At 37.7% G+C, this 288,358-nt stretch overlaps 1 non-coding gene and 1 pseudogene across 1 annotated transcript; one reads left to right on the top strand and one right to left on the bottom strand.

Moving 5' to 3' along the window:
- Positions 1 to 229,122: 229,122 nt before the first annotated feature.
- LOC141583091 (U4 spliceosomal RNA) lies at positions 229,123 to 229,263 on the bottom strand. The gene has a single exon (XR_012515844.1). It is a non-coding gene; the product is annotated as a U4 spliceosomal RNA (small nuclear RNA).
- Positions 229,264 to 278,557: 49,294 nt separating this feature from the next.
- LOC141583018 (phospholipid phosphatase 2-like) overlaps positions 278,558 to 288,358 on the top strand; it is a 10,573-nt pseudogene continuing 772 nt past the window's right edge.

Genomic DNA, 288,358 nt, shown 5'->3' with positions numbered 1-288,358 from the left:
GAATAGCGGCTGTTTGGTGGAAACCACATAATTTTGTCATTTGACCTGGATTAACTAGCACGCAAAGATCTGAGATTGGGGTTCCGACAGTTGTCCTGGTACTGTTTCCACTCTCTGCTTACTCCTCTTTTTACTCCGGAACTGTAAAGCAGCTCTCCCAAAGTCTTCTCTGGAGCCCACACTGTGTGCAATTTTTCTTCAACTACAGTGATTGTTGAGTCAATGCACTCCTCCTATACTGAACACACATATTCAAGCCCACAGCTCACTGCCTGGCCCATCAGCTTATGAAAATGAACCAGCAAACCTACAAGTTATGACATTTTTGCTTGACCAAGTCACCCAATCACATCCATTTTTCAGTCAAAATTGGAGACACTTATCTAAACAATTTCATTGCCTTGAAACTAGCTAAACAATTTATCCTGAAATGCCCAGATTGCCAGCTCTCAGGCACATCCCCTCCTTCAACAGGTGTTAACCCTAGAATTCTAGAAAATAATCAGTTTTGAAAAACAGATGTTACACCCATTACTGAATTAGGAAAACTAAGATATGTAGATGTATATGTTAAAATCAACACTCAATCTAATTAGTACACTTCCCCTTTCTGAAGATTCTACCAGATATATCATTGAACATCTTTTAAGTTTTGCATTTATGAGGTGACCCACAAAAATTAAAATTGACAATGGTCCAGCTTATGTGAGCTCACAATTTCTACAATTTTTGTCACATGTGGAACATCTGATAGTCCACAGGCATTCCATATAACTGTCAAATACAGACCATAGTAAAAAGTGTCCACTTCACTCTTAAAAATGTGGCTAAAAAACAAAAGAAGGCAAGTATGAGTAAGGACCCTGCAACATTAGCAGCACAAGCCTGATTTACTCTTAATTTTTAAAATACAAACAGTAATTCACGGTGTGGTCCAAAGAAATTGCTAAGATGGGGAAGAGGATATGCTTTACTTCACACCCCCTCATGTCCTCTTTGGATTCCAGCACAATACGTCAAACAATACCGTGGAGTGTCTGGGACCTAAGCTGGTACCAGAGATGAAGAAACTGATCCTACAGGCCCCGCATCCCTGGATGATGTGGTTTCCTTAGATGACTCAGCTTCCATACACTCCAGATAATTTGTTTCCTTTTTACTCTCTCACTTGCTTGCTACCTGTATCTGCCACACTCTATTGAGCCTATCTTCTAAATCTGCCTTTTTCTTCTTCCATAAAAGGAATTAACATAACCCCAGTGGGGTTTCTTAGCAATGGCACTAATTGAACTATGGTACCAGAACATTTCATGATTCGAAAAGAATGTTGCCTTTATACTCATAATTGTTTTATGTTATTTACTAATTATAGGTTGCAAAGTTGGATTAAGAACAATTATCAACTTGTCAGACTGATCTTGCTGCCTACATATGCCCCCTTTAGTAATGAGAGCTTAACAAAAACAGGGAAGATGTTAAGAGTTCAATCAGAACAGTGAAACAAGTTGTAAAATAATAGAAAATAGTCACAGACTTTTTGGAAGGCAGGGGCATTGGTATCATCTCAGTAGAACGTTTGGCTTAAGGCAGCCTAACACTTTTTACCCAAGTTGATAGCAGAAAAAATGAATAACTAGAGAACAGAGGAGAGCTTATCTAAATAACTTGTTTACTCATGTGGTCCTAAAACTAAACTTTAATCATTCACAAGAGGAATGGCTCTCTCAGTATTGGGGTGACAAGGTTAATTTATCTCTAGTGGTGTTGACCCAAAGTCTTGTTATGTAATGGGTGCTGAGGACATGCTGGCAGGGCCAGTTGGTCAGGATGGCTGCTACAAATCTTTTGGTCAGTTCCCTGGCCCCCTAGTCCATGCTTTCACTGAATATCAGTGTCTGAGAACATTATTCACTTGGCATGCAGCTGAGTCTGCACAATGGACACTAAAGTTTGCATAGACAGTAATCATAAACTGCTCTCTCAGTTGTTATGTTTCTACCAATATAATTTAGATATATGTTGCTTCTTGAAAATTGTCACACAACTACTTTAGAGGTTTATTTTTAGGCTTTCAGTCATAGGTACCCTCAAGACACTTTATATTCTACTCCTGTTTTCTAAGTGCCTTAGTCATGCTTCTTTGTCTTTCTTACTGGAGTTCCCAGGTTCTGAAATTAGATAAAGTATAACTGGTAAATATACTACAATACCTGAGGTAATAATTTTAGAAAAAGAATCAGGTGTTTTTAACTCAACAGACCAAAACTGCTGCACAACTATTATACTACTGGGAAGCAAAAAGAAAGATCCAGAATTCCTTAATATAGTTTATGAACTGATCTACTTACAGTGCGTTGAAACTACCCAAATCAGAGGGTTGTGCCATGTCACTGAGGGAAGCAAGAGAGACTCAAAAGGAAAGTGGTTTCCCGTAGAAGATAATTAACACTTAAACAACGGTTTCAGGTGGTAAGTGGCCAAAATCTATTCTGGGTTAAAAGAAAGATTATACAAGTTATAAGGTAACAAAAGCATATTTATGTACTTGATTGTTTATACTGCTGTTTATAACTATGAAATTTAAATAATTAACATATAAATATTTAAAAGAGAATATTTGTTTTGTCATTTAACAAACTATCAGTTGTTGCCAGGTGTGGCTGCCCATACCAACAATCCTAGCTTTTCAAAAAGCTGAATTAGGAGAATCACTTGAGCCCACGAGTTTGAGATCAGACTTGACAATATAGCAAGGCCATGTATCTTAAAACAAGCAAACATAAAATAGCAAACAAGAAACCCATAAAACAACAAACAACACGCAAAAAACAAACAAACAAAAACTACGGATTCTTTAAAAAGTACCAAAAGAGAGGGAAAAATAGATAAATGGATCGATCTGGACTTCCAAATAATTAAGAATAAAATGATCTGCATAGTGAAACATCAGAACAACCATAGCACCATTCCCAACCCACAGACGTGGCTTCATAGGTGCTGATACCGAGCCATGATGAGAAGTGCTACAAACTACTGAGCAGTCTAAGAAGTCAAAGTCTGTAGGTATTATCTCCCTCCACTGGTAAACTGGAAAGCAATGGAGAGGTGAAAATGACATTTATTTAGTTTATATGCTGAGAGAGAGAAACCAGAGTACAAAAAAAAAAAAAAAAAAAAAAAAAAAAAAAAAAAAAAAAAAAAAAAAGGAAGTAGAGGAGATGTTTTGAACTCTCTGCACAAATATGTATTTTTCCCTCTCTTGATCAGTTGACATTTTTATTATTACTACAAAGAAAAGCAGGTAGGCAGACACTTAAAATCAAACAAAACAAACTTATACAAGTGATAAAACAACATTAAAGAAGATGAAAACAAAGTAATAAATGAAGATTCCTGGAGTATCTGCATGTGTCAACTAACAGCACATTCTAAATGGAAGAGAGGGCTTATTACACAAACTGTAGACAAGTGAGCTTGCCTGTCAGTTCCAGGTAAGAGCTGAAGGATAAAACATTTCTCAGTACTTAGAAAAAGTGAATAACACATGAGAAATATTATCAGCCAGTGCAAGTGAAGCCAGGCCACCATATTTCCTTTTTTGAGCATAGATCTGGTGAAAGCTGTAGGTCAAAATATTTGGAATTCAGTTACTATACATAGACAGGCAATATTATCAGACGTGAAGGAATGAAGTTAATTACATGACCTATGATCTGTTCATGTATTAATTCCCTCCCCATATATTTTGTCTGCTCTTACTGTAATTTGATGATAGTATTTTATTATGATTTTCATTCTACATTTAATATTTCAAAAGCAAAACCCTGGTGTTTGTTCCTCTTAACTTGTATTTTCTAAAGTTACGTGATATCAACTTTATAAATAAGAACTGTACTTGACAATAGATATTATAATATTTAGACATATAATTAGTAATTTTTCAACCTAGTGAAACCAAAACTGAAGTAAATAAACATAATTATTTCTCAATTCTAAAAAAACAAACTACAGACATGGAGGATAACTACTCACATTCAAGAGATTTTAAATTAGGCAAATGCAGTGGTTCACACCTGTAATTCCAGCAGTTTGAGACACCAAGGCAGTCAGATCACCTGAAATCAGGGGTCTGAGACTAGACTGTCCAACATGGTGAAACCACATCACTAAAAAAAAAAAAAAAAAAAAAAAAAAAAACACTTTAGCCGGTCATGCTGAAAAGCATCTGTAACCTCAGGAGGCTGAGGCAGGATAATCAATAGAACGTGAGAGGTGGAGGTTGCAGTGAGATGAGATCTTGCCACTGCACTCAAGCCTGAGTGACAAAGTGAAACTTCATCTGAAAAAGAAAGAAAGAAAGAAGGAAATAAAAAGAAAGAAAGAAAGAAAGAAAGAAAGAAAGAAAGAAAGAAAGAAAGAAAAGCAAAGAAACAAAGAAAGAAAGAAGCAAAGAAAGAAAGAAAGAAAGAAAGAAAGAAAGAAAGAAAGAAAGAAAGAGAAGGAAAGAAAGAAGAAAGAAAGAAAGAAAGAAAGAAAAAAGAAAGAAAGAAAGAAAGAAAGAAAGAAAGAAAGAAAGAAAGAAAGAAAGAAAGAAAGAAAGAATTTCAGCCTTGATTTGGAATCTTTTCAGCCTTGTTGAAAAGCAAGGTTACAACCTTATTCACCTAAATATTCTACTGCATAAATATTGATATCCCAATTATTATTAAACTGATACCCCAATTATTATTAAACTTTGAGGCATTCCTAAAATCTCTTATGTCATTTATGATACCCAGTGCTTTAACATCACTCAGTCTCTTTTCCAAATAATAATAAAAATAATCAGACATTGCTATGCTCTGTTGCCCAGGCTGGAGTGCACTGGTGTAATCTTGGCTCACTGCATCCTCTGCCTCCTTGGCTCAAATAATCTTAAAACTTAACTCAGCCTCCAAGTAGCTGAAACTACAGGCACACACCACAAAGTTCAGCTAATTTTTTGTATTACTTCTAGACAGGAACTTTTGCCATTCTGCTCAGACTGGTCTTGAACATCTGGGTTTCAATGACATGCCTATCTGGGCCCCTCAAAGTGCTGGAACTAGAGGCATGAGCCAGAGGCCTTGTCCCTTACATAAAATTTGGTAACTTCTTCAGGAATAATAATTACAGAAAATGTGCATTCAGCACTAAACTTTCAAAAGAATAAAAGTCTCCACTATTTTTAGTAATGGTGCTGTCTTAATGTTTTAGTTTGTGGGTCATTTTGACTCAGAGTTAGCAAACCCATATGAGCTTTTAAATAAATGGACCATCCTTCCATTTGTCTTCCACGGAGCAAGAATTTACTTAATGCTCTGTCACATGTCAAGCCGCATACTGAGAGCTAGGTATAAAAAGGTAGACAGATATAGCCTTCATCTTTAAAGACCTCAAAATGCAGGGAGAAACAATACCAATAAAATATGATAATTTCATAAGTGAGGTAAACACAAATTTCATGCAGAAATGAAGTCTAAATGAGTCACTCAGTGGGAGTCAGGGAAAGCATATCAGAGTGACATCCAAGGTGGATCTTGAAAGGCAGTACAGTTTTATCAGGGAAAGAGAGGGATTTCATTCCAGGTGTTGAAATATAAGCATGGTGCTTTATATGAGGATGACAATCTTTTTCAAAGCCTTCATATACTTGCAGTCAAACAGAAATCTAGTCAGTTGTCTACCTTGAAGATGAAGGTATTAGTCTAAAAACAATCCAATCATCTCAAAGATCTGTGCTTCCAACATTCAATTTTAGAACTGATGTAAGCCCAATTCCAAGAAATGCTACACAAAATTGTAGATGGGGTTACACTTACCATTAAACGATTAGGTGTTATTGAGAATACCCAAGGAAGACTGGACACTATGGGGAAGCCTTTCTACTTTTACAATCTGGTAGCAGCAGTTCTGGATGTGTGTTAAAAAAATACTGCTATGAATCCATTCATGTCTAAGACATACTCTTGGAATAAGAATATAATTTTCTAAAGAAATATATCCAATCCCACTTGCTGACATGGATTCTCTGCCACTCCTCATTCTCATTGACTCTTGTCGAATTACTTTACCATTCCCCAGGTGAAATGGCCACATGGATGACCCTTCTGACCTTAGATACTCTTTTACCTACGGAAACTTGACCCTTGCTCATTTCCATGGCATCATCCAATGGCAGCACAGTGCCTTTGGTTTCCAGTTTCCACATGAACCCTCATCCTGCAATTCTGCCCTTTTGGGCAATTCTTATTATTTCACCTGTCAGGATCTCCAGATCTAGTCATTCATCACTGAGGCTGCCACACAACCCTCACTTTCCCCCTAGCTTGGCAGCCCCCTTTCTTCTTCTCTGCTTCCCTTCACAACACAAGAGAGATCCAGAATTTTCAATTAAAAAGGCTGCCTTTATAAATTCAAATTAATCAGGCTCTGCAGAACTCCACACTTTAAATATCTTCATCTTTCCACCCTCACAGAAAATATCAGAGGGAGAGATACTTACAGTTTGTCCCCAGAGCTGGAATAGAAAACTCATTTACAAGCATATGGTTTGGTATCTCAATTCCAGGCTCCCCCAACCACAGATGAACTCTCAATATAGGTTATCACGCCTCTCTGCCTTAATGAGTTATTCTTACTCACATGAGCTACTCTACACCTCCAAGTTGCTCTTAAAATGCATAATCTAACCTTAACCTGAGAAGATGAGTCTTATTTAGGGTTTGTTTCTCATAGCTTCAATGTACTGTTTAACTCTGCAATTCCTGCCTTTCCATTGATCTAAGAGAAAGCAAATCTGTGTATCCTTTTCAAGTTCCCTTCTTCTTTCCATTTGATCCTTTGATCCTGGTTCCTATTGCTCTTTTGCAGCCTTGTTTTATTCATTGTACCACTTCATTTCTGGATCTTGAGCCAACATAGTAATAACTGCAGAAAATAGCCACAGAGTAAAATAGGTGTATAGCACCTCGTGGTGCTTATTAATTCTCTCAAGTTGGCTCTTTTCTTGAAGAATAAAGGCTGTAGATTTTACATGACAAGATATCTCAGAATTGTATTGGAATGCAGCTGGTTTATTCTCATACTTGCTTTTTGCTTTCATTTTAATTTTTGCTATCTCAGCATCTTAAAATTGATCACAAAAATAAAAATGTCAAATATTATACTATATAAACAATAACAAATTCTCTTTTCACAGCTAGACTTAACATTAATTCTGTGTTAAATACATTTAAATAAGTCTCATCCTTGATATGCTGAGAATAAGCATCTTCAAACTGATCATCAATAAGCTGAAGCTTCTCACCTATTAAAATATCACATGTCAAATTAAGATATAGAAGCATGGCCAGGTATGTAAGAAGCCAGGCCTCTGGTTCAAAAGTAAAGATGATTCTTAGGAGAAATCATAGGTGTTCACAATTTACTTAGGATGAAACACACACACATACACATGCAAACACATACACAATCAAGATGAATGAACAAATGAATGGACAGATAAAAAGGAAGCCATGGTAATACAAATGCAGCAGTGGTATATAGGTGGTAGGTCTGCAAGTATTCACTGCAAAATTCTTTCAAATTTTCTATATGGTTGGTTGAAGCTGTTTATTGTAACATGTTGGAGAAAAAGAAATCCAAGGGTACAGTTTTAAGTCAGAATATATTTGCATATCTTCCTACTGTCTGTCTAAGTGCTAAGGCAGAGAGCTCTTTATTGTACTTTGTTTAAAGCTGACTTCAGATGGAAAACAATAAATTTTAAAGAATCAAATGTCAATCGGTGGGAAGATGGCCGCCTAAGAACAGCTCAGGACTTCAGCTCCCAGTGAAAGTACAGAGGGTGAGTGGACGCCGCATTTCCAGATGAATTTTTATTGCCCACAGACCAGGAGATACCCAGGCAGAGGGGTCGCCAGCACCACTGTTCTGGCCAATGCAGCTGTTTTGGACCCCACGGGGCTGATTTGGCCTGTGCAGCTGCTTTGACCATGCTTTTGTACAAAAGCCACTTGTCTGGGAGCCCTCTTAGCTGGTTATTGGAGCCCTGAGATGGTAGAGTTGCCCATTCATCTGAAATAGTGAGCCAGGCCAGGAGATTCCTAGGGAAAAAAAAAAAAAAAAAAACCACCAGGAGCCAGCCCAGCTGTTTGAGCCCACGTAGTGAGTCGCAGAACTGGAGATTCCGGCGCCTTTTCAACAAGTGACTGGAACGTTGGTTCGTTCAACTTAAAAAAATTTTAAAAAAGACTCTGAGTCAGGGAGTTAGGTGATCAGGCTCGGATTGTCCCACCTCCCAGTCCCAACAATATCAAAAACAAAAACAGTAATTGGGAAGCCTCTGGGTTGAGCACTTCACAGCAAGCACAGCTGAACCTGGGATGGTCCGGCTCAGTGGGGGAGGGGTGTCTGCCATTACTGATACTCTCCATCACTACGGAGGCAGGCCCCCATTGTCGAGGCAACCCGCCGTTGCCAAGGCATCCTGCCACAGCAGAGAGAGTACTCCATAACAGAGATGGGGCCATCGTTGCTGAGGCAGTTCTAACTATGTGCATATAAACAGGACTGAAGGGCAGAGCACAGCGCAGCTGGGTGTAGCCCACAGCAGCTCAGCAAAGCCTCTGCAGGCAGACAGTGGCCAGGTGGGCTGATAGCTGGGCAGAGCAGACCTGAAAGAAAAAACAATGGCAGCAGCACAACGGAAACTCATAAAGCCCTAACTCCCCGGGACAGAGCGTCTGGGAACAAAAAGTGGTTTATGAGTTCAGCTGCAGCAGACCTAAACATACCTGCCCAGCAGCTCTGAATGGACAACAGAGCTCACAGCTCAAGACTTAAGCCCCAATAAAAGATAGACTGTCAAGTAGCTCTCTGACCCCCATAGATCCAAAGACTCACCTCATAAAGGAGGGAACGAATGGACAGTTGGTGAGCATCCTTCTGGGACAAAGATAGTGGAAGAGGAAACTGGTATCAACCCTTACTGTTCTGCAGTTGCTGCAGGTGATCCCCAGGCAAGCAGGGCCTGGAGAAGACCTCAGCAGTCCTACAGCAGAGGAGCCAGACTGTTAGAAGAAAAGCTTAAAAAAAAAAAAAAAAAGAAAAGAAAAGAAAAAAGAAAAAAGAAAAAAAGAAGTAACTTCAGCATCCATGAACTAGAAGCTCACTCAGAGACCCAATCTGAAAGACAATAACTACAAAGACAACAGGTGGATAAACCCACAAAAATAGGAAGAAACCAGTGCAAAAAGGATGAAAACTCCCAAAACCAGAACACCTCTCCTCCTAAAAAGGATCACAACTCCTCACCAGCAAGGGAACCAGACCAGATGGAGAAGGAGGGTGATGAAATGACAGAATCAGACTTCAGAATATGGGTAGTAAGAAACTACAGTAAGCTAAAAGAACATGTTCTAACACAACGCAAAGAAACTAGGAACCTTAAAAAAGATTGGACGAAATGTTAACAAGAATGGACAACATAGAGAGGAATATAAGTGAATTGATGGAGCTGAAAAACTCAACAGGAGAATTTCGTGAAGCATGAACAAGCTTCAACAGACGAATTGACCAAGCAAAAGAAAGGATATCAGAGGTCGAAGACCAACTCAATGAAATAAAAAGAGAAGGCAAGAACACAGAAAAAAAATGCAAAAAGGAATGAAAAAAATCTACAAGAAATGTGGGACTATGTGAAAAGACCTAATCTACGTTTGATAGGTGTACCTGAATGTGATGAAGAGAATGAATCTAAGCTTGAAAATACTCTTCAGGATATTATCCAGGAAAACTTCCCCAACCTAGCAAGGCAGGCCAATATTCAAATAAAGGAAATAAGGAGACCACCACAAAGATATTCTTCAAGAAGAGCAACCACGAGGCATATAATCATCAGATTCACCAGGGTGAAAATGAAAGAGAAAATGCTAAGGGCACTCAGAGAGAAAGGTCGGGTTACCCACAAAGGGAAGCCCATTAGACTCACAGCAGATCTCTCAGCAGAAACCCTACAAGCCAGAAGAGATTGGGGGCCAATATTCAACATCCTTAAATAAAAGAATTTTCAACCCAGAATCTCCTATCCAACCAAACTAAGCTTCGTAAGTGAAGAAAAAATAAAATCCTTTGCGAACAAGCAAGTACTCAGAGATTTCATCACCACCAAACCTGCTCTACAAGAACTCTTGAAAGAAGCTCTACACATATAAACGAACAACCAGTATCAGCCACTCCAAAAATACACCAAATGGTAAAAGAGCACCAACACAATCAAGAATATGCATCAACTAACCAACAAAACAGCCAGGTAGCATCAAAATGACAGTATCAAATTCACACATAATAATACTATCCCTAAATGTAAATGGACTAAATATCCCAATCAAAAGACACAGACTGACTTATTGGATAAGAATCCAAAATCCATCAGTGTGCTGTATCCAAGAAACACATCCTACATGGAAGGATACACAAAGGCTCAGAATAAAGAGATGGAGGAAGATCTACCAAGCAAATGGAGAGCAAAAAAAAAAAAAAAAAAAAAAAAAAAAAAAAAAAAAAAAAAAGAAAAAGAAAGAAAGAAAAGCAGGAGTTGCCATTCTCATCTCTGATTAAACAGATTTTAAATCAACAAAGATCAAAAGAGACAAAGAAGGACATTACATAATGGCAAAAGGGTCACTTCAACAAGAAGAGCTAATGATCCTAAATATATTACACCCAATACAGGAGCACCCAGATACAAAAGGCAAGTTCTTAATGACTTACAAAGAGACTTAGAGTCCCACACAATAATAGTGGGAGACTTTAACACCCCATTGTCAATATTAGACAGATCAACCAGACAGAAAATGAAAAACAATATCCAGGACCTGGAACAAGCAAACCTAATAGACATTTACAGAACTCTCCACCCCAAATCCACAGAATATACATTCTTCTCAGCACCACATCACACCTACTCTAAAATTGACCACATAATTGGCAATAAATCACTCCTCGGCAAATGCAAAAGAACAGAAATCATAACAAACAGTCTCTCAGACCACAGTGCAATCGAGTTAGAACTCGGAATGCAGAAACTAACTCAGAACTGCACAGCTTCATGGAAATTGAACAACTTGCTCTTGAATGTTGACTGGTTAAACAATGAAATGAAGGCAGAAATAAAGATGTTCTTCGAAACCAATGAGAACAAAGACACAATATACCAGAATCTCTGGGACACATTTAAAGCAGTCTTTAGAGAAAAATATATAGCAATGAGTGCCCACATGAGAAGAAATGAGAGAACTAAAATTGACACCCTATCATCAAAATTGAAAGAGCTAAAGGAACAACATTAAAAAAAAAAAAAAAAAAAAAAAAAAAAAACCTAGCAGAAGACAGGAAATAACTAAGATCAGAGCAGAACTGAAGGAAATAGACACACAAAAAAGTCTTCAAAAAATCAATAAATTCAGGAGCTTGTTTTTCAAAAACATCAACAAAATAGACAGACCACTAGCCAGATTAATAGAAAAGAAAAGAGAAAATAACCAAATTGATGCAATAAAAAATGATAAAGGGGATATCATCAGAGATTCCAAAGAAATCCAAATCATTATCAGAGATTATTACTAACAACTCATGCACATAAACTAGTAAACCTGGTAGAAATTGATAAATTCCTGGACACCTGCATCCTCCCAAGCTTAAACTCAGAAGCAGCCAAAACACTGAATAGACCAATAACAAGGTCTGAAGTTGAGGCAGCATTTAAGGGCCTATCACCCAAAAAAAAAAAAACCCAGGTCAAGATGGGTTCACACCTGAATTCTACAAGACATACAAAGAGGAGCTGATACCATTCCTTTTGAAACTATTCCAGACAATCAAAAAAGAGGCAATCCTTCCCAAATCATTTAATGAGACAAATATCATCCTGATATCAAAACTGTACATTCACAGACTCAGCAAGAAAAGAAAATTTCAGGCCAATATCCATGATGAACATAGATGCAAAAATCTTCAATAAAATATTGGCAAACTGATATCAAAAAGCTCATCAACCATGATCAAATAGGATTCATTCTGGGGATGCAAGGCATGTTCAACATATGCAAGTCCATAAACGTAATTCACCACGTAAACAGAACCAAAGATAAAAACCACATGATTATCTCAATTGATGCAGAGAAGGCCTTCGACAAAATTCAACAGCCCTTTATGCGAAAAACACTCAATAAACCAAGTATTCATGGAACGTATCTCAAAATAATAAAAGCTATTTATGACAAACCAACAGCCAATATCATACTGAATGGGGAAAAAAATGGAAGCATTCCCTTTGAAATCTGGCACTAGACAAGGATGCCCTCTCTCGCCACTCATATTCAATATAGAACTGGAAGTTCTAGCCCGAGCAATCAAGCAAGAAAAAGAAATAAAGGGTTTTCAAATTGGAAAGGGGAAATCACATTGTCTCTATTTGCAGATGACACGATTGTACATCTAGAGGACCCCATCATCTCAGCCCCAAATCTACTGAAACTGATAAACCACTTCAGCAAAGTCTCAGGATACAAAATCAATGTGCAAAAATCACAAGCATTCCTACTCACCGGTAACAGACTTAAAGAGAGCGAAATCAAGAACGAACTGTCATTCACAATTGCTACAAAGAGAATAAAATACCTAGGAATACAACTAACAAGGAACGTAAAGGACCTCTTCAAGGAAAACAACAAGCCACTGCTCAATGAAATAAGAGAGGACACAAACAGATGGAGAAACATTCCATGTTCATGGTTAGGAAGAATCAACATCATGAAAATGGCCATACTGCCTAAAGTAATTTACAAATTTAACGCTATTCCCATCAAGCTACCAATCACTTTCTTCACAGAACTGGAAAAAAAAAAAAAAACCACCTTAAACTTCATATGGAACCAAAAGAGAGCCCACATAGCCAAGTCAATTCTAAGCCAAAAGAACAAAGCAGCAGGCATCACACTACCAGACTTCAAACTATACTACAAGGCTACAGTAATCAAAACAGCATGATACTGGTACCAAAACAGAGATATAGATCAATGGAACAGAACAGAGGCCTCAGAGGAAATGCAACATATCCAGAACCATCTGATCTTCGACAAACTTGACAAAAACAAGCAATGGGGAAAGGATTCTGGTAACAAAACAGAGATATAGACCAATGGAACAGAACAGAGGCCTCAGAGGAAATACAACATATCCAGAACAATCTCATCTTCGACAAACCTGACAAAAACAAGCAATGGAGAAAGCATTCCCTGTTTAATAAATGGTGTTGGGAAAACCGGCTAGCCATGTGCTGAAAGCAGAAACAGGACCCCTTCCTGACGCCTTACACCAAAATTAACTCCAGATGGATTAAAGACTTAAACATCAGATCTAACACCATAAAAATCCGAGAAGAAAATCTAGGCAAAACCATTCAGGACATAGGTGTAGGCAAGGATTTCATGACCAAAACGCCAAAAGCAATGGCAACAAAAGCCAAAATAGACAAATGGGACCTAATCAAACTCCACAGCTTCTGCACGGCAAAAGAAACAGTCAGTAGAGTGAATCAGCAACCAACAGAATGGGAAAAATTTTTGCAGTCTACCCATCTGACAAGGGCTGATATCCAGAATTTACAAAGTACTAATACAGATCTACAAGAAAAAAAAAAAAAAAAAAAAAAAAAAAAAAAAAAAAAAAAAAAAAAAAAAAAGCCCATTCAAAAATGGGCGAAGGATATGAACAGACACTTTACAAAAGAAGACATACAGGAGGCCAACAAACATATGAAAAAATGCTCATCATCACTGTTCATCAGAGAAATGCAAATCAAAACCATATTGTGATACCAACTCACACCAGTTAGAATGGTGTTCTTTAAAAAATCTGGAAACAACAGATGCTGGAGAGGATGTGGAGAAATAGGAACACTTTTACACTGTTGGTGGGAATGTAAATTAATTCAACCATTGTGGAAGACAGTGTGGCGATTCCTCAATGATCTAAAAATAAAAATCCCATTTGACCCAGCAATCCCATTACTGGGTATATATCCAAAGGATTATAAATTATTCTACTATAAGGACACATGGACACAAATGTTCATTGTGGCATTGTTTACAATAGCAAAGACCTAGAACCAACCCAAATGCCCAATGATGATAGACTGGATGGGGAAAATGTGGCACATATACACCATGGAATATTACGCAGCCATCAAAAACTATGAGTTCACGTCCTTTGTAGGGTCATGGAGGAACCTGGAAACCATCACTCTCAACAAACTGACACAAGAGCAGAAAATCAAACACCGCATGTTCTCACTCATAGGTGGGTGTTGAACAATGAGAACACATGGACACAGGGAGAGGAGCACTACACAGTGGGGTATGTTGGGTGGGAATGCGGGAGGGGTGGGGGGTGGGGATGTGGGAAGAGATAGCATGTGGAGAAATGACAGATACAGGTGAGGGGACAGAAAGCAGCAAACCACACTGCCATGTGTGTACCTATGAAACAATTTTGCATGTTCTTCACATGTACCCCCAAACCTAAAATGAAATTTTAAAAAAAGAATCAAATGTCATGTAGTTCAACACCTCCACTTTATAAGTAAAGAGCAAATGTAAATATAGCTTAATAAGTGACTACATAATAGCATAACCAAAACTAACATGAGACCTACTGACACTTTCATTAGTCCAATGGCTGTAAAACCAATGATGGATCAAAATCAACCATACAGCAGAATGCAAATCTGAATGCAGAGTGCAATATTGACCAAGTATAACAACCACCAAATAAGTATGCATGTGGGAAAAAGACTGACAGAAGTAGATCATAATATCAAAAGCGTTATTCTGCGCTATGCATGACTTTACACATATTTTCTCATCTACTTTTCTGTATTGTCTAAATGTTGTTAAACATGAGACTCTCCAGCCATGCGGGGTCGCTGGCACTTGTAAAGTGACTAGTCTGAACTAAGATGTGCTTTAAATGTAAAAAGCACATGAAATTTCAAAGGCTTAGTGCAAAAATATAAATGTAAAATATCTCATCAGTATTTTTATATTCAATACATGTTTAAGTTATAACTTGAATGTATTGGGTTAAATATAATATTAAAGAAAAATTTACCTATTTATATTTACTGTTTCAATATGGCAACTAGAAAACTTGAAGTTATGTGTGTTGCCTACGTATTGAATAGCACCACTTGATAAATAACAAGTTACACATTTCTAATGGAATTAAATCTACTTTTATTTAAAGACAGTCACATAATGCACTTGGTAAATTATAAACATATCTTTACAAGTTACTGTTACTATTAAAGAGTAAAAAAGGGTGAGAAATTCATTTAGCACGTCATTTTAAACAGCTGTTTTGCGTATCTACTCAACACAAAACTGAAGGACAGTATGGTATGGTAGAACAGCTGTATATTATAAAAATCTCTAGATAATAGATAAGACAATATTGACTAAGCTATCAGTTTTGATGCAGAATGCTTCCAAATGTATCTTTCTCTGAGGTTCTCAATTTTCTCAAGTATAGAATAAAGTGATTGCCCAATGACTTCTCTAGGTCTTTACAGAACAAATGGTCTATTATCTTTTAACTTGGTCGATGTAAATTTAAGACAATACATGAGAAAGAATCACTCAGTTACCAGAGGTAAAACACAACAAACAAGACAAAATATGAGCCTTTGAATTCCTGCATGCCTTGATAAATGTAGCACTGATATTCATGAGGTGAGGAAATGACATTCAAGAGCACTACCTGTCCTCCACCAGAAAATGATTCCAGAAGAAGTAAAATCCCTTGCTGCTGGCAGATTGCATTTTTCTAATTCAAGGAGCCATCACACCATATGGTAAATCAGCTAACTACCTTCATTCAAAATGAAAACAGCAGAACTGAAATTATATAAGAAGACTATTAGTTCTTAGAGATTATATGTCACAGATAAATGTTAAAGCTGTCTGAGTTTTCATGTTACAACTCTCTACAGCTTGGTGATTTTATTCAAATTCATTTTTGAAAATGCATCGAAAAGCTAAAAAAAATCAATGCATACAGTTTTGCTTTAGAGCTTTCAGCCACTCCTCACTGGTTACATAATCTTGGATAGTATCAGATAATCATTTTACACATCGGTTATTCTTTTTTCTTTTCTTTTCTTTTGTCTTCTGTTTTTTCTTGGAGACAGTAAAGGCTAAAGTGCAGTAGTGTAGCTATGGCTTTCTTCAGACTTAACCTACTGGCTCAAGCAATTTTCTTACTTCAGTATCCCAAGTTCTTGGGAATGGCAAACTGCACCACCAACCAGCACTTGAAGAAGATTTGATTTTTTTTTTTTTTTTTTTTTTTTTAGACAGGGATTTCCTATGGTTGCCAGGCTGGTATCAAACTCATGGCCTCAAGCATCCTCCTGCCTGGGCCTTTCAATATGCCAGGATGACACACATGAGCTACTGTGCCTAGACTTGGGTTCTAAGAAATAATATAAAGAATGACCTCAAGCATTCTACATAATGTGGAAGAAATTTGATCAAGCTAACTACATAAAAAATAAAAATTTACATGTGGTACAAAAATAAAACAAATAATACACTTCAATAATATGGAGATATAATTGTTGTAAGAAGTATTTAAAAATCATTATCAGTAGATTGAGAGAAAAAATGGCATTATTGAAATATTTTTATCTCTTTTACAGTAGCCCCAGTATCATTTCTTGTCTAGCAGAAAAACCTAGGCTTTTAGAGCAGAAGATGCAAACTTTCATATGCAAATGCCAGCCATTAGAAACTGGATCTAACCAAACATGGCAATTTCTAGCCTCTTCTTTTTGACCTTGTCCCCACATATGCCTGGAAACATGGCTTCCTTCACATATTCCCAAGTGTGCAGAACATCTGGGAATCTGCATCTGCATATTAAAACTCAAGGGTGAATGGGCCAGCTTTTTCAAGAGCCTGCATGTCTAGTAAATTAGTCACCAATTGCTCCAGACTTCTCATGAAACTAGATGATTTCCACATCACTTCTGGTTTCTTCTATTGTCCTTGAATATTTGAATTTTTAATTTATTTTATTTTATTATTTTAGAGACACAGATTTCCTATGGTTGTCAGGCTTGTCTCAAACTCATGACCTCAAGCAATCCTCCTGCCTGGGCCTCCCAATATGCCAGGATGACACCCATGAGTTACTGTGCCTAAACTTGGGTTCTAAGAAAAAAAAAAATTATATATATATATATATATATATATATATATATATATATATATATATGAAGAATCACCTTCCCAAGCATAGAATCCCTTTACACCAACATTCTACAGAAAACATTACTTCTTCTTTTTTCTCTTTTCTTTCTTGCCTATTAAACGCTCTACTTTTTAAAACCACTCCACATGTGTCTATGTCATTTTATCCAATTGGAATGAGACAAGAGACTTTGTGTTCCTGCACTCACCAGAGCCACATCATTTTGGTGTATAGGCTAAAAAATCAAGATACAGCATTTGTCAGAGTGCTGAACAAGCTTGAAACCTGTTCTATCATTCCACAAGATACTTACCCTCTTTATTAATACAAATAAAACAAATTAATGTCCATCCATTAGTCTAGTGCATATGTTTAACATTGATTCTGTACTAAAGATATCAATTTGGGTAGTGTTGGGGTGAACACGGAGAATGCCTCCTTAATCAGGAGTATTGAACTTCGGACTGGAAGACATCCTGGCATAATTTAAAGATCTCTGGAGCAAAATTTATTTTCCAATAGCCCATTCTGTGTGTTTACAGAGAATCCTTAACTATCCTCTTGTAAAACTCTTCCCTATCCATAGCCTCTTACTCCTTCTCTGTGAGAAACGTGCAGGCATTTTTAGTCTAGAAACAAAGTGTTTCCCTTTTCCCTTGTGGTGTGGTTACTTGCTACTACTTTTCTGATGAGTACATAGCATTTCTAAGCCAATGTCTCTACCTACTTGAAATGGAAATCCTCTATCGGACACATTGTGTTTCTCTTTTCTCAGAGCAACACCATAGCTTCATTTTAAAATGTTAGAAACGAAGCTCTAGGCCTCTTCTGAGATGAAAAGTTTCTGTCTCTAACAAGTAGTAGAAAGATGTTTTCTGTATCCAAAATTTAGTCTTAATATTGTCCCACGGAAAGAAAAACAGCCACTCAGTTTTCATGTTCCTTTAAGAAATCTATTATATCTTGTATTAAGAGAGTATTTAATTAGTTAAGGTACTTTTAAGCCCAGAAGTTAATGGGAACAATTTCTATGGGGAAATGCTTTAGAACTGCCATAATAGCATGATATAAAGTCTCAACTAGCATGAATTCTCCCTTAAAGGCACTTTGCCCAATTATATAGCTTCTACTCAACAAAAAATTTAACTCTGCTTAATTCTCAATTAAGAAGAATTAAAAGCATAACTAATTTCCAAAAGTTTAGTGTCTTTGATATCATGGCTTGGAGGGTCATTCCTGCAGTCATGGTTGGCACATTTAAATGGGTGCTTGGATTTCAGAGCAAATAAAATAGTTACAGAACTCCTCCTAATATATTTATCTCAATTCTGGCTCACATACAGGAAGGAGGAAGACCATAAGAATCCCTTTATTCTGGTTTCTTTTTTTTCTTTCTTTCTTTTTTTTTTTTTTTTTTTTTTTTTTTTTGAGGAAATCTCACTCTGTCACCCAGGGTGGAGTGCAGTGGTTTAATCTTGGATCACCGCAATGTCTGCCTACTGGGTGCAACAGATTCTACTGTCTCAGCTTCCTGAGTAGCTGGAATCACAGGCATGCTCCCATATACCTGAAAAATTTTGATATTTTTAGTAGAGAGGAGGTTTCACCATGTTGGGGAGTCTTGTCCTGAGTTCCTGACCTTGTGATAGGCCTGTCTCATCCTCTCAGAGATGGGATTACAGGCATAAGCCACTGTATTCATCCAAGTGTGTGTTTTTTTAAAGCACATGGACTTCGTGAACCCTGAAACATATAGAGAAGCATTTCTTACTTTACTTTGTACAAGGGAATGGCCTTAGTATTAGCCCTCTTCAACTGTTGCAAAGTAATCCAGCCCATTCAGCAATCATGTCAGTCTCCAAGAAAATAATTTTTGAAAATTAGAAAAGGAAGTTTCAGGGAAACCATCTGAGTGTTCTCTTATTTAAGGTTCTTTCAAGTTCTCTTTTTACTGCAGGACCTTAGGCAGACAAAAGAAGATTCATGACAATTATTTGACAATTCTGACAGGTATATAAATTTTCTAAGATTTAACTCAGGTATTTGACCTCTCGTGAAGAAATGGTATTCTGTTTCAGAGCCAAACCATAACTGCAGCAAAACAGCCAGCTCTGCAAGCAAAAAAGAAAGAAACTATTTGGAGATGAGCAATATGTCTTATATAGTAGGCTACACAGGATAAAAGAAAATAGAGAAGGCAAAGAAAAAGGGGAAACACCATTATCAATAGGTATTACGTCTTAACCACCCTATTTGTGACTGCTTTCTATTGTGTTTTTCCTACTTTCATGGTTTAAAATTGCTTCTATCTCTTTTATAATCTTCATCCAACCTGGAAAAATTGATTTTTTTAATCTTTAAAAGGTTGGCTTAGAATTGAGGTGGGAAACAAAACTCGAAGACTGATAAGCAGGCAAAAGAGTAAAAATTTTTTCCTAGGTGGGCTTTTTGCTTCTCTCTCCCTGTGCAAACTTGGAGAAAGTGTCTTGAACTTCTGACCTTGTGAACAGCCCATCTTGGCCTCCCAAGGTCCTGGGATTATAGGTATGAGACACCCTAACTGGCTAACAGCTACATTTCATATGCATATTGTTAAGCAATTAGCATTTTATTCTTTCATTCTTGGATTAAGAAAATAATTTTCAAATGCAATAATGTTAGATTATTAAAGTATTAGATATTTGCAATGTATTCTTATTACTTTTTAATTCTCTTCAAAATAATTTAATAGTTTCTATTTTTATTCTACATATCATTAGAATTATTCTCATTGGCAATTACTCATAGTTTGCATGCCGTTAATGCACTTCAACCCCCATAATCATGTTCCACAGCCCCAGGAGAATGGCAGGCCCCTAGTGGTACAAACTACTTCAGACAGTTTGTCATGCATACAGCTAGATTCTAGCTGCCTGTAAATGGAAAGCCTATCTATAGATATTGTTCAGTTTTAAGAAAAAATGCTTACTACTGAACTTTGCAAAGAGACAAGTGTGCATGTGTGTATGTGATCACTTGTAACAATTATAATGTGCTGTGTGGAGAACAACATATTACAATTACATTAGAGGACTTTGTGCTACTTTCTTCACCCTTGGGAAAAGTTTCCTAGTTGAAGTTACAACATTGCTTTTTAACACAAGACACAAGGGAACCTCATCAGAGGAAATACTAAGAAGGACTGTACTTTGTCAGAAGGTAAATAAAGACATCTTTTTATTCAGCCATGTATTTACTTAATTTCTTCTCTATCACTGAACATTGCTTAGTGATTTGCCCTCAAGTATTTTTGTTGTTGTTGTTCCAAAAAGACTTGCTGCAATTATTTGACTTGATAAAGCAAATGGTGTTTTTTGGGGGATAAATTTCATATGCTGTGCAGTTGGTGACCATCTGATTCTACAGAGGCTAACCAAAGCCTAGATTAGTGTGGATGAGATTGCAGAGTGATCAGAATATCAAAAGACAGGCTGGGTTAGGAGGTGACTATCAGATACAAAGGAGGTTTTTAAAAAATTAGATTTATTTTCCTGGCCCAATCCAATGGGAACCAACGTGAAAGTATTATAGTAAGTTAGATTTTTCTAACATAAGCGTCGATTTTGCCATATGGAAACACTTTATGGAAAATATAATAGAAGATGGTTGCAGAAAAAGCAGTTAATGAGCATGACAGCGGGAGCAGTGAGAAGCAGCAGCAGAGCCTTTCTGAACAGAATGATCACACATTATGATTCATAGTCTGAGGGAAGCATGGGCTCCAGTAATACAGGAGTTGCTCCATATGGTCTGTCATATATCCAGCTAGGTTTAAGCCATGAATGAAATATCTTTTATAGAGTGGTCAGTTTTTAGAGAAAAGACTACTACTAAACTTGGAGAACAGACAAATATGTAACTGATGTAATAACTACAATTAGGTGTGTGGAGGATATAAAATTACAATTCCATTATTGGACTAAATATTTTTTTTACTTTTCATCCATGGGGAAATATTGTTAGTTGAATTTAAAACATTTATACTCTTTCTTGTCTAAGGAGAAAAGCTTTTTACATTTCTGTACAAACACAGTTTTTCCTTTTTATGTTATGACACAATCATGCACATTCTCTCAAAATGTTTATGTTTTGTAGAGTTATAAAGTAGAAAAATGCATCTGGTTGGTACCCAGTGAAAGATGGTATGTGAATATTAAGTTGTTTCAGGGACTCTGGACTGACAAACATAAAGTGTTGAAATGCTAAAAAGTTAAAGAACATGGATATTACATGAGCAGAGCAGAGATTGAGAGTATCTATGTCCTTGCAAAGAAAAAATTCTAGAAAGTTCTGGCTATAGAAAAAAATAAAACTTGAATTGCGCATTTAATCTACATCATTTTTTAGAGAAGGTGGTGATTGTGGCAGCGGGAGCAGTGAGAAACAGCTCCAGGACCTTTCTGGGAAGAAGAATGATAGATTATGTACCATAGTATGATGGAAGGGTGGGCCTCCATAACACAGGGTATTCTCCATATGGCCTGTCATACATCCATCTAGGCTGAAGTCATGAATAGAATGCTTTTCCACAGAGAGAGTTCATTGTTTAGAAAAAAAGCTAACTACTGAACTTGGAGAAGAGACACACGTGCCTTAGTAAAGACTAAAGCAGTTCTACCCATGTGCTCCAGTGCCCTTCTCCTCGTGTTCAAACTTGAAATGCAGTGAAGCCCACCTCTTCTGCAGCCCACCTTGGAAATCTCACTGAATGCTTTTTATTCAGCCATGAATTTCCCTTTCAACTCCTTCAAAGACTCAAGACACACACAAAATTTGGCAGTTAACTTCAGTAATATACACACAGAAAGTGTGTTACTAGTTCTTACCTCATCTTCATCAGACTGGAGAAAAGGCTATTTTCAGGGTACAGGTACCACTGTAGCACAGCTGTGGCATGTCTTCTTGCTGTCACTAACCCAAGAGCTTGTGGCTGGCTTTCATCACAGCCATCTGGTTTATAAATAATAGGTTAGGACATCATCTTAGTTTGTGCACTACCAAGGGAGAAAATAAGAAAAAAACAGTTGTGGTAAGAATCACTTTAAAATAAATATTAAACTACCACAACCATCCTTGAACAAAACTATTTAAGCAATCAATAAATTGGTAAAAATTATGATAGCATGTCTCCCAGGAAAACAAGACAAACCTTAGAATTACTTCTCAAATGTAACTCAGAATGAAAAAAAAAAAAAAAAAAAAGTTTAGGTGCTTACCATCAGCACGTTGTATTACATGCTTTTCAACGAATGTTAACTATTTTACAGTAAGGTCTTACCATAAAATCAACAGGGTGATTCCCAGCCCCCTCTGGCATACCATCTTGACCTCACAAAGTGCTGGGATTATAGGCATGAGCCACCATGCCCAGACACATTCTAAATATTTCATAAAAGATATGTGACTTCCACCTTTCCTCCACTTACAATCAACTATTACAATTTAAATATATAATGCAAATAAAGTCACTGCCATAACTGAGGTACCTGTGTTGTCATGAGTGTGTACTCATGATCTGCTTGATTTCTCCATTGCCTTAAACAGAGGCCTTTCAAGCATCTAGAAGACTAGGTGGAAATGTTAATGTAACCCAAGCTTTGCTTTGACTACTATCCTAAATAATGGCTTACAACTTTTTACAAGTATGGGCATCAACAGTTTACAATCTGAAGAAAGAAAATATAAGAATATAAAGTGGCATAAGCAGCACATGTCACTGGGTTTCCAATGGCTCTCAGTTTCTTATTTTACAAACACAGATCCAGATTCTCACTATGTAGCAGGACCCCTATTCCTAGCCACTGTCAGAAGCAGGCATGTGACACTTAGCACTGCACATGTGTGTTTTTGACTTCTTGAATACTTCTGTGTATACTGCCTATATCTTTTTGAAACATCTCTAAATGTATAAGTAAATTAACATGAATGTATATGGTATCACATTTTATTCCCAAATACAGAATATTTTAGTTTTAAATATATCTACCAAATCTGAACTATGACATTTATTTTTGAATTGTTATATTAAGATCAATCTATCTAGGCCAGTTTTGGTGACTCACATCTGTAATTTCAAAGCTTTGAGAGGATGATACAGGTGGATTATAAGAGGTCAGAAATTTGAGAAAAACCTGGCCAACATGATGAAACCTGGTCTCTGCTAAAAATACAAAAAATAATCAGGGATGGTTGCTGGTGCCTGTGATACCAGTTATTCAGGAGGCTGGAGCAACAGAGTCATCTGAACTCAAGAGGCAAAATAACCCAAGAGGCAAAAGTTGCAGTGAGCTGAGAACATGCCATTGTATTTCATCCTGGGGGACAAAATGCAACTCTGTTAAAAGGAAGGGAGAGATGAGAGAGAAAGAGAAAGAAAGAGAGAGAGAGAGAGAGAGAGAGAGAGAGAGAGAGAGAGAGAGAGAGAGAAGAAAAAGAAGAAGAAGAGGAAGAAGAAGAGGAGGAGGAAGAAGAAGAAGAAGAAGAAGAAGAAGAGGAAGAAGAAGAAGAGGAAGAAGAAGAAGAAACCAAGATGCCAAATTAAAAAAAAAAAAAAAAAAAAAAAAGTAAGTGGCACTTATTCTTCTTGAATATTTGAAAATAAAAGAAACAATACCTGGTAGGTTATGCTCTTCATTAATAGTACTGTCACTTACTTGTAAAGTAGATGAAAACATTTTACATTAAATTATGAAGTAGAGTTTCCTTTTTTTTATTTTATTATTATTGCATTTTAGGTTTTGGGGTACATGTGATGGACATGCAAGATTGTTGCATAGGTACACACTTGTCACTGTGGTTTGCTGCCTTCCGTCCCCTCACCTGTATCTGTCATTTCTCCCCATGCTATCTCTTCCCACCTCCCCACCCCCCACCCCTCCCCCATTTCCCCCCAACGGACCCGTGTGTAGTGCTCCCCTCCCTGTGTCCATGTGTTCTCATTGTTCAACACCCACCTATGAGTGAGAATATACGGTGTTTGATTTTCTGCTCTTGTGTCAGTTTGCTGAGAATGATGGTTTCCAGGTTCATCCATGTCCATACAAAGGACGTGAACTCATCGTTTTTGATGGCTGTGTAATATTCCATGGTGTATATGTACCACATTTTCCCTATCCAGTCTATCATCGTTGGGCATTTGGGTTGGTTCCAGGTCTTTGCTATTGTAAACAGTGCTGCAATGAATATTCGTGTGCACGTGTCCTTGTAGTAGAATGATTTATAATCCTTTGGATATATACCCAGTAATAGGATTGCTGGGTCAAATGGGATTTCTATTTTTATGTCCTTGAGGAATCGCCACACTGTCTTCCACAATGGTTGAATTAATTTACATTCCCACCAACAGTGTAAAAGTGTTCCTATTTCTCCACATCCTCTCCAGCATCTGTTGTTTCCCGATTTTTCAATGATCGCCATTCTAATTGGTGTGAGATGGTATCTCAATGGGGTTTTGATTTGCATTTCTCTGATGACCAGTGATGATGAGCATTTTTTCATATGTTTGTTGGCCTCCTGTATGTCTTCTTTTGTAAAGTATCTGTTCATATCCTTCGCCCATTTTTGAATGGGCTTGTTTGTTTTTTTCTTGTAGATCTGCTTTAGTTCTTTGTAAATTCTGGATATCAGCCCCTTGTCAGATGGGTAGGCTGCAAAAATTTTTTCCCATTCTGTTGGTTGCCGATTTCACCTTACACCAAAATTAACTCCAGATGGATTAAAGACTTAAACATCAGACCTAATACCATAAAACCTTAGAAGAAAATCTAGGCCAAACCATTCAGGACATAGGTGTAGGCAAGGACTTCATGACCAAAACGCCAAAAGCAATGGCAACAAAAGCCAAAATAGACAAATGGGACCTAATCAAACTCCACAGCTTCTGCACAGCAAAAGAAACAGTCAGTAGAGTGAATAGAGTTTCCTTATGTAGGCTGCTTCCTTACTCTCTCTACTATTCCCTAATAAAATTGACGATGAACATCAAAAGAGGAAAAATAAAGAAATATAATTATTTTCACGATTATCTAAAAATAACTACCATGAGTTGTGTTCCTAAATACATATCCACCTGGCTATTAAGACTCCGTTGTCAAGGCAATTGCCAGAAATAGTTCTGATGGGGAGAGACTAGTTTGAAAGGTAAACTGTGCATCCTAAGAGAGTTACTTCAATAGTCCAATTTCCCAACAAAAATAATTTGCATAATCACATATTAAAAATGATATGTGAAAACAAGTCTTTATGTGCAAATCATAAGCATCATAAAGAAGTACTTTATTCCAAAATCTTGCCTTATTTTATGAAATATTATTAATTTTATATGTGACATAATTTAGGCATAATCTTTCTTAGAAATGAAAAACACAAAAGCAGCCAGTTCACTGATACAATATTCTTCAAATACATGCAGTGTATTTGTGATAGAAGACTGAGATACATAAACTGGGTTTAAAATTAAGTTTCTTCAGGTTTGTGGAGTGTTCAGCCACAGCTGTGAGAATTTCTCTATGTCATCAACCTTTATGTGAGGAAGCTTTCAAAGAGAGAAAATAACTTTTCAAGGGGAGAAAAAAAGCTTTCAAAGTGAGAAAATAATCATACAATAAAGTAAAATCTACATTGCTATAATTCAGGTAACTTTTTTTTGTGAATGAGAACTAGTTTTAAAGTTAGGCGTTCAACAAAATGCTTTTCCCCTTTAAAACAAGGAAAGTGGCTCTGTCAGTGGACACATGTACATTTATACTTGACTGTAAAGTCTACAGATTCAGAGCCTCACATCTGTGTTTTATGTTCTCGTTTATGAATCCAAATTTTAGATTATCTTTAAAAGTTAAAGATATGCCCTACATTGCCAAATGCTGACCTGATTCACTCATTGAACCTGTCCACCGTTTTCAAGTACATGTTGTTCAACAGCCACATATTCTCATCTATGTGGTGGAGAGAAGCATGAGCTATGACCTGGTTAACATGATGATGGTTTTCCTTAATGGCAGTGTGAGCAACAACAGATTAACCTTTCCATATGGCATAAAGAATGCAGACATTTTATTCTGAAAATTCTAATGATAATTTTTGTGTGGTGGGGAGGGGGACGATTTGCTTTTGGCTTGTTCTTTATGTTCAAGAGATATATAAAACACTTGTTTGTATAATATATTCTATTTTTAAATTTGACATCTAAAGCTCAAAGAACAGAAACAGAAATTAATAAATGAAATGTATATCTAGTCAATTAATAAATGTATGTTTATATAAATGTGCATATATAAGTGTACATGTATAAACCTATATAAAGGAAAACTGCTTTATAATTTAATATAAAATCATTCAATCTACTTTACAAATAAGTTACAGTCCTATAATGAGTAGCACTGTGCAGAAGAGGTGCCATTTATACCAGGCCTCAATGTCTGGGAGAAAGCTGAGAGGTCTGGGGTTCCTCCACAGTAGCACCAGGTAAGAAGTAGAGACTGTTGAAATGGCACTTGTAATGGCTACCAGAGGCCTCTTTCCAGTGCATGAAGCTTAGATGGCAGTGAGTCCTAGGAGTAGTGGGAGATGATGTTCAGCCACAGGCGTAAGCACTCCTCTATGTCATCAACAGGACACAGTTCTGCCAGAGCTGTGAGTGTCCTTTTTCTGGGCTGAAAATACTTCAGTGAACAGAAGGTGAGACTGCCCCACCATAATGTAAAGTGGAAATTTACAACTTGGAATGAGATCTTACTTCAGTGTAACTCTTTCTTTGAAAATATGTTTTGTTTTGTTTTGTTTTGTTTGTTTGTTTGTTTTGGAAAAAAAAAACAAAAAAACAAAAAAACAAAAACAAAAACAAAACACCTGTTATGGATTGAAGTGTGTCCTCTTCAAAATTATTTTGTTCAAGTCCTAAGTCACAGTACCTCAGAATGTATGTATAGCTTCATTTAGAAAGAGTGTCACTATAGTTCTGCTTAGCTAAGATGAGGTCATATTGGAGTACTTTGGGTCCCTAAACTCACCACTGGTATATTTAGAAATAGGGAACATTTGGAGGTGCACACAGAAAAAAGCATGTTCTGCTTCACTCATATTGCCATGACAAAGCTAAGTAAGTCCTATAGAAATGAATGTTTTTGTGCTTGGCTGATAGCGTGTTTTTGTTGTCATTGTTGCTGTTTTTTTGTTTTTTTGTTTGTTTGCAATAATGATTGTAACATCATCCTGATACGAAAACCAGGCAGAGACTCAACTCAAAAATAAAGCTTCAGGCCAATATCCATGATGAACATCGACACAAAAATCTTCAATAAAATACTGGCACAGATTGCAAAGCACATCAGGAGCTTATCCATCATGAACAAGTAGACTTCATCCTGGGGATACAAGGCTGTTTCAAAATATGCAAATCAATAAATGTAATCCATCACATAAACGGAACCAAAGACAAAAACCACATAATTATCTCAATAGATGCAGAGAAGGCATTTGATAAAATTCAACAGTCCTTCAAGCTAAAAACTCTCAATAAACTAGATATTGATGGAATGTATAACAATATGATAAAAGCAATATATGATAAATGTACAGCCAATATCAGACTGAATGGACAAAAGCTGAAAGAATTCCCTTTGAAATCAGGCACAATACAAGGATGCCCTCTCTCACCACTTCTATTCAACATAGTATTGAAAGTTCTAGCCAGAGCAATCAGGCAAGAAAAAAATAATAATAATAATAAAGGGTATTTGATTAGAAAAGGAGAAAGTCAAACTGTCTGTATTTGTGGATAACATGATTGTATATGTAGAAGACCCCATTGTCTCAGCCCAAAATCTTCTCAAACTGATAAGCAACTTCAGCAAAGTATCATGATACAAAATCAATGTGCAAAACTCACAAGCATTTCTATATACCAATAACAGACAAAGCCAAATCAAGAGATAACACCCATTCACAATTGCTACAAAGAGAATAAAATATCTAAAAATACAACTAACAAAGGATGTAAAGGACCTCTTTAAGGAAAACTACAAACCACTGATCAACAAAAGGAGAGAGGACAAACAGATGAAGAAACATTCTGAGCTCATAATTAGGAAGATTCAATATTGTAAAAATGGCCATATCACACAAACTAATCTAAATATTTAATGCTATCCCCATCAAGCTACCAAAGACCTTCTTCACAGAACTAGAAAATAACTTTAAACTTCATATGGAATCACAAGAGACCCCGCATAGCCAAGACAATCCTAAGCAAAAGGAACAAAGCCAGAGGCATCACACTACAGGACTTCAAACTATACTACAAAGTTACAGTAATTAAAACAGCATGGTACTGGTATCAATACAGAGACACAGACCAATGGAACAGAACAGAGATCCGAGAAGAAACATCACACATCCACAACCATCTGATCTTTGGCAAACCCAGCAAAAACAAGCAATGAAGACAGGACGTCCTGTTTAATAAGTGGTGTTGGGAAAACTGCCTAGCAATGTGCAGAAAGCAGAAACTCGCCCCTACCTGTCCCCTTACACAAAAATTAACTTCACATGGATTAAATATTTAATCATAAAATCTAACACCATAAAAACACTAGAAGGAAATGCAGGCAAAACCATCCAGGACGTAGGCACAGGCAAGGACTTCATGACTAAAACACCAACAGCAATGACAATAGAAGTCAGGATAGACAAATGGGATCCAATTAAACTCCAGAGCTTCTGTGCAGCAAGAGAAACCATCATTAAAGTGAATTGGCAACCAAGAGATTGGGAAAAATTGTTTTGCAAACTATCCATCTGACAAAGGGCTAATATCCAGAATCTGGAAAGAACTAAAACAGATATACAGGTAAAAAGCAAACAACCCCATTCAAAAGTGGGTGAAGGATATGAACAGACATTTTTCAAAAAAGCACACATATTAGGCCAGCCAACAAACATATGAAAAAATGCTCATCATCACCAGTCATTAGAGAAATTCAAATCAAACCTACACTGAGTATCATCTCACACCAGTTAGAATGGCAATCATTAAAAAATCAGGAGACAACAAATGCTACAGAGGATGTGGAGAAAAAGGAACACTCTTATACATTTGATAGGAGCATAAGTTATTTCAACCATTGTGGAAGAGAGTGTGGAAATTTCTCAAAGATCTAGAAATAGAAATTTCATTTGACCCAGCAATCCCTCTATTGGGTATATACTCAAAGAACTATAAATCATTCTACTATAAAGACATATGCACACGTATGTTCATTGCAGTATGGTGTACAATAGCAAAGACTTGGAATCAACCCAAATGCCTATCTATGATAGACTGGACAAAGAAAATGTGGTACATATACACCATGGAATACTATACAGTCATAAAAAAACGATGATTTTGTTTCCTTAGTAGGGACTTGGAAGAATCTGGAAACCATCATTCTCAGCAAACTGACCCAAGAACAGAAAGCTAAGCACCATATGTTCTCACTCATAGGTGGGGGTTGAACTATGAGAACACATGGACTCAGGGAGAGGAGCATCACACAGGAGGACATTTGCGAGTGTAAAAGAGAGACAATGGGGAGTGGGGAGGGAGGGGAGATAGGGGAGGGATACCATGGGGAGACATGCCAGATATAGTATGCACCTAAAGTAAAATAAATAAATTTAAAAAAAGAAAAAGAAAACAATGTTGTACTAAGCTTCTCACAACCTTAAAACTTTGAAACATGATCAGACACAGTGGCTCATGCCTAGAATCCCAGCACTTTAGGAGGCCAAGGTGGGTGGATCACCTGAGGTCAGGAATTGGAGACCAGCCTGACCAACAACAACAACAAAAATTCCATCTCTATTATACAAAATTAGCTGGTGCATGCCTCTAATCCCAACTACTTGACAGGGTGACGTAGGAGAATATCTTGAAGCTGTGAGATGGAAGTTATGGTGAGCTGAGATTGCACCATTGCACTCCAGCCTGGGAAACAAGAGTGAAATTCCATCTCAAAAACTAAAAAACGAACAAAATGAAAACAAGCAAACAAAAAACGAACAAAGAAACAAAAAACACACATTGAAATGTGAAACTTTGGGATAACTATAAACAAGATAAACAGCATAAAACATATGAACAACACCAAGAGTGGAAGCTAACCTAAACTACGGGCTAATGGTGATAATGACTTTTCTGGGTAGTATTATCGATTGTACCAAAAATACCACCTTGGTCCAAGACGTTGATAGTGCGGGAGGCTGTGCCTGTGTAGAAATAGCAGATATATAGGAATTTTCTGTAATTCCCACTCTACTTTGCTGTGAACCCAAATTTTCCTTAAAAAATAATTTCTACTAAACACACACACACACACACACACACAAACGCATCCACAGATAAAGATTGCTACATTTGCTTTGAAAATAATAAAGCAGGACTCATGTTCAACAGTAACAGTGAAGAAACATAGTTAAAAAGTTAGAAATGTACTAAAATATAAAAGTAAAGCCTATTTAATATTTTAGATCATTATAGATTTTTTAAATTATATTTTTCTCATATAATTATTACAAAGAAGAAAAACATCTGAAGTAGAGAGGAAAAAAAGTGCTAATTTTAGAAACCTAAGTTTACTGCTCTTTGTTACTTAAAAGTTGCTTGATTCACATCTCCAGAGTCTTATTCCTAATCTGTAACAACAAAATATCTCCAGTGTGCCTGTTACAGTGCCAACATGGAAGATAGAGAGATCAATTTTACCTCTGAAATAGAGATTTAATATCAAGATTTTACAAAAGATTAAATGAGATACCAATAGATTTATTTCAAATTTAATATTCTCTTGTCATATAACATAAGTGTAAATATGCAGGTAAAATGTGAATTAAAAGAGGAATGTAAAATGGACCTAGTCATGAAACACTTTGCTATAATGCAGCATTTTACAATCAGCAAAGGAAGAAACTGTTAATCAAAAAATTTAAAAACAGAAAAGAAAAACTTTATTTTTTATTTTACCAGGCTACATTCTGGAAAGAAAACACAAAATGAATATTCATAGCAACATCTTTGTAAGTGATCCGTAAGTAAAGAGTTAGAGGTGACAAGTTACGGGAGCTCCTTCCACTGAAATGGTCTGAAATTGCAGTTCTCGATTTGCTATATGTTGCATCAACTCATCAATTAGTTGCTTTCAAACTTGTGTCTGGAGTAAGAAAGAGAGACAGGGAGAAACAAAAAACAAAGAAGGAAGGAAGGAAGAAAGAATGGAGGGAGAGAGGGAAGGAAGAAAGGAAGGCAAGAACGAAGGACGGAAAAAAAAGAAAAGACAAGAGGGAGGAAAGGAAGGAAGGAGGGAAAGAAGGAAGGAAGAAAGCAAGAAAGGAGGGGAGGAGGGAGTGAGAAAGCGAGGGAGGGAGGGAATAAAGGAAAGGAATATAAAGGAAAAAGAGAGAGGAGGGGAAAGGAGAACTATGGAGAGGGGAGGGGCGAAGAAGGGACAGGAGGTGAGAGAAAGGAATGTCAGGATTGTCTCAGTAGAAATGTAGACGTATATGTTACATTCATTAGAAACCTTTTTTTGTTGTTGTTGTTCAATCTCCAAATGGTCCTAGTTCCATGGCCAGAAGTTAGGTGCCTTCCGCTGCACACATTGGACCCCATGAAACAAGCAGGCCCGCTGAGTTCTAGAAAAAATAAAATAAAAAAGCTTTCTTTCCCCAGTTTCCAAGTGAAACTGGTCATTAACTAGGCTCTCTTGTACACTCTTCACTTCTCTAGAAGCCCAATTCAGCAGCTTGCAATTGGGATAAGAAGTATACAAAAAATTTATTCCAATTTATCACACCTCTGTAGATTGTAGAATAACATAATCAAAATATTCAACTATAAAAAACTAGCATGTATATTACAAAAATATAGAAAGATAAGCTTGTTGCCACTCAAGAATTTTAAAGAAAAACAAACTTCTAAGAAAACAGGTTAATGGTCCCCCTTATAACTTACATTAATAAAGTAATATATACACAGGATATATCTACATATCTTAAATGTGAAATATGCTTTCTGAATGCATATTGCAATAAAAACACTTTGAGTTAATCATAGTCCTGTCTGTTAATCCAATTGCAAAGTATACTAATAGATATTTGCTGCCCTAATTACATATTCAAACATTTCAGTATAACATAAAGACTAAATTTTTCATTCCCACACTATTATTAAACATCATATTAGTATTTTCGAGGTGGTGTCAATGTCCCACATCCAATGTATTAGAAGCCATTTATTAGTATAGGAACCTGCAAGCCAGATTTATAAAAGAAGCCTAACCTTACTTAAATGTGTTTATTATATAAAAACTTCTTTCTCTTATTTTATTGTGAGTTCAAGTATTTGAACATGCCCCTTCAGGTCGACCCAAAATGAGCATTTTCTCAAGTGTTTTCAATTAGAGTGTAATGTTTCAGGACAGAGTTATTCAGAAATGTAAAAATGTAATTTGCCAACACAGTCTGTGTATCATACAATCATTAAAATCCGTACTTTGGATGAATTAAAATGTGAAATATCTGTTACAGGCTACACTTGTAAAACTTATGACAGAGCTATGTTTAACTCACATGCCTTGACTGTGCCCAATATACCCTGATCATGCAATGCCTGTGACAGATTTTCACGAAGCCCATCATGACTCAATACGTCAGATAGGGAATATGTTGGACTAGAGGAAAAATGGTTACATGTTACCTGGGATTGGCAGACAGAAAGTGAATGGCGTTTTAGGCCTTGCCTGGTGGCCAGTGGTCCAGGCAAGCCCTAAGAGGTCTACGGGAAAAAGGGGTTTAAGGAACATAAAACATTTCCTTCTGTCCCCAAGGAGGGACACGTGTTTCTACCTGAGCCATCATCAGGCATCACCTTCCTCCCCATCCACCTTGTTCTTCCCACTGTGGCATGAGTTTAGCGACCAGCCTGGGCTGTCAGGCCAAGACAAGGGGCAATCTCTGCCCTCAGAGCACTGTCTGTTCTGGGGGAGGAACAAGTGTGCTGAACGCTGCCTTCCTTGCACTCGCAGCTAGCTTTTCTACCAATCACGTCACCCTCCTCTCCTCGCGATTCTGCGGCGTGGGCAGCTGGAGGGCGGGGACCCAGAGATGAGGGACAGAAGGTGGTGAGGCAAGAACTTAAGTTTGAAACCCTCACATCCCATCCTGAAACTCCCAAAAAGCTGCCACCTGCAGACTGTGGGTGTGCAGAAACATGGGCATGCACTTTGTTCCCCAGCCCTGGCCAGAAGCTCCACCCACATCTTGCAAGAGCACATCTGTAGCCTGTCACAAGACTTGCTTGGGCCTCCCTGACCCTGCTGATGTTACCAGTGTGGATATCGTCGGAGGGGACTGCCATTATGCTTCTGTTGTAGGCCTCTCATTGCAGGTAGGGGACGAAGCCTGTTGAAAGGGGGAGTTTTGAATCTCTGGAGAACTTCACAGTCCCTGAGGCTGTGATTGGTGCTGTATTTCCACCACTCCATGGGGTAGCAGGGACCAGACCTGTAAGACCCTGACTGGCTCATCCATGAAGGGAACGCTTCTACTTTCAAGTATTTGCCCTCTCAGGGGGCTTTGCTTTGGTGGTTCACTGATTCATTCAGCAGACCCATGGTTTCCTAACGACGCCACTGTTGGCTTTTGGAGATGGAAGATTATTTGGTTGTGGAGGCTGTCCTGTATATTGTAGATTTAGCTGTATTTTTTGGTCTCCATTTTATTAATACCTTATTCCTCAAGGGTGATAGCCAAAACGGTCTGCAAATATTGCCTTATGTCATCTCAAAATCAGGATGATTCTGGGTTGAGATCCACAGAGTTAAACACCTTTTGGTACCCACAATTGTTTGTTTTGAGGAAAAGTGAGCCTGTCCTCACAAGGCTTAAGTGTAATTAGAAAGAAAAGGAACCAGCTTCTCAGAAGAAATAATGAAAATGTTACAGCCAGAGAATTGAGCAAGAACTAAGATAACACTATAAACTGAATAAAAATTAAAGGGAAAGTGGTTGCAGATGAAAGTGATTCAGGTCATCTCTTGGAAGAAGTGTGACTCCATCAGGGCTTTGATGCGTAGTATTTGGGTGCTGGGCAAAAAGGAGAGCATTACAGCAAGGAGGAAACAAGTAAAGAAATACAAAAGACAAAACAAAATCCAGCACCCTTTTAAGGGCAATGACGAATCTAAGGACTCCAGAGTTGTGTGCTGTGAAATAAGCCTGATAAAGTATCTAAGTTCTGTGAGGACAAAATTCAGTCAATGTCAGCTTTGGTCACAGCATAGAAGAAAAGTACAATGAGTTTTGATTTCTGACTGTGAAAAATTCAAAGTATTTAAGAGGCAGCAAAGTGACAGGACTTCATAGGAAGTGGAGAACCTGTAAACTTTTGTTGGAAATAACCAAAAGGAGCAGATACTCACTTGGATTTTAAAGGATATGTGGTGGTGCCAGCAGAATCAGGAAGAACATATCAGTCATGACAAGAGAAATAATAGCAGTTCTCAAATGGACGCAGTCAATGTCAACTTTGGGAAAAACTAAACAAACAACTCACCTCTAGCAGAGGAGGAACAATAGGTCTGAGAAAAAAACATGTGGAACAATATGGGTTTCCGTTTTCAATACCAGTACATGATCCTGTAGCTAAGACACATCAAGGCTTTTGAGAGGAATAATGAAAACGGTGTTCTATAAATAGGCTGACAGTTTGTAAGTCCTGTTAGGTAGAATCACCAGTCGACTGTTTATACAATAATAAATATGTGTGGGGCCAGGCATGGTAGCTCACACTTGAAATCCTAGCACTTCTGGAGGCCAAGGCAGGTGAATCATGAGGTCAGGACTTACATACCAACTTGGAAAAGATGGTGAAACCCTGCCTCCTTAAAAAATATCTTTCAGGGTGTAGTGTCAGCCACCTGTAATTCCAGCTACTTGAGAGTCTGAGGCAGAAGAATCACATGGACCTGGCGGGCAGAGGTTGAACTGAACTGAGATCGAGCCACTGCACCACAGCCTGGGTGACAGAGTGAGTCAACATTTTTTAAAAAATTGATTAATTAACTTATTAATTAATTAAGGACAAACACTGTGTCTTAAGACCCCCTCACTTCCACCCCTACCTTTGGTCCCACCATTGATTATATGAGTATAATTAGATAAAATATTATCCAAAAACCCCCATAACTTCTCCTAGGGGTGGGAGAATTACTTATAATATAAACAGCAAAATGTCACATTAGAGACTTATTGGTAGTATTTATAATGCCTCTTCTCATTGCAACAGACATGTCCCATGGCACACCAGTTTAATCTCATAACCCCAGGTATACGGTATGACAAAAACCACTGCTGCAGGAAGAACTGTGTAATTTTTATGGAAGCTCTTCTATACGTGCTGTAAAGACACTTCCTCAAAATGTGATCTCTGAAACTGGATTCCATGAGTTTCATCATGCATTTGCCTACGTCTTAAAATAAGAGCAGGGAATTCCAAGATCATTGACCATTCTCTCAATCTGGCACTGGTGGTGTTCCAGCCACTCCTTAGTTTCTAGTTTTCAGTGATTCAAAATGAGCAGCCCTGGGCTTGACCTATGAAAGTTTGAAATAAGTCTGTCTAGTCCAGGGTCAACAAATATTGGCCTTCATACAGGCACTTCATTTCCCTAAATCAAAAGACTGATAGTTGATCACAACGTTCTTTCCTACTTACCACACTTCCTGTTTACCACACTTAGTCTCAGAATCTTTCTCAGCACCAGTTCCTGGCAGTCACTACCAGTTTCTTAGAATTAGCTAGTGAGAGGAATGTCATTTGCCATCTTGAGTCAAATCTCTTTTCCATTAGACAGATTTTTGTAATTAAAGATAGTATTGTGCTTTGCCCTGCCCCTTTCCATCCAAAAAGGTCCCCCAGGCCCATTTCAACATCATCAGTTCTTTCAGTTGCTCTTGCCACCTTTTCAAAGCGTCCCCTACCCATAGAACACACACAGGTCAGTTATTGATCTTATCCCAACAGATTCACAGAATTGAGTCCCTTCTCCAAAGATTATATGACTCCCAGTACTGAGTCAGTCCCTCAATGAGAACATCATCATTCTCCCTTACCTTCTTTTTAATACCACCTAGAATTGCATTAGCTGTTTCTTGGACAAACCTATCAGACTTTTGCCTCTTTCTCCTTACTGAGCTTACTGTAAGTTAACACTTTTGGGTTGATGCTGGTTTTTTGTTTTGTTTTGTTTTGTTTTGTTTTTGTTTTTGTTTTTGTTTTTGTTTTTGTTTTTGGAGATGGAGTCTCTGTCACCAGGGCTGGAGTATAGTGATGCAATCTTGGCTCACTGCAGTTCTTGCCTTCCTGGTTCAAGGGACTCCCCTGCCTCAGTTCTCCTGAGTAGCTGCAATTCCAGGCACATACCACCACGCCTGGCTAATTATTGTATTATTAGTAGAGACAGAGCCTTGCCATGTTGGCCAGGCTGGTCTAGAACTTCTGACCTCAGGTGATTCACCTGCCTTCGCCTCCCAAAATGCTGGTATTAAAGGCATGACCCACCATGCCAGCCTGTTATTAATCTATTGTGTCTCATATCCTGTTGTTGTACCATTGACTTTTAGCCCAAGTACAGGGCTTTCTTATTGTCTTAACTTCTCACTTGTTAATCATACCTTACTCTTTGACCAGTGAAGATAATTTTGAATCCTAACTTCTGCCTTCTAATAACTTAGCTGACCTTGGTGTCATCTTTGAATGTTATAAGTTGTCTTCACTGAAGTTATTGATTAAAATTCTGAGCTAGACTAGGTTAAGTTCAGTGTTAAAGCCTTCTAGAGACCCTGTGCCATATCTTGACATGATGTTCCCAATGTACTCTGAGTAGTAACACTCAAATCAGCTATGAGCCATCCCACATTCAGCAAATGATGAGTGCTTTTGGGGTCTCTGGCATCATTCTAGTGCTAGAGATATTACAGTAAATGAGATAAATGGTGAATCTGCTCTTGTGCAGGACACCATTCTGGCAAAACTTTATATTTTCACCCAGGTTCCAGGTCTCCAGTTTGTTCTTTAGGAGATCCAAAAGTGTTTCATAAAGTTATTTCAGTTTACATACCATATCCCCCTTAAAAAATACATTTGGGATGAATTGTTCTCAGTACAACCAGGAGTATGTGAGGGAGTAATAATCTCTTTATATCTAGGAATTCATATTAAATGAGTTAATGTATAATAAAAGAGTGGTATGGCATCTGACTGAAAAGAGGCATTCAATATTTGTTTTTATTGGTGTTTTAGTCACTCTGAATGTGCTCTGTTATAGAGTAGGATATAAGCCTCTACCTTCTGTTTTTGAAAATAGAAAAAGCATTTAACCTAGTGGATGATATGGCATTTTGTTTTCTGCAATATCTTAAATGTCACTGATCTGAAGTTATGTGATACATTTGTTAATCCAAGACAAGTAATCTGCCAGGAACTGATGACTTGGATTTATTGAAATATCTATTGAAATTGGTTAATATACCTATAATTTGAGGCTTACAATGTGCCCAATCTTGTTTCTTCTTTGCTTGTTGTTTGAAATGTCATTTATTATTATTTGGGTGTATGCACAGTAAAATAATTTATGGGTCAAATTGTATTTTTACTTGTAGCTCTTTGAGGAAAGGACAAACTTACCCTTCCACAAGCAGTGAAAAACCTTTCTATTTCTTCACATCCTTCTCAGCATCGGTTTTTTTCTGACTTTTTAATAGTCACCACTCTAATTGGCATGAGATAGTATTGCATTGTTGTTTTAATGTTCATTCTCTAGTAACCAGTGATGATGAACTTTTTCTCATATGTTTGTTGGTGACATAAATGACTTATTTTGAGAAGTGTCTGTTCATATCCTTTGCCTGCTTTGTGGTGGGGTTGTTCTGGCTTTTTATTTTTTATGTTTTTGTAATTTTGTTTAAGTTCTTTCTACATTCTGGATATTAGAACTTTGTCAGACAGATAGACTGCAGATTTTTTTGACTCATTCTTTAGGTTGCCTATGAAACACACACACACACACACACACACACACACACACACACACACATATATATATATATATATATATATATATACACATCATGGAATACTATGAAGCTGTAAAAAAGAATGAGTTTATGTCTTTTGCAGGGATAGCACTGGAAACTCTCATACTCCTCCAACTACCACAGGAATTAAAAACCAAACACTGTATGCTCCCACTTGTAAGTGGACATTAGACAATGAGAACACCTGGACACAGTGAAAGAAATATTACACAGCAGGGAATGTTTGAGATTGGTTGACAAGGGTAGGGAGTGCATTGAGAAAGATACCTAATGCATGCTTAAGCCCAAGATGGCAGGTTAATAGGTGTGGCAAACTACTGTGACACATATGTAACAAACCTGGACATTCAGCACAGGTATTGAAGTAGGACAATAATTTAAAAAGTTAAAGTCTCTCAAGTTTGTTTTTCAAAAATATGTCACTCATTTCTGCCTACATAGGTAAATATTTCTGGCTACCAGTAAAATTTAAAGTGCTATAATTTTATTTCTTTATTTGTTTTTAACTGTTCCTGTGTTACAAATGTAATAGAGAATAACAACAAAGAAGAAGAAAAAAATATATGTTTGTGCATCTGTATGAGTACATGTCTGTTTATGTATAAGGAAAATGACATGCATCCCCACACTCCTGTATACAGAAGGCCAGAGCAGGTTGAACAAGACGGTTCTAGGCTAGCAGCAAGACAGAGATAAAGGGAACTCAAAGACAAATTGTATTAGAATACTCTTACCCACTACTCAGATAAGCAGAGGATAAGACACCAGTTTCTATATATACACCCTGTGTTTTAGCTAACCGACAAATTTGATTTTGATTTTATAAACTACTGAGAAATCAAGTAAGACTATAATTTTTATTGGCTTCTGTCATAAAAAGGAAAAAAAAAAAACATATTGAATTACTGAAAATCCTGGGAGAAAATGATGGTGTTGTCTTGAGAAGAGAATAGCTGCAATCACTTAGAAGGTATTTGAGGGTGTCAGGCAAAGGTGAGACACACACTAGGATTATTCTGCATTGTCCAATCTGTGTAAATTTCTGAAAGAATGAAAATGCTCTATAAATGGAAATGAATTTCAAATAATTCAAATATGAGACCAAAATAAAAGGAAAACACTTTTTGTTTAGTTTGTTCTGTTATTTATCAGAGACAGTGGAAGTAAAGTGATTGGAATACTCCATAATTTTAGTGTGTACCAAGTGTTTGAAGCAGTCGGCGTTCTCTCTTAATTTTTTACTAACTGTAACCTAAAAATCCTCATATATATACACACATATCTATGTATATATATGTAAATTCATATATATATTCATATATATGTATTCATATACATTTATATATTCATATATATATTTTCATGTATTTTATATATTTTTATATATTCACATATATATTTATATATTCATATGTATATGTATATATATATGTATATATGTGTGTGTGTGTGTGTTTATATATATAAACACACACCAACTCACTGCAAACCTTTGCCTTCCTGATGCTAGTCTCACTGATTTCTGGTGCTGTGTTTATGTTCATTACTAGTTAATGTCCTACTTCTTTTTTTTTTTTTTAAGTGGACTCTTAAGTGTAAGAGAGTTAGAGAGCTCTTCATATCACCAAGTTGTTTTTTTAACATTGTGCTTCTCAAAAAGCTCAGGTTGTCCCAGCCTCTGGGCACATCTGCTGTTTCCACCACAAGTAAGTGTCCTGGCTTCCTCTCCTCAGCCACCAAGCCCAGTACCTTGTGGTCGAGGATTTGTTCGTAGGTGCCTTACAGAAACTTTGGTAACGTCTCACAAATGTGCTGCTTACCACCTGAACACTTATGAAAGATCCTGTTTACCACCTGTGCTTACAGTGGAGCCTCTGAAACCTCTGAAGCCACAGTGAAGCCTCTGAAGTCTCTGAAGCCACTGTGACTTTCAGAAGGTTCTTAGAACGGTTGAGTCTACTATGTAACAATGAAATCCAACCAGGTCTGTTACTGAATTTCAGGATGTTCTGACAACACTTGTCTAACCGGACGCTCCTGTCTCCACCCTCAAGTTCTGTTCTGCAAGCACTGAGGACTTACTTTGTACCAGTTTCTATGTTAGAGGTTGAGGATACACAGTGGAGAAGATCCAGCCCCTCTCCATTCTCACATTCTTATTCTCGTATTGCTCCAGATGCTTCAGCTTCATGCATCATTGCCTTGGCACAACACCTTCTCCACAGTCTTTTAAAACCCATGTGCCCTGGCAAATAAACATTCATCCCTACATTTTTAATGCTAACTAGATTTCATATTGGACAGCACAGATGTAGAATATTTGCATGCTTTCAGAAATTTTCACAGACTGGACAGTGCAGAATTCTAGTGTGTGTCTCACTTTGCTTGATAATTTCATGTATTTGCTAAATGATTTCAGCTATTCCCTTCCTGAAACAATGGGGTCATTTTATTCCAGGGTTTTCAATTCTGCTTCACCTGTCAGAATTTCCTTGACAGAACTGAAAAAAAAAAATTTACAGGCTTTCTTCATCTGTTTGTAAAATCAAAACTAAATTGGCAGCTCTGGTCAAACATAGAATGTCTTCTGCCTATCTGAGTAATTGGTAAGAGTACTGTCATGTGATTAGACTTTGAGTTTCCCTTTCTGTGTGTTTTCCCAATGACAGCACCATGCTTTTTGCCCATTTGTGGCTTTCCATACATGGGAGTGTGTGGATGCATGTTGTCTCTCTTATACCTAGCACATACACACAGGTATACTTCTGTTTTATTTTGCTTTCTTTTTTCTTTCTTTCTTATTTATTTATTTATTTATTCCTTCTCCCTCTCTTTTTCTTTCTTTCTTTCTCTGTCTTCTTCTCTCTTTATCTGTACCTCTTTCTCTCTCGTTTCCTTTCTCTGTCTCCTTTTCTTCCTTCCTTCTTTCCTTCTTTTCTTCCTTTCTTCCTTCCTTCCTCCTTTCCTTCCCTCCTTCCTTCCTTCCTTCTTTTCTTCCTTCATTCCTTCTTTGTTCCTTCCTTTCTTTCTTTCTTCTGCTGCTTAAATGTTTGTACTGGAGAAGTGATCAGTGCTGCAATAAACATATGTGTGCACGTGCTTTTATAAAATAATCATTTATAATCCTTTGTGTATATATATATTTTTTCCTCTTAAACCTGCTCTATCTTTGCTCTAGAAACTCCTGTGTGTTGTCTTTTTATTTTCAACAATTTCAAATGTTATTTAAAAATCTCTAATTTATTAAACATCTCAAAGATTATTCTTTATTTTATTAATCTCAAATATTTATTTCTGACATAAATTTGTCATTTACCTACTAGTCATTCAGTAGCAGATTTTTCAGTTTCCATGTAGCAGTATGATTTTGAATGAGATTTTTAATCCTGAGTTCTAATTTGAATGCATTATAATCTGAGAGACTTTTATGATTTCCATTTTTTTTTTTTTTTTTTTTTTTTTTTTTTTTTTTTGCATTTGCTGAGAAGTGTTTTAGTTCCACTTATGTGCTAAATTTTAGAATAAGTGTGATGTGGTCATCAGATGAATGTATATTCTGTTCATTTTGGGATTGAGAGTTCTGTACTTGTCTATCAGGTCCATTTGGTTCAGACCTGAATTCGAGTCCGGAATATCTTTGTTAATTTCCTTCTCATTGATCTGTCTAATATTGACAATAATGTGTTAAAGTATCCCATATTTCATTATTGTTGTGTAAGAGTCTAAGTAGATTATTATTGTGTAAAATTCTGCATAGTCTTTGTAGCTATCTAATAACTTGCTTTATCTGTGTGCTCCCATATTGGGTGCATATCTATTTAGGATAGTTAGCTCTTCTTGTTTCATTGATTCCTTTACCATTATGTAATGCCCTTCTTTGTCTTTTTTGATCTTAGCTGGTTTAAAATTTGTCTATTAGAGACTGACATTGCAACCCCTGTTCTTTTTATTTTTTCATTTTCCATTTGTTTGTAAATATTTCTCCATAATTTCTTCTAAGCTGTTTATGCATTTGTATGTAAGATGTGTCTCCCGAATACAGCTCAGCAATGGGTTTTTACTCTTCATCCAATTTGCCAGTCTGTGTCTTTTACTTGAGATGTTTAGCTCATTTGCATTTATAGTTAATATTGTTATGTGTAAATTTGATCTTGCAGTTATTATTCTAGTTCGGTATTTTTCCTATTAGTTCACATAGTTTTTCATAGTGGCAATGATGTATGCCACTTCGTAAGTTTTAGCAGTAGCTAGTACCAGGTTTGTTTTGTTTTGTTTTCATAGTTCTTTTTTCAGAAGCTCTTGTAATCAGGCCTGCAGGTAACAAAATATATTAGCATTTACTTTTATACAAAAGATTTTATTTCTCCTTTGCTTATGAAGCTTTGCTTGTCTGTATATAAAATTTCATTTGAAAATTCCTTTTCTTAAAATTGTAATTATGTTCTGGAGTACATGTGCAGATCATGCAGGATTGTTTTATAGTTACATACATGGCAAGGTGATTTGCTGCCTTCATCCACTTATCACCTATATCTTGTATTTCTCCTCTCATTATTTGTCCCCACTTTCCCCACCCTACTGTCCCTCCCATATCCACCTTACTGACCACATTGTGTGATGCTCCTCTCCCTGTGTCCACATCTTCAAATTGTTCAACCCCAGCCTGTGAGTGATAACATATGATGTTAGATTTTCTGTTCTTGTGTCAGTTTGCTATGAATGATGGTTTTCAGATATATCCATGTCCCTACAAAGGACACATACTCATTATTTTTTATGACTGCATAGAATTCCATGGTATATATGTGCCACATATTCTTTATCCAGTGTATTGTTGATGGACATTTGCGTTGGTTCCTGGCCTTTGTTATTTTAAACAGTGCTGCAATGAACATACATGTGCATGTATCTTTATATTAGAACAATTTATAATTCTTTAGATATATACCTAGTAATGAGATTGCTGAGTAAAATGGTATTTCTATTTCTAGGTCCTTGAAGAATTGCCACAGTGTCTTTTACAATGGTTGAACTAATTTACACTCCCACCAAGAGTATAAAAGTGTTCCTGTTTCTCCACATCCTCTCTAGTATCTGTTGTCTACAGATTGTTTAATAATCATTGTTGTAACTGGTGTGAGATGGTATCTCAGTGTGGCTTTGATTTGCATTTTGTAATGACCAATGATGATGAGCATTTTTTCACGTTTGTTGGTCTCATGTATGTCTTCTTTTCTAACGTGTCTGTTCATATCATTCCCCTAATTTTGAATGTTTTTTTTTTTTTTTTTTTTTTTTTTTTTTTTTCTGGTAAATCTGTTTTAGTTCTTTGTAGATTTTGCATATTACCCCTCTTTCAGATAGGTAGATTGTAAAATGTTTTTCCCATTCTGTTGATTGCCAGTTTACTCTAATGACTATTTCTTTTGCTGTACAGAAGCTCCAGAGTTTAATTAGATTTTATTTGTCTATTTTGGCTTCGATTGCCTGCTTTTGGTGTTTTTGGTCATGAAGTCCTTGCCTATGCCTATGTACTGAATGGTTTTGGCTAAGTTTTCTTCTAGGGTTTTTATTGTGTTAGGTCTTATGTTTAGATCTTTAATCCATCTGGAGTTAATTTTAGTGTCAGGTGTCAGAAAGGGATTCAGTTTCTGCTTTCTGCACATTGCTAGCCAGTTTTCCCAACACCATTTATTAAACAGGGAATCCTTTCTCTCTTGCTTGTTTTTCTCAGATTTGTCAGTGATCAAATGATTGTAGATGTGTATTGTTGCTTCTGAGGCCTCTGTTCTGTTCCATTGGTCTATGTCTGTGTTTTGGTACCATTAACATGCAGTTTTGGTTACTGTGGCCTTGCAGTATAGTTTGAAGTCAGACATTGTGATTCCTTTGTCTTTGTTCATTTTGCTTAGGATTGCTTAGGCTATGGCAGCTCCCATTTGGTTCCATATGAAGTTTAAGTATTTTTCAATTCTGTAAAGAAGGTCATTAATAGCTCGATTGGGATAACATTGAATATATAAATTATTTTGGGCCATAAGGCCACTTTCACAATGTTGATAGTTCTCAACCAGGAGTAAGGGATTTTTCCCATCTGTGTGTATCCTCTCTTATTTCATTGAGCAGTGGTTTGTAGTTCTCTTAGAAGAGATTCTTTACATTCTTTGTTAGTTGTATTCCTGGGCATTTTATTCCACATGTAGCAATTGTGAATGGGATTTCACTTTTGATTTGGCTCTCTGTTAGTCTGTTATTGGTGTATGGAAATGCTTGTGATTTCTGCATATTGATTTTGTATCCTAAGACATTGCTGAACTTGCTTATCAGTTTCAGGAGATTTTGGACTGAGACAATGGGGTCTTCTAAATATACAGTTATGTCATCTGCAAAAAGACACAATTTGACTTTCTCTATTCCTATTTAAATATGCTTAATTTCTTTCTCTTGCCTGATTACCCTGGATAGAACTTTCAATACTATATTGAATAGCAATGGTGAGAGAGGACATCCTTGTCTTGTGCCAGATTTCAAGGAGAATCATTTCCGTTTTTGCTCATACAATATGATATTGGCTGTGGGTTTCTCATAAATAGCTTAAGAATGTTGATCAAGAAGCAGCCTCTCTGCTTTTTCTGGAATGTTCTCCTATTTCTACTCACTTGCCTCCAGTTCAGCTTCTATCACGTCCATCAGGGTGACCCAGAAATCCTACATTGTGCTCACCTCTGGCCTGTCAATCTTTAGCAGTTGTTTCTATACAAATGGGTCTGGTGTTCATATGAACTCCTTAGGCTTCTCCTGAGTGGGCAGCAGCAGCTTACAGGCCGAGTGAAGGCTATAGTGGGGCCGGAGGATGACTCATCACCGGAAGTCATGGTCTACAAGAATCTGCTGAGCCCCTTTAGTTAGGAGGTGGACCTTAACTTCCAGGCAATGTGCACCCAGAAAAACAGCAGATTAAGACCCTCAACAACAAATTCATGTCCTTCATAGCCAAAGTAGTTCCTGGAGCAGCAGGAAAATATGCAGGAGAGCAAGTGGAGCTTTTGCAGCTGCAGAGGATGGCTGAGAGAAACATGGACAACATGTTGGAGAGCTACATCACAAACTTAGGCAGCAACTGGTGACTCTGGGCCAGGAGAAGATGAAGCTGGAAGTGGAGCATGGCAACGTGCAGGAGCTGATGGAGTAGTTCAAGTACAAGTATGAAAATTAGATCAATAAGTATACAGAGATGGAGAATAAATTTGTCCTTATTAAGAAGAACGTGGATGAAGCTTACATGAATAAAGTATAGCTGGAGTCTCACCTGGAAGTTCTGACTGATCAGTTCTGACTGCATACAGCTGCCTGAGGAAGATTAACTTCCACAAATCTTCCTCAGGCAGCTGTATACAGAGGGGATACAAGAGTTGCAATCCCAGAGCTTGGACACATCTGTGGTGTTCTCCATGGACACCATTATCACTGATGTAAAGGCACAGTAAGAGATCAGCAATCACAGCCAGTCTGAGGCTGAGATCACATACCAGACCAGGTATTGAAGAAGAAATTAAATAATAGCAATAATAGTAAAACATCATCTTACGATTTGCAGTTGCTATAAAATAAATTTTCCAGTGTAGTGTGCTATTTAATATAATACCTTCCAGCTCTGTCTAAGGCAAAATATTAACTGCCTTCCTGCAAACCATTACACTTTACCTATCCTCCCCCTATTGTTAGCAAAGTTCCCAGGCAACTAAAAGTTCCTGTGCCTCTTCCATTCAACAACTGCAACGTGAAAAAACAGGCTTTAAACAGCAGAATGTGTTCTCAAAATATTACTTATGAAATATAAAGTGCATCACAAAACGTGTCACAAGTTAATTAACTGTTCTTTATTCTGGCTGCTATAAAACTGCTTCTGGCTTAGTCATCTGATACCAACTAAGTGCATAAAGGCATTCCATTTTCTCTGTGCTTTGTTCAGAATTAGGAAATGATTCCTCTGAGTTTGTTTTCATATTTAATAAAATATATCTCCAGCCCTATTGGTCACTCTAAATCTTCAAATTTTTTATTGCAATATAAGGAGCTACAGACATTGCTCAAAGACCAGAGGGCTTTTCTGGAGGCTGCCATCACAGACACCTAGCAGTGTGGGGAACTGACTATTAAGGATGCCAACATAAAGGTGAGTTGGAGGCCTCCTGCAGGACACTAAGAAGGATATGGCGTGGCAGCTGTGTGAATACCAGAAGTTGATGATCATCAAACTGGCCCTGAAAATCAAGATTGCCACCTACAACCAGCTGCTGGAAAGCCAGGAGAGCCAGCTAGAATCTGGAATGCGAAACGTGAGTATCCATGTTTTAAAATGTAAATGTAACAAATTTAAGAACTAAAATAAATTTTGTTTTGCACAATTTAATTTGAGACACTAATTGCTCATAGAAAGCACATTGTTGTTTATAATACACCTGAAACTAATTTTAATTGCCAAGAATCAGTATACACTTTTACACGTTTTAAATCACAATTAGTAACATTCGGTATTTTTTTTTTAATTTAGTTTCTCTCAACATGTATAAAAATAAGTAAAAATAATTAAACTGAGTATAAGCACTAGCAAATTTAAAGATTTGTATAAGCACTTATTTAAGACCTATGTCCTAAATATTTGATCTGACACTAAAACCTAACTTTTTTGTTGCTTTATTTTTAGCTGGATTACTTTTATAGGCAGCATAATTGTAATCATTCACTGATATTATTAAAACATTCATGTATATTTACTTAAGAAACAAGTAGGTTTCCTAGCACAAAGACGTTAATTGGAGACCAAGAGAGAGAATTGTGAATGTAAGCACAACTTTTGAAAGACAGGCAACATAAAATGTGAAAGAAATTGAGGTAAAATAATTAAACAGACAAAATAATGAGAATAAAAATTAAAATGTAAATTTAAGAAAAAAATTAAAAATATATTAAAAATAAATATTCATTATTTTTAATTACTAAATTGTATTTACCATGTCATTAAAATGTAATTATATTAACCATGATAAAAAAGTCAGAGACGTTATCAACTGAATTTTTAAGTTATTACATAACACTACAAATATAGCAGTCGTAATACTTAGTGATTCTAGTATCATCAAAGTGTAGCAGTCACAAAATATTATGAAATTACAATAATCTCAGAATTCACAACAGTATCTGCTATCAGTTTCTTCAAACAAAGAAATGACAATACAGAAATATTTTACTCATCTATTTATTTCTCATCTTGGAACTATCATGATTTACATCACTACCCATGTCTTAAATTGCAGGGACACAGGCTCCGATCAAAATATCAGGTATACCTGCTGGATCTCAGAAATTATGTGTCTAGGAGCACAGCCTTTTTTTTTTTTTTTTTGTTCTACTAATTATTTTGCTGAGCTGGGTTCAACAGAGAACAGATATTCCCACTAAGTAAGTTTTTTGCAAGCTGAGATAAGCAGAAAATTATGCATATACTATTAACATGACTATGCTGACTATATATAAATATATATAAATCATTACATTTTCACAGTAAGTTTGCAGTGTATTTTAAGAATGTGTGTGTGTGTGTGTGTGTGTGTGTGTGTGTGTGTGATACTGCTTGTATTTTAGGACACATTGCATGTTAACAGTTAATTAAAATGTGATATGTACTTATTTATGTATGATTTACTCTATGAAGCTGACAAATTAATATTAGCAACAACTCATTTAAAACCACAGATGCTTTTAAACAGTACTTTAATTTTTCTCATCAACACCCTGAATCATTATACAGATTCTTAACTACAGATACCTTAAGACTATATTTTAATGACATTTCTTCTGCAAAACTTTTGTTAGAGTTATACAAGGTGGCATAATGTAAAATTTCTATGTGATAGCTATCAACAGCATTAATTATTATACGTTAACTCAGATAAATTTGACACTTTATGTATTTAGTTAACTGATGTTAGGACTGTGTATATGTAAAACATCACATTTTATCAGTTTTAATCGTATATATGACAACTTCAGTTGAAGACGTGGTTCTGACTCTTAAAACTACAATATAAGTATAAATATCAGTTTATCTCTTTAGTAACTATGATGATTGCTTTGCCTGTATTCCCAGTTTTATTGTGAAAAGGTATCAATGAGGTGATGTATTTAAAATCACTGGGAGGATTATAAATCCCTCTCTGTAAAATTAAACAAAACTTAAACATCAAATACCATCTCAGAGGCAGATTACATAAATTGGAGCACATTGAACAGCAAGTTACATAGACAAAAAAAAGAAGAATTGAACGGACTTTTATTTACTGACAAGTGTGTTATTAAGTACAAAACTAAGTTAACAATACTCTACTTTACATATTTGTATTTGTAAAAGAAATTATAAACAAAAAGCTGTATGTATATAAATGTACATACACAGAGATAATCTCTGGACTAAGAATATAAAATTGATGGAAAGATAATTTTTATACATATTTTATTTTTTGAAATATATATTCAATATGGATAAATATTAACAACAAATGTCTTTCTGAAAAATAAACTGTTTTAAAATCATATATTTACAATTAAAATTTATTATCTCAATACATTAATACTTTTTCTGTAGCAAAAATAAAAAAAAATAAAAATAAAAATAAAAAAAATAAAAACTCTCTTCTGCCTAAATAGATTCTACAGGACAGGTAAAAATCTTACCTTTTAAGCAGTGAGTTTAGTGCTAAAATTTTACAATGTGATCAACCTATCCTAAAACAAAGAAAGACATCAAAAAAGATAATTTCATACTTAGTATTTAAAATTTTTATACTGAATATTGTTATTAATTATATTCCTAATCATTGTTTTTCTATTAGCATGTACTAACTTGTATTTTAATTTTTTTTTTTTTTTTTTTTTTTTTTTTTTTTTTTTTACTTAGACTACCTCCTATAATGTGTTTCAGTTCTGAATAAAATCTGAAGATAGCTTTGTGGTAATGATCCCTCCCACTTACAAGTACATTTAGAACTTAATAAAATATACTAAAATGTCCTCTTTTCAGATTCTGATATTTAAAACAATACCTTTCTTAATATTCAACTAAAATAATGGTAAACAATTTTATGTTTAGGTTATAAATGTAATTTCTATGCATCTACTCTTAAATATAATTTTTTTATACCATTTTTGTTTTGGTTATTGTTTTCCTAACCTTTTCGGTTCATTTCACATATTATTAAACAAATCTGACAGTGCTAAGTTACCTAACCCAATTATAGCAGCGTACTTAAAAGATATGTCTACTTTTTTCTGAATTAAAGTTTTCTAGCTAAAAGGGTTTTAATTTTATACCTAACTGGTAAAACATGTTATTCTAGTTAAACAAAAAAAATAAAAAGTAAACTTTTTCTGTAAATGACAAAATGAAATGTAATGAACAAAAACAATCTTATAATTTTATATACCCACTATATATTGTTCTATGTAATATATCCCAGTCTAGTATCTGTTTGAAATTTCTTACACACCTAATAGCTAATTTTATATTTAGTTCAAAAAGAGGATAAATCTATATTAGAAATAAATAGTGAACTACAGCCTTAGAAAGCCTGCTCAGGTAGAAGTTTTCTCTTTTACATTGCTTGTAACTTTTAGATTCAGGAAAGGTGAAAGCATTAATTTATGACTACTAAGTGAGAAAAACATACAATATATTAGTGTAAAATACAGCATTGAAAAGCATGTATTTTCAAAGGAAACATTTCTAAGTTTATTTAAAATATACATCTGATTATGTCAAAATAATTTTAGATTTTCTTACAAAAACCATACTCATTAAAACACTGAGTACAATTAATAAATGTGACTACTTTCTCAGAAAATAAATTTTGAAGTGATTTCTGAAAGCTCAGAATCTTGCACAAATTGAATCAGATATAAAAAATATTTTAAATAAAAACAACTTGCATTAGAATTGAATTATTTTTATTAATTTATAAGACACAAAAACTCATTAAGAAATTATATATATATATATATATATATATATATATATATATATATGTATATATATATACATATAATAGGAAGATGGTTATTTTTAATATGAAAATAGAACCAGTTACAGTGGTTCATACCTGTAATCCCAGTTGTTTGTAAGACTGGGCTATATGTTCTTCAGAGGAAGTTTTTCACTCCAGGTCAAAAGTTTAAAATAAGCTTGGTCAACATCTCTATCTATAGTAAATTTTCATCTCTACTATAAATACAAAACTTAATGAGACATGGTGGCAACAGCCTGTAATTCTAGCTAATTTGGAGGCTGACAAATAAAAATCACTTAAACCTAGAGGCAGGACGTGGCAATGAGCCAAAATTAAGCCACTGCACTCCAGCCTGAAAATCAGAGTGAGACTCCATATCAAAATGTAATAATATAAAATAGTATAAGAAAGTGGGGTTATGAGTTCTGCTGCAGCAGACATAAATGTACCTGCCCAGCAGTTCTAAATGAACAACAGAGATCACAGCTCAGCATTTGAGCTCCTATAAAGGACAGACTCTCTCCTCAAGCAGCTCCCTGACTCCCATATATCCAAAAAGTCACCTCATAAAAGAAAGCTCATACTGACATTTGGCAGGTATCCTTCAGGGGCAAAGAGAGCAGAAGAAGAAACTGGCAGCAACCCTTACTGTCCTGTAGCCATGGCAGGTGATCCCCACGTAAGCAGGGCCTGGAATAGACCTCAGTAGTCCTACAGCAGAGGGGCCAGACGGTTAGAAAAAAAATTAAAAAACAGAAGACAATAACTCCCTAATCAACAAACTGGACGTCCATTCAGAGGCCCAGTCTGAAAGTCAACAACTTCAAAGATGACAGGTGGATAACTTCACAAAGATGGGAAAAACAAAACAAAACAAAACAAAAAAAAAAAAAAAACAGTGCAAAAAGAATGAAAGCACCCAAAACCAGAATGCTTCTTGTCCTACAAGGGATCACAACTCCTCACCAGCAAGGGAATAAAATTGGATGGAGAATGAGTGTGATGAATTGACACAATCAGGCTCAGAATGTGGGTAATAAGAAAATTCTGTGAGCTAAAATAACATGTTGTAACACAATGCAAAGAAATTAAGAACATTGAAAAAAGATTTGATGAAATGCTAATGAGAATAGACAACTTAGAGAGGAATATAAGTGAATTGATGGAGGTGAAAAACACAACATGAGAACTTTGCGAAGTGTGCCCAAGTTTCAACAGCCGAATTGACCAAGCAGAAGACAGGATATCAGAGGTTGAAGGTCAACACAATGTAATAACATGAGAAGGCAAGATTAGAGAAAAAAGGGTAAAAAAGAATGAATGAAGTTTTCAAGAAATACTGGTCTATGTGAAAAGACATAATCTATGTTTGATAGGTATACCTGAATATGATGAAGAGAAGGAATCCAAGCTGGAAAATACTCTTCAGGGTATTGTCCAGGAAAACTTTCCCAACCTTGCAAGGCTGGTCAATATTCAAGTCCAGGAAACACAGAAAGCCCAACAAGGAAGCCCATCGGACTCACTGCAGATCTCTCAGCAGAAACCCTACAAGTCAAAAGAAAGTTAGGGCTAATATTCAATATCCTTAAAGAAAAGACCTTTCAACCTAGAATTTCATATCCCACCAAATTAAGCTTCATAAGGGAAGAAAAAATAAAATCCTTTGTGAACAAGCAACTACTCAGAGATTTCATCACCACCAGGCCTGCTTTATAAGAGCTCCTGAAAGAGGCACTAAACATAGAAAGGAACAACCAGTACCAGCCACTCCAAAAACATAACAAATGGTAAAGATCATCAACACAATGAAGAAACTGAATCAACTAATCGGCAAAAGAGCCAGCTAACATCAAAGCGATAGGATCAAATTCATACACAACAATATTAACCCTAAATGTAAATGGGCTAAATGTCCCAATCAGAAGACACAGACTGGTAAATTGTATAAGAAGACAAAACTCATCAGTATGCTGTATCTAGAGGACACATCTCACATTCAAGGATACAAAAAGGCTCAAAATAAAGGGATGGAGAAAGATTTACCAAGTAAATGGAGAGGGGAAAAAAAAGAAAGAAAGAAAGAAAAAGAAAAAAAAAAAAAAAAGCAGGATTTGAAATTCTCATCTCTGATAAAATAGACTTTGAGCCAGAAAAGATCAAAAGAGAGAAAGAATAATATTACAAAATGGTAAAAAGATTAATGCAACAAGAAGAGCTAATAATACCAAATATATATGCACCCAATACAGGAGTACCAAAATACATAATGCAAGTTCTTAGTGACTTCCAAAGAGACTTAGACTCCCACACAATAACAGTGGATGAGTTTAACACCCCATTGTTAATATTAGACAAATAAACAAAAAAAGAAAAGTAACAAGGATATCCAGGAATTGAACTCAGACTTGGATCAAGAAAACATAATAGATATTAACATAACTCTCCAACCTAAATCCACAGATATACTCAGCACCACATCACAACTATGCCAAAATTGACCACATAATTGGAAGTAAATAACACCACAGCAAATGCAAAAGAATGGAAATCATAACAAACAGTCTCTCAAGCCACATTGCAATGGAGTTAGGACTCATAATTCAGAAACTAACTCAGAACCACACAGCTTCATGGAAACTGAATAACTAGCTCTGGAATGTTGACTGGATAAACAATGAAATGAAGGCAGAAATAAAGATGTTCTTTGAAACCAATGAGAATGAAGACACAACATACCAGAATTTTGGACACATTTAAAGCTTTCTCTAGAGAAAAAGAATATAGCAATAAATGCCCACATGAGACGAAAGGAGAGATCTAAAACTGACACTGTATTATAAAAATTGAAAAAGCTCGGGTAGCAAATTCAAAAAAATCAAAACCTAACAGAACACAATAAATAACTAAGATCAGAGCAGAAATGAAGGAGATAGAGACATAAAATACCCTTTAAAAATCAATAAATCCAGGAGCTGTTTTTTCAAAAAGATAAAAAAAAGACCACTAGCCAGATTAATAAAAAAGAAAAGAGAGAATAATCAAATAGATGCCATAAAAAATGACAAAGGGGATATTATCACAGATTCCATAGAAATTGAAACCATCATGAGAGATTATTACACACAACTCTATGCACATGCACTAGTAAACTTTGGAGAAATGGATAAATTTCTGGATACGTGCCTCCTCCCAAGCCTGAATCAGGAAAAAATAAAAACCCTGAATAGACCAATAAAAAGATCTGAAGTTGAGGCAGCAATTAAGAACCTACCACCTAACAAAAGCCCAGGTCCAGATGGGTTCAAAGCCGAATTCTACCAGGCATACAAAGAGGAGCTGGTTCCATTCCTTCTAAAACTATTTGAAATAATCCAAAAAGAGGAAATCCTTCCCAAATTATTTTATGAGACCAACATCATCCTGATACCAAAACCCAGCAGAGACTCAGTAAGAAAAGAAAACTTGAGGCCAATATCCATGAAGAACAGAGATGCAAAAATCTTCAATAAAATACTGGCAAGCCAATTGCAACAGAACATCAAAAAGCTTATCCACCATGATCAAGTAGGATTCATCCAGGGATGCAAGGCTGGTTGAACATATGCAAGTTTATAAACATAATTCACCACATAAACAGAACCAAAGACAAAAACCACATGATTATGTCAATGGATGCAGACAAGACCTTTGAAAAAATTGAACAGCGCTTTATGCTAAAAAACATCCATAAACTAGGTATTGACAGAAAGTATCTCAACATAATAAAAGCTATTTATGACAAACCAACAGCCAATTTTATACTGAACAAGCAAAAACTGGAAACATTCTCTTTGAAATCTGGCATTAGGCAAGTATTCTTTCTCTCACAACTCCTACTCAATAGAGTACTGGAAGTTCTAGCCAGAGCAATAAGGCAAGGGAATGAAATAAAGAGTATTCAAATAAGAAAGGAGGAAGTCTAATTGTCTCTATTTGCAGATGACATGATTGTATATATAGAACACACCATTGTTTCAGCCCAAAATCTCCTGAAACTGATAAGCAACTTCAGCGAAGTGTCAGAATACAAAATCAATGTGCAAAAATCACAAGCATTTCTATATACCAATAACATAATTAGAGCCAAATTGAGAACAAACTGCCATTCATAATTGATACAAAGATAATCAAATACCTAAAAATACAACTAACAACGAATGTAAAGGACCTCTTCAAGGAGAACTACAAGCCACTGCTCAACAAAATAAGAAGGGACACATACAGATGAGTAACATTTCACGTTCATTGTTAGGAAGAATGTGAAAATGGCCATACAGCCCAAAGTAATTTACAGATTAAATACTATCCTCGTCAAACTACAAATGACCTTCTTCACAGAACTGGAGAAAAACACCTTAAACTGCATATGGAAACAAAAATACCTGACATATCCAACTCAATTTGAAACAAACACACACACACACACACACACACACACACACACACACACACAACAGGAGGCCTCACACTACAGGACTTCAAACTATACTACAAGGCTACAGTAATCAAAACAGCATGATATTGGTACCAGCAGTGATATAGGCCATGGAACACAATAGAGGAAGCACAATATATCTACAACCATCTGATCCTTGATAAACCTTACAAAAACAAGCAATGAGGAAATGATCCCCTGCTTAAAAGTGGTGTTGAGAAACTGGCTAGCCATGTGCAGAAAGCAGAAACTGGACCTCTTCCTGACACCTTACACTAAAATTAACTGCATTAAAGACTAAAACATAAGACCTAACACCATAAAAACCCTAGAAGAAAATCTATGCAAAAACCATTCAGGATGTAGGCATAGGCAGGGACTTCATGACCAGAAACACCAACAGTATTGGCAACAAAAGACAAAATAGACAAACTGTACCTAATCAAACTTCTCAGCTTCTGCACAGCAAAAAAATAGAAAATAGAATAGAATAGAATAGAATAGAATAGAATAGAATAGAATAGAATAGAATAGAATAGAATAGAATAGAATAGAATAGAAAAGAAAGAATAGAATAGAATAGATAAAATAAAATGAAATGAAATGAAATAAAATAAAATAAAATAAAAGACAGTCACCAGAGTGAATTGACAACCAAGATAATGGAAAAAAAAAAAAAAAAAAAAAAAAAACTTTTGCAGTCTACACATCTGACAAAGGGCTGATATCCAGAATTTACAAAGAACTAAAACAGATTTACAAAAAATAAAAATAAAATAAAAATTAAAAATTTTTAAAAAATCCCATTTAGAAGTGGGCAAAGGATATGAACAGACAGTTTACAAAAGAAGACATACATGAGGCCAACAAACATATGAAAAAAATGTTCATCTTTACTGGCCATTGGATAAATGCAAATCAAAACTACATTGAGATACCATCTGACGCCAGTTAGAATGGTGATCATTGAAAAATTTGGATATGGCAGATGTTGGAGAGGATGTGAGGAAACAGTAGCAATTTTACACTGTTGGTGGGAGTGTACGTTAGTTCAACCATTGTGGAAGACAGTATGGAGATTCCTCAAGGACTTAGAAATGGAAATCCCACTTGACCCAGCAATCCTACTACTGGGTATATATCCAAAAGATTATAAATCATTCTACTATAAGGACACATACACACCAATGTTCATTGCAACATTGTTTACAATAGCAAAGACCTGAAACCAACCCAAATGTCCATCAATGATAGACTGGACAGATAAAATGTGGCACATATACACCATGGAATATTTTGCAGCCTTCAAAAAGGATGAGTTGGTGTTCTTTGTAGGGAAATGGATGAACATGGAAACCATCATTCTCAGCTAACTGACACAAGAACAGAAAATCAAACACTGCATGTTCTCACTCATAGGTGGGTGTTGAACAATGAGAACACATGGACACAGGGAGGGGAGTATTGCACACTGGGGTCTGTTGGGGGGAAATGGGGGAGTGACGGTGAGGTATTGGGGAGTTGGAGAGATTTCATGGGGAGAAATGTCAGATATAGGTGAAGGGGAGGAAGGCAGCAAATCATGCTGCCATGTGTGTACTTAGGCCACAATCCTGCATGTTCTTCACATGTATTCCAAAACCTAAAAAGGAATAATAATAATAATAATAATAATAATAAAATAAAATGTAAATCAAGTAAAACTGACATATATGGAATTGTTTAGTTTTCAATATATATTCCAAGTATTCCACATATTTATACATACACACACACATATATATATATATATATATATATATATATATATACACTTATATGTATATATATATACAAAGATTCCATATATATTCCAGACTGCCATGAAAAATCAATAAGCAATATTGTTTAGTTTTCCATATGCTAAATAATACTGCTCATTGATTTTTCATGGCAGTTTATCCTCTCCCTGATTTATAATTACTTATTACAACTCTTAAAGTGAGTCTTACAGTTTGAAGTTACTGTAACCTTTTCAGAAATAAAAGCCTTTTAAAAATAAAGTAGATAAAACAAGCGAAATTCTAGAATATGTTTCAAAGACATAATACAGCCTTACAAAGAATTGTTAACAAATATGCATAAAATAATAATTAGTTAAGGATCACAACTTAAAACTTACTAAAAAAAAAAAAAAAAAAAAAAATCCTCCATTTTTACAATTGTGTTACCTTTTCCTGGTGTTTGAAAGCCCATTATAGCTAATCAAAGATGCCCCTGAACATTCTGTTATCCAATATTTTTCTTGAAATGTGGAGGTACTTGTATATTAATTATATTCAACAACTTCTAAGAAAACTCAAATTCTTTAATTACAGATACATTACTTGAAAACTTCACTTACATTGCCTTGAGTATTGAAATATATTTTCAACTTTTATGTCATACGACAAATTTTAATATTTGCAATTAAAATTTTATACTTTGTAATGTAAATTGTAGTGTGTTCTAATGGACAAGTGTGTATTTATATTATGCATGCGTTCCAACTCTTGTGAAGATTACTGTTTTACAAATATCATTGATTAATTATTTAAAACCCTACAATAAAAAGCTCCTAGGTTTGCATATTATTATATTATTATTCAATTATTATATTAAAAAGTCATAAAAAACTGAAAAAGAGGAAAAAATCCTGTATAGTTTATTTAATCATAGATTACCTGAATGGACTTTATAGTAGTAACACTTATCCATACTTGAATAAACTAAACCTTTCAAAAACTTCTGAAATTTCTGTGATTTCTAAGAAATATACATTGAATTAAGAAATATACTCAAACTATATCAGTCATATGTATGATTGTCTTCACAATTTCCTGAAGAGCTGATTGAACACTGTTAGTTTCTCAAAGATTACTTCCACTGCGATTTTAGTATTTTGGGAAGCTTTTCTAGCCTCTCTCCACCTGATATAGTTACGACCTTTCCAATCCCACTTCCAGTTTTGAGCCAGGCTTAGAGTAAAATGTAAAATAAAGCCTATTGATGTGTATAAAACTGTACACAATTACACAGACTGTCTGTTAGTTTTATAAGCTCATAATCCATATTTTTTCTCTTTCTTACTCTGCTCTAGTGACTGTGACTTTGCTGTTATTTTAATAAGTTAAGCAGGCATATCCCAGGGACGTTTATACTTGCTAATTTGGCTTCATACTCACATAATTATGCTTTTAGTGTTTCCTTTAAATAGTTACTTAAAGGTAACCTTGTTAGTAATTTATTATGTCATTTTATATAACAAATTAAACTGCATGTTATAATAAATAATTCTGCCTTATGCATTTTATATACAATTCATAACCTAACTCAAAAACATACCAAACAACTGTCTGCTGTAAGAACTAATATAAAATCTAACATACAGGAATCAAAATAGCATCTTCACAAACTATTTAAGTATTCTTTTCACTATAAATAAACTTTAACATTAAAAATGTGAGTGCATCAGAAATATTAATAAATGCAAAACTGCAGGGCAGGCCACCTCAAAGTCTCAAGAAAAATATTTTACCAACTAAAAATTGTCTCAACCTGGACCCTAAAAAAAAATGGTTCGTAACAACCATGCAAACACTGAATCAAGAAAGGCAATTTAAAAATTATAGAAAAGACTGTGGTGTCATATAACCTCTCAGGCACAGCTGAAGTTTCCAAAATAGTAATCAGCATTCCCAATGGGAAGGCCTAACCTCTGATTGTGGAAGGAGTAAAGAAGACTTTTGGTACAATACTAATTGTGTTTATCCTAGAAAGTATTAAATATTATATTTCAAAAACTAAACATTTCTATGTTTAATCCAGAAAATATGCCACCAGATTTCAAGCTAAGCCTTCAATAACCAAGAATACACCTTGAAGAAATAAAGCCTAACTTCCAGTTAGTATATTATAACATTCCAGATAAAGATTTCTACAAAACAAAACAAAACAAAATAACAACAAAAGTATAGTCAATATGAAGTAAAAACAGAAACTAAAAATGTCCCACACTTTTTAGACAAATATTTTAAGAAAATATTTGCAAGTATGTCCAAAAGAACAATAAAAGAACAACATGACAGTTTCAGAGACACAAATTATAAAAGGAAAATATAATAATATAGAAAAAAACTGCTATCATGAAAATAAAAGATTCAATAAAGAAGGTTAACAAAAAATTGAGCAGACATAGATTCAATCTTAAAAAAAAAAATCCAGTATAAGAACATTAAACAAAACAGATTAAAGTTGTTCAAAAAGCCTAAGCTTTAGTTGATAAATATATGCAATATTGGTGTCTCATATCTTCAGGAAAAAAAAAAGACAGAAAGAATATCTAATAATATTAATGAATAAAATTTTTCACAACTGGATATAGTATGTAAATCTATGAATTTAAGAACACCAAAATCTTCAAACATAAAAAATCAGAGTCAAACACAAGAGCAGAAAGTTAAATCTGTTTTTTTTTTTTTTTTTTTTTTTTTTTTTTAACAAAAAACAAACACTGCATCTTCTCACTCATAAGTAAGTGTTTTGAAAAAAGAGAACACATAGACACAGGGGGAAAAACATCATACACTTGGTCCTATTGAGGGGTAAGACCTAGGGAAGGCATAGCGGGCGTGTGAGTATTGGACAGGAATAGCATTAGGTGAAAAACCTAATGTAGATGAACGGGTGATGGATGCAGCAAATCATTATGGCACACACATACCTATGTAACAAACCTGCACGTTCTGTTCATGTATCCTAGAATTTAAAGTATAATTTAAAAAATAATATCAAAGTAAGTAAATAAATACAGGTTTTATAACTTTAGAATGTTAAATTTTGTTATTATTACAATGACAAAGTATATTGTCAGACCACTAGAAAATTTTCTGCACTATACGTAAAAACGGAAGCCATGAATTCAGTAGCGTTTAGTTTTGCATAGAAGCAACATGGGTTGAAGCCTCAACTGTACCACTAGGTATTAAAAATGGAGAGCCAAAGACACATATTGCATATATTTTTTTCACGCAACTTCTATCCTGCCAGGCATACAAACGGAGAGAGACTTATTTGTGCTCAGTGCTCAGTAGAGCAGTGGATGCAGTGCCATTCATGGATTGGTTAACAGCCAATGGAACAACAAACATAAAATCATGTTTCAACCATGAGATGTGAAAAAATGAACAGCTATGGATGATGGAAACACCAGCCTCTTGACAAGAGGGTGTGTTTCAGCATGAGGCTAATAAAAAGTGTCAGCAGATTCAGAGATACCATGTAGAGGAAGAAAGATGCCTTCACTCAGATCTTGCTACCAACAAGATCAATGGATAACAACACATTGAATAGAGACATAAGGAATGAAATACAGAGTGTTCTGGATAGTAAGCTTGTGCTGCTTATTGTGGTTGGCAGTGTCTTTTGCTGTGGTCTTAATTTTGAAAACTTTGTGAAGCATTTAAAACATGACAGGACAAATGAAGCGCTAAATTAGTGGACACCATCAAAAACTTTGTGAATACTTTCATTGAGTTTCAGAAACCTATTATGTCAGTCAGTCTGCTCATGACACCAGACTAGGCTGAGCAGAGTTCACCATTAGATACAAGATGCTCTACTTTGTTTTCATGGCCCAAGAAAACTTCACCCATAACTAATGCTTGAATGGAGTACTAAAAAGATCCAGATTACTTATTATCAATACAATTTTAAGAACTGTAACTTTAAAATAAACAGCTGACTTGGTGTCTCATGTCTCTCAGCACTGAGAGGCTGAGACAGCTAGATTGCCTAAGACCAGAAGTTCTATACTAGACTTCCCAACATAGTGAAACCCCGTATCTACTAAAAATTTAAAAAATTAGCTGGGAATTGTTTGGGGCACTTGTAATCTCAGCTACTCCAGAGACTGAGGCAAGAGAATCACTTGAACCCGAGGGACAGAGATTAAGTGAGTTAAAATTGTGCCATTGCATGCTAACCTGGGCAAAAAGAGAAAATCTCCATTACAAAAATAAGCAAACAACAATTACAGAAGTTTTTTTTGTTCAAATATCATTGTTTTATGTACAAATACACACATTTAAGTATAAACTGGTAAGCACTAGAATTATTGTAGCTCTAATTTTTTAAATCTATGGCTCATAAAGTATAAAAAGTGGTTTTTTTTAATTTTGAATTACAAAAAATATTGAAATAACATTTTTTTTTCCCACAGAATGGAGAGTCTTAAAGAATATGAGACAGCTGCTATTTCCATTTTGCAATATACACACAAGACAACATGAGATGTTGCATTTGTTTTTATTAAGGTAAAACTAGTTGAAATAGAAAATTCTGAATGAAAAATATTATCTTTCAGGATAAATATTTCTAACAAACAATTCACTGAGTATCATTACCCAAGGCAAAACATGTGCTAAAGATTTATACTGAGATATCAGTAGATTTTTCTTTCACTTTAAAATGACTGTTTCTTACTCAGTTAACTTATAGAACCCATTTTATCTTGATAATAAAGTTTTCTGTGCAGTATTCATGAGTCATAAAATAATTTTGGTAGAAATATCTAAGTGAAAATGTTTATCACATGCAGTTTTTAGATTAACTTGAAGTATGTTTTAAGAAGTTAAAATTCAGGACACATATTTAAATAGAAACTCTTTTCAAAAGAAGCCAAAATAAAATATTTACCTGATATTTGACATTTTAAAAGACTGGTTTTAGCCTTTATGTGCACAGTATTTTCAAGAAAACGCTACATATTCTGTGATTCAGTAGCTCTCTGTAGCCTGTACAGATGGGTTTTATTAAAAACTTTGTTACATAGGTAGGATTTAATAAGCCACTGGCTGTGGGTGATCCGTGTCATCTCTGTCACAGAATACTTAGGTGGTTACTTCATCAGTCATAAGCCTCTATAATCAATGCTATTTTTGTCCAACTTTTAATGAAGCTTTCTGTTATATTTCACTCCCTTCAGCCTTACAGACATGCTTAGCTTTCCTTGTGGTCTTGGAGCTAATTTTTCTATAGATGAATCAGGCTTAGAGAAGAAAGAGGTACATGTGGGAGTGACTGTTGTGTTCGGCCACTATGCATTGCAGGGCACACAGAATGTGGCAGAATAAGAAGTTTTAGGTGCTTACAAGGGTGCCAGCTTCCTGAAACTCTGTGGCTGCGTCAGGCATACCAAAAGGTGCTTCAACTGCAGGCACTAGGGAATGCAGAGGCATCAACAACATTAAAGATTCCAGACTGCAGACACCCAAAAGTGGTGAAAAGCTCTGGATTGGAAAATTTTAGGTCTAGTCTTCCAGGAAGTCTGTATCTTTTCTTTTCTCTCTTCTAGTCTTGTACACAATGTAGTGAACAAGGGTGTGTGTCGCCAGCTATTTGTTGTATCAGTCTGTTTCATGCTGCTGATATAGACATACCTGAGGCGGGGAAGAGGAAGAGGTTTAATTAGAGTTATAATTTCACATAGCTAGAATGTCTCAAAATCATGTCAGTCGGTGAAAGACAATTTTTACATGATGACATCAAAAGAAAATTAGGAAAAAGCAAAGTGGGGTCTTCTGATAAACCATCAGATCTTATGATACTTATTCACTATGATGAGACTAGCATGGAAAAAAAATGTACAGCTGCTGGATCACAGAATTCATATGGTGAACAGCACCAGCATTTTTCAGTCTCACACATTTTTCTGGTTGGTAAGATCTAACAGGGAGTAGATTATTTTACTCAAGAGACCTACACATGCTGAGATAAAAAGAAGAAATAATACTTGTGTTATGAAAATAATAATTCTGTCCACTGTTCTCTCCATTAAGCTGACAGATTAAAGTTAACAACTCATTTGTTAAAAGCTACTTTGAAATAATACTTTAAATTTTCATGTTAACATGAACAATTATACATATCCTTAGCTACAGACATCTTAATTCCATATTTTAACAGTGCTTTACATGTGACAGTTTTCTTGGATAGAGTCATACATGATGGTATAATATAAAATTTTCATATGTGAAACAGACATATTTAATCATTATAAGTGTATTTTTCAAAAAAAATTCTACTTGAAATAAGTGTATTCAATTTACTGTGGTCAAAATTTTATTTAAATAAAATATTGCAATTATTTTTAATTTTAATTTTTTTTCTTTTTTTTATTGCATTTTAGGTTTTGGGGTACATGTGATGAACATGCAAGACTGTTGCATAGGTACAAACATGGCAGTGTGCTTTGCTTCCTTCCGTCCCCTCACCTGTATCTGTCATTTCTCCCCATGCTATCTCTTCCCACCTCCCCACCCCCCAGCCTCTCCCCCATTTCCCCCCAAAGGATCCCAGTGTGTAGTGCTCCCCTCCCTGTGTCCATGTGTTCTCATTGTTCAACACCCGCCTATGAGCGAGAATATACGGTGTTTGATTTTCTGCTCCTGTGTCAGTTTGCTGAGAATAATGGTTTCCAGGTTCATCCATGTCCCTAAAAGGGACGTGAACTCATCGTTTTTGATGGCTGCATACTATTCCATGGTGTATATGTACCACATTTTCCCTATCCAGTCTATCATTGTTGGGCATTTGGGTTGGTTCCAGGTCTTTGCTATTGTAAACAGTGCTGCAATGAATATTCGCTTGCACGTGTCCTTGTAGTAGAATGATTTATAATCCTTTGGATATATACCCAGTAATGGGATTGCTGGGTCAAATGGGATTTCTATTTTTAGGTCCTTGAGGAATCGCCACACTGTCTTCCACAATGGTTGAATTAATTTACATTCCAACCAACAGTGTAAAAGTGTTCCTATTTTTCCACATCATCTCCAGCATCTGTTGTTTCCCGATTTTTTTAATGATCGCCATCCTAACTGGTGTGAGATGGTATCTCAATGTGGTTTTGATTTGCATTTCTCTGATGACCAGTGATGATGAGCATTTTTTCATATGTTTGTTGGCCTCCTGTATGTCTTCTTTTGTAAAGTATCTGTTCATATCCTTTGCCCATTTTTGAATGGGCTTGTTTGTTTTTTTCTTGTAGATCTGCTTTAGTTCTTTGTAAATTCTGGATATCAGCCCCTTGTCAGATGGGTAGACTGCAAAATTTTTTTCCCATTCTGTTGGTTGCTGATTCACTCTACTGACTGTTTCTTTTGCCGTGCAGAAGATGTGGAGTTTGATTAGGTCCCATTTGTCTATTTTGGCTTTTGTTGCCATTGCTTTTGGCGTTTTGGTCATGAAGTGCTTGCCTACACCTATGTCCTGAATGGTTTTGCCTAGATTTTCTTCTAAGGTTTTTATGGTATTAGGTCTGATGTTTAAGTCTTTAATCCATCTGGAGTTAATTTTGGTGTAAGGTGTCAGGAAGGGGTCCTGTTTCTGCTTTCTGCACATGGCTAGCCAGTTTTCCCAACACCATTTATTAAACAGGGAATCCTTTCCCCATTGCTTGTTTTTGTCAAGTTTGTCGAAGATCAGATGGTTGTGGGTATGTTATATTTCCTCTGAGGACTCTGTTCTGTTCCATTGGTCTATATCTCTGTTTTGGTACCAGTACCATGCTGTTTTGATTACTGTAGCCTTGTAGTATAGTTTGAAGTCCGGTAGTGTGATGCCTCCTGCTTTGTTCTTTTTGCTTAGAATTGACTTGGCTATGCGGGCTCTCTTTTGGTTCCATATGAAGTTTAAGGTGTTTTTTTCCAGTTCTGTGAAGAAGGTCATTGGTAGCTTGATGGGAATAGCGTTGAATCTGTAAATTACTTTGGGCAGTATGGTCATTTTCACGATGTTGATTCTTCCTAACCATGAACATGGAATGTTTCTCCATCTGTTTGTATCCTCTCTTATTTCGTTGAGCAATGGCTTGTAGTTCTCCTTGAAGAGGTCCTTTACGTTCCTTGTTAGTTGTATTCCTAGGTACTTTATTATCTTTGTAGCAATTGTGAATGGCAGTTCGTTCTTGATTTGGCTCTCTTGAAGTCTATTACTGGTGTATAGGAATGCTTGTGATTTTTGCACGTTGATTTTGTATCCTGAGACTTTGCTGAAGTTGTTTATCAGTTTCAGGAGATTTTGGGCTGAGATGATGGGGTCTTCCAGATATACAATCATGTCATCTGCAAATAGAGACAATTTGATTTCCTCCTTTCCAATTTGGATACCCTTTATTTCTTTTTCTTGCCTGATTGCTCTGGCTAGAACTTCCAGTACTATATTGAATAGGAGTGGTGAGAGAGGGCATCCTTCTCTAGTGCCAGATTTCAAAGGGAATGCTTCCAGTTTTTGCCCATTCAGTATGATATTGGGTGTTGGTTTGTCATAAATAGCTTTTATTGTTTTGAGATACGTTCCGTCAATACCTAGTTTATTGAGGGTTTTTAGCATAAAGGGTTATTGAATTTTGTCAAAAGCCTTCTCTGCATCAATTGAGATAATCATGTGGTTTTTGATTTGGTTCTGTTTATGTGGTGAATTACGCTTATGGACTTGTGTAAGTTGAACCAGTCTTGCATCCCCGGGATGAATCCTACTTGATCATGTTGGATGAGCTTTTTGATATGCTGTTGCAATCGGTTTGCCAGTATTTTATTGAAGATTTTGGCATCTATGTTCATCATGGATATTGGCCTCAAGTTTTCTTTTCTTGTTGAGTCTCTGCCGGATATTGGTATAAGGATGATGTTTGTCTTGTAAAATGATTTGGGAAGGATTCCCTCTTTTTGGATTGTCTGGAATATTTTCAGAAGGAGTGGTATCAGCTCCTCTTTGTATGTCTGTTAGAATTCAGCTGTGAACCCATCTGGACCTGGGCTTTTTTTGAGTGGTAGGCTCTTTATTGCTGCCTCGACTTCAGACCATGTTATTGGTCTATTCAGGGTTTCGGCTTCTTCCAGGATTAGGCTTGGGAGGTTGCAGGTGTCCAGGAATTTATCCATTTCTTCCAGGTTTACTAGTTTATGTGCATAGAGTTGTTTGTAATAATCTCTGATGATGGTTTGGATTTCTGTGGAATCTGTGGTGATATCCCCTTTATCATTTTTTATTGCATCAATTTGGTTATTCTCTCTTTTCCTTTTTATTAATCTGGCTAGTGGTCTGTCTATTTGGTTGATCTTTTCAAAAACCAGCTCCTGGATTTATTGATTCTTTGAAGATGTTTTTGTGTCCCTATTTCCTTCAGTTCTGCTCTGATCTTAGTTATTTCCTGTCTTCTGCTAGGTTTTGAGTTTTTTTGATCTTGCTCCTCTAGCTCTTTCAATTTTGATGATAGGGTGTCAATTTTAGATCTCTCCTTTCTTCTCATGTGGGCACTCATTGCTATATATTTTCCTCTAGAGACTGCTTTAAATGTGTCCCAGAGATTCTGGTATGTTGTGTCTTCGTTCTCATTGGTTTCAAAGAACATCTTTATTTCTGCCTTCATTTCATTGTTTATCCAGTCAACATTCAAGAGCAAGTTATTCAGTTTCCATGAAGCTGTGCGGTTCTGAGTTAGTTTCTGCATTCTGAGTTCTAACTTGATAGCACTGTGGTCTGAGAGACTGTTTGTTATGATTTCTGTTCTTTTGCATTTGCTGAGGAGTGATTTATTGCCCATTATGTGGTCAATTTTAGAGTAGGTGTGATGTGGTGCTGAGAAGAATGTATATTCTGTGGATTTGAGGTGGAGAGTTCTGTAAATGTCTATTAGGTTTGCTTGTTCCAGGTCTGTATTCAGGTCCTGGATATCCTTGTTGATTTTCTGTCTGGTTGATCTGTCTAATATTGACAATGGGGTGTTAAAGTCTCCCACTATTATTGTGTGGGAGTCTAAGTCTCTTTGTAAGTCATTAAGAACTTGCCTTATGTATCTGGGTGCTCCTGTATTGGGTGCGTATATATTTAGGATCGTTAGCTCTTCTTGTTGCAGTGATCCTTTTACCATTATGTAATGTCCTTCTTTGTCTCTTTTGATCTTTGTTGCTTTAAAGTCTATTTTATCAGAGATGAGAATTGCAACTCCTGCCTTTTTTTGCTCTCCATTTGCTTGGTAGATCTTCCTCCATCCCTTTATTTTGAGCCTTTGTGTATCCTTGCATGTAAGATGGGTTTCCTGGATACAGCACACTGATGGGTTTTGGATTTTTATCCAATTTGCCAGTCTGTGTCTTTTGATTGGGGAATTTAGTCCATTGACATTTAGGGATAGTATTGTTATGTGTGAATTTGATGCTGTCATTTTGATGCTACCTGGCTGTTTTGTTGGTTAATTGATGCAGATTCTTGATTGTGTTGATGCTTTTTTAAAATTTGGTGTGTTTTTGGAGTGGCTGGTACTGGTTGTTCCTTTACATGTGTAGAGCCTCTTTCAGGAGTTCTTGTAGAGCAGGTTTGGTGGTGATGAAATCTCTGAGTGCTTGCTTGTTCACAAAGGATTTTATTTTTCCTTCACTTATGAAGCTTAGTTTGTCTGGATAGGAGATTCTGGGTTGAAAGTTGTTTTCTTTAAGGATGTTGAATATTGGCCCCCAATCTCTTCTGGCTTGTAGGGTTTCTGCTGAGAGATCCGCTGTGAGCCTAATGGGCTTCCCTTTGTGGGTAACCCGACCTTTCTCTCTGGCTGCCCTTAGCATTTTCTGTTTCATTTCAAGCCTGGTGAATCTGACGATTATGTGCCTTGGGGTTGCTCTTCTTGAGGAATATAAGTTTAATTCATTGTTCTGACCCATACAATAGCTTTCACAGAAATACACTTCCTTCCACTGTAAACAACAATAACTGTTCGACCTATATTCACAGTTTTACTGTGAAATAAGGTCAATAGAATTGTGTATTTGCAATCACTTTAAAAACTATAAATCCCTCTCCACCTGTGTAAATTGAAGGAAAATTAAGCATTAATCCATATTAGGAGCAGCTTAAATAAATTGTATGACATTCAACTGCAAATTATGTAATTACGGAAAATAATTTTATTAAACAGAACTTTATGTACAGACAGATTACTAATGCAAATCAAGGTTAACAATACTTTATATTGTATATTCTCATTTGTGTAAAAAAATTTTATATGTATCTAAAAGTACATATGCAGAATTGTTCTCTGGCCCAGAAATATAAAATTAGTAGAAGCTTTATAATTTTAGAACATATTCTCTTTTATATTTAAAATACAATTGCTAAATAACTTTAGCAAAACAAATTTCACAGTATACTCTTCTCTCTCAATAAAACATACAGAAGAAATACAGATCTAACTTTCTAATATGTGAGCTTAGTTAGAAACTCCTACTACATGATGAAAACTATCCTCACACTGAGAAAGACATGAGCAAAGATAATTTCACATTCACTAATTAAAGATTTATACTGAATCCTATTGTTAATTTTATTTCTAATTACTGGTTTTCATTTGAAATAAAATTTTTGTTACAAATTTCTTATTTTTTTCTTCCACATCATCACATCTGAGTTTCAGTTTTTTGACAGATCTGAACATAGCTATCCACTTTGTTGGACTTAAATGAACATTTGAGTCCAACTTAATAAAATGTACTCAAGCCCAAGTGCAGTGGAATGTCTGTAATCCCAGGACTTTGGGGCACTGAGACAGGTGCATCACCTAAGGTTATTAATTCAACTTCAACTGGCCAACATAATGAAACTCTGTCTCTACTAAAAATGCCAAGCCTCACCGAGTGTGTTGATGTGTGCCTGTAAACCCAACTACTAGGAAGACTGAGGCAAGGGAACCACTTGAACCTGGAAGGTAGAGACTGCATTGAGATTAAGCTTGGACTACACCAGTAAACTTCAGCCTGGTTGACAGAGTGAGACTCTGTCTTAAAAGAAAGAAAAAGAAGAAGAAAGAGAGAGAGAGAGAGAGAAAGAGAGAGGTATTTTAAAAAGTCACTCAAATGTTATCTTTCTACATTCTGATCTTCAAAAGAATACCTTTCTTAGAATTAAAATAAAATTACAAACAACTTGAATGTTTGGGGGGTTTAAATATATATTCAATAAATACATTTTGAACATAAAATTTTTATATCATTAAATTTAGCTTCTTTACTCTAAAGTTGTGCCTTTATTCCACATTTAATTAAATAAAACTTACTATGGAAAGTTAGTAAAACCAACAAAGAGGAACATTTAAAAGAGATATCTATTTATTCTCTTAATTAATGCCCTCTATCTAAAACGATTTTAATTATGTACCTGACTTTTTCAAAATGTTAAACTTGTTGACGAAATAAAATTTCAATTAAACTATTATTAATTAGCAAATACAGATTTATAATGTATTATAGTTATTGCTCAGTAGTTATTGCTGGGTCTATGTAGTATGTTTCAGTCACTCTACCATCTGAGATTTCTTACACAGCCAATAGTTAATGCTATAAGTAGTTCAAAACCAGGATTGAATGTAGCAGCTGAGCTTCAGAATTACAGACTCAAACTGCCTGCTCAGGTGGTAGTTCTTCACTTTTCATGTATTGCAGGCCAATTTGAATGCAGAAAAAATAAGATAATTAAATTTTAGTAAGCTAAAAACTGTCATTCCTTAATATTAGTAGAAACCATGGGTCAGATAAACACATTCAAAGAAAATAGGCATGTTAATAGATATCAACTAAACTTAAAATATACTGTTTAAGTTTATTTGACAAAATTAAATATTTCATTATAGTTTGAGACATTTGAATTTACTTGCAAAAGAAAAAGCCTCAGTATAATCAATGTGTTGTGAATTTCCCAGATTAGATATTTAAAGTAAGTTTAAGAAGCTGAGAATTTTATACGTGAAAATACTATTTTAAATAAACTGACTTTAATTACATTTAAATGGAAATAAATTTATTTTACATAGAAGTAGAATCCATTAAAATTATATATTTTTGAGACATGAGACATTAAATAAATGTCAAGATATTTGATATAAAATAAAGTTATGCACAATATTTTTCTTATTTATAAGTTCAATCAAGTGACATGGCTCATGCCTGTTATTCCAAATTTTAGCAGGCAAAAGTGAGTGTATCACCATAGGCCAGAAGTTAAAGACTATCTTGGCAAATATGGTGAAACCCTGTTTTTACTAAAAATACAAATAATTGGCTGAGAGCAGTGGCTTACAATTCTAATTCCTGCAGTTTAGAGGACAAAGTGGATAGATTACAAGATCAGGATCTCTAGACCATCCGGAGCAGCTCGGTGTAACCTCTTCTCACCACACACACACATACAAAAGTCAGGTGTGGTGACATTTACATGTAGTCATAGCTACTTGGGAAGCGGAGGCAGGACAATTGCTTGAAACCAGGAGGTGAAGATTACTATCAGCTGAGATTATGCCACTGCACTCTAGCCTGAACTAAAGAGTGAGACTCAATTAAAAAAAAAAAAAAAAAAAAAAAAAAAAAAAAAAAAAAAAAAAAAAAAAAGCAAATAATTAGCCATATGTGGAGGTGCAGACATGTAATTTCACCTAATCAGAAGAATAAAGAAGAAGAGTCATTTGAATTTAAAAGACAGAAGGTTGGATAGCACTAGAATTTCACCACTCTACTTCAGCCTGAAAATCATTGTGGTAATCTATCAAAGCAAAAATAGAAAAAAAAAAAAAAAAAGAAATTCAATTAAATAACAACTGATATTTACTACTTACTGACTATTTGAAGCCTTTTATCACAACTCTGATTTTCAGTTACTTTACAAAATTTGTTAAAGTGAGTCATAGATTTTATAGTTACTGTCAATGCTTTAGATATTACAAGCGTTCCTATACACCAATATCAGACTACTAGAGAGCCAAATTATGATTAAACTACATTCACTATTGCCACAAAAAGAATAAAATATCTAGGAATACAACTAATAAAGGAAGCAAAAGACTTCTTCTAGGGAACTAAAAACAACTGCTCAAAGAAATAAGAAAGGACAAAAACATGGAAAAACATTCCATGCTTTGGTTAGGCAGAATATTGTGAAAATGTCCTTACTCCCCAAAGTAATTTACTGATTCAATGCTATCCACATTGTCTATCCACAAGACCATTGACTGTCTTCAGAGAATTAAAAACAAACAAACAACAACAAAAAAAAAAAACCAAGAAACACTTTACACTTTATATGGAACTAAAAGACTACCTGCATAGTTAAGACAATTCTAAGCAAAAGGAACAAAACTGGAGGCATCATCCTACCAGACTTCAAACTACACTAGAAGACTACAAAAATCAAAACAGCATGGTACTGGTACAAAAATAGAAATACAGACCAAAGGGAAAAAAATCAGAAGTCTCCTAAGAAATGCCACACATCTACAATCATCTGATCTTTGATGAATCTGACAAAAACAAGCAATGGGAAAAATATTCCCTGTTCAAAAAATGGTTTAGAAAAACTGCCACCCGGAAGATGGCCACCTAAGAACAGCACAGGACTTTAGCTCCCAGTGAAAGTGAAGAGGGTGAGTGGATGCCGCATTTTCAGACGAACTCTTATTGCCCACAGACCAGGAGATACCCAGGCAGAGGGGTCGCCAGCGTCGCAGTCCCAGCCGGTGTGGCTGTTTTGACCCCCGTGGGGCTGATTCCACCCACGCGGCTGCTGTGACCACTCCCTGTTGCTGCGGTTCTCCATACAAAAGCCACTGGTCTGGGAGCCCTCTTAGCTGGCAAGCAGAGCCCTGAGACCGCAGAGTTCCCGACTCATCTGAAATAGCGAGTCAGGCAAGGAGATTCCTAGGCAAAAAATCCGCCAGGAGCAGGCGCCGCAGTTCGAGCCGACTCCGTGAGTCACAGCACGGGAGATCCCGGCGCCTTTTCAACAAGCGACTGGAACACGGGGGTCGTTCAACTTAAAAGAAAAGACTCTGAGTCAGGGAGCCAGGTGATCAGGCTCGGTTGGTCCCACCCCTCCACCACCACCAACAACAAAAACAAAAACAGTAATTGGAAACCCTCTGGGTTGAGCCCTTCAAACCAAGCACAGCTGAACCTTGACAGTCCGGCTTGGTGGGGGAGGTACTTCCGCCATTACTGAGACTCTCCACCGCTATGGAGGCAGGCTGCCGTTGCCGAGGCAACCCACTGTTGCTGAGGCAACCTGCCACAACAGAGAGAGTCCGCCATAACAGAGGCGGGGCCACCATTACCCAGACAGTTCTAACTACGCCCATATAAAAAGGACTAAAGGGAAGAGCTCAGGACAGCTGGGCGGAGCCCACAGCAGCTCAGCAAAGCCCCTGCGGGCAGGCAGTGGCTAGGCCTGCTGCTAGCTGGGCGGGTCAGACCTGAAAGAAAAATCAAAAAAGGCAGTAGTGCAACGGAAACTCATAAAGCTCCAACTCCCTGGGACAGAGACAGACAACAGGTGGATAAACCCACAAAAATGGGAAGAAACCAGCACGAAAAGGAAGAAAACTCCAGAAACCAGAACACCTCTCCTCCTAAAAGGGATCACAACTCCTCACCAGCAAGGGAACCAGACTGGATGGAGAAGGAGGGTGATGAAATGACAGAATCAGACTTCAGAAGGTGGGTAGTAAGAAACTACAGTGAGCTAAAAGAACATGTTCTAACTGAACGCAAAGAAAAGAGGAACCTTGAAAAAAGATTGGACGAACTGCTGACGAGAATGGACAGCATAGAGAGGAGTATAAGTGAATTGATGGAGCTGAAAAACACAACACGAGAACTTCGTGAAGCATGCACAAGCTTCAACAGCTGAATTGACCAAGCAGAAGAAAGGATATCAGAGGTAGAAGATCAACTCAATGAAATAAAAAGAGAAGGCAAGAACAGAGAAAAAAGCACAAAAAGGAATGAACAAAATCTTCAAGAAATGTGGGACTATGTGAAAAGACCTAATCTACGTCTGATAGGTGTACCTGAATGTGATGAAGAGAATGAATCCAAGCTGGAAAATACTCTTCAGGATATTATCCAGGAAAACTTCTCCAACCTAGCAAGGCAGACCAATATTCAAATCCAGGAAATACAGAGAACACCACAAAGATATTCCTCAAGAAGAGCAACCCCAAGGCACATAATCGTCAGATTTACCAGGGTTGAAATGAAAGAGAAAATGCTAAGGGCAGCCAGAGAGAAAGGTCGGGTTACCCACAAAGGGAAGCCCATTAGGCTCACAGCGGATCTCTCAGCAGAAACCCTACAAGCCAGAAGAGATTGGGGGCCAATATTCAACATCCTTAAAGAAAACAACTTTCAACCCAGAATCTCCTATCCAGACAAACTAAGCTTCATAAGTGAAGGAAAAATAAAATCCTTTGTGAACAAGCAAGCACTCAGAGATTTCATCACCACCAAACCTGCCCTAAAAGAACTCCTGAAAGAGGCTCTACACATATAAAGGAATAACCAGTACCAGCCACTCCAAAAATACACCAAATGGTAAAAGAGCATCAACACAATCAATAATCTGCATCAATTAACCAACAAAACAGCCAGGTAGCATCAAAATGACAGTATCAAATTCACACATAACAATACTATCCCTAAAGGTCAATGGACTAAATACCCCAATCTAAAGACACAGACTGGCAAATTGGATAAAAAGCCAAAACCCATCAGTGTGCTGTATCCAGGAAACCCATCTTACATGCAAGGATACACAAAGGCTCAAAATAAAGGGATGGAGGAAGATCTACCAAGCAAATGGAGAGCAAAAAAAGGCAGGAGTTGCAATTCTCATCTCTGATAAAATAGACTTTAAAGCAACAAAGATCAAAAGAGACAAAGAAGGACATTACATAATGGTAAAAGGATCACTGCAACAAGAAGAGCTAACGATCCTAAATATATACGCACCCAATACAGGAGCACCCAGATACATAAGGCAAGTTCTTAATGACTTACAAAGAGACTTAAACTCCCACACAATAATAGTGGGAGACTTTAACACCCCATTGTCAATATTAGACAGATCACCCAGACAGAAAATCAACAAGGATATCCAGGACCTGAATACAGACCTGGAACAAGCAAACCTAACAGACATTTACAGAACTCTCCACCTCAAATCCACAGAATATACATTCTTCTCAGCACCACATCACACCTACTCTAAAATTGACCACATAATGGGCAATAAATCACTCCTCAGCAAATGCAAAAGAACAGAAATCATAACAAACAGTCTCTCAGACCACAGTGCAATCAAGTTAGAACTCAGAATGCAGAAACTAACTCAGAACCGCACAGCTTCATGGAAACTGAATAACTTGCTCTTGAATGTTGACTGGATAAACAATGAAATGAAGGCAGAAATAAAGATGTTCTTTGAAACCAATGAGAACGAAGACACAACATACCAGAATCTCTGGGACACATTTAAAGCAGTCTCTAGAGGAAAATATATAGCAATGAGTGCCCACATGAGAAGAAAGGAGAGATCTAAAATTGACACCCTATCATCAAAATTGAAAGAGCTAGAGGAGCAAGATCAAAAAAACTCAAAACCTAGCAGAAGACAGGAAATAACTAAGATCAGAGCAGAACTGAAGGAAATAGAGACACAAAAAACTCTTCAAAAAAATCAATAAATCGGCCGGGCGCGGTGGCTCAAGCCTGTAATCCCAGCACTTTGGGAGGCCAAGGCGGGTGGATCACAAGGTCGAGAGATCGAGACCATCCTGGTCAATATGGTGAAACCCCGTCTCTATTAAAAATACAAAAAATTAGCTGGGCATGGTGGCACGTGCCTGTAATCCAAGCTACTCAGGAGGCTGAGGCAGGAGAATTGCCTGAACCCAGGAGGCGGAGGTTGCAGTGAGCCAAGATTGCGCCATTGCACTCCAGCCTGGGTAACAAGAGCAAAACTCCATCTCAAAAAAAAAAAAAAAAAAAAAAAAAAAAAAAAAAAAAAAATCAATAAATCCAGGAGCTGGTTTTTTGAAAAGATCAACAAAATAGACAGACCACTAGCCAGATTAATAAAAAAGAAAAGAGAATAACCAACTTGATGCAATAAAAAACGATAAAGGGAATATCACCACAGATTCCACAGAAATCCAAACCATCATCAGAGATTATTACAAACAACTCTATGCACATAAACTAGTAAACCTGGAAGAAATGGATAAATTCCTGGACACCTGCAACCTCCCAAGCCTAATCCTGGAAGAAGCCGAAACCCTGAATAGGCCAATAACATGGTCTGAAGTCGAGGCAGCAATAAAGAGCCTACCACTCAAAAAAAGCCCAGGTCCAGATGGGTTCACAGCTGAATTCTAACAGACATACAAAGAGGAGCTGATACCATTCCTTCTGAAAATATTCCAGACAATCCAAAAAGAGGGAATCCTTCCCAAATCATTTTACAAGACAAACATCATCCTTATACCAATATCCGGCAGAGACTCAACAAGAAAAGAAAACTTGAGGCCAATATCCATGATGAACATAGATGCCAAAATCTTCAATAAAATACTGGCAAACCGATTGCAACAGCATATCAAAAAGCTCATCCAACATGATCAAGTAGGATTCATCCCGGGGATGCAAGGCTGGTTCAACATACGCAAGTCCATAAACGTAATTCACCACATAAACAGAAACAAAGACATAAACCACATGATTATCTCAACTGATGCAAAGAAGGCTTTTGACAAAATTCAACAACACTTTATGCTAAAAACTCTCAATAAACTAGGTATTGACGGAACATATCTCAAAACAATAAAAGCTACTTACGACAAACCAACACCCAATATCATACTGAATGGACAAAAACTGGAAGCATTCCCTTTGAAATCTGGTACTAGACAAGGATGCCCTCTCTCACCCCTCCTATTCAATATAGTACTGAAAATTCTAGCCAGAGCAATCAGGCAAGAAAAAGAAATAAAGGGTATCCAAATTGGAAAGGAGGAAATCAAATTGTCTCTATTTGCAGATGACATGATTGTATATCTGGAAGACCCCATCATCTCAGTCCAAAATCTCCTGAAACTGATAAACAACTTCAGCAAAGTGTCACGATACAAAAATCAATGTGCAAAAATCACAATCATTCCTATACACCAGTAATAGACTTCAAGAGAGCCAAATCAAGAACGAACTGCCATTCACAATTGCTACAAAGATAATAAAATACCTAGGAATACAACTAACAAGGAACGTAAAAGACCTCTTCAAGGAGAACTACAAGCCATTGCTCAACGAAATAAGAGAGGATACAAACAGATGGAGAAACATTCCATGTTCATGGTTAGGAAGAATCAACATCGTGAAAATGACCATACTGCCCAAAGTAATTTACAGATTCAACACTATTCCCATCAAGCTACCAATGACCTTCTTCACAGAAATGGAAAAAAAAAAAAAAAAAAAAAAAAAAAAACACCTTAAACTTCATATGGAACCAAAAGAGAGCCTGCATAGTGAAATCAATTCTAAGCAAAAAGAACAAAGCAGGAGGCATCACATTACCAGACTTCAAACTATACTACAAGGCTACAGTAATCAAAACAGCATGGTACTGGTACCAAAACAGAGATATAGACCAGTGGAACAGAACAGAGGCCTCAGAGGAAATACAACATACCAACAGCCATCTGATCTTCGACAAACCTGACAAAAACAAGCAATGGGGAAAGGACTCCCTGTTTAATAAATGGTGTAGGGAAAACTGGCTAGCCATATGCAGAAAGCCGAAACAGGACCCCTTCCTGACACCTTACACCAAAATTAACTCCAGATGGATTAAAGACTTAAACATCAGACAGAACACCATAAAAACCTTAGAAGAAAATCTAGGCAAAACCATTCAGGACATAGGTGTAGGCAAGGACTTCATGACCAAAACACCAAAAGCAATGGCAACAAAAGCCAAAATAGACAAATGGGACCTAATCAAACTCCACAGCTTCTGGACGGCAAAAGAAACAGTCAGTAGAGTGAATCGGCAACCAACAGAATGGAAAAATTTTTTTGCAGCCTACCCATCTGAAAAGGGGCTGATATCCAGAATTTACAAAGAACTAAAGCAGATCTGCAAGAAAAAAAAACAAACAAGCCCATTCAAAAATGGGCGAAGGATATGAACAGACACTTTACAAAAGAAGACATACAGGAGGCCGACAAACATATGAAAAAATGTTCATCATCACTGGTCATCAGAGAAATGCAAATCAAAACCACATTGAGATACCATCTCACACCAGCTAGAATGGTGATCATTAAAAAATCAGGAAACAACAGATGCTGGAGAGGATGTGGAGAAATAGGAACACTTTTACACTGTTGGTGGGAATGTAAATTAATTCAACCATTGTGGAAGACAGTGTGGCGATTCCTCAAGGACCTAAAAATAGAAATCCCATTTGACCCAGCAATCCCATTACTGGGTATATATCCAAAGGATTATAAATCATTCTACTACAAGGACACGTGCAAGCGAATATTCATTGCAGCACTGTTTACAATAGCAAAGACCTGGAACCAACCCAAATGCCCAACGATGATAGACTGGATAGGGAATATGTGGTACATATACACCATGGAATATTACTCAGCCATCAAAAATGATGAGTTCACGTCCTTTGTGGTGACATGGATGAACCTGGAAACCATCATTCTCAGCAAACTGACACAAGAGCAGAAAATCAAACACCATATATTCTCACTCATAGGCGGGTGTTGAACAATGAGAACACATGGACACAAGGAGGGGAGCACTACACACTGGGGTCCATCGTGGGGAAATGGGGGAGAAACGGGGGGACGGGGAAGTGGGAAGAGATAGCATGTGGAGAAATGACAGATACAGGTGAGGGGACGGAAGACAGCAAACCACACTGTCATGTGTGTACCTATGCAACAATCTTGCATGTTCTTCACATGTACCCCAAAACCTAAAATGCAATAAGAAAAAGAAAGAAAGAAAAAAAAAAGTTATTCAGACGATAAAAAAAAAATTGCAACCCACCTATATGACAAAAAGTTAATGTGCAGGATCTACAAAGAACTAAAGCAGATTTACAAGTAAAACAAAACAAAACAAAACAAAATCAGAAAGTGGGCAAAGAATATGAACAGATATTTTTCACATTTTTATGTTTATTATGTGGCTAATAAAAATTAAACAATTCTTATTATCAGTGTAAGATTTCAGGAAGGAATCCGGTTTTGGCTTTCTGCATATGTCTAGCCAGTTTTTCCAACATCATTTATTAAACAGCAAATTATTTCCCCGTTGCTTGTTTTTATCAGTTTTGTCAAAGATTAGATGACTGTAGATGTGTGGAATTGCCTCCAAAGCCTCTGATCTTTTCCAATTGTCTACATCTCTGTTTTTTTTTTTTACCAAAACCATGCTGGTTTTATTTTTGATAGTCTTGCAGTATAGTTTGAAGTTAGGTAGCATGATGCCTCCAACTTTGTTTATTTTGCTTAGAATTGTCTTGGCTATTCTGGATCTCTTTTAGTTCTATATGAAGTTTAAGTTTATTGTTTTCCTTAGTTCTGTGAAGAGTAGTCTTTGGTAGCTTAATAGAGATTGCATTGAACCTCTGAATTACTTTGAGCAGTCTGACAAGTTTCACAATTTTGATTCTTTCTAACCATGATCAAAGAGTGTTCTTCTATCTGTTTGTGTCCTCCTTTATTTACTTGAGCAGTGATTTATAGTTCTTTTCAAACAGGTTCTTTACATTGTTAACTGTATTCTTAGGTATTTTATTCTCTTTGTAGCAATTGTGAATGAGAGTTCACACTTAATTGGCTCTCCATTTGTCTGTTATTTGCATATGGGTATGCCTACGATTTCTGCACACTGATTTTGTATCCTGGGACTCTGCTGAGGTTATTTATCAGCATAAGGAGTTTTTGGGCTGAGATAGTGGGGTCTCCTAAATATGCAATCATGTCACCTGGAGTAAAGACAATTTAACATCCTCCTTCCTAATTGTATACCTTTTATTTCATTTTCTTGCCTGATCGCTTTGGCTAGAACTTCCAATACTATATTGAATAGGAGTGATGAGAGGGCATCCTTGTCTAGTGCTAGATTTCAAAGGGAATTCTTCTAGTCTTTGCTGATTCCTGTATGATACAGAACTTCTATACAGACAAAGAATAATTAGTAGAGTGAACTGGCAATACACATAATGGAAAAAAATATTTGCAATCTACCCATCTGACAAAAGGCTAATATCCAGAATCTATAAAGAACTGAAAGAGATAGACAAGAAAAAGCAAGCAAATCCATTCAACAGTGGGCAAATAATATGAACAGACACTTTTCAAAACAGGTAGCAAACATTTAAATTTTGGGGAGCAAAGGATACAGTTGACTCATAAAATAGACATCTTACAAGATAAAGCAAACTTTTAAGTTGGAGATGGAATAGGTCAGAAAGCTAGAAGAGCAAAGAGGTTGAAGAAAATCAGGTCTCCTGTAAAATTTCCATGAACCTTTAACTTCAAGGAGTTTCACATTTCTTTATAACTTTCTAGAAGAGAACATGTAAAATTACTTTCTCTCTCAAGATACAAACATATTTTATTTAAATCACAGGAAAAGGTCACTATGACACTAGTGGGGAGGCCAGAAATGTTGCTCAACATCCTACAGTGCAAAACATTTTGTTATCTTAGAACAAAATGTCGAAAGCCAGGGTTCAGATGTCTTGCTCTATAGGTAAACTTCATATTCTACTAGAATAATGCTAATCTGAAGCCCAAAGCCATACATTTCAAAAGTATATTCACCTAGAACTTACTGTAAGTAAGAGATGAGGTGGTTTAATGAAAAAAAATCACTCAAATTTAATTTTTAAAAAGTCTTCAAATATAATACTTTTCAGAAAATAGTAGAAATGTATCAAAATATAAGAAACTGTTTACCAGGATTCCAACTTTCAAAAGAGGTAAAGCATTTAAACAACATTAGCTATGCTTCTTTTATTGTAAGATACCTTGGGAATTACCTGGGCAGACAAACATTTCTGCAGCCAGTGATGCCTTTGCCCGAGTTTTGCTGGGGCTTGCCAGCTTTTTCTATCCACTCTACCTGGTAGGGTGCACTCAGCTTGCACTTAGCAGTGTGAATTCCACACTTGGCAAGAGTAAGAATAGCAAACGCTGGCAAAAGGTAAATGAGTGAATTTGGGCTCTGACCACTACACACAGCCAGGCATAACAGCTATAAAACAGGCAGCTTAGTGCCAGCAGGTGTACCAGTAGACTGAGAACTTGCAGCTCGATAGTGTGTATGGCTAGCAGCTTCCACAACTGATACTGAAAAATGCAGTGATAACCAGAAGTTTAAAGATGTTTTAACTAAAAAGCCCCAAATGGGATAACACAGCCTTGAGTTTGGGATTTTCTATGTCTATGCAATCTTAAAGACTACATCTCTCCTCCCTGTTACTCTTGTCTTTCTGTGTCCCACAATGTGGTGAGCAAAAGACAGGTTTCAGGCCTGTTTGTGTTATAGTTTGCAGCCCCATCATTCAGAGAATCTCAAATTTATGTCCTGTATTTAGGAAGAATGAGGTACATAGGGAAGTGAAGAATGATAAAGGGAAAGATAAGCTTTAATTGCTGATGGAACTAAGAAGATACACAGGCAGTGTGTCCTGATGAGTATTCAGCTCTCAGAAGAGAGAGAATTCTAGAATGAGTGGTACTGCTTCACAGGCTGGTGTCCTGATGAATGTTTAGTGCCCAGCAGAGAGGAGATGCTGAAGTGGGTAGCTTATCTTTCCAACTCGTTAGCTTATTAGGTATTCAGCTCCCAGTAGAATAGAGACCCTGAAGTGAGTAGCTCCTTTCCATAGTTGGTGGTCCCAACATCTGCTCAGCTTTCATCACAGAGGAGACCTTCAAGTGGGTAACTTCTCTCTGCAGCTGGTCATCTCATTGTCTTTCCACCTCTCAACAGAAAACAGACCCTGTGGTAGGTAGCTCTCTCTGCAGCTGGTATTTTCAACACATCTTCAGTTCTCAGCAGGGAAGAGTCCCTGGTACTATGACATGTACACCTGTGTAGATAAGTCTGGAGATCTTATATGCCTAATAGTAAAGAAAATGCATGCTCATTTGTTCTTGGGTGACTATAGAAGGTCCTAAAGAAAGAACCATCGTTTCCTACTCTGGATCATTAATCTAGTCCCCAGACATCAGGCTATAACTGAGTGAAGATGGGGCTTCAGTAAAGATGTACATATGTCTTTCAGGAGCCTATCTGGTTTCTGTTATTATTCAGGTACCCAGGTTATCTGCATCAAGTGATGCCTGCATGTAAGTATGGAGCTTTCTTCAGCATGCTCTTGGCTTCTCCCATGTTTGTTTCTCCCCAAAGTCTGAAGTGGGCTGAGGTGCCATGAGACAGGTTTGCCAGCAATGCTCGAAGTATGCATATACTTGGCTGGACTGCAATAGTGCTCAGTCTTGGCTGAAAACTTGCTCTGAGATTAAATCAGGTGCTGGAAGCAGACAGACGTAATGGAGTGAGAGTATAGTATACATAATGTGGTGTGTCAATACACATGCATGCATGTGTGTTATGTATGCCTTCCAGCTGCAGCCAAGTTTAACTCTTCCCCAAATCCCAAGACTTTTTTTTTTTTTTTTTTTTTCTAAAAACACAACCACGGAGGCTGACTAGAATTTCGTTTGCTGTATTAATGTTGTACTGAAATACTAAAAATTTAATGTCAGAGAAGAGGGAAAATAAACCTTTTATAATCATAAATTAACAGACCTGACTTCACTTTAATTATTCCAACTTGAAAAACCAAACTTTCCAGAAGCTTCTTAAAGTTTCTCTAATTTATAAAAACACAAATTGGGGTAGGAAATCTTCAAATAAAATATCAAATAGTTCTATATTCAACTTTCCTGTTTTTTATTCTTTTCAACTTTATCTTCCTCATTGTTTTGCCTCCTTGCCCCTAGTTTCAGTAAACAACCTACTTTAACCTTCCTTGTTCTCTGCGTGCCTCAGCTGAGAGTCTTAATATAAATCTATTGAATCCAGAGGTGTCTTTCCAACATTCTTCAGACTAGAAACTCTGTCTGTTAATTCTGTTTTTTGTTTGTTTGTTTGTTTGTTTTTATTTTTATTTATTTTTATTTTTTTAAGAGAAAAAAAATGACTGATTTCAATGGAGCGGGAATGAAGCAGGAGCTGCAAGAAATAAATCTTTCAAACCGAAGTGTGAAAGTGGCTTTTTATTTAGCCAGGAGCTGTGGGTGGGGGGGTGGGGGTGGCTACAGTCTCATTCACTGAGCTCCCTGAAGAGTGCTTCCTTTCTCTTTTTAATGGCTTACAGCTCTAAAGGTGGTTGGGGAGTGGGGAGCAGAAAAGAAACTCTGTCATTGCATATTGGCCAGACAGTGGACCTTACAGTCTTTGGCTTTCATTAATTTGCTAATTAATATTTAGTACATGTGGAAAAGAAAGAAGGAGAAAGGTTACAGGAGCTGAACAAAGGAAGAAAATTACTTGGTGGCAGATGGAACATTAAGGTGGAGGTTGGATTTGCAAATCTGGAGGACGTGAGCCAGTTCTGGGGTCTGACCAGTAGTGAAAACATTCTTTGTTACACTTTCAAGACTTATAGAGAGCTTGGAAGCTGGAAACCAAAAATTGAGTTAGTTTTTCAGGTTTTGGGTCTTATTATGGTCTGATCAGTGGCATTCAGAAAACTGATTGAACCTGTATTCCAGTGCTTTTGTGTTTTATTTATTTGTTTTTACCCTGCCTTCTTATTCAGAGGGAGGAGGTTGAGGCCTGGAGGCAGGGAGATGGGGAGGGGGTGTCCCCTTGAAGAAAGTAGCAGAAATCTACCATACACTTTACTATTCATATGCAATGAGGCACGCTCTATGTGAGTACAAAAAATAAGTTGGCTTAATCACAAAACATGCATAAAGGCTATTGCCTGTTGATCCTAGACTTTACTTTCATTCTCCTCCTTGAATTTTAGACTATGCAGGAACACTTCTAAATGCTGAGGCCTGTTGTAATGTAGATATATTTATAAGTATTTTCCAAATATGAACTGCAGAGTCGTCATGTGAGTCCCAAGGAGAAAGGGGTGGGTGGGGCAGGCAGAAAGATGAAATCTGTGTGTATAAGATATTCAATTAATGGATTTATGGGGAGAAAGTGCATATTACTACTTATAATGTTGGATGCATTTTTTTTTTTTCTATCCCAAAGCCCAGAAACTGGGCTTATTTATTCCTGTAGTTATTTTCTTATGTTTTCCTTTATACTCACCTACTGCTGTAAATTCTTTCTCTACCATCCTCCAGTTTTTCCACTTTTTTCTTGCCACTTGTAATCACTACCTCCATTCCTTCCTTTTCTCTTTAATTTGTTTTTGCCTTTTCATGGGTATTTGGTAGCTATAACTTATTTTACTTGTTTTATTTCTGCTTTTCTTAATTGAATTCACCTGTTTAAGTATTTGACAATTGTCTTTAAAAATGACATTGTTCATTTCTTAACATTTTAATCTTAGTTGATATTATTTGAAAAATTATATTCTATGACACCTCTAAATAAGTAGTTATATCATCTACATATGATTTCCATATTTTCTTACAGGCTTGTTTCTCATAGGTTGAAATAGATACTTCATTGTGTTCTTCTCTGTTTACAAGAGTGCCCTTTATATCATACCCCTTTATATGACACATTGTCTCTTTTTATGATATTGAATTGATTAATTCAGATGAGACTTTTTCCTATCTATTCAAGACTGAAGTCTCAGACTCAATCTCCTGACCTTGTGACCCACCAGCTTTGGCCTCCCAAAGTGTTTGAATCACAGGCATGAATTACCATGCCTGTCCTCGCTCTACCTTTTTTGATATTAGTATAGCTATTTAAGGTGCCTTATGATAGGAATAGTAGTGCATATATTTATTTCATCTCTTTCCTAGTAATCTGCGTCTTTATGCCAAATGTATGTTTCAAGTAGGCAATATATAACTGGATTTAATTTTTTTTTTAATTCCACTTATAAGGTCTACTTTTTAGTTGGGTTATGTAAGCTACTTACAGTTGCTATACTCACTGATGTTGTTTTTTGTTTGCCCCATTTTTAAATTTTATTTCTTCCATTTTTTTCTTATAGGTCTCATTTTCAATTTCTCAAGTATTTTAAATTTATTTTATATTATTTGTTGGCTTGCTACCTGTAAATGTTATTTAAGACTTTGTTGGGCCGGGCGCGGTGGCTCAAGCCTGTAATCCCAGCACTTTGGGAGGCCGAAGAGGGTGGATCACAAGGTCAAGAGATCGAGACCATCCTGGTCAACATGGCAAAACCCCGTTTCTACTAAAAATACGAAAAATTAGCTGGGCATGGTGGTGTGTGCCTGTAATTCCAGCTACTCAGGAGGCTGAGGCAGGAGAGTTGCCTGAACCCAGGAGGTGGAGGCTGCGGTGAGCCGAGATCGCACCATTGCACTCCAGCCTGGGTAACAAGAGTGAGACTCCGTCTCAAAAAAAAAAAAAAAAAAAAAAAAAAAAGAAAGACTTTGTTTAAAGATTTATAGTGGACACCCCAAACTTAACATATCCTGCCTTGAAAAGATATTACACTTCTCCTTGGGCAATATTAGTATATTAAAATAAAATTTATTTTTCTCTTGGCCTCTGTGCTACATGCACTTTTTAAAATTATAGACCTACAATACTTTATTATTTTATTAATTAATTTTTAAAAGATTAACTGGGTGTGGTGGCTCACACCTGTAATCCCAGCACTTTGGGAGGCCAAGGCGGGTGGATCACGAGATCAAGAGATTGAGACCGTCCTGGTCAACATGGTTAAACCCCGTCTCTATAAAAATACAAAAAATTAGCTGGGCATGGGTTGCATGCCTGTAATCCCAGCTACTCAAGAGGCTGAGACAGGAGAATTGCCTGAACCCAGGAGGCAGAGGTTGTGGTGAGCCGAGATTGCGCCATTGCACTCCAGCCTGGGTAACAAGAGCAAAACTCCATCTCAGAAAAAAAAAAAAAAAAAAAAAAAAAAAAAAAAGATTTGATTAAAAGACTACATTTAAGATTTACACATATAATTGTCATTTTTTTCTGTCATTTTATAAAACCCGCTATATCTTAGTGGCCCCTATTATAGTAATTGAAATATTCTATTTGTAGATACAATAATAATCAAATTTTTAAAGTTTTTATGTTGACTTTTATATTTCTTATAATTATTAGCTTATAAAAAAGTAATTAAAATACACAGTATGTCATAAAACTTAAGTCTAACAGCATCCAAGAGCTATAGCATAGTTTGTTTGAACTGCAAGTCACATGCAATAACTTCATTGAAGTCCAAAAAAAATTACAAAATTTTGTATAAATTAAATTTATACAAAATTGAAGCACTAGATTTCCTAGATACTGGGTGTCTACAGAGTTAGAATCTTATTCTCTCTCATTATTTTTGTCAGACAGTAATTTGAAATTCTAAGTTCTGAAGGAGAACATATCAGTGAAATTCTCTACTACTGTCTCTTATATTAGTATCTAGTATGAGAGAAAAAATAAGATAAAAATGTCTGCTATGTTTGTTTTTTACCTGCCAAATCTTGCTGAATATTGATATTTAGCACCTTAAAAAATTCTGATCAGTTGTACCTGTTCACTGTCAATATACCTGAAAAGCCAATTTATTTTGTCTACAGTTGCTGTTGTTTTTAGGTACTTAACCCCTGTAGTCAATGATATTTCCTATAATTTCAGCTTCTGATTTTGAAGATGCTTCAATAATCTGTTAGAATTATTTTAAGTATTTTTTCTATTGATTTTTTTTTTTTTTAGTTTTAGCTGTACTGTCATAAATGGAGTTTTCTAGAAGGGAGGTAAGTAAAGTTGTTTAACAACTTTAACATGCTTATTTTTTTTTATTTTTATTTTTATTTTTTTATTTTTGCTTTTTAATTTTTTTTTTTTTTTTAGCTTAGGTCAATTCTATCATAGGAAATGACACAAGAACAGAAAATCAAACACTGCATGTCCTCACTCATAGGTGGATGTTGAGCAGTGAGAACACATGTACACGGGGAGGGAAGCATCACACACTGGGGTCTGTTGGGGGAAATAGGGGAGGGACAGCAGGGGTTGGGGAGTTGGGGAGAGATAACATAGGGATAAATGCCAGATATAGGTGATAAGGAGGAAGGCAGCAAATTATACTGCCATGTGTGTACATATGCAATAATCTTGCATGTCCTTCACGTGTACCCTCAAACTAAAATGCAATTAAAAAAAAGAAAATTACATTTTATGCTTAAATTGAGGGTTGAAAGATGAATCTGTGACTCAAACATGTAGATATCCATTAATTTTAATAGTTTAACTCAGGAATCAAATGACAACAGAGTTCAAGACTAACCTAACTCTAAAAATTGTATATAATATTTCAATTAACTTGAAATATATGCCCATTATATATCTTATTTGTCTTAGTCATAATTGTTTTATTAGTGATGTTTGTGTTTTAGTTTCAAAATACAAAAATATTTTCTCATGAAAAGGTGTATTAATCTGTTTTGCTTTCTCCTCTATAATTTTTTATGGCATTGCAGGGGTAACATCCAATCTGTTTTTAAAAATGCATGCATTTTTTATCTTTCAGCAGAATTCTTTCCTGACTACTTTGTTATTTCTTAGAATTCATACAAGTATTTTTTTTTTTTTTTTTTTTTTTTTTTTTTTTTTTTTTTTTTGGTAAATAAGCATAGGTAGTGATTTAATGAAAGACTGTTCTCAGTATTATGTACTGGAGAGAACAATAAGCAGATGGTTGACTAGGAAGTGTCAGGCCTTCATTTCTTCACAGAGCCAGTCAATCAATAACAATATATGAACCACAGTACCTTTGTCAGAGCTCTAGAGACAAGTCGAGAAGCCGTAGCACTCAAACCCAAGTTACCACTCCTTTTAATTCCCTAGGATTTTTCATTGCACATGTTAATAGTGTAGTTGCTTTTTGTTGTTGATTAGCACCACATCGTGTAAATGTATCACAGCTTGTTTGACCATTCACCATTTAAGAACATAAGAAATGCTTTTGATTGAGTTGCCATATATGTTCATGTGCAATTTTTTTTTCCCTAAGTTTTTATTCTTTAGGATAACTGCACTTAGTTGCAAGGTTGTCTGAGAACTGTATGCTAGTTTTGCAGTGACACTGCCATTTTAATTGCCCCTCAGCAATGTATTAGTGGCCTGTTGTTTCCACATCTACACCAGCATTTTGTGCTGTCACTACTTCTAAAATTGTAGATGAAGTTATACAGCTAATAATATTTAATGGCTTATTCATTTTTTCCCATGTTTATATCCTCTTTGATAAAATGTCCTTGTGCTGTTTATCATTTTATCATTTTCTAATTGGTTTTTATCCAGTTATGGTAATTGAATACAATGGTTCACAAATGTTTTCTTTAATCCACAGATTGGTATTGTAGTCTCTTCATAAGGTCTTTCACATAACAGGTTTTTTTTTTTTTAATTTGATCCAATTTATCAGCATAACTTTTATGGCTTATACTTTTGAAATCAAATATGGTAACTCTTTGCTACCCCTAAGAGGCTTGAATTTTCTTTATGACTTCTTTTTCTAAAATGTCTTATTAAAAGCATAATTTTACATTACATTCAGATCCATGAGTCATTTTAAGTTAATTTCTCTAGGGTGAGATTTATGGTAAGGCTGTTTTCTCTTAACCTATGAATGTTCATTTGCTCTAGAATCATTTGTTGAAAGGCAATTTTCTCATAACTGATTTGTGTTTTGCAGCTTTGAGACATATCACTTGGTCATATCTATATTGTTGTGGCTCTGTTTCTGGGATTTTCCTTTTGCTCTCTTTTTCATATGCATTTATTTCTATGTCAATACCACACTGTCTTGATTATATTAGATGTGTATTAAGTCTTTGAAATGTTATCGATATATTGCTTCCACTATATACTTTTTTTACACAACTATCTGAGTTAGCCTAGGGGCTAAGTTTGTTTGTCTACAAAAATTCTTGCTGATATTTTGATAGAAATTTCATCAACTATACAGACCAAGCTGGGAAAACTTAACTCAACATATTGAGTTTTCCCATCTATGAACACAGTGTATCTCCTCTTAATTCTACTCTGATTTCTTTCACCAGTGTTTTGTATATTTCAGCATGGCATGAAAATGTTTGCTTTTGTTTGTTTGTTTACTTTGTTATGTTTGTACTTTACATTCTGTAGGTAGCTGTGCAGAATGTGTAATTTTGTTACATAGGTATATATGTGCCATGGTGGTTTGCCCCACCCATCAACCCATCATCACATTGGGTATTTCTCCTAATGCTATTTCTCTCCCACCCACTCCCACACACCCCCAAAGGTCACAGTGTCTGATATTTTATTGCCTGTGTCCATGTGTTCTGTTGTTCAACTCCCACTTATTAGTGAAAAAAAAAAAAGTTTTTTGTTTTTTTTGTTTTGTTTTGTTTTGTTTTGTTTTGTTTTTCCATTATATTATTAGTTTGTGGAGAATTATGGTTCCCGGTTCATTAATGTTCTTGCAAAGAATGTAAAGTCATTTTTTATGGTTGCATAGTATTCCATGGTGTATAGGTGCCACATTTATTTTTAATCCAGGTTATCAGTGATGGGCATTTAGGTTGGTTTCAGGTCTTTGCTCTTGTTTTGTTTCAATATATATCAAAGCATGTTATATTCTTTGGAGCAGTTGTAGATGATACTGTTGCTAATTTGTTGTCCTGCTGACCTATGGAATGATGAAATAAGCAGAGTGCTGACTAGTTAGATTCACTTCTGTTCAGTGTCTAGCAGATTGAGTAGTGATAGATGCATAATTCTGCACTGGAGTCCACAGACAGAATAGGTTAATGGGTTGATGAGACAGAAACACGAGTAATTAGCCCTACTTAGCTCTGGTTCTTTAAATACTATTGTTTGTTGGACTTGGTTGGTCAACTTGTAACTAAACTCTGCTAACACAGCTTAGAGAATGAGAATATTGTCATCTGTCTCCTCCATGTGATAGATAGAAGATTAGCTACCTATTCTGCCTTTACAAGGACTCAGAGCATCACTGACCTGAGATAAGCTTGTCTTTGTACATGGCCCCACAGAAACAGCAGTTGAAGTTTTTATGTTGATTTTTGTCTCAAGTAGCTTCGTTATTGCCCCTAAAGAGGTCTTGTGTGGTTGTATGTGTTTATGTCATCCTGTCTTGGTGCTTTGCCTGAGAAAAAACAGGTTTCACTTGAAGCTTTTTTTGTCTGTGCCTGTTGGAGATTCAGAATGAAAGCAACTACAATCCATCACCTGGGATATATGGAAGGCAATAAGTAAAACCAGTAAATTTACCATAGTATTATGCTTCAAGCCCTAGAGTTTGTTGACAATTATCTTCCTCTTTCTATCTTTTAGAGTCTTTGTTTCTTTCTGTGTCTGCAGTGTTTCAGTTGTTAAGAGTAAAAACTGGTGTATGGCATTGGAACTGAAAGTCCTAGGAAGTCAAAAATTTAAAAAGTCTTTCAAAGTACCATGCAAACAAAATCCCATAAAGCAGAACATGGAAAGATATCATTACAGAAAATGATAGGATATAATTGCCTATAATAAAGTGACTTTATAAAATAAATTTTTATAAAAATTTTATGTCAAGGAAAGTCTTTAGAATATATGTAAAAGAGTTAATGATTTATGACCCATAAATAATATAGGCGAATTTAGAAAGAAAATACCTGCCATACACTTGTAGAAAAAAAAAGTAAAGTTGACAATTCTTTCAGAAAATATAAGTAAAAAATATGTTATTTTTCAAATTCAAAAGGAATATAGTAATAACACCTTATTCACAGGTTTTATTTGTTAAATAACAAATAATTTAATAGAAATCAAGCCTTATTTTAGATTCTCTGGGACAAAACAAACAGTTGCAAAACCAACTCATAAAATCCAAAGATTCCAAGAGTAAGAATGATTATTTTATAAAATATCAAACTGATTATCAAATAGAAAACCTCTCTAAGGTTAGAACATCAGTAATATTATTTTGAGGTTAAATTTGGTAGTCTATGGAAATAGTCTATTGAGGAGTAAAGTTGAATAATTTCCAGGCAAAAGATGATGTCTGTATCCATTGGGGCTGGTCTTCCTACCTAAATATTTGGTGAAAGAAAGCCTTGTTCAGAAATTTAGCTGTAATCTGAGAGTCAATACAGAAAACCATTGCCCACAGGTAGTAGGATCTAACACAGAATGAGGTTTTGATTCAAAGGCATGAGGACAAATTTATATCTCAACCTCTATTATGTGTGACATTCAAGGCTGAGGTCAGATTTTTCATATTACCTACAAGATATAACAAACTAAGAAGCAGAAACTGGCATGAAATACTATATTGAAATTAAGTTCTTAAAAACCTGGAAAGGTTAACATAAAACTGCCCTCCTAAGAATAATGTGTCCTTTAAAACCTTAAGATGGTTTTATCACCTCACAGATGTCATTGCCAATACATTGATGGATGTTACACACACTAAGGAACAGCCCAAAAGAAAATGCTCTTAAGGGTCACACTCAAGGATAAAAAGTTGAATCCTAAGAGTCTTCCTAATAAGTAGGTTTAGGTGTTCTCTGAGATGAAAAACTGGAATCTAAAGACAAAAACAGGCGGGTAGAGGACAAAAATGAATTGTTTAAATAGAATATTATACATCATTGAAAAATAAAGCACATACTAAAGGATCTCAGGTGAATTTCTTTGTTTAGTTTTTATACAGGAGATTCAGTACCAATATAGTCAGAATAAGCGATGTTCTAAGTAGATCTGAAAGTAAGCTTGCCAGATGTAGTGGCAAAATATGAGAATATAATGTGATATTTTAATTTGAAATGTGTCGACAAATAACAAATAATTTATTTTTAGCATAGGCTATTCAATACAATATTGAGAATATAATTACACTAACATTTTATTTGTTGCCTATTTAAAATAAAAATGTAACTGGAAATTCTACATTTTACCTGCTGACCATACATGAAAGATGAGTTAATAAAAATTGACCTAGAGTAGAAAGCTTTTATATAAATTTACAGGACATACCAGAAGAAAAAAAATGTATAAAACTGGCAACAAAAACATATGAAAATAATTGGTACACATAATATTATTCCATACAAGTTATCATTTAGTAAAAATGTTTTCCAACATATTTCAACATATTTTTAAAAACAAAAAACATAAAAATATGTTTTTCAATACATTTTTAAAAGCTTATATTTTTATTTTGAGATTTATACCTTTACACTTATTTTCCTAAACTACGAGAAGATAATTACAAAGCTATAAATCTCAAGGAAAGATATGCAAATGTTGTATGTTTTTCAAGGGGGTTAGTAATAGATTTTACTTTTTTAGAAAAAGCATGTCAATAGTTAACTAACAAAAAGGTAGACATATGGAGATTTATTTCAAAGGCAATAATAAAAATGTAAGAAAACTAAATCAATACAACCGGAAAAAAAAGATTGAGGTGGGGAGAGAAAATTTTAGAAACACACAGAAAGAGAAAAAAAGCCAGAGACAAAGAAATCTAGGGTAAATAAAAAGCTGCCTGATCAGATACAATTTATCTAGATTAGAGAATAATTATATTAGATATAAACTGTTTAAAGTTATGCATTAAAATATAAAATACTCTAGCATTACATTGAGAAAATTATACCTGGGGAATAATCATAATGAAATATTAAAAACAAAGTTTTAGAGAAAATTAACAAACACCTATCTGAAAAGATAAGCCACTGACATTTTATTAGACAAAAGAGAACTTTACAAAAAAATACAAGCAAAATAGAGGTACAATAACAAATAGCAGAAGATGTGACAGACAAAATACAAAATATAAAAAATAAAAATAAAAATAGCATAACAGTTACAGATTTAAATGCCTCAGTAGCATTGTCCCAAAATACATCTGAAGTAAATTTCATGGGTTTTAACTGAGGTGAAAACTACCAATTATAGTGAGAGGTGTTTCATATATTCCTCAGCTAGACTAATCAGTATGCAGACATTTAGTAATTAAGAGAAGTACTTTGCAATTAACAGTTAACAAATCTTTTTGATACATATTAGTGTTGCACGAGGCAAGTATTACTCTGATAACAAATCTAGAAAGAGATTGTTAAGAAGAAAGAATGTTACAGACCAATATCTCTTATTAATAGAAATCAATATTCTCAAGGAAATACTTGCAAATCAAATTCAGCAATATATTGCAAGGCACATATGTCATAACCCACTAGCATTTAACTTAGTGTTCCAAGGTTAGCTTAACATTCAAGAATCAGTTGTGCAATACTGATAGAAATAAGAAAAATAACCATATGATAAACTTAACAGATATGAAATATTTTATAAAACCAAACACACTTTTATGATTTAAGAAAACACTCAACAAAGTGGAAATGAAAAGAAAATACCTCAGGGTAGTCATCATGGCTCATGCCTGTAATCTCAGCATTTGAGAGGCTCAGGTGTGTTGATCACCTGTAGTCTGGAGTTTGAGACCAGCCTGACAAACCTAAGAATCCCTGTCTCTGCAAAAAATGCAATATTAGCTGGATGAGGTGGGTGCCTTCCTGTAATCCCAGCTACTCTGGAGGCTGAGGCAGGAGAATAGCTTGAATCCAGGAGGTGAAGTTTTGGTGAGCCAAAATCATGCTATTACACTATCGCAAGGGCAACAAGAGTGAAACTTCATCTCAGAAACACACACACACACACACACACACACACACACACACACACACACGGAAAAGAAAAAGGAAGAAGAAAGAAATGAAAGACCAAGAAAGGGAATTAGCTATAAAGACAGAAAGGGAGGGAGGGAGAGAGGTTGGGAGGGTGAAAACGGAAAAGGGAGGGAGGGAGGAAAAGAGGAAAGGATAGCAGAAAATAGCCTGACAAAAGGCATCTATGAAAATCCCACATCTAACATGAAATAAATGAAAAAATCTAATATTCATAGATTGGATTACAACGCTCCACCATTGATCTAGAGCTTCAATTAAGTCTCTAGCAAAGCTAGGTGTGATTTACAAAAACTACCATGCCGGTTCTATTATTATTATGGAATTTCATAGGAATCAGAATAACTAAAACAATACTCACACTTTGCATTTTAAAAATTATGACAAAGCCTCAATAGTTACAACAATGGAATAGAACTGAGAGGTCAGAAAGAAGCTTTCTCACTAATCATCAATTGATTTTCAACAACGGTGCCAAGATAATTCAATGTGGGAGAAACAGTCAAAATCTGAAGAAATGGAGCTGAGATACTTGGATATTCACAAGAAGTTGACACCTGTCTCATAATTACATCACTGTTATCTCAAAATATATTATAAATATACACTCAAAAGCTAAACACTATAAAATCAAATCTTTAGAACAACATGTAGATGTATGCAACTTTAGATTAGGCAATTATTTCTTTGATATGTAACAAAAACACAATAAGACCAGCTAAAATTTAACTTCAACAAAACTAATCATCTGTGCTTCAAAGAAATTATGAACGAAGTTAAAAGACAAAAGACATTATGGGAGAAAAAATACTGATACATCATAGAGCTAAGGATAAGAGAAGATAATTAGCTTTCAGAAAAGATAAAAATCAAATCACAATGAAATACTAATTTATATTGAGTAGAATGGACTGCAATCAGAAATAAATAACAGATGTTGATAAATGTATGGAAAATGTGGACCCTCATCCAATTACTTTTTGGGAAATAAAGGGAGATTTTTTTTTTTTTTTTTTTGAGAAAACAGTCTGGTGCTTGGGCCAGGCAGGCTCACACCTTTAATCCCAGCACTTTGGAAGCCAATGTGGGCAGATCACAAGGTCAAGAGATCAAGACCATGTTGATGAACCAAAAATAAAATGAGATTAAGAAAACATTTTGAAAAGAGAGCACACGAATAAAATACTTGGGAGTAAATTCAACAAATGTGCAAAAGTTATAATCTAATAACTCTAAAATACTGTTAAAATAAATTGAAGAACACTGAAATCAATGAAAAGATATCTAATATTCATGAAATGAATAAAACCCCTCCACATTGGAACTACACCTTCAGGTAAGTCTCTAATAATTCCAGGTGACTTCTTTATTAAACCTTGTCTATACTGAAAGCATATAAATTATCTAAGTGTGGTGATGAGGGCATGTAGTCCCAGCTATTGGGGAAGCTGAGACAGGAGACTTGTTTAAATACAGTAGGCAGAGGTTGCAATGAGCCTAGATCATGCCATTGCACTCCAGCTAGGTGATAGAGTGAGACACCTAAAAAGGAAGAAAGGAAAGTAAGAAAGTAGGAAGAAAGAGAAAAATAGAAAGAAGAAAGAAAGAAAAAGAAAGAAAGAAAGAAAGAAAGAGAGAGAGAGAAAGAAAGAGAGAGAGAGAGAAATAGAGAAAGAGGAAAAAAGGCAAGGGAGGAAGTGAGGAAGGAAGGAAGAAAGAAAAGAAGGAAGGAAGGAAGAAAGAAAGGAAGGGAGGGAGGGAAGGAGGAAGGGAGGGAAGAAGGAAGGAAGAAAGGAAGAAAAAAGGAAGGAAGAAGAAAAGAAAAAGGAAAAGTAGAAAAGAAAGAAAAAAGAAGGAAAGAAAGAAAGAAAAGAAAAGAAAGAACAAAAAGAAAGAGAAAGAGAGGAAGACTGACTGGAGACATAAGTTTGGAACTCATAGTACCATTCATAAATGCATCGTACAGAAAGAGATAACCAGGAGATTGAGATTAAATACATCAGGAATAATTCAAGTAAAAGATAGACTAAGAAATAATGGTTATATTTAACCAAGTGAAATGGTCTTTTCTATGACTGCATAGTATTCCATGATGTATATGTGCCACATTTTCTTTATCCAGTTCTTAATGATGGGGATTTAACAGTGCCACAATAAACATACGTGTGCATGCATATTTATAATAGAATGATTCATAATTTGTTGAGTATATAACTAGTAATGGCATTGCTTGGTCAAATAATATTTCTTTTTCTAACTCTATGAGGAATTGCCACACTGTCTTCCACAAGGGTTGAATTAATTTACAATGACACCAACAGTGTGAAAGTGTTCCTATTTCTCCACATCCTCTCCAAAGTCTGTTGCTTCCTGATTTTTTAATGACCACCATTCTAACTGGCATCAGAAGGTATCCCAATGTGGTTTTTATTTGCATTTCTCTAATGACCAGTGTTGATGAGCATTTTTTCATATGTTTGTTTGCTACATAAATGAGTTCTTTTGAGAAATGTCTGTTCATATCCTTTGCCAAATTTTTGAATGAACTCTTTGTTTTTTCTTGTAATTAAAAAAAAAAAAAAATCTCCATAGATTCTGTATATTAGCCCTTTGCCTTATGGGTAGATTGCAATTTTTTTTCCCCAAACAATGACAACTAATTTAAAAAGAAACTATTATATTTGGCACAAAATAAGCTGATGATGTTAAATAGAATACTTTGTGTGGACTGTTTTAGATGAAAGTCTCACTGGTTAAGTGGAAATTTAAATTAGAGCATATTATGAATGGTAAATATGTTTCACAGTTGTTTAACATTTTAAATTTAACAATGAGGATGTCATGGATTGCCTTGTGAGAAAGGACTGTGAGTTCACTCTTGTGAGATAAAAACCTAAGAAATAATAATAACTGATGGAAAGGAAATGGCTAGTAGAAATTCACTTTGGAAATTAAAAGGAGAAAAAGATTGGTATCATAAAAGACAGTTTCTGTTTTGTATCATAAAATGTGGAATTTTTATACATGTTTGATAAGGATACAAGGAGAGTGATGAGGAAAAATAAAAAAAAAAAATTGACCATATAGATGGGTCGGACATATCTTAAAATGTAATGAGGAGGAAGGCAGCAAATCGCACTGCCGTATCTGTACTTATGAAACAATCTTGCCTGTCCTTCACAGGTACCCCAAAACCTAAAATACAATACAAAAAGAATTATAATAATAGTGAAAAACAGTGTGATTTAGATCACAGTAACAAACAACAAAATTTGAAGATTTTAATAATCTACAGCATGAAATTTAACCAAAAATATGGAGGAAAGAATATTTACGATAAATTCTGAGAATAGAAACAATGCAAAGAGAATTCAAGAAAAGGACATCTTATCAAATAATAATAAAATAGATGATGACTTCCTTCTTGTCTCCATTTTTATTTTAACTACTACTTTTACTTTTCCCATTGATATATTTTACCAAACGACCAACATCTTCTATGGAAATAGTATCTTTTGTTTCTTAAAATTTGCATTAGATTATTACTCATTTTATGCATTTCCATTATGTTAACAGAATTTTTATTAAAAAAAATATTCTGCCTAAGACTTCTGTTCTAGTATTTACTTGATTTGAAAGTACTGTTGCCTTTTATTTTCTTTATTATTCATTTTGTTTTATATTGTTGTCATACATAATGAATAATTGATCTTCACAGATGTAATGTTTCTGGCAGTTTGTCTAAAGACAACTTTAAATTAGCTTCTTTCATCCAGAAAACCAACTCTTAATCTACTATTACCATGCAGTCTGAATTTTTTATCCATGTAAATTCCAATGACTTGATTAATAACTTCAGAGTTAAATCAAGTAAAAACAAAAACAAAAACAAAAACAAAAGAACATAATTTATATGTAAAATTACCAACATCTTAAAATAGGTGGAAATTAAAGGGATCACTATTATGTATTCTTTCTGATCTGGAATGTCTTCTGGATAATTTTCATAGTGTCATCGTGAGTAGAATTGGCTTAGATTTTGTGCTGCTTCGTTTTAGTGGATGTCAGCTGCCGACATTGATTAAAAGGCACAAAAAGAAAACACATAGGAAATGAATATTTCTTTCACACCACTTGGAAATAGGACTATCATCTTAGTGTTAAGAGGTGGTTAATGCCTCAGAGAATTTTGAATTTTTATTTCTTTAAAAGTTTTCTGAAGGTATAATATCTTAAGTTAGATTATTTTGGTTGAATATTCTGTAAATCAGACATAGATTTTTCTATTGTCAGTAGTGATCCATATTTATGTGTTACCATTTCCTAGGAACAGTGAATTATATGGAATCTCATTGTCTTCTTTTGTGATTGTATATTGAATTCTGCTGGATTCACTGGCAAGAAGAGTTTGAATTAGCAGAACCCTGAGAATGGGGACACCTTTAGAAGAGACTGATGAAAAAATTACAGGAGTTTCATCATTGGAAGGAGAAATGGTCCTTGACCACAGACCCCATATAAACTTTACTTTTAGCATTTTCTTCTCAACTCTTCTCTGCTGTGGTGAGGCAGACTCTGCCTTGTATATGTTTGTTATTTATCAAAAATGTAATGACATATTCTGGATGTCATGTACCATACACTTTATTATTATGGGGGGCAATTGTTGATAACAATACCCTATTTTTTTTTTTTTTTTCAACAAAGACTTAAGGAGAAATAAGGTTGTGTTACTTTTTGGCACGTTCTTCTTTTAGGAACTATGTGACATTAGTGACACAAATGTTTGTCTTTCACTGTTTCCAACAAGAAAATTTAATATAAATAGTTGGATAACAAGATTGAGAACGTCATAATTATTGTTTCTTGAATGGAAAAGCTTCCCTCTTTAGTTTTATTTTGCTTTCATAACTTTGAAACTGTTACTCAGTGATTGTCATTGGTTGTAAGATAATAGTAATTTTATAAAATGCAAATGGAAATAAGTCAGTCATCTTCTGTTCTTTTTGAGAACATATTGTATACTAGGCTTTTAAAAATTTTTCTCATTCAGCTTAATAGACATCTTAAATCATTATGGGGGGAGGGTAAATATGTAAACCTAAATTGAGAAAGAAGAGTAGCATAAGATAGAAAGCCTTGAAAGTAATCTCATAAAGTTTGTCAACTGAAGGGATTTAACTTTTTAATGGTAGATTCTCCAGACATCTTTGAATTTGTAGCTGTCACTTGGAATATCAAAATGTAGCTATGCAATTTATTTCCAATACACTGATTTTTATTAATATCATAAATTTTGGAAGAACTAATTTGAGCCAGTTCTGTATTTATAGTTCAAAGATATTAACATGTATACACAATTATATTGTTTTATAGTAGTGGGAGTCGCTGGTGATAAGTGTTACCCTTTATTAAACACATAAAAATACAAAATTAACTGGAAGTGGTAGTGTTTGCCTGTAATGCCAGCACTTTGGGAGGCCAAGTATGTGGATCATGAGGTCTGGAGTTTGAGACAAGCCTGGCCAAGATGGTGAAACCCCACCTCTACTACAAATACAAAAGTTAGTTGGGAATGATAGCAGATGCCTTTAATGATTACTCAGAAGGCTGAAGCAAATAATTCCTTGATTGTAGAAGGCAGAGTTCAGTGAGCCAAAATTGTGCCACTGCATCTAGCCAGGGCAAAAGAGTGAGACTACATATATATGTGTGTGTATATATATATATATATATATATATATATATATATATATATATATATATATATGTGTGTGTGTGTGTGTGTGTGTGTGTGTGTGTGTGTGTGTGTGTGTATGTATGTATTTATTCTGTAAATATAGAAAATGCAGGGTGGTTTACAAACATATGAAAAAATTTGAAACTTCAAAGTCTAATCTATACAAAGAATTAGTAACAACCAGAGCAATTAGTAGCACTAGCAGGACAATAAACACTCCTGCAGGGCCAAAGAATTAATCCCAGTGACAGTTCATGAAGTAATTTTGTGCCATTCTCTGGAGCTAATTTAGCTTTAATTGACTTTATCTCCTGAAACAAAGGGACTAAGGAAGGAAAAAAAAAAAAAAAGATATTAGCCACAAAACTCAAGAAATAAATAAAATTCCTGACAATATTAAAACTAGTAATCTGAGTGTTGTAAAAACACACCTAATTTTACTATTTAAAAATTGTAATCAATATTTTACAAAATTTTTGCAATAGGGTGGGTGTGTCAGCTTATGCCTCTAATCTCAGCTCTTTGGGAGGCTCAGGTAAGTGGATCACCTGGAGTCAGAATTTTGAGACCACCCTGGTTAACATGGCAAAACCCCATTTCTACTACACATACAAAATTAGCTGGTTGTGATGGCATGGGCCTGTAATCCAAGCTACTTGAGAGGCTGAGGCAGAAGAATCACTTGAACCCAGAAAACATAGGTTCTAGTGAGCTCAGATTACACCATTGCACTCCTGCCTGGGTGAGAGAGTAAGATTCCATTGCCCCTGAGGGGGGTGGAATCGAGGTAAACAACATTAGAGTGAAAAGAAAAATAATTTATACAAATATGCCTGTACATGGAAGATACTAGATTACCCATTTTCTTAAAAATTATTGAAAGAAATGTGAGTTATAAATAATAAAAAAAGTTCAAAATATCTACAACATAAACTTTAACCTTTTATTTTCCTCCTCCACATTTCCTTCCACTTTTGATAACAGTTTTTCTTTTACTGTCCTTTCATGTTCTACTTTACTCCCTCATACTGATGTTATTCTAAATAAAAAATCTTTATTAATGAATGGTTCAATTAATTGAAAAGAATGATGAATTATTCCTGGCTTGAAAGAGGATATTTGCAATATACTTGTGGAAAATGTATAGTTCATATTTAAACTTATTTACTCTATTATCAAATGAGGTTGTCTCAAGGACATTATGTTCTACTAAGCAGAAATAAAGATTTTCAAATTATTGTATATGTGCCTTTTCTTTTTCCCATCTGATATAGAGATATCTATTATTTGGCATTTAAAATGTCAGCAGTAAACTTTTATTTCCTCTCAGAAGCATGCACTATTTAGAAGCTTATTTACATAAAGCCATATAAAATGCTTTAAAATATATTTCTTTATTGTTAATCACAATAATGGCCATGTATTGATTATGTACATTTTTATGTATGACTTACTTTCTAGTGTGGTATGTAATAATTATTCTCTAGGTTTGCTAGATTATATGACATGCTATAAAGTGTGTAATACATATAAATAGTTTAATTATGTCATTGCATATGACACCTATATTTCTACATATGTTCCGCATGCAAATAACATAAGAATCAGCCATGTAAATTATAATAATCTTGATTTATCTAATAGCTAAATAAATTTGTTAATGTCTCCTACTCATTTCTCTGGTGGTATCACTATTATAGTACAGGTATTGATTGATTTACGACCTACACAACTTATGACCATTCTACTTTAGGACCACAATCGTTAGCCACGACTGCTCCGTGTCTGGCACCATAAACATTGTCCAGCTGGGCATACAACAGTGCGGACCAGCTTCCAGCAGCACTACCATCTCAATGTGCACCATTTCAACTGTACATATAGCCTCCTCAACTTAAGACCAAATCGTGTTATGACCCTTGCGCAGTCCCAACCTGGGTTGTAAGTCGAACACTGCCTGTATCAATTTTGTTCATTTGTAGCTTTTCCATACATAGAATGAGAAATTTATATAATAATCTTTTACTTGTTTCATATTATTTTTTATTTTTTTTCTCAGAGTAGCAATTTTCATTATTATGTGATTAAACTGTAATTTAGTTAATGTCTCATCTGAAAATTTTGTTACAAAAAAATTTGTATTATAAATAATTTTGTAGCCCTACTATATTTGTATGTTTAAATAAGAGCATCTATGGATAATGTAAAGGTGCTTTTAAATGTCACCACAAAGAAATGATATACTTTATGTTGTGATAAAGAGCCTGTTGAATTTTCCTCCAAATTAGATGTATGAAAAGTGTTACTAATTATCATTTACATAAATAATAAGACTTCACAGTTTTGCATAAGTTTACATACATATGCATTTATTAATGAATAAACAAACTCTTCTAGTGCTGGAATTATAAGCATGAGCCACCATGCCTGGCCTCTAATTTTTGGTTTCTGTTTTAGTTAGTTTTGACATTTGTGGACTTCCTTTTTGATTTGTAAAATTCAAAATGGATTGATAATTTTGACAGCTAAGCATAAACACATTCCTTCAGTCAGCTTTTAATAATGTTTTAATGTTTTTTTTCTTAAATTTAAAAATGTTTTTGTAATAAATTACAAGATAATTTCCCTATTATTCAGAAAATTTATCTTACCAGTTTCTCTATATATACATATATATGTTATTTTTTCTTAGTTCGGTATACTTACAATGTGATATCATTTAATTTTAGGAAGGAGTGAGATAGAACAGAAGTTAATTAGGTAATTTGTTTTTTCAAATATTAATTAAAATTATTTTCTGTATAATTTAAAGGTCAGTTTGAAAATGTCTCAACATTTTCAATTCAAAATTAAAAAATTTTAATTGAAAATTCAAAACAATTACTTTTGAATTGCAAATTCAAAACAATTACTTTTGAATTGCAAATTCAAAACAATTACTAAAACAATTAGTTTTTGTATTGTATTTAAAACACCATTACTGAGTTTATTTTGTTACATTAATTTCTCTCATAGGTCTAAAATCTTAGTTATTATGTATGTGAATAAACACTAAATCTTGTAGGTCAATTCCTTTTTAACTGTTTTCCACCGAACATTTTAGGTAATCTCATGCTTATTTTTCTATGTGAATTTCAGAGCTAGCTGTTGATACATTTTATTTTATCAAATTAAATTTATAGGTTAAAATTATGGAAGACTAACATGGTTTCCAAGAACAATTCTTCATATTTATGAACTACGTAGAATTTCTTTTTTTCTTTAAGATTAACATCTCTGATTTTTTTTTTATTTTGTATTTTTTTAATTGAAGTTTTTACAATATTTAGGACTTTTGCATCATAGAGTTTACATTTTAGGTTCATAGTATGCAAGGTATACTTTTATTTTATGTTTTATTTCTTTTTGTAGATGAGGGAGCCAATGGTATTTCAAATTGTATAAAGATTGTTAAATGTTTTGTTATTCCTTTAAAACTTAACTATTGAATTAAAAAATGTGATCTGCAATATAAAATGAAAATGTATATTTATATATAAATTAAATGACCATATAAATTAAAATATATAAATATATAGAGTCTTGAATTGTGATCTGAACTGATGTCAGCTATTGTAATAATTTTTTTCAGGTGAGCTAAATAGGAAAGTATGGCTTAATTGGCCTAATTGAGTTTCTTTTAGTGTGTGTGAGATAAAGTTTTATTCTTTTTCTTTAGGCTGGAGTGAGGTAGTGCTCACTACAACCTCTAATTTTGCAGGTCTAAGAGATTTTACTGTTTTAACCTTCAAAATATCTGGGATTATATGTACTAGCCACTTTTTTTTTTTTTTTTTTTTTTTTTTTTTTTTTTTTTTTTTTTTTTTATGTAGAGATAGGGTTTCACAAGGCTGGCCAGGCTGGCCTTTAAATCCAGTGAGAAAATGTCTGACTGTCCAACTGACATTTGAGAAACTGTAGGACTGTTTCCAAAAGTAGCTACAATATCTTGTCTTCCCAGCAGCAATGACTGAGGGTGCTTATTTTTACATCATAGCCCCAATGGGAATTAATAAATTATCTTCGTGAGTTTGGCTTTCATTTTTTTCTTTGAATGGTCCTGGCACCCTTGTTGAAAATTACCTCTTGGTAAATACACGTGTATATTTTGGACGGGCAGCTTTTTCACCTTGACCTAGACATGTATATTTATTACTAGACAACCTTGAGGATTAATATTTTGTAATAAGTTTTTTTAGTAGAAAGCATAAATTAACACATTAATTAAGTTGATATCACTATTTTTACAGAACTGTTTATCTATGTGGAGTTCTTTGCATTTCTAACTGATCACTTGTTTGTTCCTGCCAAACATTAATAATAACAATAAAGGCAACTGGAAATTTGATAAGGAACAAATTGATTTTATAGATCAGTTTGGGGAGCACTGTCATTTTAACAATATTATGTCTATCAACCCATGGGCATGTCATGCATTTCCATTTACTTAGGTGTTTAATTTTCTTTGTTGATGTTTTGGTAGTTTTAAATGTTTGACAATTGGGTGAGTTTGTCTAAAGACCTGAAATGACAGAAAGAAAATATCCTGGTTAAGATAGAATATAGTTGTTAAAATAAAAATAAATTCCATGTGTCAAGAATTGTATCATGTTTCTTAGATAGATAGTTGGGCAAGACTAAGAAAATTAGAGCTTAGTAATCCTCACTTATGTGTTGAAATATTATGGTAGCTATTATATTTTCCTTAACAAATGTACTTTGCTATACTGAGAAAAGATTGGTTGTTGAGTGTTTTTATTTTAATATGTATTGGATTTTTCAAAATAATTCTGTCTGCATGTTGAGATTATCCTGTGATTTATGTCTATTTTTCTATTAATGTGATATATTTTACTGATTTTTATACGTTGAATATGTGACAAAAAAAAAAGAGTAATCTTGATCCAGACTCCAAGAGAGGGTTCTTAGATTTTGTGCAAGAAAAAATTCAGGACAAGACCACAGTGCAAAATGAAAGCAAGTTTATTAAGAAAATAGAGAAATAAAAGAATGGCTACTCCAGAGATTTGTAAATGAATTCTAGAATGCATGCATTTTTAGGATTCTAGAATTCATACATTCTGAGATTCTTTAATTTAGAACATTTTAAGATTCTAGAATTCATACACTCTGAAATTGTAGAGCTCATATATTCTAGGATTCTAGAAATCAAGCATTTTGTGATTCTAGAATACAGACATAGTACAATTCTAGAATTCAGACATTTTATGGTTCTCGAATTCAGACATAGTACAATTCTGGAATTCAGACATGCATGGATTCTAGTATACAGTCTTTCTACAATACTAAAATTCACACATCTTAAAATTCTAAAATTCAGACATTTTATGATTCCACAATTCTAGAATTTAAACATTCTAAGATACTAAAATTCAGACATTTTATTTTAGAATTCATACATTCTTCGATTCTAGTATTCAGACCTTTTTAAGATTCTGGAATTCATACATTTTAGTTAAACACTTCATGTTTGTAGAATACATACATTCTAGGATTACAGAATTCAGACCTTTTTAGGATTCTAGAATGCATGTATTGTAGGATTCTAGAATTCATATATTTTAGTATTCTAGAATTCAGAACTTTTTAGGATTCTAGAATTCATACATTTTAGGATTCTAGAATTCAGACCTTTTTAGAATTCTTGAATTCATACATTCTAAAATTCTAGAACAAATATATTATAAGATTTTAGAAATCAGGCATTTTATGGTTCTAGAATAGAGACATAATACAATTCTGGAATTCAGACATGCTTGGATTCTAGAATTCAGACTCTCTACAATTCTAGATTTCACACATTTTGAAATTCTAAAATTCAGGCATTTTATGACATCCTCAGATACTAGAAATCAGACTTTTTTTTCTGGTGGATCTTTTTATGTATTGCATTCTAGGTTTTGTGGTACATGTGAAGAACATTCAAGGTTGTTGCATAGATACACACATGGCAGTGTGATTTGCTGTCTTCCTTCTCCTCACCTATATCTGTCATTTCTTTCCATGCTATCTCTCCCCACCTCCCTACTGCCCCATCCCTCCCTCATTTTCCCCCAACGGACCCCAGTGTGTAGTGCTTTCCTTCCCATGTCCATGTGTTCTCATTTTTCAACACCTGCTTATGAGTGAGAACTTGCAGCATTTGATTTTCTGCTCTTGTGTCAGTGCTGAGAATGATGGTTTCTGGGTTCATTCATGTCCCTACAAAGGACACAAATTCATAGTTTATGATGGCTGCGTAATATTCCATAGTGTATATATACCACATTTTCCCTGTCTAGTCTATCATTGATGAGCATTTTAGTTGGTTCCAGGTCTTTGCTATTGCAAACTGTGCTGCAATTAACACTCGTATGTATGTGTCCTTAAAGTAGAATAATTTATAATCCTTTGGATATATACCCAATAATGGATCACTGTGTCAAATGACATTTCTATTTTTAGGTCATTGAGGAATCGCCACACAGTCTTCCACAATGGTTGAACTAATTTAAACTCCCACCAACAGTTTAAAAGTGTTCCTGTTCCTCCACACCCTCTCCAACATCTGTTGTTTCCAGATTTTTTAATGATCGCCATTCTAACACACGTAAGATGGTATCTCAACGTGGTTTTGATTTGCATTTCTCTAATGACCAGTGATGATGAGCATTTTTTCATAAATTTGTTGGTCTCCTGTATGTCTTCTTTTGTAAAGTGTCTGTTCATATCGTTCGCCCACTTTTGAATGAGCTTGTTTGTTTTTTATCTTGTAGATCTGTTTTAGTTCTTTGTAAATTCTGGTTATCAGCCCCTTGTCAGATGGGTAGACTGCAATTTTTTTTTTTTTTTCCCATTCAGTTGGTTGCCAATTAACTCTAATGACTGTTTCTTTTGCTGTGCAGAAGCTATGAAGTTTGATTAGGTCCCATTTGTCTATTTTGGCTTTTGTTGCCAATGCTTTTGGCTTTTTGGTCATAAAGTTCTTGCCTACAGCTAGATTTTCTTATAGGGTTTTTATGGTGTTAGGTTTTCTATTTAAGTCTTTAATCCATCTGGTGTTAATTTTAGTGTAAGGTGTCAGGAAGAGGTCCAGTTTCTGCTTTCTGCACATGGCTAGCCAGTTTTCCCAACACTGTTTATTAAACTGGGAATCCTTTCCCCATTGCTTGTTTTTGTCAGGTTTGTCAAAGATTGGATGGTTGTAGATATGTTGCCTTTCCCCTGAGACCTCTGTTCTGTTCCACTAGTCTATATCTCTGTTTTGATAACTGTATCATGCTGTTTTATTACTGTGGCCTTGTAGTATTGTTTGAAGTCCAGTAGTGTGATGGCTCCTGCTTTGTTCTTTTTACTTAGAATTGACTTGGCTATGTGGGCTCTCTTTTGATTCTATATGCAGTTTAAGTTGTTTTTTTTTTTTTTTTTTTTTTTTTTTTTTTTTTTTTTTCCAGTTATGTGAAGAAGGTCATTATTAGCTTGATGTGAATAGCATTGTATCTGTAAATTACTTTGGGCAGTATGGCCATTTTCACGATGCTTCTTCTTCCTTACCACGAATATGGAATATTTCTGCATGTGTTTGTGTCCTCTCTTATTTCATTGAGCAGTGGCTTGTAGTTCTCCTTGAATAGGTCCTTTACATTCCTTGTTAGTTGTATTCCTAGGTTTTTTATTCTCTTTGTAGCAATTGTGAATGGCAGTTCGTTCTTGATTTGGCTCTCTTTAAGTCTGTTACTGGTGTATAGGAATGGTTGTGATTTTTGAACGTTGATTTTGTATTCTGAGACTTTGCTGAAGTTGTTTATCAGTTTCAGAAGATTTTGGGATGAGATGGTGGTGTCTTCTAGTTATACAATCATGTCATCTGCAAATAGAGACAGTTTGATTTCCTCCTTTCCCATTTGAATACACTTTATTTCTTTTCCTTGCCTGATTGCTCTGGCTAGAACTTCCAGTACTATATTGAATATGAGTGGTGAGAGAGGGCATCCTTGTCTAGTGCCAGGTTTCAAAGGGAATGCTTCCAGTTTTTGCCCATTCACTATGATATTGGCTGTTGGTTTGTCATAAATAGCTTTTATTATTTTGAGATACGTTCCATCACTACCTAGTTTATTGAGGGTTTTTAGCATAAAGGGCTCGTCAAATTTTGTAAAAGGTCTTATCTGCATCAATTGAGATAATCTTGTGGTTTTTGTCTTTGGTTCTGTTTGTGTGATGAATTATGCTTATAGACTTGCATATGTTGGACGAGCCTTGCATTCCTGGGATGAATCCTACTTGATCAGGGTGGATAGGCTTTTTGATATGCTGTTGCAATCGGCTTGCCAGTATTTTATTGAAGATTTTTGCATCTATGTTCATCATGGATATTGACCTGAAGTTTTCTTTTCTTGTTGTGTCTCTGCCGGGTTTTGGTATCAGGATGATGTTTGTCTCATAAAATAATATGGGAAGGATTCCCTCTTTTTGGATTGTCTGGAATAGTTTTAGAAGGAATGGTACCAGCTCCTCTTTGTATGTATGGTAGAATTCGGTTGTGAACCCATCTGGACCTGGGCTTTTTATTTGGGTGGTAGGCTTTTAATTGCTGCCTCGACTTCAGACCTTGTTACTGGTCTATTGAGGGTTTTGACTTCTTCCTGATTTAGGCTTGGGAGGATGCAGGTGTCCAGGAATTTATCCATTTCTTCCAGGTTTACTAATTTATGTGCATAGAGTTGTTTGTAATACTCTCTGATGATGGTTTGGATTTCTGTGGAATCTATGGCAATATCCACTTTATCGTTTTTTATTGCATCAATTTCATTATTCTCTATTTTCTTTATTAATCTGGCTAGTGGTCTGCCTATTTTGTTGATCTTTTTGAAAAACCAGCTCCTGAATTTATTGATTTTTTGAAGACTTTTTTGAGTCTCTATTTCCTTCATTTCTGCTCTGATCTTAGTTATTTCCTGTCTTCTGCTATGTTTTGAGTTTTTTTTTTTTTTTTTTTTTTTTTTTTAATCTTGCGCCTCTATGTCTTTCCATTTTAATGATAAGGTGCCAATTTTAGATCTTTCCTTTCTTCTCTTGTTGAAACTCATTGCTATATATTTTCCTCTAGAGACTGCTTTAAATGTGTCCCAGAGATATTATAATTCTAGAAAGTCATACATTCTGGGATTCTCAAATTTAGATCTTTTTAGTATTCTAGAATTCATACATTTTAGCTTTCTAGAATTCAGGCATTTTTAGCACTCTATAATCCATACATTATAAGATTCTGGAATTTAGAAATTTTTAAGATTCCAGAATTCATAGACTATAAAATTCTGGAACTCATATATTCTAGAATTCTAGATATCAGGCATTTTATGGTTCTGGAATACAGACATTGAACAATTCTGGAATTCAGACATCCTTGGATTCTAGAATTCAGACTTTCTACAATTCTAGAATTCACACATTTTAAATTCTACAATTCAGACATTTTGTGATTCTACAATTCTAGAATTTAAACATCCTAAGATAACTCATACATGTTATAATTCTAGAAATCATACATTCTAGGATTCTAGAATTCAGAATTTTATGATTCTACAATTCTAGAATTGAGACATTCTGAGATTCAAGAATTTAAACATTATTTGCTTCTATAATTCATACATTCTAGGATTCTAGAATTCATATTTTTAATGATTCCAGAATTCAAACTTCCAAGGATTTTAGAATTCAGAAATTTTATGATGCTAGACTTCGGACATTCTATAGTTCTAGCATTGATTCATTGTGGGATTTTAGAATTCAGAATTTCTACAATTCTAGAATTCACACATTTTAGGATTCAAAAATTCAAATATTTTATGATCCTACCAATCTAGAATTTGTATAGAAATCAGACATTTTATGATTCTAGAAATTCATATATAGTAAAATTCTTGATTTTATACCTTCTTAGGATTCTAGAATACATATATTGAAGGATTCTAGAATTCATATATTTTATTATTCCAGAATTCATGCATTCTAGGTTTCTAGAAGTCAGACATTTAATGATTATACTATTCTAGAATTTGGACCTTCTCAGATTCTAGAATGTAAGCATTTTATGATTCTAGAATTCATAAATTCTCAGATTATATAATTCAGACCTTTTTAACATTATAGAATTCATACCTTTTTAATTTGAAAATTCAGACATTTTATCATCCTTGCATTCATACTCCTTATGATTCTAAAGTTCATACATTCTAGGATTCTAAAATTCACACTATATTATGATTCCAGAATTCAAACATTCCAGGAATCTAGAATTCAGACATGTTATGATTCTACAATGCTAGAATTTGGACATTCTCCGATTCTAGAATCTAAACATTTTATGATTCTAGAATTCATATATTCTAGAATTATAGAATTCAGAACTTTTTAAGATTCTAGAATTTATACATTTTGGATTCGACAATTCAGACATTCTATCATTCTTGCATTCATACGCCTTAAGATTAAAAGTTCATATATTCTAGGAATCTAGAATTCATACTATTTTATCATTCCAGAATTCAAACTTTCTAGGATTCTGAAATTCAGACATTTTATGATTCTACAGTTCTAGAATTTGAATATTCTCAGATTCTAGAATTTAAACATTTTATGACTCTAGAATTAACACATTCTAGGATTGTAGAATTCAGACATTTTTAGGATTCTAGAATTCATACATTCTAAGATTCTGGAATTTAGACCTATTTAAGACTCTAGAATTCATACACTCTAAATTTCTAGAATTCATACATTATAGGGTTCTAGAATTCAGACCTTTTATGGTTCTAGAATTCAGACATAATAGAATTCTGGAATTCAGACATACTTAGAATCTAGAATTCAGAATTTCTACAATTCTAGGATTCACACATGTTAAAAATCTAAAATTCAGATACTTTATGATTCTACAGTTCTAGAATTTAAACATCCTAAGATAATAGAATTCGGGCATTTTATGATTTTTGAATTCATACATTATAGGATTCTAGAATTCAGACCTTTTTTAGATTCTGGAATTAATACATTTTAGGATTCTAAGATTCAGACATTCTATCATTCTTGCATTCATACACCTTATGATTCTACATCCTAGGATTCTAGAATTTATCATATTTTATGATTCCAGAATTACACACATTTTAGGATTCTAAAATTCAAATATCTTTTGATTCTACCAATTTAGAATTATACATCCTCAGATACTAGAAATCAGATATTTTATGATTCTAGAAATTCACACATTCTAAAATTCTCTATTGCAGACCTTATTTAAAATTCTAGAATGCATATATTCTAAAATTCTAGAATTCATATATTATAGGATTATAGGATTCATTCATTAGAATTCTAGAATTCAGACCTTTTGAGAATTCTAGATTTCATACATTTTAGGATTCAAGATTACAGTCCTTTTTAGGATTCTAGAAATCATACATTCTCGAATTCTAGAATTTAGACCTTTTGATGATTTTGGAATTCATACATTTCAGGATTCTAGAATTCACACCTTTTACATTCTGGAATATAAATCTTTTAAAGATTCTAGAATTGATACACTCTGACTTTCTAGAGCTGATATATTCTAGGACTCTAGAATTCAGACATTTTATGGTTCTAGTATTCAGACATTCTAAAATTCTGGAATACAGACTTGTTTGGATTCTAGAATTCAGAATTTCTACAATTCAAAAATTCACACATTATAAAATTCTAAAATTCAGACATTTTTTGATTCTACAATTCTAGAATGTAAACATCTTAAGATACTGGAATTCAGACATTTTATTACTCTAGAATTCATACATTCTTAGATTCTAGTATTAAGATCTTTTTCAGATTCTAGAATTCTTACATTTTAGGATTTTTCAATTCAGACATTCTATCATTCTTGCATTCATACACCTTACAATGCTAATGTTCAAACATTCTAAGATTTTAGAATTCATACTATTTTATGATTCCAGAATTCAAACATTTTAGGATTCTAGAATTCAGACCTTTTATAATTTTAGAATTCAGACATTCTAACATTCTAGAATTTAGACATTGTGGGGTTCCAGAATTCAGAATTCAGACTTTTTACAATTCTAGAATTCACACATATCAGGATTCTAAAATTCAAACATTTTATCATTCTACAATTCTAGAATTTGGACATCCTCAGATACTAGAAATCAAATATTTTATGATTCTGAAATTCATACTTTCTAGGATTCCAAAATTCAGACCTTTTTTTTTAGGATTATATAATGCATATATCCTAGGATTCTAGCATTCATATATTTTAGAATTCTAGAATTCATAAATTTTAGGATTCTAGAATTCAGAACATTTTAGGATTCAAGAATTCATATATTCTAAGATTCTGGAATTTAGGCCTTTGCAAGATTCTAGAATTAATATACTCTAAAATTCTAGAACTCATACATTCTAAGATTCTAGAATTCAGTCATTTTATGGTTCTAGAATTTAGACATAGTACAATTCTGGAATTCAGAAAAGTGTGGATTCTAGAATTCCCACGTTCTACAATTCAAGAATACACACACTGTAAAGATTCTAAAATTCAGATAATTTATAATTCTACAATTCTAGAATGTAAACACCCAATTCAGACATTTTATGATTCTAGAATTAATACATTCTAAGATTTTGGAATTTAGACCTTTTTAAAATTCTAGAATACATACACTGTAAAATTCTAGAATTCATGCATTCTAGGTTTCTAGAATTGAGACATTTTGTGGTTGTAGAATTCAAACATAGTACAATTCTGAAATTCAGACAAACTTGGATTCTAGAATTTAGAATTTCTACAATTCTAAAATTTAAACATTTTAAAATTCTAAATTCTGACATTTTATGATTCTACATTTCTAGAATTTAAACATTCTATGACACTAGAATTCAGACATTTTACTGTTCCAGTATCTTAGAATCCTAGAATATATGCATTCTGGAATCCAGAAAAAGGCCTGAATTCGAGAATCCTAGAATGTATGAATTTCTACATTCAAACATTTTATGTTCTACACTTCTAGAATTTGAACATCCTCAAATACTAGAAATCAGAAATTTTGTGATTCTAGAAATTCATACATTCTATGATTCTTGAATTAAGACATTTTTCTTGATTCCAGAATGCATATATTCTAGGATTCTATAATTCATATGTTTTGGGATTCTATAATTCATACATTCTATAATTCTAGATTTCAGATTTTTTTAATTGTAGAATTCATACGCCTTAGGATTATGGAATTCAGGCTGTTTTATGATTTTACAATACATACATTCTAAGGTACTGGAATTCTAGAACCCATACACTCTAAAATTCTAAAACTCATGTATTCTTTGATCCTGGAATTCAGACATTTTATACTTCTAGAATATAGACATAGTATAATTCTGGAATTCAGACAGGCTTGGATTCTAGAATTCAAACTTTCTACTATTCTAGAATTCACATGTTTTGAAATTCTAAAATTCAGACATTTTATGATTTCACAATTCTAGAATTTAGACATTCTAAGATACTAGAATTCAGACATTTTATGATTGTAGAATTCATATATTCCGAGTTTCTAGAATTCAGATCGTTTTAATATTCTACAATTCATACATTTTAAGACAGTAAAATTCAGATATTCTATCAGTCTTGCATGCATACACATTATTATTCTAAAGTTCATACATTCCAAGATCCTAGAATTCATACTATTTTATGATTCCAGAATCAAACATTCTAGGATTCTAGAATTCAGACATTTTATGATTCTACAATTCTAGAATTTCCACATTCTCATAATCTGGAATTTAAACATTTTATGATTCTAGAATTCATACATTCTAATATAATAGAATTCGGACCTTTTTAAGGATCTAGATTTCATACATTTTGGATTCTACAATGCATACATTATAATTCTGGCATTGATACACCTTATGATTCTAAAGTTCATATATTCTAGGATTCTAGAATTCATACTATTTTATGATTCCAGAATTCAGACATTTTATGATTCTAGAATTCAGACCTTCTAACATTCTAGAATTCAGTATTTTGGTATTATAGAATTCTGATTATCTACAATTTTAGAATTCACACATTTTATGGCTCAAAAATTCAAAGATTTTATTACTCTACAATTCTACAATTTGGACATCGTCAGATAATAGAAATCAGACATTTTATGTTTCTAGAAATTCATACATTCTAAAATACCCAAATTCAGAACTTCTTTAAGATTCTATAATGCATATATTCTAGGATTCTAGAATTCATATATATTTAGGATTCTAGAATTCATACATTCTAAGATTCTGCAATAGAGACTTTTTAGGATTCTAGAATTTATAACCTCTAAAATTTTAGAACACATACATTCTAGGATTCTCGAATACAGACATTTTATGATTCTAGAATTCAGACATACTACAATTCTGGAATTCAGACATGCTTGAATTCTAGAATTCAGACGTTCTGCAATTCTTAAAATTCATACATTTTAAAATTCTAAAATTCAGACATTTTATGATTCTACAATTCTAGAATTTAAACATCCTAAGATACTAGGATTCAGACATTTTATGATTCTAGAATTCATACAATCTAGGATTCTAGATTTCATATTATTTTATGATTTTAGAATTCAAACACTCTGGGACTCCAGAATTCCGACATTTTATATTCTAGAAATAAGACATACTAAAATTCTAAAATTCAGACATTGTTGGATTTTAGGATTCAATCTTTCTACGATTATATAATTTACACATTTTAGGATTCTAAACTTCAAACATTATATGATTCTACAATTCTAGAATTTGGACATCCTCACATATTAGAAAGTAGACATTTTATGATACTAGAAATTCATACATTCAAGGATTCTCATATTCAGACCATGTTTAGGATTCTAGAATTCATATATTTTAGGATTCTGGAATTAGTACATTTTATGATTATAGAATTCATATCTCTTTAGGGATCTAGAAATCATAAATTCTAGGACTTTATAATCCATACATTCTAGAATTCTGTAATTCAGACTTTTTATTATTCTAGAATTTATGCATTATAGGATTCCAGAGTTCACACATTTTAGGACTCTAGAATTCTGACATTTGTTGGGACTAGAATTCAGTCATTCTAAAATTCTAGAAATCAGACATCACTGGATTCTAAAATTAAGACTTTCTACAATTCTGGAACTCACACATTTTGGGTTCTAGAATTTATACATTTTATAATTCTAGAATTTTATAATATGGACATCCCCATATTCCAGAATTCAGATATTTTATGATTCTAGAATTCACACACACTAGGATTATAGAATTCATATCTAAGATTATAGAATTCATAAATGTTAGGATTCTAGAATTCAGACATTCTATCATTATTGCATTCATATATCTTATGATTCTAAATTTCATATATTCTGGTATTATAGAATTGATGCTATTTTATGACTCCAGAATTCAAACATTCTAAGATTCTAGAATGCATACTACTTTATGATTCTAGAATTCAGGTAGTTTAAAATTCTAGAATTCAGACATTGTTGCATTCTAGAATTCAGACTTTCTAAAATTCTAGAATTCACACATTTTAGGATTCTAAAATGCAAAAATTTTATGATTCTACAATTCTAGAATTTGGACATCCTAGATACTAGAAATCAGATATTTGATGATTCTAGAAATTCATGCATCAAAGATTCTCCAATACAGAACTTTTTTTTAGGATTCTAGAATGCATATATTCTAGGATTCTAGAATTCATACATATTAGGATTCTAGACTTTATACATTCAAGGATTATAGAATTCTGATAATTTTTGGATCTAGAATCTACAATTTTAAAATTTAGACAATCTCAGATTCTAGAATATGAACATTTTATGATTCTAGAGTTCACACATTCTAGCATTATAGAATTCAGACCTCTTTATGATTATAGAATTCATACATTCTCAGATTGTGGAATTTAGACATTTTTAAGAGTCTAGAATTCATACACTCTAAAATTTTAGAACTCATACTCTCTAGGATTCTATAATTCAGACATTTTACGGTTCTAGAATTCAGACATACTACAATTCTTGAATTCAGAGCTGCTTGAGTTCTAGAATTGCAGACTTTCTGCAATTCTAAAATTCACATATTTAAAATTTATAAAATTCAGACGTTTTATGTTTCTACAATTCTAGAATTTAAACATCCTAATTAAACACCCTAAGATACTAGAATTCAGTCATTTTATGATTCTAGAATTCATACATTCTAGGATTACATAATTCAGACCCTTTTAATATTCTAGAATTCATACATTTTAGAATTCTGAAATTCAGACATTCAATCATTCTTGCATTCATACACCTTAGGATTCTAAAGTTCATACATTCCAGGATCCTAAAATTCATACTAGTTTATGATTCCAGAATCAAACATTCTAGGATTCTAGAATTCACATATTTTATGATTCTACAACTCTAGAATTTGGACATTCTCATATTCTAGAATTTAAACATTATAAGATTCCAGAATTCATACATTCTAAGATTATAGAATTCAGACCTTTTTAAGATTCTAGAATTCATACAATTTAGGATTCTAAAATTTAGACATTCTATCATTCTTGCTTTCATACACCTTATGATTCTAAAGTTCATACATTCTAATATTCTAGAATTCATATTATTTTATGATTCCAGAATTCAAACATTTTTGGATTCTAGAATACATAGTTTTTATGATCCTAGAATTCAGACATTCTAAAATCCTGGAATTCATTTATACAATTCTGGAATTCACACACTTTAGGATTCTAAAATTCAAACATTTTATGTTCTACAGTTCTAGAATGTGGACATCCTCAAATACTAGAAATCAGAAATTTTGTTATTCTAGAAATTTATTCAATCTAGGATTCTCAAATTGAGACCTCTTTTTTTTTTTTTTTTTGGTTCTAGAATGTATATGTTCTAGGAATCTAGAATTCATACATTCTTGAATTATAGAATTCAAACATTTTTAAAATTGTAGAATCCAAACACTTTAGGATTCTGGAATTAAGTCTGTTTTAGAATTCTACAATTCATACCTTCTAAATTCTGGAATTTAGACTGTTTCGAGATTCTAGAATTCATACACTGTAAAATTCTGGAACTCAAATATTCTAGGATTCTAGAATTCAGATATTTTATTGTTCTAGAATACAGACATACTACAATTTTGGCATTCAGACATGCTTGAATTCTAGAATTCAGACTTTCTACTATTCTAGAATTCACACATTTTGAAATTCTAAAATTCAGACATTATATGGTTTGACAATTCTAGAATTTTAACATCTTAAGATTCTAGAATTCAGACATTTTATGATTCTACAACTCATACAATCTATGTTTCTAGAATTCAGACATTTTATGCGTCTACAATTCTAGAATTTGAACATTTTCAGATTCTAGAATTTGAATATTTTATGATTCTAGAATTCAAACATTTTAGGATTCTCAAATTCAGACATTTTGTAGGATTCTAGAAATCATTTATTCTAGGATTTTAGAATTTATATATTTTAGGATTCTAGAATGCATACATTCTAGAATTCTAGAATGCATACATTCTAGAATTCTAGAATTCAGAACTTTTTAGGATTATAGAATGCATACATTTTAGGATTCTAGAATTCAGGACCTTTTAGGATTGTAGAATTCATACACTCTATGATTCTAGAGCTCATATGTTATAGGATTCTAAAAATCAGGCAATTTATGGTTCAAGGATCCAGACATAGTACAGTTCTGGAATTCAGACAAGCTTGCATTCTGGAATTCAGACTTCCTCCTATTCTAGAATTCACACATTTTGATATTCTAAAATTCAGACATTGTATGATTCAACAATTCTAGAATTTAAACATTCTAAGATACTAGAATTCAGACATTTTATGATTCTGCAATTCATACATTCTAGGTTTCTAGAATTCAAACATTTTATGATTCTCCAATTCTAGAATTTGGACATTCTCAGATTCTAGAATTTAAACACTATGATTCTAGAATACATACATACTAGGATTATAGAATTCAGACCTTTTTAAGATTCTGGAATTTATACACTTTTGATTCTAAAATTCAGACTTTCTATCATTCTTGCATTCATACACCTTATGATTCTAAAGTTCACTCACTCCAGGATTTTAGAATTCATACTGTTTTATGATTCCACAATTCAAATATTCTAGGATTCTAAAATTCATACATTTTATGATTCTAGAATTCAGACATTATAAAATTCTACAATTAGGCATTATTTAATTCTAGAATTCAAATTTTCTATAATTCTTGAATCCACACATTTTAGGACTCTAAAATTCAAACATTTTATGCTTCTACAATTCAAAAATTTGGACATCGTCAGATACTAGAAATCAGACAACTTATGATTCTAGAGATTCGTATATTGTAAGATTCTTGTATTCAGACCATTTTTAGGATTCTAGACTGCATATATTCTGGGATTCTAGAATTCATGTATATTACAATTCTAGAATTCATGGATTTTTGGATTCTAGAATTGAGACATTTTGAAGATTCTAGAATGCTTACATTCTAAGATGCTGGAGTTTAGACCTTTTTAAGATTCTAGAATTCATACACTCTAAAATTCTAGAGTTCATACATTCTAGGATTCTAGAATTCAGACTTTTCCTGGTTCCAGAATTCAGATATACTACAATTCTCTGATTCAGACAAGCTCGAATCCTAGAATTCAGTATTTCTACAATCCTAGAATTTACACATTTTAAAACTCTAAAATTCCGACATTTTATAATTCTACATTTCTAGAATTTGGACATTCTCAGATTCTAGTATTTAAACTTTTTATGATTCTATAATTCATACATTCTAAGATTATACAATTTCAAAATTTTAAGATTCTAGAATTCATACATTTTGAATTCTATAATTCAGAATTCTATCATTCTTGCATTCATACATTTTATGATTCTAAAGTTCATATATTCTAGGATTCTAGAATTCATACAACTTTATGATTTTAGAATTCAAACATTCTAGGATTCTAGAATTCAGACAATTTATGAATATGCAATTCTAGAATTTGGACATTCTTAGATTCTAGAATTTAAATATTTTATGTTTCTAGAATTCATACATTCTAGGATTATATAATTCAGACGTATTTAGAATTCTAGAATTCATACGTACTCAGAATCTGGAATTTAGACTTATTTAAGATTCTAGAATTCATGCACTCTAAAATTCTAGAATTCATACATTCTAGGATTCTAGATTTTCAGACATTTTATGGTTCTAGAATTCAGACATAGTACAATTCTAGAATTCAGACATACTTGGATTCCAGAATTCAGAATTTCTAAAATTCTAGAATTATCTCATTTTAAAATTCTGAAATTCAGACATTTTATGATTCTACAGTTTCAGAATTTAAACATCCTAAGATACTAGACTTCAGACATTTTATGATTCCAGAATTTATACATTCTTTTTTTTTTCTAGAATTCAGACAATTTATGATTCTACACATCTAGAATTTGGACATTCTCAGATTCTAGAATTTAAACTTTTATGGTTCTATAATTCATACATTCTAGGATTATACAATTCAGATCTTTTAAAATTCTAGAAATCATAAATTTTGAATTCTAAAATTCAGACATTCTATCATTCTTGCATTCATACTATGATTATAAAGTTCATACAGTCTAGGATTCTAGAATTCATACTATTTTATCATTCGAAAATTCAAACATTGTAAGATTGTAGAATTCAGACATTTTATGAATTTACAATACTAGAATATGGACATTCTCAAATTCTACAATGTAAACATTTTACAATTCTAGAATTCATACATTCTAGTATTATATAATTCAGACTTTTAAAAATTCTAGAATTCATGCATTCTCAGATTCTTTAATTTAGACCTTTTAAAGATTCTAGAATTCATACAATCTAAAATTCTAGAACTCATACTTTCTAGGATTCTAGAATTCAGATATTTTATGGTTCTAGAACTCAACCGTACTACAATTTTGGAATTAAGACATGCTTGGATTCTAGAATACAGACTTTCTACAATTCTAGAATTCACAGATTTAAAGTTTATAAAATTCAGTCATATTATGAATCTACAATTTTAGAATTTAAACAACCTAGGATACTAGAATTCAGACATTTTATGAATCTAGATATAAAAATTCTAAAATTCAAACTTTTTTTTAGGATTCTAGAGTTCTTACATTCTAAAATGCTGGAACTTAGATCTTTTTAAGATTCTAGAATTCATACACTCTAAAATTCTATAATTCACACATTCTATGATTCTAAAATTCAGACATTTTATGGTTCTAGAATTCAAACGTACTACAATTCTGGAATTTAGACATGCATGGATTCTAGAATTAAATTTTTTTTCAATTCTAGAATTCATACATTTTAAATTCTCAAATTCAGACATTTTATGATTATACAATTCTAGAATTTAAACATTATAAGATACTAGAATTCAGACATTTTATGATTCTAGAATTCATACACTCTTGGATTTTGCAATTCAGAACTGTTGATCCTAGAAATCATATATTATAAGATTCTAAAATTCAGACATTCTGTCATCTTTGCATTCATACACATTTTGTTTCTAAACTTCATACTTTCCAGGATTCTAGAATTCATACTATTATATGATTCCAGAAATGAAACATTCTAGGATTCTTGAATTCAGACTTTTTACGATTCTAGAATTCATATATTCTAAAATTCCAGAATTTAGACATTGTGGGATTCTAGAATTCAGACTTTCTACAATTCTAGTATTCACACATTTTAGGACTCTAAAATTGAAACATTTTATTATTCTACAATTCTAGAATTTGGATATCTTCAGATACTAGAAATCAGATCTTTTATGATTCTAGAAATTCACACATTGTAGGATTCTCGAATTCAGACCTTTTTTACGATTCTAGAATGCATGTTTTCCAGGATTCTAGAATTCACATATTTTAGGATTCTAGAATTTATACACTTTAGGATTCTAGAATTCAGGCCTTTTTATAATTCTAGAATTCATACATTATACTATTCTGGAATTAGAAATATTTAAGATTCTAAAATTCATACATTCTAAAATTCTAGAACTCATATATTCTAGAATTCTAAATTTCAGGCATTTTATGGTTCTAGAATACAGATATAGTACAATTCTGCAATTCAGATATTCTTGGACTCTTGAATTCAGACTTTCTACTGTTCTAGAATTCAGACATTTTGAAATTCTAAGATTAAGACATTTTATGATTGGACAATTCTAGAATTTAAACATACTAAGATATTAGAATTCAGACATTTTATATTTCTAGAATTCATACATTCTAGGTTTCCATAATTCAGACATTTTATAATTTTCCAATTCTAGAATTTGTACATTCTCAGATTCTAGAATTTAAACATTTTACCGTTTTTGAATTTGTATATTCAAGGATGATAAACTCAGACCTTTTTAAGATGCTAGAATTCATGTATTTTGGATTCTTCAATTCAGACATTCTATTATTCCTACATTCATAAACCATATGATTCTAAAATTTACACAATCTAGGATTCTAGATTCATACTATTTTATGATTCCAGGATTCAATCATTCTATAATTCAGATATTTTATGATGCTAAAATTCAGACATTCTAAGATTCTGGAATTGATTCTAGAATTTCATTCATTGTGGGGTTCTAGAATTCAGACTTCATACAATTCTAGAATTCACACATTTTAGTATTCTAAAACTAAAAGACTTTATGATTCTACAATTCCAGAATTTGGAAATCCTCAGATACTAGAAATCAGACATTTTGTGATTCTAGAAATTCATGCATTCTAGGATTCTTGATTTCAGACCGTTTTTAGGATTCTGGAACGCATATGTTCTAGGATCCTAGAATTCATATATCTTAGGATTCCAAAAGTCATACCTTTTATAATTCTGGAATTCAGACCTTTTTCGGATTCTAGAATTCATACATTCTAAAATTTCTAATGTATTTTAGGATTCTAGAATTCAATGTTCTAAGATTCTTGAAATTAGAACGTTTAAAGATACTAGAATTGATACACTCTAAAATTCTATAATCCATACATTCTAAGCTTCTGGAATTCTGACATTTTATGGTTCTAGATTTCAGATATACTGCAATTCTCGAATACAGACATGTTTGGATTCTAGATTTCAGAATTTCTATGATTCTAGAATTCACCCATTTTCAATTTCTAAAATTCAGACATTTTATGATTCTACAATTCTAGAATTTAAACCTCCTAGAATAGGAGGTACTATAAATGAGACATTTTATGATTCTAGAAATTCATACATAATAGGATTCTTGAATTCAGAACTTTTTTAGGATTCTAGAATGCATGTATTCTAGAATTCTAGAATTCATATATTTAAAATTCTAGAATACATAAATTCTAGAATTCTGAACTTTTTGATCCTAGATTTTATACATTTTCATACTCTAGAATTCAGACATTCTATAATTCTTGAATTCATACACCTTATATTTCTAAAGTTACAGATATAGATATAGATATAGATATATAATAAAATAAATACATAAGCTTATATATGTGCATATATATAAATATCTAGATAGATATTGATATATAGTTCAAATATAAACTTATATATGTGCATATATGTAGATATATCTATACAGAGATATATATAATAAAATAAAATATATATGTAAGCTTATATATGTATATATATGTATATATGTATGTATATATATGTAGATATATCTTACATACATATGTAAGCTTATATATGTATTTTAATTTATTATATATCTATATCTATATAGATATATTTACATATATGTATACATATATACATATATAAGCTTATTTATATTTATATAGAAGACATATATAGAAGACATATATATGACTTTATATTTATATAAATAAATATATATATTGATATAAATAAATATATTTATTTATATACACATATATAAGCTTATATATATGTATACATATACATATATATATGTATATATAAAAAAAGACATGAAAAGATTAGTTGATGTCTTTTGCAGGGATATGGACAAAGTGGAAAACTATGATTCCCTAGAAACTGAAACAAAACCAGAAAAATAACCACTGAATGTACTCACCACTGGGTGTTGAACAATGAGAACACATGGAAAAAGGGAGGAGAACATCACACACCACGACTTGGGGTTTGTGGTGCTATTGGACAAATCACAGAGGGTGGAGATATTGGGGAGGCATAGCATTAGGGGAAATAGCTAATGTAGATGCCAGGGAAATTTATGCAAGAAACCACCTCTAAAGCACATGTTTATCTGTGTAATAGACCTGCACAATCTGCATATGTACCCCAGAACTTAAAGTACAATAAATAACTTTATATGTATATATATATATATATATATATAATATGTGCATACATATGAAATAAAATAAAAGACATATATTTTATTGTACTTTAGGTTCTGTGATACATGTGCCTGTATATATATATATATATATATATATATATATATATATATATATAATAAAATAAAATACATATATAAGCTTATATATATTCATATATAAATATATACACATATACAAGCTTATATGTCTTTATATTTCTATAAATATAAATATGTATTTATATATTTATATAAATATATGTATTTCTATATATGTATATAAGCTTATATATGTATACATTTATATATTTATATAAATGTTTTTATATATACCTATATAAGCTTACATATGTATATATATAAGCTTAATATTTATATACATAAATATATGTATTTATTTACCTAAATATGCACCATGGTGCATATGTGCTGCATTTTTCTAATCCAGTCTATTATTGATGGACATTTGGGTTGGTTCCAGGTATTTGCTATTGTGAACAGTGCCACAATAAACATGTGTGCATGTGTTTTTATAATAGAATGATTTACAAACCCATTACCAGTAATGGGACTGCTGGGCGAAATAAATTTTCCATTTCTATATCTCTAAGAAATTGCCTCATTGTCTTCCACAAATTGTTGAATTAATTTACACTCTTACCAACAGTGTAAAAGCCATTCTATTTGTACACATCGTCTCCAACATCTGTTGTATACTGATGTTTTTAATGGTCTCCATTCTAACTGGTATGAGATGGTATCTCAGTATGGTTTTGACTTTCATTTCCCTGAAGACAAGCTATGATTAGCTTGTTTACATGTTTGTTGGCTCCACAAATATCTTTCTTTGAAAAGTGTCTATTCATGTTTCTTGCCCACTTTTTAGTGGAGTTGTTTTTCTTGTAAATTTAAGTTCTTTAAATTCTGCATAATGGCCTTTTGTCAGATTGGTTGATTGCATTTTGTTGTTGTTGTTGTTCTATTGGTTGTTGGTTCACTCTGTTGATAGTGTCTTCCGCTGTGCAGAAGTTTCTTATTTTCATTAGATCCCATTTGTCTATTCTGAATTTTATTGACATTGCCTTTACTGTTTTAGTCATGCAGTACTTGCTTATGTCCTCAATGACAATGCCTATGTTTTCTTCAACTGTTTTTTTAAATCTCATGTATAAATCTTTAGTCCAACTAGAGTTAATTTTTGTATAAGGTTTAAGCGTGGAATCCAGTTTCAGCATTCTGCATATGACTAAGCAGGTTTTTTCAACATATTTATTAAATAGGGAATTCTTTCCTTATTGCTTGTTTTTGTTGAGTTTGTCAAAGATCAGATGGTTATAGTTTTGTGGCATTCTTTATGAGGCATCTGTTCTGTTCCATTGAACTATATCTCTGTTTTTGGTATGAGTACCATGCTATTATGATGAAAGTAGCTTTGTAATATAGTTTGAAGTCAGGTAGGATAATGGCTTCAGTTCTTTTTTTAACCCCTCCTTAGAATTTCGTGGCTATGTGAGCTCTTTTTTGATTCCATATGAAGTTTAAGGATTTTTTTTTTTTTTTTTTTCTGATTCTCTGAAGAAAATCATTGGTAGCTTAATGCGGATAGCATTGAATCTATAAATTACTTTGAGCAGTATAAGCATTTTCCTGATACTGATTATTTCTAACCATGAGTATGGAATGATTTTTCATGTGTGTGTTTTCTTTCTTATTTACTTGAGCAGTGGTTTGTAGTTCTCCTTGAATAAACCCTTCACATCTTTTGTTATTTGTATTTCTAAGTATTTTGTTCTCTTTGCAGCAATTGTGAATGGAAGTTAACTCATGATTTGACCCTATTATTGGTTTATAGGAATGCTTGCTATTTTTAACTGTTGATTTTGTATCCTGAAACTTTGCTGAAGTTGCTTATCAGTTTAAGGAGATTTTGGGCTGAGACAATGGGATTTTCTAAATATACAAGCATGCCATTTGCAAACAGAAACTATTTGACATCCTCTTTTTCTATTCAAATATGCTTGATTTCTTTATCTTGCTATGTTGAATAGGAGTGTTGAGAGAGGATATCCTTGTTTTTTGCCTGTTTTTAAAAAGGAATTCTTCCAGTTTTTGCTCATTAGGTATGATATTGGCTGTGAGTTTGTCACAAATACGTCTTATTGTTTGGAGATACAATTCATCAATATCTAATCTAGCAAAGATGGCTATTGAATTTTGTTGAAGGTCTCCTATGAAACTATTGAGATAATCTTGTTGTTTCTGACTTTGATTCTGTTCATGTGATCGATTACATTTATAGATTTGTGAAAGTTGAACCAGCCTTGCATGCTTGGCATCAAGCCAACTTGATCCTGATGGATAAGCGTTTTTGATGAGCTGTTGAATTCAATTTGCAGGATTTATTAAATATTTTTGCATCAATGTTTGTCGTGGATATTAGCCTGAAATCTTCTTTCTTAATTGTGCCTCTACCAGGTTTTGGCATCAGAATAATATTGGTCTCATAAAATGAGTTAAGGAGTATTCCCTCTTTTTGTATTCTTTGGAATAGTTTCAGAAGAAATAGTAGCTTGATTTTCTATTGTGAACCTATCTGGTTCCGGATTTGTTGTTGTTGTTGTTGTTGTTATTGTTGTTGTTGTTGCTGTTGTTGTTGTTAATAGTCTATTAATTGATGTTTTAACTTCAGACCTTGTTATTGATATATTCAGAAACTCTACTTCTTCCTGATTTAGTCTTGGGCGGGTGTAAATATTTGTCCAGGAATTTATCACTTTCCTCTAGATTTACAGGTTTACTTGCAATATTTGATTGTAATTTGTATTTCTGTGGGATCAGTGGTGATATTTTCTTTAAGATTCTTTATTGTATCTATTTGATAATTCTGTGGCTTCATTTTTTATTAGTCTGGCTAACAGTTGATTTTGATATCTTTTTTTTAAACCCAGCTCTTGAATTTACTGATTTTTTGAGTTTTGTTTGTGTGTCTTTCTCTCCTTCAATTCTGCTTTAATATTAGTTATTTCTTCTGGATACCTTTGAATTTGTTTGTTCTTGCTTCTCTAGTTCTTCTATTCATGATGTCAGGGTGTTAATTTTATATCTTTCTTCACTTCTTTCGTGGGAATTTAATGTTATAAATTTCTCTCTAGCACTAGACACTGCTTTAAGTGTGTCCCAGAGATGCTAGTATATTGTGTCTTCATTCTCACTGGTTTTGAAAAACATCTTTATTTCTGACTTTATAACATTTTTCATCTAGTCTTTATTAAGGTGGAAGTTGTTTAGTTTCCACGTAGTTATGAGATTTTGAGTGAGTTCCTTAATCCTGAGTTCTCATTTGATGGCACCGTTGTCTGAGACTCTGATTGTTATGATTTACATTCTTTTGCATTTGCTGAGGAGTAATTTACTTCCAACTATGTGGTGAATTTTAGGGTAAGTGCAATGTGGTGGTGAGAAGAAAGTATATTCTGTATATTTGGGGAGAATAGTTCTGTATGTGTCTTTTAGATCCATTTGATTGGATCTACCTTAAAGTCCTGGATATCATTGTTGATTTTCTGTCTTGTTGATTTGTCTAATAACAGTCATGAGGTGTTAAAATCTCTCACTATTATTGTATGGGAGTTTAAATCACTTTGTAGGTCGTTAAAAACTTGCTGTATGTATCTGGATGTTTCTGTATTGGTTGCATACATATTTAGGATATTTAACTCTTCTTTTTGAATGGATTGTTTTACCATTATGCCATACCTTTCTTAGTTTCTTTTGATTTTTGTGGTTTAAAGTACATTTTATCAGAGACGAGGTGTGCAACCCTTCTTGCTTCTGCCACCATTTACTTGGTAAATATTCTTCCATATCTTTATTTTTAGTCTGTTTGTGCCTTTCTACATGTGATGGGACTCCTGTATGGCACACCGATGAGCCTTGATTTTTTATTCAGTTACCTAGTATGTGTCTTTTGATTGGGGCATTTAGGACATTTACATTTAGCATTAATATTATTATGTGTAAATTCCATCTTGCCATTTCGTTACTGCTGGTTGCTTTGCCCATTAGGTGATGTTGTTTCTTCACTGCGTCAGTGGTCTTTACCATTTGGTAGGTTTTTGTAGTGGCTGGTACGGTTTGTTTCTTTCCATTTTTAGTGTTTTCTTCAGAAGCTCTTTTAAGGCAGGTCTGGTGATAGTGAAATCTAATCGTCCATAAATAATTGAATTTATTCACTTCATAAGTGAAAGAGAAATTTATGAAACTTACTTTGGATAGATTTGAAATTGTGGATTGAAAGTTATTTTCTTTTATGATGTTGCATATTGTCCTCTATTCGCTTCTGGCTTGTATGATTTCTGCTGAGAGATCCACTGTAAGTCTCATGGGCTTCCCTTTGTGAGTGACTCAGTCTTTCTCTCTGACTGCCCTTAGCATTTTTTTCTTGGATTTGATCCCTGTTGAATCTGACAATTATAAACATTCAGTTTGCTCTTCTTGAGGAATATCCTGATGATATTCTCTGTATTTCCTGTATTTAAATATTGACCTGTCTTCCTAGGTAGGGAAAGTTCTCCTGGATAATATGCTGAAGAATGTTTTCCAGCTTGGATTAATTCTCCCTGTCACATTCAGGTACACAGATCAAGATCAGATTAAGATATTTTACGTACTCCCATTTTCTTGGAGGCTTTGTTCGTTTCCTTTTTTTTTTTTTTTTTTATCTTAATTGTACTTTGAGTTCTGCCACATATGTGCAAGTCCTGTATCCTGCATAGGTACATACATGCCATGGTGGTTTTCTGTTGCATCGGTACATATATGCCATGGTGGTTTTCTGTCTCCTTCCTACCCCTCGATGTCACCTACATCAGGCATTTCTCCAAGTGTTATCCCTCCTCGTCATTCTTGACTCTTTCTGTTCCTCTTCTTTTCTCCCCTCCCCCCTTCTCAGTGAGTGTTGTTCTCTTCCCTGTGCCCAACTATTCTCATTGTTCATCACCTGCTTATGAGAGAAAACATGCAGTGTTTGGTTTTCTGTACTTACATCACTTTGCTGAGAATGATGGTTTCTGGATTCATCCGTGTCTCTGCAAAAGACACAAACTCATCATTTTTTATGGCTGCATACTATTTCTTGGTGTATATGTGTCACATTTTCTTTGTTCAGTCTTTCATTGGTGAGCAATTTGGGTTGGTTCCAGGTCTTTGCTATCATAAATAGCACCACAACAAACATAAATGTGCATGTGTCTTTCTAAAAGAGCAATTTGTAATCCTCTGGGTACATATCCAGTAATGGGATTGTGGGGTCAAATGGAATTTCTCTTTTGTAGATCTTGGGGAAATAGCGTTGTCTTCCACCATGGTTGAACTAATTTCTTTTCAGTCTTTTTTCTTTAATCTTGTCTTATTGTTTTATTTCATTGAGTTCATCTTCAATCTCTGATATCCTTTCTTCTGCTTGATTGATTTGACTGTTAAAACTTGTGAATGCCTCAAGAAATTCTCTTACTGTGTTCATCAGCTCCATCATATAATTTATGTTCTTCTCCAAGTTGATTATTCTCGTTAGCATTTTCTCTAACTTTTTTTTTTTTAAGGTTTTGCATTGAATTAGAACATGTTTCTTTAGGTCTGAGAAGTTTGTGATTACCCGTTTTCTGAAGCTTGCTTCTGTCAATTCATCAAATATGTTAGCCATCTAGTGTTGTTTGCTTGCTGGTGAGGAGCTGTGATTCCTTGCAGGTTGAGATGCATTCTGGTCTTTGATGATTTCATGATTTTGTGCTGGTTCTTCCCATTTTTTGTGAATGTATCTGCTTTCAATTTTTGAAGTTAGTGATTTCAAAAGGAATCTGTGAGTTAATGTTCTTTCTTTTGATATTGATGCTATTTATATTTGTTTTTTATTTTTTCTTCTAACATGCTCCTCTGCTGAATTAGGTTGTTTGTTTGTTTTGTTTTGTTTTGTTTTGTTTTGTTTTGTTTTTGCTTTTGTTTTTGGTTATACAACTGTCAGGGAGCCTCTTGAGAAACCAATCTGTACCTTGTCTGCCTGCAGAGGTGTTGCTGGGCTGCTTCAGACTTGGTTCAGCTGCTGCTTAGGCTTCCTCTGACTTTAGCTACATAGGCAGTGGTGAGATTAGAACTCCCTTTGCAATGGTGGATGCTCTTTTCCCTACTGAGCTTGATTGTCCCAGGTCAAGTTTGAACTGTTGTGCTGGCTGTGAAACTCTCAAACAAGAGGGCTTGAATTTACTGCTCTTTGTGGGGGTGGGACCTGCCAAGCCATATCACCTGTCTCCCTGCTTTTAGCTCTCCTTCTATCTGTGAGGTAGGTAGTTCCATTCTGCTGGTGCTCTTGCCACTAGTCAAAGCCTCTGCCCAGATCTGTGCCAAGAACTCATGGCACCTGGCCAGCCGTGGCTGTTGCGAAGATCTGTGTTAGTAACTTGGGTTGCTTTTCAGCTCAGCAGCATTCACCTGAACTCTGGTTTGCCATGGCCATGGAAGAAGCACAGTATCTGAACCGGACTGCCGAGAAGTTAAACTTCCTGATCCTCCAGTCAGTTACACTTCCCAGGTGGGGCAACCCACCCTGCCTTATTTTGCCCTCCTAGTGTAGTCCCATTGAAATGAAACTGGTTCATCAGTTGGAAATGTGGAGGTCATTCACCTTCTGCATCTCTCTCACTAGAAACTGGGCTCCAGAGCTATTGTTATTCGGTCATACATATTTTTAACATACATGGTTTTAACATGCATAATACAAATGTAATACCTGTAAGAGTGATATAGCATTCCTAATAGAACTGTAACACTCATAAATGCATAAGAACACTCATAACACTAATGTACCATTCACAATACAAATATAACAATCATACTACTTATCTAAAACCTATAATCAAACTGTGATCCTCACAATACAAGTATACAATATGCAATACAAATTAAACATTAGTAACACTGTTGTAACATCTGTAATGCTGTCCTGATACCTGTAAATCAACTGTAACACTCATAATACCAATATATCATCTACAATACAAATGTAAAAACTGTGAAACTGATCTCTCAATTATAATACTTATCTAACATCTGTAATACTCACATAACACTCAGTAAAATAACATTTGTAATATAAACAGGTAATAAAACTAGTATAAAACATATAATTACTAATTTAATACCTGTCATACTTATGTAACATCTGTAATACTGACACAGCATTTCTACTCTTACCTGGGCACTTGATTTTATGGATTCCACCCAGCTAGATTGGGGTTGGATTTTTTTTTTTTTCTTTTTTTTTTCCATTTTTTTTTAATTGCATTTTAGGTTTTGGGGTACATGTGATGAACATGCAAGATTGTTGCGTAGGTACACACATGGCAGTGTGGTTTTCTGCCTTCTGTCCCCTCACCTGTATCTGTCATTTCTCCCCATGCTATCTCGTCCCACCTCCCCATCCCCGCCCCTCCCCCATTTCCCCCCAACGGACCCCAGTGTGTAGTGCTCCCCTCCCTGTGTCTATGTGTTCTCATTGTTCAACACCCGCCAATGAGTGAGAATATGTGGTGTTTGATTTTCTGCTCTTGTGTCAGTTTGCTGAGAATGATGGTTTCCAGGTTCATTCATGTCCCTACAAAGGACGTGAACTCATCGTTTTTGATGGCTGTGTAATATTCCATGGTGTATATGTACCACATTTTCCCTATCCAGTCTATCATCGTTGGGCATTTGGGTTGGTTCCAGGTCTTTGCTATTGTAAACAGTTCTGCAATGAATATTCGTGTACACGTGTCCTTGTAGTAGAATGATTTATAATCCTTTGGATATATACTCAGTAATGGGATTGCTGGGTCAAATGGGATTTCTATTTTTAGGTCCTTGAGGAATTGCCACACTGTCTTCCACAATGGTTGAATTAATTTACATTCCCGCCAACAGTGTAAAAGTGTTCCTATTTCTCCACATCCTCTCCAGCATCTGTTGTTTCCAGATTTTTTAATGATCACCATTCTAACTGGTGTGAGATGGTATCTCAATGTGGTTTTGATTTGCATTTCTCTGATGACCAGTGATGATGAGCATTTTTTCATATGTTTGTTGGCCTCCTGTATGTCTTCTTTTGTAAAGTATCTGTTCATATCCTTCACCCATTTTTGAATGGGCTTGTTTGTTTTTTTTCTTGTAGATCTGCTTTAGTTCTTTGTAAATTCTGGATATCAGCCCCTTGTCAGATGGGTAGGCTGCAAAAATTTTTTCCCATTCTGTTGGTTGCCGATTCACTCTACTGACTGTTTCTTTTGCCGTGAAGAAGCTGTGGAGTTTGATTAGGTCCCATTTGTCTATTTTGGCTTTTTTTTGCCATTGCTTTTGGCGTTTTGGTCATGAAGTCCTTGCCTACACCTATGTGCTGAATGGTTTTGCCTAGATTTTCAAAATTCAACAACCCTTTATGCTAAAAACCCTCAATAAACTAGGTATTGACAGAACATATCTCAAAACAATAAAAGCTATTTACGACAAAACAACAGCCAATATCATACTGAATGGGCAAAAACTGGAAGCATTCCCTTTGAAATCTGGCACTAGACAAGGATGCCCTCTCTCACCACTCCTATTCAATATAGTACTGGAAGTTCTAGCCAGAGCAATCAGGCAAGGAAAAGAACTAAAGTGTATCCAAATTGGAAAGGAGGAAATCAAATTGTCTTTATTTGCAGATGACATGATTGTATATTTGGAAGACTCCATCATCACAGCCCAAAATCTCCTGAAACTGATAAACAACTTCAGCAAAGTCTCAGGATACAAAATCAACGTGCAAAAACCACAAGCATTCCTGTACACCAGTAATAGACTGGAAGAGAGCCAAATCAAGAACGAACTGCCATTCACAATTGCTACAAAGAGAATAAAGTACCTAGGAATACAACTAACAAGGAACGTAAAGGACCTCTTCAAGGAGAACTACAAGCCATTGCTCAACGAAATAAGAGAGGATACAAACAGATGGAGAAACATTCCATGTTCATGGTTAGGGAGAATCAACATCGTGAAAATGGACATACTGCCCAAAGTAATTTACAGATTCAACGCTATTACCATCAAGCTACCAATAACCTTCTTCACAGAACTGGAAAAAAACACCTTAAACTTCATATGGAACCAAAAGAGAACCCGCATAGCCAAGTCAATTCTAAGCAAAAAGAACAAAGCAGGAGGCATCACACTATCGGACTTCAAACTATACTACAAGGCTACAGTAATCAAAACAGCATGGTACTGGTACCAAAACAGAGATATAGACCAATGGAACAGAACAGAGGCCTCAGAGGAAATACAACATACCCACAACCATCTGATCTTCGACAAAGCTGACAAAAACAAGCAATGGGGAAAGGACTCCCTGTTTAATAAATGGTGTTGGGAAAACTGGCTAGCCATGTGCAGAAAGCAGAAACAGGACCCCTTCCTGACACCTTTCACCAAAATTAACTCCAGATGGATTAAAGACTTAAACATCAGACCTAATACCATAAAAACCTTAGAAGAAAATCTAGGATTTTGTATCTATAATAAAATTTCATGTTGCCATCTCTGCTTTAGTGACATGATATTAAACTTGTCATTTTTAATTAAAAATTCATTTACTTTCAAGAGTTTTATACTACTAGAAATCTTACAATAGCATTTAGTATATCTTTTCTTTGTACTAAATTCCCCATTAATTTTGGGTATGCCAGATTTACAGCCTCATGGGTAATCTCCCAGTGTGTTTTACCAAGAGCAGGAATACTGTCCCAGGTTACCACCACATATCTACAAATCAGGAAACCATAGGCCTATTTCACTTTAACACCTACCCCAGTTGGGAGAAAAAAAGTTTCTTTTCATGTTAGCCAAATGTTTTTTCTCTGAAACTGTTCCTGAGATGCATTCTCAGCTTTCACAGCCTTGGCAGATATAAAGAGCAATTATGACTCCAAGCTGTTCCTAGCTAGAATTTTTTTTTTTTTTTTTTTTTTTTTTTCTGAACAGATGCAGACCATACCTTCCTGGCTGTGATATATTCGCATGGTGCTCTTTTTCCCTCGGTGCAGCCCCCTGGAAGAGTACAGATCCATCCTGGTACCACTGGTGGTCTCACATACTAATAGCAAAATATTCATATACAAACACGAATTTTACCTTGTCACTCTCCTAATTTAATTTTGCCAGTGGTTTTCTGTTAACCTAATAAAAGGACTGCAGAACTCACCAAGTGCTTCTGCCTGTTTCCCTCTCACATTTAGTTTACTCAACTACCTGCAGTCTTATGTGCTCCCACTTGTGAAAATACATGCTTTGGGGTTTGTCTGGGATTTGTGTACATTTTCTCAACCCATTCACCCAGTACCACCCTTATCTGATTTTCTTAGTCTTTTCTCACTAAATCCTTAAAGTCACAGTGGTTTTAATATCTAACTGTATAAAAGTTAATTATTTTGTGTGTCTAAAAGGTAATTATGTAGTATGTCTAAGGAAAAGATTTTTTAAGTTTTTTTTTTTTTTTTTTTTCCTTCAATTCTGTGAAGAAAGTCATTGGTAGCTTGATGATAATAGATTTAAATATATAAATTATGTGGGGCAGTATGGCCATTTTGACAATATTAATGCGTCCCATATTAGTGTCATCTCTTATTTCCTTGAGCAGTGGTTTGTAGTTCTGGAAGAAATAATTCACATCGCTTGTTAGATAGATTCCTAGGTACTTTTTTTCTCTTTGGAGCAATTGTGAATGGGAGTTCACTTATGATTTGCCTGTTTGTCTATTATTGATGTATAAAAATGCTTGCTATTTTTGCATGATGATGCTGTATGTTGGCACTTTGTTGAAGTTGCTTATCAGTTTAAGGATATTTTGGACTGAGGTGATACCATTTTCTAAACATACAATCATGTCATCTGAAAACAAAGAAAATTTAATATCCACTCTTTCTATTCAAATTCTCTTTATTTCTCTTGACTGATAGCTCTATCCAGAACTTCCATACTATGTTGAATAGTGGGTGAGAGAGGACATCCTTGTATTTTGCCAGTTTTCAATGAAAATGCTTCCAGTTTTTGCCGATTAAGTACAAGATTGAAAGTGTGTTTGTCAAAAATGGCTTATTATTTTGAGATATCAATATCATTCATACTTATTTTATTGAAAGTTTTTAGCATGAAGCATTGTTGAATTTTCTCAAAGACATTAGCTGCATCTATTAAGATAATCATGTGGTTTTTGTATTTTGTTCTGTGTATGTGATGGATTACATTTACAGATTTGTGTATGTCGAACCAGCCTTGCATCGTTGGGATGAAGTCAAGTTCATCATGATGGATTAACTTTTTGGTGTGCTATTGCATGTGGTTTGCCAGTATTTTATTGAATATTTATGCATCAATGTTCATAATGGATATTGGCCTTAAGTTTTCTTTTTCAGTTGAGTCTATTCCGGGTTTTAGTTATCAGGATAATGTTGGTCTCATAAAATAAGTTAGAGTGGATTTTCTCCTTTGTGTTGTTTGGAATAGTTTCAGAAGCAATGGAACAATCTCCTTTTTGTATATCTGGTAGAATTTGGGTGTGAACCCATCTAGACCTGGAATTTTTTTATTTGGTAATCTATTGATTGCTGCCTCAATTTCATTCTTTGTTATTGGCCTTTCAGTGGTTCAACTTCTTCCCGGTTTAGTCTTTGGAGAGTGCAATTGTCCAGGAATTTATCCATTTCATCCAGATTTACTGGCCAGTGTGCATAGAGTTGATTTTAGTAATATCTGATGGTAGTTTGTATTTCTGTATAATTGGTGATGGTACCCCTTTTACATTTTCTTTTGCATTTATTTGGATTTTCTCTCTTTTCTTTTTTATTAGTTTGGCTAGTGATCTATTTTTTTTTTTTTTTTAATTTTCTTTTCTATTTTTTTATCATGATGTTAGAATGTCAATTTTACATTTTTTCCTACCTTTTTTTCAGGAGAAGTTAGTGCTATACATCTTCATCTAGAGAATACTTTTAATGTGTCCCAGAGATTCTGGTACATTGTGCCTTTGTTCTCATTGGTTTTGAAGAACATCTTTATTTCTGGCTCTATTTTGTTATTTTTTTCAGTATACATTCAGGAGCAGGGTATTTAGTTTCCATGTAGAGGTGTGGTTTTGTATGAGTTTCTTAATTCTAAATTCTAATTTGATTGTACTGTGATTCAATATAAGGTGTGTTATTGTTTCTCTTTTGTTGTTGTTGTTGTTGTTTGTTTTTTTGTTTTGTTTTCATTTGCTGGGGAGTGCTTTATTTCCAGTTACATGGTCAGCTTTGTAATAAAAGTGATGTGGTGTTGAGAAGAATATATATTCTCTGGTTTGGAGGTGGAGAGTTCTGCAGATGTCTATTAGGTCTGCTTCATCCAAATCTGAGTTGAAGTTCTGGATATCCTTTTTAATTTTCTGTCATGTTGATCTGTCTAGTATTGACAGTGGGGTGTTGAAATCTCCCACTATTATTGTGTGGAAGTCTAAGTCTCTTTGTAGGTCATTAAAAACTTGCTTTATGTACCTGGGTGCTCCTGTATTGGGTGTATAACTATTTAGGTTAGTTAGCTCTTCTTGTTGCATTAATAACTTACCATTATGTAATTTCATTCTTTGTCTATTTTGATCTTTGTTGGTTTAAAGTTTATTTTCTCAGGAACTAGGATTGCAACCCTTGATTTCTTTTATTCTCTATTTGCTTGGTAAATATTCCCCCATCCCTTTAAATATACCTTTGTATGTAAGATGGGTCTCCTGAATACAACACACCAATTAGTCTTGACTTTTTATTCAATTTGTCAGTCTGTGTCTTTTGATTGAGACATTTAGCCCATTTACATTTAAGTTTAATATTATGCTGTATAAATTTAATTCTGTCATTTTGATGCTAGCTGGTTATTTTTCTTATTAGTTGATGCAGTTTTTTCATTGCATCCTTGGTCTTTACCATTTTTATGTTTTTCCAGTGGCTTGTACATTTTTCTTTCTGTGTTTAGTGCTTCCTTCAGGAGCTCTTGCAGGGTAGGCTACGTGGTGGCAAAACCTTCCAGCAGTTGCTTGTGTGTAAAGACTTTTATTTCTCCATCACTTATGAAGCTTAATATGGTTAGATATAAAATTCTGGGTTAAAAATTGTTTTCATTTAGGATGTTGAATATTGCTCCCCCACTCTCTTCTGGTTGTAGAGTTTTGGCCAAGAGATTTGCTGGGAGACTGATGGGCTTCCCTTTGTGGGAAATCCGAGCTTTCTCTCTGGCTACCCTTAGGATTTTTTGTTCTTCATTTCATCCCTGGTGAATCCATAACATTATGCCTGCTATTGTTATTTTTAAGAAATATCTTTGTGGTGTATTTTGTATTTCCTATGTTTGAATGTTGCCCTGCCTTGCTGGGTTGGGAAAGTTCTCCTGGACAATAATCTGAAGAGTGTTTTCCAATTGGTTTCATTATCCCCGTCACGTTCAGGTACACCAATCAAACATAGATATTGTCTTTTCATACAATCCCATGTTTCTTGGAGGATTTGTTCATTTCTTTTCACTCTTTTTTCTCTAATTTTGCCTTCTTGTTCTATTTCATATTGTTGATCTTTAATCTCTGATATTCTTTCTCTGGCTGGATTAATTTGGTTATTGAAATTTGTGTATGCTTCATGAAGTTCTTGTGCTATATATTTCAGCTCCACCAAATTGTTTTTGTTTTTTTCATGCTGGTTATTCATATTAGCATTTTGTCTAACCTTTTTTCAAGGTTCTTCATTTCCTTGCCTTGGGTTAGAATTTGCTCCTTTAGCTCAGAGAAGTTTGTTATTACCTACCTCTGAAGCCTGCTTCTATCAATTTTTTGGAACCCTCATTTGCCTTCCAGTTTTGGTCCCTTGCTGATGAAGTATTGTGATTCCTTAGAAGAGAAGAGACATTTTGTATTCTGGTAATTTTAGACTTTTTGTGCTGGTTTCTTTCCATCTTTTTCTACCTTTGGCCTTTGAAACCGGTGACTTTTTAATGGGATTTCTGAGTGGGTGTTTTTTTCGTTGACGTCAAAGCTGTTTGTTTCTGTGTGTTAGTTTTTATTCTAATAGTCCGGACCCTCTTGCAAGTTTGCTGGAGTTTTCTGGAAGTCCATCCTACTTTTCTTGTCTGAAAATCATCCACAGGTGCTGCAAAACAGCAAATATTACTGCCTGTTATTTCTTCTTGTAGTTTCATCCTAAAAGGGTACCTACCAGTTGTCAGTCAGAGCTTTCTTGTATGATATGTCTCCCAGTTAGTATACACGGGAGTTCTTAGGACCACTTGAGGAGGCAGTCTATCCCTTAATGAAGCTCAAGCACTGTGCTATAACATCTGTCACTCCTTCCAGAGATGCTGGGCTGGGGCATTTATGTTTGCTGAAGGGAAACTCATGGTTTCTCCTTTCCCAGGTGCTCTGTCCAGGACAATGGAAGCTTCATAAGACCCGGATAGGCTGTCGTGTTTTTATTTCTGAGATACCTTTCCCAAAAAGAAAGAAATCTACTTGACAGTCTCTGTGCAGAGACCTCACTAAGCTTCTGTGTTTGGTTCCACACAGATGCTGTGTATACCTCCTGGAGGCTTTGTTTATACAGGTGATGTTGAAGCCACCTACCAGAGAATCAGCAATGACAGACTCGCTTTCACCCACCATGCTCTAGCATCCCAGGTCAAATTCACACTGCTATCCTGGACATGAATATTTCACGCCAGTGGATGTAGTTTGCCAATCTTAATGGGGGTGGGATCCACCAAGCCAGCTTACTTGGCTCTCTGGCTTCATCCTTTTTCAGAGAGAATGAGCAGTTCCAGCTATCATTCGACTAAAAGAGTTACCCAGTTTTGTGCTAGAAACCCAGGTCACTGGCATTGTAGTTGCCAGGGGGAATGTCCTGGTCTGTGGGTTGTGTATCCTGTGGGAAAAGTACAGTATGTAAGCCAGAATTCTAGAAATACCAGAAAAGTCTCCAGTGGCTTTCCTTGGCTGGGAGAGACGGTTCTCTAGCCCCGTGTGCCTCGCAGGTGGGGCTGTGTCCCACACTGCTTACACTTGCCCACCTTGGGCTGTTTTCATTGTCTAACCAGTCCCAATGAGATGAACCTGGTATCTCAGTTGGAAATGTGGAGATCACTCGTCTTCTGGTGCACTATTTATGTGAACTGCAGACTGGGGCTGTTGTTATTTTGCCATCTTTAGTTTCATTTTTGCATTTTTTTTTAGTTGTAATTTTGCTCTTGTCATGCATGTGGGAATGTATTGGTGGGATCTCAGCTCATTGCCATATCTGCAGTCGAAGTTCAATTGATTCTTCTGCTTCAACTTCCCAAGTAGCTGGAACTATCGGTGTGTACAACCAACCCTGACTAATTCTTGTATTTTAATTTACAGACAATGTTTCACTGTTTTGGCTAGGCTGGTCTTCAACTCCTGAACTCAAGTGATCTGCCTGCCATGGCTGCCAAGTTTGCTGGGATTACAGACCTGAGACACCATGCCTGGCATTTTCAGCAATTTTGACATATATGTTTATTAGCTGTGATCACTATTCCGTGCAATAGATTACCAGAACTTCTTTCTGTCTCCCTGAAATTTTTTACCCTTTCATGAACATCTTCACTTTCCCTAACCACTACCATCACCACCTGATACTCCAATCCCTTACTACCTTTTGTGTTTTTGTTTAAAAAATCAGGGAATTGTTGTGTTTCACAGGCTGGAGTGCAGGGGCACAGCTGTGGCTCATTGTGGCCTCGAACTTGTAATGTGAAGTGTTCAAACCACCTCATCCTCTCAAAGTGCTGGAGTAACAGGCAGGAACCACCACACCTGGCATATGAGTTCAACTATTTTAGATTTCACATATATTTGTGATCATACCATATTTGTATTTCTGTACCTGTTTCATTTCACTGAGCATAATGTCTTCCAACTTCATTTATTTTGTCACAAATAAATAACAGAACTTCCTCCTTTTATTTGAGGCTGTATAATATAGTCCATTGTGTATGTGTCACACAATCTGTTAATATGTTGATGAGCACCTGGGTTGTTTTTCTGTCTTGACTATTGTGAATAATTGTAACATGAATATAGGAGTGTAACTATCTCTTTGACTTACTAATTTTCTATCCTTCGAGTATATATTCAGAAATAGAGTAGCTGAATCATCTGGAAAGTCTATTTTTTATTCTATTTTATTTTTTAAACATCAATTCTATGACACCAAAAGCAAAAGCACGGGCTACAAAGCACAACAAAACAACAATTGGATTGCATCACATCAACTAATAATTTCTGCACAGCAAAGGAAACAATAACCAGAGTGAAGAGATAATCCACACACTTTGAGAAAATGCCTGCAACACATGAATATGATAAAGGGTGAATAATAAATGCATTTAAGGAACTCAAGTCACTTAACAACACAAAAATCAAAGAAGCCTATTAAAATTGTCAAAGAATCTGAATTTACATATCTCAAAATAAGGCAGTCAAATGGCCAACAACTCTATATTTAATTTAATATATTTATTTATTTTGAGATAGAGTCTCATTTTGTCACCCAGTCTGGAATGCAGTGGTGCCGTCTCAGCTCACGTGAACCTCTATCCCCTAGATTAAGCAGTTCTCAAGCCTCAACCACCCTAGTAGCTGGAATTACAGGTGTGCACTACTACACCTAGCTAATTTTTGAAGAATTGAATGTTTAACACCACAAAACATCAAGGAAATTTAAATTAAGGTCTATATGAGCCCTTCTTTCACAAATGTTAGAATGGCTATTATCATGAAGATGAAAGACGAAAGTGTTGTTGAGAATCTAGAGCAAAGAGAATCCATGTGAGCTCTGGGTAGACATATAATTTAGTATTTTAAATTGTTAACATGATTATTTCTTTATATTTCAATTATATTTTTGTACTTTCAGATGCATTAATATGAATTGTTTTCTGTTAGTCAAAGTTCAATGAGAATGACCACAGTTATCTTAAATTAACATAAAAAAGAGCATTTTCATAAGCTCAAAATGTGTACACTAGATTCCAAACATTTGTGAATTTAATGGCACTGGTTCCAAAAGTGTACTAGGTTAAAATGCATTATGGTGGATTTTTCTGCTCAACTTTTGGACCCAGATGGACTTTTGATTTTGTTTTATTTAATGAATTGTATGATTATGTTTTTTTTTTTTTTTTTTTTTTTTTTTTTTTTTTTTTTTTTAGGCTGGTGTGGTGGCTTAGATCTGTAATCCCATCATGTTGGGAGGCTGTGGCAGGTGGATCATGAGGTAAACAGTTTGACACCAGGCTGGCCAACATGGTGAAACCCTGTCTCTATTTTTCTAAAAATTGCCTTGCCAAGATGGTGATACCCTGTCTCTATTTTTCTAAAAATGGCCTTGTGTATTGACAGGTGACATAGTCTCACCTACTTGGGAGTCTGAGCAAGGGAATCACTTGAATCTCAAAAGTAGAGGTTGCAGTGATCTGAGATCATGCCACCGCTTTCAGTACTGGGAGAATAAGAATACATCAATAAAAGAAGAAAGGGAGAGAGAGCGAGCGAGCGAGAGAGAGAGAGAGAGAGAGAGAGAGACAGAGAGAGAGAGAGAGACAAAGGAATGAAGAAAGGAAGGCAACAAAAATTACTAATACACACTCACAGGAGAAAAATCAATTTTATTGAAATCTGCCTATAAGATCTTGCTGTTCACAATTTTTTAATAGAAGATTATCTTTAAAAAGTCACATTCAGCATCCTTATTCATTGTTCTGTGAAAGTACATATATATGTTTAAAGAATATTTCATACTTTGTTGAATTAAAGTTACCCAAATCTACTCCAAGAATGATAATATTTCCTTAGCTGCTTATTTTTGTTCTTTTAATTGAGATTTCTTTAGGTGTTTACATAGTATCACAGTGATTCTGGCTAATTTTTAGTATGCCTTGACAGTATTTCACCTGACTTCCTTGGGTGCAAATACTGATAGGAGACAAACAGAAAGCCAAAGGTTAAGAAATAGGTTATTATAAGTTGTGTGGCTATTAATATGTAACAACAATTCAGTAAAGTTTTTCCTCAATAGAACATAAATACAAATATTATTATCACATTTTCTAAAAACTGAAATTTGTAGTGTAGAATTCTATGGCCCCTATCTGTGTCTTTTGTCAATTATTTTCTCATTTGACAACTTCAGTTTCACTGTTGTCCAGCAGGAGAAGTTGATAGTAGCATATAGCAGTGTGATGATGATAAACATGAGTAATGTACCCACCACAGTAGAATTATTTTCTGTGCTGCTAGGAAGATGAGCTCCACTTTTACAAAACTCCAGCCACTGATACAACAAGTATGACCAACAGAAGGGGTAGACCTCTTCAGTTTCAGAGATGCAGTGAAAAATGACAGAGTCCCTACAAATAAGATAATATCTAAAGAATGGCATATTATCACACAGATGAATTCTTTTGTCTGTAGATTAATGATAGTATCAACGTTGCTGATTTGGATGGCCAGTATATTGCAGTGAATTGCCTCATAAGCAGCTGATAACAGGCCACATGTCATCAGCAAGGCTATTAAAGGTAAATATAAAAAGATTAGAAAATATGTTTTGTTGGTAATATTCACTTTCTCTTCTAACCTTGATTTCAAGATCTACTTACTATCACTCAACTCTTTTAGAAAATCATTTAGTTACAAAATAATAATAATAATAATAATAATAATAATAATAATAAAAGCTTTGTTAATATTTTATTACCAGGAATAATTATTTATGCAATACATATATTACACCTGGGAAAAACAAATAACAAATACATGCATAACTACATTTCTACATGTATATACAAATTCCCTCAAAGAGAAGACTGGCAAAGATGAAATATGAGAAAGACATTGAGATCTGATGCTGTAAGATGTGATAGCAAATAAAAAGAAGTCTCAATTAAAAAATAATAAAATTACCTGAATCAGATATGGAAAATAGAGCCTTTATAGAAAGTTAAGATTGTAAAATAAGAATTTTGAGTGTAAAGTAGAGGCCATTGTAACATAAACTGTGTTTTAGACTATGGTGATAATAGGAAAAAAGAAATATACTGAGGAGTTGAAGTAAATTCTGGAAGTGAAGCTGACAGATTTTGCTGAGGGATTGAACACAAGGTACTAGAGAAACAGAAAATCTAGTGAGTGTCTGCATAAGTGTGTTTGTGTCTATTAATATAATTTTATCAGAAAATTCTTCATGAGCAAAATTAATTTAATTTCAACATTGTTCTTCAAACAATTAGACAAATAAGGACATGGAAGAAAACCTAAGTTATGAAGTGGTTGCATAATCTGTTCAAAGAATTTCATATTACATTTAGTTGAAAGACAAAATTTGTTGCAATATACAGGCAGGTTTTTTAAAAAAAATACACTCTTCATAAACAATGAACTGAAGCCAGGAAACAAAAAGTGGTCAAATTGTCATTTCTCATCTAAATTACTTTTTTATTTTCTAAGACTATTTAGAAAATGAGTATCAACACTCCATTTATTCCTTAAGAAAAACTTAAAGTGAAACTCTAAATCTTTAATAATGTAAATTACATTTATGAGAAATAAGACTGAATCAAAATAAATAACCTAAAATTTAAATTTTAGAAAGTAAAATTTGACCAGTTGTGGTGACTCATACCTGTAATCCTAACACATTAGTAGGCTGAGGTGAGTGGATCACTCCAGCCCAGGAGTTCAAGACTGACCTTGGAAACTTGGTATAAACCTGTTGCTGCAAAATTTAGCCAGGCATGGTGGCACATTACTCTAGGTCCAGTTATTCAGGAGACAGAGCTGGGAGGATTGTTGATTCCAGTGAATAAGCATAGGACTTGGTCTTGTGACTGATAATTGCCTGTTTTCTCGCCCCAGCTCTTTAGGAGGTTGATACCAAGGGGCAAGTTTCCAGAGCTATCCCAGAAACAGATGAGAAATTGGCCTCAGGAAAAAGACTACAGTTGCAGTCAATAGTTTTACTGATTGACTAAAGTGACCTCAGGTCTGAATAAATCTGAAAGGGCAGACCATGGCAGTTGCAGACCTTGAGTGCCCCCAGTGTTCAACTGTGGGCTACAGGTGCAACCTGTACTTGAGCACTCCCAGTTTTCAACTCAGTACTGAGTCAGCTTTAGTAACCAAATTACTGCAGCCATCAATGTCTAGACATTAAGGTTCCCCCTAATGCTACCAGGGCTGAAGCTACCATAAACTTAAAGCTATCCTTAAACTTAAACTTAAGGAAATTAAACTTAAAACTTAATTTCCTTATTCTTGCCCTAAATTTTTGGAGAGACTTATTTCCAAAAATAGACAAACTGTGAACACTGAATCAGGCAACTACATTACTGTGCAGACAGCAATGCATAGTCACAAGGATCAGGATTTATCAGAGACACATTATGGCACCAAGTGGTTAAAAACAGGTGCCAGTGGTGACTGACACAAAAGAGACTGGCATGAATACATGGTCTGACAAAAAATTCAAAACAGTTATTTTAAGACAATGTCGTGGACTTCAGAAAAACACAAATGATTCAGACATTTAAGAAACTTGACAGAGAGATAATGTTATGTGAGAAAAATACTAACAAAAAGTTTCAAGATAAAAACCACAACATAATAAAAAATAGTTGAGAGCATTGACAGAAGAAGTGGTCAAGCAAAAAAATTCAAGGACAGGTCCATTGAAATATATAGTCAGAGGATAAAAATATAAAGAAACTTCATAGACTTATGGAATAATATTCAAAGAGTGTTAATCACTCATTTTGAAGAATGTGATAAAGCTAGGTGAGGTGGCCCATGCCTGTAATTGCAGCACTATGGGAGGGTGAGGTGGGTGGATCAAATGTGATCAGGAGTTTTAGAGAAGCCCTAATCCAATGTGGTGAAACTATGTCTCTACTAAAATCATGAAAGTTAGCTGGGTGTGGTGACGTACACCTGTAATATCAGCTACCTAGAAAGTTCAAGAAGGAGAAACACTAAAACCCAGCTCACAGAGGTGGCAATGAGCCAAGATCATGTCATTACACTCCAGCCTGGGGAACAAGATCAAAACTCTATCTCAAACATAAAAAATGTATGTAGAAAAAATGTAGAAAGCTTATTTAGAGAAGTAATAACAGAAAACTTTCCAAGCCTAAATATCAATATAAATATGCAGGTATAGAATGTGAAATGCTTCCAATCAGATTGAGACCAAATAAGAATATTCCCATATTTAGTATAATTAAACCACCAAATATCAAAGACACAGAGATGATACAGAATTAAGGAAGAGGAAAAAAGAAAATATCATATCAGAAATACACCTATATAATTAATGTATGTATACATATAAGTTAAGTATTAATATATACAAATGGAAAAAAAAAACCTACAAGATATCAATAGAAAATTTCAGTACCTTACTTTCAGCCATGAATAGATTAAGCAGTCAGAAAATTAATAAGCAAACAGTGAACTAGAAGTCATTGCAGGGTAAATGGACAAAACAGTTACAGAACTATCTTCGCAAGAGCTATAGAAAGTACACTTTCATCTGTACTAAATACATTTTCCAATATATATCATACATTAATTCAAAAAAATGCAAGTTGAGAGATAAAATGCATATCAAATATTTCTTCTGAAATCACTAATTCAGAAGTACATGAAAATTAAACAGCATATTTCTGAGTAACTGAAAACATTAAATAGAAAGCATAATATTTAAAAGAAGATATTAAATACAAAACTTGATGTTTCAATCAAGGAATTAGAAAAGCAAAAAGCTAAAATCAAAAGTAAAGAAAAAAACTCCCTACGGAATATAATCAGAGACAAAAAAAGATATCTTAACTGGTACCTAGAAACAAATTCATGGTAAAAAAAAAAAAAAAAAATCAACTTGGCAATGAAAAATCACCTTTTAAAGATTAGCCCAGGAACCCAATGCATTCACTCTGCATTCTACTTACCCCTGAAATAAATCTACTGTCAATTCTTTTTAATCTAACCAAGAAGAAAAGGAAGAAGAAGGAGGAGGAGGAGGAGGAGAAGGAAAAGGAGGAGGAGGAGGATGAGGATGAGGATGAGGAGGAGGAGGAGGAGGAGGAGGAGAAGGAGAAGGAGAAGGAGAAGAAGAAGAAGAAGAAAGAAGAAGAAGAAGAAGAAGAAGAAGAAGAAGAAGAAGAAGAAGAAGAAGAAGAAGAAGAAGAAGAAGAAGAAGAGAAAGAAGAAGAGGAAGAGAAAGAGGAAGAAGAAGGAGAAAAAAAAGAAGAAAAAGAAGAAATGTGAACATTTCCATTTCATAGGGCAGGTTATGCTGATTTCAAAAACAGAAAAGCACACACACAGACACACACATACACTGTACACACACACTTACACACATACACGACACACACACACACACACACACACGCACACACACACACACACACACACACACACTAAAGGCCAATATTCCTGAATAATACAATGTAAAAATTCTGATCAAAATACTGAGAACCTGACTTATAATGCACATTTAAAATCCTTCACCAAGATCAAGAGACATGACAGAAATGCAGGAATAGTTTAATACACGAAAATCATTAAATGTCATCCATCACATGAACAAAAAAAAAGTAAAACAAAGTCTAAGCAGTCATTTCAACAAGTAAAATAAGCATTTGACAAATTCAACGGCTCTTAAGAACGTATGCATAGCATAATTGTAACTCAACATAACAAATAACATAGGCAGAAATAACCACATAATTCAACACATGAAAAACCCACTGCTAACACCACACTCAATGAGACTTAAAATTAGAAACGTTTTCTGCAAAGATCTGAAAGAACACCAGGATGTTCATTTTCACTGGTTAAATATAATACTGGACATGTTTTATAAACACAATACTGGAATTTTTTAGTAAGAGCAATTAGACAAGAGAAATTTAAAAGTAGGTATCCAAATTGGAAAGAAAGGAATAAATTTATCCATATTTATTAATGACATACCCCTAAACATAACCCTAAAAAGCAGGTAGAACTAATTCAGAAAATCAGTAAAGTTTCAGTTAACAAAATCAATATACAAAATTAAGTAGTATTTCATGGATCCTACATGACTAGCAAAATATTCACAAAAAAGAAAAATTAAAGGAAACAATCCCATTTACAATAGCTTTGGGAAAAAAACAAGACAATATTAAAAGTAAATTTAACCAAGGAGGTATAAAAAGTGCATTATGAAAACTAGGAAACATTAGCAAAAATTGAAATAACATAAATAAATTGAAAGTTATTTCTGTTTGCTGACTGGAAAAAGTAATACAGTAAACATTTATATGACCCCAAAAGGTCTACGGACTCAATGCAATCTCTATTAAAACACTAAGGATATTTTTTCACAGAAATAAAAGAAAAATCATAAATTAATATTAAAGCACACACACAAGAAAACCCTGAATACCCAAAGCCATACAAAAGATGACAGTGGGGTTGGGGAGTGAACCCTTAAAGTTGTAGGCATCACAATGCTATAAACCAATATAACTGAACACATGGAGCAAAAATAAATCTACGCATTTATATCCTGATGATATTCGACAGAGGTGACAAGAACACAGAATGAGAAAAGTCAGTCTCTTCAATAAGTGGTCCTGGTAAAACAAAAGAGCCACATGGACAAAAATAAATTTAGCACTCTATCTCTTACCACATGTAAAGATTTATTCAAATAAATTAAAAAGCCTATACACTGGTGTCACCTATAGTTCTACCTACATGCGGGATCACCTCAGCCTGGAAGTTGAACACTGTAGAATGTCACACTAATGCCACTGCACTCTGGCATAGGCTATGTAATGAGACGTCATCTGTAAAAATACATTTTAGTGAACAATTAAAAGAAATATGTAATGAAAACTCAAAACTGTCACACTACTAGAATAAAACACAAACACACTTAATGAGCTTGGTCTTGGAAAGAATTTTCTTGGATCAGATCTCAAAAGCACAAGCATAAAAACCACAGACAAATGAGGATACATCATGCTGTAAAGGTTTTATACAGAAACAAATTAATAATGGCAATAACCAGAGTAAAACAATGAGCGCAAATATTTGCAAACTATACATCAGACAAGGGGTTAATCAAAATATATAAGAAACTAAAAAAGATTCAAAAGCAAAACAAACAAGTACTGCATAAGCTTACTTATAATTGGGAGCTAAATCATAGGAACACGTGGACATCTAGAGGGAAAAATATTCACTGGTCTATCAAAAGGTAGAGAGTGTTAGGAGGAAGAGAATCAGGGAAAACAACTAATGGGCCCTAGACTTAATACGTGGGTGATGAAATAATCTGTATAACAATCCCCCATCACATGAGTTTACCTGTATAACAAACCTATATATGTACCCCTGACCCTAAAATAAAAGTTAAATTTTTAAAATTAAAAAGAAAAAAATAGAAATAACTCTGTATAAAAATTAGGTCTCTTAATAGGCTTTTCTCAAAAATTATTATTCACAAGAAGATACATAGCCAGCTTAATGGCTCACATCTGTAATCCCAGCCTTTTAGAAGGCTGAGGCAATCTATTCACCCGAGGTCAGGAGGTCGAGACCAGCCTGGTCAAGAGAGTGGAAACCAGTCTACTAAAAATACAAAAATGATCTGGACATGGTGGCACACTCTTATAATCTCAGCTACTCAGGAGGCAGATGTAGGGGAATCCCTTCAACCTGGAGGTGGTGGTTATGGTGAGCTGAGATCACACCATTGCCCTCCAGCCTAGGCAACAAGAGTGAAACTCTGTCTCACAGAAAGAAAAAAAAAAAAAAAAAAAAAAAAAAGACATGCAAATCAAAACCACAATAAGACATCACCACATTTCGGTTGAAATAATCACCATATAAATACTAAAAGGAAAAGGAAAAAAAGAAGAAAACTAGATTATGGAGGGAAGAAAACCCTTGCACACTGTAGATGAGAATGTAAGTTAGTATAACCATTTAACTCACTAAATTCATTATGCTCCATAAACTGTTTGAAGCTTTCTCAAAAACAAAAATACAGGACTAATAAGTTATTCAGAAATTCCACTTGGGTATATATCAAAAGTAATTAAAATCAGAATGTCAAAGAGATCTATGCATTCCCATGTTTATTTCAGCATCACTCACATAAGCCAAGTTATGTAATCAACTCAAATGTCCATCAGTTTACACATAAGGAAAATATGATACATATATGCAAAGAAATAATATTCAGCTATAACAAAATGAAATTCTCATCTGCAGCAACAGCGATGAGTCTGGAGGACATTATGTTGAGTAAACTACATCAGGTACACAAAGACAAATAGCACATAATGTCTCTCTTATGAGAAAACTTAAAAGAAAAAGATAAAAGACTCTAGAAATGTAGAGAGTAAAATGAATTTTATGAGAGACGAGTCTTTAGGGAAAAGGAAGAATGAGAAGAGTTTTATCAAAGCATTCATAATTACAATCAGATAGGTGTAATAAATTTAAAGAGATCCATTGTATGGCAGGGTGACTATAGTTAATGAAGGTATATTGTTGAAATACGTTTACAGTGTGGATGTTATTTGCTCTTACCAAATAATAATAATAATAACTGTGTGGGAAAATGCATTAATTCTCTGGATTTAACTATTCCACACTGCTTTTGTACGTCAAACATCAACTCGTACAGGATACTATAATACAATGTTCCCTCTGAATACAAAAATAATAATGAGAGTGAGATTGAGAGACAAATAGGAAAGCAGAACCACACCACAAAAAAATTGTATTGCACTGACCACTGATACAATGTTTTTGTTTGTTTTGTTTTGTTTTTGTTTTGTCTTCCTTTTTGCAATGGAACCAAATTTCGCTCTTGTTGCCCAGGTTGGAGTGCAATGGTGTTGTCTTGGCTCATTACATCATCCACCTCTTGGGATCAAGCCATTTTTTTTTTTTTTTTTTTTTTTTTTTTTTTTTTTTTTGCTTCAGCCTCCCAAGCAGCAGGGATTATAGGCTGTACAATGACACTTAACTAATTTTTGTATATGTAGTAGACACAGACAGGACCTCATCCTGTAAGTCAGCCTAGTTTCAAACTCATGACCTCATGTGACCCTCCCACCTTGGTCTCTCAAAATGCTGGAATTACAAGCATGAGCCACCACAACAGGTTTACACTGACACAATTTTCACAAGTTTAAAAATAGTTGTTCATAACTATTTGTAAGTTAATAGACAGGAAAAAATAATTATGAAGCGTGTTAAAAAAATATTGGTAACACATAAACGCATAGAGTGCAGATCTGTGTGTACAACAAAAATGGTATCTAAAGCCATGAAGCTATTAGAACTGCACAAAATTATACACTCAGAAAAAGCCCGGAGGTCATATTTTATGTATTGCATTTATACATTTAAACATATTTTATATATTTTACATTTTTATAAAAAAAATTCTAACTATAGATATTATACAGTTCTCTGAAGTTGCTATGTAGTCACAGGTTTATTTTGCCCTCATTTGTTTTACTGAAGCATATGTAATACATACGACTGCTGAAAGTCATATGTAATTCAATGGTTCTGGGTATCTGAAAAAGTGTACCTAACTGATACTCATTTGGTTTGGATGTCCACTTGTCAAATATCTCTTTGACAAACAACTTTTTAGTTTTTATTTGCTGTTTACATAAGTTTTAAAAACTATCCTTTTTCCAACAAAAGTTCAAATGACAGCTTATAATGTCAAATGACATATTTGTAATAAAACACTATACATTCCATTTCTTTATGTGAGGCTATATTCAAGCCTATATTTATCAACTTTGAAAATAAAAAATGATCACCTTACTTTTACATGTTACAATCAGCACTTCCCTTTTAAAGACCAAATAAAAATGTTTGGATGTGTTTTACTTCTGCAGCTAATCAACATCTATCTGTTTAACTGGTTATCTTCCTTTTCATGTATATTAGAGGAATATATATATATATATATATATATATATATATATATATATATATATATATATATATGTTACATATATATATGTAACATTTTTGGTGATGGTTTGTTAAATTTTTAATATTGATAGATTAATGCAAAGGTGCAAATATAGTGCAGACATGTTCGAGGTACACTTACATATATTTCAACAAAGGCTACATATTAAATAATTCTGCATAATTCCAGTACACAAGAGAAAACTGACACTGATTCAATGTGTGTGAAAGTGTGAGTGTGTGTTTGGGTGTGTGTGCGGGGGGTTCTATTTCAAGTTATTCAGGTGTCAATTCTGGCAAATGCCACTGCAATCTGGATATTGATGAGAGAGGAACTCACCTGGTAACCATAAAACAGACAAGCCAAAGAAAATAATTTTTATCTGAGGAATTTAAAAAGGAGCAAACACCACTTGGTGACCATCAGTAGGCCATCCAAGAGGCAAAACTCTTTTCCTGGGAATATAGAATCAAATTTTCCTTATATCTAAAGATAGCATATAATTTCAGAACTCCTTCAACTTTTATTGTAAATAAATAACATTTTTATTTATTTCTGGAATGTCATGCCTAAACCCATTTAGATTTTACAACTCTAAGTTTTTTTGTTAAAGCCCATAAAGGACCCTTAGGAAAATCCACTTGTGGTGAGCTCAGTCCTCTAGCTGAGGTGCTCTGCTGCACCCTTTCACCACATTTTTTTTTTTTTCTTTCTAACAAATTTTTCTTTTTCAAACCTATGTTTTTGTTGTTACATTATTTTCACGAACCTTAGAGTAAACCACGATTCCCGATTCCCAGGCTCTGACAGCTGGCTGGGTAGCTACAAAAGATTTAGGACTAAAATGGATGACTAGATGAGTGTAAATAAAACTAAATGCCACTTTCACAAAGACCTCCATTTTGACCACACCAACATAATTTGAACAGATCATTAGAGAGAAAACTTCAAATGTGGATGACAAAGAGACACAGATCCAAATCTGGCAAATGGAGAAAACTGGGAATTCTGTCTGGTGTGCCTGAATGCTGTAACTGCTTCCTGAATCCTAGGCATGTGTGAAGGAACTGGAAGACTGCTCACTCTGGTGGCAGACATCTGGTGAAATGGCTACCTTGTCTAGGGTATATACTCTGGTTTTTGTCATGGACAAGAAAGAGTTCAAAACAGGCACACATGAGGAGTAGGTTTAGGGGCAGAAAGTTTAATAAACAGAAAAGAAGAAAGAGAGCAAAAGCTGCCTCATGCTGAGAAAGTGGGTTAACCAAGAGAAGATCTCAGGTTTGTGGCATAATGGGGATCGATTTTATACAGAGGCTTGAGGAGGTGGTGATTTGTTTACACAGGGCTCAGGGGATTGGTTTGACCAGGTGAGCCATTTACATAACATGCAAAAAGATTGACACTACCAAACTAGTATTTTATTATGCAAATGCAACTGCCATTTGGCAGCTGCCATGCCTGTACACAGTTTTAGCTGGAGGCTGCCATGACACCAACACATAATGACAAGGAAAAGAGAAAGAGAAGCTATATAGAATGCACCCAGCTTCCATGTAAAGCTGTTGGTGTTTACATATAAAAGCTCTTAGCCAGCATATCTATGACTTACCTTTCAGGCTGCTTTCTGTTAGATAATAAATGGTTCGGGGCTGCTTTATTAAAATAAAATTCCACCAAATTTTTTTTACCCTTTCTATCTAACTAAAAATAATTTCTTAATAACTCCAGCATTACTGGAATACCAGCTGCAGGGCATCTAACACCCCCAGGGATATGTTCCAATGCAGAGGAATCTCCCCAGACACTAGAGATGAAACTGCAGCAGGAGCAGAGATGAGACCCTTGAGAATGGTTCATCTCTCAGAGATCCTAGCCATAAGCAACCATCCTTCCAAACTGCCCACTTTCCTGTGTGGAGCTCTGGCAAAAGTTAATCACTAGAGAGGAAGCAGGGCCCATTTATTTGCAGGATTGTGACATATTTGTCCTTCAGGCCCACCAGCCTCTCACAAAGTCCCTCCCTGGTTGTTCCAGCAAGCAGACACACGGTACAGCCTCTGTCACCAAGCCTATGTGCTTTTCCCTCCCTGAGTGTGTTATTGCACTGAACTTGGAATTTAACTCCAAGCTTTCAGAGAAGGGACCCCAAGGAAAGCAGTTTGCAGCTCAGGGGTGATGAGCTAGGAAAGATCTGCGCTTGGCACTTGAATGGAATGATGTGGAAATTCACTGAGGATCGTGGCTAAATATTAAGGAAAACATAATAGAGAAAGTTATAGAATATAGTCTCAAACCCTTTTGGAAGGCCTAAGGGTTTTTTCTCTGGTTCATGGCTGAAGGCAGCTTAAATCCCCGTTACATTTAGTTAAAAAGGTAAAGCAAATAGCTATGGCATGGGGGAGTTTATCTGAATAACTTGTTCAATCATGTGGTCTTAATCTTGGAGCCAGATGGCCCTCTTGGAGGGAGGTCAACCAGAGATATGACAAACTAATAGTGCTTGCTTTGGGCATCAGAACCTTTACTTTAATCTTCACCCTCTAGAGATATTGACTCAAGTCTTTATCAATTAAACTTTACTCAGTAAATGCACATCTTACTTTCTGGGAAAGACCTATGGCTACTATGTGTTTATAGTACTCTCCAGGAAGCCTATAAGCTGCCCAGACCCGCAGCTGAACTGGCAAAGCATGACATCTGTGTCAGTGTATTTTATTCATCCATTGTTCAGTCAGGGAGTTCAGGAAGATCCTGCAGATAGCGACCCCAAAAGGATAGCAGCCCATACTCTCAGAAAACTGAGTCACACAGGTTCTTGGGCTGCTGTGAGACATAGATATGCTTTCCTCTAGAGCAATTACTTCCAACTTTTTTGATACCAGGGGCCACATTGGTGGAAAACAATTTTTTCACAGATGGAAAAGAAAAGGTTCAGTGGGAAAATGGAGTCAGGAATGAGAATGAATGATTTCAGAATGAGACTGTGTCACCTCAGGTCTTTGGCAAACTTTAGATTCTAATGAGAAGAAAACTACCTAGGTCTCTCACGTGAGGAAGTGTTGTGCTCCTGTCAATCAGATCTGACAGGAGCCTCAGGCACAAAGGATCAGGCAATTTCTGTGGCAGGTGGGTAGGGGAGAATGTGTGGAGAAAAGATAAGGTGATTGGACTGTGGTGTTATGGGGTCCAGAGTGTTGAGTAAGACTATGACATACTTCTCTATGAACCCTCGGCTGAACTGGCAAAGGATAATATCTGTGTTATTATACTTTATGCATCCACAACTGAGTTAAGTTCTGCAGGAATGCCCTCCCCAATGAAAGTAACCATAGGAAAAACCTAACACCAAAAACAACAACAACAAAACTTTCAACACAGTACCAGTGATTTCAGGTGACTTTTCTAGGACCACAAACTGACCAGTGAGGAATTTATTCCCCCTGTTTGGTTGCAAATGCCAAATTACACGAAGAAACTCAGCTGCAAATCCTGGAATACACAAATGAACTACTCAGCCAAGAAATATTCCATTTTCTACTATTTTCCAGGTGTCTATTTCTCATTATTTTCTAGGGCAACCTTCTAGATCTTAGTACAAATTACAATATCAATAAGTCAGTTTACGAATTCTGCTTCTATCCCTGGTGAATCCAAGGCAATAATTCAGCAATGATGTTGTACAGAGCCTTTGTCATTTCAAAACTGCCAAAAATTAGGCCAACTAATGATACCCCATTTACACTACAGTTAAAATTATATCAGTCCTCCCAGATGAGAAAGAACCACTGCAAGAACAGTAACAGTTCAAAATACCATAATGTCCCTCACCAGCAAATCAGCATATTAGTTTCCCAGGAACCAGTCTCAATGATCTCAAATGACAGAGATGGAATTCTGTAAACTAGGTATCAAAAGTATGTATCTCAATATAATACAAGCAATTTATAACAAACCAATAGCCAATATCATACTGAATAGTCAAAAACTGGAAGCATTCCCTTTGAAATCTGGCACTAGACAAGGATGTCCTCTCTTACCACTCCTATTCAATATGGTACTGGAAGTTCTAGCCAGAGCAATCAGGCAAGAAAAAGAAATAAAGGGTATTCAAATAGAAAAAGAGGAAGTCAAATTGTCTCTATTTGAAGATAACATGATTGTATATCTGGAAGATCCCATTGTCTCAGCACAAAATCTCCTGAAACAGATAAGCAACTTCAACAAAGTCTCAGGATACACAATCAATGTTCAGAAATCACAAGCTTTCTTTTACACCAATAACAAACTTAAAGAGAGCCAAATCAAGAATGAACTGCCATTCACATTTGCTACAAAGATAATAAAATATCTAGAAATACAACTAACAAGGAATGTAAAGGACCTTTTCAAGGTGAACTACAAAATACTTCTCAACAAAATAAAATAGACACAAACAGATGGAGAAATATTCCATGTTCATGGTTAGGAAGAATCAATGTCATGAAAATAGCCATACTGCCAAAGTAATTTACAAATTCAACGCTATCCCCATGAAGCTACCAATGACCTTCTTCACAGAACTGGAAAAAAAAAACATCTTAAACTTCATATGGAACCAAAAGAGACCCTGTGTAGTCAAGTCAATTCTAAGCAAAATGAATGTAACGGGAGGCATCACGCTGCAGAACTTCAAACTATGCTACAAAGCTACAGTAATCAAAACAGCATGGTACTGGTACCAAAACGGAGATATAGACCAATGGAACGGAGCAGAGGCCTTGCAGGCAGCACAATGTATCTACAGCCATTCAATCTTTGACAAACCAGACAAAAACAAGCAATGGAAAAAGGATTCCCTGTTTAATAAATGGTGTTGGAAAAACTGGCCAACCATGTGCAGAAAGCAGAAACTGGACTCCTTCCTGACACCTCACACTAAAATTAACTCCAGATGGATTAAAGACTTAAACATGAGACCTAACACCATAAAAACCCTAGAAGAAAATATAGGCAGAACAATTCAGGAGATAGGCCTAGGCAAGGACTTCATGACCAAAACACCAAAAGCATTCACAAGAAAAGCCAAAATAGACAGATGAGACCTAATCATACACCACAGCTTCTGCACAGCAAAAGAAACAATCATGGGGGTGACTCAGCAATGAGCAGAATGGAAAAAAAAATTTTACGGTCTACTCATCTGACAAAGGGCTGATATCCAGAATTAAGAAAAAACAAAAACAGATTTACAAGAAAAAACAAGCAAGCCAATTCAACAGTAGGTGAATATGAACATAAACTTTACAAAAGAAGACATACATGAGGCCAACAAACATATGAAAAAGTGCTCAACATCAATGATCATTAGAGAAATGCAAATTAAAACTACTTTGAGATGCCATCTGACACCAATTAGAAAGGCAATCGTTAAAAAATCTGGAGACAACAGATGCTGGAGAGGATGTGGAGAAATAGGAACACTTTTACACTATTGGTGGGAGTGTAAATTAGTTCAACTATTTTGGAAGACAGTGTGGAGATTCCTCAAGGACCTAAAAATAGGAATGCCATTTGGCTCAGCAATCCCATTACTGGGTATATATCCAAAGGATTATAAATCATTCCACTAGAAGGACACATGCACACGAATGTTCATTGCAGCACCGTTTACAATAGCAAAGACCTGGAACCAACCCAACTGCCCATCGATGATAGACTGGACAGGGAAAATGTGGTACATGTACACCATGGAATATTTTGCAGCCACCAAAAACGATGGGTTCATGTCCTTTTTAGGGACATGGATGAACCTGGAAACCATCATTCTCAGCAAACTGACACAAGAACAGAAAATCAAACACCACATCTTCTCACTCATAGGCAGTTGTTAAGCAATGAAAACACATGGACACAGGGAGGGGAGCAACACACACTGGGGTCTGTTGGAAAGAAATAGGGGAGGGACAGTGAGGAATGGGGAGTTGGAAAGACAGCATGGGGAGAAATGCCAGATACAAGTGAAGGGGAAGAAGGCAGCAAATCACGCTGTCATGTGTGTGCCTCAAATATACTTCACATGTAACCCAAACCTAAAATGCAATTAAAAAATGGTATTCAGAATCTGGATGGCAAAACACATTAAGACTGGTGAGAAAATTGAAATTTTCTAAGTAAAGCTAGCAAAATATTAAACACATTCAAGAACTGCAATATGAAATAGCCACTTAAATAAGACCATACATTGATTTATTCACCGAAAACTTCACTCTGAGAGCATCATAATACAATTGGAAATGTTAACAACAGAGTAGACTGAGCTGAGGGAAGAATCTCAGAGTTCCAAGACTGGTTCTTCTAAATCAACTCTGTCAGTCAAAAATAAAACAAATAGAATTAATAATGAGCAAAACCTCAAATAAATTTGAGGTAAGAAAAAGATCAAATCGATGACTCAACTTAGCAGTATTCCAGAGGAAGAGTAGAGAGAATAAACAACTTTAATATATATTTGAGGAGACAAGCATGAAAGTTTTTCTCATCACAAAAGAGACCTTGATATCTGAAGAATACACATAAAACCAGTCAGGTTCTGCTTAATATGACCATTCACAAGACACATAGCCATCAGATTCACCAAGGTCAATGCAAAAACAAACAAGAAAAAGAAAAATATAAGAGCAACTAGAGTGCCAAGTCACCTACAAGATGGCTGAAGACCCCTTAGGGGAAACCTTATAATCCAGAAAAGACTGGGAGCCTATTTTTAAAATTCTTCGAAAAAACAAAATTAACCAAGAATTTCATGTCCCACTACACTAAGATTAAAAGAGAAATAAAATCCTTCTCAAACAAGCAAATGCTAAGAACACACACTTCAAATAGATTAGACTTTCAAGACATCTTCAGGGAAATCTAGATGTAAAATTGAAATAATGATACAGCTACCACAAAAGTACACTGAAATTCATAGCCCACAGGCATTATAAAGCAGCTAGGAAACCATGCCTACAGAGCAACTTGCTAACAACATGATAACATGATCAAAATCACACATATCAATACTAACCTTGAATAACACAGAGTGGCAGGCTGAATAAAAGACAAAACTCAACCATCTATTGACTTTAAGACACCCATTTCACAGCCAATGACACCTATAGCCTCAAGGTAAAAGACCCGGGTAGGATCCATCATGCAAATGAAAAACAGAAAGAGCAGGAAAGCAGGTGTCAAACAAGTGAAAATTGAGGACAATAAAGATCATTACACAATAATAATGGGTACAATCTAATAATATCCTAAATATACATACATCCAACTTTGGAGCATCCTGATTTGTAGAACAAGTTCTTCTTGACCTATGAAGAGACTAACAAAAAAACTATGGACTTAAACACAGCACTCGATCAATTTGACATAACAAAATATCTACAGAAAAACATTCCACTTGACAAACAGAGAACAGATATTGTTCTCATCTGCACAGAGAACATAGACCAAGATTAACTATCAGCTCAGTCATAAGGCAAGTCTCGGTAAATTCAAAATAAACCAACATTATGCAATGCACACTCTCGGACCACAGTACAATAAAAATAGAAATCAATAGCAAGAAGATCTCTCAAAATACACAAGTACATGGAAATCAAACGACTAACACCTAACTCACTCCTAGGTGAACATCGAAATTAAGGCAGAAATTGAAATAAATATTTGAAATAAATAAAAATAGGAAAAACAGTCTCATATCTCAGGGATGCAGCCAAAGCAGGTTTAAGTGGAAGGTTTATAGCCCTGACATACCTTCATCAAGAAGTTAGAAAAATCTCTGCTTAGTAGAAAGGGACAGGGGTTCATGCCTGTAATCTCAGCACTTTGTGAAGCTGATGCTGGCAGATCATCTGAGGTTGGGAATTTGAGACTAACCTGACAAACAGGGAGAAACCTTGTCTCTAGCAAAAATAAAATAATTAGCTGAGTATGGTGCCACATGCCTGTAATCCCAGCTACTCAGGAGACAAAGGCAGGAGAATCAGGTGGTGGGAGTGTGGCTTTAGGGTGTCCTATACAACAGGGCTGGTTTGGTAAAAGCTTGGCCTACCAGACTTCTGCTTAAGAGAGCCCCACCATGGGAAAGACCTGACATAATTAATTAATTAATTAATTAATTAATTAATAATAAAAATAAAACCTCTTGACACAGTGTCAGTGACTGCAAGTGGCCTCCCCAAGGCCCACAAACAGATGTAGTCAGAGGTTTGCCTCTCTGTCGCTAGTGCACTAAAATACAGAAATAAATACCAGAACACAAAAGGAAACTGAGTTGAGTATTAGGCCATCTATTGCTCATTATTCTCTAAAACCATCTCCTAGATTTTAGCCCAACTTACAACACAAAAAATCACCTTACTAATTCTGCCCCCATGCGGTGTAATACCATAGACAAGAATTTAGAAACAATGACACTGTACAGAAATTTTGCAATTTCAAAATTTCCAGAAATTAAGCCAAATGATAATATTCCATTTGCTGCACCAAATCAGCCCAGTAGCTCCCCAGCAGACAATTTCAATGGTCTCAAATGACAGACATGGAATTCAGCATCTGGATGGCAACAAATCTCATATAAATTGAAAATTGACACAATCCAAGGAAGCCCACCAGTGCAAAAGAGAAATCCGAGAGCTCAAAGATAAACTAGACACTTAAAGAAAGACCACAGATTGATGTGTTCAGCTGACAACTGCACTGTAAGAACATAAACATGCAATTGGAAATGTTATCTGCAGAATAGACCAAGAAAAAGAGAGATAATAAATCACTTTAAAAATATATCTTTGAGGAGACAGTCACGAATGTCTTTTTCACCGAGGTCAATGCAAAAACAATCAAGAAAAACAAGGCACATAAACATGAAATTCATTAAACTAAATGAGAAAACAAACAAGAAACTAATACAAACCAAAAATGAAAAATGTAAAAGCACTTAGGGAGAATTGTTAGGTTACCTACAGAGAGAACACAATCATAATATAGTATGAATTCTAGAATCCTAGAATGTATGAACTTAGGAATCATAAGGTTTAAGCACACAAGAATCATAGAATGTCTGCATTGTAGAATTCAAAAATGTTTGAATTCTAGAATCAAAAATGTGTGAATTCCATAATCCAAGAATATATGAATTCTAGAATCATAAAATGTGTGAATTCTAGTATCTTAGGATGTTTAAATTTGAGAATTGTGGAATCGCAAAATGTCTGAATTTCAGATTTTCAAGTGTATGAATTCAAGAACTGTAAAAATTCTGAATTCTAGAATTCAAGCATGTCTCAATTCCAGAATTGCAGTGTGTCTGAATTCTAGAAACTTAAAATGTCTGAATTCTAGAATCCTAGAATGTATGAGTTCTAGAATTTTGGAGTGTATGAATTCTAGGATCTTAAAAAGGTCTAAATTCCAGAATCTTAGAATGTATGAATTCTAGAATCTTAAAATGCCTGAATTCCAGAAACTTAAAAAGTATGAATTCTAGAATCCTACAAAGGTCTGAATTCTAGAATTTTAGAATGTATGAATTCTAGAATCCTAAAATATATGAATTCTAGAATCCTAGAAGATATGCATTTTAGAATCCTAAAAAAGGTTCGAAATAGATAATCCTAGAATGTATGAATCTCTAGAATTAAAAAAAAAAATTGTATATCTGATTTCTAGTATCCCAGGATGTTTAAATTCTAGAATTGTAGGATCATAAAGTGTTTAAATTTTAGAATTCTAAAATGTGTGAATTTTAGAATTGCAGAAAGTCTGAATTTTAGAATGCCAAATGAATGAATTCTAAAAATTTTAGAATGAATTCTAGAATCATAAAGTCTTTGAATACTAGAATCCTCGAATGTTTGATTTCTGGAATCATAAAATAGTAGGAATTCTAGAATCTTCGAATGTATGAAGTTTAGAATCATAAGGCATATGAATGCAAGAATGATAGAAAGTGTGAATTGTAGAATCCTAAATGTATGAATTGTACAATCTTAAAAAGGTCTAAATTCTATAATCCTGGAATGTATGAATACTAGAATCATAAATTGTTTAAATTCCAGAATCTGAGAATGTCCAAATTCCAGAATTATAGAATCATTAAATGTCTGAATTCTAGAAATCTACAATGTATGAATTCTAGAATCATAAAATGTGTGAATTCTAGTATCTCAGGAGGTTTAAATTCTAGAACAGTGGAATCATAAAATGTCTGAATTTCAGATTTTAAAATGTGTGAATTCTAGTATTTTAGAAATTCCAAATTCTAGAATCCAAGCATGTATAAATTAAAGAATTGCAGTATGTCTGAATTCTAGAAACATAAAATGTCTGAATTCTAGAATCCCAGAATGTATGAGTTTTAGAATTTTGGAGTGTGTCATTCCTAGAATCTTAAAAAGGTCTAAATTTCAGAATATTAGAATTTATGAATCCTAGAATCTTAAAATGCCTGAATTCTAGAATCTTAAAAAGTATGAATTCTAGAATAGTAAAAAGGTCTGAGTTCTAGAATTCAAGAATGTATGAATTATAGCATCCTAAAATATATGAATTTCAGATTCCTATTATATATGTATTCTAGAATCCTAAAAAAAAAAAAAAAAGACTGAAATCGAGAATCCTGGAATGTATGAATTTCTAGAATCATAAAATGCCTGATTTCTAGTATCAGAAAATGTCCAAATTCTAAAATTGTAGAATCATAAAAGGTTTGAATTTTAGAGTCCTAAAATGTGTGAATTGAGAATTGTCGAATGAATGAATTCTAGAATCCCATAATCAATAAATTCTAGAATATTAGAATGTTTGAGATCTAGAATCATAAAATGTCTGAATTCTAGAATCCTATAATATTTGAATTCTGGAATCATATAATAGTATGAATTCTAACATTTAGGATTCTAACATTCAAACATTTTATGATTCCACAATTCTAGATTTTGGACATCCTCAGATATTAAAAATCAGACATTTTTTGATTCTTGAAATTCATACATTCTAGGATTCTCGATTTCAAACCTTTTTTAGAATTCTAGAATGCATACAATCTAGGATTCTAGAACTCATATATTTTAGGAGTCTAGAATTCATATATTATTGAATTCAGACCTTTTGAGGATTCTAGAATTCATACATTGTAGGATTTCAGAATTAATGTCTTTTTAGGATACTAGAATTCATAAATTCTAAAATTCTGGAATTTAGACTTTTTAAAGATTCTAGAATTCATATACTCCAAAACTCTATAACTCATACATTCTATATTCTAGAATTCAAATCTTTTATGGTTCTAGAAGTCAGACGTAATACATTTATGGAATTCAGACTTATTTGGATACTAGAATTCAGAATTTCTACATTTCTAGGATTCACACATGTTAAAATTCTAAAATTTAGACATTTTATGATTCTACAATTCTAGAATTTAAACATCCTAAGATACTAGAATTCAGACATTTTAGGATTCTAGAATATAATCATTCTAAGATTCTGGAATTTAGAACTTTTTAAGATTCTAGAATTCATACACTCTAAAATAACAGAACTCATATATTCTGCCATTCTGTAAATCAGGCATATTTTGGTTCTAGAATACCGACGTAGTACAATTCTGGAATTCAGACATGCTTTGATCCTAGAATTCTGACTTTCAATTTTTCTAGAATTCTAGAATTCGGACATTCTCAGATTCCAGAATGTAAACGTTTTATGATTCTAGAATTCATACATTCTAGGACTATAGAATTCAGATCTTTTTAAGATTCTAGAATTTATACATTTTTGGACTCTAAAATTCAGACATTCGATCATTCTTGCATTCATACACCTTATGATTCTAAAGTTCATGCATTCTGGGATTCTATAATTCATACTATTTTATGATTCCAGAATTCAAACATTCTAGGATTCTAAAATTCAGGCATTTTGTGATGCTAGAATACAGACATTCTAAATTTCTAAAATTGATTCATTGTGTGATTCTAAAATTCAGAATTTCTACAATTCTAGAATTCACACATTTTAGGATTCTAAAATTCAAACATGTTGTGATTCTACCAATCTAGTATTTGGACATTCTCAGATACTAGAAATCAGATATATTATTATTCTAGAAATTCATACATTCTAGGATTCTCGATTTCAGACCTTTTTTAGTATTCTAGAATGCATATACTCTAGAATTCTAGAAATCATATATTTTAAGATTCCAGGATTCATGCACTCTAGAATTCTAGAATTCAAATGTTTTGAGAATTCTAAAAGTCATACATTTTAGGATTCTAGAATGCAGGCCTTTTTAGAATTCTAGAATTCATACATTCTAAGATTCTGGAATTTATAACTTTTAAAATTTCTAGATTTGATACACTCTAAAATTCTAGAACTCATACATTCTAGGATACTAGAATTCAGATATTTTATGTTTCTAAAATTCAGACTTACTACAATTTGGGAATTTAGACATGCTTGGATTCTAGAATTCAGGATTTCTATAATTCTAGAATTCACACATTTTAAAATCTGAAATTCAGACATTTTGTGATTCTAAAATTCTAGAATTTAAACATCCTAAGATACTATAATTCAGATATTTCATGATTCTAGGATTCATACATTCTTGTATTTTAGAATTCAGACCTTTTTAATCTTAGAATTCATACATTTTAGGATTCTAAAATTCAGACATTCTATCATTCTTGCATGCATACACCTTATGATTTTAAAGTTCGTACATTCTATAATTCTAGAATTGATAATATTTTATGGTTCCATAATCCAACATTCTAGGATTCTAACATTCAGACATTTTATGATGCTAGAGTTCAGATATTCTAAAATTCTAAAATTTAGACATTGCGGGATTCTAGAATTCATATTTTCTACAGTTCTAGGATTCAAACATTTTAGGACTCTAAAATTCAAACATTATGATTCTACAATTCTAGAATTTGGACATCTTCAGATACTAGAAATCAGACATTTTATGATTCTAGAAATTCATACATTCCAGGATACTCGAATTCAGACTTTTTTTTTTTTTTTTTTTTTTTTTTTTTTTTTTTTTTTTTAGGAATCTAGGATGTATGTATTCTAGGATTCTAGAATTCATATATTTTAGGATTCTAGAATTCATACATTATAGAATTCTAGAATTCAGGCCGTTTGATGATTCTAGAATTCAAACATTCTAATATTCTGGAATTTAGAACTTTTTCAGATTCTAGAATTCATACACTCTAAAATTCTAGAACTTGTATATTCTGGTATTCTAGAAATCAGCATTTTATGGTGCTAGAATACAGACACAGTACAATTCTGGAATTCAGACATGATTAGATTCTAGAATTCAGACTTTTTATGGTTCCAGAATTCAGACATAGTATAATTCTGGAATTCAGACAAGGTTGGATTCTAGAATTCAGACTTTTTACAATTCTAGAATTCACACTTTTTAAAATTGTAAAATTCAGACATTTTATGATTCTAGAATTCTAGAATTTAAACATCCTAAGATACTAGAATTCAGACATTTTATGATTCTGGAATTTATATATTATAGGTTTCTAGAATTCAGACATTTTATAATTCTACAATTCTAGAATTTGGACCCTCTCAGATTCTAGAATTTAAGCATTTTATGTCTCTAGAATTCATATATTCTAGGTTTATAGAATTCAGACCTTTTTAAGATTCTAGAATGATAGCTTTTGAATTCTACAATTCTGACATTCTATCATTCTTACATTTATAAACCTTATGATTCTAAAGGTCATACATTCTGTGATTCTAGAATTCACTTTATTTTAAGATTCCAGAATTCAAGCATTCTAGGATTCTTGAATTCAGACATTTTATAATTCTACAATTCTAGAATTTGGACAGTCTCAGATTTTAGAATTTAAACATTTTATGATTCTACAATCCATACATTCTAGGATTTTAGAATTCAGACCTTTTAAGATTCTAGAATTCCTAAATTTTGGATTTGACAATTCAGAAACTCTATCATTCTTGCAGTCATACACCTTATGATATTAAATTTCATAAAATCCAGGATTCTAGAATTCATGCTATTTTATTATTCCAGAATTCAAACATTCTAGGATTCTAGAATTCAGACATTTTATGATTCTACAATTCTAGAATTTGGATATTCTCGGATCCTATAATTTAAACATTTATGATTCTAGAATTCATACTTTCTAGGATTATAGAATTTTGACATTTTTAGGATTCTAGAATTCATACTCTATGATTCTGAAATTTCGATCTTTTTAAGATTCTAGAATTCATACACTCTAAAATTCTAAGAATTCATTCATTATAGGATTATATTCAGAAATTTTATGATTCTGCAATTCTAAAATTCAGAAATTTTATGATTCTACAATTCTAGAATTTAAACATTATAAGATACTAGAATTCTGACGTTTTATGATTCTAGAATTCATACATTCTTGGATTCTAGTATTCAGCCCTTTTACAGATTCTAGAATTCATACATTTAAGGATTCTAAACTTCAGACATTCTATCATTCTTACATTCATACACCTTATGATTCTAAAGTTCATGCATTCTAGGATTCCAGAATTCATACTATTTTATGATTCCAGAATTCAAACTTTCTAGGATTCTAGACTTCAGACATCTTATGATTCTAGAATTCAGACATTCTAAAATTCTAGAATTTAGACATTGTGAGTTTCTAGAATTCAGGCTTAGTAGAATTCTCGAATTCACACCGTTTAGGATTCTAAAATTCAAACATCATATGATTCTTCAATTCTAGAATTTGGACATCATCACATACTTGAAATCAGATATTTTATGATTCTAGAAATTCATAAATTCTGGGATTCTCGAATTCAGATCTTTTTAGGATTCTAGAATGCGTGTATTCTAGGATTCTATAATTCATGTATTTTAAAATTCTAGAACTTTTATTTTCTCGAATACTAGAATTCAGACCTTTCTAGGATTATATATTTCATACATTTTAAGATTCTAAAATTCTGGCCTCTTTAGGATTCTAGAATTCATACATTATAAGATTCCAGTATTCAGACATTTTATGATTCTAGAATTCAGACATACTACAATTCTGGATTTCTGACATGCTTGGATTCTAGAATTCAGACTTTATACAAATCTTTAATTCACACATTTTAAATTTATAAAATTCAGACATTTTATGATACTACTAATCTAGAATTTAAACATGCTAAGATACTAGAATTCAGACATTTTATGAAGCTAGAATTCATACTTTCTAGTTTTCTTGAATTCGGACCTTTTTTAGTATTCTAGAATGCATATATTCTAGGATTCTAGAATTCTGACATTTTTAGGATTCTAGAATTCTTACATTCTAAGATCCTTGGATTTAGACATTTTTAAGTTTCTAGAATTCATACATTTTAGGATTCTAAAATTCAGACATTCTCACATCCTTGCATTCATACACCTTATGATTATAAATTCATACATTCTAAAATTTTTAAATTCATACTATTTTATGATTCCAGAATTCCAACATTTTAAGATTTTAGAATTCAGACATTTTATGGTTCTACAATTTGGACATGCTAAAATTTTGTAAACACTATGGGGTTCTAGAATTCAGACTTTCTACTATTCTAAAATTCACATATTTCAAGATTGTAAAATTCAGACATTTTAGGATGCTACAGTTCCAGAATTTAAACATCCTAAGATACTAGAATTCAGATTTTTTTGGTTCTTGAATTCATACATTCTAGGATAATAGAATTATGACATTTTTAAGATTCTAGTATTAATTCATTTTAGGATTCTAAAATTCAGACATTCTCTTATTCTTGCATTCATATGCCTTATTCTAAAGTTCATACATTCTAGGATTTTTGAATTCATACTATTTTATGATTCCAGAATTCAAACATTATAGGATTCTAGAATTCAGATATTTTATGATGCTAAAATTCAGACATTCTAAGATTCTGGAATTGATTCATTGTGACATTCTAGAATTCAGAACATCTACAATTTTAGAATTTGCACATTATAGGATTCTACAATTCAAACATTTTATTATTCCACCAATCTAGAATTTAAACAACCTCAGATACTAGAAATCAGACATTTTATGATTCTAGAAATTCATATATTCTAGGATTCTCGATTTCAGACTTTTTTTAGGATTCTAGAATGCATATATGACAGGATCCTAGAATTCACATATTTTAAGTTTCTAGTATTTATATATTCTCTAATTCTAGAACTCATCCCTTTTTAGAATTCTAGAATTCATACTTTTTAAGATTCTAGAATTCAGGCATTTTAAGATTCTAGTATTCATACATTTTAACATTCTTGAATTTAGAACCTTTTTAAGATTCTAGAATTGATACACTCAGAAATTCTAGAACTCATAAACTCTAGGATTCTAGAATTTAGACATTTTATGTTTTTAGAAGTCAGACATACTGCAATTCTGGAATTTAGATGTGCTTGGATTCTAGATTTCACACATATTAAAATTTGAAATTCGGACATTTTATGATTCCACAATTCTAGAATTTAAACATCCTAAGATACTAGAATTCAGACATTTTATTATTCTTGAATTCATACATTTTTGGAATCTAGAATTCAGACCTTTTTGATTATAGAATTCATACATTTTGGATTCTACAATTCAGACATCCTATCATTCCTGCATGCATACACCTTATGATTCTAAAGTTCATACATTCTAGGATTCTAGAATTCATACTATTTTATATTTCCAGAATTCAAACATTCTAGGATTCTAGAATTCAGACAGTTTATGATTCTACAGTTAAAGAATTTGGACATTCTCAGATTCTTGAATTTAAATATTTTATGATTCTAGAATTCATACATTCTGGGATTATAGAATTCAGACCTCTTTTAGATTCTAGAATTTATGCATTCTCAGATTCTGGAATTTAGACCTTTTTTAAGATTCTAGAATTCATACACTTCAAAATTCTAGAATTCATACATTCTAGCATTCAAAAATTCAGATATGTTATGGTTTTAGAATTCAGACATACTACAATTCTGTAATTCAGACCTGCTGGAATACTAGAATTCAGATTTTCTACAATCCTGGAATTCACACATTTCAAAATTCTCAAACTCAGACATTTTGTGATTCTACAATTCTAGAATTTAACCCTCCTAAGAAACTGGAATTCAGATATTTTATGATTCTAGAATTCATACATTCTAGGATTATGAAACTCAGACATTTTTAAGATTCTGGAATTCATACATTCTATGATTCTGGAATTTAGATCTTTTAAAGGTTCTACAATGCATTAATACACTTCATGATTCTAAAATGCATACATCCTAGGATGTTAGAATTCATACTATTTTATTATTCCAGAATTTAGACATTTTCTGATTCTGGAATTCAGACATTCCACCTTTCTAGAATTCAGACATTGTGGCATTCTAGAATTCTGACTTTCTGCAATTCTATTATATGGATTATAGAATTCAAACCTCATTAAGATTCTAGAATTCATACATTTTGGATTCTACAATTCAGATATTCTATCATTTTGTCATTGATACAACTCATGATTCTAAATTTGATACATTCTAGGATTCTAGAATTCATACAATTTTATGATTCCAAAATTCAGATACTTTATGATTCTAGAATTCAGACTCACTAAAATTCTAGAATTCACACATTTTAGGACTCGAAAATTCAAACATTTTATGATTCTACAATGCTAGAATTTGACATCCTGAAATACTAGAAATCAGATATTTGCTGATTCTAGAAATTCATACATTCAAAGATTCTCGAATTCAGACCTTTTTTTAGGATTCTAGAATACATATATTCTAGAATTCTAGAATTCATATATGTTAGGATTCTAGAATTTATATAGTATAGCATTATAGAATTCAGACATTTTTGGGATTCTAGAATTCTTACATTCTAAGATTTTGCTATTTAGACTCTTTAAGATTCTAGAATTGAATCCTCTAAAATTCTAGAATTCATACATTCTAGGATTCAAGAATTCAGACATACTACAATTCTGGAATTCAGACATGCTTGGGTTCTAGAATTCAGACTTTCTACAATTCCAAAATTCATACATTTTAAAATTCTAAAACTCAGACATTTTATGATTCTACAGTTCTAGAATTTAAATATCCTAAGATAATAGGATCGAGAAAATTTATGATTCTATAATTCATACTATTTTAGGATTCCAGAATTCAAACATTCTAGGATTCCAGAATTGAGACATTTTATGATTCTAGAAATCAGACATACTAAAATTCTAAAATTCAAACATTGTTGGATTCTAGGATTCAGTCTTTTTACAATTCTAGAATTTACACATTTTAGGATTCTAAAATTCAAACATTATATGATTCTACAATTCTAGAATTTGGACATCCTCAGATATTAGAAATCAGACATTTTGCGATTCTAGAAATTCATACATTCAAAGATTCTCGAATTCAGACCTTTTTTAGGACTCTAGAATGCATGTATTCTAGGAATCTAGAATTCATATATATTAGGATTTTAGAATTCATACATTCAACGATTATTGAAATCAGACCTTTTTTGGATTCTAGAATGCAAACATTCTAAGATTTTGCAATTTAGAACTTTTTAAGATTCTAGAATTGAATCAATCTAAAATTCTAGAATTCATACATTCTAGGATTCAAGAATTCATATATTTTATGGTTCTAGAATTGAGACATAGTACAATTCTGGAATTCAGACATTCTGGGATTCTTGAAATCAGAATTTCTACAGTTCGAGAATTAACACATTTTAAAATGCTAAAATTCAGACATTTTATGATTCTTCAATTCTAGAATATAAACGTCCTAAGATATTAGAATTCAGACATTTTATGATTCTAGAATTAATGCATTCCATGTTTCTAGAATTCAGACATTTTATGATTCTACAATTCTAGAATTTGGACATTCTCAGATTTTAGTACTTAAACCTTTTATGATTCTATAATTCATATATTCTAGGATTATACAATTAATACCTTTTAAGATTCTAGAATTGATACATTTTGGATTCTACAATCCAGACATTCTATCATTCTTGCATTCATACACCTTATTATTCTAAAGTTCATACAGTCCAGGATTATAGTATTGATATTATTTTATGAGTCCAGAATTCAAACATTCTAGGATTCTAGAATTCAGACATTTTATGATTTTAGAATTCAGACACTCTAAAATTCTAGAATTCATTCATTGTGTGATTCTATAATTCAGACTTTCTACAATTCTAGAACTCACACATTTATCCATTCTAAAATTCAAACATTTTATGATTCTACAATTCTAGAATTTGGACATCCACAGATACTAGGAATATGACATTTTATATTTCTATAAATTCGTACCTTCTAGGAATCTTGATTTCAGACCTTTTTAAGGGCTCTAGAATGCATGTGTTCTAGGATTCTAGAATTCATATGTTTTAGAAATATAGAATTCATACATTCTAGAATTGTAGAATTCAGACCTATTTAGGATTCTAGAATTCATACATTTTAGGATTCTAGAATTCAAGTCTTTTTATAATTCTTCAATTCATACATTCTAGGATTCTGGTATTTAGACCTTTTAAAGATTCTAGAGTTTATACACTCAGAAATTCTAGAAATCATATATTCTAGGATTTTAGAATTCAGATATTTTATATTTCTAGAATAAAGACAGTACAATTATGGAATTCAGACATGCTTGGATTCTAGAATTCATACTTTCTACTATTCAAGAATTCACACATTTTGAAATTCTAAAATTCAGACATTTTAAGATTTGACAATTTTATAATTTAAGCATCCTAATGATACTAGAATTCAGATATTCTATGATTTTAGATTTCATACATTTTAGGTTTCTTGAATTCAGACATTTTATGATTCTACAATTCTAGAATTTGGACATTCACAGATTCTAGAATTTATACATTTTGTGATTCAAGAATTCATACATTCTAGGACTATAGATTTCAGACCTTTTTAAGACTCAAGAATTCATAAATTTTGGATTCTTCAATTCAGACATTCTATCATCCTTACATTCAAACACCTTACGATTCTAAAGTTCATACATTCTAAGATTCTATAATTCATACTATTATATGATTTCAGAATTTAAACATCCTAGGATTCTAGAATTCAGACATTATAAGATTCTATAATTCAGACATTTTAAAATTCTAGATTTCACTAATTGTGGGGTTCCGGAATTCAGGCTTTCTACAATTCTAGAATTCACACATATTAGGATTCCAAAATTCAAACATTATATGATTCTACATTTGTAGAATTTGGACATCCTCAGATACTAGAAATGCGATATTTTATGATTCTAGAAATTCATACATTCTAGGATTATCGATTTCAGACCTTTCTTAGGATTCTAGAATGCATATATTCTAGGATCCTAGAATGCATATATTTTAGGTTTCTATGATTCCTACATTCTAGAATTCTAGAATTCAGACCTTGAATTCTAGAATTCAGACCTTGAATCCTAGAATTGAGAATTTTAGAATGTAGAATTGAGAATTCTAGAATTCATACATTTTAGGATTCCAGAATTCAGGCATTTTAAGATTCTACAATTCTTGCACTCTAAAATTATCGAACTCAAATATTTTAGTTCTCTAGTATTCATACTTTTTATGGTTCCAGAATTCAGACATACTACAATTCTGGAATTCAGACATTCTTGGATTCTAGAATTCAGAATTTCCACAATTCTAGAATTCACACATTTTAAAATTCTAAAATTCAGACATTTTATGATTCTAAAATTCTAGAATTTAAACATGCTAAGATACTTGAATTCAGACATTTTATGATTCTAGAATTTATACATTCTAGGTTTCTAGAATTCAGACTTTTTTTACTACAATTCTAGAATTTGGACATTCTCAGATTCTACAATTTAAATATTTTATGATCTAGAATTCATACATTATAGGATTATAGAATTCAGACATTTGTAAAATTCTAGAAATCATACATTTTCGATTCTACATTTCATTCTATCATACTTGTATTTTTAGATCTTATGATTCTAAAGTTCATATATTCTATGATTCTAGAATTCATACTATTTTATGATTCCAGAATTCAAACATTCTAGGATTCTAGAATTAAGACATTTAATAATTCTAGAATTCAGACATTGTTGGATTCTAGAATTCAGACTTGGTTGGATTCTAGAATTCAGGCTTTTTACAATTCTAGAATTCACACATTTTAGGATTCTAAAATTCAATCATTTTATGATTCTACAATTCTAGAATGTGGACATCATCAGATACTAGAAATCAGATCTTTTATGATTCTAGAAATTCATACATTCTAGGATTCTCGAATTCAGACCATTTTTAGGATTCTAAAATGCATATATTCTAGGATTCAGGAATTCATTGATATTATAATTATAAAATTCATACATTCTAGGATTCTAGAATTGAGACATTTTGAGAATTCTAGAATGCTTACATTCTAAGATGCAGGAATTTAGACCTTTGTAAGATTCTAGAATACATACACTCTAAAATTCTAGATTTCATACATTCTAGGATTCTACAATTCATACTTTTCATGGTTCTAGTATTCAGACATATTACAATTCTCTGATTCAGACAGGCTTGGATTCATAAAATGTCTGATTTCCAGTATCTAAGGATGTCCAAATTTTAGAATTGTAGAATCATATAATGTTTGAATTCTAGAATTCAGATATTTTAAGGTTCTTGAATTCAAACATTGTAGGATTATAGAATTGAGACATTTTTAAGATTCTAAAATTCATACATTTTAGGATTCCACAATTCAGATATTCTATCATTCTTGCATTCATACACCTTATGATTCTAAAGTTCATACATTCTAGGATTCTAGAATTTATACTATTTTATGATTCCAGAGTCCCAACATTCTAGGGTTCTAGAATTCAAAGATTTAATGTTTGAATAATTCAGACATTCTAAAATTCTCACACATTTTAGAATTCTAAAATTCAAACATTTCATGATTCTACAATTCTAGAATTTGGACATACTCAGGTACTAGAAATCAGACACTTTATGATTGTAGAAATTCATACATTCTATTATTCTCAATTTCAGACCTTTTTTAGGATTCCAGAATGCATACAATCTAGGATCCTAGAATTCATATATTTTATGATTCTAGGATTCGTGCATTCTAGGATTCTAGATTTCAGACATTTTATGTTTCTAGAATTCATACATACTACAATTCTGTAATGTAGACATGCTTGGATTGTAGAATTCAAAAATTCTACAATAGCATATTTCACACATTTTAAAATCTGAAATTCAGACATTTTATGATTCTACAATTCTGGAATTTAAATATCCTAAGACACAAGAATTTAGACGTTTTATGATTCTAGAATTCATACATTCTTGAATTCTAGAATTCAGACAAAACTGATCCTATTATTCATACATTTTAGGATTCTTAAATTCAGATATTCTATCATTCTTGCATTCATACACCTTATGATTCTAAAGTTCACAAATTCTAGGATTCTAGAATTCATACTATTTTCTGATTCCAGAATACAAACATTCTATTATTCTAGAATTCAGACATTTTGTGATTCTACACTTCTATAATTTCGACATTCTCAGAATCTAGAATTTAAACATTTTATGATTCTAGAATTCATACATTCTAGGATTATAGAATTCAGGCCTTTTTAAGATACTAGAATTCATACGTTTTGGATTTGACAATTCAGACATTTTATCATTCTTGCATACATACACCTTATATCTAAGGTTTATACATTCTTGGATTCCAGAATTCATACCATTTTATGATTCTTGAATTCAAACGTCATAGGATTCTCAGATTCAGACACTTTATGATTCTACAATTCTAGAATTTGGATAGTCTCAGAATCTAGAATTTAAACTTTTTATGATTTTAGAATTAATACATTCTAGGATTATATAATTCAGATCCATTTAGGATTCTATAATTCATATGTTCTAAGATTCTGGAATTTAAATCTTTTTTAAGGTTCTAGAATTCATACATTTTAGGATTCTAGAATTCAGATCTTTTTAGGATAATAGAATGTATATATTCTAAGATTCTAGAATTCATATATTTTAGGATTCTAGTATTCATACATTCTAGGATTCTAGAATTCAGATCTTTTTAGTATTCTAGAATTCATACATTCTAAGATTTTAGAATTCAGACCTTTTTAAGGTTCTAGAATTTATGCATTCTAGAATTTAGAATTCAGACATTTTTAGATTCCAGAATTCAGGCATTTTAAGATTCTGGAATTTAGACAAGTTTAAGATTCTAGAATTCATACACTCTAAACTTCATACATTCTAGGATTCTAGAATTCAGACATTTTATGGTTCTAGAATTCAGACATACTACAATTCTAGAATTCAGATATGCTTGGATTCTAGAATTCAGACTTTCTCCAATTCTAGAATTCACACATTTTAAAATTCTAAAATTCAGACATTTTATGATTCTTCAGGCCTAAAATTTAAACATCCTAAGATACTGGAATTCAGACATTTTATGATTCTAGATTTCATACATTCTAGGTTTCTAGAATTCAGAAGTTTTATGATTCTACAATTCTAGAATTGTGACATCCTTAAATTCTAGAATTGAAACATTTTACAATTCTTGAATTCATACATTTTAGGATTCTAGAATTGAGACATTTAATGTTCCTAGAATTGATCCATTCTAGGATTCTAAAATTTTAGAATTCTGACATGCTTATCTTCTGGAATTCAGGTTTTCTACAATTCTAGAATTCACACATTTTAGGATTCTGAAATTCAGACATTTTATGATCCTGCAATTCTGGAGTTTGGGCTTTTTCAGATACTAGATATCAGATCTTTTAGAATCCTAGAAATTCATACATTCTAGCATTGTAGAATTCAGACCTTTCTAAGATTCTAAAATTCATACATTTTAAGATTCTAAAATTAAGACATTCTTTGATTCTAGCATTCAGACACTTTATGATTCTAGAAATCCATATATTTTAGGATTTTAGAATTTAAACCTTTTGAAAATTCTAGAATTCATACATTAAATATTCTAGAATTCAGACATTCTATGATTCTAAAATACAGACATTTTATGATTCTAGAATTCATACATTCTGAGATTCTAGAATTCAGACCTTTTTAAGTTTCTAGAATTCAGACTTTTTATGATTCCAGAATTCACACATTTGAAGATTCTGGAATTCAGACTTTTTAGGATTCTAGAATTCATACATTCTAAGATTCTGGAATTGAGACTTTTTTAGGATTCCAGAATCCATACACTCTAGGATTCTAGAATTCATTCATTTTAGGATTCTGAATTTCAGACATTTTATGTTTCTAGAATTCAGACATACTACAATTCCAGAATTCTGACATGCTTGGATTCTAGAATTCAGACTTTCTACAATTTGCACATTTTAGGATTCAAACATTTAGACATTTTATAATTCTACAATTCTAGAATTTGTACATTTTCAGATATTAGAATTCAGACATTTTGTCATTCTATAGTTCATACATTCTAAAGTTCTCGGATTCAGACATTTTTAAGATTCTAGAATTCGTACATTTTAGGGTTCTAGATTTCAGACATTCTATGAGTTTTCTATTTAGACACGTTATGATTCTAGAATTCATTCATTCTAGGATTCTAGAATTCAGATCTTTTTAGGATTCTAGAATTCATACATTGTGAGATTCGAGAGTTCAGACATTCTATGATTCTAGACTTCATACATTCTTAAATAGTAGAATTCACATCTCTTTAAGATTCTAGAATTCGTACATTTTATTATTCTAAAGTTCAGACATTCTAGAATTCTAAAATTCAGACGTCATTGTATTCCAGAATACTACCTTTCTACAATTCGGGAACTCACACATTCTAGGATTCTAGAATTCAGATATTTTATAATTCTACAATTCTAGAATTTGGATATCTTTAGATTCTACAATTTAAACATTTTATGATTCTATAATTCATACATTTTAGGATTCTAGAAGTGAGACAATTTATGATTCCAGAATTCAGACATTTTAAGGATTCTAGAATTTATGCCTTACAGGATTCCAGAATCAACCCATTATAGGATTCTGGAATTCAGACATTCTATGATTTTAAAATACAGACATTTTATGGTGCTGCAATTCAGACTTTCTACAATAGTAGAATTCAGAAATCCTTGGATGCTGGACTTCAAACTTTCTTAAATTCTAGAACTCACACATTTTAATATTGTAGAATTTAGACTTTTTATGATTCCACAATTGATACATTCTAGGATTATATAATTGACACCTTTTTTAGAATCTAAAATTTATACATTTTAAAATTCCAGAATTCAGACATTCTATTATTCTAAAATTCAGAAATTTTATGATTCTAGAATTTATAAATTCTAGGGTTCTCGAATTCAGACCTTTTTTTGGACTCTAGAACTCAGACCTTTTAAGAATTCTGGAATTAATACATCCTAAGATTCTAAAATTTAGACCTAATTAAGATTTTAGAATGCATACACTCTAGGATTCTAGTATTCATACATTCCAGGATTCTAAAATGCAGACATTTTATGGTACTAAAATTCGGACATACTACAATTCTATAATTCCCACATGCTTGGTTTCTAGAATTCAGACTTTCTACTGTTCAAGAATTCACAGATTTTACGAGTCCAAAATTGAGACAATTTATGATTCTAAAATTCTAGAATTTGAATATTCTCAGATACTAGAATTCAGAACTTTTATGATTCTAGAATTTAGAAATTCAAAAACTGTATAATTCACACATCTTTGGATTCCAGAATGTCTACAATTTCAGAACTCACAAATTTTAGGATTCTTGAATTCTGACATTTTATCATTCTAGAATTCATACATTCTAGGATTCTAGGATTCAAACCTTTTTTAAGATTCTAGAATTCATACATTTTATGGATCTAGAATGCAGACATGCTATGACTCTAGCATTCAGACATTTGATAATTCTAGAATTCATACATTCTAGCATTCTAGAATTCAGACCTTTCTAGAATTCTAAAATTTATGCATTCTAACATGTGAGAATTCAGTCATCCTGTTATTCTAGGATTCCTAAGTTCTAAAACTGTAGAATTCAGACCTGTTTAAGATTCTATAATTCATAGATTCTATGATTCCAGAATTCAGACATTCTAAAATTCTAGAATTCAGACATCATTGGATTCTAGAATTATTTCTTCGATACTAGAACTCACATCTAAGATTCTAGAATTCAGACATTTTATTATTCTACAATTCTAGAATTTGGACATCCTCAGATTGTAGAATTCAATCATTTTATGATTCTACAATTTACATATTTTCAGATTCTAGAATTGAGACATTTTATGATTCTAGAATTGATGCATTCTAAAATTCTAGGATTGAGACCATTTTAAGTTTCTAGAATTCATATATTTTAGGGTTTTAGAATGCAGACATTATATGATTCTAGCAGTTAGACACTTTAAGATTCTAGAATTCATACATTCTAGCATTCTAGAATTCAAAATTTTTACAATTCTAAATTTTATTCTTTCTAACATGCGAGAATTCAGAGATTCTATGATTATAGAGTTCATACGTTCTATAATCGTAGAATTTAGACTTGTCTAATGTTCTAGAATTCACACATTTTATGATTCTAGAATTCACATATTCTAAAATTCTAGAATTCAGACATTAGAATCTAGAGTTCTAACTTTCTACAATACTAGAACTCACATCTAAGATTCTAGAATTCAGACATTTTATTATTCTACATTTCTAGAATTTGGACACCTCACGTCCTAGAATTCAAACATTTTATGATTCTACAATTTATATATTTTAGGATTCTATAATTGAGACATTTTATGATTCTAGAATTGATGCATTCCAGGATTCTGGAATTCAGAGCTTTTTTGGATTCTAGAATTCATACAATCTAGGATTTTATTATTTAGACATTTTCAAGATTCTAGAATTCATACATTTCAGAATACTGGAATTCAGAACTTTTAAAAATTCTAGAATTTATACATTATAAAATTCCACAACTCACACATTCTATGATTGTAGAATTCAGACATTTTATGAATCTAGAATACAGACCTATTTAACAATCTAGAATTCAGACATTCTAGGATTCTAGAATTCAGACATTCTAAAATTGTAGAATTCAGACCTGTGGAAGATTCCAGAATTCATACACCCTTTGATCCTAGAATTCAGACATTCTAAAATTCTCAATTCAGACATTGATGGATTCTAAAATTTTAACTTTCTACAATTCTAGAAATCACACATTTTAAGACTCTAGAATTCAGACATTTTATGATTCTACAATTCTAGAATTTAGGAATCCTGAGATTCTAGAATTCAAACATTTTTTTGATTCTAGAATTCATACATTATAAATTCTAGAATTCAGACATTTTATGATTCTAGAATTCATACATTCAAAGATTCTAGAATTCAGGCATATTTAAATTTTTAGAATTCATACATTCTAGGATTCTAGAATTCATACATTTTAGAATTCTAGAATTCCTTCTTCTAGGATTCTAGAATTCGCACCTTTTTAGGATTCTAGAACTCATACATTTTGGGATACTAAAATTCAGGCATTCTAGAGTTCTAGAATTCAAACTTTTTTAGGATTCTAGAATTCATTCTTTCTAAGATTGCATAATTCTGACTTTTGTAGGATTCTAGAATTCATACATTCTGGGATTCTAGAATTCATGCATTTTTAGGATTCTAGAATTTATATATTTTAAAATTCTAGAATGCAGACCTTTTCAGGATTCTACAGTTCATACATTCTAAGGTTCTATAAATCTGACATTCTATGATTCTAGAGTTCATATACTCTAAAATCGTAGAACTCAGACCTGTTTAAGATTTTAGAACTCATACATTCTATTATTCGAGAATTCAGACATTCTAAAGTTTTAGAATTCAGAAATGATTCAACAATTCTAGATTTTGACATCCATAGATTCTAGAATTCAGACATTTTATGATTCTAGAATTCATGCATTCGAAGGTTCTAAAATTCAGACCTATTTAGGATTCTAGAATTCATACATTTTAGCATTCTGGAATTCATACATTCTAAAATTTTTAAATTCATACATTCTAGAATTCTATAATATACACCTTTTTAACATTATATAATTCATTCTTTCTAGTTTTGTAGAATTCAGACCTTTTTAAAATTCTAGAATTCATACATTCTAGATTCTAGAATTTAGACATATTTAAGATTCCAAAATTCACACATTTTAAAATTCTAGAATTCAGATCTTGTTAGGATTCTAGAATTTATAAATTATAGGATAATAGAATTCACAAATTCTATGATTCTAGAATTCAGACATTTTATATTTCAAGAATTCAGACATGTTTCAATGTGTTTCTAACTCGCTGAATTTAAAAGTAGATGCAACCTCTTAAGGTGAACAAACACACAGCAGAGCAGTTTGAAATATATGTTTATTCTGTTTTAGACACAGTCTTACTGCTAATTCTCATATGCCTGGATTTGGCTGAAAATATCTGTTTTTGATCCTTTAAATAAAACATTTCTGAACGGCTGCATACACATATCAGTGTAGCTCTGTAAGGTGAATGCACACATTGACAACCATTCTGCTAGATAGCACCATTTTTGTTTTAGAGCCAAATATTTATCATTACAGCCTATACTCCCATTCACTCTGGAATGTCCAAATGCAGCTCCTAGAAGAAAAGTTTTTCTAACTCGCTGAATCGGAATATAGATGTATCTCCCTAAAGTGAAAGAACACACAGCAGAGTAACTTGAAAGATGCTTTTCTTCTGTGTTTTAGACACAGTCTTACTGCAAATTCTCATATACCGGGTTGTGGCTGGAAATATCTGTTTTTACATTCTCCAACGAAATAGTTTCTGGACTGCTGCATGCACACATCAGTCTAACTCAGCAAGTTTAATGCACACATTGAGAAGCATTCTGCTAGATAGATTCTTTTTAGTTCTAGAGTCAGATATATCCCATTACAGCATATACTTCCATTCACTCTGGAATGTCCAAACGCATATCCTAGAAGAAATGTGTTTCTAACTCACTGAATTTAAAGATACATGCAACTCCATATGCTGAACGAACACACAGCAGAGCAGTTTGAAAGATGAATTTCTTTTGTGTTTTAGATGCAGTCTTACCACTAATTTTCATTTTTTGGGACTTCACTGGAAATAATTGTTTTAGATTCTTCAAAAAAAGGTTTGCTGAACTGCTGAATGCACACATGATTCTAACTCCGTAAAGTAAATGCGGACATTGACAACCATTCTGCCATATGCTCCGTTTTAATTTTAGAGAAAAATATTTCCCATTAGAACCTAAACTCCCATTCATCCTTGAAAGTTCAAACGCAGCTCCTAGAATAAATGTGTTTCTAACGACCAGAATCAGAAAATAGATGCAACTCCCTAAGGTGAACGAACACAGAGCTGAGCAGTCTGAAAGATACATTCCTTCCCTGTTTTAGATGCAGTTTAATTCCTAATTCTCATATGCCTGTATTTGGCTATAAATATCTGTTTTTAGATTCTCCAAAGAAAGGGTTTCTGAAGGGCTGCATACAGACATCAGTGTAACTCTGTAAGATGAATGCACACACTGACAACTATTCTGCTAGATAGCTTCATTGTAGTTTTAGAGCCAGATATTTTCCATTACAGCAAATATTTCCATTCACTCTGGACTGTCCAAATGCAGCTCCTAGAAGAAATGTGTTGCTAACTCGCTGTATCTAAAGATAGATGCAACTCCCAAAGGTGAACAAATGCACAGCAGAGCAGTTTGAAAGATACATTTCTTCTTTGTTTTAGATGCAGTCTTATTGCTAATTCTCATATGCCTGGATTTGGCTGGAAATATACATTTTTAAGTTCTACCAGTAAAGGGTTTCTGAACTGCTGCATATACATATCAATGTAACTCTGTAAGGTGAATGCACACATTGACAACCATTCTACCAGATAGCTTCATTTTAGTTTAGAGTCTGATATTTTCCATTACAGCATAATCACCCATTCACTCAGGAATGTCCAAATGCAGCTCCTAAAAGGAATGTGTTTGGAACCCGCTGAATCTAAAGATATATGCAACTCAATAAGGTGAACAAACACACAGCAGAGTAGTTTGAAAGATACTATTCTTCTGTGTTTTAGACGTCATCTTACCACTAAATCTCTAATGCCTGGGTTTGAGTGGAAATATCTGTTTTTACATTCTTCAGAGAAATGGTTTCTGAACTGCTGCATATGAACAAGAGTGTAACTCTGTATGCACAAATTGATAACCATTCTGCTAAATAGTTTTGTTTTTGTTTTAGAGCCAGATATTTCTTATTACAGCATATACTCCAATTCACTCTGGAATGTCCAAACACAGCTTCTAGAAGAAACGTGTTTCGAACTCGCTGAATGTAAAGCTAGACATAACTGCCTAAGGTGAGTGAACACACACAGAGCAGTTTGAAAGATGTGTTTCTTTTGTATTTCAGACGTAGTTTTACTGCTAATTCTCATACACTGAGATTCGGCTGGAAATATCTGTTTCTAGATTTTCCAAAGAAAGTGTTTCCTAACTGCTACATACACTCATCAGTGTAACTCTGTAAGGTGAATGCATACATTTACAATCATTCTGCTGATAGCTCGTTTTTTTGTTTTACAGCCAGATATTTCCCATTACAGCATATACTCTCATTCACTCTAGAATGTCCACACAGCTCCAAGAAGAAACGTGTTTCTAACGTGCTCAATTGAAAGATATATTCAACTCACTAAGATGAACGAACACACAGCAGGGAAGTTTGAAACATATGTTTCTACTTTGTTTTAGATGCAGTCTTACCACTAATTCTGGTATGCCTGGATTTGTCTGGAAATATGTGATTTCAGATTCTGCAAAGAAAGGGATTCTGAACTGCTGCATACACACATCAGTGGAACTCCGTAAGGTGAATGCATACGTTGACAACGATTCTGCCAGATAGCTCCATTTTTCTTTTAGAGCTAGATATTTCTCATTACACCATATACTGCCATTCACTCTGGAATGTCCAAACACAGCTTCTAGAAGAAACGTGTGTCTAACTCGCTGAATCTAAAGATAGATGCAACCTTCTAATGTGAATGAACACACAGCAGAGCAGTATGAAAGGTATGTTTCTTTTGTGTTTTATATGCAGTCTGACTCTCATATGAATCGATTTGGCTGGAAATAATCTGTATTTAAATTCTCCAAAGAAAGGGTTTCTCAACTGTGACATACAAACATCAGTGTAACTCTGTAAAGTGAATGCACACATTGGCAACGATTCTGCTAGATAGCTCCGCTTTTGTTTTAGAGCCAGATGTTTCTACATACATAATAAACTCTAATTTACTGGAAAGTCCAAACGCAGCTCCTAGAAGAATTCTCTTTCTAACTGGCTGAATCTAAAGATAGAAGCAACTCTCTAAGGTGAATGAACACACAGCATAGCAGTTTGAAAGTTTCGTTTTTCTCTGTTTTAGACGCAGACTTACTGCTAATTCTCCTATACCTGGATGTGGTTGAAAATATCTGTTTTTGGATTTTCCAAATAAAGCGTTTCTGAGCTGCTGCATACACACATCAGTGTAACCTTGTATGGTGAATGCACAAATTGACAACCATTCTGCTAGATAGTTACGTGTTTGTTTTAGGGCCAGATATTTGTCATTACAATATATACTCCCATTTACTCTGGAAAGTTGAAACACAGCTCCCAGAAGAAACGTGTTTCTAACTCGTTGAATCTAAAGATAGACGAAACTCCCTAAGGTGAAGGAACACACAGCAGAGCAGTTTGAAAGATATGTTTGTTTGGTGTTTTAGATGCAGTCTTACTGCCAAATTTCATGTGCTGGTGTATGGCTGGAAACATCTCTATTTAGATTCTCCAAGGAAAGGGTTTCTCAACTGCTGCATATACACCTCAGTGTAACTTTCTAAGATGAATACACACATTGACAACCATTCAGCTAGACAGCTCCATTTTTGTTTTAGAGCCAGAAGTTTTTCACTACAGCATATACTCTCATTCACTCTGAAATGTCCAAACGCAGCTCCCAGAAGAAACGTGTTTCTAAGTCTCTGAATCTAATGATAGATGCAACACCCTAAGGTGTATTAACACAACACAGAGCAGTTTGAAAGATATGTTTCTTTTCTTTGTTACAGGCAGTCTAACTGCTAATTCTCATATTCCTGGATTTGGCTGGAAATATCCGTCTTTAGATTCTTTAAAGTAAGGGGTTCTGAACTATTTCACATACAAAATTAGTGTAACTCTGTAAAGTGAATGCACAAATTGACAACCATTCTGGTAAATAGCTAGGTTTTTGTTTAGAGTCAGATATTTCTGATTGCAGCATATACTCTCATTCACTCTGGAATGTACAAATGCAGCTCCTAGAAGAAATGTGTTTCTAACTCACTGAATCTAAAGATAGATGAAACTCCCCAAGATGAACGAACACAGTTTGAAAGATATGTTTCTTCTTTGTTTCAGATGCAGTCTTACCACTAATTCTCATATGCCAATATTTGGCTGAAAATATCTGTTTTTAGATTACCAAAACAAAGGGTTTCCAAACTGCTGCGTGCACACATCAGTGTAACTCTGTGAAATGAATGTGCACATTGCCAACCATCCATCTAGATAGCTCCCTTTTAGTTTTAGAGCTTAATATTTCCCATTACAGCATATACTCCCAATCACTCTGGAATGTCCAAACGTAGCTTCTAGAAGAAATGTGTTTCTAACTCACATAATCTAAAGATAGATGCAACTCCCTAAGGTGAACAAACGCACAGCAGAGCAGTTTGAAAGATGTTTCTTCTATGTTTTAGACTCAGTCCTACTGCTAATTCTCATATGCCTGGATTTGGCTGGAAATATCTGTTAGATTCTCCAAAGATAGGTTTTCTGAACTTCTACATACACACCTCAGTGTAACTCTGTAAGGTGAATGCACATATTGACAACCATTCTGCTATACAGCTCAGTTTTTGTTTTAGAACCAGATATTTCACATTACAGCATATACTCCCATTCACTCTGAAATGTCCAAGTGTACCTCGTAGAAGAAATATGTTTCTAACTCGCTGAGTCTAAACATAGAGGCAACTCTCTAAGGAGAATGAACACACAGCAGAGAAGTTTGAAAGATATGTTTCTTCTGTGTTTTACTTGCAGTATTACAGAGTTATAATGATGTGTGTATGCAGCAGTTCAGAAACCCTTTCTTTGGAGAATCCAAAATCAGATATTTCCAGCCGAATCCCGGCATATGAGAATAAGCATAAGACTGCGTCTAAAACACAGAAGAAACGTATCTTTCAAACTACTCTACTGTGCGTTTGTTCACCTTAGAAAGCTGCATTTATCTATAGATTCAGCGAGTTAGGAAAACATTTCTTCTATAAGCTGTGTTTGGACATTCCAGAGTGAATGGGGCTGTATGCTGTAATGAAAAATATGAGGTTCTAAAGCAAAAACAGAGCTATTGAGAAGTATGGTTATCAATGTGTGCATTCACCTTACAGAGATACACTGGTGGGTGTATACAGCAGTTCAGAAACTCTTTCTTTGGAGAATCTAAAAACGGATACTTCCAACCAAATCCAGGCATATGAGAGTTAACATTAACACTGCGTCTAAAACACAGGAGAAACCTTACTTTTGAACTGCTGTGCTGTGCGTTCTTTCACCTTGGAGATTTGAATCTATATTTTGATTCAGCAAGATAGAAACACATTTCTTCTAGGAATTGGCATTTGGACATTCCAGAATGAATGGGAGTACATGCTGTAATAAGAAATATCTGGCTCCCAAACCAAAACAGACCTATCTAGCAGAATGGTTGCCAATGTGTGCATTCACCTTACAGAATTACTCCAATGTGTGTATGTAGCAGTTCATAAACCCTTTTTTGGAAGAATCTAAAAACCAATATTTCTAGCCTAATCCAGGCAAATGAGAATTATTGGTAAGACTTTGTCTAAAACACAAAAGAAACATGTCTTTCAAGCTGCTCTGCTGCGTGTCCATTCACCTTAGGGAGTTGCATCTACATTTAGATTCAGTGAGTTAGAAACACGTTTCTTCTAGGAGCTGTGTTTGGACATTCCAGAGTGAATGGGAGTATATGCTGTAATGAGAAATATCTGGCTCTAATACAGAAACAGAGGTAACTAGCAGAATGGCTGTCAATGTATGCATTCACCTAAGAGAGTTACAGTGATGTGGGTATGCAGCAGTTCAGAAACTCTTTCTTTGGAGAATCTATAAACAGATATTTCCAGCCAAATTCAGTCATATGAGAATTAGTGATAAGACTGCATCTAAAACACAGAAGAAACATATCTTTCAAACTGTTCTGCTGTGTGTTCATTCACCTTAGGGAGTTGAATCCATTTTTTAGATTCAGTGAGATAGTAACCTGTTTCTTCCTGGAGCTGCGTTTGGACATTCCAGAGTAAATGGGATTATATGCTCTAATGGAAAATATCTGGCTCTAAAACTAAAACAGAGGTATCTCACAGAATGGTTGTCAATGTCTTCATTCACATTACAGAGTTTCACTGAGGTGTGCATGCATCGGTTTAGAAACCCCTTTTGTGAAGAATCTAAAAACAGGTATTTCCAGCCAAATCCAGACATATGAGAATTAGCGGTTAGACTGCATCTATAATACAGAAGAAATGTATGTTTCAAACTGCTTTGCTGTGTGTTCAATCACCTTAGGGAGTTGCAGCTACCTTTAGTTTTAGTGAGTTAGAAACACGTTTCTTCTTGGAGCTGCATTTGGACATTCCAGAATGAGTGGGGGCATATGCTGTAACATGAAATATCTGGCTTTAAAACAAAAACTGAGCTATCTAGTAGAATCGTTATCAATGTGTGCATTCAACTTACAGAAAACACTGATATGTGTATGCAGCAGTTCAGAAACCTTTACTTTGGAGAATCTAAAACAGGTATTTCCAGCCAAACCCTGACATATGAGAATTATAGGTAAGACTGTGTCTAAAACACAGAAGTAGCTTATTTTTTAAACTGCTCGGCTGTGTTTGTTTACCTTAGAGATTTACATGTATCTTTTGATTCAACGAGTTGGAAACACTTTTCTTCTAGGAGCTGCATTTGGAAATTCTAGAGTGAATTGAAGTATTTGTTGTAATGGGAAATTTCTGGCTCTAAAATAAATATGGAACTATCTAGCAGAATGCTTGTCAATGTGTGCATTCACCTTCCACAGTTACACTGATGTGTCTATGCAGCAGTTCAGAAACCCTTTCTTTAAAGTATCTAAAAACAGATATTTCCAGCCAAATGCAGGCATATGGGAATTAACAGTAAGACTGCGTCTAAAACACAGAAGTAACGTATCGTTCAAACTGCTCTGCTGCATGTTCGTTCACCTTATGGAGTGGCATCTATCTTTAGATTCAGCGAGTAAAAAGCACATTTCTTCAAGGAGCTGCGTTTGGACATTCCTTAGTGAAGGGAATATATGCTGTAATGAGAAGTATTTGGCTCTAAAACAAAAACGGAGCTATCTAGCAGAATAGTTGTCAATGTGTGCCTTTTCCTTACAGAGTTACACTGATGTGTGTAAACAGCAGTTCAGAAAACCTTTCTTTACAGAATATAAAAAGATATATTTCCAGCCAAATCCAGACATATGAGAATTAGCGTTAAGACTGCTTCTAAAACACAGAAGAAACGTATCTTTCAGTCTGCTCTGCTGTGATTCCGTTAACCTTAGGGAGTTGCACGTATCTTTAAATTCTGTGAGTTAGAAACACGTTTCTTCTAGGAGCAGTGTTTGGACATTCCAGAGTGAATGGGGGTACATTTTGAAATTAGAGATATATGGTACTTATAAAACAAAACAAAACAAAAAAACAAAAACAAAACAAAACAAAAAAAAAAAAAACGGAGCTATCTAGCAGAATGGTTGTAAATGTGTGCAGTCACTTTACAGAGTTATGCTGATGTGTTTATGCAGCAGTTCAGAAACATTTTCTTTGGGAAATCTAAATACAGATATTTTCAGCCAATTCCAGGAATATGAAAATTAGCTGTAAGGCTGTGTGTAAAACACAGAAGACACGTGACTTTCAAGCTGCGCTCCTGTGTGTACTTTCACCTTGGGGAATTGCATATGTCAGTAGATTCAGCGAGTTACACATTTCTCCTAGGAGCTGTGTTTGGACATTCCAGAGTGAGTGGGAGTATGCTGTAATGGGAAATGTCTGACTAAAACTGAAACGGAACTATCTATCAGAATGTTTGTCAATGTGTGCATTCATTTTACAGAGTTACACTGACGTATGCATGCAGCATTTCAGAAACCCTTTCTATGAAGAATCTAAAAACAGATATTTCCAGCAAAATTGAGGCATATGAGAATTAGAGGTAAAACTATGTCTAAGTCACAGAAGAAACGTGTCATTCAAGCCACTCTGCTGTGTGTCCATTCACCTTAGGGAGTTGCATCTATCTTTAGATTCAAAGAGTTAGAAACACATTTCTTCTAGGAGCTGCGTTTGGACATTCCAGAGTGAATGGGAATATATGCTGTAATGAGAAATATCTGGCTCTAAAACACAAACAGATCTATGTAGCAGAATGTTTGTCAATGTGTGCATTCACCTTATAGAGTTACACTGATGTGTGTATGCAGCAGTTAAGAAACTCCTTGGAAAATATAAAAGCCAATATTTCCAGCCAAATCCAGGCATATGAGAATTAGCTGTAACAGTGCATCTAAAACAAAGAAGAAACCTATCTTATAAAACAACTCTTCTGTGTGTTCTTTCACCTTAGGGAGTTGCATCTGTCTTTAGATTGAGCGAGTTAGAAACATGTTTCTTCTAGGAGCTAAATTTGTACATTCCAGAGTGAACAGGAATATATGGTGTTGTGAGAAATATCTGGCTCTAAAACAAAAACGAAGATATCTGTCAGAAAAGTTATCAAACTTTCAGAATTACACTGATATGTGTATGCTGCAGTTCAGAAACCCTTTTTCTGGAGAATCTAAAAACAGGTATTTCCAACCAAATCCAGGTATATGAGAATTAGCAGTAAGACTGTGTTTAAAACACAGAAGCAACATATCATTCAACCTGCTCTGCTGTGTGTTCATTCACCTTAGTGAGTTGCATCTATCTTTAGATTCAGCGAGTTAGAAACAGGTTTCTTCTAGAAGCTGTATTTCGGTATTCCAGAATGAATTGGAGCATATGCTGTAATGAGAAATATCTGGCTCTGATATTTGGCTCTGAAACAAAAACTGAGCTATCTAGGAGAATGGTTGTCAATGTGTGCATTCACCTTAGAGAGTTACACTAATGTTTGTATGCAGTAGTTCAGAAACCATTACTTTGGAGAATGTGAAAACAGATATTTCCGGCCAAATCCGGCCATATGATAATTAGTGGTAAGTCTGTGTCTAAAAAACAGAAGAAACATATTTTTCCTTTTTTAAAAAATAATAATTATTTTTTAATTACATTTTAGGTTTGGGGTACATGTGAAAAACATCCAAGATTGTTGCATATGTACACACATGGCAGTGTGATTTGCTGCCTTCCTTCCCCTCACCTATATCTGTCACTTCTCCCCATGCTATCTCTCCTCACTTCCCCATCCCCCATCCCTCCCCCATTTCCCCCCCCCCACAGGCCCCAGTGTATAGAATTCCCTTTCCCGTGTCCATGTGTTCTCATTGTTCAACACCCACCTATGAGTGAGAACATGAGGTATTTGATTTTCTATTCTTGTGTCAGTTTGCTGAGAATGACGGTTTCTGGGTTCATCCATGTCCCTACAAAGGACATGAACTCATCGTTTTTGATGGCTGCATAATATTCCATGGTGTATATGTACCACATTTTCCCTGTCCATTCTATCATTGACGGGCATTTGGGTTGGTTTCAGGTCTTTGCTATTGTAAACAGTGCTGCAATGAACATTCATGAGCATGTGTCCTTATAGTATAATAATTTATAATCCTTTGGATATATACCCAGTAATGGGATTGCTGGGTCAAATGGGATTTCTATATTTAGAAATAAAAATATCTGGTTCTAAAACAAAAACTGAGCTATCTAGTAGAATGATTGTCAATGGTGTATTCACCTTACAGAGTTTCACTGATGTGTATTTGCAGCTATTCAGAAAAACTTCTTTGGAGAATCTAAAAACAGATATTTCCAGCCAAATCCATGCATATGAGAATTAGTGGTAAGACTGCATATAAAAGACAGAAGAAACGTATCTCTCAAACTGCTCTGCTGTGTGTTATTTCACCTTAGAGAGTGCAGCTATCTTGAGATTCAGCGAGTTATAGACACATTTCTTCTACAGTCGCTGCATTTGGACATTCCTGAGTGAATGGAAGTATATGCTCTAATGAGAAATATCTGGCTCTAAAACAAAAACGGAACTATCTAGCAGAGTGGTTGTCAATGCATGCATTCACCTTACAGAGTTACACTGTTGTGTGTATGCTGCATTTCAGAAACCCTTTATTTGGAGAATTTAAAAACAGATATTTCCAGTCCAATCCAGGCATTTAAGAATTTGCAGTAAGACTGCGTCATAAACACAGAAGAAACATATCTTTCAAACTGCTTGGCTGTGTGTTATTTCACCTTAGGGAGTTGCATCTGTCTTCAGATTCAGCGAGTTACAAACACGTTTCTTCTAGGAGTTGCTCATGGACATTCCAGAGTGAATGTGAGTATAGGCTGTAATGGGAAATATCTGGCTCTAAAACAAAAATGAGGGTATCTAGCAGAATGGTTCTCAACGTGTGCATTCACTTTACATTGTTACAGTGATGTGTGTACGCAGCATTGCAGAAACCCTTTCTTTGGAGAATCTAAAAGCAGATATTTCCAGCCAAATCCAGACATATGAAAATTAGCAGTAAGACTGCATCTAAAACACAGCCAGAAATGTTTCTTTTAAACTGCCCTGCTGTGTGTTTCTTCACCTTAAGGAGTTGCATCTATCTTTAGAGTCATCGAGAAAGAAACATCTTTCTTCTAGGAGCTGCGTTTGGACATTCCAGAGTGATTGGGAGTATATGCTCTAATGAGAAACATCTAGCTCTAAAACAAAAACGGAGCAATCTAGTAGAATGGTTGTCAATGTGTGCATTCACCTTACAGAGTTATACTGATGTATGTGTGCTGCAGTTCAGAAACTTTTTTTTTTAATGTTTTTGGAGAATCTAAAAAAAAATATTTTCCGCCTAATTAGCAGTAAGTCTGCCTCTATATCACAGAAGAAGCTTCTCTTTCAAACTGCTCTTCTGTGTTTTTGTTCACCTTAGAGAGTTTTACCTATATTTAGATTAAGCAAGTTAGAAATACGTTTCTTCTAGGAGCTGTGCTTGGGAATTTCAGAGCAAATGGGGGTACATGCTGCAATGAGAAATATCTAGCTCTAAAACAAAAACAGAGCTATGTAGCAGAATTGTTATCAAAGTGTGCATTCACATTACAGAGTTACGCTAATGTGTGTATGAAACAGTTCAGAATCCCTTTCTTTGAAGAATCTAAAAACAGATATTTCCAGCCAAATGCAGTCATATGAGAATTAGCAGTAGCGCTGTCTGCAACACAGAAGAAACGTATCTTTCAAATTGTTCTGTTGTGTTTTCATTCATCTTAGGGTGCTGCATATATTTTTAGATTCAGTGACATAGAAACACGTTTCTTCTAGCAGCTTCGTTTAGACATTTCAGAGTGAATGGGAGTATATGCTGTGAAGGAAAATATCTCACTCTAAAACTGAAACGGAAGTATCTGGCAGAATGACTGTTAATGTTTTCATTCACCTTACAGAGTTACAGTGATCTGTATATGCAGTAGTTCAGAAACTTTTTCTTTGGAGAATCTAAAAACAGATATTCCAGCCAAATCCAGGCATATGAGAATAATAGTAAGACTGTGTCTAAAACACAGAAGAAATGCATCTTTCAAACTGCTCTGTTGTGTGTTCGTTCACTATAGGGAATTACATCCATAATTAGATTCAGCGAGTTAAAAACATGTTTCTTCTAGGAGCTGCGTTTGGACATTCCAGGTGAATGGGAGTACGAGCTGCAATGGGAAATATCTGCCTCTAAAACTAAAATGGAGCCACATAGCTGAAATACTGTCAATACGTCCATTCACCTTACAGAGTTACACTGATGTCTGCATGCAACTGTTCAGAAACCCTTTCTTTTGAGTATGTAAAAACAGATATTTCCAGCTAAATCGCAGCATGTGAGAATTAGTGATAACACTGCATCTAAAACACAGAAGAAACCTATATTTCAAGCTTTTCTGCTGTGTGTTCATTAACCTTAGGGAGTTGCATCTATCTTTAGATCAGTGAGTTAGAAACTCTTTTCTTCTAGGAGCTGCGTTCAGACTTTCCAGAGTGAATGGGAGTGTATAGCGTAATGAGAAATATCTGGCTCTAAAACAAAAAAGGGGCTATCTAGCAGAATGATTGTCAATGTGTGCATTCACCTTACAGTGTTACACTGATGTGTGCATGCAGCAGTTCAGAAACCCTTTCTTTGGAGAATCTAAAAACAGATATTTCCAGCCAACTCCAGGCATATGTGAATTAGCAGTCAGAATGAGTCTAAAACAAAGAAGAGACATATCTTTCAAAGTATTCTGCTATGTATTCATTCACCTTAGGGAGGTGCATCTATCTTTAGGTTCAACAAGTTAGAAACCCATTGCTGCTAGGAGCTGTGTTTTGGCATTCCAGAGTGCAGTTAAGTATATGGTGTAAGAAGAAATATCTGGCTGTAAAACATAAATGGAGCTATTTAGCAGAATTGTCAATATATTCTTTCACCTTACAGAGTTAGACTGATATGTGTACATAGCAGTTCAGAAACACTTACTTTGGAGAATCTAAAAACAGATATTCCAGCCAAATCCTGGCATATGAGAATTATCAGTAAGACTGCATCTAAAGCACAAAAAAGACGTATCTTTCAAACTTCTCTGCTGTATGTTCATTCACCTTAAGGAGTTTCATATATCTTTAGATTCAGCGAGTTAGAAACATGTTTCTTCTAGGAGCTGCATTTGTATATTTTATAGTGAATGGAGCACATGCTGCAATCAGAAATATCTGACTCTAAAATAAAAATGGAGCTATCTATCAGAATGTTAGTTAATGTATGCATTCAACGTACAGAGTTACACTGATTTGTATATGCAGCAGTCCAGAAAACCTTTCTTTGGAGAATCTGAAAACAGATATTTCCAGCCAATTCCAGATATATAAGTATTAGCAGTAAGACTGTGTCTAAGACTCAGAAGAAAAGTATCTTTTAAACTGCTCTGCTGTGTGTTCCTTCACTTTAGGGATTTGCAGCTATCTTTATATTCAGCGAGTTAGAGACACGTTTCTTCGAGGAGCTGCGTTTGGACATTCCAAACTGAATGGGAGTATAAACTGTAATGACAAATATCTGGTTCTAAAATAAAAACGGAACTACACAGCAGAATGGTTTTCAATGTGTGCACTCACCGTACAGAGTTAAATTGATGTGTATGCAGCAGTTCAGATACCCTTTTTTGGGGAATCTAATAACAGATATGTTCAGCAAAATTCCAGCGTATAAGAATTAGTGGTAAGACTGCACCTAAAACACAGAAGAAATGAATCTTTCAAACCGCTCTGCTGTGTTTTTGTTCACCTTAGTGAGTTGCATCTATCCATAGATTCAGCGAGATAGAAATGTCTTTTCTAGAAGCTGCATTTGGGATATTCCAGTGTGAATCGTAGTATACCCTGTAACGAGAACTATCTGGCTCTAAAACAAAAACGGAGCTATCTAGCAAAATGGTTGTCAATGTGTGCATTCAACTTACAAAGTTAAACTGATGTGTGTATGCAGAAGTTCAGGAATCCTTTCTTTAAAGAATCTAAAAACAGATATTTACAGCCAAATCCCAGCATATAAGAATTAGCAGTAAGACTGCGTCTAAACACAAAAGAAATGTATCTTTCAAACTGCTCTACTGTGTGTTGGTTCACTGAAGGAAGTTGCATCTATGTTTAGATTCAGTGAGTTAGAACATTCCACAGTTAATGGGAGTATACACTTTAATGAGAAATATCTGGCTCTAAAAAAAAAAAAAAAAATAGCTTTCTAGCAGAATGTTTGTCAATGTGTGCATTCAAATTAGAGGCTTAAACTGATGTGTCTGTGCAGCATTTCAAAAACCCTTTTTTTTTTGGAGATTCTAAAAACAGATATTTGTAGCCAAATCTGGACGTAGAATTAACAATAATACTGCATCTGAAACTTAGAAGAAACGAATCTTACAAACTGCTCTGCTGTGTGTTCATTGAACTTAGGAAGTTGCATCTATGTTTAGATTCAGCAAATTAGAAACCCTTTTCTTCTAGCAGGTGTGTTTCACCTGAGAGTTGCAGCTGAGCATTGGTTTACGCCTGCAAACCCAAGAATTTGGGAGGCTGAGCCTAGGAAATCTCCTGACCTTAGCAGTTAGAGACCAGCCTGACCAACATGAAGAACACCTGACTCTATGGAAAATGCAAAAATTAGCCGGTCATAGTGGCATGTGACTATAATCCCAGATCCTCAGATGGTTGAGGTAGGAAGATCACTTCAACCCGGGAAGTGAAGTTTGCAGTTAGTCGACGTGGGTACTACTGCACTCCAGTCTTGGTGACAGTGAAATACTTTGTGTGAAAAAAAAAAAAAAATTCAAATAATTTCACACTAGAATAGTTACACTAAAAAAAAACAGGAAAAAAAAGAATTGACAAAGATATGCCTTAACTTGAACCCTTAAATGCCGCTTCCGACCATATTGAACGGTCCACCCTATGTGTAAAATCATTTGTTGTTTCTTCAAACAGTTACAAATAGATTTGCCATGACTCACTGATTTCATTTTTCAGTATATACCCCAAAGGACTGAAGACAGGTGTTCAAACAAAAACTTGCTGCAATCCCAGCACATTGGGAGGCTGAGGCGGGTAGATCACAAGGTCAAGAGATCAATACAATCCCAGTCAACATGGTGAAACCACGTCTCCACTAAAAATACAAAAAAAAAAAAAAAAAACAAAAAAAAAAAAAAAAAACAAAACAAAACAAAAAAAAAAGCTGGGCATGGTGGTGAGTGCCTGTAATCCCAGCTACTCTGGAGGCTGAAGCAGGAGAATTGTCTGAACCCAGGAGGTGGTGGTTGTGGTGAGCTGAGATCGCGTCAGGGCACACTCCAGCCTGGGTAATAAAAGTGATACTCCGTCTCAAAAAAAAAAAAAAAAAAAAAAACTTGTATGCTCTTTAAGTGTGTCAATCATACTCCCAGGTGGTGCAGAAGGTAAAAGTGAAATGAGTTTGTAGACCGAATTATCATGTAGGAATCATGCTGATTTCCTGATCTAGGGGTTATGTGGTGGTTACCTGGGAAAGTGTACTTTGGATAAAATATACAGAAGCATTTTCTGGGACATTGTAAATCTGATACAGCAACAACTGCTGCAAAATCTAAGAGAAGAAACAGGTTATACTTTGTACTGCTATTGGAAGATTCCTAGAAGTATGACATTATTGGAAAGTAAACTCTTTTTTAAAACAACCATAGCAATACCATGCGAGGAAAGCAAAGACCTCATCAAAATCCATTATAGAGGTTATAGTTCAACCAAAGCTGTGAAATCCTTATAAAAGTCTCAATGTCAACAGAGTCCAATTAGTAGACGTAATTGTATTTACTAGTATTAGAAGCTACTGTGTGGCTATATCAGTGTTATGGCATGATGTGGATATCAGTGTTAGGGCATGGTGTGGATATTATATTAGTGTTAGGGCACGGTGTGATTGCTATATTAGAGACCACTGTGAGAATACTTATTAGCAGCCACACTCTCTTGGACACTGACAATATCAGAGTGTAGTCAAAACAGTGGATTTGCGGGTTTTGTTTTTCTAGCTGAATTCCTTCCTCTGCTGAGTATTCTCTAAAGACTCTCCTCTGAACTCAGGGCTTTAGACAGGAAGTTTGTTACTCACCAATGAACAACACCAAGTCGACATGACCTTCATGCTGTCCTGAGGAAGATAAAGGTCCTTGCTGCTTCTGGCACCTCAGAGCGAAGTTGGTCAGTGGTGGGTTTGTGCACCCTTTGGTGATGCCAGAGCTCAGCACAGACATCTTGCTTAGTTTCTAGGTGGACAAGCAACCCCATCTGGTTGTCCTGAAATACCTATAAAATTTAATATTGAGTTTACTCAATGTAATAATTTTAGAAATTCAAACCAAAATGAAACCCACTGTAGCCATTCCTTCCCAAAGACGGTGATGGAAGACTTTGGAATAAAATGAATATATACACAAATTAAGAAAAACAAAAACCTACTCAAAATAGCCCAGAGACTCTAATTTTAAATGCAAAACTACAAAAAAAATCTAAAAGAAAATCTATATGACATAGAGTTTGGTGTTGAGTTGTAACACAAAACATCAAGTGTCAATTCATGAAAATTTTGATAACACAGACTTTATAAAACTAAGTATTCTACTGTGCAAAAGTGTATTCAGAGAACAAAAAAGACAAGGCAGATATGAGAAGATATTTACAAAATATATACGTGATTTTAAAACTGGGTAAATATCTGAATGGATACCTAACCAAAAGAAATATACTGATAGTAGGCTGGGCATGTTGGCTCATGCCTGTCATCCCAGAACTTTTGAAGGCTTATACAGGTAAATAATCTGAGGTCAGGAGTTCCAAACCAGCCTGGCCAACATGGCAAAATCCCATCTCTACTAAAAATATAAAATATTAGCCAAGTGTGCTGGTGGGCGCCTGCAATCCCAGCTGCTTAGGAGGCTGAAGCAGTAGAATGGCTTAAACATTGCAGGTAGAGGGTGCAATGAGCAAGTATCATGGCATTGCACTCCAACCTGTGTTACAGAGCAAGACTACATCTCAAAAAATAAAAAATAAAATAAAAATAAAAAAAATAATAATAATAATAATCACATATCTGATACATGTTGATATATTTATATGAGAAATTAGTTTGGGTCTACAGAGGAAATCTGCATTTTCCTCCCAATTTCAGTGTGAATCTAAAAGTAATATAAAATAAAACCTTTATTTTAAAATTGTAAACACTTTCAAATATCTGCTTACTTATTTGTACTAATAAGTAGTAATTGTCACTAACTACTCCTACTTTTCAAAACATGAGCATTCATGATGCTGCAAAGTAATTGATGCAAACATATATAATTTCAATGAAATGCCTATTTTACAAGATTTATGTTAAAATAACACAGCCATGTAAACATATTTATCATATCTTTTTTCTTGTGTTGTGGTTCACTCGCTAGGAAATCTGTTCACCTTAGAAACAAGGAAATAATTCAGATTTTGGAGACTATTTCCATTTACAGCAGGACGATTTCAAAACTATAACTTTATAAAAAAGGTAAAATAGCAATTGATTGTGACTGAATCACTTATTATAATGAATGCTGGTCTTTGTTTTGTTTCCCAGCATTCCTTTTAGCTACAATAAAACAAAAGCAAATATTTGCCATTGGAAACAATATTCAAAAGAAGACTGTAAAGGGAATTTTTGACCACAATTATTCAATGTTTCATGACTATGCTTTCTAATATTGAGAAGTTTAAAGGGATAGTCAAAGTTATTCCCCCAAAGATTTTTTGAAGAAATCAATGAAACTAGAGAAACAAAAGTGGCAGTAAAATCAATGTGACTTTAGATGTCACTGTGTCTTGTGAGAAAAGGTAATTTACCTTTAGAGGATCCCTAAGAATTACTGGAGGCCCGGACTCTGGAATATATCTAAATTTACTTGTCAATACCACTAGCAATGAATGTGACAAAAAGGGATCTCTGTTTTATTTGTGTAATACAATACCAATGCAGTATTTAATGCTTCAAGAAAAACAAGTTATACCTGAAATACAGTTGACAATATCAGAATCAAAATAAGCTTTCTGACCAGGCACTGTGGCTCTTCATGCCTGTAATACCAACACTTTGAGAGGCCAAAGCAGGAGGATCACCTGAGGTCAGGAGCTCCAGAGCCATCTGACAGCAGCTGCTGGGGAGGATACAGCAAGACAATCCCTTAAACCAGGGAGGAAGCGGGTGTGGTGGGCCAAGATCACACCATTCCTCTGCCCTATTGTATATGTAAAAATGCAAATTCGCTGAATCAGACTAAATAGTATTCAGTGGAAGGTTGATCAAAAAATTCAAAAGAATGCAACTTTTGTTTTATCTACTTCTGACCCCAGAACTACCCTCCACCCCACCTTCCTACTTCCAGCTTTTCCACCTCACTGAATCAAATGACTTTACATCTTACACATATTGATTGATGTCTCATGTCTCTATAAAATATATAAAAAACAAGCTCTACCCTGACCACCTTGGGAATATGCTGTCATGACTTCTGAGGCTGTGTCATGGGCAGGTCCTTAACCTTGGCAAAATAAGCTTTCTACTTGACTGAAACCTAACTCAGATATTTTGGGATCAAAATCCACAATCACTATGATGTGATATTTGACTACAGCATTCAGTACAGAGATGAGCTATACAGGTATGTAGCCTGAAAGCAAGAAGCTATACCATATCACTTACGTGTGAAGTGGGCTGCACAATCCAGGTTTTTATACGGACACTTGATGGTGTTTGCACAAAGATGAAATCACTAAGGACACATTTCTCAGAAAGTATGCACATTGTTAGGAGATGCTTAAGTGTGTTTTAAATGGTTAAAGCCTGGGAGAAAAAAAAAAAAAAAAAAAAAAAAACGCAACTGAACTGCCATGGTTTAATAACAAAACTTAATAGAGTTAACGTATTTCATCTACCTAAGATGCTAATAATTAACAAATATTACTTTATGCAACATCACAAATAGGTTACCAATTAAACCGACTTTCTGAATGACAACAAAAGTGTAAACTTAATTCTATTAATGCCAGGAAAGTAAAATAAAAATGAATTATGGTTTTGACATGTCAAAGAGAAAAAGGAGGAAGCTGTTAGCCTGAGGTCTTGCTTAAGCAAATGGAAACCAAACTTTGAGGCATATAAACTGACTTAAAAACATTAACAAACCAACCAGTCAATGACAAAAAGCCCAGCTGCCAGTTGGCCGTATGACTATTGACGCTGAGGGAACCAACCCCACAACCAGCAGTTGCCAACCTGGAGCCAATGAGAAACCTCACTCAGCTGCCACCGCTAAGAGCTCGAAGCCTCAAGCCCTGTTTTTCATTCTTGTGCTTCAGGCATTCATGCAACTTTTGTTTTATCAAAACAGTTTAAATTTTGCTCAGATTAAATTTATTTGGCCTAAAATTTTTCTAACCCCTGTATCCTAACCTCTAACTGGTAACCCCTAACTCTAACCCTATCTGCTAGCCCTAATCCTCACCCTAAACCCTAAGCATTCATTAGTTTCTATGTTTGCACTGATATGTCAGTGTTGAGTATTAAAACTGCTGTACTGGCAAGGCCACATTAGTAGTGTGGATTTTATTGCAACATTTTTGGATGGAGGCCTTGCATTAGCATTACGTGTTTTCTACCTGAGCACTGGGGTTATTGTATTCATATTTCAGAGGTCATATCTACCTTAGGAATGCTCCATTTGTCTTCTGAGGCTGAGGTGAGCACCTCACACTGCAGCCGCCTGACCTGGGGTGGAGAGAACCTAGGTGCGCAGGATTCAGAGGGTCTTTTCATGTCCAGTTTTCCACACAGAGATCTTCTTACTAGTCTCTGACCATAAGCAGTCAGGAATGCAAACAGGAAGGATTTTACTCACTGTGGACATGACACAGAGTTGTCCCAAACCGAGGCCATGCCCTCTATGTCTGTGTGGTGAGGAATGCAGCTCCACCCTCACGATGTCCCACAGGTCTGTACTGAGGAGAATGCAACTTCACAGTTCACTGGTCTGGTGTGGAGACGTCAACTGAAAAGGCAGGCTTGGGCGCCCCCTACAGGTGGCCAGGCAGTATGGGGTCTTCTTGCTCTTGGTCCTGTTCCCACACCCCCTGAGAGCAGCTAAAGCCATTGCAAGGCCCTCTTGCAGTAAGAACCCCACCCCAGGGTCTGTGCTGAGAAGGACGCAGCTCCACCCTCACAACGCCCCCCAGTTCTATACAGAGGAGAATGCAACTCTGCAAATTGCTGTGACACAATGCTCCACGGTGGTGTGACATGATGCACACCTGTGGCGGGACCTCAGGATTCTGAAAGGTGGGCGTGGACACCCCCTGCTGGGGGCCAGACAGTGCAGGGCCCTCTTGATCACGATGCTGTGTCCACGCCCATTTCTGATGGCTAGGGCCACTGCAGGACTCTCTTACAGTGTGGTGACCGGCATCACCTACTGGCAATTGGAGCACTGCAGGGCTCTCTTGCTCACAGTGTAGTAGCAATACGCAGGCTGCTAGCAACCAGGGCAGTGCTACATCCTCTTGCTCACGGTGTGGTGCCTGTGCTGCTGGGTACTCTTACTTGTGGTGTAGTGGGGGCACTCCCCCAGCGGCCAGCACCACACTGTGAGCAAGAGGATGTAGCACTGCCCTGGTTTCTAGTAGCCTGCGTATTGCCACTACACTGTGAGCAAGAGAGCCCTGGAGTGCTCCAATTGCCACTACAAGACCCTCTTTCCCATCGAGTCCTGGCAACAATTTCTTGATGGGAACTAGAGCACTGCAGGGTCCTCTTGTTGGATCAATCCAACAAGGTGACCAATCCAAATCCACTGTTGTGGTTGGCTCCTTCCCGCCTCCCAGGAAGGCCCTGCAGCAGTCACATCTGTACCTCCTGTGCCTCTCTATCTCTTTTGGATGCCCTTTCCTGCCCTAATCTGAGAAGAGAAATCCTCCTCAGATTTCTCTTAAAAATGTTCCCTTTGTCCTTATCAGCATGTAGCTAGCAATTTTCTGACATTTTAACTGTAGAGTGAATGATGATCGGGGCATCCTAAGAGGAGTTCTAGGCTGTTTCTTTCTGCATAGGTACCTTTTTTTCCTCCGACCCACAACTTACAAGTGTTCATCCACTCCAGCATTAGAGATGCTACTAATATATAAATTTTTGGTGGTCCCTCCAGCTGAGTCTTACCATCATGTTTATGTCTAGCTGTCTACCGACTCTAACAGAGCCCACTATCCTGTGTCTTTCCCAAAATAAGTGAAGGAACAATTCATTGGAAGCCATAGGAAATAAAATACATGTAGATGGAAACTTTGCAGCTTATTCAAATAATCACTCAAAATCGTCCTTACACCAAAAATGCAAAACTATACATTTCTAGAGGAAAACATACAATAAAAGCTATCTGCTCTTGGGTTCGGTAATGAATTTTAACAAACAACACAAAGTGTCAATACACACCAAAGAAAGAATTAGGTGAACTTTTTAATACTAAAAGGGTATACTCTGGAAAATATCTTGTTAAGGGAATAAAAACAGAAGCCACATATTGAAAGAAACTATTTGCAAAATACAGATCGGGGAAATAATTTCTATTCAATATACAAAAATATCTTAAAACCAAGTAAAGTGGGCTGGGTGCAGTGACTCAAGCCTGTAATCCCAATACTTTGGGAGGCTGAGGTGGGTGGATCATGAGGTCAAGAGATCGAGACCATCCTGGTCAACATGATGAAACCCCATCTCTACTAAAAATACACAAAATTAGCTGGGCATGGTGGGGCATGCCTGTAATCCCAGCTACTCAGGAGGCTGAGGCAGGAAAATTGCCTGAACCCAGGAGGTGGAAGTTGTGGTGAGCCAAGATCGTGCCAGGGCACCCCAGCCTGGGTAACAAGAGTGAAACTCCGTCTCAAAAAATAAATAAATAAATAAAATAAAAATAAAAATAAAAAACAAGTAAAGCAACCCAATTAAAGATGCACACAAATCTGAACAGACACCTAACCAAAGGATTTAAGAGAAACCAACCCCTACAAAAGACTCCACCACTGATATCAACCATCTGCCTGAAGCTCCCTTTCCTTTCTTGCCTGATAAAACACCACCCATGACAGAGAGTGACTGGAGAGCATACAGTGGATACACAGAGCATCTTTTCACATCCTTTGCTTCACCTTTTGATGTCAGAAGGCTGAAAACTTCACCCTTTACCCTGTCATCATGGTAACACTGCCATTTTTTATACATGGGACGCAAGAGAAAGTAAGAAACTCAGCTGTGATTGCATTCATTTCTTCTTTTGTAAATATTCATGACTCCTCCTAGAGCTTATTAAATATTTGTATTTGACCATACCACTCAGCATAAATTTCGGTTGTCTTTATCTCTCTCTTAAAGTGTCTGCTTCTGGCTTCTGGCTGGAGTCTGTGCTTCCCAGCCTATTAAAAGAACTACCCTGCAGGCTGTAACCCTTTAAGGAAGTAAATCTCTCACTAGTTGCAGGCGTTTCTGCCTGTAATAGCAGCATTTTGGAAAGCTAAAGTGGGTGGATCACCTAAGTTCTGGTGTTTGAGAGCAGCCTGGCCAACATGGTGAAACCCTGCCTCTACTAAAAATACAGAAAATTAGCCAGGCTTGGTGACAGATATCTGTAATCCCAACTAATTGAGAGGCTGAGAAAGGAGAACTGCTTGAACCCGGGAGGTGGAGGTTGCAGTGAGCCATGATCACACCATTGACCTCAAGCCTGGGCAATGAGAGTGAAACTCTCAAAATAAACAACTCAAAAATAAATAAATAAATAAAAATATATAAAAATATAAAAACCAAAATCATTCCTTTCCAAATGTATGAACCTCATCATTCTTCAGTTGACAGTATTACAAAGTTCAAAAGACCTTCCATACTCTCCCACAGAAGTCCTAGAAATTGTCATTTTGTTAATTAGTTTTGATGCGTGAGAACTTGTAATCGAATGAGTAGAAACAATGAAACTGTGTTTTACCAGTTACATGTCTCTTAATCCAATCAACCAGATATCAAAAATTAACCAGGAGAATACATATGCGTGATTCAAGGCTAAAATTTTAGGATGAAAACTATGAGATATCTATTTCTTTTTTTTGTGTGTGTATTCATGTATGTTATGTATATGTGATATTTTCTTAACTCCAGATAACAATGCAAAATTCACTTATAAAATCCTCTAAAGGGAAATATATAGCAATGAGTACCCACATGAGAAGAAAGGAGAGATCTAAAATTGACACCCTATCATCAAAATTGAAAGAGCTAGAGGAGCAAGATCAAAAAACCTCAAAACCTAGCAGAAGACAGGAAACAACTAAGATCAGAGCCAAAATGAAGGAAATAGAGACAAAAAAAAAAAAACTCTTCAAAAAATCAATAAATCCAGGAGCAGATTTCTCGAAAAGATCAACAAAATAGACAGAACACTAGCCAGATTAACAAAAAAAAGAAGAGAGAATAACCAAACTGATGCAATAAAAAATGATAAAGGGGATATCACCAGAGATTACACAGAAATCCAAACCATCATCAGAGATTATGGTTTGGATTTCTGTGCAAACAACTCTATGCACATAAACTAGTAAACACGGAAGAAATGGATAAATTCCTGAACACCTGCATCCTCCCAAGCCTAAACCAGGAAGAAGTCAAAACCCTGAATAGACCAATAACAAGGTCCAAAGTAGAGGCAGCAATTAAGAACCTACCACCCAAAAAAAGCCCAGGTCCAGCTGGGTTCACGACCGAATTTTATCATACAAACAAAGAGAAGCTGGTACCTTTCCTTCTCAAACTATTTCAGACAATCCAAAAAGAGGAAATCCTTCCATATCATTTTATGAGAAAAACATCATCTTGATACCAAAAACCAGCTGAAACTAGACAAAAAAAGAAAACTTCAGGCCAATATCTATGATGAACATAGATGCAAAAATCTTCAATAAAATACTGGCAAGCCTATTGCAACAGCATATCAACAAGCTTATCCACCATGATCAAGTAGGATTCATCCCAGGGATTCAAGGTTGGTTCAACATATGCAAGTCCATACGCATAATTCTCCATATCAACAGAACCAAAGACAAAAAAGACAAGATTATCTCAACTGAGGCAGAGAATACCTTGGACAAAATTCAACAGCCCTTTATGCTAAAAACCTCCAATAAACTAGGTATTGACAGAACATATCTCAAAATAATAAAAGCTATTTATGACAAACCAACAGCCCATGTCATACTGAATGAGTAAAAACTGGAAGCATTCCCTTTGAAATCTGGCTGTAAACAAGGATGCCCTGTCTCACCACACGTATTCAATATACTATTGGAAGTTCTAACCAGAGCAATCAGGCAAGAAAAAGAAATAAAGGATATTCAAATAGAAAAGGAGGAAAGGAAATTGTCTCTATTTGCAGATGACATGATTGTATAACTAGAAGACTCCATCGTCCAGCCCAAAATCTCCTGAAACTGATAAACAACTTCAGCAACGTCTCAGCGTACAAAATCAACGTGCAAAAACCACAAGCATTCCTATACAACAGTAACAGACTTAAATAGAGACAAATCAAGAACAAACTGCCATTCACAATTGCTACAAAGATAATTAAGTATGTAGAAATATAACTAACAAAAACCTCTTCAAGGAGAACTACAAACCACTGCTCAAAGAAATAAGAGAGGACACAAACAGATGGAAAAGCATTCCATGTTCATGGTTAGGAAGAATCAGCATCGTGAAAACGGCCATATTACCCAAAGTAATTTACAAATTTAACGCTATTCCCTTCAAGCTACCAATCGTCTTCTTCACAGAACTGGGAAAAGCACCTTAAACTTCATATGGAACCAAAAGTGAGCCCACATAGCCAAGTCAATCCTAAGCAAAAAGAACAAAGCAGGAGGCATCACACTACCAGACGTCAAACTATACTACAAGGCTACAGTAATCAAAACAGCATGGTACTGGTACCAAAACAGAGATACAGACTAATGGAATAAAACAGAAGCCTCCGAGGAAATACAACACATCTACAACCATCCTATCTTTGACAAACCTGACAGAAACAAGCAATGGGGAAAGGATTCCCTGTTTAATAAATGGTGTTGGGAAAACTGGCCAGCCATGTGCATAAAGCAGAAACTGAACCCCTTCCTGACACCTTACACCAAAATTAACTCCAGACGGATTAAAGACTTAAACATCAGACCTAACACCATAAAAACCCTAGAAGAAAATCTAGGCAAAACCATTCAGTACATAGCCAAAGGAAAGGACTTCATGACCAAAACGCCAAAAGCAATGTCAGCAAAAGCCAAAATAGACAAATGGGACCTAATCAAACTCCACAGCTTCTGCACGGCAAAAGAAACAGTCAGTAGAGTGAATCGGAAACCAACAGAATGGGAAAAAAAATTTGCAGTCTACCCACCTGACAAGGGCCTGATATCCAGATCCAAAGGAAACAGATCCAAAGGAAAAAAACAAACAGGCCCATTCAAAAGTGGGCGAAGGATATGAACAGACACTTTACAAAAGAAGACACACAGGAGGCCAACAAACATATGAAAAAATGCTCATCATCACTGGTCATAAGAGAAATGCAAATCAAAACCACATTGAGATACCATCTCACACCAGTTAGCATGGCAATCATTGAAAAATCTGGAGACAACAGATGCTGGAGAGGATGTGAAGAAATAGGAACACTTTTACACTGTTGGTGGGAGTGTAAATTAATTCAACCATTGTGGAAGACAGTGTGGAGATTCCTCAATGACCTAAAAATAGAAATTCCATTTGACCCAGCAATCTCATTACTGGGTATACATCCAAAGGTTTATAAATCATTCTACTATAAGGACACATGCACACAAATGTTCATTGCAGCACGGTTTACAATTGCAAAGACCTGGAACCAACCCAAATGACCATCAATGATAGACTGGACAGAGAAAATGTGGTACATATACACCATGGAATATTACACAGCCATCAAAAACGATGAATTCGTGTCCTTTGTATGGACATGAATGAACCTGGAAACCATCATTCTCAGCAAACTGACACAAGAGCAGAAAATCAAACACCACATCTTCTCACTCATAGGTAGGTGTTGAACAACGAGAAGACATGGACATAATGAGGGGAGTATTACACACTCCGGTCCATTGGGGGGAAATGGGGAAGGGATGGAGTGGGGAGGTGGGAAGAGATAGCATGGGGAGAAACGACTGATACAGGTGAAAGGAAGGAAGGCAACAAACCACACTGCTATGTGGGTACCTATGCAACAATCTTGCATGTTGTTCACATGTAGCCCAAAACCTAAAATGCAATTTAAAAAAATCCTCTAAAAATGCTCTATTCTAACTGAGCTTGGGAAAAAAAAAAAAAAAAATTACACATAAATATTCCCCAAACTCCTAGAAATGTAGAAACTGGTATGTTTTTCAAGTTAACACAATTTACATAAAACATAGTTAAATAAGATCAACTTTATATTTTTTATAATATAACAACTATGATTTCAGAGCTATTACTATTAAATATAAAACAACAAATTTCTATTCTTCTTGAGTTCTACTCAAATAAGCTAATATTATACTTAAAATACTTAAAATCTTAAAACTAGGTACTTAAAATCTTAAAACTTATAGATTGATTCTAAATAAGTTCTTATTCTTATAAAATTATTTCAATAATAATTTTTTACAGTATATCTGCCTAATAGTTTCCAAATTATATTTGGTAATTATTATTATTATTACTATTATTATTATTATTATTATTATTTTTTTTTTTTTTTGAGATGGAGTTTCGCTCATGTTACCCAGGCTGGAGTGCAATGGCACGATCTCGGCTCACTGCTGCAACCTCCGCCTCCTGGGTTCAGGCAATTCTCCTGCCTCAGCCTCCTGAGTAGCTCGGATTGCAGGAATGTGCCACCATGCCCAGCTACTTTTTTGTATTTTTAGTAGAGACGGGGTTTCACCATACTGACCAGGATGGTTTCGATCTCTTGACCTCGTGATCCACCTGCCTTGGCCTCCCAAAGTGCTGGGATTAAAGGCTTCAGCCACTGCAACCGGCCCATTTGGTAATTTTTAACCTTAAAATTAAGCAAACTAAAAGATTTGCATTAAATATCTAGATCATTTATAAATAAGGTACAATACTAAATCATTAATTACTGAATATAACTAAGTAAATTTTATATAGTTTTGTCCCTATTGTTATGGAGAGAATAAAAATATTTTGGCCTATTAATAAACTTTTTTTTTTCTTTGTCTACAACACTGAGAAATTGTACCATGAGGAAACAACGCTCTAGATGTTGGGAGATTGTATACTCATACATTTTCTAATCTACTATAGAATATTAATATATTACCATCTAAAATTGTCTACTTCCTAGTTTACTCTGGGAAATAAAGATTACTAAGTGTTAAAATTATAATCTATACATAAAATTACTAGAAATAATAGAATAACTAGAAACTCTATGCAAAGTATGCAGAAAAAGTAAGACAAGTTACACAAATAAAGTAGGTTTTATTTTTTATAATAAGAACTATACTAAATACACAAGTAAAAAGAGATATCTAACCTTCCCTGTGTTATATTTGAATTGGTAAAATGTTATGTTTTCAGAAATTATATAAAATTTCTGGAAATTTATCAATTTCCTCCTTATCCATGCTATGTGCTGGAATAGTGTTATGAGTCATATTTTCAATTACTATTTTAAATGTCATATGCCACTGACAAAATTTAATATCCTTGTCTGTTGTGATATTATGAACTCTCATCAGATCTTTTGTCATAGTCATTTCATGGTCTTTGTCATTTAGATATTATTTAGCCCTGATGCTTTCCTACAAGCTTCTGCAATCAGCTATGGATCAGAATATTCGTCTCCAACACAGGACTCCCTCTGAGACTCACAGAAAAGACTACGACAAGTACTCTGGTTAGAGGCTTCTGACAATATTGCTTAAATAACTTTAAGACCATACACTTGACTCAGTGAAGCTGTCCAGAAGTCTAGTTGAGAAACTGATGGGTTCATGGCACTGCTAACCCAAGATTCAGCAAGACTGGAATTGAGTACATTGCACTGAATAAAGTGATGAAAATTGATTACAATCTTATAGATTCTTTTGAGCATTGCTGGTTCTTTAATGTTATAGTTTCTGGATTTAAGAAATCTCTTTCTCTTAAGCTAACTATTACATTTATTTAAATAGAAATGAAGCATTTCTCTTTTTCCTCAACTGATTTATCCAGAATTTGAAATTCTTACTGAACACTCTTATTTTCCTGACAATATAGTTTTTAGCAGAAGTCCAATAAAAATCTGTTCACCTTAGAATAGGACATAATTGGAAACTTTGTTTGTATTATCAAGGCTTTTACTGGAATATCATATTTAGCAACAGTGTACCTAAGATCAGTTATGACCAGCAATTTTAAGGAATGAAGGTTGATTTTTATGGACCCAATCCTTACAAAGCAGTCTGAGAAAAGTCAGCGTGATGTCTAGATTACAAGATTCACATCCTTACATATTAGTAAGAAAGGTCCTTTCCTTGTAGGCCCAGGAATTTGGGGATAGTTTGGGGGCCTCAAGAAGAGAGGAATTCACCCAAAGGTATTAGGACTGCAGCTGAAATTTGAAAGTATGTTCTGGGCTTGGCATTTAGCCTCAATAAGGCCTTTAAAACTGCAATCTGTGATACTGTAGGAAATCTTGCAGCAAAGAAGCTTGAAAGCACTTATGTGGTCAGCTCCTGTTCTTGCCGCACTTACATAAACAATCAGGCAAAATCTAAGAAAGTTAGATTTATTTTTAAAACAAGAATAATTTTTGATTATCTGTGATCAAAAATGATGGTTACTACAGAGGAAAATTTTATATTTCTATGAAAAACTCAGCCAGGCATGGTGGCACATGCCTATAATTCCAGCACTTTGTTAGGCCAAGAGTTCAAGACCAGCCTGGGCAAAACAGCAAAATCCTGTCTCTACTAAAAACACAAAAATTAGCTGGGCATGATGGCATGTGCCTGTGGTCCCAGATAATCAATAGGCTGAGGAGGGAGGCTTTCTTGTACCCAGGAGATAGAGGGTGAAGTAAGCTGAGCACTCCAGCCTCAGCCATAGAGCCAGACCCTGTTTCCAAAAAAAAAAAAAATTGTTTAAATAGGAAAACTATAGCCCTTGTGGGTTATCAGACTCTAGTTTTATTTCTTTTCTTTGGGCTACTTTTACCTCTTTGTAAACTGGATCCTGCCATCTGATGAATTCTGTCACATGATGATACATGTGGAACAAGCAGTCAAGTATTGTCTCCCTTACTAATGTATCTAGAATTTAGACATTGTGGGATTCTAGAATTCAAACTTTCTACAATTCTAGAATTCACACATTTTAGGACTCAAATATTCAAACATCTTATGATTCTACAATGCTAGAATTTGGACATCCTGAGATATTGGAAATCAAACATTTATGATTCTAGAAATTCATATATTCTAGGATTCTCAAATTCAGACCATTTTAGGATTCTAGAATGCATGTATTCTATGATTCTATAATTCAGATATTTTAGGATTCTAAAATTCATACCTTCTAGGATTATAGAACTCAGACCTTTTTAGGATTCTAGAATTCATACATTTTAGGATTCTAGAATTCAGGCCTTTTCAGGACTCTAGAATTAATACATTCTAGGATTCTAGAATTCAGATATTTTATGGCTCTAGAATTCAGACATACTATAATTCTGGATTTCAGACATGCTTGGATTCTAGAAATCAGACTTTCAACAATTCTAGAATCACACATTTAAAATATATAAAATTCAGACATTTTATGATTCTACCATTCTAGAATTTAAATATCCTAAGATACTAGAATTCAAATATTTTATGAATCTAGAATTCATACTTTCTAGATTTCTAGAATTCAGACCTTTTTTTAGGATTCTAGAATGCATGTATTCTAGTATTGCAGAATTTATATATTTTAGGATTCTAGAATTCATCTATTCTAGGATTCTAGAATTCAGACATTTTGAGGATTCTAGAATTCTTACATTCTAAGATGCTGGAATCTAGACCTTTTTAAGATTCTAGAATTCATACACTCTAAATTTCCAGAATTCATATATTCTATGTTACTAGAATTCAGAAGTTTATGGTTCTAGAATTCAGACATATTACAATTTTTTAATTCAGACATGTTTGGATTCTAGAATTCAGGATTTTTAAATTATATATCAGAATTTTTTTAATTATATATATCCATGCATATTAAAATTCTAAAATTAGGACATTTTATGATTCTACAATTCTAGAATTTAAACATCGTACAATACTAGATTTCAGACATTTTATGATTCTAGAATTCATACATTCTTGGATTTTAGAATACAGATCTTAAGATTCTACAATTCATACATTTTAAGATTCTAAATTTCAGACATTCTATCATCCTTGCATTCATATTCCTTATGATTCTAAAGTTCATACATTCTAGGCTTCTAAAATTCACACTATATTATTATTCCAGAATTCAAACATTCCAGGATTCTAGAATTCAGACATTTTATGATTCTACAATTCTAGAATCTGGACCTTCTCAGATTCTAGAATCTAAATATTTTATGATTCTAGAATTAATATATTCTAGGATTATGGAATTCAGAACTTTTTAAGATTATAGATTTCATACATTTTGGATTCGACAATTCAGACATTCTATCATTCTTGCATTCATATGCCTTATGATTTTAAAGTTCATATCTTCTAGGATTCTAGAATTCATACTATTTTATCATTCCAGAATTCAAACTTTCTAGGATTCTGGAATTCAGACATTTTATGATTCTACAGTTCTAGAATTTGAATATGCTAAGATTCTAGAATTTAAACATTGTATGACTCTAGAATTCACACATTCTAGGATTGTAGAATTCAGACCTTTTTAGGATTCCAGAATTCATATATTCGAAGATTCTGGAATTTAGACCTATTTAAGACTCTAGAATTAATACACTCTAAATTTCTAGAATTCATACATTATAGGATTCTAGAATTCAGACCTTTTATGGTTCTAGAATTCAGACATAATAGAATTCTGGAATTCAGACACGTAGAATCTAGAATTCAGAATTTCTACAATTCTAGGATTCACACATGTTAAAATTCTAAAATTAAGATACTTTATGATTCTCCAGTTCTAGAATTTAAACATCCTAAGATAATAGAATTTGGACATTTTATGATTTTTGAATTCATATATTATAGGATTATAGAATTGAGACCTACATTGCAAGATCCTAGAATTCATACTATTTTATGATTCCAGAATCAAACATTCTAGGGTTCTAGAATTCAGACATTTTATAATTCTAGAATTCTAGAATTTCCACATTCTCATATTCTAGAATTTAAACATTTTATGATTCTAGAATTCATACATTCTAATATAATAGAATTCGGATCTTTTTAAGGTTCTAGATTTCATACATTTTGGATTCTACAATTCAGACATTCTATAATTCTGGCACTGTTACACCTTATGATTCTAAAGTTCATACATTCTAGGATTCTAGAATTCATACTATTTTATGATTCCAGAATTCATAATTTTTATGATTCTAGAATTCAGACCTTCTAACATTCTAGAATTCAGCATTTTGGTATTATAGAATTCTGACTTTCTACAATTTTAGAATTCACACATTTTATGACTCTAAAATTCAAAGATTTTATTACTCTACAATTCTACAATTGGACATCCTCAGATAATAGAAATCAGACATCTTATGTTTCTAGAAATTCATACATTCTAAAATTCCCAAATTCAGATCTTCTTTAAGATTCTATAATGCAGGAATGCTGGGAAGATGGCCAACTAAGAACAGCTCAGGACTTCAGCTCCCAGTGAAAGTGCAGAGGGTGAGTGTACGCTGCATTTCCAGACGAACTCTTATTGCCCAAAGACCAGAAGATACCCAGGCAAAGGGGTTGCCAGCATCGCAGTCCCTGCCGGTGCAGCTGTTTTGGCCCCCATGGGACTGATTCCGTCCGCGCGGCTGCTGTGACCATGCCCTGTTGCTGAGGTTCTCCATACAAAAGCCACTGTTCTGGGAGCCCTCTTAGCTGGCGATCACAGCCCTGAGACAGCAGAGTTGCCCATTCATCTGAAATAGTGAGCCAGGCCAGGAGATTCCTAGGCAAAAATTCCACCAGGAGCCGGCGCCACAGTTAGAGCTGACTCAGTGAGTCGCAGCATGGGAGATCCCGGTGCCTTTTCAACAAGCGACTGGAACACGGGTTCCTTCAACTTAAAAGAAAAGACTCTGAGTCAGGGAGCCAGGTGATCAGGCTCCCTTGGTCCCACCCCTCCAACCCCAACAACAACGAAAAGAAAAAGTAATTGGAAACCCACTGGGTTGAGCCCTTCAAACCAAGCACAACTGAACCGGGACAGTCCGGCTCGGTAGGGGAGGGGCTTCCGCCATTACTGAGACTCTCCACCACTACAGAGGCAGGCCGCCATTGCCATGGCAACCCGCTGTTGCCGAGGCAACCTGCCACAACAGAGAGAGTCCGCCATAACAGAGGCGGGGCCACCATTGCCTAGACAGTTCTAACTATGCCCATATAAACAGGACCGCAGGTAAGAGCTCAGGGCAGCTGGGCGGAGCCCACAGCAGCTCAGCAAAGACCCTGTGGGCAGGCAGTGGCTAGGCGTGCTGCTAGCTGGGTGGGTCAGACCTGAAAGAAAAATCAAAAAAGGCAGTAGTGCAACGGAAACTCATAAAGCTCCAACTCCCTAGGACAGAGCACCTGGGAACAAAAAGTGATTTATGAGTTCAGCTGCCGCAGACCTAAACATACCTGCCCAGCAGCTCTGAATGAACAACTGAGCTCACAACTCAGGACTTAAGCCCCAATAAAAGATAGACTGTCTCCTCAAGTAACTCCCTGACCCCCATAGATCCAAAGACTCATCTCATAAAGGAGAGAATGGACTGACAGTAGGCGAGCATCCTTCTGGGACAAAGATAGCAGAAGAGGAAACTGGCAGCAACCCTTACTGTTCTGCAGCTGCTGCAGGTGACCCCCAGGCAAGCAGGGCCTGGAGAGGACCTCAGCAGTCCTACAGCAGTGGGGCCACACTGTTAGAAGGAAAGCTTAAAAAAAAAAAAAAAAAAAGAAGTAACTTCAGCATCCAAGAACTAGAAGCTCACTCAGAGACCCAATCTGAAAGACAGTAATTACAAAGACAACAGGTGGATAAACCCACAAAAATGGGAAGAAAACAGCTCAAAAAAGATGAAAGCTCCCAAAACCAGAACACCTCTTCTCCTAAAAGGGATCACAACTCCTCACCAGCAAGGGAACCAGACCGGATGGAGAAGGAGGGTGATGAAAGGACAGAATCAGACTTCAGAAGGCGGGTAGTAAGAAACTGGAGTGAGCTAAAAGAACATGTTCTAACCCAACACAAAGAAAATAGGAATGTTGTAAAAAGATTGGACGAAATGCTAACGACAGCCGGGTGTGGTGGCTCAAGCCTGTATTCCCAGCACTTTGGGAGGCCGAGGCGGGTGGATCACGAGGTTGAGAGATCGAGACCATCCTGGTCAACATGCTGAAACCCCGTCTCTACTAAAAATACAAAAAACTATATGGGCGTGGTGGTGCGTGCCTGTAATCCCAGCTACTTAGGATGCTGAGGCAGGAGAATTGCCTGAGCCCAGGAGGCAGAGGTTGCGGTGAGCCAAGATCGTGCCATTGCACTCCATCCTGGGTAACAACAGCAAAACTCTGTCTCAAAAATAAAATAAAAAATAAAATAAAATAAAATAAAAAAAGAAATGCTAACGAGAATGGACAGCATAGAGAGGAATATAAGTTAATTGATGGAGCTGAAAAACGCAACACGAGAACTTCGTGAAGCATGCACAAGCTTCAACAGCCGAATTGACCAAGCAGAAGAAAGGATATCAGAGGTCAAAGATCAACTCAATGAAATAAAAAGAGAAGGCAAGAACAGAGAAAAAAGCGCAAAATGGAATGAACAAAATCTTCAAGAAATGTGGGACTATGTGAAAAGACCTAATCTACGTCTGATAGGTGTACCTGAATATGATGAAGAGAGTGAATCCAAGCTGGAAAATATTCTTCAGGATATTATCCAGGAAAACTTCCCCAACCTAGCAAGGCAGACCAATATTCAAATACAAGAAATACAGAGAACACCACGAAGATATTCCTCAAGAAGAGCAACACCAAGGCACATAATCGTCAGATTCACCAGGGTTGGAATGAAAGAGAAAATGCTAAGAGCAGCCAGAGAGGAAGGTCGGGGTACCCACAGAGGGAAGCCCATTAGACTCACAGCAGATCTCTCAGCAGAGACCCTACAAGCCAGAAGAGATTGGGGGCCAATATTCAACATCCTTAAAGAAAACAACTTTCAACCCAGAATCTCCTATCCAGACAAACTAAGCTTCATAAGTGAAGGAAAAATAAAATCCTTTGTGAACAAGCAAGCACTCAGAGATTTCATCACCACCAAACCTGCTCTACAAGAACTCCTGAAAGAGGCTCTACACATATAAAGGAGCATTCAGTACCAGCCACTCCAAAAACACGCCAAATGGTAAACGAGCATCAACACAATCAAGAAGCTGCATCAACTAACCAAAAAAACAGCCAGGTAGCATCAAAATGACAGTATCAAATTCACACATAACAATACTATCCCTAAATGTCAATGGACTAAATGCCCCAATCAAAAGACACAGACTGGAAAATTGGATAAAAAGCCAAAACCCATCAGTGTGCTGTATCCAGGAAACCCATCTTACATCCAAAGATACAGAAAGGCTCAAAATAAAGGGATGGAGAAAGATCTACCAAGCAAATGGAGAGCAAAAAAAAAAAAGCAGGAGTTGCTCATCTCTGATAAAATAGACTTTAAAGCAACAAAGATCAAAAGAGACAAAGAAGGACATTACATAATGGTAAAAGGACCACTGCAACAGGAAGAGCTAACGATCCTAAATATATACACACCCAATACAGGAACACCCAGATACATACGGCAAGTTCTTAATGACTTACAAAGAGACTTAGACTCCCACACAATAATAGTGGGAGACTTTAACACCCCATTGTCAATATTAGACAGATCAACCAGACAGAAAATCAACAAGGATATCCAGGACCTGAACTCAGACCTGGAACAAGCAAACCTAATAGACATTTACAGAACTCTCCACCCCAAATCCACAGAATATACATTCTTTTCAGCACCACATCACACCTACTCTAAAATTGACCACATAATTGGCAATAAATCACTCCTCAGCAAATGCAAAAGAACAGAAATCATAACAAACAGTCTCTCAGACCACAGTGCAATCGAGTTAGAACTCAGAATGCAGAAACTAACTCAGAACCACACAGCTTCATGGAAACTGAACAACTTGCTCTTGAATGTTGACTGGATAAACAATGAAATGAAGGCAGAAATAAAGATGTTCTTCGAAACCAATGAGAACGAAGACACAACATAAAAGAATCTCTGGGACACATTTAAAGCAGTCTCTAGAGGAAAATATATAGCAATGAGTGCCCACATGAGAAGAAAGAAGAGATCTAAAATTGACACCCTATCATCAAAATTGAAAGAGCTAGAGGAGCAAGATAAAAAAAAAAAAAAAAAAAAAAAAAAACTCAAAACCTAGCAGAAGACAGGAAATAACTAAGATCAGAGCAGAACTGAAGGAAATAGAGACACAAAATACTCTTCAAAAAATCAATAAATCCAGGAGCTGGTTTTTTGAAAAGATCAACAAAATAGACAGACCACTAGCCAGATTAATAAAAAAGAAAAGAGAGAATAACCAAATTGATACAATACAAAATGATAAAGGGGATATCACCACAGATTCCACAGAAATCCAAACCATCATTAGAGATTATTACAAACAACTCTATGCACATAAACTAGTAAACCTGGAAGAAATGGATAAATTCCTGGACACATGCATCCTCCCAAGCCTAAACCTGGAAGAAGCCAAAACCCTGAATAGACCAATAACAAAGTCTGAAGTCGAGGCAGCAATAAAGAGCCTACCACCCAAAAAAAGCCCAGGTCCAGGTGTCTGAATTATACCAGACATACAAAGAGGAGCTGATACCATTCCTTCTGAAACTATTCCAGACAATCCAAAAAGAGGGAATCCTTCCCAAATCATTTTATGAGGCAAACATCATCCTGATACCAAAATCCGACAGAGACACAACAAGAAAAGAAAATTTCAGGCCAAAATTCATGATGAACATAAATGTAAAAATCTTCAATAAAATACTGGCAAACGGATTGCAACAGCATATCAAAAAGCTCATCCACCATGATGATCAAGTAGGATTCATCACGGGGATGCAAGGCTGGTTCAAAATATGCAACTCCATAAACTTAATTCACCACATAAACAGAACCAAAGACAAAAACCACATGATTATCTCAATTGATGCAGAGAAGGCTTTTGACAAAATTCAACAACGCTTTATGCTAAAAACCCTCAATAAACTAGGTATTGACGGAACGTATCTCAAAACAATAAAAGCTATTTACGACAAACCAACAGCCAAGATCATACTGAATGTGCAAAAACTGGAAGCATTCCCTTTGAAATCTGGCACTAGACAAGGATGCCCTCTCTCACCACTCCTATTCAATATAGTACTGGAAGTTCTAGCCAGAGCAATCAGGCAAGAAAAAGAAATAAAGCATATCCAAATTGGAAGGGAGGAAATCAAATTGTCTCTATTTGCAGATGACATGATTGTATATCTGGAAGACCCTATCATCTCAGCCCAATGTCTCCTGAAACTGATAAACAAGTTCAGCAAAGTCTCAGGGTACAAAATCAACGTGCAAAAATCACAAGCATTCCTACACACCAGTAATAGACTTAAAGAGAGTCAAATCAAGAACGAACTGCCATTCACAATTGCTACAAAGAGAATAAAATACCTAGGAATATAACTAACAAGGAACATAAAGGACCTCTTCAAGGAGAACTACAAGCCATTGCTCAACGAAATAAGAGAGGATACAAACAGATGGAGAAACATTCCATGTTCATGGTTAGGAAGAATCAACATCGTGAAAATGGCCATACTGCCCAAAGTAATTTGCAGATTCAACGCTATTCCCATCAAGCTACCAATAACCTGCTTCACAGAACTGGAAAAAAAAAAAAACACCTTAAACTTCATATGGAACCAAAAGAGAGCCCGCATAGCCAAGTCAATTCTAAGCAAAAAGAACAAAGCAGGAGGCATCACACTACCGGACTTCAAACTATACTACAAGGCTACAGTAATCAAAACAGCATAGTACTGGTACCAAAACAGAGATACAGACCAATGGAACAGAACAGAGGCCTCAGAGGAAATACAACATACCCACAACCATCTGATGTTCGACAAACCTGACAAAAACAAGCAATGGGGAAAGGACTCCCTGTTTAATAAATGGTGTTGGGAAAACTGGCTAGCCATGTGCAGAAAGCAGAAACAGGACCCCTTCCTGACACCTTACACCAAAATTAACTCCAGATGGATTAAAGACTTAAACATCAGACCTAACACCATAAAAACCCTAGAAGAAAATCTAGGCAAAACCATTCAGGACATAGGTGTAGGCAAGGACTTCATGTCCAAAAAGCCAAAAGCAATGACAACAAAAGCCAAAATAGACAAATGGGACCTAATCAAACTCCACAGCTTCTGCACGGCAAAAGAAACAGTCAGTAGAGTGAATCGGCAACCAACAGAATGGGAAAAAATTTTTGCAGTCTATCCATCTGTCAAGGGGCTGATATCCAGAATTTACAAAGAACCAAAGCAGATCTACAAGAAAAAAACAAACAAGCCCATTCAAAAATGGGCAAAGGATATGAACAGATACTTTACAAAAGAAGACATACAGGAGGCCAACAAACATATGAAAAAATGCTCATCATCACTGGTCATCAGAGAAATGCAAATCAAAAACACATTGAGATACCATCTTACACCAGTTAGAATGGCGATCATTAAAAAATCTGGAAACAACAGATGCTGGAGAGGATGTGGAGAAATAGGAACACTTTTACACTGTTGGTGGGAGTCAAAATTAATTCAACCATTGTGGAAGACAGTGTGGCGATTCCTCAAGGACCTAAATATAGAAATCCCATTTGACCCAGCAATCCCATTACTGGGTATATATCCAAAGGGTTATAAATCATTCTACTACAAGGACACGTGCACACGAATGTTCATTACAGCACTGTTTACAATAGCAAAGACCTGGAACCAACCCAAATGCCCAACGATGATAGACTGGATAGGGAAAATGTGGTACATATACACCATGGAATATTACACAGCCATCAAAAACGATGAGTTCACGTCCTTTATAGGGACATGGATGAACCTGGAAACCATCATTCTCAGCAAACTGACACAAGAGCAGAAAATCAAACACCGTATATTCTCACTCATAGGCGGGTGTTGAACAATGAGAACACATGGACACAGGGAGGGGAGCACTACACACTGGGGTCCATTGGGGGGAAATGAGGGAGGCATGGGGGTGGGGAGGTGGGAAGAGATAGCATGGGGAGAAATGACAGTTACAGGTGAGGGGATGGAACACAGCAAACCACACTGCCATGTGTGTACCTATGCAACAATTTTGCATGTTCTTCACATCTACCCCAAAACCTAAAATGCAATAATAAAAAATAATAAAAATAAAAATAATAAAAATAAAAACAAGCCCATTCAAAGGTAGACAAAGGATATGAAAAGACACTTTACAAAAGAAGACACACAGGAGACCAACAAACATATGAAAAAATGCTCCTCATCACTGGTCATTAGAGAAATGCACATCAAAACCACATTGAGATACCATCTCACAAGAGTTAGAATGACGATCATTAAAAAACCTGGAGACAAAAGATCCTGGAGAGGATGTGGAGAAATAGGAACAGTTTTACACGGTTGGTGGGAGTGTACATTAGTTCAACCATTGTGGAAGACAGTGTGGTGATTCCTCAATGACCTAAAAATAGAAATTCCATTTGACCCAGTAATTCCACTACTGGGTATACATCCAAAGGTTTATAAATCATTCTACCATAAGGACACATGCACACGAATGTTCATTGCAGCACTGTTTACAATTGGAAAGACCTGGAACCAACCCAAATAACCATCGATGATAGATTGGACAGAGAAAATATGGTACATATATACACCATGTATATTATGCAGCCATCAAAAACGATTCGTTTGCATCCTTTGTAGGGATATGGATGAACCTGGAAACCATCATTCTCAGCAAACTGACACAAGAGCAGAAAACCAAACACATGTTCTCACTCATAGGTGGGTGTTCAACAATGAGAACGCATGGACATAGGGAGGGGAGCATTATACTCTCGGGTCCCTTGGGGAAAAATGGGGAAGGGATGGGTGTAGGGAGGTGGGAAGAGATTGCATGGGGAGAAATTACTGATACAGGTGAAGGGAAGCAAGGCAACAAACCACACTGCTATGTCGGTACCTATGCAACAATCTTGCTTGTTCTTCACATGTACCCCAAAACTTAAAATGCAATTTTTAAAAATCCTCTAAAAATGCTCTATTCTAACTTAGCTTGGAAAAAAAAAAATAAGCATTTATACATAAATATTCCCCAAACTCCTAGAAATGTAGAAACTTATATAAATGTTTTTCAGGTTAACACAATTTACATAAAACATAGTTAAATAAGATCAATTTTATATTTTTCGTATAATAAAACAACTATGATTTTAGAGCTATTACTATTGAATATAAAAAAACATAAATTTCTGTTCTTCTTGAGTTCTACTCAAATAAGTAATATTATACTTACTAGATACTTAAAATCTTAAAACTTATAGATTGATTCTTATTAAGTTCTTATTCTTATAAAAATATTTCAATAATAATTTTTTATAGTACATCTGCCTAATAATAGTTTCCAAAGTATATTTGGTAATTTTTTTTTTTTTTTTTTTTTTTTTTTTTGAGACGGAATTTCACTCTTGTTACCCAGGCTGAAGTGCAATGGTGCGATCTCGGCTCACCACAGCCTCTGCCTCCTGGGTTCAGGCAATTCTCCTGCCTCAGCCTCCTGAGTAGCTCGGATTACAGGCGTGTGCCACCATGCCCAGCTACTATTTTGTATTTTTAGTAGAGACGGGGTTTCACCATATTGACCAGGATGGTCTTGATCTCTTGACATCTTGATCCACCCGGTTCAGCCTCCCAAAGTGCTAGGATTAAAGGCTTGAGCCACCGCGCCCGGCCCATTTGATAATTTTTAACCTTAAAATTAAGCAGACTAAAAGATTTGCATTAAATATCTAGATCATTTACAAATAAGATACAATACTAAATCATTAATTACTGAACATAACTAATTCAATTTTATATAGTTTTGTCCCCTATTGTTATGGAGACAATAAAAATATTTTGGCCTGTTAATAAACTTTTTTTGTTTGTTTGTTTACAACACTGAGAAATTGTAATATGAGGAAACAACACTGTAGATGTTGGGAGATCGTATACTCATATATTTTCTAATCTACTATAGAATGTTAATATATGACAATTTAAAATTTTCCACTTCCTTGTTTACTCTGGGAAATAAAGATTACTACGTGTTAAAAATATAATCTATACATAAAATTACTAGAAATAATAGAATAACAAGAAACTCTATGCAAAGTATGCAGAAAAAGTAAGGCAAGTTATTCAAATAAAGTAGGTTGTATTTTTTATAAGAAGAACTATACTAAATACACAAGTAAAAAGAGATATCTGACCTTCCCTGTGTTATATTTGACTTGGTAAAATGTTATGTTTTCAGAAATTATATAACATTTCTGGAAATTTATCAATGTCCTCCTTATCCATGCTATGTGCTGTTATAGTGTTATGAGTCATATTTTCAATTATTATTTTAAATGTCATATGCCATGGACAAAATTTAATATCCTTGTCTGTTGTGATATAATCAACTCTCATCAGATCTTTTGTCATAGTCATTTCATGCTCTTTGTCATTTAGATATTATTTAGCCCTGATGCTTACCTACAAGCTTCTGCAATCAGCTATGGGTCAGAATATTCGTCTCCAACACAGGACTCCCTCTGAGACTCACAGAAAAGACTATGACAGGTACTCTGGTTACAGGCTTCTGATGATATTGCTCAAATAACTTTAAGACCATACACTTGACTCAGTGAAACTGTCCAGAAGTCTAGTTGAGAAACTGATGGGTTCATGACACTGCCAACCCAAGATTCAGCAAGACTGGAATTGAGTACATGGCACTGAATAAAGTGATGAAAATTGATTACAATTTTATAGATTCTTTTGAGTATTGCTGGTTCTTTAATGTTATAGTTTCTGAATTTAACAAATCTCTCTCTTAAGCTAACTATAACTCACAACAATTAAGATTACATTTATTTAAATAGAAATGAAGCATTTATCTTTTTCCTCAACCGATTTCTCCAGAATTTTGAAATTCTTACTGAATACTCTTATTTTCCTGACAATATAGTTTTTAGCAGAAGTCCAATAAAAATCTGTCCACCTTAGAACAGGACATAATTGGAAACTTTGTTTATATTATCAAGTCTTTTACTGGAATATCATATTTAGCAACAGTGTACCTAAGATTAGTTATGACCAGCAATTTTAAGGAACTAAGGTTGATTTTTATGGACCCAATCCTTACAAAGCAGTCTGAGAAAAGTCAGCAGGATGTCTAGATTACAAGATTCACATCCTTACATATTAGTAAGAAAGGTCCTTTCCTTGTAGGCCCAGGAATTTGGGGATAGTTTGGGGGCCTCAAAAAAAGAGGAATTCACTCAAAGATATTAGGACTGCAGCTGAAATTTGACAGTATGTTCTGGGCTTGGCATTTAGCCTCAATAAGACCTTTAAAACTCCAATCTGTGATACCATAGGAAATCTTGCAGCAAAGAAACTTGAAAGCACCTATGTGGTCAGCTCCTGGTTTTGCTGCACTTACATAAACAATCAGGCAAAATCTAACAAAGTTAGACTTATTTTGAAAACAAGAATAATCTTTGATTATCTATGATCAAAAATGATGGTTACTACAGAGGAAAATTTTATATTTCAATGAAAAACTCAGCCAGGCTTGGTGTCACATGCCTATAATTCCAGCACTTAGTTAACCCAAGAGTTCAAGACCAGCCTGGGAAACACAGCAAAACACTGTCTCTACTAAAAATACAAAAATTAGCTGGGCATGATGTCATGTGCCTGTGGTCCCAGATAATCAATAGGCTGAGGAGGAAGGCTTTCTTGTACCCAGGAGATAGAGGGTGAAGTAAGCTGAGCACTCCATCCTCAGCCATAGAGCCAGACCCTGTTTCCAAAAAAAAAATTGTTTAAATAGGAAAACTATAGCCCTTGTGGGTTATCAGATTCTAGTCTTATTTCTTTTCTTTGGGCTATTTTTAACTCTTTGTAAACTGGATCTTGCCATCTGATGAATTTTGTCACATGATGATACATGTGGAACAAACAGCCAAGTATTGTCTCCCCCACTAATGTATTGATTGTCAGATAATTTAAAGGCCTCCAGTCCTGGAACAAAGAAGAGGAAGGTTTGGTCCCCAAAATGCATAACCAAATTGTAATACATTTATGCAATGAAATACTATTTCACCATAGAAAGGAACAAGCTATAAACTCACACGAAGACATGAGTGATTTTTTTATGCACATTGCTCAGTGGTAGAAGACAGCGTGAGAAGAATCCTCACAATGTGACCCTATTTAATGAGATTCTGGAGAAGGGAAACTACACAGATGAGAAGCCATTGGCTGCATGAGGTGGGGATTTTAATTGTTCCATATGATATTTTAATGGTATATACCTGCCACTATCCATTTGTAAAAAATTGCAGAATTTTACAGCTAAATGGGTAAAACAAATGGTATTCAAATTAAGTAATATTATTCAAGATGTGAAGTATCTCAGCACAGAATCCATAATGTGAAAAATAATTTAACTATGTTACAAATTACAATGGTTTGCATGTGGTTTGTTTCTGCAAAAACTCATGTTGAAATTTGACCCCCGAGCTGGCAGTGTGGGGAGGTGGGGCCTAGTGGAAGGTGTTTGGATTATGGAGATCGATCCCTCATGAATAGATTAATGCCATCCCATGGCGGTGAGTTCTGTCTGCTCTCACAGGAATGGATTAATCCCTCCAAGAGCAGATCGTCAAAAGAGTATTGCTTCCTTGGCTTCCCCCGTGCTTTCACTCTTGCTGTGATCTCTGCTGCACCCCTTGCTCAACTTCAACTTTCCACCATGAGGCAAAAAACACTGAGGCCCCACCAGATGCAACTGCCCAATCTCGGACATTCCAACCACCAGCATTGTGAGCCAAATGAACCTTCTTTACTTGCAAATTACCCTGCCTCAGGTATTGTGTTACAGAAGCACAAAATGGACTAAGACACAAATGTGGGAAACAACTCTCTGAAGGTGTAGGGGAAACGGTGCTGACCTAATCTCTTTAACAATGAATAAAATCTGTAGGCTGAAGGAAAATAAACTATACTTCATCATTGGATTCCATTTTATAAAGTTCTTTCCAACAGGGATAATGGTGAACAATTGTAAAACCACAGTATCTGTATCTGGAATCAGACAATGAGTTATATAAGCTGAAGATGGTAGGAACCATGTCCCTCACTGTTGAAGTGGGAGGTTATAAATTAGCAAGGGGAGAAGGGTAGAAAGATTCATGTGATAGTAGATCAGAGGTGAAGACATCAACATAAACTTGTGTTTAGTTTAATACAGATACATACAGTTCCACATCAAACCCTTCCTAACTAGGTGTGTATAGGTAAGTGATATACATACATATACTTTCTAGCATTGCTAATGAAAGACAAGACACAATGTGCTCACTCAGCAGCCAGATATAAGTTTTCCTGCCATTCTGAAAGGAATCAGGCTCTTTGAAGAAATGTCTGATACTAGAACTGGGACAGTAAATATATGAGCCAGGATAATCTTGAAGTATCAGTAAGTAAGTACTAAAAAAATTGAAATATGTAAAAGGAAAATAGGAGCCAATAAAAAAGAGCTACTGCTGGCCAACACAGGAATGAACTGTTCAACATAACGCTGCAGTGTTTAATACTATCTAAAGCTTCAAGTAATTATCTAGGTGTCTCCATCTGCATATGTAGATGAATAAGCAAATGGAGTTGAATAGAAATCTCCTTTGCAAAAGAATTCTGAATACCTAATGTAGACACTCAGCCATCTAGAAGGTGGAGATAATGCCTCACACCATGAGTATTGGCTTTATGTACGTGTAAACTTATTTTTCATATATTTTCTTGTGCTTTGGATGTGTTCTTGGTTAATTATCTAAAATGGTGTTCACTTTAGACTAGGGAAAAAAAAGTAACCTTACAGATTCGATTTCAATTCATGGATAAATATTTTAACAAGATTGACTTTGTAAAAATATGTTCCAATGGCTGATTGACTCATTGTGACTGGATCACTTATTCCAAATTCTTCTTCGTCTTATTTTTTTCCAGTGTCTACCTTTTAGTCATAATACATCAGAATCAAATATTGGCCACTAAGAAAAAATATTCAAAGAAAAGAACATAAACCGAACTTTTGACTATGATAATTCAATGTTTCACCACAACATTTTCTATAGCAAAAGTTTAAAAGGTTATTCAAAGTCAATTTCCTCAATAAGGCTTTGCAGAAAATGAGGAAACTAGAGAAACAAAATTGGCAGGACATCCTATGAGTGATTTTAGATGTTTCTATGTTTCATGGGAAAAAAATATTTTACCTTTAAAATAATCACAAAGAGTTATAGGAAACCCAAACTGCAATGTTTCCAAATTTAGTTGAACTTCTATGTAATTATTTAGCTAGTCATGAAGGTGATACTTTTAAAAAAAATCTGCCTTGTTTGTGTAATAAAATACATAATGAATAATTAATGCTCATAGGACAACATGTTAGACCTTTTGAAAAAAAAAATATTGGGGACCCCAAATCACTAAGCTAAAGTGAGAAGTCAAGCTGTGAACTGCTTAGGGCAAACCTACCTCCTATTATTTCCAAAGTCACCCATCAGCTCACCCAGATAAATGCATATCTGATTGCCTCATTTGGAAAGGGTAATCAGCAACTCAAAAGAATGAAACTATTAATCTTTATCTACCTATGATCTGGAAGCCCCCAGTTTGGCCTTCTCTTCAAGTTGTCTCACCTTTCTGGACTGAACCAATGTACATCTTACACATAATGATTGATATTTCATGTCTCCCTGAAATGTATAAAATCAAGCTGTGCTCCTACCGCCTAGGGCACATGTTGTTGGGACCTCATGAGGATACATCACAGGTGTGGGGCTCCTCAAACTTGGCAAAATAAACTCCCTAAAAAAATCTAAGACCTGTCTCAGATTTTTGGGGTTCATACATGTAATGTAGGATATTAACGTTTGTAAAACACACATTATTTTATCTACTATTAAAACTATACTGCCAATTAACCTTAGACTTTCTCAACAAGAAAAACAAAAAAATGTTGATGAGGTATGAATAATATATTTAAACTTAAATAGTGTTGCAAGTTTTAATATGCCTACTTTACATTTTTTAATATGCCTGTTTTGACTACTTTAACGCTATAAGACAAATTAGTAATTAAAACATGAATAAAAGTATTTACAGAGGGTGGACATGTTTCCTCCAGCCTCAGGCTTGGGGTGACTTGAAAGGCTACTGCCCACCACCAGCTTTCATTTCAGCTGTCCTGATGGTGGCTCTAAGCGTTTCTCCTTTCTTTATATGTAGACCTCACCCCCAAAACAAACCCAAATCTTATAATATGTTAGGGCACACTACGATGATGAGTAGCCAAAGCCTCAAGCAAAGGATGCTTCTGAAAAAAAGACTTGTAGAATATAATGTGTGAAAGTAAAGCCAGTGTAGGAGTTCCTTCCTCTGCACATGGGGAGCAGACATGAAGCTTTTGCCTCACCTTCCTCACGTGGCCTGCAGCCACGTCTCCCCAGGTCAGACTTGAGGAGAACAAAACTTTAGTCTTCACTGTGGACACACTACCAGGTGCTCCGAAGCCATGGCCTCTCCTCAGTTGGGTCCTGAGAAGAACAAAGCTCAACTTCTAATTCTAACCCTGTCCTTAGACATTGATCCTGACCCTAAACCTGATCCATGCCCTGGTCAACAATTCTGACCCTGACTTTGACCCTGACTTTTATCTTGTCCCTGACCATGACCTCACCTCTAACCATACTTCCAGCCCTGACCCTGACCCAGACCCCAATTCTAACTCTGTTATTATTACTACAATGTATCTCTAATCTTACCCTCTAGTGATAAACAGCTGTATCCAAAAGTGCTTTTTGATTATTTAACTTCTTTCCTTGAATTTAAGGACATCCAAAAGGAGACATCATTATATATTATGCAGTCCCTCTGAGTGGTATGGCTTCAGATAAGAAGTTCTAATACATTGCAAGACAGAAGAAGTGTGAAGGGTAGCAACACTGGGTTGTCAGGAATGCATGTTGGCATTCACTATCATCATTGGCGCTGTTGTCCACATATTTTCAGTTCTTTTTTTATGAATGCATTCTGACTGTTCCCACTTACTTAAATTTTTGCATGGCCACATAATTTTCTTTTCTTTCTTTCTTTTTTTTTTTTTTTTTTTTTTTTTTTTTTTTTGCCATCGCAGGTGAGAAGAGATAATATGTGACTTTTTCAGGAGAAATCTCCAAGAAACAGTTCTATCCAGCATGCTTTTTGTCTTTTCTAGATCAATGGGGTATTGATGGTACCTCCTTCATTCTCGATTCCTGTGTTAGGACAACACGGCACAAAGAGACAACTCATCCGAACTATGAAGAGATGCAAATAAATAAGAGATGATTTTGAACCACTGAAACTTGGAGGTTATTTGTCACCATGGTTTAACCTGGCCCCCACTGACTGATGCAGGGCTGAAGAATGAGTCAGAACTGGGTCTGGACATGTGAAGTGCACTCCTCCAGGCTAAGTAAAATTCAAGTCTTGTTGCAAAGGTATCAGTGGGCACAATGTGTTATTAGCATGCGTGTGGGATACATAAAGTATGTCAAGTGAGAATAATGATAAGCTCAACTTTAAAAGACAGTGTTAATTTGGACTGTGGAGAGATTTCGGTGTACTACTTAGAATGTGAGACTGTGTTGGCTGAACGAACTCATTAAGAACCGTAAATGGAGGCTTGGGATACATATTTGATGGTGTCTAATATAACAATTATTCATCCTAGAGTGGGCAGAGTCCTTTATCTCATTCTATGGAGACTTCCAAAAGAAAAAACACCTGCATTTCTCCAATAACCCACATCAAGAGATTTTTCTGCACTTCTGAGGTGTGGCTAACACTCCTCACCTTTCATTCTGTCCTCAGTGTTTTGGGGAAACACTTTTAACTCTCTATGACTTACAGGTTAATAAGTGGTCCTTATAATTACTTCCAGAGATAGAAAAGACTAATGGTGAGGGAGTCTGAGATCATAGCAGCAAGCAGACATGCGTGCTTAGCAGCCACGTGACTCATCTGCTAGATTACTACATACTATGTTCTGTGATGTTGCTTAACACAATGGGACTCTCTCCTGACTCAGAAGGTTTAATTGTTCACCTACTTCTTTTTTCTGCCCTCCTAGGCTCCTAAAAGGAAAAGAACTCTGGGATGATACAGTGAGTCAAAGGAATGCCAACCGTCTCACAGTAGAATAAAGATCCCTAAAAAATCCCTGGCCTAAGAAGACAGCCTTGTCTGGATAAGTCTGAATGTGCTGACAGTGGACATGGGAGCATGAAGGTGATCAAAATGTACACATTAAAGAACTTCCACATAGATTGCAAGAAAAAAGGGAGGAATGGAGATGGAGCACGAGTCCCTAAAATAAAAGTAGATGTTTTGAGATCAGTTATATTCTTTCCGACAAAAATGAGAGACAGAAACCAAAGTTTAGCCTGAGGCGACAATTTACTGGACAATAAGCCAGAGGCACATGTGGTGTAGACTGATTTAAATGTTCTCCCTTATATTAATATAAATACTAAATTAATATCATATAAATATAAACACTTGGGTCCACAGTAGTTTTAAAGGAGATCTCACAAACAGGGTTGGCTTTTGAAGGTTGGCACTGATGGTCTAGAGAATTTATTTTGGTCCAGAGAGAGAAAGAGAGAAATTTCTCGGGTCCCTTCAGGAAGGCATCTGGCTTTGCCTCTCCTTGTATGTTTGAACTATGCATACAGCAAAAGAAGACAGAATGTCACAGATTTAAGGTGTGAAAAATCACCGGGTGCTTTAAGAAGCCTGGGATTCTTCTTGGAAAAATAAGTTTGTGGAGACAAAATGAGTTGGAGAAGGTTGTTATTGAAGTGAAGCAGAATTGCTTTTAGTAATCTGCTTATTACCCTCACCCCCACTGCCTTAACCTCTAACCTTAAACACTAACCCCGTGAACCTACCCCTACCCCTACCCCAATCCCTCATCCTACTCTTTAACCCTGACCCTTGACCCTTGACCCTTGACCCCAACCCACAAACCGCAACACCAACCCTAAACTTAACCTCTAACCCTACCACTAACCTTAACCCATTATATCTGCCCAGATTCTCCAGCAGAATTAGGGACCCTTGGCTCCCAGCTGTGCACCACTGCATTTGGCACAGGACTCCATAGCAGTCCCCGAATAGGCACCCAAATGCCCATTGTGCCAGCCATGCAGTGGAAGCCCTTGCTATATTCTCACCTCCAGAACCAGGGCCCAGCACCTGCATCAGGCCACTCAGGGTTGAAGAGAGCTGGGACACCCAAGGTCTTCATAAGACCAAGGCTATCTCATGCCTCCTATCACAGAGGGAGACACAGACCCAGCAGCATCACACGCCCCCTCCTTCCTTCCACAGCAGCTCGGCAACCTTCCAAGTCAAGGGCCCTTCCCTGATGACACTCCAAGCAGAAATCACTGGACTTTAACACAGTGAGGCTGCACACATTATTCTTTGTAGATGCCCCCTTAGGCCGCTGGGAGAGAAGGTGGTAGAGGGACCCTCATGTTGCCCTGTTGTATACATGCTCTTGTTTATATGACTGCAAGCCACTTATGAGAAACTCAAGCTGAAACATTACTTGTTTCCAATGTTTTGTCAGAGAGGATTTACATTGTATGCTCCCAAACAAGCTAGCCACAGAGCACAGTGACTACTTCCTCTCTTAAGTCACTCTGAGGGCCTCCACATCAGTACTAGAATTGGAACATTGATGGAGAAGAACTGGGTTGTTGAGGTTGTACTGGATACTTGCTTGACACCAGCCTCCCCTCAACTAAGCTTACCAACAGCCCAGATCCTGCCTGATAAATCAGACATTTTAACACACAGCTCTCGATAGCAGGACTTACAGATGCAAAACTCGAAGGCAAAGGATTGTCTCAACTCGTTCATGTATCAAGGAACTAAAACACTGCCTAGCATAGGTGCACCATCAACCTTATTATTAAATATGCCTCTATATTTTATTTATCTTTGATTGTGGAAGTCATGTGATAAACATTGTGGACTAACGAGAATCCTATCTGGTGGACCCCCAGATCTACCAACACAGAGAAGGCATCCACAAACATATGAAGTACAGAGGCTAGATAAAACTGTCTCTCAGCTTCAAAGTGGCATGGCAGTCACAGAAACAGCCACGTGGGTTCTGGCCCATATGAGGAGTCAAGCTTTCAGCTTGAGGCACCCCACTGCACCTGCAAAATCAAGTTGTGCCTAACAAAGAAGAAACAGCCAGCCTACTCTCCCTAATGAATGATTATCCCTGGGGCCTGAAAATTTTCGGGGAAAACTCCTCCCTCCTCAGGCTTGATCTCAAGGTACAAGACCACATGCACCAGCAGCATGGGTCAGCAAGTGAGTAGAAGCCAGAAAAGGGCAGACTAGAAGACAAGGATCCCCTGAAGATCAGGAGAGAGGCTGTCTAGGTACCACGGTGCAGTTACATCAGACTGAACACGTCCCATTTACAGGAGTCTAGAAAACCCCAGCCTCACCATCACTTAGGTCTGACACCATTTTAGGTCTCAGCCTGTCTGCACCCAGGCACTCATGAAAACATCATGTTGTGGCCGAGCGCGGTGGCTCAAGCCTGTAATCCCAGCACTTTGGGAGGCCGACAAGGTCAAGAGATCAAGACCATCCTGGTCAATATGGTGAAACCCCGTCTCTACTAAAAATACAAAAAAGTAGCTGGGCATGGTGACACATGCCTGTAATCTGAGCTACTCAGGAGGCTGAGGCAGGAGAATTGCCTGAACCCAGGAGGCGGAGGTTGCGGTGAGCCGAGATCACACCTGGGTAACAGGAGTGAAACTCAGTCTCAAAAAAATAAAAAAAAAAGAAAAAGAAAAAAAGAAAACATCATGTTGCTCCACACCACCTGGAGCTGTTATGCTGGCGCTCTCAGTGTTCGAATCAATAATAATGCCTTGCACCTAATATCTGAGGTGGTAATCCAAGAGTGATATCTATGTGACATGCCTCCTCCTCCACCCTCCATATCCGAGTGATCACCAAGGTTACAAGCCAGCCAGGGAAGGTAGCTCTAGCCTTTAAGCCCAGTACTTTAGGAGGTTGACACATGTGGATCACCTGAGGTCAACAGTTCAAGACTGTTCTGGCCAACATTGGAAAAGCCTGTCTCTACTAGAAATTCAAAAATTAGCCCATGTGGTGGCAGGAGCCTGTAATTTCAGCTACTCAGGATGCTGAAACAGGAGAATCGCTTGATCCTGGAGGGCACAGGCTGCAGTGAGTCGAGATCATGCCATTTGACTCCAGCCTGAGCAATAGAGCAAGACTCTGTCTCAAAAAAAAAAAAAAAGAAAGAAAAGAAAGAAAGAAAAGAATTAGTATAATTTTGTCTCCAGAGGAGGGGTCTTGTCCCCAGACCCCAGCAACAGAATTTTGACTCTCACATGAAATGAAAGTTATGGCAACTCGCAGCCTAGTGACTTTAAAAGAGTTTATTAGCCACTACTAAGTGACAGAGGAGGGAGTCCTTAGAAAGCAAGAGAAGGAACACCTGCCTCAACCTCCCAAGTAGGTGGGATTACAGGTGTACACCACCATATCCAGCTAATTTTTTTGTATTTCTTTTCCATTTTAATTTATTTTTATTTATTTATTTATTTATTTATTTATTTATTTATTAAAATTCGATCCCTGTAGAGACTTCTGATTATTGCCAATGCTGACTATATTTCCAGTCGTCATGGCGAGGTATTGGAAAAAGTTTTCAATAAGCAATAATCACACCTCAGGTAAACCTCACTGGCTACGATACTGTCACTGTGCAAAGCTTTTTATTTTTGTTTTTATTTTTATTTTTATTTTATTTTAGTAGAGACTGGGTTTCCCCATGTTGGCCATGCTGGTGTCCAACTCCTGGCCTCAGGTTGTCTGCCCTCCTTGGCCTCCCAAAGTACTGGGATTGCAGGTGTGATTACTTAATGTTTACATTAATGTAAACTTTAATGTAAACATTAAGTAATCACACCTGTAATCTCAGAACATTAATTTACAAACAGAATTACTTAAGGTTTGTTTACTTAGGTTATTAAGAATAGTGTTGTCTCTTATGAAGGATTGTGATCAGTTTGTGTCAGGCTATGAGTATTGCCATTTTTCTTTGTTACTATTGATTTTAACAATAATTTATGAATGTACTATTATCTTTAAAATTTATTTTTAAATTAAGAATGCTTTTTGTTTAAAGTATTGGTATATTTTCATAAGTTTTGGGTCTTTAGTTATTAACTTGTTCCTGCAACCATAAATATTTTATAACCAAAGGTGATCAATCCCTAAATATATAATCCAACAGATATAGTCTGTGTGTGTGTGTGTGTGTGTGTGTGTGTGAGAGAGAGAGAGAGAGAGAGAGAGAGAGAGAAACAGAAAGAGAGGGAGAGAGAGAGAGAGAGAGAGTCTCACTCTGTCTCCCAGGATTGAATGTAGTGGTGTGATCATGGCTGGCTCACTGCGGTCTCAAACTCCTGGGCTCAAGCAATCGTGCAACCTCAGCCTCCTGGATAGCTGGGACCACAGGCACGAACCACCATGTCGGCTAATTTTTAAATTTTTTTGTAGACATAAGGATATCAGTATTTTCCTAGGCTGGTCTTGAGCTCCTGATCACAAGTGATCATCCCGACTTGGTCTTCCAGAGTGCTGGGGTTACACTCAAGAGCCCTGAGCCTGCTCAGATTTAGCTTTGGGCTCTGTATCAGTTTGCATTTTCAGAACGACAGCGCTGAACACTCTGAGCTCGGACTTCAAGTGGTGCAGAGGGACGGCCACCAGAGGGTGTGCGTCCTCCTCCAGTGCTGTGAGCACGAGGGCCCTGCAGTGCCCATGGCCACCAGCAGAGGGTGCTCTGGAGCAAGGCAGCATAACTGCCTAAGGGCCAAGCTCCTCTAACAATCAGAAGCCCAGCTTTACATAGGCTTACAACTCCAGAAAATGACATGCAAAAGGGTCTTGGGTTTACAGTTCTAGAAATTACATGGGAAAGGGTCTTGGTCCATGGAGTAGGTGTGGGGTGGGGGCCTGAACTCATTTAAGTTAAAACAACGCCTTCCGGAAAGATTCTCCCACGCTATGCCTGCGATCTATAAGGTGGCGTCTGGTCGGCCAGCCTTTACTTCTATTGAAATACAGTGTAGAAGTCAAGCAGGGGGTGACCTTAGATGCTTGGGTCTCCTTCCTCACTGGGTGACCTCCTCCCTGCACACAGCCACTTTCCCACTTGCGCTACTTTCCAGTCTCATTCACAACTGCTCTTAGCAACTGTGGAAAAGGACAGCTGTGGAGCCTCTCTCTTGTCCAAATTACTCTGCTGAGAGACCTGATAACTCATCTCACTGGACTGTGGATGGCCCTGGAAAGAATACTTCTGCCCCTGTATTTCAGACAAAGACTACGAGGTGGTCAGGCACGGTGGCTCACACCTGTAATCCTAGCACTCTGGGAGACAGAGGAAGGTGGATCATGACATCAGGAGTTCAAGACCAGCCTGGCAAAGATAGAGAAACCCTGTCTCTACTAAAAACACAAAAATTAGCCGGGCGTGGTGGTGGGCACCTATAATCCCAGCTATTTGAGAGACTGAGGCAGGAAATTGCTTGAACCTCGTGTCAGGTCTCCATATACAAACCTGGAGCCTAAAAGTCTGAAGTCCTGCTTGCCTCTTGATCCTCTTCCACCCTTCCCCGCACCCCCTCCCCCGCACCCCCATCCCATTTGCCATTGTTTCTGAGTACCCAGCAGAGCTTCCCTGGACAAGCCCTTCAACCATTCCTGCCATTTCAACTGTTCTTATGAATGTGAATACCGCTCATCCATCCTGTCATCTTAACTGCTCTTCTGCCTCACTGCAACAGCAACTGTAACTGACCTTGTGGTCATGTACACTCCTTGCCACTACCCACCACTGTAACTGATCTTACTATGTAACTTTCCACTGCCCACCCCAAACCTGTAAAACCAACTCCCACCCCACTGCCCTTTGCTAACACCGTTTTCAGCCATAGTCGACCTGCACCCAGCTGAATAAACAGCCACGTGGCTCACACATAGCCTGTCTGGTGAGGGGAAGGTGTCTCCTCATTCAAAGCGCAAAATTTCAACATTTTGGTACCAAAACCCAGGATGTGGGAACTCCTTCAGGAGACCAAACCTCCATTCCTGTTCTTTTGCTTCTTCCATGAGGAGATCGACCTACCGATCCAGGTCATCAGACCAGTCCACACACACACACCACCAGCTGTTTTGGTAAGCAGTGTGTCTTTTTTTCTTTCCCATTCTTTCATCTTTTCATTTCCACATCCTCCCCGTTTTAGTTGCATCATTTTTCCACTGCAAGCACAAGGAAAATCAGGTAAACCAGGTTCTTCTGTGAGGTTCAGGACCAGAGAAACCCTATGTAGGTCATGGATCCTGGGACCCAGGTTTCCCAGGGGCTTGGTTATCATGGAGACGTTCACCCCAGTCACTCGCCCAAAATGCTCAGGGCCAATATTGGTGGCAGGTAACGTAAAGGACCCTCTCTCTGCTCGCCAATGATGAGGTTCAACCCAGGCTCGCCAAGGGATGCCTGTTGAGCAGCTAGGTTGAGTGTTTATTCACCTTGTCTCTGCTGTCTTTCCAGAACCAAGGGCAATCGTCCATCCTCTATCCCTCCCTCCTCTCCGCTGGCCTGTGTTCTAAAGAACCTCAAACCTCTCCAACTGTCTCCTAACCTAAAACCCAAATGTCTCTGTAAACACTGCATTCTCTTTACAGGGCCACTGCATGGTCTCAATACAAGTTAAACAATGGCTCCAATTGGCCAAACATTGGCACCTGTCATCTCTATTTTATAAAATTAAGACAATTTCATCACAACATGGCCAAATGGTCTGAAATTCCCTACGTCCAGGCATTTTTTTCACACATCAATCCCTCCCTAATCTCTACTCCTTCTCTTGGCTTCTGTCTGCCCCTCCTTCCTCTGCAGGTTAGCCAGAATCCTCCTTGTCCATCAACCTTCTGACCTTCTGTTTTCCTGCCTGTGAACTAGGCCCTCATCCAGGACTTAACCTCACCCCAGAACCTTCCTCCTATTTTTCTGCCCACAACCGTCCACCTCATGCCCCTCCTGTCACCTCCCCACCTCATACTTGGCCTTGCTTACAGTTAGTCCTGTCGCTGCCTCCTGCACCCCTGGCCAACAATCCCCCTTCCAGAGGTGGCTGGAGCCAAAGGCATAATTAGGCTGACATTACTTCCCTTTATCTGACCTTTCCCAAATCGACCACTGGTTAGGCTCCTTTTCATTAGATCCTCCAATACATCACTCAGTCCTATAATCACCCATTTAAGGCACATGGAGTGCCTTAAATGCCATCCTTACTTCCACTCTCACCCCTAAAAAATGCTTAATATGCATTTTATCAGCCAGTCAACCCCAACATTACAAAAAGATGAAGAAATTAGAATATGGCCTTCAAACTCCACCACGGAAATTAGGCAACCTTATCTTCAAGGTGTTCAATAACAGGGAGAAATCTGCCCAGCTGCACATCTCAGAACTGCAGATGCTTCCTCCTCTGTAAGACAAATGCCAGCCACACCACTGGCTCACAGAGACTTCAGAGCACCCACACTGAAGCGCATCCAGCCGACGCCCTGGAACTTGCTTCATGTGTCAGAAACCTGGCCACTGGGCCCAGGAATGCCCGCAGCCTGGGACTCCTCCTAAGCCCTGTCCCATCTGTGCAGGGGCCCCCACAGAAAGTCAACTGTCCGACTCAGGTCGCTGCTCCTAGAGCTCCTGAAGTTCCAACCCTCACCTTAGCTCTAAAGACTGATGCTGCCCGACCATCTCTGAAGCCCACTGGACCTTCACAGATGCCAAACTTAGGGTAACTCTTATGTGGAGGGCAAGTCTATCCCCTTCTTAATCAGCAAGGAGGCATCCACCCCATACAGCCTTCTTTTCAAGGACCTGTCTCCTTGGCCACCATGCTGTTGTGGAAATTAACGGCCAGGCCTCCAGGTCTCTCAAAACTACCTGTGTCTGGTGTCAATCAGGCCAGGAATCCCACATTCTTTCCTGATCATCCCCACCAGTCCAGTTTCCCTGCTAGGCTGGGATATCCTAGGGAAATTGTCTGCCTCCTTGACTGTTCCTGGGCTACAGCCACACCTCATTGCTGCCCTCATCACCAAACCCGTACCTCCCTCAATAGCTCCCCTTACATCCCTCAACCTTAAGCCTAGGGTGTAAAACACTACCTTCCAATACATTGCTACAAGTCATTCACCCATCCTCATCCCCTTAGAACCTAACCACCCTCACCTTGCCCAGACCCATACCCCATCTGACAACTTCCTTTAAAAGTAAAGGTTGTTATCACCTGTCTATTGAAACATGGCCTTTTAATTCACCCTCCTTCTTCTTCGGCATCTGTATTCAAAGGGGAATCACATATCCCATTCTGAAGCCCAAATTTCTTCCCATTTGTTATAATCCTTTCCCAGCATACATGCACTCCCCCTGTCAACCACATCCAGTAAATTTCCCAAACCCCAACCCCCTCCACCAAACAACAGCTTATCTCCTGCCTGGGTGTGGTTGCTACTTCACCTCAGAAAACCAGGTTTTGCTATTCTAGCTAAGCCATGGTATAAACTCACTAAAGAAAACGTATCCAACCCTATTAATCCTAAATCATTTCCTCACTTCTCCTTTTGCTCCTTAAAAAACAGCTCTAAAAGCAGCTCTCTCCCTAGCTGTCCGCAACTTGTCTTAACACTTTTTCATTCTATACTGCTAAAGTCCAGGGTTGTGCAGTCAGGATTCTCATATAGGAGCCAGGCCCATGGCCTGCAGCCTTTTTATACAAACAACTTAACCTCACAACCCCGGGCAGGCCCTCATGACAACTTGCACAGCAGCAGCTGATGCCCTGATATGCTTAGAGTCCCTCAAAATCACAGGCTCCACCCCACTTACCCTTTAGCTCTCACTGTCTCCAAAGTTTTGTCTTTACACCTCACACACTTACCTTCAGTCCCTCATATTCTCCAGCTTTAAGCAGTTGCCCCTACTGCTTATACCACACCTCAAAAAGTCTGTTTTTATTATTTCCTAACTATGCCCAAATTTACTGCACTCATTTACTTTTACATGCCGTGCTTTTCTTTAAGTTACCAGTTTACACGTTCCCTCCAGGCAGTTACAGCTGACATTTCACTCTTCATCTGGCTCCCGTTTTCTGCTCAAACACAATCTTGTTAATGAAAGTGAGCGGTTGCTTATAGATACCGAAAGCTTCCTCACACAGCATGAAAACAAAAGCTCTCCCTCTACACAGTTACCCCACCAAGCCCTGTAATGGCAGCAGCCCTTGCTGGGTCCCTTGTCTTTCGGATCCAAAGCTCCAGAAAAAAAACGTGTTTTTATGTAAAGCAGCCTGGCCTCGTATATAATGCCATCAATAAATTAAGAGAGCCCAAAAGCACATGAATCAGGCAATTGATTACTCTGGACCTGGCTGGATGGGCTAGATGCTGTCTAACTGGAGTCATGGCTCCTCCCAATTCTTACTCCTTTAAATCCATCTTTCTTCTTCTCCTGTTTGGACCCTGTATTTTCTGCTTAGTCTCCCAATTCATACAAAATCACATTCAGGTGATCACAAGTCAGCAGATGCTCCTCTCCATGACCCACAGTACCGTGTGGTGCCTCTAAGTCCCGCAGCAGCTTAAGCATTCGTAAGGCAGAACATATTGTCCAGACGTTCCTTATTTGCATACCTGTCCTGTTCCCATTTCCATCCTGTCTTCCCCGCTCAAAAAAAAAAAAAAAAAAAAAAAAAAAAAAAAAAAAAAAAAAAAAAAAAATTATGTGCCCCTTAGTCCCTTGTCAGGTACAAAATAACCTTAAGAAACTTCACCCTCAACCCCAAAACCCTGTGCTCACCCCCTCTTCTCTAATTCTTTCTCTTTATAGATAGAAAGACCTCACCCCCTCTTCTCTAATTCTTTCTCTCTATAGATAGAAAGACAGGTATGAGGTATGTCAGGTCTCAATATGCCAGCCTGAAGTCCTGCCTGCCTGGGCTGATAGTCTTCTACCCCACTACCTGCTCCGCCATTGTCCCTGATCACCCAGCAGAACTATCTAGACAAGCCCCTCATCCAACCCTGCCATCTCAATTGTTCTTATGAAAAGTGAATACTCCTCACCCATTCTGACATCTTAACAGCTCTTCTGCCTCACCCCAGCCGCCACTGTAACTGAACTTAGGGTCATGTACATCCCTTGCTCCTACCCACTACTGTAACTGATGTTACTCTGTGACTTTCCACTGCATGCTTCAAAGCTGTAAAAACAACTCCCATCCCACTGCCCTTTGCGAAGGCCTTTTTCGCCCATAGGTGACCTGCACCCAGGTGAATAAACAGCCACGTTGCCCACACAAAGCCTGTCTGGGTGGGGGTGGCTCTCTTCATTCAAAGCACAAATTTTCAACACCTGGGAGGCAGAAGTTGCAGTGAGCCGAGATCACTCCACTGCACTCCAGCCTGGGCAACAGAGTGAGATTCCATCTCAAAAATAAAAATAAAAGACAAAGGTTATGAGGCTAGTGGAGGCTGTGAACAAGCACATGACCCAAACTTTGTCAGCAGTAGCTGAATTGGAACTATGTTCTCACATTCACAGGGTGCGATGATGGCCTCCTGATTACAAGATCCAAAGTGTGACTGGCACTTCCATTAACATGTACATATGTTTGTCTGCAATATAGCTATGAGCACTTTCATGCATCAAATTTTGCCAGGAGTCTCTCATATTATCTTTTATTATAGTCACAAAATTCTGTGCTCCTCAGTATTAATACTTGTCTTTTTATACTTGAACGCTGGGGAATGCAAGTGATTTTCCACACAGCCAGCAGCTAAAATATTCCAAATGTGATTTTCATCATGCATTGGTATTTACTCAGGGTGGCTGGCAAAATAGGAGGGAAATATTAGTGAAGGTTAGAAATTTATAGCCTCAAACGTTTTGGAAGACCAAAAGGTTTTAGTGGCATGGAAAAAAGGCAACCAGTTGTTTACATTAAAATTTTAAGTCATAGGGTGAAAGACAGGGACAATCAAGCTTCCCCAGTGGCCTGTTTACCCACATCTCTTTGTCTCTATTCTACCTGTTCACTCATGTAAAACCTATGCTGAACAGCCCTCTCAGCAGGAGGTCAGAGGGGAATGACACGTGAAGGGTGTTTTATCTGGGCCCGAAACCGAAAGTTTTATTATTCAAACCCAATCTTTCAAACCCATGTTAATTATCCACAAGTATGTTAACTTGAAGCCTCTGTTATTCAATCTATACCAAATAAATGTAAGAAGGTACAGGGAGTCATAGCCGGGCTTGCTAAAACCACCCTCTAAAAGCAGTTACAAACATCCCCACTCATTCAAAATCACTGTACTGCTTGTGAGTGCATTCATTCATTTGTGCCTAAGTAGGGGTCTGCAAAACAAACCCCTACAGGTGGTGTGACGGTTTTGTTGTTTGAATAGTGTTTCAGGACATGAACATGCATCTCTCCCAGCTGCAGTCCCACCTGAGAGGCAGCCGGGCTAACAATACCGCTGAGAGCAAGTCTCAAAAGAGAAGGAAACACTGGCAGGATGTGACATTCTGAAGTGTGAATACCCTTCAGGGACTAAAGTTTCTGAAGGTGGCAGTTTGTGTCTCCATCTCCATGGGGTCCAGAAATTTGCTGCACAGCAGGAGGTGACAAGTAGCGACTGGATTATTGAGTGACATTAACAGTGGATGTGTACCTGCTCTAAGCTTCAGAATTCACACCCTCCCTGGTTGTCTTTTTTTTTTTTTTTTTTGAGACAGAGTCTTGCTTTGTTGCCCAGGCTGAAGTGCAGTGGTGCAATCTCAGCTCACTGCAACCTCTGCCACCGGGGTTCAAATGATTCTCCTGCCTCAGCCCCCCGAGTAGCTGTGATTACAGGGACTTGCTACTGCACCAGCTAATTTTTGTATTTTTAGTAAAGATGGGGTTTCACCATGTTGGCCAGGCTAGTAAACTCCTGACCTCATGACCTGCCCGCCTCGGCCTCCCAATGTGCTGATATTACAGATCTGAGCCACCATGTCCAACCTTTTTTTCTTTGTTAGAGACAGAGTCTTGCTCTGTCACCCAGGAGGCTGGAGTGCAGTGGCACAATCTCAGCTCAATGCTGCAACCTCTGCCTCCTGGGTTGATGTGATTCTCCTGACTCAGCCTCCTAAGTAGCCGGTACTACATGTGTCACTTCTCCTGGCTAATTTTTGTACTTTTAGTAGATACTAAAAGTAAAAAAATGGGTTTCATCACGTTGGCCCACCTGGTCTCAAACTCCTGACCTCAGGGGATTCACCTGCCTCAGCCTCCCAAAGTTCTGAGATTACAGGCGTGAGCCACCATGCCCAACCCTTCCCTGCATCTCAATATCCACAAATATTATAAATCACCTGCTTAAATGTCTAAGATTTTCAACTAATTGTCCAATGTCTAGACAAAAGTGCTTTTGAATATTTATAATAGGTCAGGATGTCGACTAGGATGTTTTGTCAATTAATTGATTGATTACAGTAAGGAAAACACACAAACCCCTCCAAACCATAGACTAGCTATTCGGGAGGCTGAGGCTTGAACCACAGAGAATTACCTGAACCCAAAGGGCAGAGGTTGCAGTGAGCTGAGGTTGTGCCACTGCACTCCAGCCTGGGCAAGAAGAGCAAAACCCTTTCTCAAAACAAAGAACAACAAGGAAATAAGCTAACAAAATGCTGCGGCAGAGAATGACTTGAGAAGTCATTTCTGAGACAGGAGATGAAACTTGGGAGCTTCCCAGCTCCTGAAAATATGCGGCAGAAGAACTAAGATTCTCTACACAGCAGGAAAATGTGTCTCTCGCTGTTGAGGAGACTGTGGGTGGACAAAGAGTCTTGGGGTTAAGAAGCCTCTGGGAAAAGCCCCAGACTGCACCACTGAGCCAGCATGGGGGCTCACACGCTCCCAAATCCCCACCCCCAATGCTGTACAGAAGGCTGCAGCCCACAGAACTGCCAGGTGAGGTTGAGGAAAGCTGCCTTCTCTCATCCCTTTCCAGCAACTAATGTAAAAAATGTAAATAATGTTATTGAAATTAGGAAATTTTGTTGTTTCAATTCAAACAGAAATTCAGTTGAGGAATAAATAGCCAGATGTAGTGGCTCACACCTGTAATTCCAGCTCTTTGGGAGGCTGAGGAGGGTGGATCACCTGAGGTCAGGAGTTCGAGACCAGCCTGGCCAACATGGTAAAATGGAATCTCTACTAAAAAACAAGAATTAACTGGGCGTGGTGGAGGGTGCTTGTAACCCCAGTTACTTAGGAGGCTGATGCAGGAGAATTGCTTGAACTCAGGAGGCAGATGTTACAGTGAGCCAAGATCACACCACTGCACTCTGGGCTGGGAAACAGGGCAAGACTCCTCAAAAAAAAGAAAAAAAAAAGAAAAAGAAAAATGAAAAAATACTGCCTCACTAAAAGTAAAGATAATGAGATTTTAATTTAGGCACATTTTCTCAGGCACAATTTTTCTTTTTGATTTAAAAATTTTCGAGAGGCAGTTCAGATAGTGGCATAATGATACCCACATATGCAAACCAGATTTAAGAGTTACTAATATGTTGCCATGTCTGCCTCATATTTTTATATTATGAAATATTGTAATTTGCAGATCTCACAAAATTTTTCTCCTAAATGCTTGAGTATGCACCTATAAAAAAGGTAAGCATGAAAGTGGGGTGTGGTGGTGGGTGCCTCTAGTCCCAGCTACTCAGGAGGCTGAGGCAGGAGCACCACTTGAGCCTGGGAGGTCGAGGCTGCAGTGAGCAGTAATTGTACCACTGCACTCCAGCCTGGGCAACAGAATGAGACCCTGTGTCTTAAAAACTAAGTAGGTATGGTTTCCTACAAAACCAGAATAACATATGGTAGCTGACATGTTCAAAAAGAACCCTGCATATCATCAAATACTCAGGAGGAGTTTTCTTTCTTTCTTTTTTTTTCTTTTTTTTCTTTTTCTTTTTTTCTTGAGACTAATATCACTCTGTAGGCAGCCAGGCAAGAGAGCAGTGGCACAATCTCAGCTCACTGCAACTTCTGCCCCCTGGGTTTGAGTGATTCTCCTGCCTCAGCCTCCTGAATAGCTGAGATTACAGGCCTCCACCACCATGCCCAGTTAAGTTTTGCATTTTTAGTAGAGACGAGGTTTCATCGAGGCCAGGATGGTCTCGATCTCCTGACCTTGTGATCCACTCACCTCAGCCTCCCAATGTGCGGGATTACAGGTGTGAGCAACTGTGCCCATCCAGGAGGAGGTCTTCAAAAACCAATAAACCTCAGAAGGTGGAAGAAATCCCAGGCCACAAGGTCACAGCCATGGGAAATGATATTTAGTTGGCTAAGAATCTGAGTTTCCTGTGAGGAAACAACAGAAGAAAATATCCTCCTTGTACAATGAGAGAAAATACTATATTTTTTTCCATAAAATCATAAGAGGGTGGGCAGTGCAAACCCAAAGTTATGCATGAGAGCTTCCCCAGAGCTCCGTGTGGGTGGAGAAATGTATCCTAACTGCCGCCCTGCCTGCCATCTTGGTACTGGGAACCTGGAAGAATTTCTGAGCCTCACACCCTGCGTCCCGGCTTTTCTCAATAGATGCAGAACAGTGCGTGCATAGCCAAGCTGGGCAGTACACAAACAGCGAGACAGGCCACTGCCTCACCAACTGGGCCCTCCTGGCTCCTGAGCACCCTCTGGGGATGGCATTGGTCAGTACAGCCCGCCCTTTCTCCGCTCTCACAGCTGTGAGGTGCACATGCATTTTCTGAAGCACTGAGACTTCCCCAGTCAAGGCCAGCCACATCTTCTTCCTCACTACAAACTTCCTCCACTCCTCAGTCTTCACTGCTTGTCCCAACATGGCCACCTGCCCCCAGCAGTCAACACTGGAGTCCTGTGCACTGCAGCTGCTCCCACAGACTCATGTTTAACCCTCACTGTGGTCCTGGCTTTCAAGGCCATTGCACCTGGGAGGAGACGGAAGTGTTGGCTGCTGTCAGGACACCTGGGTCATTTCCATTTACTCCTGATGCAGTGACTCTGCCTGTGGAATCTGGCTGGGAACCTCTCTCCCACCCACCGCCAGAGACTCACATTCTGAGCCCAGACACAGCCGCCTCAGTCCTCAAGCATCACTGCCTGCTGTGGCACTCTAGGATACCTGGGAGGCTTCAGTGTGACTTTCCTGGCCAGGATCCTGTCTGACACCTGCATGGAGGCAAGTCCCTGACGTTCAGCTGGTGTTCTGCAGGGTCTGGGTCACCTTCCTTCCCAACTGCCAAGGGCAGGTCTCCATCACCGCCGCTTGGGTGGAGTTCCCGGTCTGCACTTTTGCCCCCCAGGGATACACCACTCTTCCTGAAGGCTAAGGTCTGATAGGTACACCCTGCATGGTGAGTGAATAAGAGAGGTTTCAGGTGCAAAGGAAACATCAGCGGACACTTAAGTTATGACCTGTACAAAAGACAAATGTACCCTTTACCCTCCTGTTGAAAAAGTAAGCTCTGTGTCTTCTGCCATCACTTCAGGGAAACCAGCCCCTGAAGTACCCATTTCAGAAGTGTGGCCCCCAGGTGCATGGAGTGGACATGAGCAGAGGGGAGATGTGTGTGCTGACCCATCTGACCCTTCACCCTAGCACCCTGCAGTGAGAAACACAAGGGGATGGCTTGGTTGCTGTCCTCCACCATCACAGCAGGTGAATCTGCCTGATGCCTGAGCTCTGTGGACCCCTCTGATGGGGGAAAGACCATTGCAGAATGGACATAAGAAACAGAGGCACTGAGATCACTCATCAAACCAATTCCCTAGACCCAGGGAAAGAACTGGGTTTGGGATTAGGTGTCCCAGGGGAGAAATGGGAAGAAGGGAGGGGCCCACAGAAAGTATTGGGGTTGAGGGAAGGGGTCCTTGAAAGGAAGGGCAAAAGGAAGGGTTCCATGAATGGACTGTAGTTGGGACAATGGGTCCCAGGGTAAGATGTTGGGGGGAAGGGAGGTGTCCCAGGGAAGGACTGTGGTTGGGGGAAGTAGTCTCAGCAGAGAAATGGGGGAAGGAAGAGTCCCAGGGATGAACTGCGGTTGGGAAAAAGGGTCCCAGGGGAGGAATGGGGGGAAGAAAGGGAACCTCAGAAAGGACAGGGGTTGGGGGAAGAGGTCCCAGGGAGCAATGGGGAGAAGGGAGGGGTTCAGGCAAGAACGGGTTGGGGGAAGGGGTTCCAGGGGAGAATGTGGGTGGGAGGAGGGAGGGGTCCAGGAATGAACTAGGGTTGGAGGATCCCAGAGGATAAATGAGTGGAAAAAGGGGTCCCAGGGAAGGACTTGGGTTGAGAAGAAGGGGTCCCAGAGGAGAACTGGGGGGAAGAGGGATCCCAGATATGGACTCAGTTTGGGGGAAGGGATCCCAGGGGAGGATGTGGAGGGGGAGGGAAGGGTCCTGGGATGGACTGGGTTTGGGGGGGTCTCAGGAGAAATTGGGGGGAAAATTGGTCCCAGGGAAGAACTGGGGTTAGAGGAAGGGGTCTCAGGGAAGAAATGGAGGAAGAGGGGTCCAGGGATGGACTGGTGTTGAGGAAGGGTTCTCGGGGAGGAATAGGGGAAGGAGAAATCCCAGGGAAGGAGGGGTCCAAGGATGGACTGGGGTTGGGGGAAGGGTTCCCAGGGGAGGATCTGGGGTGGAAGGAGGGGTCCAGGGAAGGACTGGAGTTTGGGCTAGGTGTCGCAGTGGAGAAACTGGGGGAAGGAGGGGTCTCAGGGGAGGACCAGGGTTGGAGATACGGGTCACAGGGGAGGACTCCATGGGGCAAGAGCATGCAGGGCAGGACTAGGGTTGGGCAGGGAGTGGTCTCTGGACAGCACAGGGCTTGAGTCAGGGTCAGAAGCTCATAGTGAGGCCAGGCACCAGCACCTCCTGCAGAAGGCCAGCAAGGACGTCACTCCAGTGGGGGTGTTGCCCACATAGAGGACAAAGGCCAACAGGAAGAACTGCATCCACTTCCAGCAGAGCCATGCCTGCACATAGAGCTGGGACGGGAGAGGATGCCTCAGCCTGTGCCCTGACAGGCCCTCCCATGCCCACTGCACAGATGTTGGCTTCCAGGCCCGGGACACAAAACCAGCCCACCCAAGGCCTCTTATTTTTATAAACAAGTCAGTGAGTGCCCCCATCACCACAACAACCCATTTTACAGCTGGAAAAACCGAGGTCCAGGGAAGGGAGCGACTTGACGTGCAAGCCCCGGAAAAATTGATTCACTGCCAGGAACACCACGCAGTACATCGCAAAGGAGGCATGTCCCGAGTAGAAAGACTATCTGGGGAAGGAGATGCAGCAGGTTGGAGGGTAGGCGACTCAGTCAGCATCTTCTAACTTCCCCTTGCCCCCGCTCCTCCCGCAGAAAGGAGAGTTTAACACGGGAACTGCCAACATTACAGACCACCAAACCCCAGGAGCAGAGGCTGCTCCCTCTGTCCTTTCCAGTTATCTGATGATGGAATCAGAGTCTCCAATTGGGGCTGTGGCATGAGATGCCTTACCTGTGAAGAATCTGAGGCCTGAACCCAACACCCAGGGCAGCAGACAATAGTGTCCAGCAAGTAGGCAACACAGGTTTCGTTTTCACTGCATTTTTTCTCAGGATTTTCTCCCATCTGTGAAACTGATGGAAGATTTGTTTTTATATAAATTTGAGACCCCGGAAGGACATGAATGAAACACAGAACATAGGACGCAACAAAAAACTGGCAAAAAAAAATCACAATCAACATTTTTGGACTTAATCAAAAGCTTGCAGGAATCAGAGGAACACTTGTTTAACAGAATCTGGTTGAGGCTCGGTGCGGTGGTTCACACCTGTAATCCCTGCACTTTGAGGGGCCAAGGCAGGCAAATCACAAGGTCAGGAGATTGAGACCAGCCTGACCAATATGGTGAAACCCTGTCCCTACCAAAAATACAAAAAATTAGCCAGGCGTGGTGCCACATGCTTATAATTCCAGCTACTCAGAAGGCTGAGACAGGAGAATCACTTGAAAACCTGTGAGGTGGAGGTTGCAGTGAGCCAAGACCATGCCACTGTCTGGGTGACAGAGTGAGACTCCATCTCAAAAAGAAAAACAGATAATCCAGTCATACTCAGAACAGCTTTGTGGCATTTAATTCATCCTGGTCCCTCTCCCACTGTCTAGAATGTGGTGGCCTGAGGGTAACAGACAACACACCCAGCACAGGTTCCAAGATGTTGCCTCATTTGCAACTGCGAACTGGGGTATGGCTTCAAGGACTGATCTTGGTCTCACCTGACTGGACATTCTCCCAGTCCTGAGGTTCTATCTGGAGGACATTTGAAGGAAATATTTACAACAAATTTGTGGCCTGGGGCCATGAGAGAAGATGAGGCAAAAAACAGATGAGCCAAACAGGATTTCAAAACTAGTCTGGCCAACATGGCAAAACCCTGTCTCTACTAAAAGTACAAAACTTGTCCAGGTGTGTGGTGGCACTTGCTTGTGATCCCAGCACACAGAAGTCTAAAGCAGGAAAAGTGTTTAAACCCAGGAGGCAGAGGTCACAGACAGCAAAGATCGCACCATTGCACACTCCAGCCTGGGTAACAGAGTGAGACTCCACGTCAAAAAAAAAAAAAAAAAAAGAAGAAAGAAAATAGGTCAGTTAAGATTATTCAGTAGGGCCAGGCACAGTGGCTTACATCTATAGTCCCAGCACTATGGGAGGCTAGGGTGGGTGGTTCATCTGAGATCAAGAGTTCAAGACCAGCCTGGCCAACACAATGAAACTCCATCTCTACTAAAAAGATAAAAAAAAAAAAAAAAAAAAAAAAAAAAAAAAAAAAAAAGCAGGATGTAGTGGTACATGCCCATAATCCCAGCTCCTCAGAAGGCTGAGGAAGGAGAATCACTTGAACCCAGGAGGCAGAGGTTGCGCTGAGCCAAGATCATGCCACTGTACACTACACTCCAGCCTGAGTAACAGAGTGAGATTCTGTCTCAAAAAATAAAATAAATAAAACTAATAAAAATGAAAATACAAAAATCAATCAGGTGTGGTGGTACACACCTGTAATTCCAGCTACTGGGGAGGATGACAGAGGAGAATTGCTTGAACCCAGGAAGTGGAGGTTGCAGTGAGCCAAGATCAAACCACTGCACTCCAGCCTGGGCAAAGAGCCAGACTGCATCTTAGAAAAAAAGAGAGAAAAAGATTATTTAGCCTGAATGGGCTCAGGGGCTCACATTTGTAATCCTAGAAATTTGGGAGACCAAGGTGGAAGGATTGCTTGAGTCCAGGCATTTTAGAACAGACTAGGCAACATGATGAAACCCTATTTCTAAAAAACAAAACAAAACAACAACAACAACAAATTGTAAAAACAGCTAGATGTGGTAATGTATGCCTGTAGTCCCAGCTACTTGGAAGGCAGAGATGGTTTGAGCCCAGAAGTTCAAGTCCTGGGCAAGATAGCAAGACCCTCATCACTAAAAGAAAAAAAAGTAAAGGAAAAAAAAAAAAGTGACAAGGAACTGAAAAAGGAAGACATAACCTAAGCAACCCTAAAGAAAATGACAGAGGGCTTTCCTTATCAGTAATTACACTGACTATAAATAGATTAAACACTCCAACTGAAAGTCCGAGATTTGTTAAATGCCTTAATTCAATAAAAAGATTAAAATATGCTAGAAAAGAATAAAATAAAATAAAGTCAGAGATCTGGCTGGGCGTGCTGGCATACACCTGTAATCACAGCAGTTTGGGAGGCCACAGAGGGTGGATTGCTTGAACTGAGGAGTTCAAGACCAGCCTGGGCAACATGGCAAAAACTTGTTTCTACAAAAAATAAATAAATAAATAAATAAAAAATAATGAACAGTAGCTGAATGTGGTGACCAGTCCTAGCCACTAGGGAAGCTAAAGCTGCAAGATGGCTTGGCCCGGGAGTCCAAGGCTGCAGTGAGCTGAGATCACCGTCCTCCACCCTGGACAACAAAGTGAGCCTCTGTCTCAAAAAAAATCAGAGACTGGACAATACATAAAAAACATGGCCCAATTTTATGCTAGGCATAAGAGACTTACTTTAGAGTCAGAGACAGACATAAATAGGTTGAAAGTACAAGATTGGAAAAAGAAAATATTCCATGCAAACAGTAATGAAAAGAGAGCCAGAAAAGCTCTATTAATATCAGACAAAATGGACATTGAGACAAAATTTGTTGAGACAAAACTCATATGTATCATTCTATGATGATGAAAGAGTCAGTCTATCAAAACAACAATTAGCAATTATAAATTAATATAATTAATATAGCAATTATAAAGGTAAATGTAGTAAATCACAGAACTCCAAAATACATAAAATAAAAAAGGGCAGAACGTTACAACATGAACTTCTAAAACACAAGAATACACTGTGTTCAACCAGTAAAAACACACAAAAATAATTTTGTTATTTTTTTTCTATTCACTTATCCTTTTATCTTTTTTTTCAGTTTTTTTTTCTATCGTTTTCAGCAAAACAATTTTTTTGTTTGTTTGTTTGTTTGTTTTTTGAGACAGAGTCTCTTGTCTCCCAGGCTGGAGCACAGTCAGCTCACTGCTCTTTTTCTTTTTCTGATTTATTGATTGATTGATTGGTTTTTGAGACAGAGTTTCACTCTTCTTGCTGACTGTAGAGCAATGGCCTCTGCCTCCTGGGTTCCAGCGATTCTCCCACCTCAGCCTCCTGAGTAGCTGGGATGACAGGCATTCATCACCAGGCGGGGCTAATTTTTGTAGTTTTAGTAGAGATGGGATTTCTCTATGTTGATCAGGTTGGTCTCGAATTCCTGGCCTCTTGTGATCTGCCACATTGGTCTCCCAAAGTGCTAGGATTACAAGTGTGAACCACCACGTCAATTTTTTTTTTTTTTTTTTTTTTTTTTTTTTTAGTCAGAGTCTCACTCTCTCACTCAGACTGGAGTGCAATGGCATCATCTTGGCTCAGTGCGGTCTCTGCCTCCCAGGTTCAACTGATTCTCTGCCTCGGCCTACTGAGCATCTGGTATTATAGACATGCATCACTATACCCAGCTAACGTTTGTATTTTAAGAAGAGATGGGTTTCATCATGTTGTCTGGGCTGGTCTCGAACTCCTGACCTCAGGTGATCTGCCCGTCTCAATCCCCCAAAATACTGGAATTACAGGGGTGAGCCATCTTGCACAGCCCTCCAAAATTTTTTTGATTAGAAAAAGAATCCGGGCACAGTGGGTCATACCTCTAATCCCAGCACTTTGGGAGGCCAAGGTGGGTGGATCACCTGAGGTTAGTAGTTTGAGACCAGCCTGGCCAACATGGAGAAACCCCATCTCTAGTAAAAAATACAAAATCAGGTGTTGGTGGGTACCTGTAGTCCCAGCTACTCAGGAGGCAGAGGCAGGAGAATGCTTGAACCCATGAGGCAGAGGTTGTGGTGAGCCAAGATCACACCATTACTCTACAGTCTGGGCAAGAAGAGTGAAACTCTGTCTCAAAAATAAATAAATAAATTAGAAAAAGAAAAAGAGAAGGCAGACATCAAAGACCACATAGTGTATGATTCCATTGTGTGAAACATTGAGAACACGCAAATCTACAGACAGAAAATAGGATAGTGGCGGTTGCCACAGGCTGAGGGAAGAGTGACAGGCAATGGGTACAAGGGTTATTTCCTTGCGTTTCCTTATTATTTTTTTTTATTATTATTTTTTGAGACAGGGTCTCACTCTGTCACCCAGCCAGTGGTAGGCACATTATTGGCTCACTGAAACCTCTACTTTCAGAGTTCAAGTGATGCTCCTGCCTCAGCCTCCAAGTAGCTGGGACTGCAGGTGCCCACCACCAGACCTGGTCATTTTTTTTTTTTTCTTTGAGATGGAGTTTCACTCTTGTTGTGAAGGCTGGACTGCAATGACAGAATCTCAGCTCACCACAACCTCTGCCTTCCAAGTTCAAGCGATTCTCCTGCATCAGCCTCCCAAGTGGCTGGGATTACAAGTGTGTGCCACCATTCCTGGCTCATTTGGTATTTTTAGTAGAGATAGGATTTCTCTATGTTGGCCAGGCTGGTCTTGAACTCCGAACTTTCGGTGATCCACCTGCTTCATCCTCACAAAGTGTGGGGATTATAGGCATGAGCCACCTAGCCCGGCCTAATTCTTTGATCTGTCATAGAGATGGGGTTTTGCCATGTTACCCATGCTGCAGGGTTTACTTCTGATGAGATGAAAATATTCCGGAATTAGGTAGAGAAGATGGCTGTACAGCATTCTGAATGTTCTAAAAATGAACTGTACACATTAAAATTGAAGAAACGGTGACTTTTTCTTATACAAATTTTAGTTTGATTTTTTTTTTTTTTTGGTCTGACATTATCCTAGGCTTGTCAGTCAATATTTCAATTTTTAAAAAACGACAACGATGAGTTGAAACATTTAAGGACCTATCAGTAGAGATGGTAAGAAGACAGCATAGAAGAGGGCAAGCTGAGACTTGGGGGAGACAGAACACACTCCCCGTGACCTACTGCTGTCTGTGGGGCCCCTGGAGCCCTGAGGCCCCACTCCTCCCTGACCACCTGCCTGCTGGATCCTCACCATCTGGCTTCTGTGGCTTCTTCAGCTCCCACTGTCCCCAGAGTGAAGGCTGCTCATCCTCAATCACCTGGCCTCAGTGACATCAACAGCGTTTCCCCAGCACACCTTCTCCAGCCGCACATAGACCGAGCAGTTGAACCGGCTCCACTCAGGGTCACAGGTGGCAAGGAAGTTGGGGTGCAGGCGGACGATCATGTACTTGGCCAAGTCCATCAGAAACTGGCTCATGGCTGCCCTGAACAGGAAGGTCCCCAACACCTTGTACACAGCAACCACATAGTTGAAGTTGGAGCGGGAATAGAGCCGGTCCGTGTGCACCAGGTAGGCTTCTTCCACTGAGACCTGGGTGTGGGGCAGCTACAGCGACCAGCTGGGGTACCGGTCAGCCTGTGAGCCCTCACTGGGCCTCAGACCTCCCCATGGGCCTCCCCAAGGCTGCTGCAGAGCTGGGGACTCTTAAGGTGCCCTAGCTGTGCTCAGTGGCTCACGCCTGCCATCCCAGCACTTTGAGAGGCTGAGGTGGGCGGATCACCTGAAGTCGGGCATTCAAGATCAGCTTGACCAACATGGTGAAACCTGTCTCTAATAAAAATACAAAACTAGCTAGGTGTGATGGCACATGCCTGTAGTCCCAGGTACTGGGAAGACTGAGGCAAGATAATCACTTGAACCCAGGAGGCGGAGGTTACAGTGAGCAGAGACTCTGCCGTTGGACTCCAGCCTGGGCAGCAAGAGCAAAACTGCATCTCAAAAAACAAAAGGAGGTTCCTATTACCCACAACTACCATGCAGGGCAAGGCTGTGTCCACCAGCCCCCCACAGACTTCCAGGGCCCCCCATCAGGAACCCAGAGTTAGGCTGTACCCCATCAGGCCCCCTTCCCTGTCCCTCTGAACCCCTCCTGCTTTACAAGGATGACGGTGGCCATGATGGTGACCCCAGCCATGAGCCCATGGGTGATGGTGTCCAGCCGGTAGGGGTACAGGATGGTGTCATCCCCACAGTAAAATCCTTGCTTATACAGAGCATTCACCAGTGACAGGACAGCAAAGGGCAGGGAGGCTGGAGTGGGAGATCTGTGACGTTATCCATCCAGCTGGGCTGTGGGGCCCCCACACCTGCCTTGCCTCAAGGCTTCCAACTGAGAGCAAGGAAGAGCTTTTCTCACAGCACGAGGAGAGGCCCAAGTGACACCCCTTTCCCATTGCCCTCAGATGAGCATGAACTCCCCAGGCCTCTCCCCCTCACACCTTCCCCTCTGCTCCTTGAACAAAAGGGACAAACACTCACCTCAGGGCCTTTGCACAGGCACTTCTCTATGCCCAAAATATTATACTTTTATTTTTAAAAGTAGAGACAGGGGTCTCATGCTGACCAGGCCAGTCACAAAGTCCCAGGCTGGAGTGACCTCCCAGCCTCAGCCTCCCAAAGTGCCGAGATTACAGGTGTGAGACAAGGTGCTGGGCAGCAAAATGACTCTCAATTCCGCTGTTTCATCTTCCCTCCCGGCTGTCCACACCAGCGTCCCTCTCACAAAAGGAAAGCTCTGTTTAGCCAGGCACGGTGGCACATAGCTGTAATCCAGCTACCCTGGAGGCTGAGGCAGGAGACTCGCTTGAAACTGGAAAATGGAAGTTGCACTGAGCTGGGATCGTGCCACTGCACTCCAGCCTGGTGACACAGTGAGACTGTCTCAATTTATAAAGAGAAAATAAATTTAAAAATAAATAAAAATAAAAGGGAAAGTCTGTTCTCTTTCCCTCTTGTCCCATTTGAAATTATGCAGTCACCTTTGGGACGCTGGACTTAATCTTCCCCCCTCCACCTGCCAGCACCAGAAGGGGTCTATCCTGTTTAGAACAGAGACCCTGGAGGCTGCTCAGAGCCTGGCCAGGGCAGATGTTTAATAAATATATGTTAAACCAGGCAGGACTTATTTCAATGTAAGAGCTGGCCAGAGAAGTCAGGAAAGCGCCAAAGCAGGGGCACAGCAGAGGTGCCTTCATGCTTGCCCCTACCCCTCACTGACTCTCATGCCAGGGCACATGCCAGCCACACAGTGACTCAGGAATAAAAGGCACATTTTCCTGAATTCCACACTTACAGATGTCACATGGCACTGGGGCTCCCGGGGTCTTGTTGAGCCCAGGGGTCAGGGCAGCAGGAGTCAGCTACATGAGAGCAGGGGAAGGGGCCGCTCCCTTTTCCACGAGGCAGGTGCACAGCAAAAGCGTGGGGTGTCTACCCCAGAGAGAAAAGAAGGCAGGGCGTCCTTTGGCACAGCAGGGCAAGGACAAAAAATTGTGGCTCTTCTGAATTCTGAGAGTCTGAGGAGGGGCAGGAAGCCTCACACTCCTCCCTGCATGCCAGCTGCAAGGGTCCTAGGACATGGCATGCCTTCGATGCTGGCTGAGTCTGAGGAAATAAAGCAGTGAATACAGAAGAGTTCTGCCTCACAGGGCAGAAAAATTGGAGGGAATGCAGAACAGAACTGGCAGTGCAGGGGTCCAGAGTGGGGACGGTGCCTGGAGAGGTGAGCGCTAGGGCAGAGGGGCCTGCCATGTAAGAGCCCTACTTCTGCTGGGGCACAGGGGCAGCTGGCACCTCTGTGAGTGAGGACAGAGACCAGAGAGGAGGCTCCTGCAATTGTCGTAAAGTGGAAGGTCAGGGTCACAGGACTTCAGCAGCTCCCCAAGGCTCTCAGCAGGTGGAGGCCCACACCGGTTGGCCTCCGTTTCTGACCTCCCTGCCCCAGTAACTCCAGCTAGAGACTCAGACATCCCCATGACAACCGACCCCGGGCTTCCCTCTGCCTGGAAAGCTCGCCCTGGGGTCCCCAGAACAGGCACCTTCTCTTCATTTGACACCCAGGGGCCTTCCCGCCCTCACAATGCCCCTACAGCCCGGTCTAGAACCTGTGAACTGCACTGTGACAGGCCAGAGCTTCCAGATGGAGGTGCCCTCTGTCTGGCCGCCACCCCTGGCACACAGCAGCCACACCCAACCCCACTATGGCGGCACCTTCCGGCTGTGTGGCCTCCAGCAGGTGACTCCGAGGCTGCACCTCCCTCATAGGCCATTTAAGGGAACCGTTTCAGTTATCTGCATGCTGCTGAGCACCTGGCAGCCAGAAAGTGTCACACACATGTTTAAGTAACTGACAGCACAGCTGCTCAGGACATGACATCCAGGGCTGGCAGACATCCCACAGGGACCTGGTGCTGTCCCCTGGACACCCCTAACGAGGGTCTACGTCGGAGGTTAGAGGGCTTAGTCAGAGAACCAGAAAAGGTGCTGAGCAGGAGCGCACTCCTGCCCTCAGGCAGTGACAGAACTACGGGGTGTGGGGGTGGCATTGTCCTTTCAGCCACAGAGCAAACACTTGGCCTTTGTTCCCAGGACCCTCTTGGGGGGACCTATGGGAGCAGCTTCCCCCATTGGCCCGAAAACCCGCAGGACAGGTTTGGGTCTCCTGAGGCCCCTAAGCTTGGGACCCAGCTTTCCTCTTCAAGCGTCTCCCCCGCCCGAGGCTCAGGGGTTCGAATTCCACCGACGAGCTGGGCAACAGGGCCGGGTCAGCCCCTCCGCGAGCACCCAGAGCGGCATGGAAGTCCTGGAAGATTCGCGGCGGCTCCCACCCGCCGGGCCCGCCACCAGAGTGAATCACAGCCCAGGCCGGGTGCGGCGGGAGGGAGGTGTACCGGGAAGGAGGTGCCAGCGGCCACTGCGCGGCCACTTCCTGCTGCCAGGCGGGGAGGCAGCCCCAGCGCCGCGGGCGCTTCTAGACTCGCCTGTACCCCAGGTCCGCGGGAACCCGGAGGCCTGGCAGGTGCTCGGGACGCGCCGCACGTGGAGGAAGGGGCGCCTCCGGAGTCCGCAGAGGGAAGAGGGCTCACAGCCTCCCGGTGGCCGTCCACGGAGGGTCCCCATACGCGGGTCCCCGTGGCTCTTACCGACCAGCATGCACAGCAAGTCAAGCAGCAAGAAGACCCACCTCAGCTGCATGCCAGAGGCCTCCGACGCTATTCCCTGCGCGTCCTGGCCTGGCCGCGGGTCACTTGGCCATGGAGCCCACCCAACATGGAGGGGATGAGGGCAGGGGAGGGGTCAGGGGAGTGGGAGAGGAGAGAAGAGGTGGGGAGGGGAGGGTTGGAGACGGTGGGGAGGGGTAAGGAGGAATGAGAAGGGAGGGCAATGGCGGGTGGCCGCGGCCCAGGCAGGCGCAGATTCTACCCCCACCAGCGGCGCCGGGAGGAGAGGGTGGGGCTAGAGTGTGGGTGCCGCAGAGACCCTTCGGCTGGAGCCCGGGGCCCTGACCCAGGCTGTGCGAGTTTCCGAGCTGCGCGAGGTGGTGCAGGGCTCGAGGGTCCCCATGTGGAGAAGGAAGGTGCGAATGGCAGGACCGCGGCCGCAGGGAGAGTGCGCTATGGCTCCACAAGACTGGGCGCCCCCCTCCACTTTCCTCCCACAAAGCGGCGTCCGCTCTGTGCACCTTGAAACCTCAGAAACGACCAGGCACGGTGGCTCACAGATGTCATCCCAGCACTTAGGGAGGCTGAGACGGGCCAGTCACGGGTGGTCAATGGTTCGAGACCAGCCTAGCCAACATGGTGAAACCCGGTCTATGCTAAACATACAAAAGTTAGGCGGGCGTGGCGGCACGCGCCTGTGGTCCCAGCTGCTCGGGAGGCTGAGGCAGTAGAATCGCTGGAGCCCGGGAGGCAGAGTTGCAGTGAGCCGAGATTGCGCCACTGCACTCCAGCCTGGGCGATGGAGCAAGACGCTGCCCCCCCCCAAAAAAAAAAAAACAAAAACAAACAAACAAACAAACAAACAAACAAACAAACAAACAAAAAAGACTCCAAAAGCAGGAAAGGGCCCATGGCTTCAACGACAGGGGTGTTTCTTTTCTCCTAGTACTCAAAATCCTGGCACACGGTTCCATCCCCGGGACGTCAGAAGTTCAGGTTCCTCGGCACCCACCCTGCAGACGGTGATGGGTGTCCCGGGCATACTCCATGCCCAGGCTCCTTTCCTGCTAGCATACTGGTGATCCCATTTCACGGAAGAGCACGGGGGCACGGGGAGGTGGGAACCCATGAAATGGCACCGGTGTCTGTGCCCCCACCAGGTCCTGGGGAGCCCTGAGCTGAGGGTGCCTGGGGACTGAGGGCGCCCAAGCCAGTAAACAGAGGCCCAAGGGGCCCACACTGACTCCTTTCAGCTGGGACCAGCCGGGAGGCCTCAGGAGTGTCAGACCCACCCCTCACGAGTTCAGCCTTGACCTCTGCCACTCCTGGTCACTTAGTGGGGCATGGCTGGGCTGGGTCCCTGGGTCCACCGCCATCCTGAACCTTCAGCACCATCATCAGCCCCCTTCCACAGCAACACCAAAACAGGGTGCATCTCAGCAGCTGGACTTGAGCTGGGAGCTCCTCAGCCCTGCTTCCTGGATGGTCAGACACCTGCACCTGGGGCAAGGGGCACCTGGGGCAAGGGGCACCTGGGGCAAGGGGCACCTGGGGAAAGGGGCTCCTGGGAGACGGCAAAGGCCACGGTGGTGCCGGGAGCCAGCACAGGCCATGGGAGGAAACGGTGCAGGCTACCCTGTGTCTTCGAGTTCCCCTGCTGCACTCACGGTGGGGCTGGGCAGGGCTGGACTGCAGCTCCAGCTCCCATTGGGATTAGCGTGCCGGGCATAAATAAATGCTACATAAATGTCGCCTTCAGCGTCCCTGATGCATTTTGCCCCACACTTCAGCCTGTCTGCAGAAGAGCGACCGCTGCTGTCCATGTAGCCTTCACAGCCCACGCACACTTTCTGCTACGATGGAGAGGGTGCAACATCACACTGGAGTCGAGGAAAGGCAGGATTCTTCGGTGAGCACCTACTGTGTGCTGGGGGCAAGGGAGAGGTCACCTTGAGGGGCATGCCACTGTTGGATGGGGGAAGATGGTGGGGGCTGTGGGATTGGGCCAATCCAGGAGGGAGACACCCAGGAGAGGGTAGGAGGTAAGCCTGGGGGGATAGAGGGTGGGAGTGAGGCTGGAGGCTGTTCCCCCTTCCATCCTTCCCCTTGGGTCAGCCCTTAAAATCCCTGGGCAGGGCAAGTATTAAAATTTGGTTGGGAAAGCAAGAATGCAGATTAGGGTCAGGATTGGGGTCGTCTCCTTTATTTGCTGACTGCATCGACCACACTTCAAGGGACTTCCTGTCAGAGCTTTCTCAGCTGCATCTACAGCTGCCCCAGCTCCCTGGTCCTCCCTTCAGGAAGAACATGTGGACAGGGCACCTACCAGAAGGGACAGAGCTGGCCAGGAGGCCAGGTCTCCTCGCCTTCCTCCTTCACCTGCAGGTGGCAGAGCTGGAAGTGGGTGGTGGTACATGGCCCCAAGCTGGGTCTCCTAGAGGCATGACTGCTCCTTGATGCCCAGCCGCCATCCCCAGGCAAGCAAGCTCATCTCCACAGGCTCTGCCACCTTGGTGCCTTATCAGAACCTGGATGGCTCCAGGTCTGATTCCAAATGGACACTTTGGAGACTGAGACACCTGTGAAGGGGGCAGAAGGGGGCCTGGCACACAGTAGGTGCCACTTCAGTGCAGCCAGCACTACACCTGCCCTCACTTTCTGTGCTTCTCTGTGACTTGACAGGTGAAGTACCTTGCCCAAGTGTTTCTGGTGTGGGGCTCCTGGAGCCAAGCAGGTACTCTTCGGTGGGTCTAACATGCAGGCAGTGGGCAGGGAAGGTGGAATGGGTGGATCCCTCAGTCTCTCTGTCTGCATAAAGGGGACAAGACAGTAGCTACCACCTGAGCTTGTGGAGAAGATTAAACAGTTGGTGAAATACTTGACCCAGGGACAAACACTAGGAAACAACATTAAAAACATGACGGAGTGAGTGGGTATCACGTGTTTGCTGGGTCAAAATGTAAAAAGTACTTCGTCCCAGGGTGAAGATGAAAAAGCATTGGAAACCACTGCCTTCAGGGTCAGAATCCAGGATCCCTGAATTCAGATGCCCACTAGGACTGTACAGCCCCTGGTGTGGTGCTCCTTAATGCATCATTGGGTAACCTGACAGTCAAGGACAGGGCAGCCCTAAGGGCTTCAGCACAGTCTGCTGTGCTCTGTCTGTGAGAAAGTTTGCACTGGGTCAGATCAAAGAAAACCACACAGCAACAGCCCTGCATGCAGGGACACCCCCGACCACATGGCCTCTCCCTGCCCCTCATCTGTAAGCACTGCATGCCATCTTGGTGTGCCCGAGGGCTCACTATCCCCATCTCCGCCCCTGAGCCAGCACACAGTGGGTGCTCAGGGTGTGTGTACTGGGATGACATCACCCCCAGAGGATATGACAGCAGCAGGGAGCTCGTTGAGAAAGTTTTAACTGGGCCACAGCATGACACCCGAGCAACAGTGAAGGCAATGGTGTGTTCCAGAGGGGAGAGTGGGTTTCTGTCTGCTTCTTCTTTTTTATTTTTTTGAGATGGAGTTTTGTTCTTGTTACCTAGGCTGGAGTGCAATGGCATGATCTCCGCTCACTGCAACCTCCGCCTCCTGGGTTCAAACAATTCTCCTGCCTCAGCCTCCCGAGTAGCTGGGACTACAGGCTCATGCCACCATGCCTGGCTTTTCTTTTTTTTTTCTTCTTTTTTTTTTTTTTTTTTTTTTTTTTTTTTTTTTTGTAGAGATTGCCAGGATGGTCCTGATCTCCTAACCTCGTGTTCCACCTGCCTTGACCTCCCAAAGTGCAGGGATTACAGGTGTGAGCCACCGCACCTGGCCCACACATTTGCTTATCTGCAATTTGAATCTTAAGTGGACATCCTGTATTTTATCTGGCCATCCTACCCAGGAACCACAAGGAACACCAGGGCGAGAGGAACAGCTGGGTCAGGTCAGTAGGGACCCAGACCGCCCCACTCCAGAGCCATGGCATCCTCAGCAAAGCCTTGGCCTGGGAGGCTGAGGCTCTGGGGACAGTAGCCAGGCCAGGACCGTCAGCTTTGGGCAACTTTCTCCCAGCCCTATTCCCCCTGACAGAAACTGTCTCAGGAGGTTCCATCTCCAGTGATGCCCTTGCTAAGGCCTGCTCCCTGGCATGGCGACTAACTCTGTTCAGAATAGATTTCCATATTTGATTAGCAGGTAGGAGATCATGTAAGACCTTCATTTTGGGGATTTTCCTATAATCTTGGATTACAGGCATGCACCACCATGCCTGGCTAATTTTGGTATTCTTAGTAGATACCGGGTTTCACCATATTGGCCAGGCTGGTCTCAAACTCGTGACCTCATGAATAAAAATTCTCAACCTTTTCATAAAAGGAAAGCATTCAATAAACTAACACAAAGAAATAAGAACTTTTTCTTATGGCCAGCAATGTCCATACAGGACAGCACAAACAAGAACGTTCTTAGTCAACCAGCAACGTCCACACAGAATGCCATGAAAAGGAACATTCTAGTCAACACATGACATTCCCTAAGTGAGCAATGGTCTCTCCTGGCTCCAACTTAATATTCCAACCAAATCAAACCACCCTGAAACATGTCTCCATTCCAGCTAAAAAAAGAAAAAAAGTGCTAAGGCTCCCCACTGCCATCCCCTGGTTTTAGATTTCTCAGCCTAAGAGGGACGGCATTCCTGCACTGCCCTCCTGACCTCACTGCTCACTTGACCTTCCTGCTCACCCCACACATACAGGATGCTCATGCCTCTGGGTGGGTGCACCCAGCCAGCCATAGGGTCCTCCCTCTTGCTGTTCCTTCTCCATGAGGCCCACTCTGCTACTGAAGTGAACAAGGGACCTGGGCCCGGCCAACCAGAAAACCCCTTCTGTTTGGCAGCTCCTGATTCAGGTGTGAGAACAAGACCCAGCAACCAGGTTTACCCAGGAGTTTTACTGGAACCATTGGGCAGGACTCAGGCTTCCCACAGAAATCACAGGTGTCAGGTTGTGTGCTTGGGGTTACTGGTGCCACCTCAGTCACCACAATGGGAACCACACCTGAGAATAAGGTCAGGTCAAGTAGCAGGGAAATAGAAGCATCAAAATATCATAATGTGCATCATGACACCTGAATCCTGTTTCTAAAGGCCCAGGCATCCCTGAACTGGCTCTTAAGAGGATAACTCCTGGGCTGGGTGTGGTGGCTCACACTTGTAATCTCAGCTACTCAGAAGGCTGAGGCAGGAGAATCTCTTGAGCCCAGCAGGCGGAGGTTGCAGTAAGCTGGGATTGCACCAGTGAACTCCAGCATGGGCAAGAAAGTAAGACTCCATCTCAAAAACAACAACAACAAAAAGAAATCATTCAAACATTAGTATAGAGACAGAAAATAAAAGAACAAAGAGAGACCCATGCAACAACAACCAGGCCCATCACACATGACTGCAGAGACCTGTGGGACTCCATGGCCATGATACAAGTGAACACAGAGACCTGTGGGACAACGTGGTTGTGATATGGGTGAACACAGAGGCCTGTGGGTCAACATGGCCACAATACAGGTGAACATGGAGACCTGTGGGACACCATGGTTGTAATACAGGTGAACCCAGAGACCTGTGGGACACCAAGGCCATGATACAGGTGAACATGGAGACCTGTGGGACACCATGGCCATGATACAGGTGAACACAGAGACCTGTGGGACACCATGGCCATGATACAGGTGAACATGGAGACCTGTGGGACACCATGGCCATGATACAGGTGAATACAGAGACCTGCGGGACACCATGGCTGTGATACAGGTGACTTCAGAGACCTGTGGGTCACCATGGCCATGATCCAGGTGGATGGAGAGACTTGAGGGATGACACCCAGCACGTGGCACATATACCAGAGACCCAAAAAGAAGACAGAGCAGAAAATCAGAAAAATTTGAAAAATATTCTCCCAGAAACTGAACTCTAAGGAAGAAAAAGAAAACAAACATTTTCAGAAATAATGGTCAAGACTTGAAAATCTGTTAAAATGCACCCACCCTCAGGCTGATGTCACTCAGTTCAGAAAACTAGACCCAGGAACATCACAAACTGTCAAAGTCTGAAAAATACCATAAAATCATGTATACGATCCACAGAGATTTCATATTTATAGGGTCCAGCCCTATAGGGTTCTGTGAGCCCCTCCCTGCAGGTGCAGAGATGAGAAACTGTGGAAATAAAAGACACAGACTCTGAGAGAGAGAAGAGAGTTTGGGCGTCCATTGCCAGCTGAAGTGTGGAGACCTGCAGTGGCCCCAAGTGCCTGGATGCTCTGACTTAATTTATTGAGTACAAAGCAGGGGGAGGGGAAGGTCAGGGGAGGTAACCATGGTGACCAGTGACAGGGTCAGGTAAATCTTGTGTCTTGGAGACAGGTGGCCCAGGACTTTCACATAGCCGAGGCAAGGAGAAAACTGAATGTGTCAGTCCTCTTCATGTATTTGTCAGAAATATGAAGGACATTAAGATTATGTTACTATTATTCTTACCTTTCAAGAAAAAGAGCAACTAGGTGCAGAAACAGTGTGTCAGAGTGGATGTGGAATGTGATCGCTGAAGCCAGCATCACATAGAGACAGTTAAGCTCCCGGATGTCTGCAGGTATCCCTGACAGCTGTCAGGCCCACCACAGGAGCTTGGGGGAATGGAGTTTTCTCCTGCCTTCCCCAGGAAGGAGACACCACGGCCATTTTGAATGCCTCCTCCCATAGCTGGCTAAACAGCAGGCACTTCCCCAGCATGGGTGCTTCACCAGCGCGGGTGCTGCCACACAGCCAAGGTGCCCTCCAGCAGCCCTATGTGGGTGTGACAGAGGGCTTAGGGCATCATGACTTAGGATCACTTTGTTCACAGTGTCCTCTCAGTTCCATGCTTCATAACCCAAGAGTAAGATTAAAGGTTATATTGAATATATATCTTCATAGGTAACTGTAAGATTATATATGATTATATGAAGGAATAACTATGTGTCTACCTTTCTAATTTTATTCTAAATCAGTGTTTATATGAGAACAGGCTGAGGCTCCAGATCCTTGCCAGAGCACTTTCAGGGTTTACTCCTACATATATTAAAAAAAAAAAAAAAAAAAAAAAAAAAAAAAAAAAAAAAAAACAGAAGAACGAGAAAATTCCTCATCAGAAACAATAGAGAGCAGGCATGAATAGAACTTTAACACACCAAAAGAAAAAAAAAATTGTCCACTCAGAAATATGTATCCTGTAAATCTCTGCTTCAAAAGAGAAGGAGGAGCGGGGTGTGCTGACTCATGCCTGTAACCCCAGTGGTTCAAGGTCAGCCTGGCCAACATGGAGAAACTCCACCTCTACTTAAAAGTACAAAAATTAGCCAGGTGTGGTGGTGTGTGCCTGTAGTCCCAGCTATTTGGGAGCTGAGGGAGGAGAATCACTTGAACCCAGGAGGCAGACATTGTGGTGAGCCAAGATTGCACCACTGCACTTTAGCCTGGGCAACAAGACGGAGACTCCATCTCAGGAAAAGAAAAGAAAGAAAGAAAGAAAGAAGCTGTTGAGCCACAAAAAGATATGGAGGGGCCTGAAATGAATATGGAAGAGGCTGGCCTCAAAGGCTACACACTGTCAGTGTCCACCACAGAACGTCCTTGTCAAACTGCTCAAAACCATTGGGAGCGAAATGTCATCAAAGCTAGCAGAGAAAAAAACTAAGAGAGGACTAAAGATTTTCCTCGTGAGGTAGGGTGAGCCAGAAGACAGAACACCTTCCCAGTCTGAAGGGAAATGTAAACCCAGGGCAGGGCATGGTGGCTCACACCTGTAATCCCAGCACTTTGGAAGGCCAAGCCATGTCAATCACCTGAGGTCAGGAGTTGGAGACCAGCCTGGCCAACATGGTGACACACTGTCTCTACTAAAAATACAAAAAAAAAAAAAAAAAAAAAAAAAAAAAAAAAAATATAGCTGGGTGTGGTGGTGGGCACCTGCCATTCTAGCTACTCCAGAAGCTGAGGCAGGAGAGCTGCTTGAACCTGTGGGGTGGAGGTTGCAGGGAGTTGGTATCATGCCATTGCACTCAAGCCTGGGTGACAAAGGGCGACTCCATTTCAGGTGTTATGAGAGAGGTAAAAACCCACAGAGTGGAATATTAATTATTGCCAAATTGAAGATTCAGTGCAAAACTAATCAAAACCCTAGCAAATATTTTTGAGGTGACTGAAAAGTTGTATATCTACCTAATTTTTAAGATTAAAACTTGTCAGGGCTGGATGTGGTGGCTCACACCTGTAATCCCAGCACTTTGGGAAGCCGAGGCTGAGGCAGGAGAACCACTTGAACCCGGGAAGTGCAGGTTGTGGTGAGCTGAGATTGGGCCACTGCATTCCACCCTGGGCAACAAGAGCAAAATACTGTCTCTAAAATAAATAAATAATAACAAAACCTGTCAGTTGCCAAAAAAATAATTTTACTCAAACTTATATACATACAATGAAAACTTACAAAGCTGGAAGACTTGCATCATCTTGGACTTACATGTAATGTGGAACAATTGTGACAGTGTGGCATGACTCAAGGTGAGAGAAGGGAGATACCGTACAGACACTTGATTTATCACAAAGGCATCACTGCAACTCATTGAATGGACTTTTTTTTCTTTTGGAAACAGAGCCACCATGCCTGGCCACGATCTTCTCAATGTGTGGTGCTGGAGCAACTGCATGTCAGTACGGAAACACAGTTCCCCAACCCACACTTCATATCATCTAACACCATACACCAAAATTTATTTATTTATTTATTTATTTATAATTTTTCTGAGATGGAATCTCTGTGGCCCAGGCTGGAGTGCAGTGGTGCAATTTCAGCTCACTGCAACCTCCACCTTGTAGTTCAAGTGATTCTCCTGCCTCAGCCTCCCATGCATCTGGGACTACAGGCAAGTGCTATCACACCTGGCTATTTTTTTAATTTGCAGTAGAGACAGGGTTTCACCATATTGCGCAGGCTGGTCACAAAATCCCTACCTCAAGTGATCCACCCACCTTAGCCTCCCAAAGTGCTGGAATTACAGGGTGAGCCAAAGCCCTGGCCACCATACACCAACATTTAAATTAAGTTTGATCACAGTCTTAAATGTGAAAGGAAAACAATAAAGCTTCTAGAATGAAATATGGAAGAATACCTTCAAGAGCCTGAAAGTAAGCAAAGACTCTTAAATAGGACAAAAACACATTACTTTTAAAATGAAGATTGGTAAGCTGGACTTTACTGAGGAAACCACCAAGAGAGTCAACGGGAAGCCACGAACTGGAGCAGACAGCAGCAGTGAGCAAAGCCCACAGAGGACTCGCTTCCAGAATGCATGAGTCACTCCACAAATCAGAGAGAAAGACCACCCAAGTCAGAAACGGGGAAAGCTTTGGGCACTCACAAAGAGAATATCAAAATGGCAAGCACACTCTCCAGGGAAATGTCAGTGAAAGACATGATGCAACAAGAGTTTATCTCAACTCAGGCAAGTTCACCCTCGCGTTCAAATGCCGAGAATGTGAGCGACTCCCACAAATCATGAGTGAGAAACTCGGTCAGCACATGTGACCCCAGCATAAGCCTACACTGCGAATACCTGCTGTCCATTGAGAACTGAGCGCTCTATGCACAAACCAGGCACAAGGGCATTCATGGCCCACAAACAGACCCAACCATGACAGCAGCCCACGGCAGGAGGGGTGGCCAAACGTGGCACCCAAACCAAGCACCACAGTGCAATATGCGAGACACAAGCACACAGATGACTCCAACAGCACAGACGTCACAGAGTGGGAACAGCCAGCAGCATCCCATGGCTGAAGTGCTGGCTGCCGAGGACGGGGCACCCTCATGGGGTGAGTCAGGGTTGGGAAAGGGCCCTGACAACAGGTTCCGAGTCCAGGGTTCCACCCAGATTGTGACTGCAAGTGCCTTTACTGGGTGAGGGTCCCATGTCCCCTTTGACCCTGCTTTCTGAATGTCCCAGCTTGGCTGCACCTACCTGTCTCCATCCTCCTCTCACACAGGTCCATCCCAACCATGGAATCACGTTGGAGAAGGCTCTTGAGCTAGGAGTACCAGCCCAGGGCCTCTGAGGGCTCCGGGGAAAGATAAGACCCAAGTCAGTGGGCAAGTGAGTCCATGCCTGGAAGGGGCCAGAGAGGCTTGTCTCTGAACTCCAGTGTGAAAAAGATGAAGTTCAGGTCTAGGACAGGGCATGCCCTGCAGAGGTGGGGAGGCAGGCAGGGGAAGCCACACAACACCCAGCAGGTCTCTCTGGAGAACCCATCTGACCCGGGGCTCCTGAGGAGGTGCCTTGGGGCAGAGAGCTGGTGAAGGAAGTGGCCCCGGCTTGGGGGACATGGCTGGAGTCAAGGACAGGACAGGATGGACTGCTGAGGGTCTGGCTGCATGGGTTGACAGGAGCAGACCCCAAGAGACAGACAGAGCTGGGCAGAGTGGGCAGGGCCAGGCATCGACAGGCCCATCACAGTCAAGAGAGCCTCCACTTCCTGCAGCCACAGGCTCTGCTGTTCAGCAAGCCACAAAGGTCAAGCACCTTACCAGCCTGGGCCCCTCAGACTGCCCAAAGATCTGCCATCCAACTGGACCACTGCCCTGCAGAAGTGAGTTCCCAGCCTCAGGCCCCAGGCACTCTTCTCCCAGGGCCAGTTCAAGTGCAGGCTGCTGAGGTCAGCTTGGAACTGAGGTTCCACCATAATCTCATGCAAACAAGGGCCTGGAATCAGAACACTGAGGAAGCATCCGGCACAGGAGGGAGGCTGGCTGCCACATGCTGTGGCTCACTAGGACAGAGAGGCCACCATTCAGACCCAAGACCCATGGGTGTGATTGACCTGCTGATGCCAGTTCTGGGATCTGAGGATGAGAGACAGAGGCCTGTGTGAGTGAGGGGAGGCTGTGCCCTGACACTGGCCTAGCAGGCTCAGATAGGATGTCAGAGGGGAGACACTCTGGGCCAGCAGAAGGAGCCGGGGCTCCGGTCCTGGCCTACCCCGGGGTTGAGCAGCACATCCCTCCTCTGAGAAGGGGCACACAATCAGGGACAGGGCTCAGCAGGAACCCACTGTGGTAACTGCAGTTGATACAAGGTTGGGGAGAAGCAGAGCCACCTACCTTCTTACATTTGTTGGCAGGAAGGAAGTCCTCCTCAGTGTCAGAGGAGGCAGAAGAGCCAGGCAATTTGACTTTATCAGCCAGGAAATGAGCTTTGAGAAAATGGAGGCAGGTCCTACAGGGTCTCCACTGCTGGCAGCCTGCACAGCCCATTCTCCAGGCAAAGACGCTTCACTCGCACTCTCCATCCACCTGATCTCCAGGCTGTGAAGCCCTCCCTGGCCAGACACTGGGACATGGATGGGCACAGAACCCAGGACCCGGGGTGCACTCTGAAGAAAGAGGTCTTCCCTTTCCTTTCCTTCCCTTCCACGTAGCTGCTGTACTGCTGGGCCCCAGCCGTTAGCTCCCAGGAAAGCCAGTGCACAGGCCTGTGGGGGAGGATGGCTATGGGGATGCTGTTTCTAGATCTGCTATGGAAACCAACACATTACCTGTTTGTTTAAACTGAATCTCTGAGAGTCCCTGCTCGCTGGCCAGGATGGGGCAGAACAAGGCACCCCCAGGACTACCAAAGCATCCCACCAGGCAGATCCCCTCATCTGTGATGAGTTCTTGGCCTGCACCAGCCCCAGGACCCTTCATAAGCATCACCTCTGCCTGGCCTGGGGCCTCGGCACGGAAGAGGATTGGAACAGAGTCACCTACATCCACACTGGTTTGGGAAGAGGTCACAGGCCTAATGAGAGGTCACCTCATCATGGGGTGAGGTCATCAGCAGATGGCTGCATCTCTTCTTCTTTCCCTGAAAACAAATCCTTCACTATTTGTTGCTTTTCATGAAAAAGTAAAGAACATTTTACAGTTTAGCTGTCTCGGGATAACATTAACGATAACAACAGTGAAGAGGCTGGGGGCTCCCTGAGGCTCACATGGGGCCTATGCCCATTCTGCAGAAAAGAAAATGAAGGTGGCTGAGGGTGCACAGTGTTGAGGGGAGGGAAGTGGGGGTGGAACTGGACATGTGCGGTGCTATTTATATTACACAGGTAAAGAGCTGGAGGTACCCAAGTGTGCACAATTCAGGGAAGCTCACGCCCAGCCACCAGTGCCGGGAACAGTCAGAGACACTACTGGACACTGCCAAAAGCATGTGGTTCTTTCTCGGCTGTGCATTTGCTGTTAACCTTCTGCAATGCAGCCTTCCCCTGCTCCAAATGCCCAGGACTCGAGTGGTGACCTACGGGTACCTAATGTCAGGGAGTTCAGTCCTGGGGAGGCGGCCAAGTCAGGGTTCCTCTGCCTTCCCAGGTGCACTTCTCCATGATAACACCCTCCCACACCAGAAGGACACATGGCGTGGGGTTAAGGCTAGGGTCCAGCCTCACATCCATGGCCATTCCAACCCTGGCAGAGTGGTACAGGTGGCCACATTCGACTTGTTCTGGGGACCTTTGTGCTCCCCTCACTGAATGCCCCCTGCTGAGAGGCAGCCCCGGTCTCCGAACCTCTGCTGGGGGCCAGTTCCAGGAAGGGTACTCAATCACCATGTCCAGGGTCATGTCTGGGAGGTTGGGAGTCACATCACCACCCTCACTCTCCTGCTCTGAGTTGGGGTCTGAGGCCTCATAGCCATAGAGAGCAAGCAGCTCATCGAAGGGCATGTCGCTGCTCTGAGTTAGGGAGGGGAACAGGGCCCTATCAGGAGGGACTACTCAGGGGGTTCCTGTACACTCTCCCTTACCTGAGCCTTGCTTGCCACAACCAGGGCTACTCTGACACACCCACAGCAGCTCCTGACACGCAGCACTCCCCAGCCAGACCACAGGCTCAGCCCCTCATTCGAGAGCTCCTTCACAATCCCTCAGAATGATATTGTAACACAGGAGTCACCGGCTGAAGAATAGGGCACCAGCCTGCCTACAGTGCCTCCTCGCACAGGGTGAATGACGGGAATACAAGGATGCTACTATTTTAACTCAACATCAGTTTATCAAAGGGGAAAAGCATAACCTGAAAGCCATTTGGTAAAATCTGACATTTATTCCTGATTAAAAAAAAAAAAAAAAAAATTCCTCAGGAAACGACATAAACAGGCCAGACACAGAGCCTCACACCTGTAATCCCAGCATTTTGGAAGGCCAAGGAAGGCAGATCACTTGAGGCCAGGAGTTCAAGACCAGCCTGGGCAACATTGCAAAATGCCATCTCCACTAAAAATAAGCTACATGCCTCCTATCGTCCCAGCTAATTGAGAGGATGAGGCAGGAGAATCACCTGAACCTGGGAGGCAGAGGTTGCAGTGAGCCAAGACCGCACCACTTCACTCCAGCCTGGGTGACACAGCGAGACTCTGTCTCAAAATTAAAAATTAAAAAAAAAGAAAACAAGTAAGCAAACAGAAGGATGCTTCATAAATGTAATGGAGAAGCTGTCGATTTACACTGGGTCAAAAATGAGTAACCAGAGAAATCGACATCACGAATGCAAACAAGAGCGCAGTGATGAACACATACCTTGATGGTGAGCCTGTGTAGGCTGCAGGAAGTAGAAACAGGGCATGTAATTCCCCAGAAGGAAGAGACGTCACCCTCTCCAGCACTGCTTTTAAATCCCCATGCCCCCCTCATCAGAGCCTCTTCATCACTGAGGTTATACCTGCCTGCTCAGACTCCACCCAGCCCTGGGGTTCACTTTCAGTATCCACCTTCCTGAACCCTCCCTCTTATTCTCTCAGGATGTCAGCATTGGCCTCTCCTCCACCCCAGCTCCTGCCCAGACTCCTCCTGGGGCTTCAAGTACACAAACACCCTCCCGGCCCATTCGCAGCCCTTCCCCAGGTGGGACGTCCACAACGAGTCCCCCTTTAGTTCTCATAGGACCCGGCAGACAGAACAGATTCTGTATGCTCATGACCACCAGGAGTGTGCGGGTGGGAGGGCTGACACGGTGGTCCCAAGGTCCCTGGGTGTCCCGGGTGAAGCCCTGTCTGAAGAGCACTAAGCCATGGTCTCTGTGCTGGGCCTCACTGACACTCACACTGATGGTGCTGCACCAGCAGCCAGCCACAGCCCATCGTTCCTGGAAGCCGCACCCAGGTGTGGCACCATACCTCACATACCAAAAGCAAACTACCCAGTTTCACTTCAGAAGACGGCGGGCACATTCTGTGAAGTCGCATTCTGAGCAGACACCTCCATGTTCTGTGTAAGGGCATGGGAAGCAGAGTGGCTGCTGCCTACCAGGGTGAGGGGCTCCTTCAAGGAAACATTCATGGAATGAGTAGTGAGGCGAGGGGGCTCTTCCTGACGTGGCTCCTTCAGGGAAGCAGGTGTGGAATGGGTGGTGGGCAAGGGGGGCTTTCCTGTCCTTTCACCTCAAGAGTACAGCCACTCCTACAGGAGCCTCACAGGCAGGCAAGGGGGGCTGCTACTTCAGAGGAAACAGTTGACCTAACTGCTGCAACTGTAGAACTCAAGACTTGGCCAAAAAGTTTGACAACATAAACTCGCCAAATTTCCAACATTTACAAAACTTGTGATGAGGTCGGCAGTGACATTAACGGTTACAGTCAACTCTAACCCCCAATGCGACTGATATGGAGACAAGGTGTTTATAGAAGTGACTAAGGTCCAGTGAGGCCATGAGGGTGGGGCCCTGATCCAGTAGGATTAGTAACCTTTTACGAAAAACACCAGATGGCTCCCTCGGGTTCTCTGTTCACCACGTGAGGACAGAGAGTAGCACCAGAAGCCACTCTGCGGGACCTGTTCATGGACCTCTCTGCCTTTGCAACCGTGAGGTTCGCTGTTAACGGTCTCAGACTCCACTCCACAAAACTACCATTTGCTGAGTTTTGCTGTGGCATCAAAGAAGAACACTCCATTATCTGAAAAACTGTTAGATATGCCTTCCTTTTCCAACAATAGTTCTGTATGAGGCTGTATGTGTACTTCAACCATAACACCTTATCACAACCAACTAACATCTCCCTTAAAAGACAGAAGTGGGCTAGGCATGGCTCACCCTATAATCCAAGCATAAAATGCCAAGGCGGGAGGATCACTTTGAGGTCAGGCATTTAAGATCAGCCTGGCCAACATGTTGAAATTCCATCTCTACTAAAATCACAAAAATTAGCTGGGCACGCTGGTGGGTGCCTGTAGTCTCAGCTATTCGGAAGGCTGAGGCAAGGCAGTCACTTCAACCTGGTAGGTGGAGGTTGCAGTGAGCTGAGAATTTGCCACTGCCCTCCAGCCTGAGCAAAAGGTCCCCACTCTGTCTCAAAACATAAAAGAAAGAAAGAAAGAACTTGAGTCATGTACGGTGCCTCACACCTATACTCCCAGCACTTTGGGAGGACCAGACAGAAAAATTGCTTGAGGTCAAGATTTTGAGACCAGACCTAGCAAAATAACCAGAACTCTACAAAAAAAAAAAAAAAAAAAAAAAAAAAAAAAAAAAAAATCAAATAAAAAGGTTAGGCCAGGCCCAGTGGCTCACAACTGTAATCCCAGCACTTTAGGAGGGTGAGGTGGGTGGATCATGAGGTCAGGAGATCGAGATCATCCTGGCCATCATGATGAAACCCTGTCTCTACTAAAAATACAAAAACAATGTTAGCTGGGCGTGGTGGTGTGCACTTGTAATCCCAGCTACTTAGGAGGCTGAGGCAAGAGAATCGCTTGAATCCAGAAGGTGGAGGTTGCAGTGAGCTGAGATCACACCAGTGCACACCAGTCTTGGTGACAAGAGCAAGACTGTCAAAAAAAAAAAAAAAAAAAAAAAAAGACTGAAGCTGGACTTTCATATATGCTTCTATATTCAAAGAGATTTGGAAAACTAAAAATTCATTCTTTGCACTAATAGATTTTTTTCTTTTGGAACACAGAGGTTTTCTTTCATTTTCAAAAAAGTATTTATATTAACATGTAACTGACTTGTTCAAGCTATTTTATTCATTCATTTATTTAAATTTATTATTTTTTTTAAATTTTTCTGAGACCACTCTGTCACCAGGTACCAAGCTGGAGTGCAGTGGCACAATCTCGGCTCAATATGACCTCTGCCTCCTGGGTTCAAGCAATTCTCCTGCCTCAGCCACCCAAGTAGCTGGGACTACAGGCACATGCCACTATGCCTAGCTAACTTTTGTATTTTTAGTAGAGACTGGGTTTCACCATGTTGGCCCGGATGGTCTCTAACTCTTGACCTCATGATCCACCCACATCAGCCTCCCAAAGTGCTGAGATTACAGGATTGAGCCACAGCACACAGACGTATTTTTATTTTTTGAGATGGAGTCTTGCTCTGTTACCCAGGCTGGACTGCAATGGCACAATCACGACTCACCACAACCTCCACCTCCTAGATTCAAACAATTATCCTGCCTCAGCCTCCCAAGTAGCTGGGATTACAGTCATGCACCACCGTGCCTCACAGTTATTTTTTATTTTTTATTTTTTTATTTTTTTATTTTATTTTTGCATTTTTAGTAGAGACAGGGTTTTGCCATGTTGATCACGCTGGTCTTGAACTCCTGACCTCGTGATTCTCCTGCCTTGGCCTCCCAAAGTGCTGGAATTACAGGCATGAGCCACCACACCCAGCCTATTCACGTCATTTTAAATGAGTTAGGAAATAATATTCCTACATGTCAATTTTAACTTTTAATGTAGTAAAAAATCAATAGATAAAACCCATTAACGAAGCTCCTTAAAACTCTGAATTTTTTTTTTTTTTTTTTTTTTTTTTGAGACAGGGTCTCACTCTGACAACCCAGCCTCCAGGGTAATAGTGCCATCTCAGCTCACTGCAACCTCCACCTCCCAGGTTCAAGTGATTCTCCTGCCCCAGCCCCATGAAGAGCTGGGACTATAGGCATGTGTGACACGCCCAGCCAATTTTTGCAATTTAGTAGTGGTGGGGTTTTACCATCTTGGCAAGCACTGGTCAGAGTCTGTTTGGTGAGCAGGGAAGAGGCTTTGTCTCCGCCTCTGAGGGCTGGAGAGCACTGGATGAAGCACATGTGTGGGGCCACCACGGGTGCCACCTCCCACCCAGGATCGCTTGCATGGTGAAGGCTGTTTCACCCCAGGTAGGACATGCATTGTGTGACACTGAAAACAGTCCACAAACAGACCTCTTTCCTGACCCCTGCTGCAACCTGATGAAGCTCAAGAACAGCATGCACTGGTGGGGAAGCCAGACACCAATGGCCACGGCCGAGGGTCCACTGATACATAACGTTCAGAACAGACCATTCCACAGACAGAAAGAGGCTCATGGGGGCCAGGAGCCAGGAAAAGGGACAGAATGTTTTCAATTAGAGTCAAAACCTGCTTGATCATAGATACATTAAAAATGAATTAATTATAAACTTTAAAGTAGGTGTATTTTTTGTTTTATAAATTACCTCAATTTTTTTAAAATAAAAAGGCAAACAAAACCATAAGTTATCATTATTACAATGTCCTCTCTCTCTCTCTCTCTCTGAGGCAGAGCCTTGCTCTGTCACCCAGGCTGGAGTGCAGTGGTACAATCTCGGCTAACTTGAACCTCTGCTTCCCAGGTTCAAGTGATTCTCCTGCCTCAGCCTCCCAAGTAGCTGGGACTACAAGTGTGCACCACCATGCCTGTGTAACTTCTGTATTTTCAGTACTGATGGAGTTTTTTTAGTTGTTGTTTTATTTTTCTTTCTTTTTCTTTCTTTTTTTTTTTCTTTTCTTTTCTTTTCTTTTTTTTTTTCCGAGATGGAGTTTCACTCTTGTTACCCAGGCTGGAGTGCAATGGTGCGATCTCAGCTCAACACAACCTCCGCTCCCTGGGTTCAGACAATTCTCCTGCCTCAGCCTCCTGAGTGGCTGGAATTACAGTCACATGCCACTATGCCCAGCTAATTTTTGTATTTTTCATAGAGAAGGGGTTTCACCATGTTGATCAGGATAGTCTTGATCTCTTGATCTCGTGATCCACCTACCTCAGCCTCCCAAATTGCTGGGATTACAGGCGTGAGCCACTGCACCTGGTCCACAGATGGGGTTTTACCAAGTTGTCCCAGGCTGGTCTTGAACTGTTGACCTCAAGTGATCCGCCCACTTCAGCCTCCCAAATTGTTGTGTGAACTGCCACAGGAACCCACAACATTGCTCATGTACGTACAAAAACCCTCAATAAAATACTGGCAAACTGGATCCAGCAATGTATAAAGATGATCATATGTCATGAACCAGTGGGATTTATAGCAGGAATGCAAGGTTGATTCAAAACCAAAACTCCATTACTATAATACACCACATCAATAAAATAAGAAAACCAAAACATGGGATCATCTCAACACGTCGAAATCAACAAAATTCAACACTCTTTCATAATGAAAAATACCCAACGAACTCAGAACAGAAGGGAATGTCTCAACCTGACAAAGAGCATCTAGGGAAAATCATACTCAGCACTACCCTCAATGGTGAAAGGCTGGATGCACTCTCTAAGCCACCACGCATACAACGACATGTGCTCTCACCTCTGATACACCACGGGAGAGGTGCAGGATACAGTCAGTGCAACAACATGAAATAAAAGGAAACAAGATTGGTAATGAAGCCAGGCACGGGGGCTCACACCTGTAATCCCAACACTATGGGAGGCCAAGGCAGGTGGATCACCTGAGACAAGGAGTTCAAGACCAGCCTGACTAACATGGTGAAACCCTGTCTCTATTAAAAAGAAAAGAGAATAATCCAATAGATACAATAAAAAATGATAAAGGGGATATCACCCCAGATTACATAGAAATTCAAAGAATCATCAGAGATTATTACAAACAACTCTATGCACATAAACTAGTAAACTTGGAAGAAATGAATAAATTCCTGGACACTTGCATCTTTCCAAGGCTAAATTAGGAAGAAGTCGAAACCATGAATAGAACAAAAGCAATGTCTGAAGTTGAGGCAGCAATTAAGAGCCTACCACCCCAAAAAAGCCCAGGTCCACATAGGATCACAGCCGAAATTCTACCAGACAAAGAGGAACTGGTACCATTCCTTCTGAAACTATTCCAAATAATCCAAAATGAGGGAATCATTTCCAAATCATTTCATGAGACCAATATCATCCTGCTATGAAAACCCGGCAGAGGCTCAGCAAGAAAACAAAACTTCAGGCCAATATCCATGATGAACAGAGATGCAAAAATCTTCAATAAAATACTGGCAAGCCGATTGCAACAGCACATTGAAAAGCTTATTTGCCATGATCAAGTATGATTCATCCCGGGAATGCAAGGCTGGTTCAACATATGCAAGCCTGTAAACATAATTTACCACATAAACAGAAGCAAAAGACAAAAACCAGACGATTATCTCAATTTATGCAGAGAAGGCCTTCGACAAAATTCAACAGTACTTTATGCCAAAAACTCTCAATAAACTAGGTATTGACAGAACATATCTCAAAACAATGAAAGTTACTTACGACAAACAAACAGCCAATATACTGAATGGGCAAAAACTGGAAGCATTCCCTTCAAAATCTGGCACTAGACAAGGTTGCCGTCTCTCACCACTCCTATTCTATATAGTACTGGAAGTTCTAGCCAGAGCAATCAGGAAAGAAAAAGAAATAAAGGGTATTTAAATAGAAAAGGAGGAAGTTTAATTGTCTCTATTTGCAGATGATATGATTGAATATCTAGAAGACCCCATCATCTCAGCCCAAAATATCCTGAAACTGATAAACAACTTCAGCAATGTCTCAGGATACAAAATCAATGTGCAAAAATTACAAGCATTCCTATACACCAATAACAGACTTAAAGAGAGCCAAATCAAGAACGAACTGCCATTCACAATTGCTACAAAGATAATAAAGTACCTAGAAATATAACTAACAAGGACCTCTTCAAGGAGAACTACAAACCACTGCTCAATGAAATAAGAGAGGACACAAACAGATGGAGAAATATTCCATGTTCATAGTTAGGAAGACTCAATATCATGAAAATGGCCATACTGCCCAAAGTAATTTACAGATTCAACACTATCCCCATGAAGCTACCAATGACCTTCTTCACAGAACTGGAAAAGTCACCTTAAGCTTCATAGGGAACCAAAGAAGAGCCCACATAGCCAAGTCGATTCTAAGCAAAAAGAACAATGTGAGAGGCATCACACTACCAGACTTCAAACTAAACTATAAAGCTACAGTAATTGAAACAGCATGGTACTGGCACCAAAACAGAGATATACACCAATGGAACAGAAAAGAGACCTCAAAGGCAACCCAACTTATCTACAACCATCCGATCTTTGACGAACCTGACAAAAACAAGCACTGGGGAAAGGATTCCCTTTTTAATAAATGGTGTTGGGAAAACTGGCTAGCCATGTGCAGAAAGCAGAAACTGGACCCCTTCCTGACACCTTACACTACAATTAACTCCAGATGGATTAAAGAATTAGGCATAAGACCTAACACCATAAAAACCCTAGAAGAAAATCTAGGCAAAACCATTCAGGACATAGGTGTACGCAAGGACTTCATGACCAAAACACCGAAAGCATTGGCAACAAAAATCAAAATAGGCAAATGAGACCTAATCAAACTCCACAGCTTCTGCACAGTAAAAGAAACAGACATTAGAGTGAATCAGCAACCAACAGAATGGAAAAAAATTTTTGCAGTCTACCCATCTGACAAAGGGCTGATATCCAGAATTTACAAAGAACTGAAACAGATTTACAAGAAAAAAAAAACAAAAAAGCTCATTCAAAAGTGGGTGAAGGATATGAACAGACACTTTACAAAAGAAGACACACAGGAGGCCAACAAACATATGAAAAAATGCTCATCATCACTGGTCATTAGAGAAATGCAAATCAAAACTATGTTGAAATACCATATCTTGCCAGTTAGAATGGCAATCATTAAAAAATCTGGAGACAACAGATGCTGGAGAGGATGTGGAGAAATAGGAACATTTTTACAATGTTGATGGGAGTGTAAATTGTTCAACCATTGTGGAAGATAGTGTGGCAATTCCTCAAGGACCTAGAAATAGAAATTCCATTTGACCCAGCAATCCCATTACTGGGTATACATCCAAAGTATTATAAATCGTTCTACTATAAGGATACATGCACACGAATGTTCACTGCAGCACAGTTTACAATAGCAAAGACCTGGAATGAACCCAAATGCCCATCGACGATAGACTGGAAAGGGGAAATGTGGCACATATACACCATGAAATATTATGCAGCCATCAAAAATGATGAGTTCGTGTCCTTTGTAGGGACATGGATGAACCTGGAAACCATCCTTCTCAGCAAACTGATAAAAGAACGGAAAATCAAACATCCTATGTTCTCACTCATAGGCAGGTATTGACCAATGAGAACACATGGACACAGCGAGGGGAGCATCACACCCTGGCGTCAGCTGGGGAGAAATAGGGCAGGAACAGCAGGGGTTGGGGAGTTGGGGAGAGATAACATGGAGAGAAATGCCAGATATAGGTGATGGGGAAGAAGGCAGCAAATCACACTGCCCTGTGTGTATCTATGGAACAATCTTGCATGTTCTTCACATGTACCCCAAAACCTAAAATACAATTAAAAAAAGAAAAGAAAAGAAAATGAAAAAAAAAAAAAAGTACATCCAAGCAATGAAATGTTTTTCATCAAGAAAATTGAGTGACCTACAAAGCCATGAAAAAACGTAGATGAATCTGATATACATATTACTAAGTAAAAGAAGCCAGTCTGGGCGGAATGTGATGTCTCACGTCTTTAATCCAGCACTTTGTGGTCAGGGTGGGTGAATCACCTGAGGTCAGGAGTTAGAGACAAGCCTGACCAACATGGTGAAACACCGCCTCTACTAAAAAGTACAAAAATTTGCTGGGCATGGTAGCGAGTGCCTGTAATCTCAGTTACTCAGGAGGCTGAGGCAGGAGAATCACCAAATTCTGAAGGCAGAGGTGGCAGTGGGCCAAGATCGCATATATTGCACTCCAGCCTGAGTGATAGAGTGCTGCTGCTTCTTTTCTTTTTCCATCTCAGAAGATGAAGAAAGGAGAAGGAGAAGGAGAAGGAGAAAGAGAAGGAAAAAGAGAAGGAAGGAGAAGGAGAAGAAAGGGGAAGGAGAAGGAAAAGGCGAAGGAGGAGAAGGAGAAGAAGGAGAAGCAGAAGCAGCCACCAGTCTGAAAAGATCACATAAGGTATGATCCCATTTCTGTGACATACTGGAAAACTGCAACCATGGCTTGTTGCAGGCTCAAACTGTGGGCTCAAGCAATCCTCCCACCTCAGCCTCCCAAGTAGCTAGGACTCCAGGCAAGTGCTGCCACATCCAGCTAATTTTTTTTTTTTTTTTTTTTTTCTTTGAGACAGGATCTCCCTACGTTCCCCAGGCTAGTCTTGAACTCCTGCGCTCAGGTGAACCTCCCAGCGCAGCCTCCCATGAAGCTGGCACTGACAGCATGGACCACTACATCCAACTAATTTTTTTTTTAGAAAATGATAAAGACAGGCCCTCATATGTTGCCCAGACTTATCTCAAACTCCTGGTCTCAGGTAATCCTCCCCACTTGGCCTAGCAACGTGTTGGGATTACAGGCATGAGCCACTGCACCCCACCTGAATTTTTAAATAAGTTGTTTTTTTTTTATTGTTGAGTTATGTGACTTGTTTTATACGTTTCTGGATATTAACTCAGGTATATGACTGGCAAATATTTTCTCCCATTCCGTAGGTTGACTTGTCACTCTGTGGATGGTCTCCTTTGCTACACAGAGGTTTTTAAGTTTGATGTGCTCCCACCTAATTTTGCTTCGATTGTTTGTGCCTTTGATGACATGTCCAAGAAGTCACTGCTCATTCCAATGTTATAAACAGTTTATTAATTTTTTTTTCTTGGAGTTCTGTACTTTTAGGTCGTAAATTTCAGTCTTTAATCTGAGTTAATGATAATAGATAACGCATTATGCGGTAGTATTCCATATAATGGAATTATATGGTTTGGATCTGAGTCCTTGTCCAAATCTTATGTTGAAATATAACCCCCAGTGTTGGAGGCGGGGTCTGGTGGGGGTGATTGGATCATGGAGCAAACCTGTTATGAGCAGTTTAGCAGCAACCCTCTTTGGTAATGTGTAGCGGGATACGGTTAAAAGTGTGCAGTCCTGCCCCCAGCATCTTTCTCTCGTCTTCCTCCTCTCACCACGTGAGTGCTGATTCCCCTTTCTCCTTCCACCATGAGTGTATGTTTCCCAGGAAGCCAAGCAGGTGCCAGCATCATGTTTCCTTTACAGCCTGTGGAACAATGAGCCAATTACATCTATGTTCATTAAATATTACCCAGTCTTGGGTGTTTCTTTATAGCAGTGCGAGAATGAACTAATGCAGACTCCAATTCCCTAAAGCTCCCTTATCTCCTTGCAGGAGGCTCTGGCCGCAGCTTATCTGTGAGCCAGGAGAGAGCAGGGGCAGCTTCCTTGTGGAACTTGGGTGCCTCTGTTCTGCAAGTCCTCCTGCCCACTGGCCTCTCCCAGGGCCCTCGCCAAGTCATTGTGCAAGAGCAGGTGCATCCTGGAGTCTCTGCAGCCCAGCCTGAGTGCACTTCTCCACCTGAGTATCTTACCCATGACCTAGGAGCACATTGGACTCCCCAGAACAGCGAGAGCCCAATCCCAAGCCACAGGAATTCCTAGTGTTTCCAGGACTGTGACACAAAGCTAGGGATACCTAGGGGGAGATCTGGCAGCCAGCACTTGAATGGGGGAGGAGGCCCCACTCTCAGAGCACTGAGAGGAATGAGACACGTGGGCTCCTGGGCAGCGGAGGTTTGAGGCATGCCTCCCACTGGAGGGCCAGTCCAGAAAGGGAGCGACCTATTCAGCCTCTGCCCAAGGGAGCCCGGCAGCCGAGAACAACTAAGGAAAGAAATGCAGGCAGGCGTCAGTGATCACAGTAGGCTCCTCAAAGGTCCAGGACATGGTGAGGGTCCATCGCTCTCTGGTATCACCACAAAGCAAGCCTGAAAACGCGAAGTACAAAAAAAGCTATGCAGCAGGGGGTTAGCCTTGCTGCCAGGGATTAGCCTAGCAGCCAGGATTAGCCTTGAAGTGAGGGATTAGCCTGGCAGCTAGGGATTAGCCTTGGAGCCGGGATTAGCCTAGCAGCCAGGGATCAGCCTAGCAGCTGGGATTATCCTTGCAGCAGAGGATCAGCCTTGCAGCCAGGGATCAGCCTTGCAGCCAGGGGTCAGCCTTGCACCCAGGGGTCAACCTTGCAGAGAGGGATCAGCCTGGCAGCTGCTCCTCTTACGCGCCATTTATTGAATCACAGCCCTAACTAAACATCAACACTGACCTGCTAATAAAGTACCTGTGAAACAAAGCCCAGGTCCCCACACAGAAGGGTCCCTGACGGAGCCCTGGCTCCCTGTCTAATCCAGGAGCGAAGCAGCTAACTAGACCCAATTTACACCACATCTAATGCAACACCAGCCCTCCCGCATGAGACTGAGCGCAAGAACTCTAACAATCCAAAAAGACGCTGTATCCCCTCAGAAGACCCAGGTCTGCGGAGGGGCGTGAGGCACAGCCCAGACCCCCAGCTCAGTTGCATACACCTGGGCTGGGGAAAACGGAGTGACAAAAACCGGGAAGCTGCGTCTGCGCGCTGGACGATTGCAGTCCCACACATAAAAGCCAGGCCTCTCCCCGACCTCCTGAGCCCGCAACCGGGTTGTACCCATGACTGACAGACAAAGCTCCGCCCTACTCCCCGCCCCTTTAGCGCCTCTTGACTGCCGATTGGAGGGATCGCCTTGGTCTCAGTGCTGATTGTGCCAACAGAAGGCTACGGGCTGGTGCTTCGCCCTCTACCACGTCTCACACCCTGAGGGGTGCCGAGAGGACGCCTGGCCACAGTGGACACTGCAGCAGGAGAGCACAAGAGACTGTGAAGAGCACGGGGAGCCTTTGTCATGCAGTGTGAAACCCTGTAAACCCTCTGCCCGAGACCTTCATATTTTAGCCTGGAAGACCCCCAATCCTCTCACCCTGAAAATTTCCAAATCCTCTCAGCCTCCAGAGACACCAAATCCTGTCACCTTGAGGGACTTTTTTCTTTTTAGATGGAGTCTCGCCCTGTCGCCGGGCTGGAGTGTGGTGGCACAATCCCGGCTCACTGCAACACCTTGAGGGACTTTAAATCCCCTCAGCATAAAACTCCGATAAAGTACCTCAGCTCAGAGACCCCAAATCCCTTTACCCAGAGGAACACCGAATCTCCTAATGATTAGATCCCCAAATATTCGTAACCCGAGGAGCCGTAATTCGCCTCACCCTAAAGCACCCCAAACCGCTCAGCCTGAGGAACCCTAAATATCTCACCCACAGAGAGACCAAATTTCTCCAAACTCAGATAACCTAAATTCTCAGCCTGAAGATCCCAATCCCTTCAGCTTCAAGGACTAAATGATCTCAATGTCAAAGACCCTAAAGCCCCTTAATGAGAAACCCAAATCTCCTTTACCTGACACCCAGAATTTCCTCAGCCTCAAATATCCCAAATTCTTTCATGCGGAGAAATTCCAAATCCCCTTAACCTTTCCAAGACTCAAAGATCCCAAATCATTTCATCCAGAGGAACCCCAAATCCCCTCAAATCCTGTCAACTTGAGCACCCCCTTGCTCCTCCTCACCCTCTACGTCCCTCCCCTGCCACATCTCCTCTTGTCTCCCACTTCCCTTCCCAACTCCGCGCCAGGCGGGCTCCACGGCCACTTGACCCGCGGCCAGGCCGGGATGCGCAGGACGCGGTGTCGGGGGCCGCCGGCATGCAGCGTGCTGCTGGATGTGCTGTCTTGCTGGTCAGTAAGAGCCGCGGGGCCCCGGGTCTGGGGACCGTCCCAGGACGGACACTGCCCCAGTTCCAAGAAGGTTTGCAGCGACCGGAAGGCTGCTTGCACTGGTCCCTCCGCAGACCTTGCAGGCCGCACCTCTAGCCAGGCGCTGCGCTGCGCGCACCTGCCATTCCTAGGGGTGCCGGGGTCCCTGGGTCCGGGTTCCCCGCGTCTCGGGCCCAGGGGGCTGGAGGGTCTCGAAGCACCCGGGGCGCCGGGGCTGCCTCCACTGCCGCAGCAGGAAGTGGCCGTGCAGGAGCCGCGCGCAACTCTCTCTTGCTGCGCCTGGCCTGGGCAGTGATTCACGCAGATGGCGGGCCTCGGGGGTGGGGGTGGGAGCGGCAGTGGATATCCCAGGACGTTCCTGCCTCCGCCCCTGGGTAGGCGCTCTAGGTGCTTGAGGAGGGGCTGACCTGGCCTTGGCGCCCAGTGGGTCGATGGAATATGAACCCTAGTCCTAGGGCGGGAGAGACACTTGGAGAGAAAAGCTGGGTCCCAGACTTCGGGGCCTCGGGAGACCCAAACCTGTCCTGCAGGTTTTCCGGCTGGATGAGGGAAGTGGCGCCCCGAGGTCCCCGCCACCAGGGTCCCAGGAACAAAGGCCGCGTGTTTGCTCTAGTGGCTGAAGGGACAATGGCTCTGCACTTCAGCCACTGCGGGGGGCAGGGGTTTGCTCCTCCCCAGAGCCGTTTCCTGGATCTCTGACCAAGCCCTCTGACCTCTGAAGTAGACCGTTGTTAGGGGGCTCCAGGGGACAGCACCAGGTCCCTGTGGGGTGTCTGCCAGCCCTGGGTGCCATGTCCTGAGCAGCTGTGCTGTCAGTTACTTAAACATGTGTGTGGCACTTTCTGGCTGCCAGGTGCTCAGTGGCATGCAGATAACCGAAAGCGTTCCCTTAAATGGCCTGTGAGGGAGGTGCAGCCTCATGGAGTCGCCTGCTGGAGTCCACACAGCCGGGAGGTGCTGCCACGGTGGGGTTGGGTGTGGCTGCTGTGTGCCAGGGGTGGCGGCCAGGCCGAGGGCACCTCCATCTGGAAGCTCTGGCCCCTCACAGTGCAGTCCACAGGTTCCAGATGGTGCTGTGGGGGCAGTGTGAGGGCGGAAAGACCCCCGGGGGTCAAATGAAGAGAAGGTGCCTGTTCCGGGGACCCCAGGGCATGCTTTCCAGGCAGAGGGAAGCCCGGGGTCGGTTGTCATGGGGGTGTCTGTCTCTAGCTGGAGTTACTGTGGCAGGGAGGTCAGAAATGAAGGCCAACCGGTGTGAGCCTCTGCCTGCTGAGAGCTGCGGGAAACAGCTGCAGTCCTCTGATCCTAACCTTCCACAGCACAGCAATTGCAGGAGCCTCCTCCCTGATGTCTGCCCTCAACAGCGGCGCCAGCCACCCCTGCGCCCCAGCAGAAGCTGGGCTCTTACATGACAGCCACCTCTGCCCCAGCACTCGCCTCTCCAAATACTGTCCTGGCTCTGGGCCCCTGCACTGCCCGTTCTGTTCTGCATTCCCTCTGCCTTTTCTGCCCTGTGAGGCAGACCTCTGCTGTCTTCACTGCTTTATTTTCCCAGACTCAGCCAACATCGAAGGCGTGCCATGTTCTAGCACCCTTGCAGCTGGCATGCAGGAGGAGTGTGAGGTTCCCTGCCCCTCCTCAGACTCTCAGAATTCAGAAGAGCCACGCTTTTTTGTCTTTGCCCTGCTGGGCCAAAGGACGCCCCTGCCTTCTTTTCTCTCTGGGGTAGACACCCCACGCTTTTGCTGTGCACCTGCCACATGGAACAGGGAGCAGCCCCCGCCCCGGCTCTCTGTAGCTGACTACTGCTTCCCTGGCCACCCTGGGCTCAGCAGGGCCCCAGGAGACCCAGTGCCATGTGACACCTTCTGTAACTGTGGAATTCAGGAGAATGTGCTTTTGATTCCTGAGTCACTGCCTAGCTGGCATGTGCCCTGGCGTGAGGGTCAGTGACAGGCAGGGGTAAGCATGAAGTCACCTCTGCTATGCCCCTGCTTTGGCGCTTTCCTGACTTCTCTGCGCATCTCTTAGGTTAAAATAAGCCCTGCCTGTTTTAAAAAATGTTTATTAAACATCCGCCCTGGCCAGGCTCTGAGCAGCCTCCAGGGTCTCTGTTCTGAATACAATAGTCCCCTCCTGGTGTTGGCAGGCTGGGGGAGGGGGGGTGGAGATTAAGTCCAGTGTCCCACAGGTGACTGCATAATTCCACATGGGACAAGATGGAAAAAGAGCAGAACTTCCCTTTTATTTTTATTTATTTATTTATTTGCTTTTTATAAACTGAGACAGAGTCTCACTCTGTCACCAGGCTGGAGTGCAGTGGCACAATCCTGGCTCACTGCAACTTCCATTTTCTGCTTTTAAGCAATTCTCCTGCCTCAGCCTCCCAAGTTGCTAGATTATATTCATGGGCTGCCACACCCGGCTAAACAGACTTTTTCCTTTTGTGAGAGAGAAACCTGTGTGGATAGCTGGGAGGGGAGATGAAACTGAGTGGAAGTGAGAGTCACCTTGTCTCACACCTGCAATCTCGGCACTTTGGGAGGCTGAGGCTGGGGGGTCAATCCAGCCTGGGAGTTTGTGACCAGCCTGGTCAAAACATGAGACTCGTGTCTCTACTTTTATAAATAAAAATAAGATATTTGGGGCAAAGAAGTGCCTGTGCAAAGGCCCTGAGGTGAGCGTTTGCCCGGTTTGTTCAAGGAGCAGAGGGAGGGTGTGAGGAGGAAAAGGCCTGGAGAGTTTGTGCTCATGTGAGGGCGATGGGAAAGGGGTGTAACTTGGGCCTCTCACGTTCTGTGAGAAGAGCTCTTCCTTGCTGTCGGTGGGAGCAGTGGTGAGAGGCCTCGAGGCAGGGCAGTTGTGGGGGCCCCACAGCCCAGCTGGTTGGAGAACCTCGCAGCTCCCAGGCTCTTCTCCCCCTCCAGCCTCCCTGCCCTTTGCTGTCCTGTCATTGGTGAACGTCCTGTATAAGTGAGGATTTTGCTGCGGGTATGACTTCATCCAGTACCCCTACCAGCCAGACACCATCACCCATGGGCTCATGGCTGGGGTCACCATCATGACCACTGTCATCCTTGTAAGGCAGGAGGGGTTCAGAGGGACAAGGAGGGTGACAGGTTGGGGTACAGCCTAAGCCTGGGTTCCTGATGGGGGTGACCTGGAGGTCTGTGGTGGGCTGGGGGACACAGCCTTGCCCCGAGTGGTACTTGTGGGTAATAGGAACTCACTTTTGTTTTTTGAGATGGAGATTCACTCTTGTAGCTCAGACAGGAGTGTGATGGCAGGCTCTCCGCTCACTGTAACCTCCATCTCCTGGGTTCAAGTGATTCTCTTTGCCTCGGTCTCCCCAGTAACTGGGACTACAGTCGTGCACCATCACACCAAGCTAATTTTGTATTTTTAGAAGAGACGGTTTTCACAGTGTTGGTCAGGCTGTTCTTGAATGCCCGATCTCAGGTAATCTGCCCACCTCAGCTGGGATGGCAGGCATGAGCCATCGAGCCTGGTTAGGGCACCCTTAGAGTTCCCAGCTCTGCAGCAGCCTTTGGGAGGCCTGTGGGGAAGACTGAGGCCCAGTGAGGGCCCACGGGCTGACCAGGACCCCCGCTGGTCACTGTGGCTGCCTGACGCGAAGATCTCGGCAGGAGAAACCTACCTGGTGCACACGGACCAGCTCTATTCCCACTCTGACAACAGCTACGTGGCTGTCATGTACAAGGTGTTGGGGACCTTCCTGTTCAGGGTGGCCATGAGCCAGTTTCTGATGGACTTGGCCAAGTACACGATCAGCCGCCTGTGCCCCAACTTCCTGGCCATCTGTGACCACCAATGGAGCCAGGTCAACTGCTCAGTCTATATGTGGCTGGAGATGGTGTGCAGCGGAAATGCTGTTGATGCCACCAAGGCCAGCCAAGTGTGGACAAGCATCATTCACAGTGGGAGCTTGTGCGAGCTTGCTTGAGGGGCAGTGGGAGCTGAAGAAGCTGCAGAAGCCAGATGGTTAGGATCCAGCAGGCAGGTGGTCAGGCAGCAGGGAGGCCTCAGGGCTCCCAGCACCCGGCAGACAGCAGGAGGCCGGGGGGAACGTGCTCTGTCTCCCCAGCATCTCACCCCTGCCCTGCTCTGTGCTGTCTTCTTACCATCTCTACTGATATATCCTTAAATGTGTCAACTCATCGTTGTCCTTTTACAAAATCAAAATATTGATTGACAAGCTTGGGGTAATATCAGATCAAAAAAAAAAAAATTAAAAAATCAAAATAAAATTTGTGTAAGATAAAAGTCACCATTTCATCAATTTTAATGTGTACAGTTCATTTTTAGTACATTCACAATGCTGTACAGCCATCTCCTCTACCTAATTCCAGAATATATTAATTTCATCAGAAGGAAACCCACAGCATGGGTAACATGGCAAAACCCAGTCTCTATGACCAATCAAAAAATCAGGCCGGGTTAAGTGGCTCACGCCTATAATCCCCACACTTCGGGAGGCTGAGGCAGGCAGATCACCTGAGTTTGGGAGTTCGAGACCAGCCAGGCCAACATGAAGAAATCTTCTCTACTAAAAATACCAAATAAGCCAGGCATGGTGGCACATGCTTGTAATCCCAGCCACTCGGGAGGCTGAGGCAGGAGAATCACTTGAACCTGGGAGGCGGAGGTTATGGTGAGCTGAGATTGTGTCATTGCGGTCCAGCCTGGGCAATGAGAGTGAAACTCCATCTCAAAGAAAAAAAAATTAGCCAAGCCTGGTGGTGGGCACCTGCAGTCCCAGCTACTGGGGAGGCTGAGGTGAGAATATCACTTGAACTTGGGAGGTAGAGGTTTCAGTGAGCCAAGATTGTGCCTACCTCAGGCTTGGTCTCACAGTGAGACCCTGTCTCAAAGAAAAAGAAACTAAAGGAAACAAAGAACCCTTGTACTCATTAGCTGTCTCTCCTCCTCCAGCCCTTGGCAACAACCACTATCCTATTTTCTATCTGTAGATTTGCGTGTTCTCAATATTTCTTATAAATGGAATCATGCACTATGTTGTCTTTTATGTCTGCCTTCTCTTTTTCTAATTTTTTTTTTTTTTTAAGATGGAGTTTCACTCTTGTTGCCCAGACTGGAGTGCAATGGTGTGATCTTTGCTTACCACAACTTCCTCCTCGTGGGTTCAAGCGATTCTCCTGCCTCTGCCTCCTGAGTAGCTGGGACTACAGGTACCCACCAACACCCCTGGCTGATTTTGTATTTTTTACTAGAGACAGGGTTTCTCCATGTTGGCCAGGCTGGTCTCGAACTACTAACCTCAGGTGATCTGCCCACCTCGGCTTCCCAAGTGCAGGGATTAGAGGCATGAGCCACGGTGCCCAGATTCCTTTTCTAATTAAAAGAAATTGGGAGGGCTGTGCAAGATGGCTCACACCTGTAATCCCAGCACTTTGGGAGGCTGAGGTGAGCAGATCACATGAGGTCAGGAGTTCCAGACCAGCCTGGCCAACATGGTGAAAATCCACCTCTACTTAAAATACAAAAATTAACCAGGTGTAGTGGTGTATGCCTATAATACCAGATGCTCAGAAGGCTGAGGCAGAGAATTGATTGAACTGAACCTGGGAGGCAGAGACTACAGTGAGCCAAGATGGTACCATTGCACTCCAGTCTGAGTGAGAGACTGAGACTCTTGACAAAATAAAATAAAATAAAATAAAATAAATAAATAAATAAAAAAAACTTGGTCAGACATAGTGGATCACACTTGTAATCCCAGCATTTTGGGAGGCTGAGGTGATCAGATCACTTGAGTTCAGGAGTTCGAGACCAACCTGATCAACATGGAGAATCCCCATCTCTACTAAAAACACAAAAATTAGCCTGGACTGGTGATGGATGTCTGTAATCTGAGCTACTCAGGAGGCTGATGTGTGAGAATCACTTGAACCTGGGAGGCGGAGGTTTCAGTGAGCTGACTGTGCTCCAGCCCGGGAGACAGGAGACTCTGTCTCAAAAAAAGTTGTTTTTTGTTTTGCTCGAAGCTACAGGAAAAAGACAAATAAAAAGAAAAAAGAGGGTAAGTGAATAGAATAAAAACAAAAATTGTTTTTGTATGTTTTTACTGTTTGAACACAGTGCATTCTTGTGTTTTGGAGTTCATGTTGTAATGTTCTGTCCATTTTTGCTTTATGTATTTTGGAGTTCTGTGGTTTACTACATTTACCTTTATAATTGCTATATATTTTTAATAGACTACCCATTCATCATCATAGAATTATACATATGAGTTTCGTCTCAACAATTTTTGTCTTGATGTCCATTTTGCCTGATATTAGTATAACTATTGTGGCTCTCTTTTTGTTACTGTTTGCATGGAATATTTTTTTCCCCAATCTTGTACTTTAAATCTATTTATGTCTCTGACTCTAAAGTAAGTCTCTTACACCTAGCATAAAATTGGGCCTTTTTTTTTTTTTTTTTTTTTTTTTTTTTAATGACAGAGTTTTGCTCTTGTTACCCAGGCTGGAGTGCAATGCCACAATCTCGGGTCACTGCTACCTCCACCTCCTGGGTTCAGGCGATTCTCCTGCTTCAGCCTCCTGAGTAGCTGGGATTACAGTCATGGGCAACCATGTCCAGCTAATTTTTTTTGTATTTTTGGTAGAGAAGGGGTTTTCACCATGTTGACCAGGATGGTCTCGATCTCTTGACCTCATGATCCACCCGCCTCGGCCTCTTAAAGTGCTGGATTACAGGTGTGAGCCACCGAGCCCGGCTGGGCCGTATTTTTTATGTGTTGTCCAGTCTTTGATTTTTTTCAGACAGAGGCTCACTTTGTCACCCAGACAGAAGGACAGTGATCTCAGCTCACTGCAGCTTTGCACTCTCAGGCCAAGCCATCTTCCAGCCTCAGCCTCTCGAATGGCTAGGACTGGTCACCACATTCAGCTGCTGTTTATTTATGTTTTTTGTAGAAACAGGGTTTTGCCATGTTGCCCAGGCTGGTCTTGAACTCCTCAGCTCAAGCGATCCACCCTCTGTGGCCTCCCAAACTGCTGTGATTATAGGTGTATGCCACCATGACCAGCCAGATCTCTGGCTTTTTATTTTATTTTATTTTATTTCCAGCATATGTTAATCTTTTTATTGAATTAAGTCATTTAACGAATCGCTGACTTTCAGTTGGAGTGTTTAATCTATTTATAGTCAGTGTAATTACTGATAAGGAAGGCCCTCTGTCATTTTATTTAGGGTTGCCTAGGTTATGTCTTCCTTTTTCAGTTCCTTGTCACTGTCTTTTTATTTTATTTTTTTTTTACCATTATTTTTTTCTTTAAGTGATGAGAGTCTTGCTATCTTGCCCAGGACTTGAACTTCTGGGCTCAAACCATCTCTGCATTCCAAGTAGCTGGGACTACAGAAATTACAGGTGTGTACCACGGCACCTGGCTAAGTTTTGTATTTTCATTTTTATGATTTTTATTTATTTTATTTTTTAAGACAGAATCTCACTCTGTTACTCAGGCTGGAGTGATCATGATCTTGGCCCAGTGCAACCTCTACCTCCTAGGTTCAAGTAATTCTCCTGCCTCAGCCTCCCGAGGAGCTGGGACTAGGGGCATGTACCAGCACATCCTGCTAATTTTTTGTATTTTTAATAGAGATGGGGTTTTGTCATGTTGGCCAGGCTGGTCTCAAACTCCTGATCTCAGATGACCCACCCACCTTAGCCTCCCAGAGTGCTGGGATTACAGATGTAAGCCACTGTGCCTGGACCATCTGAAAAATCTTAACTGATCTATTTTCTTTTTTTTTTTTTTAATTTAATTAATTAATTAAATAATTAATTTATTTATTTATTTATTTATTTTTTTTTTTGAGATGGAGTCTCACTCTGTCACCCGGGCTGGAGTGCAGTGGTGCGATCTTTGCTCACTGTGACCTCTGCCTCCTGGTTTTAAACACTTCTTGTGCTTTTTTTTTTTTTTTTTTTCTGAGTCAGGATCACAGGCATGTACCATCACACCTAGACAAGTTTTATACTTTTAGTAAAGACAGGGTTTCACCATGTTGGTCAGGCTGGTCTCAAAATCGTGGCCTCAGGCAAGCCGCCTGCCTCAGCCTCCCAAAGTGCTGTGATTACAGGTGTAAGCCACCAACCCCAACCTGTTTTATTTTGTTTTAAACTGTGTGTTTAGAATATTATAATGTGGCCACTCTGGAAATAGGAGTTTCCCTACTCCTCAGGGTGTGTTCTTGCTCTTTGTTGCAGTGGTTATTTGTTTAATGACTTTTTTGATTGTGAAGTCTCTATCTTTTGTTATGGGTAGCCATTTCCTTCTGTTCTTTTAGCCTGGTGGTCAGCTTGTGATATGACAGAGATTTCTTTAAACATCTGGAACCAAAAAAAGAAAACAAAAACAAAAACAAACAAACAAACAAAAACTCACAACACCCTCTCGAGTCAGTAGAAGGGGTCTGTGTGCCTGTGGGGTCAGCCCTTCCACAGTGAAACAGGTTTTCTCTGCCTTCACTTTCACTTCCTGCTTGTGCAGAGCTGGAAGGCCAGCCTGCGGCCCTCAGAGGCCTCTTCCAAGCTCCTGCATTGCTCTGGTCTTGTAGGTTCTAAGCCATCATTTCCCAGAGTGTTTTATTCCCTGGCCTTTCCTCCTAGCTGTTTGGCTCATCTATTTTTGCTTCATCTGCTGTCGTGGCCCCAGGCTGCAGAGACTAACAAATTTGTTGTAAACGTTTCCTACAAATGTCCTCCAGGAAGCACTTCAGCACTGGTAGAATGTCCAGTCAGGTGAGATCAAGATCAGCCCTGGAGCCATACCCTAGTCCACAGTTGCAAATAAGACCCCTTTTCAGAAACTGTGCTGGGCGTGTGGTCTGTTACCCTCAGGCCACCACAGCTAGGCCTTGGGAGAGGGACCAGGATGAGTTAAACCACCACAAAGCTATTTGTTTTGTAAAAGGATTATCTTTTTTGTTTGTTTGTTTCGTTTTGAGATGGAGTCTCACTCTGTCACCCAGGCAGTGGCATGATCTTGGCTCAAACAACCTCCAACTCCCAGGTTTTCAAGTGATTTTCTTGTCTCAGCCTCCCAAGTAGCTGGGATTATAGGCATGTGGCACCACGCCTGGCTATTTTTTGTATTTTTAGTAGGGACGGGGTTTCACTATGTTGGTCAGGCTGATCTCAATCTCTTGACCTCATTATCCACCTCCCTCGGCTCCCCAAAGTGCAGGGATTACAGGCATGAGCCACTGCGCCCTGCCTCAACTGGATTATATTAATCAAGTGATCCTCTGGTTCCTACAAGCTTTTGATTAGTTCCAAAAAAGTTAATTGTGACACTTTTTTGCCAGTTTTTTGTTGCTTCCTATGTTCTGTGTTTCATTCATGTCCTTCATGAGATCTAAAATTTATGTGAAAAGAAATATTCCCTCAGTTCCATAGATGGGAGAAAATCCTGAAAAGAAATTCCGTGAAAATAAAACTGGTGTTGCCTGCTTGCTGGACACTACTGTCTGCCCTGGGTGTTGGGTTCAGGCCTCAGAGTTTTCACGGGTGAGGCATCTCATGCCACAGCCCCAATTGGAGACTCTGATTCCATCATCAGATAACTGGAAAGGACAGAGGGAGCAGCCTCTGCTCCTGGGATTTGGTGGCCTGTAACATTTGCAGCTCCGGTGTTGAACCCTCCCTTCTGTGGGAGGGGTGGGGGCAAGGGGAGGTTGGAAGATGCCGAATGAGCCAGCTGCCCTCTGACCTGCTGCCTCTCCTTCCCCAGGTTGTCTTTCTACTCAGGACACACCTCTTTTGCTATGTACTGCGTAGTGTTCCTGGTGGTGAGTCTGTTTTTCTGGGGCTTGCCCATCAAGTCACTCCCTTCCCTAGACCTTGGTTTTTCCAGCTGTAAAATGGGTTGTGGTGGTGATGGAGGTGCTCACTGACTTGTTTGTGAAATCAGGAGGCCCTGGGTTGGCCAGTTTTTTGCCCACAGCCTCGGAGCTACCATCTCTGCAGTGGGCATGGGAGGGCCTAGCAGGGCACAGGCTGAGGCTCCCTCTCCCATTCCAGCTCTACATGCTGGCAAGGCTCTGCTAGAAGTGG

Source organism: Saimiri boliviensis, chromosome Y (genome assembly GCF_048565385.1).
Source record: "Saimiri boliviensis isolate mSaiBol1 chromosome Y, mSaiBol1.pri, whole genome shotgun sequence".
In the NCBI taxonomy this organism is placed as follows: domain Eukaryota; kingdom Metazoa; phylum Chordata; class Mammalia; order Primates; family Cebidae; genus Saimiri; species Saimiri boliviensis.
The sequence above is the reverse complement of the archived record's forward strand: the minus strand, read 5'-3'. Positions and strand labels throughout refer to the sequence as shown.